This window comes from Phoca vitulina, unplaced genomic scaffold, assembly GCF_004348235.1.
Source record: "Phoca vitulina isolate PV1807 unplaced genomic scaffold, GSC_HSeal_1.0 scaffold2, whole genome shotgun sequence".
NCBI classification, from domain to species: Eukaryota; Metazoa; Chordata; class Mammalia; order Carnivora; family Phocidae; genus Phoca; species Phoca vitulina.
The window spans coordinates 63,547,583-63,835,940 of NW_022589705.1; the positions used below are offsets into that span (position 1 = coordinate 63,547,583).

The 288,358-nt window shown below is 41.4% G+C and overlaps 3 protein-coding genes across 10 annotated transcripts in view; 2 read left to right on the forward strand and 1 right to left on the reverse strand.

Moving 5' to 3' along the window:
- LOC116647850 (BEN domain-containing protein 5) overlaps positions 1-41,266 on the forward strand; it is a 1,423,949-nt gene extending 1,382,683 nt beyond the window's left edge. For all 5 annotated transcript variants that reach the window (XM_032429423.1, XM_032429457.1, XM_032429433.1 and 2 more), the window contains 2 exons: positions 33,573-33,669; positions 39,886-41,266. In XM_032429423.1, the coding sequence (XP_032285314.1) occupies positions 33,573-33,669; positions 39,886-40,006 (218 nt within the window). In that variant the 3' untranslated portion in view covers positions 40,007-41,266. The remainder of the gene's footprint in view (positions 1-33,572; positions 33,670-39,885) is intronic.
- A 39,725-nt stretch (positions 41,267-80,991) lies between these two features.
- On the forward strand, positions 80,992-216,767 carry SPATA6 (spermatogenesis associated 6). Of its 4 annotated transcripts, none has more exons than XM_032429500.1 (13): positions 80,992-81,094; positions 99,566-99,703; positions 100,963-101,011; positions 131,323-131,364; positions 132,405-132,529; positions 139,790-139,870; positions 144,340-144,639; positions 148,902-148,989; positions 157,742-157,782; positions 171,407-171,591; positions 175,413-175,512; positions 201,940-202,031; positions 213,533-216,767. In XM_032429500.1, the coding sequence occupies exons 1-13, from the start codon at positions 81,044-81,046 to the stop codon at positions 213,711-213,713; spliced, it is 1,473 nt and encodes a 490-aa protein (XP_032285391.1). In that variant the 5' UTR covers positions 80,992-81,043; the 3' UTR covers positions 213,714-216,767. The 4 variants fall into 4 exon arrangements, with proteins under 4 accessions (XP_032285391.1, XP_032285400.1, XP_032285408.1 ...); XM_032429509.1 differs by having other exon boundaries at positions 175,413-175,464; XM_032429517.1 differs by lacking the exon at positions 201,940-202,031 and having other exon boundaries at positions 213,533-213,659.
- A 23,031-nt stretch (positions 216,768-239,798) lies between these two features.
- On the reverse strand, positions 239,799-261,520 carry SLC5A9 (solute carrier family 5 member 9). Its single transcript, XM_032416890.1, has 14 exons — positions 261,374-261,520; positions 259,210-259,281; positions 256,092-256,196; positions 255,606-255,770; positions 254,124-254,229; positions 253,479-253,559; positions 252,960-253,165; positions 252,644-252,779; positions 252,040-252,147; positions 250,018-250,168; positions 248,030-248,198; positions 246,161-246,376; positions 243,321-243,480; positions 239,799-240,007 (listed from the first exon to the last, which is right to left on the reverse strand). The coding sequence occupies exons 2-14, from the start codon at positions 259,222-259,224 to the stop codon at positions 239,799-239,801; spliced, it is 1,827 nt and encodes a 608-aa protein (XP_032272781.1). The 5' UTR covers positions 259,225-259,281; positions 261,374-261,520.
- Between the last annotated feature and the right edge of the window lie 26,838 nt (positions 261,521-288,358).

Sequence of the window (288,358 nt, forward strand, 5' to 3'; positions counted from 1 at the left end):
TGTGGCTTTCTTTTTCTTCTCCATGCAGATGTGGACTAGAATTTGATCTTTAAACATGAGCGCTTACTGAATGACCGGCTGAATGAATGAATGACTAATAGTAGCGGTAGTAATGGTAAAAATAATAACATTGAGATATGCTTTGTGAGACGGGTCAGGATCCCTGCACTGGAGGACTGGCTTGCCTCTAATTTACCATGTTGGTTTGGGAAGATCTGTTCCCCCTTCTGGGTTCCAATTTTCCTATCTTTAGGTTAGAAGATGAAATTATATGTTTTCTAAATCATTAGCTGGCTGGATGGATGGATAGATAGATCAATATAAATCAATAGATGGATAGATAGGCAGACACAGAAAGAGTCATTTGATTTTTGGCCTTTGAAATAAGCACCTCCATTTTACACTAGGGAAACTAAAGCCCAGAAAAGTCAAATAGCATGCCCAGGGTTATTCTCTCAATCCTGCCTGGTAGGCTGTCTTCCTTTCCTCCCTGCTCTGCAGTTGACCCAGATTCCCTCCATTTCCTGTAGGACAAAAGCCCTTTCCTGAACCCCACAGAGACAGAGATTGGGACCTACCAGCCAGCCCTGTCCCTCTGCTAGCCCCGCTCTCTGTAACCCTCACCCCTGGCCTTGACTCAACCGTAATCCCTGATCACCCAAATGCCACGCAGACCCTCCCTCTATGGTGCCCAAACTGAGCTGCCTTGCCCTTTGCGAGTCCTGCCTGGGCCCTGTAGCCTCCTACCTCCACATCAAAGCATGACTCCGCTCCAGGCCTAGAAAACCAAAATGTCATTACCTTCCCCCAGCCTCCCTCATCCCCACAAATGAGGTTTCTAAGGGTTTTATCTGCTGTTGTCAAGTTTATAGCCATAATTCGAAATGCTGTTAATATTACTGACAGCAGAGAGCTACAAATTACAAAGTTGTAAAGTTTCTTTATGGTGTAACTGTCAGCCTTCACCAGCAGCACTGTGAGGGCTCCATGGAAACCAAGTTGATGATAAAAAGAGTTGATACTGTTTCAGGATTATGGCTGTTAGCTGACTGGTCAGAAAAAATCCTGGCTAGTTCTTAAGTAACTCGAACCTGTTTGTTTATATTCATGGTCATTTGCACACTTATGTGCACACTTACTTGTGTTCCCATCCTCTTGTTTTATGAATGTGGGGAGAGCCCCTAGCGTGGAAGAACTTTATCCAAGATCAGTTCAAACCCATTGCAGAGTCGGGCCTAAATTTGACCAACTCGAAGGACAAAGAGAGGAACCGTGTGCCACATTGTAGGTGTTTAATAAATAATTGTTGAATGGCTGAATGCCTGGAATACTTGGAGGGCTTAGGCAATATTAAGAACGAAGGTATTAAATAATTTCTGCCTTTAGTATAAAATAAAACGAAAGCAGTTTTGGAAGTACTGATTTGGGGAAATCAGGTTTTCTGTGAAGTAAAATGGTCTAGGCATCTTAATTGACACTATTAAGCTCAATATTGGTCAACAAGGCAAATGTATCAACCACCACATCCACCACACACTGTCCTCCTGCTGCAATTGATGCTGACTGGCTGTATTAACAGAAGCAGAGGTCAGGAGCAAGGAGGTCCTGGCCTTTCTTTGTCCTGCTGCGTCACTGACCCCTGGAGTCCCATGGTCGTTTCTGGCCCCTACTCTTTGCAGTACATCGAGAAAATGGTACAAGGTCTCTGAAGCACTGAGATGGGAAAGGAAGACAAAACTAGGTTGGCCAACTGTCCAGGTTTGCCTAGGACCTAGGGGTTTCCTGAGACAGGGGCCTTCCACTGCTAAAACCAGGATAGTCCTAAGCAAACCAAGATGGTCAGTCACCCTACCCAAAGCTATGACCTGTGAAGAACTTGTCAAGGAATTGGGGATATTTTCCTTGGAAAGAAGACATTTGGAGGCCTTGATTTGGTCAAATTCCTAAAGAGCCATCATGGAGCAGGGAGAGTAGACCTGTTCCATGTGACCCTAGAAGTCAGAACAAGAGCCAGTGGGAGGCAGCTTCGTTTTGAACCTCTGTGTGGAAGATGACAGGGCCACACTCACTGAGCATCTCCTGTGCACCAGAGCCTGGCCTGGTTTCTGGGGATGTAGACTCAAGCGGTCATGACCTCTGCCCAGAGAAGTTCCCAGTATGGTGAGGGAGACAGGCAGGAGAGTGCCGTGACAGAGACAGAGGGGGACACAAGAAGTGGCTAGAACGAGCATCAAACCCAGCCTTGGGGATGCCGGGGGTGGGAGTAAGTGCAGCGAGGAAGATACCACACAAGGGCCTTGTAGGCCGGGAGAGCAGAGTGTGCCAGGCCCACTGGGAGAGCTGCTTCCCTCCTTTGGACAAGTCCAAGCCTTGGGGTAGGAGGTAGGGGGTGAGAGGCAATGAGGCTAGAGAGGACTATGGGAACCAGTTGGTGGTTTCAGGGAGAGTGCCATCGTGCATGGGGAGGTCGGTGGCTTGGGGCAGCTGGGGATAGAGTACAGCCCAGAGCTGTGTCACCCCCTACCCCTCCAAGTACCACACCCACCCTGCCTTATTCCCACTCTTCTCATCTGGCTGTGCTCCCTGGGAACTGGCTCTGTAAGTGAGTCAGAGGATCCTCTTCTTCTTAATTCCCTGGGGAACCCAGAGTTCCAGCTTCCCAGACTTCCCCATCTGACTAGAGGTTTGGGGATATTTCCTGGTAGCATTGTTGTGTGATGGACAGTGTTCCCATGTGAGATTCATGATCCATGGGCTTTGTTAATCTGGTCTCTGCCACTGACCTGCTGTGTGATCTTGAGCAAATCACTGGCCTTCCCAGATCCCCCTTTCCTATCGGTGAAATTAAGAGTTTGGACAAAGGGCCTCCATCCTCCAGATGTCATTCAAACAGCCTATTGAATCTAGCTCTAACTCATTTATTGAACATCTACTAAGTACTGGACACAGTCATCCCTAGGATTTTGTCCAACCTCTGAGGGCACGGGCCCTTCTCCACAGGACCACCATCCCTCCCTTTCTTCAGGAAAGCCCTGGAACCAGGACCTCACATCTCACTTCCCAAGCAGCGTGCTACATGCCCAGCAAGACACACTGCCTGTCTGGGGTTTCTTATCCATCAATATTTTCCTCAAGATGATAAATGTCCTGCCAATAAGAGGAGGCAGCTGCCAACTCCGTCTGAGACAAGGGCCTTTAGCTGGGGTTGTGGCCGTGCTTGGCTTGTTGATGCATCTCAAGAGGCAGGAGGTGGGAGTCGTGCCTGGGAGGATGAAAGACTGGACTTGGAGGGAGGAGAGTCAGGACCTGCTCTCATTCTATGCAAATTTTGCAGGGAGGCAGTGGAGAAGCAAAAGGAGACGGAGAATGCTTGGATTTCAGTTCAAAGCAAAATAAATTTTCAGTATTTACAGAGCTCCTACAGAATGCGAAGCCCTCCAGTAGACTATCAGGAAGTGGACAGCACTTACCAGTATATCAAGTACATTCAGAGTCATCATCTTGTTTGATCCCCCACAACAACCCAGAGAGATGAGCATTATTATCTGTATTTTATAAACAAGGGAGTTGCATCTTGACCCCGAGTGCCTACCCAAAGCCACAACCAGTTCCCGACTCCAGAAGTCTGCAAAGTGAGGGTCCGATGGAGGAGGCCCGTCAGGTGGCACAGTCCGTAGGTGGTGGAGCAACGCCCTCCCAGGAGCTTGGATTTGTCTCTTTTGATATGAAATCCAAATCTGATTGCCCCACTAGAGGACACTTTCTTTAAAGAAACCAGTCATCTGGCCGAGGAGCTAATAATAGCTGAGATGTAACAGATGCCCTTGTTCAGGAATAGGATAAAAAAGGGGCGTGGCCTTTAGAGCCAGGCTGACCTGGGTACAGATCTTGGCTCTGCTCTTTGCTAGTTGTGTGACCTTGGGCAAGCAACCTCATCTCTCTGAGCCTCACTTTGCCCTTTTATAACAATGATGATTAGGAAACTTACCTCATAGGGTTCTTCCAAGTAGATGGAAACATAAAAATAATTCTCAGGTGCCCAATAGATTACCTGGAATGTGGTAGGGACTCAATAAATGATAGCTTTATTATTACTCTTACCAGTCAAGTATGAATTGGGTGAAATCTAAGTAATAAATTTCTGGGCCATCAGGAAAAGATGAAATCAGTGCAGACTGGAGGTTTGATGGAACCTCCCTTGAAGGCTTCTTAAGATTCTTAAGGGATTTCTAAGATTCTTAAACAGCAATCCTCTTAAAAGTGTTTGGAGTTCTCAGCTATCCCCGTGGAATCAGACTCCATTATCTGTACTCATACGCACAATGCAAAACTTTTTACCCGAACAAAGTCATTCATGATCAGGCAGGGCTTGGTCTGTCATCAGGATGTGTGACTGAGGCCAAGACTCAGTCTGGGACAAAGCTAGGTCTTTGGTGATGCTGGTATTGAAGAAACCTGTCACGGTAAACAGGATACTTGGTTTCTCATCATGGAATGTAAGAACTGGAAAATACAGAGATTTCTTATTTGTTTCATGTGATGACACATCACTGACATTCCGTCTCTGTGCCTCAGTTTCCCATTCTCCCTGCAGTGCCCACCTTGCAAATGGCTATGTAGCTCAAATGGCATAGTGTGCAAGGAATGATTTTGAAGATTAGCCTGCCTGTACTCACAGAAGCGGTGATTCTGGGTGAGCGGGAGGAGGGGGGATCTGGGGGAAAGCCAGAAGCATGTTGCTCTTTGGGACAGAAATCTGCCATAGGGTCAGGGCAGGGGGAAGGCAGGAAGCAGGTGCTGGGCTGATGTAGAGGCAGCCAAGCCAGACCCAAAGCAATTCATCGCCCATCCCGTGTCCACAGGGATGTGCACAGGGACCTGGCTCCATCAGAGAGGTGCTGGTCACCCCCCAGCCTGAGTAAGAGGCTGGTCTCTGCTCCTGGCTCTCTACCTCTTGCCGCCTGCCTGGCCGGGCCCACCAGCTGCGGCTCTGCTGCTCTTGCCTGAGGTTCAAGTGCCCTCTCCTGGCCCCCAGGGTGCATGGCTGGCTGTGAAAGTCTAGCTTCCTCCCCTCAGAGGATCAGGAGGCCACCAAGTCCTTTGTATGGGCTGGGATCTGAGCTCTGGGGGGAGCTGGTGGGGCAGAGCGGGGAGGGGCCACATCCCCTTCACTTCCCCCAGATTTCTCTCCCACTTGGACATCCCTCCTCCCCACCCATTTTTCCCTTCTTCCCTGTCTCTCATTCCCCTTTCTTACTATTTCTCTTTTTGTCTATTTGACGCTCCTATACATACACACAGAGACGCACCTATCTCCAGTATGCCCTCCCCTACCTCCTCCCCCTCCGGCCTCTCCTCCCCTCCCTCCCACTTTTCCTTTCTCTCTCCCTCTTCCCCCTTAGCTCCCTTCCTCTCTTAAGGCAAACAATGGCAAACAGTGGAAATGTTTTGTACCCAAAGCCGCCTCTGAGTCCAGCGTTCTCCATTCATAGGATCTTAAGCAGGTGCTCAGTGCTCTGCCAGGTGCAGGGGCTGAGCAGGTGGCTGCCTCAGAATGCAACCCCCTTCCAGCCTGCTAGCAGCCCCATATTGCTGGCCGGTCCTTTCTGTTCTTCCTATCCTTTCTTCTCCAGTCCTCTGTCCCCTCTCTCCCTCCTCTTTCCCCTCTCCTTAGACCTCAGTTCAGATTCAAATACCATTTATTGAGCTTTTCAGAAAAGTGGGGACTTGACCTTCACCTTGAAGAAACTGTCTTTCAGGGATCACTGTTTCTCTCTTCTGCCTCCCCCACAGTAGACAGAGTGGCTTCTTGACAAAGTGTGTGATCCGGGCGTGTGAACTGAGCTAGGGACAAGAGGCTGTAAGAATGTCAAGGGGAGTGTCTCTTCTCAGTGCCTCCTACGGGGAAGGCTTGTGGTGAGGAAGGAGCCATCTCCTGAGGCCTCACATGACATCCTGATGTACGTGTTCACAGGCTAGCTATTTTAATTTGCTTGCTCCTTTATTTACCATTTGTGCTAATTGCAGCAAAGGCCCATGCCACAATTAAGCACCACGAAGCATTTCCCAGCACTGAGCTCCTAAGGAGACATCTCACCCAGGGACCCATGTTGGGAGGAGGGACCTCCGCCTGGCCTCTAAGCATTCCTTCCATATGCGCCAGCGCCAGCACCATGAGGCCCCTTGTGGTGCTGCCTGATGAGAACCAAGGGCACAGTCCCCAAACACGCTCCAAGCCCGCAGCTGGCTGAGGTCTAGCTGGCTGCCCCATTAACACAGGCTGCATCTTCCACACCATCCTTGGGGAATGTGGGGTCTCTCAACCCAGTTACGAGGCAGCCAGGACAGCCAACCTGTCCAGACTCGGGCAAGGGCCAGGGCTGTAGGTATTGGAACTGGTGTGGTTCAGGGGTTAGGAGCCCACATTCCCTGCAATCAAATCCTGACATGGCATTTCTGAGCCCTATGCAACTTTGGGCAAGTTCCTTCATGGCTCAGGACCTCAGACTCCTTACCTGGAGAAGAGAGATAATGGTACAAACTCCCCAGGGTTTGTGTGAGGTTAAACGAGAATGTATGTAAGTACTTAATACGCTGACTGGCTCCTAGTAAGGGATGGTGGCTATTAGCACACATTACAATTCTGTGGGATCACTTCATGGCGATCCTGGTAGGTCTGCTGAGTAGATGGAGAATCTACTCGGATGGAGAGTCTGCTGTCTGGATGGAGAGTCATCCACACCATCTGTAAACCCGGAAGACTAGTTTTAAAGCAAAGGGGATTCTTCCTTTGAGTTCTCTCAAGAAAACTGTGACTCTGGTCTGCCCCTACTCACTTGCAGTGAGGGCAGACTGGAAAATCCCAAGCTCACTTCCCTTTGGCTAAGCATTTCAGTGATAATATCTGCAAGTGGCTGTCTCTGGGATTCTGGAAATGCAGAGTGTAAAGCATGGGGAGATATCTGAGCCTTGGAAAGTTGGAAAGCTCTTGAGCGAAGGAAATATCTACGGCTTGCCTACCCTGTGGTAGGCACTGTGCTAAGTGCTTTATTAGCTTATTTAATTCTCACATCAACCTCATGAAGGATCTACTCTTCCTGTCTTGCAAGTAAGAAGATGTTGGCTCAAGATATTGAACTTGCCCGGGGTCACGCAACTTGTGCAGGGCAGAGCCAGAATCTGAACCCAAGCCCTGTCATCCCACAGCACCTACTCTGCTGCTGTGCCCTCAGCCAGACTCCTGGGAGATTTCACCTGCCCCATCCCATCCCCCCCCAACCCTCCCCAGCCCGCTCTGCTCCTCAGGGAGGCAGCCCACCGCTAAGCCCTGGCAGAGCAGACCCCTCTTTCCAGATATGCTGACTCATACCATCTCTCCTCTGGGCTGGGTCTCTTCTGAGTGATGGAGAGTTTTCACTTGGTCTGAACTCCTGCATACCTCAGCACCAGAGAGTAATTGTTGAGGGAAAGTTACTGGGCTCTGCTGAAAGTCATTTTTAGATTCCGGAGCAGGACAAGTAGGAACAATGACATCACATGTGCATGACTAATTCAAAGCACTTTAATCTTCAAAATGTCAAACTTTATGGTCAGTGGCTCTTCCACAGCGAGCGGTGGCACTGTGAATATTAAAATATCAGGATGGCAGGGCATCGAGCCTGGGAGTCTTTGTAAGGGCAAACCATCTCCAAAGGTGACGGCCAGTGCTTGCAGGCCAGCTTGGAAGCACAGTCTGAAACACAATGACATTGTAAGTGAGTGGCCACCGGTGATTAATATGTTCTAGGTAAATGCACACATTAGCAGGGATCTCTACTACAACCCTGAAAGATAGGCATTATGGTCCCCTTGGTGCAGGAAGCAGGGGGAGGAGACTGAGGCTCAGAGCAATCAGGGGATTTATGCAAGGTCATGTAGTCAGCAAGGGCTTCTGCTGATTCCCAAACTCAGGTCTCTCAGCCTCCAAAGCCAGCTCTGCCACTGCCACAGCAATTGTCTTTTGCCTTCGTGGCTTTAAAGTGATCAGAACTCATTTCTGTTGGATCTGTCAATGATCTGAGACAAATTTGGAACAAGTAAAGTCCTACTTCCTATAACCTTCAGTCTGTGTCAAGAAACAAGGCCTTAGAAAAGGTCTATTGGGTTCTGGCCTCCTGGGAATCAGGAGAGCCAGGCTGGAATCCAGACTTCCAGAAACTTCCTGTGTGACCCAGGGACTTCATTTTCCCTCTCTGGGCTTTCATCTTCTTATGTATAGAAGTGTTAGAGGGATTCATGGAAAAACAAATATTTATCAAGCACCCTGCTACAGAGCAGGTCCTCTGCTGGGCACTGGGCAACAAAGATGAATAGACATTGATTCTTCACTCACTCAAGGGGGCAGTTGAACTAAGGAATCTCTGATGTCCTTTCCTATTAGACATTCTCTGATCTCAAATTGCAACCATAAGTATTGATGATGAGTCAAGGGTATTTGATCATATTCAGTTGTGTCTTAGATCTATTGGAACCTAGATCCAACGCTTTGAGCTATATCCCAGTGGGTCCAGGGTTAAAGCATGCACAGAGACCAGTGGGTCCAGGTAGAGAGGATAGAGAGGCAAGTGAGCACACAGAAACCCAAAGGACCCAGACACTGGCCATTCATTTATTCAATTATTTACTCATTTGTTTAACAAGGAGTTACTGAGCACTCCTTCTGTGTCAGGTCCCATCCTGGGTGGCTGGAGACACAGAAATGTATCAAGTGAGGCCCCTGTGTTCCAAGGTACAATGTGATGGAAAAGTTGACGTGCAGATATTACAATTAACAAACATTCTAAGCCAAGGCCCAGAGACATGACACATCATGCTGGGTCAGGAGCTAGAAATGTCTAGATCCTCAAGTGCTGGGAGTGACAGTGGACAGAGTGTTCTTTCTTGCTGTACTGATGTTGCATGTATGTGGATGACTTGCTTTGGTGAATGTGATGCTAACAAAACTGACTTGGGTGGTCTTCAACCTGCCTGTGCAGCTTAGCTTGACACTGGCTATTGCAGCCATCCACCAGGAAAGAGCATGTCACAGGCAGCCCCTGCCACCTCAGCCCAGCCCTAGAAAGATCACTGGGGACCCACCTGCAGCCTGCAGCCAAGGCAGCCTGGAGCCCTACCTTCTGGGAAATGTTTATCCTAGATCAGTCAAATCGGCCACATGCATACCTGGGAGAGAAAGAATGAAAAACAGATAAAATTATGAGGGGAGGGAGTGCTCAGAGATGGGGCTGCACAGAGGGTTTGGGCCTTGTTTTGTGTGCCCTACTGAGGAGAGTACATGCTAGTCATACTGAGGGATCATGATCAGATTTGCAGGATTCTCAACCCACTGAGAGAGATAGCAACCAGAAGACGCACTGGAGCTTGGGGGGGAGGGGGCAGGGGGGGCAAATACAATTTCCCAGCTGAGTTTTCCGTCAGGTCTACTGTGAGGACCAGAGCATCCTCTGTGCTCCCAGCTGAGGGGGCAAGTGCCTCACAGAGATTCCTACCCCCAGTGCGTGGGATGCTGCCGCACCAAGGTACTGATGCCTCAGCCTGTGCACAGCCTCTCAAGGCTGGAGCGGCCCAGGCTCGGGCGCCAGTGACCTCCAGCAGAAAGCAGCCCCTCCCTTCTCCCTTCACTGTGCAAACAAATAGCATCTTTCCTGTGAGTCACAGCATGAAAGATCGAGAAGCACTGAGCGTGAGGGGTCCAGGCCCTTCCGGGGCTGCTGAGGATGTGCTCTCTGCTCTGTTTCCCTCCCAACGAGGTCTGCCTCCTTTAGGCCCAAACATGTCTTCCTTCTCTCAGATGGGGTGGGGAGAGAGCAGAGAGCCAGTGTTGCACCTTTGCATCCATAATATACCGTCTGAGGATTTTTTTATTACCTTGTCAAGACAAAGAGCAATGGGCTGCATTTAAATTCAGGACCCAACCGACTGCAGCATCATGTCTGAATCCTTTATAGCAGCCTCTGCTCTAGCTTTGAGAGCTGTCCAGACTAGCCTTTACTGGGGCCCCTGTCCCCACCCATTCTATCTCCCTCCAGTGCAGGGCCTCACATGTACTTAGATGGTAAAAGAAAGGACAGAGTCAGCATGGTATGGGCCCACACTGCTGTCGGAGCACAGGAATGTCTGAGTGTAGAGAGGGCTAGAGGAGGCGGGGTTGCCTTCCTGGAGGTGGTGAGCCTTATGATAAGATTTAGCAAGGTGCAGTAGCTCACAATTTCCAGGGCTTTCGCCTACACAGGGTCACAACGAATGATCACAACAATTCTGTGAAGGAAGAACAATTATCCCCATTTTATAGCTTTGGAAACAAAGCCTCAGTGAGGTTGAATAACAGACATGCACAACATGGTTATAGAAGTCAGCGTTCTGCAGGGAAAAGGAACCAATAGGATGTATATAGAGAGAGGGATTTATTTTAAGGAATTGGCTCATGTGCTTCTGGAGGCTGACAAGTCCAAAATCTGCAGGGTAGACCAGCAGGCTGGAGACTGTAGTTCAAACCTGAAGGCTGTCCATGCAGAACTCACTCTTGCTCGAGGGAAGTCAGTCTTCTGTTCTTGTCAGGCCTTCAGTTGATTGGATGAAACCCACCCACATTATGGAGAATAATCTGCTTTACTCAAAAGTTCAACAAGTTAAGTGATAATCTCTTTCAAAACATCCCTCACAGAAACATCTGGAATAATGTTTGACCACTTAAGTGGTCATCGTGTCCCAGCCAAGCTGATATATAAAATTAGCAGTCACAGTGGCAGAGCTTGGGTTTGACCCCAGATCTGTTGTCTTCAGATCTTGACCCTGACTACTTCATGGCACACAAAGGGAACTCTTCTGTGCTCTAAAAAAGAAGAATTTGAAGGGGTGGCGTATAGTTCAATTTAAGAAATTTTTATTGAGGGTCTTCATTGTATCTAGTTCTGCTATACTGAGATTTAAAACGAAACAAAACAAAATAGCATCCACTCCCACAGTCTGCTGAAGGAATTTATGGTCTGATGGGGATGCAGAGAAGTCCTTCCAGAGACTGGATCATCATGAATAAAGCAAGCCTCAGTTGTAGGACTGAGCATGGTAAGGAACTGGCCTGTCTGGAATGGCGAGTTCATACAAGGGAAGCCCAGGAAATAAAGCCGGCAAAGTCCTCTGGAGCCAGATAATAGCCTTGAGAATAGCATGAGGAAATGACTGTATTAACAGGAGAAACAGATGGTGTATATAGGAGGAGATAGAGAAGGGGAGCCAGGTCCATTTACCCTAGACCAGTGGGCCCTTCCCCTTAGTATGATTTTGGAAGCATTGCAGAGCCCATACTTCATTCCCCAATCAAGAGAGAAACCTGCTCGTTAGCAGCGGTCAAGTGTTTCGCCCACCTACTGACTTCTCAGTGAAGATGCAGAATTAAGAGACTTGATTAGGCGGCAGGCATTGCCTTAGGTATTTTCCCTAAACAACCATGTGAAGAAGATAGGACAGGATTACTCTTCTCATCAGACTGATGAGGTCATCGAAAATACCTTTCCCAAGGTCACACAGCTGAGACCGTCTGACCTCAGAGTCCAGGCTATCACTGTGAGACTCCACAGCCGGAGCCCTGAGCCACTGAACTGTGCTGGGCCGTGGCGTTGGGAGGTGCCCCGGATGCTCCAGAGTCATAAGGAGAAGAGAAGAGTAAATGAAGGGGCAAAGAGAAAAAAACAAAGAGTTGAGGAAACAAAGGTCATTTTTGGAAGACATCCATGCCTTACCAAGGCCTGACTCAGGAATAGGTGCTGGAAACAGAGACATAGCCATACCTGGAAAAACAGAATGCCAGCCAGAAGAGACCTCTGAAGAGACGATGATCACTTGCCAGAACCCAGCCCGAGCTAGAAGCCCCGCTCCACTCACTGTCCAGACTGTTTCTGTTGGCACTGGGAGAGGAGTCATTTCTTACTGCTAGCAGGGCCCTCCGCTGGACTCTCATCCGTCCCTACAAGCAGGCCAGTCCTTCCCAGTTAACCCTCCATGCTAGGATGGGGTAAGCCCAGGAGAGGGCAGCGATTTCCTGGTTTGCTCCCATCTGTAACCATTGTCTTACCTGGCAGGAGACATCATCTGCTATAATTAGGCTTCATTAAAAAGCTGATTAATAACATCTTGCCTGGGCCAGGCGGATGCTGGGATTGGCCTCCTCGCTGTAAACGTGAGTGTTCTTTGCAACTATTTACACACAGTTAACACCTCTGCAGGGCCCCAAGGGAAGGAGAAGGCCCAGGCTGTTCAAATAGCCAGGCACAAGGAAACCCGAGGCAAGGAGGTGGCAAGGGATGGAAGCGGAGTCTGAGCGTGGAGGGCCGAGGGGGCCAAGATAAGCTCCCAGTCTAGGTTACACATGGAGCCCCACCAGCTGGTGGTCCATGGCTGATGCTTTTCTGCAGATGGTAGGTTTGGCCAGGAGAATGTTGACTGGCAGCTGAGTTGGTTGGTTGAATGTTGAGTTTGCCATAGTCTTATTGTTTCGCCTCTGTCATTGCACACATTTCTATGATGAGCCACCCTCTGAAGACATTTGAGTTTGTGACCCTTGTGTGCCTGAGAGGTAAGAGATGAGGCGGTGAAAAGAACAAATTAGGCAGCAGAAGGGTGTGAACAAAGAGATAGAAAGGTACAGAGCAGGAGAAGGGATCAGGTAGGTATTGCAGGGCCCAGAGACGATGAGGTGGAGCCCAGAGGGGAAGGCAGTGTGGAGTGTCCGGGAGTCCCCATGTCATCTCCAGTGGTTGGAGTGTGAGTGTAGAGGGGGGTGAGAGAGGTGGGTCAGGAGAGGCTGCAGAGGAGATGGCAGGTGCCAGCGCCCAGAAGGAGGCCTTGAATACCGTGTTTAACGGGCTAGGGCTTGACCTAGAGAACGTAAGGAATCCATTAAAAAGGAGTTTAAGTCAGAGAGAAACACACTCCTACCCGTGTCTTAGAAATGTCACTCTGGCAAGGTGACAAGAATGGACTGGATAGCAGCAAGGAGAGACCAGAGGCTGTTGCGACAATCTAGAAGCCTGACCATACGGCCTGAACCAGGGCAGAGGCAGTGCGGTGGGGAGGAGGAAAGACTTGAAAGTCAGTTCTGGGGTGAACTCAGGAGGAGATCCGCTGGTTTCCTTCCTTGAGGGAGACAGCAGGGCTCCCAGTTGTCACAGGCCTGCTGTCCTGTCCATGGGGTTTCCAGGAGAAAGCACACAAATGGAGGAACACTGACCTCATACCCGACGTCTAAAGAGAAGCCAGTGCTCATGAAAAGCCAACATTCAGTGTGAGGGGGCACGAGAAGAGCTTGGCTCAGGTCTTCCAGTCTCTCATCTCTCAGCGCCTCACCATAGCAGCCAAAATTTGCCGGCTTTTAATTTGCTCTCACAGGTCAGCCTGATTTTATAGACCGGAACGCTAGGCTTCCCAGAGATCAGCCACGTTCCCGGAGCTACTGGTGGCCAGAAGTTTTTTGTCATATCTTTTCTATATTTAAGAAGTTTATTTCTGTTTCTCTGTTCCTATATGATTGCTGTCTATTAATAAGACTTTTTGTTTGTCTCTCTCTCACATAGTGTCTGTCTCTTTTTGTCTCTGAGAATTTCTATGTCTTTGTGTGTTATTTCTCTCTGTGTCTCTCCCTCTCTGTGCTTCCCTTTTTTCCTAATTCATTTTCTCCCTCCTCCTCTCTCCCCCTCCCCAATTCTGTCCCTTTCTGCCTACCCCAGTTCTGATTAGACAAATGACTCAGGGATGGGGCCAGTCTCTGCCCGGTGGCTAGGCTAATTGATGGCTGCTATAGAATTGCCTAAGCAAGGAACTCTTGTCATTAGCAAGTGATGGGTTGCCTTGGCCTACAACTAGGAAACCTTTGAAATCCTGCATCTAAATTGCCATTCTTTTGACTGCTGCTAGTGATGCTAATTAGCTGTGTTAATTGGATGTTTTGATATTTGCAGAGCAAAGCAATCCAATTCCTTCCTCCAGAAAGCCAAAATTATTAATGAACTTGGCAGCAGCCTTGGCTTTCTTTCCACAGTGGGCACAGCCAAAGATTTTGGGGCAGGGGAAGGGGTGGTTCTGAGGAAATGTCTTGCCTGTCCCTGGGGGGAGGGAGAGGCTGAGAAGCTGGCTATGGAGCTTCCCGGTGGTGAAATCACGCAGTAGGACAGAAGGGTCTCAGATCTTGGGACCAGAGACCAACATGAGGGAATTGGCTCTGCTCTGCCGTTATTGGCCCTGGTTGAGATGTTGCATCCCAGTGCTGAGCACGGTGCCTGATGCACAGTCAGTGTCTAACACACATGAGTCAGATTCAAATCCCAGTGCCACCATTTTCTAGCTTGATGATTTGAGCAGAAGTTACCTCACCCATGGATCTCAGTTTTCCCTCCAACTACATATTAGTGAACAGTTCTAATCAATATAATTTTCTTCAACTTGCTGTATTTTCATTGATGTTTTCTCATCCCATCACACATGGTACCTGCTACCTCATCTGCCTAACCTGTCTCTTGATCTGGTTTGGATTATAAAATAGTATGATTAAAGCTGAAGAAAAGATAGGTCCAGGCTTCTGTGGAAACACAGAGAGCAGATCAAGTAAGCAACTAAATTCAGCCTTGAGGAATCTGGGAAGACTTCCTGAACAGGACAGATTTTGAGCTGGGTTTACAAGGGTGATTAAGCATTCACCAAGAGGAGAAGAGGAAGACATTCCACAAGGGCCTGAAGGCCCAGAGCTGTGGATGAACACCTCACTGCTCTGAAATAAGAGACCTAAGTGATCTCTTACAGCATTTTTTAAGGGAGAAAACTATAATCAAGGGCAGGAACAGGAATCTAGGGACGAAAAGGCTGGGTGTGGTGGCATTGACATCTCACTCACCCCTGGAAGGAACTTTCTTCAGGAAGCCAAGCCCATGGCCTACCATCTAGTTAACTGGCTCTTAGGATGTTTTTAAACACCACGAGAGGCACAGCTTGGGCAGATTGATCGTGCATTCCAAAAACATAGTACAAAGATTAATGAGTGATTACTGCATCTTAGAAGTGTTGGTAGAACTAATCTAATCTGCCCCTTTAAGAGAAGGAAGGAAGGAAGGAAGGAAGGAAGGAAGGAAGGAAGGAAGAGGGAGGGAAGGAAGGAAGGAAAGAAGTAAGGAAAATGGAAGGAAAGAAGGAAGCAAGCAAGCTTTCTTAAAACCATAATATTTGGAATCATTTCCAGTTTATAAATGGGATGCTCCTTCTATGCATACCTCATAATTTCACTTTGTATTAAAGGATCATCAGAAATCTAGCAGGAAGAGAATTTTGGAAGGCCACCACATGGGCAAAGGCACAAATGACAATGGAGCATTGGGAGTGACTGGAACTAGAGTGTGGCCAGGGCACAGGATCAGTATGGCGGAGAGGCTGGCTAGGTGGGTGGGGGCCACATCACAAGAGGTTCCAGGTAAAGGAGATTGGCGATTTATTCTAAAGGCAATGAGGAGCCTTCTTCATGTTTTAAAAACAAAGAACTACATAATATAGAGATGTTACATCCTTTGATGTTCCTTTTCATAATTCCTGCTAGACAATGACCTCTGAAAGGAGCTAATCATGTGTGATTTATATCTGTTTCTCCAGGACAAGGAACACAGTAGGTATTCACAATTGTTGGCTGACTAAAATTGAGGTGGCTAAACTGATACCCAGAAGGGGTAATGAGTTGTTCAACGTCACTGTGAAAGCTGGTGGCAAAGGTGGGCCTGACCCCAGGCCAGAGCTTCTGCAAGTATACTACTAAATCATGCATCCCTGGGCATAGGTCTCAGCTGATTCAGGGCTTGAGATTTGAGTGCATCCTGTGTGACATGATCTAGGGACAGGGCTAATTACCTCCTGATCTCTCTAATACTGAATCCTTTTCCTCAGAAAGCCCAAGAGAATCCAGGCTCAACCTTAGGAACCTCTTTGGTCTCCGGTATCCTCACAAGACCCACTGATGTCCCGGCCCAGATGTTCTCTCCTGGCGAACCCACTGCCATTATCACATATTTAAAGATCCCCATGGCTCCAGGCCTGGGGGATAGAAAAATGAGTCAGACGCAGTTGCTGTGCTCAAGGACTAGTCTGAAGCTGAACGCGTCAGGACACAGACCAGGTCGGATGCCTCTCAGTATCCATGGTGCCCAGCATCCACTGGCTGGAGTCAGTTCAATGATGGAGTGAAGGAACTTGAGGAGATAAGGAAGAAAAGACAGCATATATACCTTATATCACAGTGAGAAAGCTGCGGGTATCTTGAAAGAGGAATGGAGTTCAAAGGAGAAGAGAGTTTCTCCCAGGAACAAATTTCAAAAAATTTTGTGAAGGATGTGGTGGAGTCTAGGCTAAGCCTTGAAGAATGACCAGACTGAGACGAAGGTGGAGAGAGAGCATGAGCAGATGCTGAGGCTGTCTGTAATTATCTAACAAATGTCCATGCAGCGCCTACTGTGTGGGCAGGAAGGATGCCAAGCTGCCCCCCCAGAATTTGCAGTCCCAGAGAGGGAAGAGGCAGGAGGGAGTGTGTGCGTGTGTGTGTGTGCGCGTGTATGTGTGTGTGTGTGTGTGTGTGCGCGTGTATGTGTGTGTGTGCATGTGTGTGTGTGTTGGGGTAGATGGGGGAAGGCAGTGGTCTAGGATTAAAGAGAGGTCAGGAGGAGACTATCAAACTTGTTAGGCCCGGTCCAGAACCATCAAGAATCTAAAATGTCAGGTCACGTGAGGCCTTTATTCTCTACCTGCTATAAAAGGTGTTTGATGTGGAAGGGAAGAAAACTAGCACTCACTGAGCTCCTGCTACATACCGGTGAAAAGTGCTTTACGTACAGTATTCTTATTTAATCTTCTAAACCACTTTGAAGTAAGTGTGTGTATCCTTGTTTTACAAATGAGGAGGCCAATTTTAAGCAACTGGTTGGTGGTAGAATCTTTGTGACTCCATAGTCACAAAGGGGTAGTGTGTGTGTGTGTGTGTGTGTGTGTGTGAATGCAGGAGCCGGCTCACATATCCTTGCATACAGGTACCAACTGTGGGCTCAGGGAGACTCTGATTACTTCCGTCCAATTAATGCTCTGTTCATTCTTGCTGTCTCTTTGTGATTAGAATTAATTGCTGCTGATGGCACTGTGTCGAAGGGAAAGGGCAGTCATCAGCAGTTCCGCTTGGGGGATAAAAACATTGTAATGCAAGACAAAACCGGTTCCCAAGGACTTGAAATAGGAAATTCTCTCTGCTGGAGAAAGATTAGGTGTTCTGTGACCAAAATCAATATTCTGTGACCCTATTCAGGCAGAAGGACAACCTGTTCCTATTCTGGTCAGCAGAGCAGATAAAAGGAAGTGAGGCAATATATTTATTTGGAAAATGAGTTGTGTTAGAAAAAAAAAATGACCACGTAATTTTACAAATCTCTTCCTCATCTGTAAAATTAGGAGGTTTGATGAGATAAACTCCAAGGTCTGGTGTTAGTCAAATTTCTTTGGTTGCCAGTGACAGAAAACTCAATTCGAACTGATTTAAGTAAAAAGGGGAATTAATTTGCTCTCAAAACTTTAAAGTCTCAAGGAATACTGGTGTTAAGCATGCCTGGGATCTAGAGACAGTGTCTTCAAGACTCGGTCTCCAGCTGCTCCGACAGGCTCTCTCCCCCATGGAAGCAAAATGGCTGCCAGACGCTCCTGGTGGACATCCGGTCCTCTCAGGGGTCAGGGAGATTCCCTCTCTCAGAGGTCCCAGAGTTGAGTCCCCTCGGACACAGGCACACCTGACTAATCACTGTGGCAAGGGGCATCCAGGGCTCGGATTGGCCAGGATTGGACTGACTCTATCCTCATTGACAGTGTGGGCGGGGTCAGCTCCTGCTGAGCCACAGGGACTGAGATGGGGGGTTCAGTATGGAAAAATGGGCTGTTGTGAAAGGGCAATAGATAAAGAGCAGAAAAACAAAACAAGACAGATGTCCGCTGTTGTCATTTTATGACATTTTAGGATTCTCTAGCCATTTGGTGTACTGTAAAGTTCAGCCTAGAATATATGAAGTTCAGCAAAGTTTAGAGAGTACTTGAAGTCAGGAGGTACGGTTAAAGGCGAAAAAGAGGATAGAGTATTTTTGAGCATCTACTTTATGTGAGAGTCCCTACTGGGTGCTCTCGCATTCATTATGTCATTCAATCTTCATGATACTCTAATTAGGAGCTACTGTCATTCCCACTTCACAAATAAGGCAATTTAGGATTAGGGGTGAGCCGCTTATCTGGGGTTTATTTATTCATTCATTTACTTATTCTTCCCACAAACACGGTGGGAAAATGGTGGAGTCGTCTTAGGCTGTGTGGAACTGAGGATGGGGAAGATGCAGGCTCTGCCCTCCGGGAGCTCACTGTCTAGCTGGGAAGAGAGACGAAAAGAGCAGTGGAGATTATGGGTGTAATCGGTCAGTCCCAGCCAGCTCAGGTCTGACACCCAGCTCTGCCCCCTGGTTCCCAGGCCCAGCTCCTTTTTGTCCCCTCCAGGCTCAGGTCTGGGGCTCCCTGCTCTGCCTAGGTGGGGCATTGTTCTGAGAGGCTTTGGCTCAAGAGGAGCGTGTGTCCCTGGAGGCCCAGTAGTACTCAGTTGGTTTCACCCTCTACCTATAACTAGCTAGTTGTGGAAGGATCACCTGCCTGCGACTAGAGGGTCATAGTTTCCTCCACAAAACCTTTTCATCTCTGCATCATTGGCTTTACGTGGGCTCCTTGGAAATATCTATCACACAGTGATAGAGTCTCCTTCTCCTCTTCATCAGACAGTCCCTCTTCCAGGGACCCTCGCTCTGGGCTTTTCCTGCTTTCTTAGGAGTGACAGAGGAAGAACAAAGCCACTCTACCTTCTGGAGTTTGTGATGCTTGCTTTCAGTCTTCCTTGTGCCAAGCCCCAGAGCTCCGCATTTCTCTTCCCACAGTCACTAGGAAGTACCCTCCATTTCTCCTCCCAGTGAAGTCCTCAAACACCCAGAATTCCCTCCAAATTCCTACCATTAGCAGCAAAATATTAACGGAACACCCAATGTGTTGTACACTGACAGGCATAGGGGAAATGATGGTGAACGGAGCAGACCGAGTTTTTGCAACCACGGAACTTGGTGGTCTTGTAGAAGAGGCAGTTATTTACCAAAACCACATCGACACATAAAGTTACAGACATGAGGGGCCTGTGAAGGGATGCCAGGGGCGCTGGGAGGTACGTGACGGCAGCCGCTGACTTGTCCAGGAGGTCAGGGAAGGCTTTCTTGAAGAAGTGGAAGTTGGGCTGAGGGCTGACGAGGGAGCAGACGTTACCTGGAGGCGATGGCCTCTCGGGCCCAGGCTCTGGCACAGAGGGAGCGTGAAGTGGCGCACAGCCGGCTTAGTAAGTCCTGTTCCCCAGGGATAAACGACAGCAAGGGTTACAGCATGACTTGTTTGTCCTGTTGTTACTAAACTAGGGCAGGATTGAATGAGATGTGGAACAGGCATGTTTTATATCCTGACGCTGAGCAGATCCTGATTAGTGTTTGTCAGCAGAAGGGAGGCAGACAGGCAGATAGGCAGACAGACAGGCGTGCTGGCCTGTCGGTGCTGTGGGAGAGCGAGAACAGAAAAGTTTCTAAGAAAATATATTCTATCCTAAAAAAAATCGGATATGTATGTTAGTCTCGTGGGGAGTTCAAGCCCAGCTTCTTACCCATCCTGTCACTGGACTCACTTCAGCTTTGCCTGACAGGAAACCAAGATGTCCCCCAGAGAGCACGGGATGCAAGGAAGTGTCAGTAACTAGACATTATGCTGGAGCTTCATCGTAGGAATCGTAGGAGTCACTTGACACAAATGTGCGGCGAAATAAAATTAGGCAACCCTCCTACTAAGAAGAGTGTCATAGAGGGATTCTAAGGAACCAAGAACTCCCTGGATTCTAGGAGCCATATTCAAACTTCATATCCAGGATCACTGGTGACACCACCACCTGATTCCCCAAGATAGGAACCTGGTGTGCTACCCTTGATGCTTTTTCTAGTCCAGCCCCTCTGCCAGAACCCTACACTTAACCCCCAGCTCACATCCATTTTACATGACAAGTATTTCTAATTCTGTCTCTTCCTTCTTGCCCCACAGTTAGTGTCCTCGCTCAGATCTGCCCCATCCTCCCTAGACTAGAACTGTCCTCCCTGTCTCCCATCTTGTTCCCTTCCAAACCATCCTCTACCAGGGCCACAGGAATGATCATTATGAAGCCAAACCTAATATTTTCTCTCCCTCCCTTAAAACCTTGCCATGGCTCCTTATTACCTGCAGCATAAAGTTCACATTCATTACAACACACAAGGCACTCCTGACCTGTCTTTGTGTATTTCTCTTGCTTCCTTCTTCATCTTGTAGAAGACGTTCCAGCCACACCAAATATCTTCCCGTCTTTGAGGGGATCACCATACCTCAGCATGCTTGCACATGCCTCTGCCTCTGGCCAGGGATCCCTTTCCACACATGCCATCATCCCCTCTTTGCCTGGTCAGCTCCTACTCTTTTGTCAAGTCCCCCAGATTCCAACCTTGTTCTACATGTGTTTGTCATTGACGACCTTCCCTGAGGTCCATGAGCACCTGTACACCGTTGTATCTCAGCACCTAGAAAAGTACCTGGTACATAGTAAATTCTCAATTATTTGTTGACTAAGTTACTTAACACACATTCATCTCAAATCAAAGTCCCCCACCCAGTTCAGCGCAGGTGTTACCTCCTCTAAGAAGTCTTCTGGGGTCTCTCCAATGTTAGATCTTACTTTCTCTGCCCCCACTTCCCTTGCTTCCCTCTGCCGTCGTAGTCCTTGTCCTGCACTGTGGTTTTTATCTACCTGCCTTCCATAAGGGCTTCTCGGGACAGAGACTAACTTCTCATCTCCAAGTCCATAGCATCTGGCCCAGAACCTTACAAAGCAGAGAATAAATACTGAATAAATGAATGTATTCATTTTAAGACACTTAAGATAATAAATAATTATAACATGATAATAATTCCCAAAAACCTCAGGCCTTGCATTTGGACAGACCTGAGTTTGAGTCTTAACCTCCAACTGCTAGTTGAGTGTGTTAGACAGAGGACATCTCTGAACCTCAGTTTGCTAACCTGCAACATGGGAATAATAAAATCTACCTTGTTTGTGCATAATAAATAGCACAGTGCCTGGAAGATAGTAAAGGATCCCAAGCATGAGTTCCATCCCCTGAGTTTCAAGTTCAAGGCAACAGATAAAAAGAAAATAACCCAAGGGCAGATAAGAAAATCATAAAATGTTAGAGCCAGTAGGGCCCTAAAGATTGGAATTTAAGAGATAGGATCATTTCTATTTTGCTTAGGATGGAACAAAAATGTCCCCAAATGAGGATTAAATGTAAGGAGGTAGCCAAGAATAAGGTATTATAATAGAGTTTCACTGCAGTATAGCCATCTCTTGGTGAAACCCTGAAAGAAGCTGAATTCCTCCTAATTATACAAATGGGGAAAGTGAAGCCCAGGGTGGGCTGAGTGACCTTGCCCAGGTCATACAGCAATTTGGTAAAAGCTGACATTCAAATATGGGTCTTTGGACTCGCAGGATATTGCTCATTCTGTTAAGCCATGTATGTGCTTCAAATTCCAGGCTGAATCAGAATGAAGACACAAGGAACAAGGTAGTGGGCTTCTTTTAAAGATCAGGAACCCCATATCCTGTCCCTTTAGTGGGCCTCTTAAATTCTAAGCTAGTTTCAATTATCAGTTTGCTTTCTGGCCAAAAGACTGGCCCGCAATTCTCAGCCACTGAATGGCCTACCATTCTGTTGGTAGTCCCTTCCTAGGGCCCATCTTCACGGAGCATTCTTTTGACCCGTGGAGTAGACTGGCACCATCAGGATCTCTGAGGTTCTCTAAGTTAATGCAGATGTACTCGGGACAGGCTCTATATACTGTTCATTGCATTCTGAGCCTAGCTTGGTTGCACTCCCCAGCACCAGCCGGTTCTCACTAATCCCAGAAGAGTCATGCTATAAAAAGTGAATGAGTCAGAAAATGAGAAGGAATATTACCTGAAGGAGATGATAAACTCAAGTATCTCCATCCAAATTTAGAGCAGAGATTCTTAACATTCTGAAGGATGCAAATTTCTTTGAAGATTATACAAAATTATGAATATTCTCCCCAGAAAAATTCACACATACATGTAAACTTTTTGCCTGTGATGCCAGAGGGTCCAGGAAGCCCCTAAATCCCCAGGTAAGAGCTCCTAATCTAGAGGCTCACAAGACATCAGAGCTGAAAGGTTTCCAAACATCAGGAAGTCAGCCTCTCCCCCAACTTCACAGGCTGGAAAACTGACACCTAGAGTGCCCTTGTCCCACACAAGGCCATGCAGCCGCCCAGAGCCAGCTGAGGCCCCAGAGCCAGGACCCAATGGAGCTCCTCCCACTTATTACACCGCTTGTCCCCCGCCTCCCGCCTGCTCCAAGACGCTGCTGCACAAATACTGACTTTGGTCTTTAGTCTTGTTTTTATTGTGCGTCAGTGGAAGCTTCTGAAAGTATCTAGGAGCATCCCAGAGAAACAGAGCCTCCTCTAGCACTGAGCTGCATCCAAGCCCCACCACATGCTGAGTGGGGCCCCGCTGGGCAAGCACCACAGACTTTGTGAGCTAATTTCCAGAGCTGTGGTCAGCCATCAATGGGGAAAGGGAGGCACTGCTGGGAAACTGCTAGTTCCTGGAGCGGAGGAGGAGGGCGAGAGGGGGACCCACACAGCAAGCTGCAGTGTGGGAGGTGGGGGGGGGATTAACTTCCCTCCTGAGTGAGGAGTGGGTCTGAGATAGACGGGCTGTAAATGTCAGCAGTCCAGGGCTCGGAAAGCGAGAGGCATCTCAGAGGTCGAGGTGTGCAGGAGACAGAGGGAGGCCACTTTTCCTGCCCAAGTGATGGGGAGAGGGGCTTAAGCAACCGTCCTAGGAGGTCAATACAGCTTGTGAGGAGATGTTCCTTTCCCCTTCCCCCTGTCTCCAAGGAGCACTTAGCGACGACTTTTTCCAGGTAGGGAAGCCGGAGCCTTTCCAGTCAAGCTCTCACCCCACCTCTAAAGCTCCCGCCCATGCCCACCACCCCCATTTCACCTGCTGCATGTCCACCAGATACTGTGCATCCCTTAGACCAGTGGTGCTCACCCAGGGGTGAATTCCTCCCCCCCCCCAACCCCCGCCACACACACACAGCCCAGGGAATGTTTGGCAACGTCTGAAGAGATTTTGGGTTGTCACAATGGGTTGGAGGGTTGGGCTCCTATCTAATGGGAAAAGCCAAGGATGCTGCTAAACATCCTACAATGCACGAGACAGCTCCTTACAACAGTCATCCAGCCCAAAATGTCAATAGTGCCTGGACTGTGAAGCAGCTTGAAGGCAGGACCATTCCTGTTTTGTTTACTCTATCTACCCAATGTAGTCTACATACCTATTGCACAGCCCAACACAGAGGAGGTGCTTGATAAGTATCTGTTGAATGAATAACAAATAATGAATGAATGACAACCTGCCTAATGTCTGAAGTTCAAAAATCCCCCAAGGTCATCCTGTCCAGACTCAGGCACATTTTTCCTAAGGTCAGATCTCCATCTGTTCTAGCCCAACCAGCGTCCAGCCTGATTTCTCTTCCATGTACCCCATCAGAGTGATGGGTACTGCCCCCGTGCCCGAGAAGGCCTGCCCTGATCTGGGTGGCCAGAAAAGCTATCCTCCTAGGATGCGGCAAAGAGAAAGTGAGGACTAGATTAGCACTAGAGATCATTTTAGCTCACCCTCTAGCCAATTTTACAGAGAGGAAACTGAAGCACACAGTGTGGAAGGGACCTGCAAGACCTTATCCTTGAACATCCAGAAAATTTTAAAAATAATTTCTTCATCTCTCTCTCTCTCTCTCTCTCCCTCCCTCCCTCCCTCCTTCCCTCTTTTTCTCTCTCCCACCTTTTCTTGTTTTTTTTTTGGTTCATTTTTTTTTTTTCTAGCTTCTGTGATGGGCCTAACATGTGTTAAATGGCTGTGGAAACAAATTTGAATGTGACACACCCTTGTCCTTGAAGAGCTCATGCTTTGTTGGAAATGACAGGTTCATAAATAATAATGATAATAGAGTTACTATCTGCCAGCACTGTGCTAGGTGCTTTGGATATATGATTTATAATCAACACAAGAGTCCTTCAAGGTAGGTAGCGTTATCCATTTCAGACATGAGAAAACTAAGGCACAGAGAAGTTAAGTAGTTTGCCCAGAGTCACACAGCGAAACGTGTAGGAGCCAATATTAAAACCCATGCTTTTTGGACTCTAAACCCCACATCCTAAATAGATGCACAATGGGATCCAGTACCAGGGGACAAGGCTTAGACCAGTTTATGGAAGGCCATGAACGCCAGATTTAAAAGTTTAGATCTTACCCTATTAGGTGACAGGGAATTGGCATAAGGTTGTTAGTCAGGAAGTGACAAGGTTAGCAATTATGAGAACATCGCTCTCAGTGAAAATGGTGGGAAACTGAAGTCAGGAAGATCAATTAGGAGGCTGAAGCAATAGTTCAGATAAGAGAGAAGGATCTGAAGTAAAGGAATAGTAGTGGGAGAGGAGGAAGGGCAGGTCCATGATACGTTTAGAAGGCAAAATAAGCAGCACGTGGTCCTGCCTTTGAGAGGCAGCAAATAATGTCAATAAAAAAGATTCTGGAGTCAGACGTGTCTGGGTCCAAGTCTGGTGAATGCACTTGCTGCTTGTGCGGGAGGCACTGAGGGTCAGGGGGGGTGGGAGCGGCATTTGAGCACCCGCAGGATGTCCAGCACAGAGCCAGAACTGCACTACCCACATGCAGGCAGCGTCTTCATCCTCTGCTCCTAGCCGCCTAGAGCAGCTCTGGCTGGATAATGACCCCCACACATGCCCAGATGCTAACCCCTGGAACCCATCAGTGTCACCTTGTGTGGAAACGAGCTCTCTGCAGATGTTATTGTTAAGGATCTTGAGGGAGGAGTTTATCTTGGATTCTGGGGGTGGGCCCGACGTGCAATCACATGCAGCCTTATAAAAGGAAGGCAGGGGCGCCTGGATGGCTCAGCTGATTAAGCGTCCTACTCTTGATCTCAACTCAGGTCTTGATCTCAGGGTTGTGAGTTCAAGCCCCGTGATGGGCTCCACACCCACCACTTAAAAAAAAAAAAAAGAGGGGGCCAGGGAGAGATTGGACACACAGGAGGAGGCAGACACTGGAGTGATGAGGTCATAAGCCAAGGTGCGCGGCAGCCACCAGAAGCTGGGAGAGGCCAGAAACAGTTTCTCCTCTGGGGCCTCCACAGGGAGTGGGGACCTGTGAGCACTTTGTTTTTAGCCCAGTGAAATGGATTTCAGACTGTGGCCTCCAGAACTGTGAGAGAACACATGTGTGGTGTTTGTGGTGACTCACTACAGTGGCCGTAGTAACCGAGCCTGGAGTCACCATTATGGCCACTTTGGCTTCCGGCTTAGAGGATCTGGGCACCACCCCCCACCGTAGTGTCTCTGTGTGCTCATCTCCCACCTCCCCTCACAAAATTCCCACCCTCTGAGCTGCGTCTGGTGTGTCAGAGAGGAGGTCCCCTGCCCCCCGCCCATGAGGCTGTCTCTCCCTTCCTTCTCTGTCCTCCTGTCCTCTGCCTCTCGCTGGCTCTGCCTCTGTTTGTCCCCACGTGTCTCCCCTCCAATGCCTGTGTTGCCCTGTTTCTGCTTGTCTCTTTCTGTCCCACCTGCCTCCTTTCTCCTCTCTCTCTCCCTCCCCACTGTTTCCCTCTCTCTCTCTCTGACTCTCTCCCTTTGCCGTTCGCTTCCTATTCTTTTGTCTCTCTGCTCCTCGCTCTGTTTCTCTTCACTTTTCAAGTTCAAGTCGCTCTCAGCCCCTCTGATGATCTTCCTGATCTTTCTGCTCCATCCTGATGGGTTTTTCTTCGTATCCTCCTGGCTCTTTGCATCTCTCTCTGTTTTGCCTCTGCCTGTCTCTCTGTCTCTTCCTCCCTTCTGTGTCTCCATGTCCTCCCACTCTCTGTGTCCCTCTCTCCCGCATTCACAGGCTTCCCACCTCCAGGGTGTCTCAGGCTCTACCTGCCATTGGAAAGGACTCTGCCATAACATCTGCAGCCCCCAAGCTGCACTTCAGAGCAGGACTCGTCTGTTTAGTCATGCCCCGGTCCGACACCATGGGAGGATGGGCGACGGAGGCAGGGACAAAAGCTATTTCACTGTCGCATTGTTCTTCTGGCTTTACCTAGAGGCTCCTCGACAGGTGCCTCTTAACATTCCAGCAGCGCCGTCAGCCTTGCCAAGGAGAAATCACTTTTCCTTGGCCTACGTTCTGCAGAATTAATCTTTCCCCTTTAATGATGATCATCTGTTGCTGGCAGGGGCAGGAGTATGAGCAGAGAAAGAATTCTAGGTGGGGGTTTCAAAACAGGGAGAAAGTAGGAGTTAAATTTTCTTATTTGGAAGTAGGATGATAGCAGGGAAAGATCTTCATGAGGACTGGGACCGTGTTTTTCTCTTCCCTGTGTCCCAGCTCCTGGAATAGCATCTGGATTGTAAAAGACAGTAAATATATGAATGAATGAATGAATGAATGGGCTTCAATCCTCGTTGTATCAGTTCTTGCTGTGCCTCACTGGACAAGTCACTTTCAAGTTGTCATCTGCAAAATGGGGCTGGTAATCAGACCTGCCCACAGCACACAACCGTGAGGACAGTGGAAGTGAAATATGGGATCTGGTGAGTGGGGCTGGACCTCAGCTCTCTTCAGGGCAGGCCAGGCCAGGTGGGCTCATGGTGCTTCTGGAAGAGCTGCAGGGAGTGAGAAGTGTGGAGCTGGCTGCAAAGAGCAGGGGGCAAGGAGCAGGATGGGGAAGGGAGGCCACAGGCCAGGCAGGAGGATGTGCGTGAGAGGCGTTGTGTCTGGGACTGCTCGGGGAGGTGGGGAGGACCTTCCTCAGGAAGCTGCCACGTGCCAAGAAGGAAGTGTATCTGACTCCATCATGGGGATCTCATCCCTGAGGTTAACTATTATCTCTAGTAGTGGGATTGGGCTGGACTTAGCAAGAGCCCAGTAATGAAATGGCTGGTCAGGGCTTGTGTTTCAGATGAGGAGGATCCTCATCCTTGGTGCTGGCCTGCTCCTTTGCCTCCTCCAAGCACGCTCAAACCCCACCTCTCCCCCAACGCCTCCTTGACCACTCTACTTACTGCTATAATGTGCCCCTGTCCCCAGCACTCTCCTTACGCTGTTCTTTATCTTTACTTCATAGCACTTACCACTTTCACTTTCTGGCATTCTGGATAACTTATGCGTTAGATTGACAGTTTGTCTCTCATAACTAGAACAGAAGCTCCATGATGCCAGGAATCTTTGTGAGTTTCGTTTGCTGTGTATCCCAAGTGCCTAAAACGACTCAGCATATAGTAGGTTCTCAGTAAATATTTGTTGAATGAAAGAATGGTGATGGGATTTTTCATAAGCTTATTGTATTGAACACACCATGTTAGCGCTGGAAAGGACCTGAGAGACTATACTTTTTACCCACAGAGAAAGAAGGACCAGAGAAAGGAAATGGCCAAGGTCACACGGCATGTTACTGATTGAAACCAGGTTGGTCTCTTGAATTCCCACTTATGTGCTTATTCAGTACACCAGATCCCAGGCCCTGAGATAGGAGAACAGAGGGTCCTGCAGTTACTGCCACTCTCCGAGAGACCTTGGGATGCTCAAGAATGGGTCTTCTCCGAGAGCAGGAGCAAGAGATGGAGAGCTGTTTGGAGTGGAACATACCATACAGTGGAACATACCAGCAAGATTTGCGGCATAAGTAATCCCAAAGGGCTGGTAGTTCAGAAACCATTTCCGTGATCTGATCTGATTCTTTCTCTATTTCTGATTTAGGACCTAGATGCTTAGTGTCCCATCGGCATCTCCAACTCAGAATGAACTAGTGTCTCCCTGACCCTTCTGCATTCCCAAGCATGGCACCCCATCCACCCAGCTGCTCAGGCTAAATACGAGGGAGGTTGCCCTTCATTCCTTCCTCTCCTCAGACCCCACGGCCAACCTGCCAGTTCCTCCCCCAAGATGTATCTTCCCATCTCTACTGCCTCTGTCCTGGTCCAGACCCTCCTCACCCCCACCCCACCCCCCTGCCTCCATCTCTCCCCTGGACCCCTGCAGTAGTCTCCTGGCTGATCTGTCTGCTTCTACTCTTGCTTCCTTATTTTTAGCACAGCAGTGACCTTTTAAAATTATAAATCAGACCGTCTCATTTTCCTGCTTAAAATTCTTCAGCAGCTTCCCATTCACTTAGAAAATCCAGACTCCCTTCAGGTGACCCAGAATAAGGCTCCATGTGATCTCCCTCTGCCTGTTCCTCCACACCAGCCCTCTTTCTGACCCTCTCTCCCACCCAAGGACCCTTCCCCCCACCCTTCCTTCTTCCTAGGTCCACCCAGTCCACTCTCCTCAGGGAGGCCTGCCCACATCCCCTATCTGAAGCAGCACCCCCATCACCCTCTCCCACAGATCCTGGGCATTTTCCATCCTACACTAGTATAATCCAATTATATATTCATGTGGGTTTTTATTGCTTTGTTATCTGTCTCCACTTCTAGACTTAAGAACCATTGTCTTGGTTGGTTTTTTGTTTTGTTTATTTATTTATTTATTTATTTATTTATTTATTTATTTATTTACCACAGTATACCTGAGACTTTCAGGGAGCTTGAACATAGCGGATGATCAACAAATATATATTGAGTGGACAAATGATAGCTACAACCATAGATACATCAAATTTTTTTATTGCCTACAAAATAGGCATTTGGCATTCAAAGCCTTCACTGACCTGTCTGCAACCTACCCGTGCAGCCCCAACTTTCACTCTACCCTGAGGTGGCCTGGGTCCATGAGCCCTTCTCTGTCTCATTTATGGCCCAGGGTCATGTGTCCCCGCCGAACTCCGTGCTTCCACCGATGCCATCTCTCTTCCTCCCCATCGCTATTAGTCCTTGACCTTCAAATCTTTGTTGTACATCCACTTCCATGAAGCCTTTCACAATTCCCCCAGTAGGACCTCCTACATGTCCACAGAGTTTAGTGTTTGCATGTATGATCACAGTCCAAAGAGGAGAAACCATATGCATAGTCGTAAAAGACACTCAGATTCACATGCTACCTCCATCACTTTCAAGCCACGGGACTCCAGGTCATTTATGCAAATTTTCCTTCTTACAGTTTCCTCTTCTGCAGAGTATGTGTAGGATTGTCCTTTGCCCTTGCAGGGTTGTGGTGGGGATTGGCGAGAGTAACTACACTATTCGGTGCTCGGGATAAGGAGTTGTTTTTGTGAAGGTAATAATGTAGCCTGTCCGGTGACATAGTTGTGACATGCTAGTTTCCTCCTCTAGACTGTCAACTGTACTTGTCTGATTTCTCTGTCTCTAATCCCAATCCCTCTCACCGTGCCTCCCGGTATACAGATGGGAGGAGCCCAGTGAATGAATGAATGAACGAACGAACGAGTGAGTAAATGAATGAATGAATGACTGAGTGAGAGTGAACTGCATGTGCCCAAACCCTCCCTACCTGTTGAAGGATCCCAGGAAGTACTAGGGCTCCTGACACCCGGCCTTTTGTTCAAACAGCTCTGAGCAGAAGTGGCCAAATCAGTCTGGGTTTCACCCCATCCCGGCTAAGCTCCCCTGCTTCTCTTGATTCGGGGGTCCTGATCCCACCTGCTGTCTCTTCCTGCCCTCTGCGAGAAACAGATCAGTGAGCCCCATAAGAATATGTGGAAGATGACATTTCCAGCTTACAGGCCATTTGGAGATGGTTGTTGGCAGTGCAAAGTTGGGAGCTCTCACCGCGGTGCTCCTCTCTCCGTTCAGCAACATATTGGAAAGGGTTCCAGCCAGTTATTGCCTTCTCCTTGCCTGCACCCTAAGTCCTTGTCCAAAGACAGCTGGTTTCCATTGAAAATGTTCAGCCTCTCCCCTCCCCTGCCCATGTCGTTTCTCGACTCACACAGGCCCCTGTAGCCTGGGGCGAGGCCCCCCCAGGTTTGAGAAATCCCTGACATGATCGGAGAGGGAAAAAGGGTGTCCCAGACAACTCCCACCTTTAAAACACCGTCTTTTAAGCAGAGCTGGTCTAAAACAATCAGCACCCGAGCGGGGTGGGGGGGTGGGGGGTGGGGGGGGTGGAGGGGTGAGGACATTTTACTAGAGCAGCCTGATTCCTCCTTGCAGAGCTGGAGTATTGCTGACAAGGATTTCTTCGAGGGTGGCTTCGAGTCTGGCTGTCGCTGCAGGCCGGGGAGGACGGGCTCAGGCTCCCCCGGTCCCGACTCCTGCACTTATCTCTCAGCACCCACACACCACCTCAGCACGAGCCCGGGAGGCAGGCGTTATTATTCACATTTCACAGGTGCGGGACCAGGCTCCGAGACGGAGTGGCCTCCGCGAGACTGTGCTGGTGCTCGCCTGCTGCCTCACACACGTCCCCCCGACGGGGCCTTTAAAACAGTAGCTCTTCTCTCGTGCCTTCCGTGGGTCCGAATTTGGGGAGGGCCCTGCCGAGCGGTCCTGGCTCGGAGCCTTTGATGCCGTGGCTGGAGCGGGAAGAGCAGCGAGGCTGGCGGGAGTCTCTCTTTCCTCGCGTCTCCACATAGTGTTGGGGCCTCCCCCTGCAGCCCCTCCGCGGGCTCGTCTGCGCTTCCTCCCGCCATGGCGGCCTCAGGGCAGCCAGGCTGCGTGCGTGGAGGTGCAGGACCCCAGCTGGAGTATTCTAGCAAGCGAGGGGCAAGTGACAACTCCTTCGCTGACCTCGCCTCGCAAGTCCCACAGTGTCACTCCGACCACCTTCTGCTATTCTTGTAGTTACAAGTGAGTCACAAGCCCACCCAGATTTTTTTTTTTTTAAAGATTTCATTTATTTGACAGAGAGACACAGCGAGAGAGGGAACACAAGCAGGGAGAGTAGGAGAGGGAAAGCAGGCTTCCCGCGGAGCAGGGAACCCGATGCAGGGCTCGATCCCAGGACCCTGGGATCATGACCTGAGCCGAAGGCAGACGCTTAATGACTGAGCCACCCAGGCACCCCAAGCCCACCCAGATTTAATGAGAGGAGATACGGACCACACCTCTCCGTAGAAGGACGGTCAAGGTCATGTCATAGAATAACATGGGAGACATTGTTGCAGACATTTTTGGCACTTCCGGCGTGCAGTACACAAAATGTGGCCAGGCCGGGATTTGGATTCAATACATCTGATTCCAAAACTTCGGCTATGCCTTTTTAGCCAGTCCGCAGGGACCTGTCCTTTTCCCTGCAGTCCGTCGCTCTTACTGTCGGCATGCACAGGGGCGATGCGGTCTCCCTAAGCCAACTGGAGCCTGGCTGGGTGAAAGCAGCAGACCAGGGCCTGCTGGTCAGAGAGGCCATGCCCAAGGCCAGCCTGTGAACTTCTTAAAGAGGAGGACGGAGAAGGTCGGTCACATCCGGGAGAAGAAAGCAGGTGGCAGCCCCAGAGCATGGGGAGCCTGCAGCGCATCTCACTGTCATAAACAATTTGTCTGGTGTTTTTCCTTCTCCCACAAGGCTCTAGCCTGGGATGACTCAGCCCTTGACAGAAAAGGTGCCTTCGCACTGAGAAACATTCACTGGTCTGGAGTCAGACATTTCCTGAATCGGAGTCCTGGTTCTACCACCGCCTGTTAGGCAGCCTGGGATAAGTTCCTTAACCTCCCCGGGCGAAAGGGAGATTAAAATGCCTTCCTTCCTGGATTGTTTGAAATGTATATGTAAGCAAAGTACCGGTGCCATGCCAGGAACATAGTAGGTGCTCCATTAAATGCTCATTTTCCTGTCCTGGGCCATGTCCAACCCCAGCTTGAGGGCTGTCTTGAAGACAGTGGTGAAAACTCCTTTGACCATTCTGCAAACTCGAGTCCAGCTCCGTGACCCTGGAAGGAGCGGTGGCTGAGACCTCTCCCGTGATGTGATGATGAAATTGAGGTGTCCGGGGACAGAGAAGAAGTCAACCCTGTAAGGCACGCGGAGGGAAGAAGCATGGCCTGGAAAGATGAGAGGGTGTGGGCAAAGGCCTGGAAGCAATAGAAGTTCGGTTGCTGGAGCGTGAAGGCCAAGGGTGGTGCAAAGGTGGAGGCCACAAGCACAAAACTAAGAAAATAAGCAGGGGCCCAGCGGTGAAGGACCTTGTAAATCAAGTTCCAAAACTTGAACTTTGAAGGCAACTGGGAGCCACTTGGGAGTTTTCCTCTGTTGGATGCAGCGGTTAGCTCTGCATTCTATAGCATCCCCTCTGACTACATTGTAGGAAATGGAGTCGAGGCAAGAAAACCTGTGTCAGGGAGGCCCATTAGGACAGGATGACAGTAATCCAGGGGAAAGATGATGCTGGCCTTTTCTAGGGGGACAGCGGGGGCCTGGAGAGAGGTGGACAAACTCAAGAATGAGGAGGTTCTATGACAGTGACAGTTTGGATGTTCATTGCTGAGGGATATGAGAGAAGAGATAAGTGCTTTAAATGAAGTCAACTTAGAAGTCATGGAAGTGTGGGGCCAGAGCACCGATCACAGCCCTGGGGAGAGGAGTATCATGGAAGGCTCTGCTAAAGGGGTATCACCTAACTGGAGAATTGATGAGCAAAAATTAGCCAAGGGAGGTGGGGAGGTACTTCAGGCAGAGGAAATAGCTCATGTGAAGGCTCAGAGATGTCAGCTATAATGCACAGAGCAGGTACTCTGTGTTGTTGAATAGATGATTGGTCTGCCGGTTCGTACTAAAGTGCTAATGGTTGATAGAGAACTGGCCCTTTCTCCTTCCCTGAGGAGTTTGTACTTTAACAGGTCATGAATCCTTACCCTAAGGATTCATGATCGGTAGATTTCAACGTGGAACACGGACACTGTTTAGGGTGAGAGGGTTTTACCTTTGCCCCCTCCCCCACCCGAGGTTACCAAAGTAGATGACTGATCCTTAAGGGTCAAAGAGACCCTGGTCTACACACAACAAAGGGTCTCTTGCCCTTGGGTCTTGCTTATCTGCCTCCACCCTGAGCTACCTGAAGCCAGATCGTGGAAGCCCAGTGATTCCCCAAGGGACGCAGTATATTCTAGAAGCTATGAACATAGCTTTGAGGTAAGAATACCTAGATCCATATCCTGGTTCCTCTCCTTCCTAGTCCTTTGACCCTGGGAAAATTATTTAGCTTCTCTGTACCTTTTCCTCATCTGTAAGATGAGGAAAATAATAGTATCTAAAATTTTGGGAAAAAAAGGACAGGACCCACAAAAAGTTTAGAAGGGTGAGTGGTGTCACCGTCTCTGTTACTGCTGTCATTATTACTAGTCCTCTTTTCGCTCTGTCCCCGTCTCCTTCCAAAGTTGCTCCTTGACGCACATGCTTGCAGATATGAAGCTGGGAAGGAACGTGGCGAGAACGTTTTTGGATTATTATCGGCTGAACCCCCTGGTTGAGAAAGTGGCAATTCCCATGCCGAGGCTGCGGTAAGTGACAGGGCAGAACTGTATGGCGGGTGTCCTACTTAACTGGCTTTGTGTTCAGGGGCAGCTTCCCTTGGCTTCTCTCTGGCCCTCAGTTTCACGTCTGTGGTGGGAGAAAGATAATCCCTGGCCTGCCTCCCAGCATATGGGGCAGAAGAGCTCAACAGCATGTTTTCTGCCTATAAAGTATCGTCACAGCATCAGACAGTGTGGGGGTGACACATTTCTGGGTCTCCCATAGGAGTCCATGGGGATGGGAGGTGCTGAGGGACTGAGTGCCCTCCAAGTTAGTCTGGGTGTCTCCATACGCTACTTCATCTGGTGGCTCATCCTCTAGGATTCCTACTTCATCTAGGCTCATAAGGTCTCTGATCCCTCCATTTTCTCATCTGTCAAGTGGGGACAATGGCACTCACCTAGAAAGTTATTATGAGATGCGTGTTAAAGCACCCTGCACATTTTTAGGCCTACACGTATCCCCTTAAGGCGTGAGAGCCCCCTTCCCTCAAGACGTGAAGGTTCAGGGCTGGGGAGGACACAACCCTAAGAAATTTCACATCAGGTCTTCTGCTGGAGTCAGCTTTTTGGGCCACTGAAGAGAGAAGGTCAGGGGATGAGTATCCTTTCAGAGGGCGAGACCACAGACCAAAGTACTGGGCATTCCCATGACCCCTGGAAGTAAGCCCGGTGAGCATTTGGACAGTGATACCCAATGGTATCTGGAATGTGCTGGCCCTGCCCTACATCTTGGCCTCATTTCCTACTCTCTAGTGATCCAGCCTCCGTAAAGGACATAATGATGTCCAACTTCCTTCTTCTGCCAGACCATTCTTCCCACTGACCTTGCCCATGACCTTGCCCATGTGCTTTGCTGCCTCAGGGCCTTTGCACTAATGCACCTTCCTCCATACCCTGTAATTAACAAAAACACTATTAATCACTGTTATTTATTGAGCAAAGTACTTTTTGTACATGATCTTATTTATTCCTCATCGATATTATACTTCCCATATTACAAATGAGGTAAAGGAAGCTCAGGAATGTGAAGAGAATTGCCTGTCAAAGAGATTTTGGCAGAGGTAGGATTTGATCCTAGGATTGTTTTATTCCAAAGCTAGACTGAAGTCCAGCTAAGCTCCACCTTAAGCAGGAATCCTTTCTCACTATCAGTGTGGGTTCAAATTCTGTCTCAGGCTCATGCTAACTGTGGGATCTTGGGCAAGTTTCGTGGCCTCTTGAAACCTTTCTCTACCTACCTATAAAGTGGGTGTAATAACTAAAATCTCTAGAGATTTTAAAGATTGGATACAAGCTTGGTATAGTGCCTGGCAGTCAGTAGGGGCTCAATAATGTTTCCATCTCCTTTGGTTTCTGGGTTGCAATCCCAGATTTCCAACCAGCTCATTGTGGCCTGGGGCAAGTCCCTGGACTTCTCTGGTTAGGCTGGATGATCTCTCAGGGCCACGTTCCACCATGCTGTGAGGCCCACGTCTCCACAGAGTCTACAAAACAATGTATTCTGACTCATACTCTGTCTCAGATTGTTCACCAATCATGTGGGGTCTTTGTGCCCACCCCCCCATTCCCGGTGGATTAAAAACACCTTCAAGGAGGACCATGTCTGTTTCTTCTCTGTGCTCCCCAAGTGCCTAGACTGTACTGAGCATGCATACGTGTCTTCCTTCCTTTCTTCCTCCCTCCCTCTCTCCTTCCTTCCTTCCTTCCTTCCTTCCTTCCTTCCTTCCTTCCTTCCTCCACTTAGGAAAACCAGCACTTTAAGCCAGTCCCCTGGGGCGAGGGAGGTGCTCGTGCTTAGTGAGTAGGGCATGACCCTGCCTTTGAGGAGCTCACCTCTAGAGGAAAGTGCTCAGTTCATTCTTAGAAGTCATTCTTGATTGGTTAAAGTTCTTAAAAATTTAAAGCTCTATAATGCTCAAAAGAATTCTTAGAATCTCATTTACAAGTTAATTTGGGGATTGTCTCTCTCAGGTCCTCTGTCAACCTGAATAAAATGATCTTGATCCTTTAGACTTTTTCCTGGCTGTTGCACTATCAGTGAAATGGTGCCGACACTCAGGGAGACCAGCAATGGCGCAGGCCCCTCTTCCCGACACAGATGAGGAAGTCGAGGCCCAGGGAGCACACAGCACTGGCCAAAGCCAGGACTAGAGCCCAAGCCCCACAATCCCCAGCCTGCTTTTCTCCGCATGAGTTAGCAGAGTTCCTCCAGATGGACAGGAGGCGGGAACCTGAAACCAGGTGGGAGGCTGCAGGCAGCTCTCAGGGCCCCCAGTGCAACTGTTCATGGAGCTTCATTGCTCTAAACTCTGGAGCCTCTTTAGAAAAGAGCTGGAGAGCTCCTTCCTCAAAGTGCACGGCCTTGAGGACTTGAGGTAAATGCACCCACCCTTAAATTAAGAAAAACCAAACAAACTCCCTCTCCATGCCCACACCTCTGTCTCAGCCAACTATGAGTATCACTTAGCTCTCAGTTGTCAGCAACTCTTGAAAAATGAATTCCCAGGAGGACGCAAGGCTCTGATTTAGGACTTGAATACATCCCCTTTGTTTGTATTATTTTCCACCCAAGCATCAAATAACATAAGTGAAAGAGTAGTTCTGGTTTTAAAGGAAAATTACATGTTTTGGCTCAAAATTAATCTTTGTTTTCTCTCATCTTTGTGGATAATTATAATCTGTCAGTTTCCACTCAGGTGCTGGTGGGAGCTTGTTGGGGGCCAGGCTGCCCTTCAGAGAGGGTCCCTGGGGAGGGCCAGGAGGGCCAGCAATGTGGGCCCAAGAGCATAGGTTCAGGGATGTAGCGTTCGTGACCAAAGCCAAGACCCCACACTTACCTGGATCACAATGACATAGCCACAGGGCTAAAGTTCAAAAGGTCCCATCAAGGTAGATGAAAATTAGGAAAAATGAACAGGCAAGGTGAGCCTCTGTGGGAAGATAGAGCATGAGCATGGAAGGTGGGCTGGTCTCTGAGTGTGAAGTGGGCTCAGGCTCAGCGACAGGCTGGGAGGGCGGGCTCCATGGTAGGGTTGTGATGTGTGTGTTGGAGGATGGGAATGATCATCTACTCAACACACTGGAGCCCACCATATGCGAGGCCATGCACTGGGTGCTGGGGGACATAGAGAGCCCCTGCCCATCAGGAGCCCAGGACACCGAGGAGAAAGGCATGTACACATGCAAAGATGACAAACAATACCAAACAACGTATGAAAGTGCTCAGCTACATATCAGATTATACTCTCTCTCAAAAACCTTCCATGGCTCCCCATTACCTTCAGGGTAATGTTCCAGTTCCTCTTCCTGGTATTCAAAGCTCTGGCCTACATCTTGAACTTCATTTCCCAGCACACCCCTTCCCCTGTGAGCACCCTCTCCACCCCATCTGCTTTCTACCACTTTAGTCCTTATGCTTCAGACTAAACAAGTCAACTATTTTCATGCCTCTATGTCTTTGTTCATCCTTTTTTTCTCTTCCTAGAATGTTCTCCTATTTTGTCTCTAGATGGTGAATTCCTACATACTTTTCAAAGCTGGGTCTAAACATCACACCTCTCTGCTTCACTATCTCTGTTCTCCACCTGAGATAGAGCTACTTCCTCTCTGCCGGATTCCTAACTGCATTTTGCACACACCTGTAGCATTGTATGTCCCATGTTGTCATGGCATCTTTGCACATCTGGCTTCTCCACTAGACAGGTTGCCCCTTAAGGAGCTGTCTTGGGTCACTCCTGGATCTTTAGTGCACAATGCTCAGCCTAGCAGGGAGTATATCCTTAAAAAGTCCCAAATGTATGAATGTATGAATTATGGAATGGTAGAAATGAAGAAGCCCCTAAGAATTCTTGACTTCAACCCTTTCACGTTTTAGAAAAGAAAAGTGAGACCCAACCAAAAATTCCCCTCCTACACCACCTGGCCAGCATTTGGCAGCCAGCAGGAGTATCCCAAGAAGGCTTCAGGGAGGAAGTGGCATTTGAACTTGGTTTTAAAGGACATGTAGAACTTAGATGGATGAAACAGAAAAAGGAGAGAAGGTATTCCATGTTGGGGGTAGGGTGGAAGGCAGGAAGCAGGGCCTGAAAAGACAGTCCGAGGCAATGACAAGACCAGGATGTCTAGAGCAATGGAGACAGGAAGGTCAAGACCAAAAGTTCATTTCTATTCATCAATCGCTCCTCAAGCACCTACGCCAGGCCTGAGCTTTGCTTGGGAATTACAGAGAAAAATCAGATGTGTTACACTCACATTCTCGTGAGAAAAACAGACAAAGAACTACCTAGAAAATGGTTTGCTGAGGGCAAGGTACAAAGTACTGTGGAGATCTTGAGAAGGGAGAAGCTTATTTTCTGGGAAGTCCGCTTCCCAAGTGAGCCTGGAGAGGTGGGGGAAGGCATTATGGGAAGAGGAACACAGTCCCCAGATGTACGGGATATTTGCCTTCCAGTGCCTTCTCTCTCTTTGCCCCCGTCTTGGTTACAGAGGCTCTTTGCCAATCAGTCTACACATTCACATGCCCCCCTTGCCACTGCACACCTTCTGCCATGCCCCCCTCCTCCCAGGACCCCCCCCCCCCCCCCGCTTGCTTGTACCTGAACTTGCCCCTCTAGGGGAAGTATGCCTTCCTTTACCCCCATGAAAACATAGCCATCTGATTTCCCATGCTCCCTTTGGGTGTTAAGAACCCACCCCTCGACATATGAATAGCACCCTGTTATTTGCAAAGCTCACCCCCAACCCCCACTTACCAGAGCTGACGAGGCAGGAAGGACATAGGCTCTTGTGTGCTCTAGGCTGTCTGTGGGTACCGAGGTCTAGATGTATTTCACCCATGCTAGACAGCCTTGCCATGTTAGCCAGGTCCCTCAGCGACGGTGACATTTCGGGCAGTGAGGCCTATTGGTGGGGGAGATAGGTTAGGGCAAGGCGTCCCTTTTGTGTGCCGCCACCTGTTACATTTTTACCTTATTCATGACTCATCAACGATGAAGGAAAATGGGTACTCCAAGGTCAGAGCATGATGGGCTATAAGAAGTTGCTTCTTCAGTCCTAATTCAAAAAGCACAAGAGAGATTCCATATTTACGGTGTTTGCCACTTTCTGTCGTGCTTTGTAATTCTTCATTATCTTGTGTAGTCATTTTGTGCAACTGTCTCCTCTACTAAACTGTAAGCAGCCTGAGGACAGCATCAATGTCTGACTCATCTTTGTCATGTCCAGAGACCATGGGACCCTCTAGCACCACACCTTTGTAAGTTACAGCAGGAAAGGGAAGACATTAAGTGCATTTACTCATATTATTTCATTTAACCTCACAACACCCCTGTAAGATTAGGATATTTTATCCCCATTTTACAAATAAAGCCCAGAAAAGTTAAATAACTTTCCCAAGATCACACCCCTCATACATAGGCAACCTGGGAATTCAGGTGAGTTCCTTCTGGCTCTAAAGCCTACTCTTTCCACTGCAAATGAATCTTAGTCAATCACATGAATGAATGGCACATCAACTTATCAGTCAACAACATAACAAACAAGGCCCTGTATGAGGGAAAATGCAAAAATGGATAAAACTTGGTCCCTGTCCACAAGGAGCTCATAGTCTAGTGTGTGAGCCAAACAGACAGAGGGCAATTACCGAAGGGTAGTGTTAAGGGCATGGCATTGGGTGCTGGGTGCTGTGACTCAGAGATGAGCCAGACATACCTCTGCCTTCCAAGATCACCCAAGCTCGTGGCGGAGACAGACCCACTATGAAATGCCATACTTAGGCTATTCTGAGGAATATAAGGGCGACTCTGGAGCCCATGATGGTTATGAAGAGGATGGGGTCCCAGGCTCACCCAGGATATAGATCTTCTATGTGTCCACCCCCTTCCCATTGTGAATTGGAGAGGATGGGTTAGAATCAAGGTGGACACATGGAAGAGTTGGAGCTGTAGTCTGTCAGGTTTTCTCCAGAACCAGAATGATACAGAGTATCCATCCATCCATCTAGCAGTCATTCATTGAGCCATGATGCCTGCTTTGAACCAGGCCCTGGGCTGGGTTCCTGGGACACAGAGAAAAGGAAGACAAGGCCACTGCTCCTGGGCTGTCATAGTCCAGTGGGGGAGAGAGACATGCACAGAAATGATTTCAATCCGGTATGTATATGTGCTGTCTTTCTTCTCTCTTTCTGTTATCTCCCCTTTACAGGAAAGAAAAGCCCCCTCCCTACAAGCACCCACTCCTGCGGGGCCCAGCCAGGAACCACCCCAACGGCAAAGGGGACAAGAAGAGCTCCGTGAACCACAAAGACCCTTCAAACTCTTTTTAAGGACATGGAGTCCAGGAGGTCTTGTGGAGGCAGGAGCATGCATTTTCTGCTGGGGCATGAAATTAATCACCCTTCTCTAGTTTCCAAGATAAAGGGTGTGGGATAATGAATAAGCTAGTGAAAGGGAAGGAAAAATGAGAAACCTCACTGTCAATTTTCCCTTTTACCAATGGAAAATCAATGGTGGGACTTCAGCTTAAGGCTCAGGATCAAAATAGGAGGTTCAAACCAAGTGAGTACAGATGCTATTTTCCCCAGCACAGAGATCCTCACAGCAAGAGGAAAAGCTACACGTCCCTTTTGAGAGGTTTGGCACATCTCAGGTCAGTGCTTCTGAAGCCCTGTTACCTTTTAAAGTTGTATACCTACCACAGGTGGTTACCTTCTAGACTAGGTGATGGTTGTTCACAGTTTTAGAAATGCCCCGTCCATACTTGCTGATCCAAAACACCATCAATGACACCTACAACCCAAAGACAAATGTGCTATTGGGAACAATAGGACAGAATTTTTGAAATCACAGTGGTCCGAGGCATGCTGTCACAGTGTCTCTGGGCTGCATGCATTCCCCAGTGACCTGGGTAGTTGAATTGAAACTGTAGCTCCAAAGACAAAAAGTATTGGTCACTCATTCCAAGAGGTCCGTCATGGTTCAGATCTCCAGATCCTGGTGCCAGGGACCAAACCTGGCCCCTGAAGAGGTGGGTATGGATACTCTGCAATGGGGGAAGGATGACTGCCAGGTGAGGGAGATGCAGAAGACAGGAGAATGCCTCCCCCCGCTCCAGGCAGGGGGCTGATAAAATAAAACAGCCACAGTAGCAATTCCCAAGGTGGGGGGGGCTAAATATTGTGCATTTTTCTAAAGAGTAAAGTGCCTTTGTATGATGAATGGGTCCAGAGGAGTCTGCTCCCTTCCCTTCCGTGAAGCAGGCAGGCTGAGTCACCATGACAGCCTGCTAATTAAAATGACCTCCTGGAAATGAGGATTCGGAGATTGGGAGAGGAAGGAAGGCTCAGGGGAGATAGGGCCTTTAGCACAAAGCTCCAGTTAAGCATTCTTTTGCGTTGGGATGGGGGATTTTTGAAGTTTGTTGCAAAAACTGAGAGCAAAGCTTATTCTCCCTTTGCTTATTGGTTTTCAGAAATGATAACAAAGAACCATATGTTAGTTGGCTACAAATGTTGTGTGGTATATATAGCTTCTCCTCGGGGTTCTTTTTGCCCAGAGGAACACAAATAAAGTGGTTTATGCATCTCTTCTGTTCCTCTGAACATTCTTGGCACCCTTCCCTTTAGGTCTTCCACTCCCACAGGAACCAACCAGCCAACCCAAATTTGGTTTGACTCGCACTTTGCTGTCAGGGACTCTGTCATCAGGGATAAGGAAGAACAGTCAAGACTTGACTTTCCGGCAGTTCCTGTGTCAGAGTCCCGGGGAGCTGAGCTGAGTGCAACGCGAGCCAAGAGCATGGCAGGTCTTTCAGAAATGGTAGCATCTCTTGAGACAGCATGAACAGAGGTGGACTGCATAAATCAGGCACGGTGACAGTCCAGGTCTATTTTCCCTGATCAGACCGTCTCCATAATGTTGGGACCATATTTAGGCCCCACTTTGTAAAAACTGCATTGATTGATTGGATCACAGCCTCAGAAGCCCCAGGTATGCGAGCGGTTTGAAACCAAGAACCTGGAGCCAGGCACCTCTGGCTTCTAACTCTGCATTCAGACCCTGGTTCTGTCTTTTAATATCTGTGTGATCTTGGGCAAGTTATTTAACCTGTCTGAATCTTAGTTCCCTCCCCTGCAAGGTGGTGATCGTGATACCTGCCTCATTACAGTTGTTATGTAGGTCTGGGAAATGTCAGCAAGGGTGCTCAGGAAAGGTGAGCTGTGTTATTTGAGATGTGACCAACATGGTGAGGTGTCGGCAAATCATTTCCCATTGGAAATGGATGAGGAGATGAGCTGGTTATCCCTGTGATGAAAAATAAGAGGGAGTAGGGGTAGGAAAGTGAGATCACAATCTCTAAAAAAGTGGGAAGAACATCTTGGACTTTTTTTTTGTCCAAAAGAAGCAAACCTGTTCTGTGTTGCCAAAGGTAAGAACCAAATCCAATGATGCTGTTTCAATAAGATGGATTTCAGCTCAAAAAATGAGGAAAACTTTCTAGTGAATAGAGTTGCCAGCCATTGGATGGGCTTCCTGGGGAGACAGTGAGCTCCCCATCACCAGATGTATGCAAATATTCATAATGAACATCTGTCATGGGGGAAATGGAAGGGTCCCTTCTCTAGGGGGATGCTGGATGCTCTGTGGCATCACCTCCTGGTCTATAACTCTGGAGAGGAATGGCATGAGGCAGGTGGTTACATTCCTGATGTCAAAGAATGGAATTTACAGTATAAAAAGTATCATTTAATGCTAAACAAATGACATTAAATGTCTCTGAATTACAGCATATGGACCCTGCTAACATTTAGAATTCCTTAAGAAGGAAAAATGCTAGCTATAAGGCAGACTGTAGGGTGTGTTGGCAATAGGACCACCTGCTTCTTTCCATTGGTGGAGCAGAGAGGAAAGGGCTACCAGGGGTTGCCAGTGGACCTCCCTGGGACCTTGGCCTGCTCAGCAACTCCCTAGCTTTCTTGGGCCAGGTTCTACCTGTGGTCTCCAGTTAGAGAGGAAGGTTTTCGGCAAGGAGATGGAAGACAGCAGCAATCTGGCAGTGAACCAGCCAGAAGCTACTAGCCCACCCAGCCCCAGGAGGGGGCGCTCCAGCCTCTTTTCCTACGTGCCCACCTTCATCTCTGCATAGAGCCCCAAGTGGGTAGACTGGGCTACCAACCCAGTGTTCTGAGGAAAGTGAGATAACTCTGCCAAAAGGAAGAGTGGAGAGGGGAGAGACATGCTGGGCTTCTACCTGGCTCTCACACGTATCTCCATAAACAGTGCCACTTTTCTCTCCACTAGTCCAGAAGCTCAGAGACAAGACTAGGGGTCTATTTACCCTCAAAAGCTATGGTAGGCAAGCCAGAGGTCACCCAGATTCTTTGTGCAGAAGCCCATAGCAGAGGGGTGCCTGGGTGGCTCAGTCGGTTGAGCATCTGACTCTTGATTTTGGCTCAGGTCATGATCTCAGGATTGTGAGATGGAGCCCTACATCGGGTTCTGTGATGGGCGTGGAGCCTGCTTAAGTTTCTCTCTCTCCTTCTCCCTCTGCAACCCCCCCCCCCGCAACACACACCCAAAAATAGAAGCCCACAGCAGAGGCTGAGTCACCTGCTTCTGATGACAGTCCCTGCAGCAGCAGGGGACCTTTAGCTGGGAGCTTTCCCTGTGGTTCAATGACATACCTGAGACCTACCTAAGAGCATCCTGGCTCATCTTCCTAAGTAGTAAGAGCAGCGCCAACCATGAAGTCTGGAGTGATTAACATTTGTTTGGCCTCAATTCATTCATCTGCCAAGTACTCACTGGGCATTTGCTGTGTGCCAGGCATCATGCTAGATGCCTTTGCATTCACTGCCTTATTTGATATCCCCAATAGTCCTTGAGGTATCATTTTCTATTTTGCTAAATAGAGACTCCTAAAAGTAAAATCCTTTGTTTGCATTCATCTGGCTAGTGAGAATCTGGATTCAAACCCAGCTCCCTTTCCATTCCTCTAAGCTGGGCACTCTCCATTGGTCTCTAGAGAAAATCAGGTCAAAACAGGAGAACAGGTGTAAGCAGAATAACATGTGACCAATGGGATCACTTAGAGGTGGTGGGGAATGGGGAGAGAGGCAGGGGACACAGAAGTTTCCAGGGTGGGTGTGTGAGTAAGGATTTCAGGACTTTTTAGCACCTGTAGCTGAAACCCTGTCTTCTTCCCATCTCTCGCTCCCATAAACCTGTATGAGCTCCTGCTGGGCACTCCAACAGGGTGGGGTTTGGGCAAGTGGTCCATTTATCACAACACGCAGAGGTTTCTATATCTCCCAGGGCTCCTGGAAACTCAGCAAGGTAGTCATTGCAAGACCCATCCTGGCACCCTCTGGGTTACTGACCCCATGCAAATAATCTAGTTCAGGTGCTGTTCGCACTCCCTCCTTCTGGAGTGTGTGAGCTGAGCCTACAATGTCTCCCTATTGTTGTTCAGAATTCTTCCTCTGAGTCTTGTCTCCTGAGCATTTGGAGGGCGCCAAGAGTAGAGATCCTTTCCCTCACAGCTCAGCTCAGCCAGAGGGGCACCAGGGCAGACAGAATAGGGGAGACATTATAACGTAATAAGAACAGCCTGGGTTTAAAAACTCAGACAAACTGAAATGTGGATCCCAGCTCTTCTGTCAACTCGCTGTATGGCTTTGGGCAAAAAATTTAACCTCTTTAAGCCTTGGGATTCTCATCTGTAAAATGGGAATGAAAACCTACCTTCCATAGTTATTGTGAGGATTAATAGAATAAAATCTACGTACAACAGAGTGCCTGTAGTTAATACTGTATTGTGCACCCAGACGTTTGTTAAGATGGTAGATCTCATGTTAAGTTCTTATAGCAACAACAACAAAAACAAAAAATAGCAAAGAGACACAAGGAAGCGTTTGGAGGTGATGGAGATGTCTATTACCTTGATTGTGGATTGTTCCGCAGGTGCTTGCATATGTACAAACTCATCAAATCGTGTAAGTTAAATATGTGCAGTTTTTGTGTATCAATTACACCTCAATGAAAGCTGTCTAAAAAATATAATAATATCTACAAAATAAGTGGCAGAGGGTAGAACTCTTTCCGCAAGGCACCCTCACCCCTGTTCACTTCTTACTTGCTTGCTAGGGTTGAAAATCCCTTTTCTTGGAGCCAAAATTCTGTTTATGCTCAGATGAAGTACAGACAGGAGTACAAAGTCTTCCTGAGTAGAGGACAGGGGTGAGAGAAGTCCAGAAAAGCGACAGTCACACGGAGGGATCAATGTCAGACCAGGGACCCAGGTCTTATTCATCACTGCGGCTTCAGCATGAACACAGATCGTGCAGCAGAGCCCGTGCTCCTTGAGTGTGGGATGAACAGGTGTTAGGGGTGGGGTAGTGGCAGAGACCTGAGTCGGTGACGGAGAGGAAAGAGGCTTTGTAAGTTGGGGTTCTGCACAGGGGAGAAGATAGTGTTGGACACAACGGTCACCAAGCCTGACTTGAGGCGGAATTGACAAGACTAAAAAGAGAAAGGGGGGCGGGGTTAGGTTCTGCGAGATGTCTTGTTTTATTAAAATAACAAAAGAATTTTAGCAGGATTTCTAAGAGGCTCTTTCCCTGTCGTCTGTGATTGGCATGCGCTTTCTCAGGGATGGTCTCCGAAGGTGGCACACGGATGCGCTGTGCGGGCTGCAACCAGACCTCCCAAGCTCTGTCCCGTCAGCTCTCCCCACTCTCACCAGACTCTGGGCTTACCTGCCCATCTTGCAGATCACTGAGATCAGTGCGATCAAGTCTCTTGCCTGTGGTCCACAGCTGGGAAATAACTAGGACAGGACCTAGGCACAAACCCGCCTCTGCCACACCCCACTGCCTTTTGGTTCAACCCCAAACCTCGGGGCTAAGCCTGACCAGTTCAGAAAGCCATCCTTGCAACTCCTCTTATGGCTCCTTGATGTTCACAATTTGCTTGTCCCCAAAGACCTGGGATCTATTTTTGGCTGGCCTTATGTCAATCTTAAATCCAAATCTGCTGCTCTCCCTGGCATCAGCTGTCTGGGTTAATGTCTTCTTTTTCCACCTGGTCACCCAGGCTGGAAGCCTTGTCGCTGTGTTAACTCCCTTCTTTTTCTCGCCCTGCACGGCCAGCCAGTCCCCCAGGCCCACTGCTTCTGCCACAGCAATGTATCTGCCTGCAAGCAGTGTCATGGAGTGACTTTGGAGTCCCTAGACTCGAGATTCAGTCTCATCTCCACCACAGGCTATTCTGGTCTTGTGAATCATTTAAAGCAGTTTACTTTCCTCATCGTTAAAATGGAGAAATAATACTTCTGGCAGGATTGTTGTGCATCTCCCTCCTCTCCCCTTTCCATGCTCTCCCTCCCATCCACTCCCACCATCATCCAGTCCTACCTGGATTGCTGTAACAGCCCCTCCCTCCCCTCCCTGGCAACTCCCTAGCTCTCTCCCCAGGGGTGCTTACAAGGTCTCTTTAAAACATGACCCCACCTTTATGGCACCTCTTTCAAATCAACTGTCTGCATCAGGAGCCTGGAGGTCAACCCACTTTTGTGTCTTTCATACCTCCCTTCTGATCAGTTGCCACATCCTGATGGTTCTGCCTGCTCAGTGTCTCTCAGATCCATCCACCATCTCTACTCTAAGAAGAAAATTCTTCTTATCCTTCAGGACTTAGCTGGGATATCCCAGCTCCCTGGCATCCTCCCCAGTCTCATGAGTTGTAACTGACTGCTTCCTCTTCTTGTGTCCCCCAGCACGTATTTATCTATTCATCAGTTACTTCACTCCTGTGACAGTCATCTCCCCCAATGTGGTTTCATTTCTCTGAGAGCAGAGATTGGGTTTTACTCGTCTCTGTACCCTCCCATGACACCTACTGCAGTTCTGGACACGTCAGAGGCACGGGAAGTGTCGCAGAACACCAGAAAGAATGAATCTTAAATCCAGAACACCATCCTGAGCTTATCCTAGTAGCTGATTCCAGACGCATCTTCCCGAAGCCCTGAACTCCCAGAGACGCTCCACTGCTCAGGCTGCGCGGTAAGCCAGGCTGGGACTTGGATTCCCTGCTGGTCTCCTAGGCCCTGCTCTGTGCAGAGACGGAGGAGATAGATTTACTTAATCTCTAGTCCTTTCTTGAAGGCCAAAAAGCTCAAGGCAATTAGGCCATTTTTTTTTTTAAGATTTTATTTATTTGACAGAGAGAGACAGAGAGAGAGAGCACAAGCGGGAGAGGGAGAGGGAGAGAAGCAGACTCCCCGTGGAGCAGGGAGCCTGACGCAGGGCTCGATTCTGGAACCCCGGGATCATGACCTGAGCCAAAGGCAGACGCTTAACGACTGAGCCACCCAGGCGCCCAGGCCATTTTTCCTTTGACAGTAAGAACAACTGTTGCTACCCCCGCGGCAGCTCCAACCATGGCCACGAACCTACTACGACCCCAGCACCACCACCAGCGCTGCTGGGGCCACTGCCAATCTCCTGCTCCGAGAGCCGCCGCCGCCCCGCCCTCACCGAGGGCCTCCTGGGGCCCGGGTCCCGCACCGCTTGCTCCGGCTGCCGTGTGGAGTCATCCCCTAAGAAGGAGACAGCAGCCGAGGAGGGAACGGATCGTGGCTGAAGCCGCAGAGCTCAGAAGCCGGGGGGGCCCGAACGACTCCGGACTCCAGGGCTGGCCTTCCTTCCAGGTTCCCTCTACCCCTGACAAGACAATACGTATTTTATTATATAAAATGTGGGTTTATAAAAAGCCTCTGGGAGCTCCCTGCTTCACTTCTGGTCCTGCTATGGCCTCCTTTTGCCTCATTCGTCTGAGCCTGGCTCTAGCACTATCTGCAGCCGGAGGTCCCTGCGCATCCTCCAGGCTGGAGTCTCTTCCTGGGAAACCACGGGGGACAAGCGTCTTCACAGGAGGAGCTGGGGCTACCCTCGGGCTTGTAATAGCAGGAGGGCAGCCTGGGCTGGGGCAGAGGGGGCCCAGCCCCTCTGTTAACACACCCCTGACCCTGTTCCCGCATTTAAAAGTAGATGCTGCTCACCGGCTACAAGTTTTCCTACTAAATATCCCAAAGACTTCCCCCACCACCCCAACCCACTTCCCACCCCCAGGATTCAACTTATAAAGTCAGGAGGATTTAAAGGCCATCGGAAATTGCTCCCAGCTCTGATACTGCCTGGCTGTGCGACATTACATAAATCTCTTGCCCTGTCTTCAGTTATCCCAGAGATTCAACTGGTTTCAGGTTCATACTCTTCGATATGGGGACATAATCCGTAACCAACCTACTCTTGAGTATTTTGAGGATCGGAGAGGATGAATGGGAAAGGTCAGTATTTTGGAAAAATATTTCCCAGTCTTTTCTCCCCTTCATAAAGTTTACTACTTGATCCATGCCTTGCCTTTGACCTGGATCATCCTGTCATTCATTCATCCAACAAACCATTAAACATCTTATGTTTGCCAGTCACTGCCCATTCCTCTATGCTGCCCTGATTCCTATCTATCCTTCAAGAACCCTCCTCCAGGAAGTCTTCCCTGATCTTCCAGCCCTCGTAGACAACTCTCCCTCTGAGCTTCTAGAGAACAATTGTCTAAAATCTCATTTGGCACTTAGCAATAGCTTCGTATTTCACTTTTTTGTGTGCATCAGCTCTATCTTCCCAGCTCAACTTGGCATTGTTCTTGGGGTCTTACTCATTGCTCAGGTCCCAGGGCCCCACATGAGGCCAGGCAGAGAGGAACCCTCCACTGACAGTTTGCAGTATTGTTGCTGCTGCTTCTGAGAAGGAAGATGAGATGCCTGCTCTGAGCAGAACATTTCTATAAGGCTGCGCCCTCCTTCCCTCCCTCCCTCCAGAAGTTCGTAAGTAAGGGCCGCCCCTGATACTTCCGGGCAAAGTGGAGCAAACCTAGCTTACAGGCCCATAGAGAAAACTATCAGACTTTAAGGCTAAGAGCATCCCTGGGAAAGAAAAGGAAAGGAGAGAGATGGGGAGAGACTGGGAGAGGTGAGAGAGGTAAGTTGATTATGTAGGATTTGAATGTGTGTGTGTGTGTGTGTGTGTGTGTGTGTATACACTAGTATATTTGCACTGTGTGTGTGCCTTTTATGAGTAGCTTTTTCATATTTGGGTGTGAAAAATCATGATTTTTCATAGTTGTGAATGTTTGTATGTGTGCTTTACTGAGTATAAGTGACATATCATTACAGATTCTCAGCACGGTTTTACATCAACTCCTACTCAGAGGTCCTGGGCTAAGTTTCTGTTTGAAATTCTATCTAATCTCTCAACATTTCATTCATATTAATGGATCACCCCCTCTGCCCAGCCTCCCTGGGACTGTGCCCAGCAGGATGTCAAGGCTACCTCTCCTTCCCAATCCCAGTGAAGGCTGATGCAGATCCCAGCCAGGACAGTCCCTGGGGTGGGAAGCTTGCCAAGAGCCCCTTTCCTGACTCCAGCAGTGGGTGAGCTCATGTTTAGGTCTCTTTCCTGTATCTCAGCCTTGGTGTTCCTATTTTTCTCTCTTTCTCCTTTTTCAGTCCAGCCTGGATGAAAGGTAAACACAACAAAACAACCCTGGTGTGGTGTGGTGTTATAAAGGGAGAGGCTGCTCCCTTAACACCCCAGCACCTCTCCAAATTGCTCCCAGAGAGCTGGATGCCGTGGCTCTGGAACGCTCATTTCTGTTCAGTGTTAGAAGCACTTGCAGAGAGCCTGCTCTAAGCCGAGCTGAGTACTGGGTGGTGGTGGAATGGAGGGTGCACCATTGTGAACTAAATACTTCATGGCTCTGGCCCACAGAGCAGCTCCAGGGGGCTGGACGTTTTGACTTTGTGGAGATGCAATACACAGGATGGGGGCTTGCCAACATAAGGCCTTGGTCATCACGCATGCCTGCATTCGTTCTTTAGTAAGTTTAACATTTATTCATTCATTCTTTTGTCCATTCATTCATTCACCCTTAAGCAGGCCAAGTGGTTTGTTAGAAAGAGTGTTAACCCAGAAGCCTGGATTCAAGCCCGAGTTAGCTGCTATCATCTTTCCCCTCTGAGCCTCAATCTTACCTGCAGAATGAAATTAAAGAATGATTGCTCTTCCTGATTCACAGGATTACTTTCGGGAACCTCAGGGGAAATGGCTGTAGTGGGGAGAAGGCATGAATAGCCTCTGCATGCACCCATTCTACAAACATACCATACAGGAGGGGAAGAGGGCAAGGGACAGGGACCTCGAAATGATCCATCTGATAGAGCCAGAACTGGAAGGAAAAACATCTAATCCCAGTCCACTAGCATTTACACAACTTTAGAAAAGTCACTCTCTCTCTCTAAGCCTCAGTTTGCCCATCTATAAAATGAGCCTGTTGAAGTAGATGTTCACTGAGGAGTTTTGCCATTTGGGGGTTCTGGGAACTCCCCCCTCCAATCCAACTGACTACCCTGAAAGATGGTCTCATAGTGACCTTGGAAAGCACGTCAGGTTGCTAGACCCTAATGCCATAGACAGAACGTCTACATAGTATATTTTCATGGTTCAGTGGCATGGTGGTGATGCCGGCCCTGCAAAGATTCTCTCTGTCCTCAGACCTGACGCCGACCGAGACACCTCTGGAGAGATGAGGCCGGCGGGCGACACGGCCAACCTCGCGTACAGAAGGTGCGGGGCTGCGGACCTAATTAACATCACCGGGTAATAGACACATGGAGCATGCTGGAGCTGCCAGACAGAAACAATAAAAGCAATGCTTTATCTTAAGTCTTGGTTAACAGTGAGTAACAGATAGACTTGTGCATTATTTACTACGCTGCACTGCACAGACCCGCTACGGTTGCCCTAGACCCCATGAGAAGGCGCACCCTGATTTCAAGGGTGTGCTTTAAGGATTGTTTTGCCAAACAGCTAGAGAATTGGGACCCTGACTGGGTGTTGTCATAGACTTGTGTAGAGAGGGGGGCACAAGAGTGTAGACTGTGGTGTCTGATGGATCCAGTTGAGATCAGCTGTGCCACCATGTGACCTTGAGCCCCCTCTATGAACTTTGGTTTCTTCCCTTATAGGATTAATTAATGGCTGGATCACAGGAGGTGTATAAAGAATAAATGGCATGATGTGAACAAAGTCCCTAGCAAATGGAAGTGTCCCTTTGAGGGTAGCTCTTATTATTGGCCACATTCACATTACTCTTAGTCAGTCAAGCGGCCACCCTGGCACACATACTTGGAGGCTACGATCCCTCATTATAAGTGGATGATGGGGTAACCGGGTCTTTCTTCATCAGCAGCAAGTGGTCATTAGTCCACCTCTAACAGTGTCCTCCTCCCCCCTCATTATAATATCATCATTCATTCATCCATTCATTCATTCATTTATAATGCCTGCCATGGTATCTTCGTTTGGGTTCTTCCAAAAGCAGAGACTGGGACAGCAACTGAGGGCAAGTAGTTTATTTGCCAGGTAATACCTGGAAGCAGAAGTAAAGGAAGGGGTGAAAGTGAGACAGAACAGGGAGAAAACCCAGTAAAGCATGTGTTAATAATCTCATTACCACTGAGAGGAAAAGGGGACTCAGTCCCTCTAGGGACTTTCTCAGAAATGGTATAAAATCACTCCCCAGAGTTGGCTCCCCTAAGGACAGGGAGACAGTTGAGGGTTGCCTTCCTGGGTCCTGGGTGTAAATTTCCCTCCTTTCCAGGTTGCTCCTCTGCAAGGCCGATCTGAGGCAACCAAGGTCCCCTTGATCAAAGATGCTGGCACACAGAACTGTGCAGTAGGGCCACACTGAAGTCAGGTGGGCTGAGGAGACGTGGGACAAGCTGCACAAGCCTCTGCTACACGTGGGCACAGGAGAGCCACGTGAGGCACGAGAGTCTTGTCTTTGCTATCTCCTGGCTAGGAAGTTCGGGAGGGACAGTGTCTGAATTAACTCTGCAGCCCAAGAATCTAGCACAGTGCCTGGAAAGAGTTACACACCCAAGTCTGGGTATTTGCTGAGTGGAAAGATGGAAGGATAGATGGATGGGTGGATGGACATGTGAATGGTGGATCAATTTTCTCCTTTGTAAGAATAATTTCTGCCTATAAATCTGTGGGGTAAATGGAGGTTGTAGGAGGTTGGCAGCAGATGGAGTTTGATATACAAAGGTGCTCAAAATGGGGCAAGGGCAGGTAAGGCAAGGAGTCCTCAGGAGAAATTAATCTAGAGCTGGCTCAAGCAACTGGGGCCAAACAGGTCATCAATGTTGGCCTATTCACAGAGTTGCCCCAATCTGGTACGTCAGCTTGGAACTGACACCACAAATGGAAGCCGGAAGAATACCTGAACTGAAGTCGTGAAGAAAAATAGTCTCAGAGCAGGATCAAAATGGAGAGAGCCCAGGAAGGCCCAGTAGCCTGAAGCTTTGACTCAAAGGACCTCAGATTTAAACACCCCTTAGGCCTTTGTGAAGCCTTGCCCTTACTAATTGTCCATGTTGGTACTGCATGAAACCTGAATTTCCTGTTAATAACTAGTGATTTGACCAGGAAAAAGGAAAACAAAAACAAAGTGTTTGAGATTTTATATATATTTGTTTTTAGGCATCTATGTTTTTTAATTATAGTTGAAATCTTGAAGTTAAAATGAATTTCTATAATTAACATTTCCTTTTTCATGATATTGTTTACTTAGAAAATTTTGAAATTTGAAAAATAGGAAAAAGCATAAAGAAAATAACTCACCACTACCAAGAGATAAATAACTTTTAATACATTTTAAACAAAATTGAGATAATTTTATATATACAGTTTTAGATATTTTCCCCCACTGAGCTTTCTAGCTGGATTGTGTAACATATAATTTTCATGTACAACTCTCCAGATTTTGAATATTCTTTGAAAACATTCATTTTCACTGATTATGTAATATTCTACATTCAGATAAAACCAAATTTATTAACCTAGTCCCTTCCTGTTGGACATTGGTCATTTCTCATTCTTCTGTTGTTCTAAATTTTGAACAGAACTGTACAAAACACTTCACAGGCAAAATGTCCTTTGAACTTTCCTACAAGCCTGTGAGGTAGGTAAGTAGTATACAGATTCTTTTTTTACAGATTAGGAAACTGCAGGTTCCGAGGAGTTCAGTGATTTGTCAAAGGTCACTGTCTTGGTTCACGTTCCCCAGAAACAGACCCTCAGGACTGGAGATAAGGATGTCGGTGCAAGGGATTTATTTAAAAAGAGATCTCAAGGTAAAAGTAGAGAAACAGGAAAATGAGATGAGGAGGGCAAGACAGCCAGTGAAATGTTTATCAAGCAAGTTGCCACCATGGAGAACCAGAGCTTCATTGTGCTGGGGCGACTCAAGAAGCCAGCGTACTCATGTGTCCGAATTATCCCACACAAGGGATGAGGGAGCTGGGTATTTTCACCAAATTCAGTCTTGGTTGAGGCTGCTCCCAAGGAGCCGCGTCACTTCTCCCTGTCGCTTCTGAGCTGCTGTCGGGGAGGGAGCAAAACAGGCTCTGGGGGTCACGGAAATGCAGGTGCTGCCCGTCACAAGTTAGGCAGTGTTCCCTCCAGCAATGAGGGAAAGGGGTTCGGGGGGGACGCTGAGCCTCTAAGGCCACTCACACAGTTGTAACTGTCAGAACTGGGATTTGAATGCAAGCGTGCCTAGTTCCGGATCCCTTACCTTTAATGATTTGGCTTTGCAGAGAAATAAAACCTCCCTGTGACCTTGGGCATGTCACTTCATCTCTCTGAGCTCCAGGACCGGATGGGGATAATGCTATCAGCCATTTCTGACTCAAAGTACACTCATGAGATGACAGCATGGATGTGTCAGCACTTTGATTACCCCCAAGGCCATTGTTGGCTCAGCATTACTGACCCTTCCCATAAGGTGGGTAGGAATCACATCAGGCAGACATTGAGTGCTTTCCTGAGGATGGCTAATGAAAAGAAATTAATAGAAGATGGGCCGGTTCCCTGAGTGCATTAGATGCGTAGTTTTCTAGATTAACTGCATAGTATGCAGTGCACACGTGGCTCATTGAAGTACATTATGAGTCTCTGATGAACAGCGGAGTGTTCCATGGTTCTGGCAAGGGGGAGACAAACACGCAATTGCTCATCTCTATGCACTGACAGTCTCCAGGTCTGGATTCTCCCAGGAGGGAGTTTAATTGCTCCATAAGCTTCAAACTCAAGGGCTCCTCAATGCTAAGCTCCTGACGAGCTGCATTAAAGTAAAAATGACAAAGATGCCAGTTGACATATTTATTAAATATGCGGATCCCAAAGGAGCCAATGTGGGTTGCTCATGCCAGTGAAGTTACGGATGCGAAGTCTAGTATTGCTGCAGTCCTCCCACTTGACTGAAGCTCACACTTAAGGGTAAGATCAGGACAGACTGGAGATTCAAACCCTGGTCTGGCTGACTTCAAGATCCATGTTTATTCTAGAAGACCACCTATGTGTTCATCTGTTGAAGAGGTTTTGTAGCTTTACCAACCACTGGAAAGCAAGTGTGAATGAGTTGCACAGAATCATCCCTACATGACACTACTTATTACCAAGGTTTCTACACCCTGCTCCAGCTTAGTCCAGGCTGGTATAAGCATTTATCTGGACTGTTTTTGATAATATGGAACATGAGTTGATATTTCAAAGATTTGGGTCTATCACACTGGCATGTTTAGTCCTAGGCACTAAGGCTGTAATTCAGGTAGTTTTCACTGATGAATTATGGTGTCAGTGTCTCCAGTGTCTATGACTACTAATGCCAGGAGATCCGAATCCTCCCAGCAACCCTGAGAGGAAGAGGAAGATACTACAGTCCCCATGTTGTAGAGGAGGAGTTGGAGACACAGAGTGACATGACTAGGCTAATAAGTGGTAGAGAGAGGATTCAAACTCACTTCAGTCTGGCTTTAACGTCCAAGCACTTTGACACCAGCACACCATCTCCAACTGTCTAGATGTTCTTAGCCTCAACATGCAGCTGTAAAAACCCATGAATTGGGCCAATAATTCCAGATCCTCATCTCTAGCCTAACACCATCCCAGAAATTCAGATTCATATAGTGAGGCAATGACCAGTCACCTTAGACCTAGAATTTTTGATTTAAAAAGAGGAATTTTTTATTTCTACTTATTTTTTATCCTTGCCCCAAATTTCCTCCTCTTTCAATCTTACTTATCCATGCAAAAGACACCACCCTCTAGTTGTTGAGACCAAAAATGTTATGTCTGATGCTTCCCTTCTGATACCTAATGAGGATACCTAATACATTAATAGGCCTACAAAACACACCCTATAATCCATCCACCTCTTTCTGTCTCCATATGGCCATTAGAGCAAGCCACCAACACCTCCAGCCTGGGTAAATGCAAAACCTTCCAAAGGATTCTGCTTTCACTTCCACTCCTCTGCAGTGCATTCTCCACACACAGCCAAAGTGCTCTTTTTAAAAATCGTAAGTCAGAGCACCTGGCTGGTTCATTCTATAGAGCACCTGACTGTTGATCTCAGGGTTGTGAGTTCAAGCCTCATGTTGGGTGTAGAGATAACTTTTTAAAAAGTATTTTTAAAAAACCCAAAAATCACAAACATCTGCCACAGATCAAATGTTTGTGTTCCCCCCAAATTCATATGTCGAAACCTAATGCCCAATGGGATGGTGTCAGGAGGTGCGGCTTTGGGCAAGTGCTTAGGTCCTGAGGGTGGAGCCCTCATGAATGGGATTAGTGACGTCCCAAAAGAGACCCACAGAGCTGCCTCATCTCCTTCCACCATGTAAGCACACAACCAGAAGGCCCATCTATGAACTAAGAAGTAAGTTCTCACTGGACACTGAATCTGCTAACATCCTGATCTTGGACTTCCCCACCTCTAGAACTCTTAGATTTATCAATCTGTTGTTTATGAGGTACTCAGTTTATGGCATTTTGTTAGAGCAACCCAAACAGACTTGAGACATTTTCATTTCCTTGCTGAAAGCCCTTCATTTTTTCTCCCATTATGCTTAGATCAAAAAGAGTTTCAAATGGGTCAGTTGAAACTTGTACATGTTAGCCTGGCACCCATGACCCTACATGATGTGGCCCGCAAAGCACCTCTCAAACCTCTACTCCCACTACTCCCCACACCCCTGTCCTCTGTGCTCCAGCCACACTGGCCTACCTATTTCTAAAACATGCCATAGTCATTAGGATTTACAGCTATCACACTAGCTATTCCCTCCCCTGGTTGCTGCTTACACATCTCCTCCTCAGAGAGCCTTCCCTGAACACCCAACACCAGCTAACCAACTGTGGATACCTGGTCTACTTCAGCATATGTATATTAGCTGGGTGTTCAGACTACTTGACATTTTCTGCTCTTCAGGTCTGTTTACTGTCATGTCACAAATACAGTGGACCAATGTAACATTCCATGGATGTTCCAAACACTCAAGGCCCCTCCTGACTATACTGTAACAGAGAATAGGAACATTAACTTAGCTCTGAGGCAAGACTGAATAGGCACTGCTGTCCTAAGGGAATGTACTTGCTTCTGATTCTTTTCTACGGTGGGGATTAGAAGAATATATTTACTGGGCCAGTAGCCCATACTGAATGCCAGAGGCGGTTTTGATGTGTTCTAGTAAACACATCTAGTAAAACATCCTACATAACCACGATTAGGCTATCATTTGCTTACATTTACAGTAACCTACCATCTTCTACCACAATCAGGTCTTTTTGTTCAGGGCTCAGAATGGTGACTTAAATGGGAGTATGATGAGGACGACTACTCCCACATCTTCTAATAGCTACCATTCCTCTAGAAACAGTACTGCTTTAGATGTATTATCTTGCTGGGGTGGGGTACAATTTTAAGGGCATGAACTTTCCCTTTCCTACCATAATGATTCTTGCTCCATAGATCATGAAATGAACATGAGATTTCTGCAGGCTGCTGAGTATATCCATCTCAGTCATGTACTCGGGAAATGACCACGTGGGATCTACTATGAAATGGATCAGGACTCAGCTTATTCCTGGCTTCCCTAGGTCTCCACTCTAATAAGAAGCCATGCTGGTATTTGAGATTTCCTGGAAACTTTTCAGTTCAGATCGTATTTATAGCAACCCTCAAAAGAGCTCTCTGGTATTCATTACTCTGGAAAATGGTCATGGGTACCTTTGGAGGAAGATTGGGGTAAACACTTTCTGTGGTGGTATAGGGTCTTTCCTAAAGGGAACCTGGCTTCAGCTTTTATCAGTGAGTTCTGGATCTGAGAACTCACTGAAGTCTGGGAACTGGATGAGGAATCATGATTTTTCCTTCTGGCAGCTGCTGACATCAGCCTTCAGCATATGTGCTCTCAATCTTTTTTGCTTAAGTCAAGAAAAACCTTATTGTCTGCCCATTTGTCTCACTACTTTGCCACAGATCCCAGTGGGTCAGGACCACATAGTCACCACTGTGGCTTTGGTGCCCATTATGCAATGACATCTACCTTCACTTTGAATACCCAAGTGTTGAACCTGGTCTATTATTCCAGAGTTCTCTCATGTTCATTAATATTAGGGACAGTTTGATTGCAGCATCTCCCAGTTTGTGGTGGTGCATATTAACCAGGTGAATAATCTTTTTGTTTCCTAAAGCTGGTCCTTTGGAAAGAATCAGTAAAATTGATAAAACTCTGGCTAGAATCCATCAGAAAAAGAAAAGGTGAGACGACACAAACCACCAACATGAGGACTGAAAAAGAGGACAAGAGTACAGATCCCTGAAATAACGGATAATAAGTAAATATTATGAACCATTCTATGTCAATAAATTTGACAAATTAGATGAAATCCAAAAATTTTACGAGAAACACAAACTACCAAAGCTTACTCAAGAGAAAAATGGATCATCCAAATAGTTCTGTATCGTATTAAAGAAATTTATTTTATAGTGAAAAGCCTTGCCACAAAAACACATCCAGGCCAGGGTAGTTTCACTGGTGAATTCTATCAAACATCTCAGGAAGAAATAACACCAGTTCTATACCAGCTCCTCTAGAAAGTAGAAATTCATTCATGTGGCTAATATTACCCTGGTTTTAGAAAAACAAACAACACAAAGATATTTAAGGAAAGAAGACTACAGACCAATATGTCTTTTGAACACAGATATAAATACCCTTAATAGGAGGTTAGCAAATCAAACACAGCACTATATAAAAAGGATGAGACATTTTGATCAAGACAGGTACATGCCTGGAATGCAAGCTTGGCTTTTAACATTTGAAACCAGTATATTCACTCTGTTAATAGAATAAAAAAGAAAATCTTATGATCCTCTTAATGGATGCAGAGAACGCACTGACAAAAATCCACCCCTATTCATAGTTAAAACCAAAAAATAAAAACCTCTCAGCAAACTATTAGCAAACCTAATAAAGAGCATCTAGTGTGGATTTTTTTCCCCACCAAATAGGCCTGGAAACAATTCCAGACCCAGTAGCAATGAGCATCCCTGGTGCTTATATTGTGGTCTTAAAATACCATTTCTCACTAAGAGAAATCAGTCCTTTTCAGAGAAATGGCTGATCCTGGGGTGGAGGCAGGAAATGCACTAGATGAGCATGGAACATCTTGTCATACCAGAGAACAAAAATGCTATCAAATACTGGTAGGATCTAATCAAAAGGACTCAGGAGTCAACTTATGAGGCTCCCAATGGTTAAACAAGGGACAATCTGAGCTTCAATAGGATAAGAACCATAATGGCTAGGAAACACCAGATATGTTTAAGTACATTATTAGTTTATCAAAAAACAAAACAAAACTAGCCCACTTTTGTAGAACTATAGGAAATCTCATTAGCTTAGAAAGTTTACTATCTTGAAAACTGGTAAATAGAGGGAAAAAATAGAAAATTTATCTCACCTTTTCTATGTGAACTGGTAAGTGTGCTCACATCAAAAGGAGAGAAAAATAGACATTATGTGGCTTCTGTTGAAAGACTATACCACCGCTTAAATTTTGGGAAAAAAAAAAAAAAGTTTAACCTGAATTTGATCAAGCCTTTATATTCAACTACCAATTTCCATGAAATGCAGAGAACACAGAACATATTAACCTGTACCATGAGGAAGCAGGTAAAATCCAGACTTTCGTCACTTAAAGGCCAAATAACCTAGGTTCTTCCATGAATAAATTGCAAGTAAAAAGATGGGGGAGGAGGGAGAAAATTTAGATTAAAGAGACTTAGGAAACTGGCAAAACTAATCTGTATTATTTAGGGTTTCATCCTAAGTGATAAAACTGTAAAAAATGTAAGGGAGTGACAACTACAAAAATTAAAGATGGGCGCCTGGGTGGCTCAGTCAGTGAAGCCCCTGACTCTTGGTTTCAGCTCAGTTCAGGATTTCATGGGTGGTGAGATAGAGACCCACAATGGGCTCTGTGCTTGGTGGGGTGTCTGCTTAAGAGTCTCTCCCTCTGCCCCTCCCCACAACACCCCACCACACATGCTTTTTCTCTCTCTCTCTCAAATAAATAAATAAATAAATAAATAAATAAATAAATAAATAAATTTTTTTAAAAAATTAAAGATAATGGTTCCTTTGAGATGGGAAGGAAGAGACTGATTGGGATCGAGTACATGGAGGGCTTTTGAGTTAGCTGGTAAAATTCTATTACTTGACTTTGATGGTGTTTATAAGGACATTTGCCTTAAAACAATCCATTAAGCTATTTGTTGTTTTATGTAATTTTCTATATCTGTGTTTTATTTTATAATAGTTTTTTTGAAGCCACAAAGCAATTTGTGGGAGAAGAAAGGAATTTGAGTGAGAGAAGATATTTGTACACATAGAACCAAAAAGAGTAAATCTAAAACACAATAAAAAAAACTCCTGAAAATTTACTATAAAATGATAATCGACTATATTGGGAAACAGCTGGCAAACTCATATTGGTAAATTTGTGGATAGACTTATAAATGGACAATTTACAGAGTTGAGAGTAGGGTGTAGGGACACCACAAGTTTACCCCTATAAGCCTGAAAGGACAAGGAGACATAACAGGTCCTAGAACTCAGAGATGGAAAGTTGTTGGAGAGAGCTGCCTGCCAGGAACTGTGGTCTTGGGTCAAAGGATGCAGTCAGCCCCTAGTGACCCTGCAGAGAAAGAATTGGGGAACTAAGTATCCCAATTTCTCTCTGCTCCCTCCCTCCAGTGCTCCCCATTGGCTAAAGTCAGAGGATCCAAGAGCTCCTTGCTGCTCTATGTGGGCTAGCCTGCAGGGACCTAGAGCACAGTGAGGAAGTTGTGAGATCTGGAGAGGCAAGTGAAAGATGTCCAGCACCCCAACCTGGTAAACAAATGGTCCAAAGACATAAACAGGCAATTCACAAAGAAGGAAATCCAGTGGCCAAAATTCATATGAAAAGCTAAATTTCATTAGTAATCAGGCAAATGCTAATGAAAACTACCTGAGATGACTCAACACACATATCAGGTTAGCAAAAATTTAAAAGTCTGTTAATATCTAGGGTTGTCAAGAATATGGAGCAATAGGAACGCTCTTCAACTGTTAAGTAAATATGTCAATTGGTACAACTTCGAAAAACAATTTGGCATTACCTAATACAGTTATGGATACTCTTATGCTGTGACCCAGCAATTGCTCTCCTGGGTATATACCCTAGAGAAACCCATGCTCAAGGGCACCAGGAGGCATGCTCATAGCAGCATTGTTTCCCGTAACCTTAAGCTGGAAACACCCTGAATGTCCACCAGCTGTAGCAGGGGTATCTCAAATGTGGCATTTCTGCATGGTGAAATGCTATTCAACAATGATAGTGTTGCTACTCACAAAATGTGGATAAATCTTAATATATTGCCAAATGAAAGCAGCAAGTCACAAAAATTACCTAATGTGTGATTATATATACATATAGTTACAAAACAGGGAAAACTAAATTAAATAATTTAGGCAGGATACATAGGTGGTAAAAGTATATTAAAAAAAAAAAAAAAGCAAGACAGTAATTTCACAAAAGTCAGGATAGTGGTTACCTCTAAGAAGAGAAGAACATTGGATGCAAGGATCCCAGGGGTGGGAGGTATTGAGGCTGCTTCCGGGATGCTGGCAGTGTTGTTTCTTTATAAGGATGTGCTACATTTTATATAAAAGAAAAAGACTTAAGAAGGGTGTCGACTAAAAGATTGATTAAAAGCTCTGGGGGCATGGGCAAAGCTCAACTGCTGGTGAATTTTACGGTAGGATAATCCATTTTGTTCACTGCTAAGTCCCTAGTCACTTGAACAGTTTTTTCTTAAAGTAGGTGTTCAGTAAATATTTGTTGAATGAATGAATAGATGAATAAATGGATGTGTTCAGATATGTCTTGTCTTGATAAGAACCATTGTGTCTCACACCCCACAGCATGTTATATAGGGGAAGCCTGGGGGAAATTCTTAGGTTCCCTGGACCTTTGTAACTGAATTAACAGAAGTTTGCTCCTTGGTGAGTTACACTATACCAGGTGAAGTTGTCACGTCAAAGAAAACTTTATTTGCAACAAATAAGGAGATCATGGGGGAATAACTTCCAAAGCTGGGACTCCTCAAGCAGGGATGAACGGGTTCTTTTTATTTATGGTTTAGGATGAATATTCAGAAAAGGGAGCTTGGTCATTGCCTATAGAGGTGCACATAAGGTTACTCATGCATCTTAAGGAAACATGCCTATACATACATTGTATGTTATGTTAATGAGGTTTGTGGTCCTGTTGGGTGGAGATTTTAGCATTACAATGAGGTAGAGGTAACACAGGATGAGGGGAAAGGGCCATGGGCATGCTCTGAGAGCCAGTATAACCTGGATGGGGTCTTGGGCTCATTATCTGGGGTAAGGAATGCAGGACCTTCCTTATTTTTGAAACAGCACTGGGAGTTTTACCACTGATTTATTGTGTCTGGTATGATTAGGCTATTTCCTGGTCTGGTGGAGACTGTTAGTTTTTACATTCCCTTTTTTGCCTTAAAATCCTTAAGTACTAAAGTTTTTGCATTTCTTTGTAATTCTGATACCTCCAAGGAAGTTGTGCTAGTGATGTAGGAAACACGTTATTAGGGTTCGAAGCCAACAGCCAAGAAAGAATTCTTGAGACATCTTTGGTGCAAAAAGGTGATTTTGTTAAAGCACAGGGACAGGACCCATGGGCAGAATGAGCTGCACTGGGGTCATGAGGAGTGGCCCATTATATACTTTCAAGTTGAGAGGGGATTAGGGATAGTGTAAGTCTCTAAGGAATTTTGGAAGCAAGGTTTCCAGGACCTTGAGGGTGCTAGCTATTGTTGGGAAAAGGTCATTTATTACCGTCTAATAAAACCTTAGTCATGAGACCCTTCAGATGTATATCGGTGGGCCATATGCTTGGGGGATGATGACCAACACATATCTAGGAAGGTTTAGAGGTAAAGGAAGTTTCCAAAGAAATTCTTATACGTTAAAGTAGACTTACAGGATTTGGGGGAGGGGGAGGATGGTCAGACCAGAATTGCCTTTTGCCCTTAGCAAAGTATTAACATCGAGGCAGTTGAGTCCCTAGAGGAATGTCATTCTGCCTGTTTCAAGGACTTGTCAGTGGGCTGTAGGTAGTAAGGAAATTTAATAATTTTTCTTCTGCCTTTTTTCCCACATCATTAGAAGTGAACTTAGGCAAGCAGAACCAGAAGGGCAGAGATCACAGAAAATAGTAGGTGGCCTAAAATGACTTCTCTTATGTCACGAAATCTGTGTCTTATCTTTCTTTTCCTGGGGACTGCTAACTCTTTCTGCTTACATCTTGAGGAACTCTATAGATTTGCAGATATAGCTGAGTTTGGTCTCTTGGTGAATGGGTCTCTCAGATAGCCAAGGGAACTATACTAAGAAATGCTATGCTTCGTACCCGTAATCTTGATGCTAAATAAACCTGTTTGCTTCTGCTAATATTTGCATAAACATGATCATTCAATTGCAAAATAATAAACCTATTTTACAGCAAGGATTATCATACCCATTTAATCAATGACGGCTATGGTAGACATGGTTTGTTTTCTTTCCATTCATTTCACTTGTTTTCAGATGTGTAGCAACCAGGCCAATGGATGATTTACCCCCACTTTCAATTCTAGAGGTGGGTGTTGATTAGTCTAGGATGGGCAAATTTCTTTTTGAGAGAGCCAGTTAGTAAATATTTTAGGCTTTGCAGGCCATAAGATCTCTGGCCCAATTACTCAACCCCATTGATATAGCATGAAACCAGCTAAGGCAATCCATACATGAATGAACATGGCTGTGTTCTAAAACAACTTTATCTACAAAATCATGTGGTAGAGCAGACTTGGTCTGTGGCCCATAGTTTGCTGACCCCTAACCTAGAGAAGTTTTCTCAACCAGGTTCATCATTTGAACTACCCAACACAGATAATTATTTGAATGGCTGTGCTCTCAATTCTCCCAAGGATGCCAAAGCTAGAGCAATGGTTCTCAAAGTGTGGTACTCTGTCCTGTTGCGTTAGCTTTATCTGGGAAATTGATAGGATTGTAAAGTCTCAGGACCAATTCCTGAACCAGAAACTCTGGGAGTGGGGCTCAGCAATCTGCACTTTAACAAGTCCTTCAGGAGATTCTGTACACTCAAGTTTGAGAACCACTGCTCTAGAGTCTAGACTAATCAAGAAAAATTCTTTCCATTGCCACAGGGGGTGTAGTTAAATTCAGGGGTATAGCTATTCAATAAATGGAATTGCCCTAATCACTGTGATCAGTTTGGAAGTGATCCAAGATGGGGGAATTTTTCAAAATATTTAACAACCAGCATAGCAAGGACTCCAACAATCAGAATAGGTACCAGCCATGGCACCAGAACAAGGTTCTAAAGGCCCCTTCTTATGCCAGGCACTAATCCTCTCCTTGCTGAATCACGGAGAAGTCTACAGAGTTCTGGGGGAAGAGCCAGAGAGACCAGGTAGGGAGAGATATTTATGGGGAAGCAGCTATTGGGAAAGTAGCTATTTACCAATTGCATATGTAGAGAAGCAAATTTTGCCACTCAAGTTGCATCTCTTTGGCATATTGATTATTTTTTGAGCTGGTGATTTTTAGGAAACAGTGAACACAGGAGAAGCTCTGAAGACCAAGAAGTTAACATTTTTGTAAGAGACATTTACATATACAAGGGACATCGTTATTTGTAAGGTGTCTCCCTCACTGTACCAGGAGGAGGAAGATGACTAAATCTCTAAAAACTATTATCAATGGAGAAGGCAGGGACTTAAATTTGCATAACAACCTGACTCTTGTTTGTTGTTATTCTTTATTGGTAACCTCTCATAACTGACTCCCACCCCCTAGCATCTTCCTTTGCCTTTAGACACTTTGCAGAATTACTCAGTTTTCCTGGGTCTCTCCCATGTATACAGAGGTGTACATGTTATTGAACTTTTGTTTGTTTTTCTACTGTTAATCTGTCTCATGTCAATTTAATTCTTAGATCAGCTAGAAGACTCTTGAAGGGTAGAGGGAAATTTTTCTTCCCCAACACATGGAAGTGTTTCACTCTTTTAACAACTGGTACAGCTGTACCCGTGCACACCAGCGGCAAAGCTGTCCTGGTTCAATTGGCACAAGCTTCAGTATTTCCCATCAGTGACTGTAGAAACAACAGCCGGCCCCCCCAACCCCTGCATGTGGTAAGTATGTAATCCATGAAGATATCAACCTAAAGGTGAAGCCAACCCAGGGAGGAGGACACAGCTGAGAGAATCAGAGGGAAATGGAGCTGCAGCTCTGAAGGAGCCACTCAAACTCATCCTGCTTCTGGGCACTCCATTCACCTGACTCAGTTTGAGTTGAATTTTTTGGCTTTTGCATCTGAAACCATGAAAAGAGGCCCAGAGAGTATCATAAGGAAAATCTTCTGAGGAAACTGTTTCTGAGGGCCTGATTGAACTGTTGTCCTTTCTTCCTGAAGATTTGGGTACGGCAGACCCTCCCTTCTTCATCAGAGTGTCTGCTGGGGAACAGCTCAGGCACCCTTTGCCCCAGCTCTGTGTTGGGCCGGCTGCAGTGCTTGTTTATTAGTGGGATGCATCTGATCACAGAGGCCCTCCTGACAAGTTCATTACATATCAATTTAATTAGCTGATTTACATTTAATTTACATTTCAATTAATGTCTTTAGCAACAAAACGCTGCCTTAATAGGGTAATTGCCTGTTAGGCAATATGTAAAAGAATAAATAGTCACATTCTGAGGAAGAATTCCTGTTTTCAATTTTTTATTACCATAAATAACTGAAATAATTATTGCTCTTAAGGGCCACGTCCTCATTTCCTTCTGGGCCTAATTATAAAGACTTAGTACCTCATTAAGCAAAATGGTTTTAGAGTCACAGAAAAACATTACTCGAATCGTGAGTCATTAGTTTTGACAAAAGAGGGAAAACGGTGATAGCAGGCACATTTGGGGGATTTGACAGTTAATATAGGCAAGGTTTGTCCTCCCTAAGCCACATCATGATAGCAGAAGGTGTTTCTGTTCTGCACACCTGTTGGGATATTGGTCTGAGGGATGTACAAATAGCCTCTTTTAAGTATTTCTGGAGATGAGAAGCTCACTGTCTCTTGGGGCAGACATTATAGAGCTCTGGATTTTAAAAGTTCTTTCTTATGTTAAAATCTGCCCCGCCTCTTTGAACCAACTGTAGCAGGTGCCTGCCAGAGAAGATGTTTCACCAGGGGTATGATTATTACGTAACAATAATTGTGCAATAAGAGAAACTGACCGCACAGAATACGCAGGAATAGAAATGAGGTGGGAACAGCAGAAAGGAAAGCAAATGGTCTGAGAAATGGGGAGAATGAGACTCCGTATTTTGAGAGTTCAAGAGGAAAAGCTGCCATACACCCAAGGTGAACACTAGGGGAGGGGAGGAGAGAGGTTTGGGTCTGAAGAGTCAGACACCAGTCACAGTGCAAACGGGGCTGGCTTGCTCCTTGAAAAGTGGTTGTGTGTTTAAGCTGAAAAAGCAAATGCTAAGAATTGAAAACTTCAGGGCCAAAGTATGGGGTTCCTTGAGCTAGGGTTATCCTTCCTCAAAGATCCACCGCGGTCATTGCTGTCAACTCCACATTGGGCCCGCAGCAGTTTTTTTGTACTCTGTCGGGCTGTCTTCAACAGTGCCACCATGTGGGAGCAAGATGCAACAGCAGGAGAGGAATAACCACCCTGGGTTCTGTCTCCATTTGACTGTGAAAGCCTAACAGACCTGGTTTGAATTTGATCTGCAGCCAGAGGAATGAAGGAAGACTCGGGAAAGAAATACTGGACTTCCAGAAAATAACTCACCTAAGAGCTGAAGGGAGAATTTTTTGATTATTTAATTGGGAAAAAAGTGACCATATTTGCACCTTAACATTTTGGAAATGTTCATTCCAGCTATATGACCCCTGGTGCTAGCTTTCCCCTCTCTCCCACTGGAACCACTTTGCTTCATATCAGCCCTTTAGAAATTAAATGACAGGATTTAGGTCCCTTGGTACCCCTTTGCTCACTCCTGAAGCTCATTTTCAAGGTAAATACCTCTAATCCCTCTTTCTTTTCTTTTTTTTTGGGAGGGGGTAGTTTTTCAGATCCATTGACACCTTAGCCACTCTTGTCTGGAAGTTACCGGATTTATTCATGGCCTTTTGAAAGCAGATACCAAAATCTGAAGCGAAACTCCAGAACTGGTCAGCCCAAGGCAGGGTGAAGGAGGCTGTCAGGATGGGGTCCTCAACTCACCTCACTTGTCCTTCCTGGTATTTATCTGATAAGTTGTGAGCAGGGAGTCTCAGCCCTACCAGATCCAATGCTCTTTCTTTATTACAAATATTTTGTAACACTTTCTTTCCTATATGAAATTCACAGAAAATATAACTTGCCTACATGCCCAACTTTTAAAAAATATGTGTATCATTCTATCTGTAAGATGAAGGAGAAATGAAAGAGAAGTAACGTATAATAGAATAATCTATATTTCCATATGTAAATGTGCTGGTACATAAAAAGATGTAATGAAGCAGTACATGCTTTCATCTCTTTATAAAATTACCTGACTGCGAGAACTGCAGATGCAAGCTGGCTCAGTCAGGAATGTTGGACTATTGATTCAAACACCACCACTAGCCGAGAGTGATGTGCTTTTCTAAACTCTTGGACGACTCTTTTTTGTTTTTGTTTTTGTTTTTCCTTTCATACAACCCTTAGTAGAGTTCTGAACAAAATAAAATGGAGTCTTCTTTTTTATTTAGAAAAAAAAAAAGTCACATTATTCTGGAAGAACTGCCCTGTATTTAAATCATGCAAAGACTTGGAGTTTAAGTGTGAAATGAAGTTAGGCTATAGACTCATATATTTATAAATACATTTTTCAACCATCAGAATATGTGAAGGGATAGGATTTGGGGAGGCTGGACAGTTCTTTGTTGTGTATGACTACCTGGCATTTCTGAATATTTTCCACGAAGTGCCAGGAGCACCCTCTAATTGTTGTGACAGCCATTTTTAAAAGAGCCACATATTTCTGAAACACCAACAGGGTGATATTGTCATCATGAACTATGAATTCTGTCCTGAACCCCAGCTCCCTGACTTCCTCTTATCGATGCCCAGTGGCCTAGGGATGTAGGACTGGTCCAGGTCCTGTAGTCTCAGCTGTTCCTTACTGCATGGATTACCCAGGGCTCCCGTACAAACTATCATCACACTCTGAAGATCATGCAAACTGCTTTTCCTTGGGTGTGAATTTCTTTATGGATCATGAGAGGTTCCCGTTTGTCCACTTTGGGAACTGTGGCCTCCCATGCCAGTGTCCCACCCCTATTACCGCATATGCACCTTGTCTGTGCTCGCTGGCTGGACTTCCAGCTGCCAGTACCCGTGATTCTCCAGGAAAGACAGACTGGAATTAACACTCAACCAATGGCTGATGGGAATGGACAAAGACCTTAGATGGGATGGAATAACTCTAAGGTGTATATCCCACACTGGCTCCGAGTGGGATTAAACTCGTCTCCCACAACAGTAATTTGCTTCATAACATGCCTTTTATTTGGCCTCCTTTCTCTGGTAAGTGTTTCTGGGATCATCACCTCAGTAAACTACTTTACTCAAATAATTGTCTGAGGGTTCTGGGGAAACCCCAAATAAGCAACTCTGGGAGTACAGAACTTCCAAGAATCCTTTTTTGTATAAAATCTCCTAGGCCTCCTGGGGAGAGAGAGTGAGTGGAGCTTGAGCCTGAGGTGAATTGGACTCACAGGCTAGCCTCCAGGAGGATCCCTAGGTTTCCAAGGAACTCATCCTAAAGTAGGAGGCCTATGAGTCCTGTCTTGGAATTTCTGTAGGTTTGTGGGTTGGCAAGGAGGAATCATGTGTTTCACTTGAGCCTGGATGCTACCATTCAACTGCCTCCCACCTTGGCCCTGAAAAACACGAACTACGCTGGTCAAGAATGATTATGAAAATCAAGAAGGGCATTTACGTTTGGTAGGCTTTATAATAACTGTTCTCAGCGGGCTGCCAGACCCTCTGAAGTCTGACTGAGAGGATGTTTTCCCCGGCTGGAGAGACTCCCCTCCGGGGACGCTTATCAGAGGGAGAGCAGAGAAGCCGGGTACAAGTAATCGGCTCTGAAGAATGACAGGAATGGCGGCGGACGCTCATTCGTTTGCGGGGTGGTAGCACCAGCGAGAAGGCCACGAAGAGGCGGAGTAGACAGCAGTCAGTGGCATCCATAGCTGGACAGCTTCAGTGGATCCTCAGGACTCCCTTAACCACCCAGCCCCAGTGGGGAAGGAAGGGACTGGGGCAGGCGCTGAAATCCCAGTGGCTCAGCTGAGCGGGAGCTTGAGTCAGAGGCCTGAACTACTGAGAACTAGGCTCTTATTCATCAACAGGACGGGGCTACTATAATCTGACGGAACAAGCGGCACATTTTGCTTTGGTCAGCACATTCCAAAGCTGCCCTGTAACTTCCAGCTAGACAGGGGCTTTCTTTTCCTCTTTATAGTTTATTGGCAAAGTAGCAAACGTTTTATAGGGCAAATGTTGCCATCCGCCCAGCTGTGCTCAGCGGTTACTGCCAGCGAGGATGTTTCAGTTGGGACTCACACTAGGCTAACTTCGGATTTAAAAGCCTGCCTCTGAATGCATCTCTTCATGCCCTTTAAATGTTGCAAATCAAAGAGGCACACAGGGAAGCGCAGTGATTGGCAAACTTCCTGCCACAGTGATGAGAATGTAGCCCTTTGTGTGGCTAGAACAGCTGGGGGTGGGGGGGTGAGGAACACAGGCAGCCTGCCCAGGAGGCCAGACTTCCCAGTGGACAGGCAAAGCGAATTTTCCGGCTGAGGTCAGGCTGGATGATACTTCACCAACAACAGGCAGTATCAGGAATCTCCTTCTTTTCAGGCAAGAGTGCTATGGTTCCTGCTCACTCCTCTTCCTTTCCTTCCCTTTCATGTGTCTTCATTCACTGAGTGCCCAATATCAGAGAGACTGACAGCTTTATTGTGGGTTCAGGAGGCTTCAGGGCCCCTGACTTGCACCAGCCCCTCCTCTGGTACCATGTCCACCTGCTCACATGTTTTTGTAAATTGCACGAGGGAGATTTTAATGGCAGTCTTCTAAGACCGTGGTCGCTTTCCACTCCCAATTTCCCCTCCACCTCACTTGCCTTTACGTACGGCAGCCGTAGGCATCTTGGGCATCTGCCTAAAGGGAAGTTGAGCTGAAGTTGGGCTTATGAGGTCATGTTTATGTGATTCACAGTCACTTCCCATGTAAAATTCAGTTATTGCTAGCCATCTCTGACATAGGAATGGCTTCCAGGAACACTGTGACTGCCATAGTACGGACTCAGCCAACGCTATGACCCAAAGATACGGGGCCTCGATGACAAAGACATCGGCGACAAATCAGTGAGTGAGTCCTGCCAATTCAGAGAGTGTGAGGGATGAGTACTGCATAGGGCAATGCAAAATGCCCTGGATTCTTATAGCAGCCAATACAAGAAACGTGATAAAGGTTTCCAAAAAAAAAAAAAAGCATCTGAAAAATTTACCAAACACAACCAGTGAGGAGTTGGGAAGCTAAAATCAACTTTTATGAATTCTGGAAAATAAAAACCCGATTTTTTTCTTTTAAGATTTTATTTATTTATTTGACAGAGACAGAGATAATGAGAGCAGGAACACAAGCAGCGGGAGTGGGAGAGGGAGAAGCAGGCCTCCCGCCGAGCAGGGAGACTGATGTGGGACTCGATCCCAGGACCCTGGGATCATGACCTGAGCCAAAGGCAGACGCTTAACGACTGAGCCCCCCAGGCGCCCAATAAAGACCCGATTTTGACCAACCATACTAGAAGAAAGACTGACTTATCTTTCACAAAAAGTGTTGTCCTAGGAAAAGGTAATCAAAGAGAAGATGTAGGAAATACAAGAAGATTTATAGTGGTTATCTCAGGCTGTTAGTAGAAATATAATGTGATTTTTCTGGATTTTGAGATTTTTAAAATTTTGATTCGTGATTTGTTCCCTCATTTTAAATATTCACTTTTGTACTTAATTTTCCATTAATAAAGTTTACAATCTTTTTCTTAAAGGGCCCTCCCCAAATTATATACGCTTCAGGTTCCACAAAACCCAGCACCACCACGGCACAATGAGAGCTAGTGGACTTAGAATAGGCGTAGAATAGCCAAGACCTGGTCCTTGGCTTCAAGGGCCTCGCAGGCCACTGGGCCAGCCCGAGACATGAACTGACAATCACACAGAGTGCCACCAGGAAGTTAGGGATTTTACCTCACTCCTACCTCCAACACAGGTTGTTTTTTTTCTTTTATTTCCTTTTTTTTTTTTTAAAGATTTTTATTTATCTATTGACAGAGAGAGAGACAGCGAGAGAGGGAACACAAGCAGGGGGAGTGGGAGAGGGAGAAGCAGGCTTTCCTGCTGAGCAAGGAACCCGATGTGGGGCTCGATACCAGGACCCTGGGATCATGACCTGAGCTGAAGGCAGACGCTAAACGGCTGAGCCATCCAGGCGCCCCTTATTTCCTTTTCTTAAAAATTCAGATATTTGTAGGAGCTTACGTACCTTGCTTGCTCTCATGGTGCTTCCATGTCTCACTTCTCCCTCTCACATCTGAGGCATTTTCAGACTTCCCTCCTCCCCACACCCAAACCTCAGAACTCACCCCACTTCATTGTGCGATTCACAATTACACTACGCTGTCCTGCTTCTGTCCTCTGGGTTTCCCCGTTCATACCTGTAGAGAGGTCTGAAAACTGTTTCCGAACACAGTTCTTGCCAGAAGAGGAATTAGTCCATCTGCATTAAGATAATTTATTTCTTCTCCGCTTGATTTATCCCTGTTTCCTTTTTCTCTTCCCACATCTGACCAGCCCAGTGAGCTGTATCCTCCTGTGCAGCTTTGAGAACATGATCAGGACATTGAGAACATATAGAAAGATTTAAAGGCAATCATGGGCTGTGCGGAAAAGAGTTCCCTCCAATCTCAGATCCCTGGCTGACATGTGGTGCTGGTCTGGGTGTTGCTGGTAGTGGAGAGTGACCAGGTGAAGAACAGGGCCAGTTCTGTCCAAAGTACCCACAATGCTGGGTGGGCAGGGATTCAATAAATATTCCGTGAAGGGAGAAAAGAGAGGGATGGAGGGACATAGCAGCACTGAGATTGCTTCATTTTATAAAAGCCATCTCCCAAACCTTTTTATGTCTTCACTTCAAGGGAGTCTTCCACTTTTCTGTATACATGTTATTTCTCCTTCCATCAGGCTCTAAGGAAGATGTGTTAATCTACTTATTCAAGGCCAATCCCTCCACCTATGCCTCCAGAGTCCCCCAGAACAGAGCTCTGGGTTTCAGCCTCTAACTCTCTACTTCCTCTTTTTCCTCAGTCTATGACCATACTCAACCTTCCTCCATCCTTAAGAGCACAGCCCTGCCCCATCCCCTGACCACCACCTTCCGGACTACATCCCCCTGTAACTGCCATCTGCACACTCTCCTTTCTTCTGCACCTGCTGTCTCGCCTGCCTTGTCGTTCATCCGTTAAGGGAAACTCGTCTAGCAAAGGTCACCGATGACCAGTTTCCAAATCCATTAAGTACTTTCCGTACTTATCTTTCCCAGCTCATAGCAGCATGGGGCACTGATGGTCACCGCTGAAATTCTTCTCTTTGTTGGCTTCCATGACACTAAACTCGGCCACTTGCTCTTGTGCCTATCTGTGTCTATCCCCTTCAGGGCCGCAGCAAGGTGATTGCTGGGAATGGGAGCTTTTGTTCTCCACATCCTGTCTCCCCGTCAAGAACGATAAAGGCACCCCATCTCTAGGCAGACTCTCCCGTTTACAATGCTCAGGCTACCATGCTGCAGCATAAGAGGGCCACTGTCCACTCCACGTGTATCCCCAGATGAGCAAGGGGGACTGCTGTGGGGGATCCGAGCCATATTGAAGCAGGACAGCCTGGGAAGCCAAGGCTGAGAAAGCCAGAGGAGGAAAACATGCCGTGGGGACTGCAGAGGAGGGAGCAAATGTGTTCTAAGCAGCTCCAAACCATTAAGTGAATCACTGAGTGGAATCTTTGAGGAGGTAGATTTTGTCCCATTGTAAAAGAGAACTTCATAATAGTCACAGTCATGTGACAGAGGGGAGGGTAGCCTCATTAACATGCCCTGCTAGCCCATAGGGCATCTTCATATGAATTAGAAAAAAGTGTGCTTCTTCCTAGCCAGCAGCTGCCTGACACAACCCAGTCCCCGCTCACTACTTTGGGCAGGTGCCCTGGTGCAGAGCATAACTTGCGCTCTCTTAAGCAGTATCTCCATGTAAGGCAGTGAGCTTTCTGTTACTGGAAGCATTCAAAAGACTGGAGAATCTGTTTTGGTTCTGTAGGGAATAATCCTGCTTATAATTCTCTAACCTGGGTTATAAAGATGTGCTAGAGTTAGAGGGAGAGGAGATGAAGGGAAGAAATAAATGGAGTAGGAGGGAGAGAGGTGGAGCAGGGGAGAGAGGAGAGGGAAGGAAGGTGTAGGAGGAAGGGAGAGAGCCAAGGAGCCTGATCATTTTAAGCTTGTGTCCACATGCCCAAATCCAGCCGTATCTTCCCTGCTTTATGAGCAAATAATTTCTAGCTGTGTCTGCCACAAGATATTAATCCCTATCCTATTATTTTTCCTGCCTTGCTTGCTGAGTCCCAAGTTTGTTTCAGGTGGTATCATGGTACGAACCATAAGTGGTCTGTGCCAGTGTTTCTCAACCAGACTGCACAGTGGAATCCCCACCTGTAAGGTTAACATATATATTCTAAATTTAAAATACATAATATATATAATAAATATATATTTATACTGCATATTATTGTATGTTATATGTATGTATAATAGTATGTATAATATATACATAGGATATATAATAATTATATGTATGATAATCAGAATATATTTTGTGTGTGTGTGTGTGTATATATATATATATATATATATATATATATATGCATATACGTGTAATCAGAACCCTTGGGAATGAAGCCCAGGTATCTATAATTTTTATATTTCCCCAGATGATTCTGGTTAGGATCGAGAACCACTGGTTCTCGGTCGTGAACATCCTTTTCCCATTTGTGGAATATTCCACTTCTGGCCTCCCCTACAGCTATAGGAGGTCATGTGACCTAGAAACCGAAGTCTTTTGGGAGGCTTCTAGAAAGCTTTTATTTTTCTCTAAAAAGGGACAGGCATGACTTTCTAGTTTGTTGGTGCTGCCCCTTCTCCTTTTCCCTGGTGTGAATGCGGACAGCCAGTCTGAAGACAATCAGCTTCACAAGGGAAAAAAAAGTGCTAAATACAGTGAAATGGAACAATAGGAAGGATCTGGGCTTTCCAACCAGGTAAGCTTCATCACCCCCACCCCCCCCCCTACCCCCCCCCCCCGGCCTGACCACCTCCAGACTTCTGGGTATAGGAGATAATTAAATATCTTTATTTTTTAAGCCATCGGTAATTGAGTTTTCTGTTATTTGCAAGTAAAAGCAATTTATCTGGGTATATTTTCTTATGATGAAAGCTATTATGATTTTTTATCCCCTTGAATAAAGAGAAGTACAGCTCATGCTAATGTTCAGAGTTCAGAAAATGAGTGTTCCTAGAATGAAAATGTGCAATGGATTTGTGATTTTTTTTTACTGATTTTATTAGGTTGCTCGGGCTGCCATAACAAAGTACCACAGACTGAGAAGCTTAAACCACAGAAAAGTTATTTTCTTAAAGTTCTGGAGGCTAGAAGTCCCGGATCAGCAGGGTTGCTTTCTCTTGAGGCCCTCCCCTCTCTCCTTAGCTTATAGATGGCTGTCTTCTCTCCCTGTGTTCACATGGTCTTTTCTGTGTGTGTGTGTGTGTGTCCGAATCTCCTCTTTCTATAAGGACATCATTGGATTGATTAGGACTCACCCTAGTGACTTCACTTAACCTTAACGACCTCTTTAAAGATCCTGCTTCCAAATGCAGTCACATTTTGAGGTACTGGGGGTTAAGACTTCAATAAATGAATCTTAGGGGGACACAATTCAGCCCATAATACTGGTGATGAAAATTTGGCCAAGAATAGGCTATTCATGGCTGGCTTGAACCAGTGGTTCTCCATCCTGACTATAATCACCTGGAAACATCTTAAAACTATAGGTGCTTAGGCCTCCTTCCCAAAGGTGATGATTTAATTGGTCTGGGGTGGGAGCAGATATACTTTTAATTTTAGGTATTGTCAACCATTATTTCTCTAAGTAAGAGTTGATTAAGCCAACTAAAGAAAAACTTCTTTATTTGTTTAAAAAGTCCCCAGAACTTTAAGGGAGAAACAAGAAGCCAACCTGGTGCTGATGGATTGAAGCTGAGAGAGGAGTACTGTTGAAGGGGGTCTTAAGTATAGGGCTCAGGCTGCCTACCTTGTCCAGAAATGGGGAGAGACCCAACCCGTCTCCACTCTTGCTCCCTGTAAGAACAAGGGGAAGTGGAGAGATGCAAACGTATCAGTAGCATAGCTGTTTGAGGAGGAATGCCCAGAATGGAATGAATACCCGGGGATACCAAGGGTGGGAGGGCGGTCACTTGGTGCCAATATGGCCTTATGTTTTTTGTCCACACTCTCAGTTAGTAGGCCTGGTACATTCTCAAGGTCTGGTATTAGAATTTAATTTTGCCAAAATGCGCAGGTGGCCTAGAAAGGACTGAAAGGGGCTGCTTACCAATCAGTGTGCTGAGAAACCATCTTCCAAGAGACACTGCAGAGGACTGGCTCATTTCCTAAGCATGACTTAAAAAGTCCTCTGAGGTCACTATTTTGTGTCATGATTTTTAAATTTGGAATTTCTGTTGCAAAATTAATTCTGGCCTAGCTTAAGAAACTTATGGTCAACCTCTTTAACTTCTAATCCACCTGCAGATTCTGACTAAATCAAGTATTATATGAGTTTCCTCCTGCTGTTGTAACAAACTACCACAAACTTAGTGGCTTAAAACAACACAACCTTGTTATCTTATTGTTCTGGAGGTCAGAAGCCTGAAATGAGTCCACAGAGCTGAAATCAAGGTGTCGGCAGGGCTCTTTCCTCTGGAGTCTCTAGGTGAGAATCCGTTCCTTGTCTTTTCCAGTTTCTCGAGGCTGTCTTCATTTTTTGACTTATGGCCCCACATCACATCATCTCTTCCTCTGCTTCCATGATCACGTTACTCTCTGACACTGACTCCTCCTGGTTCTCTTGTGATTACATCTGGACAAACCAGGATAATCTCCCCATTTCAAGATCATTAACTTGTTCACATCTATAAAGCCCTTTTTGCCATAGAAAATAGCATTCACAGTTCTGGGAATTGGGATGTAGACATCTTTAGGAGGCCATTACTCAGTTTACCACAAATACTCAATGTTCCAGGTGCTTACACCTTATTAGTTACGGATAGAAATAAACGGTACCTATATCAGAATCCCCTTCCTCCCACAACAACTATGTGGATCCAATACCACAAAAGGACCCTTCATTCAGAAATTCTTCCCTAGGATGGATGTGGCTTACAGTCAAGGCAATGTTACTAGCCTTCTGGGGAGCCTTGTGCATAGGGGCCCAGGCCCTTATTTTTCCTGAAATGGAGACATCCAGCAGGTTGGAATCAATGCCCAATTCTAGCAGGCCCAGTTTGTAACTAGGGCTCAGAACTTTTAGAGTATGTTCTTCTACTCCTTCCTCTTATTTTTCAAAAGCAAGCTGGCCTGTTACATGTCCATTTTCCTTAAGGCTGTTCTACAAGAAATTGGAAATGAACCCTCATTTGCTTATTACTTTCTCAAGCTTAATCAGAGGAATGGAAATCTAATTAATATTGACTGGGCTAGCATATCTTACATAGGGAGACAAGATTAATAAAACAAAACATTCTTCTGGGTATGTATTATTCTGGTTGCATAGTACATTTCAAGCTCAAACACTTTTCCAAGGAGTACAATTCATACAAGAAAATTCTATATAAGAAAATTCTTTTTTTTAATTAAAGTATAGTTGACACAACATAAGAAAATTCTTACTACAGGGTGGTTCCTGCTTGATCTTTTTATTCCAAACTATATCACAACTTTTTTTATTATTTTTTAATTTCTTTATTCCTATCAGAAAATTTTAAAGTCTTGTTTCTCTTAAACTTTCCATACCATTTTCAGTGATAAATAAGCCCACAGTCAGGTGCTAGAAGTTTAGAAATAGTTGTACTTTATAATATATAGGATCATCCTGAGAATCAATTTAAATGACAAAAACATGCTTTCAGGAACACACGTATCTTTTCAAATGCAAGATCATAATGATATATATAACATCTATTCTATTAGTATAACAGTCACTGTTGTTACATTTATTTGGTTGTATTGTTTCTTAAACTGATTGTTATTTTGTTACTGATAACATTACACTAATAAATAATGAGAGGCAACATTTTATAGCAGGCGAAGGGCACACTTAGGTTCAAGTGCCTGCTGCGTCAGGTACTATCTGGGTGAGTATGGGCATGTTAATTTACTCTGTGCTTGTTTCCTCATTTATTAAAGGGGGATACATATACTTTCCTTGTAGAGATGTTTAAGGTGTATAATTCTCTATCCAAAGTACCTTGTACAATGCCTGATATTAAATGAACTGTCACTGAACAGTTACTATGGCTGTTATTATCGTTAATAGTCTTATGACTAATGAAGACACTGACTTTGGTGGAAATTAATTCCCTTATGGAGAATTGAACATGAATGAAAGACAATGGAAATCTTTAAAAATGCCTCTAGCTTTCTGACCATTTGGCCAGGGAACCTGAGTTACCATCCTCACTTCATAAATGCAAAGTAGATGTATAAAAGGAAAAAAAAGCTCTAATTTATTCTCTCAAAGTATTCATCAAATGAGGTAGGATTTCTGGGAAAGATTAAGAGCTTACATTTTTTATTGGACTTATTTCCCATAAAGTTTCATAAAGGATGAAAGGAGGGGAGGTGCAGAAGCATACTATTTCTGTTTTATCTGCAACCTGTGATTATAAATCTTCCTGAGACATCATTAATTATAGTGGTGCCATTCACAATGCTGCAATTCAGGCCTATTAGAATTTCACCCAAAATTTCATGCCTGGGGCTTAGTAATTGGCAGCTGAGTTTTTGTATGAGGCCGAAACTTATAGGCTATGACAGAGGGGGAATATCTTTAAACTAGTTGCTATAGACTGACTGTTTGTGTCCCCTCCAAGTTCATACGTTGAAATCCTAATCCCCAATGGGGTGGTATTTGTGGGTGGGGCCCTGGAGAAGTAATTAGGTCATGAGGATGGAGCCCTCATGAATGCAGTTAGTGCTCTTATAAAAGAGACCCCAGAGAGCTTTCTCACCCTCTTCCCTGTGTGAGGATAAAATGAGAAAAGGGCCATCTGCAACTCAGAAGAGGGCTCTCACCAGGGCTCAACTGTGCTGCACCCTGATCTTGAATTCCAGCTCCCAGAACTGTGAGAAATAAATTTCCATTGTTTCTAAGTCACTTTGGTGGCCATGGTTCTGTTACAGCAGCCCACACTGACAAAGACAGGTGCTGTGCACAGAAAGCCCAGAAGCCTATGAGAGGTTGCCCCAAAAGTTCAAGGCTGAGGGATGAGTTTTACAGGCACAGGGTGAGATCACCGGAGACTTGCCAGTTAGCAACTGCTATGGGGTTGAGAGCAGAAAAGAAATGCTTAAGATCAGGCAGTACTGGGCATATTGGAGTACTGAACATTCCATTTTAACACTTTGTATAATACTCCTGGAATCCAGCTGATACACCAGAAAGTCTGCACTCTAGTATAAAGAACAATGTCCTAGAGTTAGGCCTGCACTAGACTCACCTGAACAAGGTCTACAGCTAAGCCTGTTGGAGACAGAGTTTGGAAGAGACAGAGTTTGGAAGTTGAGTCCTACCAAGTTAGATGGGCTTTTAGAACATATTGGGCTTTCCACATATCTGCACTAGTGAAGTATATCACTAAGTCTGTATAAGTGTACGGTAATCACCCCATAATTAAACTGCCTGCTAAAATAAAGATCAACACCCTTCAGAGAAAGATAATAGAATCCAGGTTCTCACAATGTGTTATTCAAAATATCCAGTGTTCAATAAGAAAAATCACTAGACATACAAAGAAACAGGAAAATGCAATGCATAGTTATGAAAACATTCAGTTAGTAAAAGCAGAACTTGACATGGCACAGATGTTGGATATAACCTATATAGACTTTAAGGCAGCTATTGTAAATATTCTCAAGGAAATAAAAAAGGATATATTCAAAGGGTAAAGGAAAATATGGTCCTAATGAGTAACAAATAGGGAATCTCAGTTGTCATGTGAAAACTAAAGAAAAGAAAAAGACCACGTGGAAATTTTAGAACTGAATAATACATTAACTGAAATGAAAAATTCACTGGATGGTGGGAGTATATAGACTGGCATGGTATTCTGGACAGCAACTTGGAATTTTTGGGTCAAACTAAGACTATCCATACTCCATGACTTAATTTCTCTTCTGTTCATCATATACCATATGGAAAATTGAAAAAACCTAAGCACAAACTGGGGAAGATATTTGTTAACACATATAATTGATGAAGAATTAGTAGCCAGGATATATAAAGAATTCCTGTAAATCAGTGAGAGAGCGAGTGAGCAAGGGAGCAAGAGAGAAAGTGAGCAAGAGAAAAACAATCTAATTAAAAAAATAGCAAGAGAACTAGTAGGCAGTTCATAAAGAGAAAATGGCAAGACTAATAAAACCATGAAAAGGTGCTGAATCTCAATAATAATAATAAGAGATGCAAAACAAATCCACAGTGAGATACCTGGACTATACACACTCAACTATATAAACATTAAAAGATCTAAACAATACCAAATGTTGGTGAGGATATGGGAAAACAAGAACTCTTATACACTCCCAGCAGGAACATAAATTGGTTCAACTAGTTTGGAAAATGGTGTGGCATTACCAATTAAAAACTCTCATGTACAAAACTTCATACCCAGTTAATCCACTCCTACTGGAACATGCATGCACTATTAGACATGTACTAGAATGTTCATAACAACATTGTTAGTAATAGCTAAAAATGGAAACAGTGCCAGTGACCATCAATAGTAAAAAGAATAAATATTCAATATATTAGAGTACTATCCAGCAATAAAAAAACTTCAGCTACACAGCATCAATATTGGGTGAATTCCACAACGTAATAGTAAGTGAGAGAAGCAAGTCAAAGAAAAATACAACTGGTATAATTTCATTTATATAACCTCAATAACAGGAAACAAATTAAAAACATCTAGTTTAGAAATGTACACATGAGGGGCACCTGGGTGGCTCAGTCGGTTAAGCATCTGACTCTTGATTTCAGCTCAGGTCATGATCTCAGGGTGAGATCGAGCCCCATGTCTGGCTCCGTGCTGGGCATGGAGCCTGCTTAAGAGTCTCTCTCTCCCCCTCCCTTTGACCCTCCCCTCCAAAAAATTAAAAAATAAATGCATACATGAATAGCAAAAGTATTTAGAAAAGTAAGGGAATTATTTTAACAAAAGTCGGGGAGTAGGGGAGTGGTTTCTCCCAGGGGAAGGAAGGCAATGCAATCGTTGGGGCATTTCTAAGGTGCTAGTAATGTTCTATTTCTTAACCTGTGTGTTAGTTGCCCAGTTATTTGCTTTATTGTTTAAGATGAACATATTTTATACACTTCTCTATGTATAATGTATTTCACAATAAAAATTATTTTTGAAAAAAAGACTGGATTGGACAATCTCTTAGATTCTTGTCATCTTTGATGGTTTATGGCCCAAGCCCTTCCCAAATGGATTTATTGTTGGCTCTGCATTGACAGTTCATTTTAAGCAATATACATTGAGATGCATATGCAGTGAATTGGGAAACCTTGAAGGGAGAGGGGACACGCTAACAGAATCAGAGTAGGAAACTAGAAAGAGGAATGTGATCTGATTCACGCCTCAGTTCTCCGGGAGGCAACGGATTTTCATGAAAGGTCCTGAGTTCCAGTCCTGGTTTTATCTTCTTCTGGGCAAGCCTCTTCTCTAATCTTCAATTTCCTCATGCTGGCTTTGTAAACTGTACTGTGAAATTCAAATAGAGAATCAATAATAATTACTATTCTTTTACAGTTGGGGAAACTGAAGCCTCACTGGGACTCCACTAGCCCAAGGTGCCATCGCCACCTTGGAACTCAGGGCTCCTGAGTCCAACTCCCTGACCTGGGCACTGTCCCACTACACAAACAGCTAGCTATTCTCTCCTTTGTCTGGCTTTGAGCCCACGGTTTGATGTCATAGAAGAACTGCCCCCCCCCCCCCCCCCCCCCCGCCCCCTCGGAAGCCCCGCCTCCCCCCGTGGCCCCCGCCTCTGGCGTTCGCCGAGCCCCGCCTCCTACCTCTAGTCCTGGAGTGGCGGCTCCGGCGCTTCCCCGCCCCGCCTCTCTTCCGGCCCCGCCCCTCCTGGCTGCCATGACAACGAGTCCGCGCCCCGCGCACTGCTGCTGCTCGGGCGGGACCCAGGCTGGACCGCGGGCCCCGGCCTGGGGGCCACAGCTGCCACCGCCGCCGCCACCTCGTCTCCTCCCCGTCCCCGCCCCGCCCCGCGTCTCCTCGTCTCACTCGGGCCCGCGGCCGGGGTCCCTCCCCGCCGCCCCACCCCGCGCGGATGCCGAAGGTGAAGGCGCTGCAATGCGCCCTGGCGCTGGAGATCCGCTCTGTGAGTACCGGTCGTGCCCCCCACCCCCGCGCCTGGGTATCGGTGAGCCTCGGGCATTTACTCGGGGACGCCTCCCTCGTTCACCTCCTTGAACCCCGAGTCACTTCAAAAACTCCTTTACCCTCCGAATCGTCCCTCGGGAGTCTTGACCCGTGTCACCTCTGTCTCTTCCCACTTCAAAATCCTGAAGGCCCTCCCACTCCAGCCACGCAGAGCTCTGTCTCCCCCCACCCCGGCCCCCCTCCTCGGCTCTTCTCGCTCTAGCCCAGCTTCCAGTTTGGGTTCCTTCAGATTATTTCCAAACCACTTCAGAAAGCCCCTCCTCTCCTGCCCCTAACTTTCCAGTCAATTGGGATGGGGAGCTTCTCTTTAAATTCCTCTTCTCTGCTCTTGTTCTCTTAGAGAGTTCTCTTAGAGAACCCCGTTTCTCTCCGGTCGTCAAGGGGGACTTTTCTTCCCAAATCACTGCAGGCAGATTCTTTCAGACAAATTTCCAAGCTTCTGATTGGTGAAGGAGCCTTTACTCTCAGTCTTCAGTGTGGGATACTCACACCCTGCAACCAAATTGTGTCAGCATTGCACAAAGCACCTTGCCATCTGCCCCCAGGGCCAACCCCTCAGAAACCATTTCAGGTCCCTCCAATCCCCACACCCTCCCGGAGGTGAGAGGGATCCCTTATCCTTCTTGCCACTCCAACAAAGGCACCAACTTTTACAGAGAAACTACTCATTCTCTGAACTCTCCAGACTTGCTCAAGAGGATCCTGTCCCCAAACCTGCTGTGGAAATCCAGTTGAGGCATTGAACCCCCATGTCCTTCCTTAAGTGAAAGAGGTTGGACCTCTCCATGGTATGAGAAATCTCCATCCCTCTTAATCATCTCAGAAGACCCTTCCAAGGGTTTTTAAACTCCCTTCTCTTCACTTTTACAGAACCTTCTCATTCTTGTCTTCAGACGAAAGCTCCAGCTTGTCTCTTCTAGAGGAATCCCCAGAGAACCTTTCCATACTCCCATTTCAGATGGGCCAGCAGTTTGGAACCAAAATTCGCCATTCAGACCCTTTTCTCTCCTTCCACCTCCCCTAAGCCCTGTTACCTCTCAACTCTGATCTCCCAGCAAAACTGGGGCAGGTATGTATGTGTGAGGGTACTTATGTATCCAACACCATGCCTCTGAGTGCTGCAGCAAGAAGCCCTCCCCACTTCTTCTTGCAGGCATGGCTTCTCTGTCCACTTAACCCACCCTTGGCCATCCCCTGCTTTCCTGGCTGTCCTTCCTCGAATTAGAATGAGGCCACAGTAACACAGTCCGAGTTACCTCCAGGGAAGTCACAAGACAGTTCTAGATCTTTTGTTAGGTCTTAAAGAAGGCAAGGCTGGGTAAGGCAGAGTGTGAGGCAGAGTGGAAGGGAAGAATATTTCTGGCACTCTTGGTTTATCTCTAAACCCACAGAGATTTTACTGTGCTGTGTGGGAAACTACAGCCCTAGCTTCGGATGTTTTTATCCCACAGCTGCCAAAGATTAGCAACTTCTTTGTAAAGTAAGATTCCTTTAGCAAAAGAATACACGAAGCTTCCTTAACGGCTTGGCCTGGAGCAGTTAGTAAAACTCCTCACCAGACTTTGTTACTGGCCGCTGCGGCCTCCTCTGCCAATAGGATCTTCAAGAGGAAGTGCTTTGTTGTAACTGATTACTGCCCGAAGGAGTTGCAGAAATACTTTTGATTTCGGTACCTCTCTTCCTCAGTGCCTGTTGTACTGCAGAAAGTGAATTTAGTATAATGGAGCTTTGTTTTCATTGAAGCTGAAGAAATTATGCAGGTGGAAACATTCCTATTTAACTTTTTTCAACAAACACCTGAGTCACAGAATTTTACAGTTCTAAGCATCTTAGATATCATTGAATTTAATTCTGTTTTACAGGTGAGGCTTAGCATGGCTAGTTATTTATTTAGGGGCAGATCTGCAACAAGATGCTAAGTTTTCTGACCAGCAAAAGGCCTGTTAAATGGCTCTGATGCTGAGAAGGAGCAAAAAAGACCATCAGCAACCATATAAGTTAAGCAAGCTTGATTAATTTGGCCTTGATTGAATAGAAGAATTATATGACCCTAGATACTTTTAACATCTTCTTTTAAATTTTAGTTTTTTCTTTTCAATTTAATTTTTTATGTTTACATGGTATGAAAGTCAAAACCTACAAAATGTTATACTCAGAGCAGTCTCACATCCAGCCCTCAAACTTATTTCCCATCCATACTCATCTGCTGTAGGTAATCATTTTTATTGGTTTCTGAATTATTCTTCTAGTATTTCCTTTTGTAATAACCAAATAGATACATATACACACCATTCCCCTCACATATATTTCTTCTTTGCTTCCTTTCTTATATAGTAGGTAGCATATAAACTATTCTGTACTTCGCTGTTTTTCTTCAGTTTATCTCTGTATCTATAAAAAGTTGGCATCTTTATTTTCCAACTTTTTATTGACATTTTTCAAACATACAGAGTAGTTGGAAGAATAGTACAATGAATGACTATATCCCACGACCTATGTACATTAATTTGATTTATCCGTACATAAGTATATGTGTATGTACAAAATAAATGTGGCTTTTTTGCTGAAAATTTGGAAGTAAATTGTTGGTATCATAATACGGCACTCCTAAATACTTCAACATACATCTTCTAAAAATAAGGACATTGTTCTGCATAACCACCGTACTGTTAATACACTTAAGATCATGAGTGACAATTTGTTAATATCTAGTGCACATTCAAGTCTTCCCAGTTGTCCCACAAATAACTTGCATAGTTAATTTTTTAAAACCAGGATCCAATCAAGGTTTACATGTTGCATTTGGTTGTTAGGTCTTTTTAGTCCATTTTAATATAGAGTTGCTCTACTTTTTCATTCCCATGATCTTTCCTTCCTCCCCCCGCCCCCCAGTGTATTTAAATAAATTCATACACTCATGTAATCATCACTCAGGTCAAAATTTAGCACACTTCTATCACCCTAGGAAATTCCCTTGTGCCCCCGTCAAGCCCCATGCAGAGGGAACTACTATTCTGATTTCTATTACTATAGATTAGTTTGCCAGTATGTGAATTTCATATTAAATGGAACCATGTAGTATGTAAATTTTGTGTCTGGCTTCATTTGCTCAGCATATTTTTGAGAGTCATCCGTGTTACTGTGTGTATCAGTTCCTTTATATTGTATGTGTATATGACAACATCTTTAGCCATTCTCTAGCCATTGGGTTGTTACCAGGTGGTGGTTGTCATGGATAAAGCTACCGTGGACATTCATTCTTGTAAAAATCTTTCTGTGTATATTACCTTTTGAAGAGACCACGTCCAGGTATAGAATATTCCATTTCGTATTATTGCCTGAAATTTTTTCCCTTTGTGGTGACATTTAATTTATTCCTAATTCCTATTAACTGGAAATTAGATGTTTTATCTCTTTGTGCCTGTTGAAAGTGTGACATTCCATCCTCCTTTCCCCCCACCCCCTCCATGATTAGTTTTTGCTGCAGTCTTGTATTGGTAGTAATCTCATGTTTAATACTGTGGTAATATGAGAGCAAAAACCTAGCAAACATGAAAGGTCTTAGTGTATAACACAACATTTTGTGTTGCTCCACAGAGCCATATGACTTGAGAGAAAAGTGTGACTTTTCTCAATGAATCTTTGGAGAATGATATAATAGGCCAAGTAACTTGTTTTTCAAGAGCAGCAAAAGAATTACATTTCCTACCACTTACACTTTTACTTTTTTTTTTTAAAGATTTTATTTATTTATTTGACAGAGAGGGAGAGATCACAAGTAGGCAGGCAGGCAGAGGGAGAGGGAGAAGCGGGATCCCTGATGTGGGGCTCGGTCCCAGGACCCTGGGATCATGACCTGAGCCGAAGGCAGATGCTTAACCCACTGAGCCACCCGGGCGCCCAACCACTTACACTTTTAATAGTTGATACATCTTATCTATGATATGAAAAAGTATTTTTGCTGCTTCTTCTCTCTACCTTCCTTTTGCTAATTAGTAGTTTGGTTTTCATGAGGTTTTTTGGGAGAATGGAAGAAATTGAAGAGAGAAAAATAAAGCCCGGTGCCTGGGCAATGAAACCAGCCAATTTGCCTTACCTGAATAGTGTCAGTTTGGGGTTAGTTTAGATATATATTCCTGGTTTTTCTTCTCTATACTCCCTTTACCTCATTACCTCATCAAATTATTGATAACATTGGGGCAAACAGATCTGGGTCCTTTCTGATCACTACTCATCTAAACATTTGTGATCCTTATCCAGCTTTCTGTGGAGTCATGTCTCACAGTCGTGCTGTGGTTGGTGGTGAATTTCCTTGGAATATAAACTTTTAAAAACTTTAACTAAAAAATACTTGAAACTTAGAGAAAAAAACCTGAATACTCTGATTCCACCCTCCCCACACTCTGATTAACAAATGCTACATTTTACATGTTTGCTGCCGATTTTGTTTTTAAGAAATAAAATGGGGATGCCTGGGTGGCTCAGTCGTTAAGCGTCTGCCTTCGGCTCAGGTCATGTGGGATGGAGCCCCACATCGGGCTCCCTGCTCAGTGGGAAGCCTGCTTCTCCCTCTCCCACTCCCCCTGCTTGTGTTCCCTCTCTCGCTGTCTCTCTCTGTCAAATAAATAAATAAAATCTTAAAAAAAAAAAAAAGAAAGAAAGAAGATGGTACCACTATACTTAAGGCCCCTTTGTACACCGTCCTGACCCCAGTTTTTCTCCTTCCCTTCCTGGAGGTAAGGTAATCAATATTTTGAAGTTGGAGTGTATTATTTTCATTCTGGTTTTGTACTTTTACTATTTATTTGTGTATGTCTATGTGCTACTTATATTATTGTTTTGTTTTAAAACTTTACACAAAGGGCATTTTACTCTATGTATCCTGCATACCTCTTTTTTCCAGTTCAGTTTTCAAAATTTGTTAGTGTTGATTCTTTTTTTTTTTTTTTTTTAAAGATTTTATTTATTTATTTGACAGAGAGACACAGCGAGAGAGGGAACACAAGCAGGGGGAGTGGGAGAGGGAGAAGCAGGCTTCCCGCGGAGCAGGGAGCCCGATGCGGGGCTCGATCCCAGGACCCTGGGACCATGACCTGAGCCGAAGGCAGACGCTTAACGACTGAGCCACCCAGGCGCCCCTTGTTAGTGTTGATTCTTGCAGATCATTTCCTTAATTGCTATATAATACTGCTTATTTTTATAATAGTGATTAATTTATATGCTTTTATTGATAGACTTTTAAATGCCGGTGAAATTTGTTGGGCTCCCTTTGTTTACCTTAGTGTTTGGGGGTGGTCCTCTTGGTGTTAATTGTCTGGTATTCTGCATGACTTGAATGTCCTATTGAATATGTAGATGAAAACCTGTGTATAATTATTAGAGGTTAAGAATCTGTTTTATGTATAAACACAAAGTCTTTTTTTTTTTATTTTGCAAGGTGGTAAAATACAGTGAATTTTCTAGGGATACAATTACAACGTAAATTGAGGAAAGAGTACACTTTGTTTTGTTTGAAACTCTGCTAAGAGTTTACTTATTTGGAAAATCATGGCACCAATGGCAGCACTGTTTGCGTTCAAATTGCCACTATGAGCGCCTGTTATTCTGCTTTAGAAACTGTCCATTTTACGTAGATTCCGTGTGTAGGTGCAGATATTATATCTTCTAGCTTAGTCCTGCCAAAGCATTTACATATAGAAATAGATCTTTTATTATAAATTATTTCTGGGTTTTTGTTTGTTTGTTTCTTTTTCTTTTTTTAGTTAGGGCATTGGTTTAGTTTTTAGTCACATGTATAGGTGAATTGCAAACTATCTGTTGTAAAGGAGGGTTTTTAGATCTTACAGAATACAGACCCAGTGCTCCAGGCTCTAGATTTAGAAATGGAACTACTGAGGCTCAGGCAATTGTGTTAGTTTCATAGGGCTACTGTAACAAATTTCCACAAACTTGATGTGTTAAGACAACAGAAATTTATTCCCTTGTACTTCTGGAGTGCGGAAGTCCAAAATAGAAGTTCAGTAGGGCAACACTCCTTTAGAAAGCTCTGGAGGGGGGTGGGGGATGGGGAGTCGGGGGGCGGGATGGGAGGAGTGGGATTGGGATCCTTCCTTGTTCTTTGTTTCTGATGGCTCCAGGCATTTCTTGGTTTGTGGCTGTATAACTCCAATCTCTAATCCAAGAGGTTTCATTTTCTGTGAATAGCCAGTTTATATCCTTTGCCCTTAGGAATTCCAGAGGTTTTTTTCCTTCTTGTTGAATATATCTTGGATACTAACCTACCAGTTATATGTAATGTAAATTTCAACGATCTAGTTGAACCTTATTTTTTCACTTTGTTTTTGCTGTCTTTAGCAAATACATTTTTCTTTCTTTTCCTTTCTTTCTTTCTCACTGGTAAACAAAGAATGCTATTGATTTAAATTAACTCTTTATAGAACTGTATCTTCAGCAAGTATATTCACAAATCCTAAGTGTGTAATCACCACCTGGATCAATAATTAGAATATCAGCTCCCACATTGTGCTCTTGTGCTCCATCCCTCCCAGCCACTCCTTTTGTCCCCTCCTGTCCCAAAGGTAACTGCTATCAGGACTTCTATCACAATATAATTTGAATTTGTGAAATCTGTCTCTTTCTCCACCATATGAACTTTTTAATGTTTAATTTCTTTGTGAGAATTCATCCCTGTCATTTTGTAAGACAATAGTTCTTTATCATTCTGTTGGTTTTTTTCTCCCCAGCTTTATTGAGCTATAATTGACACATAACATTGTGTAAGTTTGAGGTGTACAACATGTTGATTTGATGCATTTATAAATTGCAGAATGATTACTGCTATAGTATTAGCTACTACCTCCGTCCCGTCACATAGTTATCGTTTCTTTTTTGTGGTAAAGACATTTAAGATCTATTCTCTTAGCAACATCAAGTATATAAGACTGTATTAGCTATAATCGCCATGTTGTACATCAGATCCCCAGACTTGTCAGTCTTACAATTAGAAGATTGTATCCTTTGACTAATATCTCCCCATTTTCCCTCTACCCCCGGCCCTGGGTAACTACCACTACTCTGCTTCTCTGAGTTTGTCTTTTTTGAAAAGATTCAACATGTAAGTGGTATCATACAGTATTTGACTTTCTCTGACTTCCTTCACATAGCATAATGCCCTCGAGGCCTATCCAGATGGTCTCAAATCAGAGAAGGATTTCCTGCTTTCTCATGGCTAATAGATTATATATGTATAATCTCACATCTTCTCACATCTTTATGCATTCATGCATTCATGGACAGTTAGGTTGTTTTCCGTATCTTGGCTATTGTGAGTAATACTGCAGTGAACATCGGGGTATAGACATCTCTATAGATCCTTTTTTCAATTCCTTTGGATATATACCCAGAAGTGGGATTGCTGGATCACATGGTAGTTCAAATTTTAATTTTTTGAGGAGCTTCCATACTGTGTTCCACAGTTGCTGTGCTCAATTTACATTCCCATCAATAGTGCAGTAGGATTTCCTTTCCTCCACACCCTTGCCAACACTTAGAATTTCTTGTCTTTTTGGTAATACCCATTATGACAGTTGTGAGGTGATATCTCACTGTGGTTTTGATTTGCGTTTCTCTGATGATCAGTGATGTTGACCACCTTTTCATGTACCTGTTAGCCGTCTGTATGCCTTTCCTGGAAAACTGCCTATTCAGTTCTTTTGTATCCATTCTACTGTTGATGGACATTTTCACTTTTTCCAGCTTGGGGATATTACAAATCGTAGTCCTATGGATATTCTTTTTTTTTAAATAAGATTTTATTTATTTATTTGGCAGAGAGTGAGAGCACAAGCAGGGGGAGCAGCAGCAGAGGGAGAGAGAAAAGTAGGCTCCCCACTGAGCAGGGAGCCCGACATGGGGCTCGATCCCAGGACTCTGGGATCATGACCCGAGCCGAAGGCAGACACTTACCCACTGAGCCACCCAGGCGCCCTCCTATGAATATATTCTTGTATGTCTTTTCGCACATTTTGATTTCAGCACATTGCTGAAATCTCACATTAGTTCTAGTCATTATTTGGATTTTCTATGTGGAAAATTATGTTGTTTACAGATAAAGATGGTTTGACTTTTCCTGTACAATGTTTCTTTGTTGTTGTTTCTTTTCTTTTGTTTTCTTTCCTTTATTGTATATCCTTGAGTAGAATCTCTGATATAAACATTAGGAATAATAGTAGATACACTTGTCTCTTTATTTTTAATTTAAGTTGTGCTTCTGAGGTTTCACCAGTAAGTATTAGATTGAATCTTACGAATTTGCTGACAATGGATTATTTTTTGGCTTAAAAAAAGAAAAGCCATGGCGATTTCATATAGTTCAACCTAATGTAATATTGGCTCTAGGATTTTCATTTATTGAATTAAGGAAGTTCCCTTCTATTCCTCATTTGGAAACATCCTGAGCATTGAATTATTTGGAACGCTTTTTGAGATTGTTATGTAATATTGTTCCCATAGTCTATAAAAGGACACATTTTGTGATGTTGCACTCTTTATATTCCTATGGTAAATTCTTTTTGTTAGGATGTATTATTTTTCCTATATTTGGATTGGCTGATTTTTTATTTAGGATCTTTCATTTGGGTTCATAGATGAGATTTTGCTGTATGAGTCAAATACTTGTTTCATTTAGATTTCGTTTTTTTAATTCTTTTTTTTTTTTAAGAGTTTATTTAATTGTCAGAGAGAGAGAGAAAGAGAGCATGCAAGCAGGGGGAGCGGCAGGCAGAGGGAGAAGCAGGCTCACCACCAAGCAAGGAGCCTGGCGCAGGAATGGGGATCGTGACCTGAGCCAAAGGCAGACACTTAACCGACTGACCCACCCAGGCATCCCTCGGTTTTTTATTCTTAAATTATTTTAAAATATTTTAGACACAAAAAATTATAAAGATCAACATAATGAACACCCATGTGCTTACCTACCAGCTTAAGAAGTAAAACATTATGGATGAAGGTGAAGCCTCCTTTATATCTCTCTAATAGAATCCCTCTCCCTTCTTCCCTTTGGCTACTCACTATTCTGAATTTTGTTTTATCATTCCTCTGCATTTCTCAATATTTTTCTCATATTAATGTCTGTCTTTAGGGCACTTGATTTGCTTCCAAGTGATGCTTAACTGGCATCCCAAAAGGATTGGTAATATTGTTTTTAAATTATTTGGTTCTAAATATTTTTATCATTTTTATTGTGATTTCTACTTTAGCTTATGAGCTTTTTAGGATTTAGTTTCATTTTCAAGATGCATAGGATATATATATGTGTGTGTATATACTCCCCCGTCCCCTGCCATACTCACCTACACATACACATACATACTATCTTTTATTGTGGTATTTTAATTTAATTGCATTGAACGACATCTGCATGATATTGACTATTTCTGTTGAGATTTCTTTTGTGTCCTAATACTTATCCAATTATTGTGAATGTTCTCTATTTACTTGAAAATAATATATAATTTCATTTGTTGGATGTAGGTCTCTACGGCCATTATCAGATCAAGTTTATTTTCTGCAAAATATCTTCAATTCCATATTAATTTTTTTTATCTGCCTGATCTACCAGGTTGTAATGGAGATATTTTAAAATCTTCACTATGTTTATGTATTTCACTTTATTCTTGATGTATTCGAGTGCACTATGATTTGTAGAACTGTGGATTCATTTCTACTTACTCTGTTTTGTACTGGGTGTGTACTTTCCATTTGAGAATTTGTGGGTTTCTTCAGTTCCGGGTAAATTCTTAGCTATTATATCTTTGAACTTTATTTTTTTCTCCTGTTTTCTCTGACACTACTATTAGACATATATTAGAACTTTTATCTATTCTCCATGTTTCTTAAGTGCCTTTTTTGGTATAATTTTTATTTTTACATTTTGTTCTAGGGAATTCTTCAGGATTATATTCTTATTAAATTATTAAGTTAAATTTTAAAAAATCTCTTGTATGGAGGGGAGCCTGGGTGGCTCAGTAGATTAAGCGTCCAACTCTTAATTTCAGCTCAGGTCATGATCTCAGGGTCATGAGATCAAGCCCCTCATAGGGCTCTGCACTGAGGAACCTGCTTGAGATTCCTTCTCTCCCTCTCTCTCTGCCCCTCCCCCTGCTCATAGGTGTCCACATGCTCGCTCGCTCTCAAAAAAAAGCCCTAGGGGCACCTAGGTGGCTCAGTTGGAAGCGTCTGCCTTCAGCCCAGGTCATGATCCCAGGGTGCTGGGATCGAGCCCCACATTGGACTCCCTGCTCAATGTCTCCCTCTCCCTCTGTTCCTCCCCCTGTCCACTCTCTCTCCTGCTCCCTCTCTCAAATAAATAAATAAACTCTTAAAAAAAAAACTCCTATATTGAGATTTTTAACTTCATTGACTACATATTCCAGGATTCTCATATAGTTTGTCTTTATATTTATTAATTTATTAATGTTTTGTTTTTATTTTTTTTAATTTTTTTGTTTAAGTAATCTTTACCCCCAATGTAGGGCTTGAACTCACCACCCCAAGATCTAGAGTTGCATGCTCTACTGACTGAGACAGTCAGCTGCCCCCTAGTCTGTCTTTCTAAACATCTACTGAATATTTTCTTTCTCTGTTTTAATTTTATAGTTTTTGGTTTTTTATGGAATTCCCCCCCTGCTTAGATGAAAGATCCTAACTACTTATTTTAAAATTGTTTTCAGATTGTACAAATTACTTTAATTTTCATTTGAAGTGAATTTATCTCTGGATTGTCAGTTCCGTTGGTTTTCTTAGCTCTTGGGATTGCATGGAAATTATAGACCAGTTTTGGGAGAATTGATATCTTACTTAACAGTATTGAGTCTTTCAGTCCATGAACCTGGTATATTTTTACATCTATCTGGACCTTCAGTTTCTTTCAGAAGTGTTTATTTTCAGTAGACATGCCTCCCACATATTTTGTTAAATTTATATGTAAGTACTGCATACTTCAGGTTTTAATGCTATTGTAAATGGTATTTAAAAAATTTCATTTTATAAGTGTTATTGCTGGTATAGAGAAATAACATTGATTTTTGCATATTGAATTTATATCCTGTGACATCAGATTCTTTCCTTATTTCTAGTAGCATATTTGTAGAGTGTAGACTACAATTAGGTTGTCTACAGATATTCAGTTTTACTTCTTTTCAATCTGTATACCTTTTGTTTCTTTTATTTTTCAAATTTCTTTTTCTTGCCCTTTTGCACTGGCCAGGACCTACATAGTACATTGTTGAATACAAGTGTTGAGCATGGACATACCGACCTCTTTGCTGATATTGGAGAAGCATCCAGTCTTTCAGCATTATATATGACATCAAATTCAGGCTCTTTCATAGGTATTCTTTATCAGTTGAGGAAATTTCTTTCAGTCCTCAGTTTGCTAGAGCTTTTATCATGAGCTTACATGTGTCAAATGCCTTTTCTTCAGAAAAAGAATTGAAAGGAATTTCTAAGATTTAATGCTATAATACACCTTTTATAAGTGATTTAATTATATCTCACATATTTTTATGTATTGTCTTTTCATTTTCATGCAGTTCAAAGTATTTTTTAATTTGTCTTGTAATTTCTTCTCTGACTCATATGAGTGATTTAGGAATACAGTGTTTAATTTCCAAATATTTAGATTTTTTTTTCAGATATTTTCCTGTTATTTATTTCTAGTTTAATGGGGTTAGAGAATATAGTCTGCATGATTTCAGTCCTTTTATGTTTGTTGAGACTTGTATGGCTCACAGTATCATCTTTCTTGATAAACGTTTTCATATGCACTTGGGGAAAAATGTGTATCCTTCTTTTGTTGAATGGAGTATTACATAAATGTCAATTAGGTCAAATTACTTGAATGTTGTTGTTTACATTTTCTATACTTTTAATGATCTTTTGATTGCTTATTTTATCAGTTACTAAGAGGAAAGTATTGAAATTCAGTTATATACTGTAATTTTTTGCTTCATTTGATACTATCTTATTGGTTACACATTTAGTTTTCTTATATCTTCTTGATAAATCAAATTTTTAATCAATATGAAATGTTTCACTTTAACTTTGGTATTCTTTCTCTTTCTGAAGTCTACCCTATATCATATTAAGATAGTCACCTAGCTTTCTTATGATTAATGAATGTATGATATACCTTTTTCTATCATTTTGCTTTTATCCTGAATCTTTAATTTTTTAAAAAATTAAGATATAACTCACATATATAAAATATACCCATTTAAAGTGTACAATTCAGTGAATTTTAATATATTCACAAAGTTGTAAAACAATCACCACTAATTCCAGAGCATTTTCATCACCCTATAAAGAAATCCCATACCTGTTAGCTGCCATTCCTCATTCTCCCTCTTCCCCAAGACCCTGCCTACCACTAATTGGATTTCTAGGTCTATGGCTTTGCCTATTCTAGACATTTATATTAATGGAATCATGCAATATGTGGCCTTTTGTGTCTGGCTTCTTTCACTTAACATGTTTGTAAGGTTCATTCATGTAGCATCTGTCAGTACTTTATTCTTTTTTATGGTCAGATAATATTCCATTGTATGGATATACCACATTTTGCTAATCCATTCTTCAGTTGATGGACATTTGGATTGTATCTATTTTTAGGCTATTATGAATAATGCTGCTATACTCTTGGGTTGCTATATGTTTTTAGCACTCTTGGGTATATACCTAGGAATTGCTGAATCTTATGATAACTATCTGGTTTTTTTGATGAACTGCCAAACTGTTTTCCACAGTGACTGTGCCATTAATACATTTCCATCAGCAAAGTATGAGGGTTCCAATTTTTTGGCATGCTCCTCAACACTTGTTTTTGTCCATCTTTTTAATTATAGGCATCCTAGTGGATGTAAAGAGATATGTCATTATGATTTGATTTATATTTCCCTAATGACTAGTGATATTGAACATTTTTCATGAGTTTATCGGTCATTTGTTTATCTTCTTTGGAGAGATAGCTATCTTTTTTTGCTTCATGGGTTTTGGAGCTCTGTTAAGTGCATATATGTTTTCTGGAAATATATGTCATATGTGTTTTTAATTATTGTGTCATTATAAAATGCCCTTCTTTGTTTCTAGTACCAACTTTTGTTTTAATGTCTATTTTGTCTGATATTAGTATAACCATTGCAGCTTTCTTTTGGTTACTGCTTGCATAGTTAATTTTTTCCATTCTTTTACTATCAACTCTTTTGTGTCTTTGAATCTAAAGTGTGTCTCTTATAGACAACATATGGTTGGATTATAGTCTTTATCCATTTTACGAAGTTCTACCTTTGCTTGGAGTATTTGGTCAGTTTATGTTTAATGTAATCACATATAAGATAGGATTTGCCTCTTTCATTTTGCTATTTGTTTTCTGCATATCATGTCTTTTTGTTTTTCTGTTTCTGTATTAGTGCCTTTTGTGTTAACTGTTTTCTAGTGTACCATTTTAATTCCTTTGTTTCTATTACTATATTTTATAGTTATTTTTTTAGTGATGGTTGTTCTGGGGTTCACAATTAACATCTTAGTTTATAACAATCTAGTATGTATTAATACCAATTTAATTTGAATAGCACACAAAACTTCTGCTTCTATTTAGTTCCATTCCCTCTCTTCTTAATGATTTTATTGTCATACAAACTACATCTTTATACAGATAAGCCTCATCAGCACAGTTTCATAATTGCTGCTTTATGTAATTTTATTTGAAATAAGGATGGAGAAATAAGAGAAAAAAATTTATACTGTCATTATATTTGTCTATGCAGTTTCCTTCCTGGTGCTTTTTTTTTTTCCCACATGGATGTGAATTGTTGTCTAGTGTCCTTGCATTTCAACTGAAGGATTCTCTTTAGTATATCTTGTAGGGAAGTTGTGCTAATGACGAATTGTCTGTTTTTGTTCATCCAAGAATATCTTAATTTTCCTTCCTTTTTGAAGGGAAATTTTTGTCGAAATTGAATTCTTATTTGAAAGAATTGAAGTGCAATATGCAAATATTCTGAAATTCCTTCAGCACTTTGAATAAGTCATCTCACTTCCTTGTAGCTTCACGTTTCTGATGCAAAACCAGCTGTTAATCTTATTGAGGATTTTTGGTACCTGCTGAATCACTTCTCTTGTGTTGCATTAAAGATTCTCTCTTCATCTTTGTCTTTTGAAGGTTTGATTATGATGTATGTGGTTTGGAATTCTTTGAGCTTCTTGGATGTGTAGATTGCTTTTCTTTAAATTATGGAAGTTTTTGTCCATTATTTCTTTGAATATTCTTTCTGGCCATTTCTCCTCTTATTCTGGGGCTCCTATTATATCTATGTTGTTGTGCTCAATGGTTTCCCACAGATCTCTGAGATTCTGTTCATTTTTCTTTATTTTTTCTTTCTGTTCCTTAGACTGAATAATCTCAATTGACATATTTTCAGTTTCACTTATTCTTTCTTCTGCTAGCTTCTCTAGTGAATTTTTCATTTCTTTCATGTACTTTTCAACTCTAGAATTTCTGTTTGGTTCTTTTAAAAAACAATTTCTGTTCATCTGTTGCTATTCCCTCCTTGATGAGACATTATTGCCATGTTGCCATACTTTACTTTAGATATTTAGACAAGGTTTCCTTTAGTTCTTTGTACATATTTATAATAGGTGGTTTAAAGTCTCTGTTTAGTAAGGCCAACTTCTGGGCTTCCTCAAAGACAGTCCTATTGACTGCATTTTCCCCTGTGTATGGGTCATACTCTTGTTTCTTTGTATGTAATATTTTTTTTGTTGAAAATTGAACATTTTAAATAATATAATATGAAACTCTGTAAACCCCTATTTCTCATGGTTTATTGTTTGCTCTTTTTGTTGTTTGCTGTTGTTCTTTGTTTGTTTAGTTACTTTCCTGAGTTAAAGTCTGTGTTCTTTGTCATGTGTGGCCACCAAAGTCTCTGCTTGGTTAGCTTCATGGCTTGCTGATGACTGGATTTATATATCCTTAAATGTCTTGAACCAATAAGTCTCCCAGTTTTTGCTGAAGATCTCTGTGGCTTGTTGGGGCATGTTTTCTATGCCCTGCAGGCAGTTTACAACTCTGTCTTAGCCTTCACTTCCAACTATCCCAAACCTCAAGGTCAGCCAGAGGTGAGAGATTAGGGTTTCATCAAGTCATTTCTGGGCACGTGCACAGCCCTGAACATGTGCATGATCCTCTAAATTGCCAAGAATATATTATAGCTTCTCAAAGACAGCACCCCCCAACCCCCACACACCCATATACATGATTTTCCAGCTTTGCCTTTTAAGTATTTTGATCAGGTTATGGTTTGCCTCAATTGTGATCACTGCCTCAGGCATCTGTGGTGTTAAACAATTGCTACTGATTGTTTTTGACAATTGGCTTGGGGAGAAAGGCTGTTTGTATGAGTGAACTGCAATTCAGGTCAAATAAAGAGAATCCCTGTGAATGAAGGTTTTCAGGGTACTGTCAGATCAAATAATGACAGTACCCTGGGGATGGGGCTTTGGGGTAGCATTAAACCTGTTCTCCTCCAGTGTCTGTGGGACTGCTGGTTTTCATGGCTACTATAATTCTAAGGATTTTCGTTTTCAAGGCTGCAGAAGACCTGAGTAGAGGAGATTGGGAGTAGAATACATTAACACACCATAATATCACTGTTTTAACCAAAATTCAGCTGTTTTTCTCCAATAAATACTCTTCAGATTGTTGCAGATCTCTGGTTAATTTCTAGAGCTGTAAAAAGTTGATTTTGGCAGTTGTTGGTAGTGTTCTCTTTTGCTTTTATAGAGGGGCTGATTTTTGGAGGTATTTGGTCTACTATTCTGAACATACTTTTTCTATGTGTGTCTTTATCTTGAAAGTGATTTTTTTGCAGACAGCAAAAAAGTGTCTTGCTTTTTTATCCAATCTGAACAATTTCTGCCATTTAATTAGAATGCTTAGAATATTTGCATTCATGTAATTATCCATATGGTTGTTTTAAGTCAACTGCTTTGCTTTTTATTTTCTATTTGTTCCATCTGATTTTCTTTACCCACCCTCCTTTCCTGCTTTCTTTTTGGAAAGCTGCTGGGTGTTCTTTTAAAGCATGGCAGAATTTGTAGAATTGTGGATGAGAAAAACTCAGGCCTTCTTGCATATATTACACATTGGAAGGAGAGTCAGTAGTTTCTAGTAGGACAATTAGAGCAGCTGCACTACTCAATAGAAATAGAATATGAGCGACAAATTTGAACCAAGGATGTAATTTTAAATTTTTTACCAGCTACGTTAAAAAAAAGTTTAAGTAGATAAATTAATTTTAATAATAATTTTATTTAAATCAATATATTCATGGGGCGCCTGGGTGGCTCAGTCGTTAAGCGTCTGCCTTCGGCTCAGGTCGTGGTCCCGGGGTCCTAGGATCAGGCCCCGCATAGGGCTCCCTGCTCGGCGGGAGGCCTGCTTCTCCCTCTCCCACTCCCCCTGCTTGTGTTCCCTCTCTCACTGTGTCTCTCTCTGTCAAATAAATAAAATCTTTAAAAAAATCAATCAATCAATATATTCAAAGTGTTAGTTATTAATGAGGTATTTTATGCTGATTTTGTAATAAGTCTTCAAAATCTTTTTGAACAAGTTGTCAAAATCTTCAGAATCTTGTATTTTACACTCATTGTCCATCTCAGTTTTAGACTAGCCACAACTATAAGCATAAGTGGCTTGCAGCTACCACATTGGATAACACGGAGTTAGAGGGATTCTAACAGGTTTGATTTTAATGAGGCAGAGTAGGAAATGAGGGTGATGGACAGCATGAGATTTGCTGAGGACCTTGATTTTAATAGATTTTAATAATCAGTGGGGAATATATTAGGACAGAAGTGGAAAACAGAATAAGAGGGAGATGGAGTCAAAATATCTGGCACAGAAAATAATCTTAACTGCTATGTACAAAGAGACATGAAGTCTTATTTATTCAATGTAGTTATTTGTGTTGAGATGACAAATGATAATGATTTTCAGTCTAACAATAACTGTAGCTAATATTGGTTGAATGCTCTGTTAGGCACTTCTCTAACCACTTTTGAATGTATTGTATTGATTCATTTACTATGTCATTTTAAATAAGTAAATCACTTATACTTTCTTGGGGCTCTGTTTTATCATATATAAATAATCTGAAGCTGTACTTGATAATCTCTAAGCTTCTTCTAAATACCAAAAGTCTGTTTTTGGATACATTGATGAGGAAAATAAAGTTTCTGTTCTCAGAATTATAATTACAATATAAGGGAATTATCATTAAAAGAGGTGGGATGTACCCACTTAATTAAAATGCATGGAGACAATAATTGGGCCTTAAGAGAACTACAAAATGTTATGAGAATCTAAAATGTATTTACTTGAATATAGTAAATTCATAGTAAATCTTTGAGTTAGATGGAATTGAATAATGATAGCTGGTGAGTCAAGAGAAGTTCTGTGTAGGAGATGCAGCTGATTGATGTAAGCCTTGGGAAGTGATGAGTGTAAATCAGGAGGAGATGGAATGGAGTGGTAAGGAGTAGTCATCCAGATAATGGAAGAATGTAATGTGTGTGTTCAGAGGACAATAAAAATATACTTTGACTGTATTATTGGGGAGGCATTGAGTAATATTACTATGTGGGTAGGTTGGATTCAAATCTTAGAGAGCCTTTAATATCTCTTTAAGTGTATGGTTGATCACTGACTAAATGAAATATGGCAGGGACTGGGGAGACTGCGATGTAGTTTTTAGAAACCCTACATTTTGTGCCTATATTTTCTGTCAATCTTGAGGCTAATTAAGTGCAGTTTCATATTTAAAAAAAATTTCACTGGGCTAGAAACTTATAATTCACTAGCTTTGAAACTTTGTCATAATTGCTTTTGATGAGGGTGTGTACGGGCTGCTATTTAGGGTGATATAGGTCAGATTTGTGTTTTTTATCGCTATTTTTTTTGTGTCCTCTAGGATAGTGCTTTGTTTCTGCTGAGTCTTAATCCTTTGTGATTAAATGATGCTGAATAAGTTTATGTCAGCATTCAGCATAAAGTGGGTGCCTAAGGCTGACTGTTTAAAACTGTTAGTGTCTGTCCCAAGAGCCAGTACACAGAGCTTCAAATGTGGCACAAATAACCAAATGGAGAATCATAGATTTCTCAGGGGGATGGAAGTTATAAAGGCATTTCATTGAACTCTGTAAACATTAGAATTTCTCTCTCCTTTTTTTATTTGTGTGTGTTTTTATTAGCTTAGCAGACTAGTGTTTTTATGTAATGCCTTGTAAATTATTTTAGTGGGATAGTTCAGGGAATTCATAAAGCAGTTACATCTCTCTATCTAATTTCATTCAGGTAACTTGTCCAGGAGTGGTGCTGAAAGACAAGGAGGACATCTATCTTAGCATCTGTGTGTTTGGCCAATACAAAAAGACACAATGTGTCCCAGCCAATTTTCCACTGGTCTTCAATGCCAGAATGGTGTTTGAAAAGGTGAGTTCAAATATTAACAAATAATCATAGTACTTCCAAATTTTTAATAAAAGCCCAGAACACAAATTATTGTTGCTGACTTTATACTTTGGTTTCATTCAAAAGGAGATATGTAATTTAAACCCGGAAGCTTGAAAATAAATATGCATTCTGTTATGCATTGAATCAGTTGCCTCTTTTCATGATGGATCAGCTTATTTCTAAAATTGTGTTAGTGGGCTTTATGTAAAATAGAGCATCTTGAGTATTAAATAATTTTTATAAAAAAAGAGAGAGAGGAGACATTAATGGGTAAAAATAGGTTTTATTTTTACTATGGCTATCTTATGATACTTATTTCTATGAGTTTCTTTTCTATTTTTCCCTGAAACTGCTGCTTTTGGTTATTCCCAATCATATTCCTCACTTTTTTATCTCCTTCTTTCCTTCTCTGCTTTCCTCCTTCCTTCCCTCTCCTCCCATTCGTTCGTTCCTTCCTTCCTTCCTTCCTTCCTTCCTTCCTTCCTTCCTCCCTCCCTCCCTCCCTCCCTCCCTCCCTCCCTCCCTCCCTTCCTTCCTTTCTTTTACTTTTCTTCTGCAAGGAAGTACCCACGTCAAGCTCTGTTCCATGCACTGTTCTATAGGCACTGGGTAAACAAGACAAACAGCCTCCTCTCTTGGAGCTTTCACTGTAATAGGAGAAACAGGCAATAATCAAGTAAACAGGAATAATACAATTTTAGATAGTGATAAGTGTCATGAAAAAAATAAAGGGAGGGCAAGGGGACAGAGGGGGGCTGAGTGATTAGGGGGATTATCAAATTTAAAGGGTGGTCAGAGAAGGCAGTAACATTTAAGCTGAACCTGAATTATGAGATAGTTATCAGTTATTCGAAGGTCTAGGGGAAAAGCATTCTAAGCAGAGGAATAGCAAATATAAAGCCTTCTTGTTGGGAATAAGCTTGATGAGTTGGAGGAGCACCAAGAAGGCCAGTATGACCAAGGAAACAAACAGGGCAGGAACTGGAGGTAAAGAGGAAGCACAGGTGAAGTTGGAGAGGGCATGACAGCCGGCCGTAAGGTATGTTTAATTGTCAAATCCTCCACAGTGACCGTGGGAAGCAGAGACGAAGGACAGTCTTCAGTAACGCCAGAAGTTTCTTTGGTTGGGAAAGGAATATTTGGGGAATGAGAGGGAAAACACAGACTGTTGTTTCCTGCGTATGTTCCTTTCCCTTCCTCGTCTTCACCTTGCTTCCCTCTCCGTTCTCCCGCTCTAGGTGTTCCCTGAAGCAGTAGACCCTGGAGATGTGGTTGCACAGCTTGAATGTAAGTTTTAACTTTTAATTCCTGATTCTAGGGCATTTTAGAATTATGCTTCTTAATCTTGGGTTAGGTAAAAGTTAAAAAGAGTCTACTAAGAATTTTAAAAATCTTGAGTTGAGACTTTTTAAACACTTTTTAGAAACATTTTTCAGAATATACTTAGAAATAATAAAATATACATGTGCTGCAGAGAGGCTAGGAGTTTTTCCTTTTTCTGTGTTAGGTCTGTGGAAATCAAAAAGACTTATTTGAACCTTATATTGATTTAGATGATATGAAATGTTTTTGATGTAAAGATAGAGATTCACGTTGGGTGGGGCTTTGCCCTGCAAACAAGCCTATGTCTTTAACCTCAGGGTATTACAAATTAATAGAGTAAATAATAGAAGATTGAAGTAATGGTAGCTTAAAATTATATATGACTGACTTGCATTTTATATTGCATCTAATATGTTGGTAAATTATTTGAAGTGACATTTTCAAGGCTGTGAATAATAGTAAATTCCTCAAAGTACTAGGAATCAACTATAAAAAGATACAACTGTTTTTGAGAGCAGCAATGCAAAGGTATATATATACTTGGGAATAAGTTATTCAAGCTCTGGGTATGAAATGAAAAGCTCTGTTATTTATCCATATAATTAGAGAGGGATCTGAGATCACCAGTTTGGTCTAATATATAACTGTGGTTCAAACACCAACAATATTGGGCATCATCAATGTCACCTGTTCTTCCCCCCTGCACCCCCCCCGGGACTCCAGCATTGTAGAAACATGGAACCTGGCACCATGCTGGAATCTGGGCATAGGGAGAGAAATAGGGCCAGCTTACTGTCTTATCTTCATGAATCGTACAGTTTAATGATTCTTCTCCAGAGAACTCTTTATGGCCAGTGTCATTATCTTATTTTTTAATAGTTGTTCTAGCACTTGCTATTCTATCTTTCACTGTGGTAGATTAGGTAGGTAGCAGTTTGGTGCCAGTAGGTAAATGCCTTTTTTTAAATAACATTACATAAATGTTAATATTTCTTGAAGATCTTCTTCAGTATCTGGGAAATTGTGTTGTGTATCTTAGAAAATATGAATTCTAATATCTAAATATCTAAATATTATCTAATATCTAGATATTGTTATCCCATATCTAAATATGAGATAATTATTTCATCATTCTGAAATTCTTTTGTTTGAAACATGATTTTTTTTTTTTTACTATTTGTATTTTTTTAAAGATTTATTTATTTGAGAGAGAGAAAGAGAGGGAGAATGGGAGCAGGGGAAGGAGGAGAGGGAGAGAATATCCAAGCAGACTCTCGCTGAGTGCAGAGCCCCACGCAGGGTTCGATCTCACAAACCATGAGATCAGGACCTGGGCCGAAACCAAGAGTTGAATGCTTAACCCTCTGAACTAGCCAGGTGCCCCCTTTTTTCTATTTGATTTGAAATTTTGGGGCTATAAGAAGCGTACTTCATGGTTCTTATTATTTGGAAACTTTCTTGCCTTGATTTTCCTGATTCAATTTTTCTCTTAGGTCTCTTCCCTCAATTTTTCTCTTAGGTCTCTTCCCACTCTTAGGTCTCTTAGGTCTCTTCCCACCTTCAGTCCACTTTTTGGTATCTTTCTCAAACTCCTCTTTCTCTGCTGTGTCTTTAAATATTACTATTCCACTGGCTTTACTTCTCTGGTCTCTTTTTATGTATTTATTTTCTATTTTTTCCTTATATTCTGCTCTCCAAAGACTTGGCTTCATGTATTCTCTATCTTCTGATGACTTCCACATCAGTCTTTATCTTTGACCTCTCCTTTGAACTGTGACCCTCCTTTTTCTTTTACGTTTTTTCCCTCTTAGCTGTATAGTCTTTCATTGTCCACTAACCTTATTAATATGAAAAATTTAAAACATACTAAGAGTGGAGAGGATGGGATGATGAAGTCCAATATACCTATTGTCCAGCTTCAACAATTTTCAACGTATTATCAGTCTTATTACATGTACACTCTGCCACTTAAAGTAATTGTGGGAATCTTTAAAAGCAAATTCTTTACATCATTTTACCACAAATGCTTTAGCATGTCCTCCAACTGATAAAGACACATACACACACACACACACACACACACACACAACCACTATGCTGGTATCATGCAAGAAAATTAATAATTTCTTAATAACATCAAATATGTAGTCATTATGAAGATTTCCCCAGTTGTCACCGAAACGTCTTTTTACAGTTGGTTTGATAAAATCAGAATCCAATCAAGGTGTGGTTCACACTCTGTGTATCGCTGTTTAGCTCTTGAATTTCTTTTTTCTGTAGTAGTGTCCCTCACTTTTTTTTTTAAAGATTTTATTTTTAAGTAATCGCCACACCCAGTGTGGGGCTCAAACCTATAACCCCAACATCAAGATTCACATGCTCCACTGCCTGAGCCAGCCAGGCACCCCTTTAATGCTGTGAATTTGCTAGAAAAACCAAGTCCTTTAGAATATCCTACAACTTGGATTTGACTGATTGCTTCCTTAAAGGGTTGTTTAGCTTGTTTATTACTATATTATGTAAACTGATAATTAGATCTAGAGGTTTGATTGGATTCAGGCTTATTTTATTTTTTTTGGCAAGAATCCTTTAGAGTTGATGCTGTGTACTTGTAAAATATCAAGTGGTATATGAGTCTGATGGTCTTAAGTTTAGTGATGTTAAGATTGATGATTTGGCTCCAGGCAGCACCAGCCTGATTCCTCTATTACAGAGTTCCTCATCAGTCTTTCATTGAGTAGCTTTAGCACCCTTTGAGATCCATCTTTTAAGTAGGGATTACAAAGTGTGATTTTTCTAATATTGTCACTTTCTGTATTTATTAGCTGGAATTTCTCTATAAAAGAAATTCTCTTTATTAGCAATTTGGTTACCCCGAAACACAGTTCTTGTAGGAAAGGCAGAGTCATTCTTCTCTTCTTCCCTTACAGTAATAGCTTTAGTGAGGTATAATTTGCATATCACAAAAGTCACCATTGTAACTATAGTTAAATGATTTCTAGAAAATTTATAGTTGTAAACCATCATCACAATTCAATTTATGATACTGCCATGACCGGAAAAGTTCCCTGATGCTCATCTACAGTCATTCCTTATGCCCACTTCCTGTCCCCTCTCTTTGCCTTTTCTAGAAATTTAATGTAAATAGATTAATATGGAGTCTTTTGTGTCTGGCTTCTTTCATTTAAAATAATATTTTTGAGATCTATCCATATTGTTCTTTGTATTAGTAGTTCATTCCTCTTTAATGACAAATTAGTATTCTATTGTATGAAATTTTTTCCCTTTCCAAAACTCCAAAACATTGCTGAGTGAAATTAAAGATCAGCTAAAAGAAAACAAATGAAATGACACATCATGCTTATAGATGAGAGATTTGATAGTTCATGAAGGAATTTCTCCTAAAATTTTTCTCTGCATTTAACATTATTTCTATTTTATGGATATTTGGATGAACATTTGGATTATTTCTAGTTTTTGGCTATTATGAACAGTATTGGTATGAATATATGGATATAAACTGGATTGTATAATATGTATATGTTTAACTTTTTTTAAAAGATTTTATTTATTTACTCATTTGAGAGAGAGAGTGAGACAGTGAGAGAGAGCATGAATGGAGGGGAGGGGCAGAGGGAGAGGGAGTAGCAGACTCCCCGCTGAGCAGGGAGCCTGACGCAGGGCCCAGTCCCAGGACCCTAGGACCATGACCTGAGCTGAAGGCAGATGCTTAACTGACTGAGCCACCCAGGCACCCCTGTGTTTAACTTTTTAAGAAACTGTCCATCCGTTTTCCAAAGTTACTGTACCATTTTAATTCCCACCAGCAATGTATGAAGGTTTCAATTTTTCTATACCATCCCCACAACTTGATATTGTCAATCTTTCAGAGTAGAGTAGTCCCCCTTATTAGTGGTTTCCACTTTCTACAGTAGAGTTTCAGTTACTCATGATCAACCAGGGTCCAGAAGCCAGTGATTCTCCTTCTGACATTTTTTCAGAAGGTCAGTAGCAGCCCAATGCTGCATCACAATGCCTGTGACCTTCACCTCGCTTCATCTCATCTTGTAGGCATTTTATCATCTCACATCAAATAGAGTGATTACAATAAGATATTTTGAGAGAGAGAGAGACATCACATTCACGTAACTTTCACTACAGTTTATTGTTATGATTGTTCTATTTTATTAGTTATTGTTAATCTCTTACTGTGCCTAATTTATAAATTAAACTTTACCATAGCTGTGAATGTATAGGAAAAAAACACAGTGTGTCTAGGGTTCGGTACTGTCCAGGGTTTCAGGCATCCACAGGAGGTCCTCTTGAAGCACATCGCCCAAGGATAAAACCAAGGGACTACTATATGGACATTTTGGTGGATGTGTAATTCTATCTCTTTGTATTTTTAATTTGCATTTCAATAATGAATAATGATGTTGAGCATCTTTCCATGTGCTTATTAGGTATTCATATATCTTTTCTTCTAAAATGCTTATCCAAATCTTTTGCCAATTTTTGTATTGGGTTGTTTGTCTTTTTATTGAGTTGTAAGGTTTTATAAAAAGTTTTTTTTTTATATTCTAAATATAAGTCCTTTATCAGGTATATGATTTGTAAGTATTTTTTTTCCAGTCTGTGGCTTGTCTTTTCATTCTCTTAACAGTATCTTTTGAAGAATAAAAGCTATGAAGTCCAGTGTATCAATATTTTTCTTATATGGATCATGTTTTTGGTGTCATATCTATGAAATCTTCACTTAATCCAAGGTCACAAAAATTTTCCCCTATTTTTTTCTAGAAATTTTATAGTTTTACTCTTTACATTTAGGCCTATGATCCATTTTGAGTTAATTTTTGTCTATGATGAGAGGTAAAAGTCTAGTTCTTTTTTTTTCTTTTTCTTTCCTTTTCAGAATATGGCTATCCAGTTGTCCCCTTTGAATTTCCTTACATCTGTTTTGAAAACCAATGGACTATAAATGTGAGGGGTTACTTGTAGACTCTAGGCAGTTCCATTCATCTGTATGGCTATCCTATGTCAATACGACTGTCTTGATTACTGTGGCTTTATAGTAAGTTTTGAAATCAGGTTAAGTCCTTCACCTTTGTTTTTTTACCATTTCTAGTTCTTTGCGTTCCATATATAGTTTAGAGTCAGTTTGTCAATTTCTGTATGAGAATTTGAGAGGAAGACTGTTGAATAGGGATAGTGTTGATGCCTTCATAAACTATGACCTCTCTGATGTAAGAACTTGGTGTGTTTATTTATTTTTTTATACAATCTTTAGTTTTTCTCAGCAGTGTTTTGGAGTTTTTAGTACACAGGTCATGCATTTCTTTTGTTAAATTTATTTCTAAGTATGTTATTCTTTTTGATGCTATTGTTAAATTTATTTCTATGTCATCCTTTTTGCTGCTAAAAAATAGAATTGTTTTCTTAATTTTATTTTTGAATTCTTGTTTGCTATTCTGTAGAAATGAAATTGATTTTACATATTTATCTTGAAGCCTGAACCTGCTAAACAGGTAGAGAGTAGGGTTTTTGTTGTTGTTGTTGATTTTTTTTTATACACAGAATTTTTATATACAGAATAATTTGGCCTGAAAATAAAGGCAGTTTTACTTTTTTCTTTCTAGTCTGTATACCTTTATTTTTTTTTTTTAATTTTAAAGATTTATTGATTTATTTTAGTTGGGGGAGGGGCAGAGGGAGAGAGAGAATCTCTAGCAGAATCCCCCTGAGCATAGAGCCTCAATGTGAGGCTCGATCTCACAACTGCAAGATCATGACCTGAGCCAAAACCAAGAGTATCTTAACTGGCCACTCAGGCACCCCTAATCTGTATGCCTTTAATGTTTTTCTTGCCCTATTGCCTTGGCTTGAGCCTCCAGTACAGTGTTGAAAAGAAGTGGTGAAAGCAAACATTCTTGCTTTGTTTCTGATATGAGGGGAAAAACATTATTTCTATTAAATTTGATGTTAGCTGTAGTTTTTATTGTAGATTTAAAAAAACTCTTATTAGGAGATTTTCTATTATTGATAAAAGAGGAAGAGAACTCTTCCTAACTGGTTGAGAGTTTTATCATGCATGGGTATTGAGTTTTGTCATATGCTTTTCTCTGTGTTTTTCATGTGTTTTCCCCTTTATTCTATTAATGTGGTTTATTACATTATGGATTTTCCAATGGTATGCCAACCTTCTTTTACTCTTGGGAAAAATCCCAATTGGTTATGGTATATAGTCCTTTTTATATTTTCCTGGATTCACTTCGCTAATATTTGTTAATGATTTTTTTAAAATTTTTTATTTAAATTCAATTTAATTAACATATAGTGTATTATTAGTTTCAGGGGTAGATTTTAGTGATTTATCAGTTGCATATAACACCCAGTGCTCATTACATCAAGTGCCCTCCTTAATGCCCATCACCCAATTAGCCCATCCCCCTACCCATCAATGATAGTTTTTTAAGTAGTTTCCACACCCAGCATGGAGCCCAACGCAGGGCTTGAACTCACAAACCTGAGATCAAGACCTGAGCTGAGATCAAGATTTGGATGCTTAACCTACTGAGCCACCTAGGTGCCCCTGTTAATGATTTTTATATCTATTTATGAGAAACTTGATCTGTAGTTTTGTAATTTTTCTGTCTTGCTATGTTATCAAGGTAATACTAGCCTCATAAAATGAATTGAGAAATGTGTCCTCTTTGTCTGCTTCCTGGAGGAGTTTGTATAGGACTGATATTATTATTTTTTTAAAGATTTTTTTATTTGAGAGAGAGAGTGAGCAGGAGGGAGAGGGAAAGAGAATCTGAAGCAGGCTCTGCACTGAGCACAGAGCTCAATGCAGGGCTCGATCTCATGACTGTGAGATCATGACCTGAGCCAAAACCAAGAGTTGGCCGCTTAACCAACTGAGCCACCCAGTTGCCCCAGATTGATATTATTTTATCTTTAAGTATTTGTTAGAATTCACCTGGACCTGAGCTCTTTTGGGGAGGGGGATTAAATTACTATATCAATACTTTCTTATGTATGTATTTCTTCTTGAGTTAACTCTGGTTGTGTCTTTCCAGAAATTTGTCTAAGATGTCTACTTTGTTTGCTTAAAGTCGTTCATACTTTCCTCTTCTATTTCTGATTTTTGGAGGATTAGCATTGATGTTTCTTATTTCATTCCTGCCTTTGATAATATGCATTTTCTCTTTTTTTCTTGGATGGCTTAGCCTAAAGGCTTATCGATTTTGTTGATAATTTTTAGAACCACTTTTTAATTTAGTGATATTTCTCTGTTTTCCTATTTTCAATTTTACTGATTTTTATTTTAATCTTTATTATTCTTTCTTCTACCTGCTTGGTGCATGCTTTGCTCTTTGTTTCCTAGTTTCTTAAAATAGAAGTTTAGATGATTGATTTTAGATATTTTTGCTTTTCTAGTATAAGCATTTAAAGCTAAAATTTCTTACTACACACTGATTTTCCTGCATTTATTAAATTTTGATGTTACTTTTTTGTTTCCATTAATTTTGAGATATTGTCTAATTTTTGTGTGTGATTTCTTCTTTGATCTTTGGGTTATTTTGAAATATGTTCTTTCATTTCCAGATATTTGCATATTTTCTACACGTTTTATGTAGATTTCATTTTTTTATGATGTTGATTTCAAACTTAGTTCTACTGTGGTAACAGAACATACTTTATAGGATTTCAGTTCTTTTAAATTTACTGAGACATATTTATGGCATATCGTAAGGTTTCTATCCTTAATAATATTCCAGTTGCCCTTGAAAAGAATGTGTATTTTGCTGATGTTGGTTGAGATATTCTATATCAGTCTATTTCAATTAGGTCAAGTTGGTTGATAATGTTTAAGTTTTCCATCTTCTTGCTGATTTTATCTCTTGAGGGGTAAGGGAGGCCTGATTGTTTTATCAGTTACTGAGAGAAGGGCATTTGAATGTCTAGCTATAATTATTCAATTTTCTGTTTCTCCTTTCATTTATTTCAGTTTTTGCTTCATATAATGTGCTGGTTATTGATTTCTTACCCCTTAGTTCCAGATTCAGTCTTTTTGTCTGCTCTGTGGAAACTGATCTGGTTCCTTTAAATTTTTTTTTTTTCTCAGCTGGTACTGAAGCTTCAGGCAGTAGAGGGCCCTGGAGTAACGTTACCGAGGGAAATGATTTTGCTTCCGGGTGCTGGCACGCTGGCTTTTTCCCACAGCATACTCCTGTGGTGCTTGAGCCTTCCCTGGCGCTCAGGTGTTGCCATACAGGGTGGCCGACAGCAGTGTCCTCTAGCTGTCCCTATTTGTAGTGTGGTATTGTTTGTAGTTTTGTATTGAAGCGCCTCTGATGCAACACTTCTCTGTGAACAACCTCCCTGGCACCCTACGTGGTTGATTTCTAGCAAGTTCCTTAGGCAGATTTCCAGTAAGTGAGCAACTTTTCTCTTTCAGTGAGCAAAGGTTGTACCCTCTTGAACAAGTTCTGGATCTCAGCACTGGAGAGGAGAGCTTGGGGAGAACTCTTCCTTGGGTGCTCTGAGCCCCAGGAGTAATGGCTGTTCCTTTGATCTGCTATTCCTATATTCTTTTACATTCTCTTACAGCTAGGCAATCCCTCATTACTTTAACTCCCATTATAGTTAATAGTTCTTTATATTAAATTTTCCTTGTGTAGTTTCTCTCTCCTGATTGGACCCGTATTGATATATTTGTGTTGAAACTCTTTTTTAATTGTTTATACATTTATAATTATTATATCTTCCTGAATCTTCACCTCATTTATTGTAGTAAAATTCCTGGTAGCAAAATTACAGCACTTTCAGGCCTCACATCTTCCATATTCTTAAGAATAAGAGGTCTGTGATCCATAATTTTCGTCAAGTTTTGAGATTTATTCCAATCACAGTTGGGTGGGGAAATATAATATGCTGTTCACTTAGCTTATATATGTTGTACTTTGGTTCAAGTGGTGCATGTGTCACCTTTCTAAAAACCACATAGGTCTCTGATTGAAGGGGAAAGGAGGGGAAAGCTGTGGAGAATTTTCACAGGTGTCCCTACAGTGAGCCTCCATAGCACCAAGCCTTTAAACTTAAACACAGAGTGATGGTAAGATGGTAGAAACAGCTCCTTTAAATAAAATATAAAATTGAGCCCAAAGAGGTAAAGCAGACTTTATGTCAGTGGAAGCAAAGAGAAGAATTTGAAGTAAGGAAACATTGAAACAATCATGGACTTCTCCACTGACAATTAGGATTGTGAGTCACATATATCATTTTCCATTGTGTATAACATACAAAACTAATGTGTACTTGTCTAAAATCCAGTATCTGTTAATTGAGATTATGTTATTTAGAAGTAAATTGAGCATGGTCCAAATGCTTAAGGAGATCCAAGGACCCCCTTAACTGGACAGTCTGACAAATGGTCAGATCCTTGAGTAATCTCAGTTAAGATGCTTAGAACAGTCCTTGGCACAAAGTAAACACTTAGAATGTCTCGTTTATTATTACTGGTGGTGTATTATTATTATTACTAGTGTTATTACTGGAGAATTTACCAGTTCCATTTCACATCATATCTGCACCTCTAAGGAAACTCTAGAGGTCCAGAATCACCTAAGGTCTAGGGAAATATATGATATATAAAATGATATTAAGTGCCAATGATATTAAAAGCCATAATAAGTCAGTTTTATATTCATAGAGAAGGCATTCTCTTTAGGGAAACTATTATAATCCTGGAATCTACCACAATAAACGTGGTGATGGCTAAAACTATACCCTGGGAACCATTTTTAGGCAAGAAACAGAATGAAAAGTTTTCTACTTCATAGACTTCTTTATTGAAACAGTGGACTTTATCCTTTCTCAGTGAAGGTTTACAGATTCTCTTCTACACACACACACACACACACACACACACACACACAGAATATATTGTCTGAAAAGCTCTCTCTACAGATATCCATATTGTCTGCTCCTTTACTTCTTTCCAGTCATTGCTCAAATTTATCATCATAATAAGAGACCTTTTCTCACCAAAGTATCTAATATAGCACCTGTTGGTTAATATCTCAGTCTCTACTTATCCCATTATCTTTAGAGTTATTTTATCTTACACCCAGGATATTTTGAGTAAAAGAGTATGCTTTTAATGGTTCAACCAAGACAACAAGTATAAAAAGGATACTGCTCAGGGCAAATAGGAATGAATGGTCCTCCGGTCTTTCTTTGTAGCACTGATATATTATTTATTTATTTTTCTTTCAATAGAATGACAGCTTCATAAGAGCAGAGATTTTTCCATTTTTGTTTACTGCCATATCTCTAATGCATATGGCAATACCTGGCACATACTAGCTATCTGATAGACAGTTAAATAAAATATCATAATGCATCGTAAACCTGCCTCCCATTACTATTTTTATGACTGTTGGAACTATCCTATTGAGACATAGCAGCTGTTTTTCTAGTGTTATAATCCTTTGATTAGGAAATATATTTTGTATTTAAAAATTTATAATTAATAGCTTCTCTGGCCTCATTCCCTTTAACACTTGATACAGGGAAAATATAATTTTTATTTATATTATAGTGGATTAGTAGGTATCCATATTGCTTTCTCTTGCCTGTAGGGAAAAATTGCGGTTTCACTAGGGCTCCTGCTGTCAAGCTTCTGGGAGTTAGTGCTTACCTGGTGTCTGGGGTATTAAAATGCTTCCAGGTGAAGATTTGAAGGCTGAGAATATATCCTTCAAAGTCTATAAATGGGAAAACAAAAACAAAAACAAAACAAAGTCTATAAATGGGAGAGTCCCTGCCTTCTCCTCAGGGAGGGCTTGTAGGACTCAGGATTCATATTTTAAATGCACAGTGACAAATACATTCCAACCAATTCATCTTTGTAGTTAGGGCAGGTAAATAAGCATTCAGAAGATATTATTAGAACAATTGTTCTTGCTGGTGCAGAGGGCTAACAGCATTCTGGCATTCAGGTATTTACTGTAGCTTTTGATTTGCTGTATGTGAGTAGGATTTCTAGAGTATCGCAGTGCATTTACTCTGTAACTCACACTAAAAGTACATGTGAAAATGAGAATTTTCTTAGAGGAATGAGGAAAATTATCATTATTTAGTTACAAGAGAAAGGGGAACTGTAAAATGAGGTTAATTATGCTATATGTTCCAGTAGATGTAATTACATCAACTTGCTAAGTGGTTTCTAGCAGCATTAGTTAGCTGTTTCTTTAATAATTTAAGGTCTTTCTTCCCGAAGTATTTTTGCCAAAATATATTTTTTAAGTATAACGGAATAGAAAATTGTTCATAGAAACTAGCAAATAGTTTTTCTCAGTAGAAGTTAATCTAGGTTCTTATGATGAAATAGAAATCAAAGCCAAGCAGTGACTTTTCAGGCCATTTCTCTACAGCTGGGCAGTTGCAGTAACAGTGGCGCCCGTCTGGTTATCTCATCACTGCACTTTGTGTGGCAGTTGTTCGTTGAGCCGGTGGTAGATTCGCAAGCTAGAGAGTATACGGACACAAATCTTAAATTTGTTTTCTATTTAAACCCTTTGGTTTTCAACTTTCTATTCCTTCTGAGACCATTTTTACTTCTGAGACCATCGATACCTTTAGCAAACTTATTGGAATTACAAATGAATTATATTTGGAAATATATCTTGGTAACAACTGCATTTATTTTTCTTTCTTCGCTGGAAATGATTCACAGAAATAGTAACTGGCAATACTAAATACCCATGTAATATTTTCATGAATGTTTTCTTGGCCATTTTCTGCTTGCATGTTTGGCCCCTTCCAGAGTGATTCTGGCTAGGGTGGGGTCTTTTTGTTTTACTTATATCCTGTCCCTAATGGAAGTATTGCCTTCCTTGGCTTTATTTTTAACCTTTTACTTTTCTTTATGAAATGAGTTATTTTTATTTTTATTTATTTTTAAAAATATTTACTTATTTGAGAGAGAGCGAGCAAGAGAGAGAGAGCATGAGCAGGGGGAGGGGCAGAGGAAGAGGGAGAAGCAGACTCTCCAATGAGCACGGAGCCCAACACTGGGCTTGATCCCAGGACCCTGAGATCATGACCTGAGCTGAAGGCAGACGTTTAACCGACTGAGCCACTCAGGCGCCCCTGATTTTTTTTTCAATTTTATTATTTATTTATTTATTTGAAAAGAAAGTGTCACTTTTTTTTTTTCTTTTAAATTCACAAATACTGAATTGGCACTGTCAAAGCAAGGCAAGTTCTTTGAATTGGAAGGGGTAGCCTTCCATATTATGCACACGGAGTCAGAACTTTTCACCCAGAGATCTACAAAGCAATTAATTTTATTATTCTGTAGGACTTGCTCTCAGACCAGATGTATACACACACACACACACATAAATATATACACACATATACATACATATATAAACACATGCATATATGTAACTATTAATGTCTTACCTTTTCAAATTTGGTTTTTACTTATATTGAAATTGTTTTAATTGGTTCTATAATTATGTTACTTTTCTTTATATCAGAGTTATATATAGTCTACAAAGCTTACTACAAAAACAGCAGTCCTGTAACATCCCTCTCCTCCATCGTTTCCCACTCCCCAGGGACTAGGTTTTATTTTTTTAAAACTTGCTTTTCTTTGTACTCACCCATGTATCTCTGACATGCTTATATTGCATTTGAAACATTTTGATTTTTTCAGTTTTAGACATTATCTGTACTTTCCCTTATGAAAAATAAGGATTTAACTATTTTTCATAATTCTCTGCTTGCCCCGAAAACATATACATGCCCTTTCTCTGTCTTTCTCTCCTCTTCATACAGTTGTAGCACAATTTCGGTTTATGTATGACCATGTAAAAAGTATTTTTAGCTAGACCATGTGGTGAATATATTATGGTTACTTTTCTTGGCAAGAATTCTATTTTCACTTGAATTAATATTTTCTCTCCTTTGCTTAGTTTTATAGTTTAGTTTTTTTCAGTTTTTGCTTAACTTAACCCAGTTCTCCCTCAGGTATTTAAATCATTTTTCTCAACGTTTAATGTTATTTCACTTATAAGTCACTTTTTTTTTTTTGCCTAGATGGCAAAATATTTTTTATTTATCTTTAAAGTCTAGTAGTTTTGAATATGTCCTGAAGTTGTTTTGTATGGCTTAGGATTCTCCAGTAGTGTGCATGCTTTCTCATTTGTAGTTTCTAATCTTTTTTCATTCTTGCAAAATTTCCTGGATACTGTTTAGGATTTATTTTTTTCCTTTGCCTTAGTTTTCTTTATCAGGGTCTGCTATTATAGTATGTTGAATTTTTTTTTTGTCTGTTTAGTATTTGTTATTTTCTCTCATTTAAAAACCTTTTTTTGTTTCTCTTTGATTTAAAAAAATCTTTTTATTTCTTTTAAGGTTTTTTCCTGTTGTTTTTATTTACCTTTGTTTTAGTTTATTCTTCATTTCTGAAATGACGTCCCCTATTTCTACTTCCTTCCTGAGTTATACCATCTCACTTTTTTGTTTTTCTGGCTTTGATTTATGTAGCTCTTCAATATTTTATATAACTTTTTATGTTTTCAAATAGTAGATTATAGTTGTGATCTCTTTTACAAACATCTTTTGGCTGCCTTCATTGTAGGAATTTTTTTCTTTTGCTCATTATTATTTTTTTACACAAGAACCAGGTATATATTTGACCTTTATCCTTTTCTTTGCTCATTCTTAATTGAATTTAATTTTTTCCTGAATGTTTAGAAGGAAGCATGATTGAGGATAACTTTTTAGCCTCACTGAGCTCCCTTCTATAGTGTTCAACGAATATGATGGCTTGCCTTTGTGGATTTTTTGCCTTTGTTCCATTCTACTTGCATTAGTCTTTCCCCCACCCCACCCCCCTACCCCCGGTTTTTCTTTTTCTATTTTTTAAAAATCCTGTTTAATTTGTATTCTCTTCTCTACAGTTTCTTCTAGTTTCTTGGGCTCTTGTCCTACCTGGGAACCCTGGGTGGTCAGTTCCTATAGTTCTTACAGGTTACCAGACTACCACCTTTGGAACTTACCTGAAATCTTTTGAACTCACCTGCTATTGGAATGGCCAAACATTTGCCAGGTTTTAGCTGCTTTTCTCAAATTGATTTGTGCTTCCTAGTGAGCACCTGTTGGCTATTTTGGGGTTCTCTTCCCAGGTCCTTTAGATAGCCCCTTACTTCCTTCTGCTTCCCTGCATAGATAGATGCTGATACCTGTGGGTTTTGTGACTGTGAGTGGTCTGTAGAGATATCTTATCACCTTATTTATTATAAATGTTGTCCATAGGTTTATGGTTTTGCTATGTAATTGCTGTGTCTGTTTTTTTTTTTTTTTGAGGGGATTTGGGGAGACAAACTCTGCTGCTTCTGCTTTTGTTTTCTGTTTTGTGTTTTTGCTTCTGCCTTTCATATTAGAGGGTGTCATCAAATTATTGGCCATCTGTTCATATTTAAGAGCGGAAGACTAATAGGCTTTTAGAAATTATGTACCAAAGGTGCCTGGCACTACTAATTACTAAATCTGTTGGGGGTTCCTCCTGGATGGAGATTGTCAATATGGACTTTCTAGAAGGGTGATTTCTCTGGGCCATCTTATTGGAAAACTTAGGATGTCAGCATCTTTTTATGTCTTTTCTCTTTAGCTGGTCATATTCAGTAGAAAAATCAGTCATATCTTTCTCCTAGAGGCTATAAACTTGGCTACTGCTGATTTTAGAACCTTGTGGAAGAAGAAGCTGTGGTAAAGTATCAGTATGTAGCCCAGACTCTTAATCTCCCTGTTTTCAGATGGTACCCCTGCTATCAACTGTATCTGCTGTTTCCATTCCAAGGACAACAATGACAAGGATGTGGATGACTAATCTTCCCTCTTCTCCTCTCCCCTCCCTTCCCCTCTCCCCTCCCTTCCCCTCTCCCCTCCCTTCCCCTCTCCCGCCCTCTCACCCTTTTCTCCCTATCCCACCCACTCCAGAGAATAAACTTCGTTACCTGCCTGGGTATGGGGAAAGGCAGTTTCTTAGCACTGTAAACTGAAGGAAGGATCTGGGTTTTTGACTGCTTCTTAAACTTTCAACTGCTCTGGCTTTTAGCCCCATTGATTCTATCATTTCCAGAGGTACCTGGCACCACCAATTACTAAATCTGTTAGGAATTCCCAAGTATAATATGGGTTGCTTTTTTTTTTTTTTAAAGATTTTATTTATTTATTTGAGAGAGAGAATGAGATAGAGAGAGCATGAAGGGGGGAGGGTCAGAGGGAGAAGCAGACTCCCTGCTGAGCAGGGAGCCCGATGTGGGACTCCAGGATCATGACCTGAGCCGAAGGCAGTCGCTTAACCAACTGAGCCACCCAGGCACCCAATATGGGTTGCTTCTAAGCTCCCCTGTCTATTGGCTTAAGATCCTTTCTCCTGTTAACTCAGTTACTACTTCTGTTCAAATTGTTTCCTCTCAGGTTTTGCCATTGAGTTTGTGAGTGTGTGTGTGTGTGTGTGTGTGTCTCTGTGTATTTAATCCTTTGTTTTTTTTAGTGAGGGTTCAGAAGGGAACATAGCAAATGCATATATTTAACCTACCGTGTTTAACTCAAGCATTTATTTATAGCTCATTGAAATATTACAGTGTGAGGGATGCCTGGGTGACTCAGTCGATTAAGCGCCTTTGGCTCAGATCATGATCCCAGGGTTCTGGGATCAAGTCCCGCGTTGGGCTCCTTGCTCAGTGGGGAGCCTGCTTCTCCCTCTGCCTGCTCTGCCTGCTTGTGCTCTCTCTCTCTCTGACAAATAAATAAATAAATAAAATCTTAAAAAAACATATTACAGTGTGAACACCTGTGTAACCAAAAGAAATACAGCATTGCTAGAACTTCAGCTTCTCTTATACCCTCTCCTAATCACTATTTCCTCTCTGTTTCACAAAAGAATTTCCATTTTAATGTCTAATATAATTTAGCTTTACCTATTTTTGAACACTAAATAAATGGAATCATACTGTGTGAGTTCCTTTGTGCCTGGCTTTTTTGCTGAGCATTTTGCTTGAGAAATTTATCTGTGTTGTGAGTAACTAATCCATTCATCTTTATTGCTGTAGTATTTCATTATGCAACTCTACTCCAATTTATTTATTCTGTTATTTGTGGACATTGGTGGGCATTTAGGTTACTAGTTTTTGCTATTATGAATAATGTTGCTCTGAACATTCCTGATTACATGACTTGGTGCTCATGAGCACGCATTCCTATTTGGTGTATACATAGATGTGGAATTACTAAGTCTTAGGGTCAACATGAGTAGACAGTGCCAAACAGTTTTCAGTGGTGCTCTACCAGTATACACTCTGCCATTGATGAAAGTTGTTCTCCGCATACTTCCCAACTCCTGGCATTGCCGGACTTTTTCATTTTAGTCATTATGATGGGTGAATAGTGGTTTTATTTGGCATTTCCCTGAAGACAAATCAGGTAGACCAATTCTTCATACGTTTGTCAATCTTTCTGGACATGTTTTTATAATGTGTGTGAAATGTTTGTCTTTTGCTCATTTCTGTATCAGGTTACTTTCTAATTAATTTGTAGGAATTTTCTATATTTTCTAGTTACAAACCCTCTGTCAGTTATATGTGTTGCAGTATCTTCTACTCTGTGGCTTGCATTTTTTTATCTATTAGTGGTTCTTGTTCTTTTGATGAATAAATTATTTTTAATATAGTCTAATTTAATAATGTAGTTTGATTTATTAATTTTTTTCTTTATGCTTAGTGCTTTTTTTTGGTCATGTTTTAGAATCCTTTCCCTACCCTAAGTTATAAAGATGTTCTTCTATCTTCTACTAATCTAAAAACCTTATTCCTTTACTTTTTACCTTTAGATTTACAATTCACCTGGATTTCATTTTTATCTATGGTTTGAAGTAAGGATAAAATTTCATTTTTATTTTATATATATCTATGTGTGTAATGCTATTTGCTGAAAAGACTTTTCTTATTCTCATTACTCTGTAATGTTACTTTGTCATAAGTTAAGTGCCTCCATACATGCAAATTTTTTTCTAGAGTCTCTGTCCTGTTTCATGGGTCTGTTTGTCCATCCTTGCATATATACTCTGTTTTCTTAATTGCTGTAGCTTCAGTTTTGATATCTAGTAGTTTGAGTCCTCCAGGTTTATAATTTTTGAAAATTGTCTTAGCTATTTTTTGTGTCATGTCTAATGTACTAATTAATCTTGTGTACTCATCAATGATTAGTCACATTTGTGTATATCAATAATCACCATTCACCAAGACGTAGTGTTTCCATTGCCCAAAAAGGTTTCCGTGTGCCTCTACCAGTCAGTGCTCCCCTCAAGATAATCACTATTCTGACTTTTATCAACATTGATTATTTTTGTCTATTCTTGACTTTCATGTAAAATAATCGTAGAATATGTATTTCTTTGAGTATGGCTCATGTCTGAGAATCATCTGTGTTGTTGTGTCTCAGTAAACTATTCTTTTTTATTGCCCTTTGGTATTCCACTGTATGACTGTACTATAATTTATTCATTTTCTTGTTGATGAAGATTGTTTTTTTTTTTTTTGTTTTTTTTTTTAAAGATTTTTTATTTATTTATTTGAGAGAGAGAGAATGAGAGAGAGCAAGCACATGAGAGGGGGGAGGGTCAGAGGGAGAAGCAGACTCCCTGCCGAGCAGGGAGCCCGATGCGGGACTCGATCCAGGGACTCCAGGATCATGACCTGAGCCGAAGGCAGTCGCTTAACCAACTGAGCCACCCAGGCGCCCCAGATGAAGATTGTTTTTAGTCTTGGATTTTGATGAATAAAGCTACTATGGGTATTTTTATAAATATTTTGGTAAGCATAATACTCAGTTCTCTTGGTATATTCTTAGGAGTGGAATTTCTGGGTCATAGAGTAGGTGTATAATTAGCTTTAGTTAATAGTGCTTAACAGTTTCCTAAAAATAACTCTTAACTATTCCGAGTTGTTTGGTGGATTGGACATTGTATGTGAAAAATTGTAGAAATAATTGGGGGCATGGCATCATTACTCATTACTCTGTAATGTTACTTTGTCATAAATTAAGTGCCTCCATACATGCAAATTTTTTTTTGGCATCATGGTATCTTTCTCCAGATAGGTTCTGTTTGCTTTTATTTGCCTGTTCTAGGCTACTAGTAGCACTAGCAATCCTTGATCATGTCAGTCTAATGTCACAGATTAAGGTCATTTGAAGCCAGGTTTCAGTCCTTGTCAAAGCCAGGTTATTTCCTGTTCATCTTTATTCCCGGGCCTTTTCAGGGGCTAAAGTATGGAGAATTTATGAAAATCTCTCCTTGTTGGTAGGCTCTACAGTCATATTTTGTTTCTAGGTCTTCGAGACCATCAAAATCTCAGCAAATTTATTAGTTTTTCATGTGTCTTTTCTAGAATTAGCAGATCCCTTTAGAGAGAAAACAACTCCTTTTCAATCATTTTGCTGAACTCTCATATTGAGTCTGATGTCTTTTGGTTCTATTTAAAACATTTATTCATGATTCATTTAAATATCTTTAAAAAATATTGTTAATTTGGGGCACCTGGGTGGCTCAGTCATTAAGCATCTGCCTTCAGCTCAGGTCATGATCCCAGGGTCCTGGGATCAAGCCCCGCATCGGGCTCCCTGCTCCGCTGGGAGCCTGCTTCTGCCTCTCCTACTTCCCCTGCTTGTGTTCCCTCTCTCTGTGTCTCTTTCTGTCAAATAAACAAATAAAATCTTTTAAAAAAATTGTTAATTTGCTTTGTAATCTGAGCACATGGCCTATAATACTACTGCTTCTTAGAATTTACTGATATTTTTACCCTGGGCATTTAGGATAAGGATCAAATAAAAACATGGAATAGATGCTTAAAAAAGGTATGTTCTCTTTGTGTTGGCTACAACATTTGAAACTTTCTATATCTTATTTTACCTTATTTATTTCATTAAACCAGATATTACATCAAGGCTGACTCTTTTTTTTAAATTTTTTTATTAACATGTAATGTATTATTTGTTTCAGGGGTACAGGTCTGTGATTCATCAGTCTTAAGCAATTCATAGTGCTCACCATAGTACTTACCCTCCCCAATGTCCATCACCCAGCCACCCCATCCCTCCCACCCCCCTCCACTCCAGCAACCCTCAGTTTGTTTCCTGAGATTAATTAAGAATCTCTTATGATTTGTCTCCCTCTCTGGTTTTGTCTTGTTTCATTTTTCCATCCCTTCCCCTATGATCCTCTGTCTTGTTTCTCAAATCCCTCATATCAGTGAGATCATATGATACTTGTCTTTCTCTGATTGACTTATTTCGCTTAGCATAATACCCTCTAGTTCCATCCACGTCGTTGCAAATGACAAGATGTCAATTTTTTTGATGGCTGCATAATATTCCAGTGTGTGTGTGTGTGTGTGTGTGTGTGTGTGTGTGTGTGTATACCACATCTTCTTTATCCATTCATCTGTTGATGGACATCCAGGCTCTTTCCGTAGTTTGGCTATTGTGGACATTGCTGTTATAAACATTAGGGTGCATGTGCCCCTTCGGATCACTACATTTGTATCTTTGGGGTAAATACCCAGTAGTGCAATTGTTGGGTCGTATGGTAGCTCTATTTTCAACTTTTTGAGGAACCTCTATACTGTTCTCCAGAGTGGCTGCACCAGCTTGCATTCCCACCAACAGTGTAGGAGTGTTCCCCTTTCTCCGCATCCTTGCCAACATCTGTCGTTTCCTGACTTGTTAATTGTAGCCATGCTGACTGGTGTGAGGTGGTATCTCATTGAGGTTTTGATTTGGATTTCCTCGTGTCTGTTGGCCATTTGGATGTCTTCTTTGCAGAAATGTCTGTTCATGTCTTCTTAAGGCTGACTCTTAATAAAGGGTCATAGGAGACTCTCAGTAAAGGGTCATAGACCACTTGCCTTCCTGGCTTTTATTCTAGGTGAGTTTGGTGTTGCTGATTGACTCTCATGACCTTCAGATTGGTACCAACATAAGTTGCTTCTCAGTGCTACCTTTAGGTCTTTTTACTACTTGGAGAATTTCTTGTCTAATTTCTCTTATAGGATATTCTAAGTGTTTAAACTCCAACATTCTTAAGATGAACAGACGAATCTACTTCTACTTTGCCAATGAAAATTGAGGTTATAGTAGTGATCTACCTTCATTTACTGCACCCTTGTCCTAAAAGTCACCTACATTATTACCCATTTTTATCTTATTTCCCCTGGTATTAGAATTTCTCTGCCCAAGGTTTTTCTGTCTACTTGTCCCCCTTACCTATCTCCTTATGCCATCTCTAATATCTTGATCATTAGATTTTTTAAAAAGATTTATTTATTTGAGAGAGAGAGAGAGAGAGAGCATGTGCAAGCGGGGCTGGGGGCAGACAGAGAGGGGGAGAGAAACTCAAGCAGACTCCATGCCGAGCACAGAGCACAAGGCGCGGGGCTCAGTCTCACAACCCTGAGATCACAACCTGAGCCAAAACCAAGAGTCGGCGCTTAACTGGCTGTGCCACCAGGTGCCCCTTGGTCATTAGATTTTTTTTTATTCCTCCTGTATCTTCAACTTCTTTCTTGTTGTGAATCCTCACCCTATATAAACATGCTGTATATTCCCATCTTAAAAAAAATATATTCCCTGCCTTCATACTCACCCCCATCTAGCTACTGTCCTATTATTTTACTCCTCATTCAAAATACAACTTTCTCACCTAACATTTATTTTGTAAGTCTTGCTTTCTAGTTCCAGTAGACTGTTAATGAAAATAGTACAGGCTTTGAAGACAGTTAGAGCCAAGCTCAAATCTCAGCTCAGGAACTTACCATCTTTGGAAACCTTAACATTTAGGCTCTGTGTCTTATCTGTAAGAGGAACCCTGACTTGTTAAGGTTGTTTTGAGGACTTGTGTGAGGCTCATAGGAGCTCAGTCATGGCAAACAAGATATTCTCTAGATGGTAGTAAATACTACTATTATTTTGACTACCCTTTTCCTTTTTTAAAAGATGTATTTTCTGGTTTGTAATCATGTTTTTCAAGTAGTTGAGGTTGCAGAATAAGTGACCTCAGGAAAATACAGTGTTGGTATGTATAGAAAATTAAGATAGCTTATCCCACGCTTGTTTAATGTGTTTGATTTCTAACAAAATTTCATTTTATTTTCTAGAAGACAGGACTTTTCTTGGTGGTCAAGTATTAGAATTATTGTAAGTGCAATAGATCAAGTTTCTTAAAAGCCTAGCTCTTATTTCAGCACCATGTTTAGCATTAATCCTTTTCTGTTCTTCCCTCTAATGGAAAAGGGATGAGAAACAGCATGGTGTATTCACAGAATGTGTCATGTGATTCAAGGGATAATAGAAAAGTCTTCTTAAGCAAAAATTGCTTATCTACTGACCTATGATAAGAACTGGAATTTGTTTTTTTTAACTTTTTGATTGCCTACGCAGACTCCATCACTCTGAGAGAATATAGGGGATTCAGAAATAAATCAAATATAGGCCCATTTTAGTAAAAGAAGAATCAGACATGTAAATAAATAATCAGAATCTTTGCATAGGTGTACTGGATTTGGGGAGATCAGAGAACTGTTGTATGAGGGATTCACATGGAAGTTGATATTGCTCAAAATTATGACAAAGTACTGTGTTTGAAGGGAACGTATTTCATCTTCAGTGAAAAGTGGTAGGGACCCAGAGGTTTAGAGATTGCAATAAGGAAGAGGATGAACAGTTGACAAAATCAGATGGCATGAGACTAAAAGGAGATGATTAATTTCTTGGTAAGAAACTGTAAAAACTGGTTTTTTCCCCAGTTTTATTGGGAAATAATTGGCATACGTCATTGTATTAGTTTCAGATGTACAACATGATGGTTTGGCTTATGTATAATGTGAAACAATTACCATGATAGGTTTATTTATTGAATTAATTATTGAATTTATTTATTTTAGAGAGGGAACGTGCACACCTGAGCATGCGCGTGCAGGCGAGTGCGGGGTTGGGAGGGGCAGAGGGAGAGGGGAGAGAATCTTAAGGAGACACTGTGCTTAGTGTGGAACTGATGAGGGGGCTTGGCTCGATCCCACAACCCTGAGATCACGACCTAAGGGAAACCAAGAGTTGGCTGCTTAACCAGCTGTGCCACCTGGGCACCCCTACCATGATAGGTTTGGTTAGCATCCATCATTTCATATAGATACAGTACAAAGAAAAGGACAGAAAATTTCTCTTGTGATGAGAACTCTTAGGATTGACTTTCTCAACAGTATCCCCGTATGTCATACAGCAGTGGTAATGGTTGTCGTCATTTGCACATCACATCCCCAGTACTTACTTATCTTATAAGTTTGTACTTTTTGACCACCTTCCTCCAGTTTCTCCTTTCCCCACCACCTGCCTCTGGTAACCACAAATATGATCTCTTTTTCTATGAGTTTGGTGGTTTTTTTGGGTTTTGTTTTGTTTTGTTTAATTCCACATATAATTGAGATCATATAGTATTTGTCTTTCTCTGATTTGTTTCATTTAGCAGAATGCCTTCAACATCTATCCGTGTCGTTCCAAATGGTAGGATTTCATCTTTTTTATGGCTGAACAGTATTCCATTGTATAATTTCTGTAGATTTGATGGAAAAGGCAGAAGAGAACTTTAACAAAACAGTATAATGGGAGTTTTCACAGTGATGCTTTTAGAGCACACACAACTTTCTTTAATCAAAAATACTTAAAAAAAACTTTTTATTAAGAGAAAATTTAATAAATATATAAAAGTAGACAAAAGAGAAAAATGAACACCCCTGGCCTGTCACTCAGTTCAGTAATTATCAACTCATGGCTAATGTTGTTTTATCTCTATCTCCCCCTTCTTTTAGAATATTTTCAAGTAAATCACTTTTTTTAATTGTTTTTATTTTATTTTATTTTATTTTTTAAGATTTTATTTATTTATTTGAGAGAGAGAGAATGAGAGATAGAGAGCACAAGAGGGAAGGGGGTCAGAGGGAGAAGCAGACTCCCTGCTCAACAGGGAGCCTGATGTGGGACTCGATCCCGGGACTCCAGGATCATGACCTGAGCTGAAGGCAGTTGCTTAACCAACTGAGCCACCCAGGTGCCCTGTTTTTATTTTTTTAAGATTTTATTTATTTGAGATAGAGAGCGAGCAAGCGAGAGAGAGAGAGAGAGAGCATGAGTGGGGTGAGGGGCAGAGGGAGAGGGAGAAGTAGACTCTCCACTGACCAGGGAGCCTGAGGTGGGGCTCCATCCCAGGACCCTGGGATCATGACCTGAGCTGAAGGCAGATGCTTAACAGACTCAGCGACCCAGATGCCCCTAAAACCCTTTTTTAGATCATCACTTTTTTAAGATTATTTTGAAGTAAATCTCAGACATCATATGGTTTTATCTATAGAGACCAATATCTAAAATGTAGGTTTTGGGTAGATAGCCTGTCATTTTCATTTTTTGTGAGCTTCTTATCAAGTTTTGGTATCAAGGCTTTGCTGGGCTTGTAAGACAAATTGAGAAATGTTCTCTCTTTTATGGTCCTTGAAAGAGTGTGTACATAATTGACACTGTTTTCTTCCTTAGAAGTTTGAAAGAATTCACCAGTGAAGTCACTGACTTAGTGTTTTGTTGTTGCTGCTGTTGTTGTTGTTAGGTTTTAAAGAACAGATTGTGTGTATCTACACACATATATATGTGTAACATACATATACACATATGCGTGTGTATATATATATATAAAACCATTTAGTTTTTTTCTATATCTGTACAAGTTTTAAGTTTTCTTTTGGTAGAAATTTGTTTTTTTAAATAAATCAGATTATTTTGAAGTAAATGTCAAGATTGGATCAGATATGGATATCTAAAATAAAGAAACAACATTACACACACCAAAAATTTCTTATCATCATCAAATATCCACTCAGTTCACATTTCCCCAATTGTACTATAATTGTTGAATCATTTTGTTTGAATTATGATTCAGATCAGGTACCTTTAATACATTCAGGAGCATGAATGTATTCATAATGTCTTGTTAGAATTTTTAAATACTTCTATCTCTTTTCATTCCTGATATTAGTAATTTGTGTCTTCTCTCTTTTCTCTTGACCAGTGTTACCATGTATTCATCAACTGGTGAATTGAACCTTTTATTATTTTGACGTTTTTCTTTGAAGATTTCTCTCTCTTTTATAGAGCAGCCAAGCCAGCAGGGTTTTTTTTTTTTTTTACTTTTCATATATTATATCTTTGTTTATGTTTTTGTTTTCTATCTTTATATGTCCTTATATTTTATATGTGTGTCTTACAAGCAGATTTGAAAGGAGTTTTCTTTCTGTAAAAATTCAATCTGAAAAAAAAATAAAAATAAATAAAAATTCAATCTGTCTTTTAATTGGTTGATTTAGACTTTCTCTTACAATGTGTGATATAATTATAGAAACTGGAAACAGATGAGTAGTTATCAGGAGTTAGGGATGGGTTTGGGGAGGGCGGTGGGTGTGGCTGCAGAAGGGCAACATAAGACATCATGTGATGCACCCCTTCTGTGTCTTGGCTGTGGTGGTGAATACACAAATCCACACATCTGACAGAAGTGTATAGAACTAAATATAGACACACACACACACACTCACATAGAAATGAGTACAAGTAAAGCTGGAGAAATTTAAATAAAACTAGTGGATTGTATCAGTGTCACAGTAGTTATGATATATTTACTATAGAGTCCCCCCCTTATCTGGGTTTTTGCCTTCCATGGTTTCAGTTACCTCCAGTCCAGTAGCAGATGATCCTCCTTCTGACCTATTATTGTCAGAAGGTCAATAGCAGCCTAACACTATCATTCATCTCACATCAACAGTAGCCTAACAATCATTCCCCTCACTTCATCTTATCACAATCATTTTATCATCTCACATCATCACAAGAAGAAGGGTGAATACAGTACGATAAGATATTTCGAGAGAGGGAGAAAGACCACATTCACATAACTTTTATTACAGTATGTTATAATTTTTCTATTTTATTATTACTTATTGTTAATCTCTTACTATACCTAATTTATAAATTAAACTTTATCATAGGTATGTATATATAGGAAAAAAACATAGTAAATATAGGGATCAGTGCTGTCCATGATTACAGGCACCCACTGGGGGTCTTGGAGCCTATCCCTCACGGATAAGGGGGGACTATGATATATTTTTGCATTGGGGGAAAATGGGTAAAAAGTATATGCCATCTCTCTGTTTTGCTTCTTACTGCATGTGAATCCTCATCTCAAAATAAAAAGTTTACATAAAAAATGTATTTACTGATATATTTTGGTTTAAATCTACCATAGTACTATTTACTTTTTATTTGTTCTGATTATTGAATATTATTGTTCTTTTTTTCTTCTATTTTTTGCTCTTTCATTTCTACTTGATTATCTTGGAGGTGCATGTTCTTTACTGTTTTGTTTTTTTCAGTGGTTACCATAGAGGTTGCAGAATGCATGGTTCACTTATCAAACCCTAATGTATGTATTTTTATTTTTACCTTTTCTAGGTTGTGGAGAAGCTTACAACTACTTGACTTCATTTATGTCCCTTCTAGATTTTATGTGTTTTTTTTCCTGTATTTTAGATTAGTATGCAGTTAAACTACACAAAATACTATTGTTATTGTTGTATCTGCATCATCTTTTCACTTTACAACCGTATTTTACCTTTTTGGTTGTTCTTTATTTCCTTTCATTTTTGAGCTTCTTTCTTAGTTTATTGCTTTTTTCTGAAGAAAATTCTTTCACAGTTCCTTTCTCAGTGGTCTTTTGGTGATGGATTATCTTGATTTTTATTTATTTGAAAATATCTTTATTTTGTCTTAATTTTTGAAGGGTAGTTTTGCTGAACTTGGGATTATTGCCTCCTAGCCCTTAGAAAATACTATCCCATTGTCTTTTCATTCCCTAAGTTTTTGTTGAGAAATCATCTGTTGATTTTATTGTTATTTCGTTAAAGATATTCTGTCATTTTCCACTGGCTTCCTTTAATATCTTCTCTTTCGTCTTTTTTTCCTGTAGTTTTGCTTTGATGTGCCCAACTCTGCATATATGTGTATATGTATGTGTATGTATATTTTAAAATATATTCTGCTTGGTGTTTGTATCTTGGTATCTTTCTTCAAATAAATTCTCAGGCATTAACCTTTCAAATATTGCTTTTGTCCCTTTCTCTTCTTTCCTTTTGCAAATCCAATTACTCATTGTTAGACCCTCTTACTGTATCCTTTTCCCCCCTTTCTTATATTCTCCATCCTTTTGGCTTTCTGTGCTTTTCTCAAGATATTTACTTTTGTCTTCTAATTCTGTAGATCTTTCCAGGGTCATTTATAATCTGCTGATAAATCTACCTGTTATGGGTTTCTTCTTGTTGTTGTTGCTATTTTATTTTTCAGTTAAAAAATTTCCCTTTGGTTCTTCATAACAGTTTCTAGTTCTCTACTAACATTCTCAACCTTGCATTTTATTTTATTGAGCGTATTAAGCATATTTTAAGTCCCAGTCTGATAACTAATTTTTCTGGATTCTTCTGTTGACCTGCTTTTGTTGTCTGTTATTTTTCTTGTCTTTCGATCACAATTTTCATTTTTCCTGTATACTTGGTCGGTTTTCATTGATTGTCAGACTTCGAATGTAAAAATTTTTGAAATAATTTGAAAACTTAGATGATGATATTTTCTTTTAGAAAAGATTTATGATTGATTTGGCAGATTTCTAGGGGGCGTTAGCAATTCTGGATCACCTTAATTCAGACAGGACTTGGGATGGTTCAGATTTAGCCCTTAGTTACTAGTTGGCTGTCTTAGTTCATTTGGGTTGCTGTAACAAAATAACATAGACTAGGTGGCTTACAAACTATGAAAGTTTATTTCTTTACAGTTCTGGAGGCTGGGAAGTCTCAGATCAAGGTGAGCAGATTTGGTGTTTGGTGAGGGTTCCCTTTCTGTTCATAGGTAGCCATCTTTTCTCTGTGTCCTCAGGTGAAAGGAGGAGCAAGGAAGCTCTCGGGGGGGTCTCTTTTATATTGGTACCAATCTCATTATGAGGGCTTTGCCCTACCTCCCAAAGGCCCCAACTCCAAATATCACATTGGGGGGAATTCAACATATGAATTTTGGGAGGAATACAAACATTCAGTATATAGTGTTGGCTATCTATTTTTAGTTTACTCTTTACCCTTGTAGTTATCTTTTCAAGATCTGGTCTTACAGCCTAGCCAGTTTATCAGGCTATTGTCTCTTACAAGCACACCTCCCCTCCTATCCTTTTCCAAGGCCACGATACTCCAATTTTTGGTCCTTTACTTGAATTTATCAAAAACTATGTTCAGCTTCTCAGCCTCTAAGCTACCACTATCAGGACTGTCAGATATCCAAAAAGAAAAGCAGCCTCAAATGCCAGGCTTATTTCTCTGTGTTTCCTTCTTATACTGAGTTTCAAACATAATTTTTTCCTACCTTGTTAGGTCTCTCATGCTTTCATTGTTTACCTTTTCAAGTTGATTTTTGCAGAAGGGTTATTTTTCAAACACCTAATCTCTCAGATTACCCTGCTGTGTTCTGCTTAAAGTCTTGGTACATCCTGTTTGTCCTGCTTAAAAAACTCTGCCTCCCTATCGCTTCTCGGCCTTTTGGCTAAGATCAAGTGTAAAAACTCGACCTCCCCAGTCCCCCCAGTTTACACCTGTTCATGCTATAGATCAGATCCTAAAGAGCTCTTCCTCAGGCTTCTCGGACCCCCTGACTAGATTCGGTCCTGTTAATACAGTCTTTCATAGCACTACCTGCAGTGCCTTCATTGCACCTGTGGTTTGTAGTTACAACTTATGTGTGTGTTTATTTCCTTTAATGTTTACATTTTCAATGCAGTGTAAGGTTCTTGAGGAAAAGGGCCAGATCAGGTTTTTTTTCTTATTACAAATTATAACCTATAGGAAGTATTTAATATTTCTTCATAGATTGGACGTCCTGGTATTGGGTTAAATGATTGAGACTTCCCTTGAATGTTAATGGCAGAATTTAAAGAAAGAAAGAGATGATGCCTTTTTCATGGGTCCTGGAATGGGAGGCAAGACACAGTGCATCTTTTATTCTTATTTTAATAAATGTATTATAAAATACTTCAGACATATTAAAAATATAAGGAATTATATAATATATCCCACTGTCCTCACAGCTCTGCTTAAGAAATAAGACAAAATTTCTATTCATAAAGATATACAGAGAGCCCAGAAATAGACCCCCATAAATATAATCAACTGACTTTGACAAAGGAGCAAAGGCAATACAGTGGAACAAAGATAGAGTTTTTTCAAAAAATGGTGCTAGAACACTTAGGCATCCAAAGGCGAAAAAATGAATCTAGATACAGACCATACACCCTTCACAAAAATTAACTCAAAATAGATCATAGACCTAACTGTAAATACAAAACCCATAAAACTGTTAGAAACTAACATAGGAAGAAACCTAGATGACATTGAGTACAACGATGCCTTTTTAGATACAACATGAAAGACATCATCCATGAAAGAAATAATTGACAAGCTGGACTTCATTTAAATTAAAAATTCCAGGGTACCTGGGTGGCTCAGTCATTAAGCATCTGCCTTTGGCTCAGGTCATGATCCCAGGGTCCTGGGATCGAGCCCCGCATCGGGCTCCCTGCTCCACGGGGAGCCTGCTTCTCCCTCTCCCCCTGCTTGTGTTCCCTCTCTCGCTGTGTCTCTCTCTGTCAAATAAATAAATAAAATCTTTAAAAAAAAAATTAAAAATTCTACTCTGTGAAAGACAATATCAAGAGAATTAGAAGATAAACCACATATTGGGAGAAAATATTTATAAAATATTAATAAGGACATTTATCCAAAATATACAAAGAACTTTTAAAACTCAATAATAAAATAACAAGCAACATTATATTTAAATTGGCCAAAGACCTTAACAGATACTTCATCAAAGAAGATATAAAGATGGCAAATAAGCATATGAAAAGATGTTCCACATCATATGTCTCTGGGGAAATTCAAATTAAAACAAGGTACCACCACACTGCTAGAATGGCCAAAATCCAAAACACTGACAGCACCAAATGTTGGTGAGGTATTGAGCAAAAAGAATTCTTCTTATATATTGCTGGTGAGAATTCATAATGGAACAGCAATTTGGAGACTGGTGGTTTATTACAAAACTAAGCACACTCCTAACGTATAATCCAGCAAGTACCCTTTTTGGTATTTACCCAAAGGAGTTAAAAACTTATGTCCATGTAAAAACCTGCACAAGGTTGTTTAGAGCAGCTTTGTAACTACCAAAACTTGGAAGCAACCAAGGTGCCCATAGTAGGTGAATGGATAAAGTGTGGTACATCCAGACAATGAATATTATTCAGAACTTACAAGAAATGAGCTATCAAGCCACGAACAACATGAAGGACACTTAAATGCATGTTACTGAGTGAAAGAAGCCAATGCGAAAAACCTGAATACTGTATGATTCTAATATGACATTCTGGAAAAGGCAAAGCTATGGGGACAGTAAAAAGATCAGTGGTTGCTTGTCGGAGCAAATTGAAGTGGAGGAGAGAGATGAATAGACATAGCACAGAGGAAAATCAGGGAAGTGAAAATACTATGAATGATACTATAATGATGGAATATGTCATTATGCATTTATTTCTCCAAATCCAGAGAGTATACATCACCAAGAGTGAGCCTCAAGATAAACTATGGACTTTGGGTGACTATTATGTGACTATGGGGGTTCATCCTTGGTAAAAAAAAAAAAAAAAAAGTGCCATTCCTGTGAGTGCTGTTGATGGTAGGGAGGCTATGCATGTGTGGGGACAGGGATATATGGGAAATCTCTGTATTTTCCTCTCAATTTTGTTGTAAACCTAATAAAACTGCTTTAAAAAGATAAAGTTTAAAAAAAATCGGAAAAAAACCCCAGAGAGACTGAAGGGACAATCTCTACTATTGATTAATAAAGCCCTAAGAGACATAGCAATCAAAAAATATACAGAGTATACTAAGATATAAACATATATGTAGTGTACCCAGTAATTACTTTGACTTTTAGATACTTTTATGATAAAGTAACTAATTTTTGTTTATTGTTAATTTGTTTAAGGAAATTTTTCTTTAACCTTTCAGATGATACAGCATTGTTTGAGTTGATTCAACTAGTTCCACCAGGTACTGTATTATATTTTGATAAGGTAATTGATGTGCAAACCCATGTCAAAGAATGCTTTTAAAAAATAGATATTTTCCCCTTCTTCCCAAATTAAGAACGAAGTTGAGTTTCTAGTATTGGTCCACTATGCACAGAACAGCAATAGATGAAAATAATAAATACATAACAATTGGCATAAATCATATTTGAACATATTCTAAAACTGAATAAATAGTAATAAAGGAAGTTGGAAAATTATATGCTATCATCCTAGCATATTTTGTGACATTCATAAAAATTGACTTTGAGTTTTTGTGATTTTTCTCAAACAACATTTTTTTATTGATAAGGTAATTATCTTTGTTTTTGTGTGTTGACTGTTACTGGGAATGGGGAGTGGAATAAAACCTTAACTGTTTAGTAAACATTACAAATCTCTGGGGTAGGTAAAATTAAAATTAAAATATGGAGGATAGCTTGATTTTTGTTATTTACTTCTGTGAGTATAGGAGAAATCTATCTTAATCAAATAATTATTCTATGTGAAAATTGGAGAGCTATATGTTACTAAAAATTAGTAATCTAAAAGATTTTGAATATTACATGTATACTTAATTTGGGTAACCACAAATTCTAGAAGATGTCTACATTTTTTTCCAACATGTAACCTAATGTCTTACAACGGCAATTAGAAAAGAATGGAAGATAGGAAAAATTTATGGAGATGGTAATTACATTTTAGGTTTGTAAATGTCATACCAACTTGATATGTTTACAAGGACTTTTTTTCTCTAGAAACACATAGGTACTCATAAAATTTACATGAATATCTCCCTTCTATAAAAGGGGGAGGGAGAATTAGTAATATGTACTACATTTCTGAATAAGGAATCCATTTAACATAACTTTCTTTTAATTTTCCTTTCATAGAAAAAAAAAAAATGACCCTGAAGCAGAAATTTCAGTGAGGCATCAGGCACTATATATATTGTACTTGATCATATTGTTTCTAAATAGAATATTTTGTTATAATTTGAATCATAGGGTATCTTTCTTGTAGTGGGTGAAACACTGTCTACGTATGATGAAAATACACGGGATTTCATGTTCCCGGGTCCAAACCAAATTTCTGGACACCATGATTCAAACCGCCAGGTTACCATGAGGAGGATTTCTGGCCTTCGAGTAAGTGTATTTTCTCAGTCTGTGATGTAGGATCATTGTCAAAAACCACCACGTAGGCTTTAATACCTGAAATGTGAAGAACTAATTCAAAGTTTAATTTGGTTCAAAACATAATTTTTTTATGAAATTTTGATGTTATTTTAAACATACTGAAATCTGAACAAAGCCCATGCATCTTTCATCCAGAATTAACAAGTGTTAATTTGCCTTATATTCTTCAGATTTTTCTCCTCTCCTTCTGCCTCCCGCCTCCCCACCTTCCCTATCTGTCTCTTCTCTTTATTGTTCTCTCAAAAGAATGACCAATAAACATTTGAAAAGGTGCTCGATTTCATTAGCATATAGGGAAATCCAAACTAAAACAACCTTATGATTTCATTTTTATAGCCATAAGGTTGGTAAAATTTAATAAAATATGACCATATTAGAAGTGTGAAAAACTGAAAGCTCTTCCATACTGGTATGCCATGTAAGTTGGAACCACCACAATTCAGAGTTATCTAGTAAAAGCAAAGATTCTCATAGCCTTTCTCTAGGTATGTTTCATGGAGATGTATTCTCTCTGGTATACTAAGAGCCTTCCTAGGGATGTTCATTGATAGCATTGTTCATAATAGTGAAAAATTGAAATAATTTAAATGTTCATTAGTAGGAGTTTGGATAGATTAATTGTTGTATGTTCATGTCATGGAAATATACATTTATATACCTAAAAGTGAAAGCTGCATTGTGACAACCAACTCTTCCATCCTTTCCCCCAACTCCCTTCAACTTTTGTTGGGTCATTTAGAAATATATTTATCCCTGAAAATGTCTTCCACTTAGAGAAACTGAGAGAAGACCCTGCTATTTCAAAGAAGAAAAAAAGCAAAAGATGTCTAGGTTGAAATAATTTGGACAAACATTTTTTTACTATCTTTATAAAATGTTAAAATAGTATGAGTAAGGAAAGTGGGGTGATATATGAGCTAGTATGGTAAATTAAATACTTTTTCCTATAGGTCTAGGTTTATGATATGCTCTGTTCTGGGAAATAGCAACTTCAGCTTGCTAGAAGTTTAAAAGTTGACTAACTAGCAAATCTATGAAAATATACTTCCTTTGGGATGTTATCAGTGTCCATTAGCCATCTTCGATATTATAAAAACCTTCAAAGAGTGTTTCAGCAAATATATGGAAGCCTGCAATGAAAAAAAATCTGATTTTAAAATTACGGTGTTTTGAAAGTAATTTAAAATGCTGTATTATAACAAATTGGCAATATAAACATAAAAGTATGGACCATTAATAAGTATCTTCTTCATTTACTTTGGGTTTTTTACATACATTCAGATGTTGGATTACTAAGGCAAAAAATACATATATATATATATATGTATGTGTATATATATGTGTGTGTGTGTGTGTGTGTGTGTGTGTATATATATATATAAAGTAAGACTTCTGGTAATGGTGGTGTGAGGAGGTTGGCAGTTCTCTCTCCGTAAAAAACAGGCAGTTCCTCTCTCCATAAAAAACTGGACAAATTCATTACAAAAACAATTTCAGGACACCGGAAACTGGCAATTAAGACAATTGAGACAGATTAAGTTCCGGATGTTATAAGGAAGTGTTGAATAACTATATTATACACCTGAAACTAATATTACACTCTATGTTAACTAACTAGAATTAAAAAAAAAAGGGTGTTTATGCTTAAATAACAGCTGAAACATTGGATAAAAATGGCGGCAGCATGTGGCCTTCTTGCCTGGGACAGCTTCCATACCCTGCAAGGCCAGTGAGAATTGTAGCTTCACCAGTCCTGGGGCTGGGCAGGAAAATCAGAAGCTCTGCTACTAGAGGGGTCAGAATCAATTTTGGAGAGTGAGACTATGATACTGTGATTTAAAGTAAGAAATATATATTTGGTCTTTATCCTTGTTCTGGCACAGAGCTCCCAAAATCCTTGGAATTTTCTAAGTGGTGGGGAGCAATAAAGGTGTCTTTTGTTATGTTAATGAGGTGACTTTTGGAAAGCCCCTGTATAACCTAAGGATGGGGGCTGGTTGCCAGGAGGAACAACCCTGGTATTAGAGGGTTAGAACTTTCAGCCCCTTGACCTCTGGGGAGGATAGATGAGGCTGGAAGTTGCATTAAAATACCAATGGCCAGTGATTTAATCAATCATGCCTATGTAATGAAACCTCCATAGAAGCCCAAAGGGCCTGGGTTTAGAGAGCTCTTAGGTTGCCAGACTCATGGAGGCAGCTCCTGGGAGAGTGGTTTCCCTGGGGAGGGCATTGCTCCATGTCCCTTCCCACATACTTTGCTCCATGAATCTCTTCCCTTTGGATATTCATCTGTATCGTTTATCATATTCTTTTATAATAAATTGGTAAACAGTAAACTATTTTCCTGAGTTGTGTGAGGCTCTCTATCCAATTAATTAAACCAGGGGAGGCGGTCATGGGGACCTCCAAATTATACCCGATTGGTCGGGAACACAGGTAACAACCCAGTCTTCTGATTGCATCTGAAGCGGGCTGGGCAGTCTTGTGGGACTGATCCCTTAACCTCTGGGATCTGATGCTGTTGCCAGGTAGATAGTGTCAGAACTGAGTTAAATTATAGGACCCCCTACCTGGTGTCACAGAGAATTGCTTGGTGGTGTTGGAAAACCCACACATTGGAATTGGTGTCAGAATCATAAGGATAGATAGTGTGGCTTCACTGGAGTCAGATGCAAGTGGATGAAAGAAACCCCACAGCTTTGATAGGCCAATGGCAGTTCCAACTAGAGTGAGTAGCCCATCTGCCAGAAAGTTCACAGAAGTAAGGGAGCAGTAAAAGGGCTGAGATAAGCTCTCCACCCATTCCTGGCTGATTCTGAAACAATGCACATGCAATGAGAGACCGAGACTGTGAGAGCCCAGCAACAAGTGAAACTCAGTAGAAACTGCAGACCTGACTATCTTTGAATGCATTCCCCAAGCCACATACAGATAATCAACAAAGAGTGGAACCTTTACAGGTTCATGGGATGACTACCAAGCTATGTATATATAGGTGAGACTCCTAGAAAGATTGGAAGAATCAAAAGATATGGCACATATAAAGTGAATAGCAAAATGGCAGATATAAATCCAGTCATACAATTATTGTATTTAAATGTGAATGGATAAAACACTCCCATCAGTAGTTTGTTGCACTGGCAGAAGACAGTGCACCCTTCTTCAGAATTCTTGTGACAGGGGCGCCTGGGTGGCTGTTGTTAAGCGTCTGCCTTCGGCTCAGGTCATGATCCCAGGGTCCTTGGATCGAGTCCCACATCGGGCTCCTTGCTCCGCGGGAAGCCTGCTTCTCCCTCTTTCACTCCCCCTGCTTGTGTTCCCTCTCTCGCTGTGTCTCTCTCTGTCAAATAAATAAATAAAATCTTAAAAAAAAAAAAGAATTCTTGTGACATCTGTCTGAGTCTTAGGCTGTTCTCCTGAACCCATTGCTGTGGCAAGAATTCCATCACATCTGGGATTAAATCCTGGCACTCTCACAGACTACCTGACTAAACTCGAGCAAAGCACCATCATATGAAGATATCATAGGGCTGCTGGGTGGATTAATGACACCTTGTAAATGGTTACAGCAGTACCTGGCACGGAGAACGCTCCGTAAATGAGAGTGATATGGTGATGGCTGTTGAGGTGATGACAGTGCTGATGATAATACCCCTTTTAGACTGTGAACTCCATAGAAACAGAATCTGTGGCTTTCTCATCTTTGAATTTAACTCTCAGCACAGTACTTTGCATGGAGTAGGCACTTAAATGCCACTTGATTGAATTGAATGAATGAATTACATCTTGTAGACTTCATAGAGGAACTGACATTTGAGATGGAGTGATGATTAATTTTATGCCTCAACTTGGTTGGGTTATGGTGCCCAGTTGTTTGACCAAATGGTAGTCTAGATGTTACTGTGAAAGTATTTTGTATATGTAATTAATATTTACAAACAGTTGACTTTAAGTATAAGAGATTACCATTGACAATGTAGGTGGATCTCATTTCAATTAGTTGAGGCCTGAAGAGCAAAAACTGAGGTTTCCTAAACAATAAGGAATTCTGCCTCAAAACTGTGATGCAGAAATACTTCCTGAGTTTCCAGCCTGCTAGCTTGCTTGCAAATTTCACACTTAAGACCGCAATATCAACTTTTGTCTGAGTTGCCAGCTTGTGGATTGCCCTATGGATTTTGGGCTTGCCACTCTCACAATTGCATGAACCAATTCCTTAAAATAAATCTCTCTCTCTCTCTCTCTCTCTATATATATATTAGTATAGTATATTATATATATATGTTCTGTTTTCCTGGAGAACCCTAACTAATACATAATGGTTTTGAAAGCTCAGTGAAAATAATGGCTAAAACACTGAGTATTTACTATGTGACCAGCAATATATGGGGAAGGGTAAAGTGATAAGTTGCAATCCAGGCTATGGTAGTTATAAAATATGTCCACAGATGATTTGATGCTTCTCTCTTCCAAAGGCAGAGCTAATTCTCCAGTCTCCACTTAGTGACTCTAACAGATAAAACATGATTCAGTGACAGTATTAGACTGGAGACCAGGTCATTAAATGCACTGTGGCTTCCTCCTTGCTCTCACTACTGTATCAGTCACTTTGGGTTAAGCCAACTGCCACGTGTGAAGACATTCAAGCACTTCTATAGAGAGGCAGAAGCTGGAAAAGCTTTGCTAGAATGTTTGTGAAAGCTTGAAAGGTCTTGAAGAAACTCAGATGTGTGTTTGCAGGAAAATAAGGTAAATGCTATTGGAAATTAGGGATAAAAGGGTTCCTTGTCATATAATGGCAGAAAGTTTAGCCACACAGTCGCCTGCGGTAATGTGGGAAGGAGAGAAATATCTAATGAAATGGATGGTGTGTCTAAGACTTTTGGTTAGAGAGTTAGAGGGTCTGCTTGGTTTTCTTGCTGCTTTATAGCAAAATATGAGAGGAGAGAGATAAGCAAAGGAAAGGCTGTTTAGCAAAAAGGAATTGGAATTTACTGTTTCTGAAGATTCCCAGCCTTTTCCAATGGCAAATAATGTTAAAATTAAGGAATGACTTCTGAGCAAAAATCATTCCAGGCACTTCTGGAAACTGTGGTCTGATGGTGAAACCAAAGGTGTAACTATAAAATCCTTCATTAAAATTTCAGAAAGAGGGCGCCTGGGTGGCTCAGATGGTTAAGCGTCTGCCTTCGGCTCAGGTCATGATCCCAGGGTCCTGGGATCGAGTCCCGCATCGGGCTCCCTGCTAGGCGGGGAGCCTGCTTCTGCCTCTGCCTCTGCCTCTCTCTCTCTCTCTCTGACTCTCATGAATAAATAAATAAAACATTTAAAAAAAAAAAATTTCAGAAAGATCCAAGATGTTGTCTCAGAAAATAATTTAATCAGTCAGTTTTTCGAAGATGCTAAAGGGCAGTCTCAGCAGAAGCTGAGTGTAGAGAAGGGTGCAACTCATGTCTAATGGAGTGAACTTCAGTAAGATTCATATGAGAACCCATATGTTTTTTAAGAGTGTTATATTGGTAGAAACACCACCAGCTTGGTCTGAAATGCAGAGAGATCTCACAAAATGAAAAGGCCTTTGGACCCCCAAAATTCTGTTGACAGGACTCACGCTCAGAACACTGTGCACTCCAAATATGGTCTACTTCTCCTTGGAAAGGAGTGATAATTCAAAGGTTGGAAGCAAGAGCCCAGAGGAGTCCAAAGGATAGTTATTTCTGGGCAGGACCAGGACTAAACTTCTAATCAAGGAACTTCTAACATTTTCTTGGCTGGATTTTAGAATTTCTATGGGCCAGTGATGCCCATTTGACTCTTGTTTACTCCCTTTTTGAATAAGAACATCTGGAGTGATTATCCTGCACCTGCTGCATGTGTGTGCTTCAGGTACATGTGGGGCAGATAACTTGTCTCTTTGTTTCATAAGTCTTCTAACTATGAGGAACTGGCCTTAAAGAACTGTCCTTAAAGAACCACATCTGAGGAGGCTGAATAAGGATTTGACTTAGATGCCAACATCCTGGATTTCAAGCTGAAGTTGTAAAAGAATGAGACTTTTCTTCTTTTCTTTGTAGAGCATGAGTTTAGTTTACACATGAAAGGAGTGTAACTTTTGGTCAGAGGGTGGACTGTGGTGGTTTTAAAATATGTCCACAAAATTTTATATTCCTCTGCTGAAAAAGAAGTCTAACTTCTTTGTCCTTGAGTGTGGGCTATACTTCAAGGATTCTAATAAATAGGATGTGATAGATGTGACAGTGTTAGATTTAGTAGACTAGGTCATAAAAACGATTATGGCTTCCTTCTTGCTTTGCTTTGGGAGAACTAGCTGCCATGGCATGAGGACACTGGAGCGGTCTTACGGAGAGGTTTATGGGATAGACGAGCTGAGTCCTCTTGCTAAAATCTAGAAAAGAACTGAGACCTCCAGCCAACAGCTATGTGAACAAGACTTCTTAGGAAGCAGATCCTCCTGCCTCAGGCAAACCTGCAGATGACAGCAGCCCAAACAACCTCTTGACTGCAATCACCTCAGAGATTTCAAGCCAGAACCACCCAGTTCCGCCTCTGCCAGATTCCCGACCCATAGAAACTATGAGATAATAAGTGTTCACTCTTGTTTTAAACTGCTAACTAATATCCTGTGAGGCAATAGATAACTAACAAATAGGCATAATGGACTTCATTAATAAAAGTTATGTTTGCAGAAAAGCAATCATTTAGTTAATTCTTAGGCAACTCATTATTTACCTTTTCTGTAATATGATGTTTGAAACTCTCAAGTTAGTATGTCAAAGGCTGGGTTTGTAAAAGCATTTCTTGATTATGTAGTTAAGTATGTCTTAATTTGTAAAAGTAAAAAGAGCTCAAATCCATTAAGTGTTTTTATATATTTATGACTTTAATATTATATCATCGTTTAAAAATCTTAGAATAATTTGACAGGGAAATACTTGAAAATGAAAAAATATATTAATTTTTACATAAATGTAATATAATCACTTGTAAGGGAATCATCAGCAATGAAACTGTTTCTTGCTAAAATTTAGCATCACTGTATTGTCTTTATCTTTAATAAGAAGGTCAAACCAACAAATGAAACAGCTAAATCTTGACAAGTGTTTGTTACTTCAGGTCATAGTTTTATCACTAATAATTATATTTTTTTAAAAATTGAAATATCTAATAATACCCTTTTTCCCCTCAGGGAATTGCTCCAAAGCTGGAATTTTCTACAACTTCAGTGATTACTGAATGTCTGATAAGTTCAAGGAAGTGCCGCACTCAGGTTGAACTCATTTAAAGTGTTTAATGGTTTAACTTATTTGTTCATATTTATGGGCATTGGGCAAGAATTATTCTTTTATTTTGGCTGCAACTCTTTTCACTTTTGGGGGTCAGTCTTTAATTTAAGCAAAACAATTATCAGAGGTATTTAGTAGTTTGGTTGCATCTTAAATGTGAGAGTGAAGAGTTTGGTACACATGATAGATGGCGCCATGATGTTATTGTTATTATTTTGTAACTCTATGGGCCTTTTTTTTTTTAATGCAAAGCAATCAGCCTGCCAGAAAGATGTTGAGATCAAGAAGTCCCACAGAGAGCTAGATCTGAGGCTTCTATAAATCTTACAGAAGTTACAGGTGACTGCAGAAAGTTCAAAGGATACCTTTTAACAAATGTGACCAGAGGTTCTCTCTCATGCAGGGATATTGGTGTTTAGTGAGTATGGTTTCTTGAGTGTCTCTAATTCTTATATGACTCTTGCTCAATTTGGTGGCCATACTGATGCTATCAGACTGAGGGAAGCTTGGACACTCCAACCTCAGTACCTTCTATATTTGTAAAAACTGCCTTTAGTAAACTGAGATATCTGGACCTAATATTTCATTCTTGTCTAACTTTTTACTGAGTCACCAGGATCATCTTACTGCCTTGTCCACAGGTTATCTAATAATGTCTAGGCATCACTCATATGCAGTTGCATTATGATTAGGTAACAATGACCAGCATGTGATGAAGAGCCAGTAACATATAAAGCACAGAGGACCCAAACAAGGCAGGACTGGACCTATGATGGAAAAAGTATACTAATAATTTACTGCATTCTCAGTTTCAGAGTAAATTTGCTGAGGAGGGTAACAGTGACGTAAGCTAAGAAAGGTAAAGCGTGGTTATATAAAATTATCAAGGGGATCATTCTTATTTTGTTTAGCAAGATACGTAGTGTGCCAGTTTGGCTACAGTTAATTATCTTTGAAATGCAAGCTGAAATGCAGCTATTAGAGATCTAACAAACTATGCTTGCCAAATGCAAAGATGTTACTGACTTGTTTTGAGTTGTGCAGAACTGTATATTTGTAAATTATTAACAGTATTTTACCTGCACTCAGACAAAATTTTTCTCTCCTCATTGGGGTATGCCCTTCTGGTGGGTGGGTAGAAAAGTCCTTTTTTGTATGAACTATGGCATATGCACAGAAAAGTACATTCTAAGTGTACAGCTTGGTGGAAAGTCTTTCGTAAATGTAAAATTGTCCCCTCATCACTAGTTTCATTGGACTTAAGAACTAACGTTTTCCTATGTAAACTTTTGGGAAGACTCATTTCTTTTTTAACTTGCTATTTCAGTGTTTGTCATTTGTTCTTTATTGAACAGATGTAAGAAAATAGGATAGGTTTTGGCGTCAGACAGTGTTTAAGAAAATATGCCTCAAAATCAGACAGATCTGGGTTCAAGTTCCTCACAAGGCTCCTTTAAAGATTAAATTAGAGAATAGGCAATGTGTCTGGCACGTAACATATAATTAATGAACTTGAATGCTATTCCTAAGGTTTTTTTTTTTAAATAATTAGGAGAGAAGACAATGGTTAAAATACAAGATAGAAAACATTATCTGGTAGGCACAACAGAGTATACACATACACATTAAAATTTTAGCCAGAATTTTAATCTTCTTTGACCTTATTTAAGAATGTGATAAATCTGCTTTTTAAAAAGTGAGTATTATAGTTACAATTAAAATTTTAATAGCTACAAAGCAGCATTTTCAGGTTCAAACATAAGAATAAGACAAGCCATTTTGGTTTTTAAAAGCAGAATGAGTGAAATAAACTATAAAATTATTTAGGTTTACAAGTAGTTATAATGATCTTTATTCCTTTTGGCATATTATTTTCAAATTGATGTTTTGTCACCAGTTAGATGGATTGAAAAAATTAAGTATATTATTGTGATTTTCTGAAATAAAACTAGTTTTCTACTTATTCTTTTTACCTACTAAAGGTAGAATTTATTATTAATAGTTAAATATCAATGGTAGTTTTATTAATTTGTATACTGGATCAGGTAGTTTTTGCTGTGTAAAAAGCAACACTAACTTTTTGACAGTTCTGTGGATTGATTGGTTGATTCTTTTGGTTTGAACTGGCGAGGCTAGGGCTGAATGATCTATGATGGCATCATTCATGTCTGGTAGTTGGCTGAGTTTTTGGTCTGGGAGGGACTTTGTATTTCTGATAATTTGCTTGATTTTAGCTGGGATGGTGGCCACAAGACTTTCATCATCTAGTAGGCTAATTTTGGCTCATTCACACGGAGGCAGGAAGGTTTCCAAAAAGGAATAAAAGACAATAGCACTTTTTCAAGTCTCTCTTTTTGTCCCAAGCTAGTATCCTGTTGGCCAGAGGGAGCCATCATGTTAACAGCATGTAACAGCCACTATTTTAAGTTTTCCTGGGCAGTAACAGGATACATTAAGGATTGGATAGAGTTAGACAGCGTGTATCTGTACTACATATTCCACAGTTTATAACTTCTAATAGTATTCAACATTCAAAAATTGTAATGAAGAAAGAAGGTGGGGTTGTTTTAGGTTTGGTATAATCAGAGGTAGGTAAGGAGGAACTTTACAGCATTGCTGAAATGGATGATGTTGGGTTCATCTGGGTCTGAAGGTAAGAGATATTAAAAATGTATGAAGGTCTGGGAAAAAAGAGGTCCAGGGACTGAAGAGGTGAGGAGGGCAGGCAGCAGATTCAGTGAGAATAAAAGAAGTAGAATGAGGAAAAGTAGTTTTGGTCAGCAAGGGATTTTTGGAGTTTGAGATGCAATGGATCTGCATAATGATGAACTCTAAGATGAGGTGGAAAAAGGTAATTAAAACTGAGAAATAGAAGTCTGAGTCCAAAGTCTTGGACAGATTCACTGCTTGAACATTTATTACAACTCAAAGGTCCTTGCATGTGCTAACATTCCTGCTTCTGTGCATCAGTGTGATGTCATAGAGATAGATGAAGTGTGATATGGTAGAAAAATTCTGAATTACTTGTTGAAGTCATTGAGCAAGGTGGGAGAAGGACTGGGAGAGTATCAACAGCTGTAGAGGAAAGATGAGGAAATAATCTGATGCTGCAGGTCTGTATGAAACTCATGGACTTATTTTCCAATTAGGAAAATATATATTTTTCCTGTTTATCTACTTTTTAAAAATATTTGACTCTTTTCCCTTCTGTATCACATTTATGTTTTAAAATATTCTTAGAATAGATACCCTTAGTGAGTTAGGGAAGGAGGGGTTGAGAAAATAGAGAAGGAGGTAGGATTGATAGGTTTTTAAAATGATTAAAGTTAGGAAGACAAAGTTTCTCAACTGTCCATTTTCTCTAATATTAGAAATCTTATAATTCTAGATAATGAATTAAGAGGTCTTATATTATTTACCTGTAATCCAAACTTTAAGGCACTCAAAAGGCAGAGACTAAATAAAATGTTATCCTAATGATGCAAAAAAATTTTAGAAATGTAACATTTGTTTTTTAAAATTTTAGACTGCTAACCAGTTTTACTAGTAGAGTACTAGTCATTAAAGTTTATATGTGTCTTTTATGTCTTTTTACTTTTTTACTTTTATAAAAATATGGAACCAGAATTAAGATGATATGGCTATTGGTCATTGAATTGTAAAGTTTTAATTTGGAAGACATCTTAAGATCCTAATCACCTTGTATAATCCAAATAATACATTTCATGAAAATATGTATAAAGCCGTTTTTAAGATGTTCACATTGTATATATGTATTTAATCACAGCAGTATAAATGAAACTTATTTTAATAATTTTCTCCATAAAGATTTCATAAGCAACTAATTAGCCATGTGTATTTGTAACATTACTAAAGAGAGCCCTCTTGGGGCGCCGGGTGGCTCAGTCAGCTAAGCCTCCAACTCTTGATTTCGGCTGGGGTTATGATTTCAGGGGCATGAGATTGAGCCCCACATTGAGCTTTGTGCTCAGCGTGGAGTCTGCTTAAGATTCCATCCCTCTCCCTCTGCCTTCCCACCCCATGCATATACTCTCTTTCTTAAAAAAAAAGAAAAAGAAAAAAAGCCCTCTTAAATTATATAGCCAGTTACTTGAATACTTAATTACAAACGATAAACCAATGTTTATGTTAATTTTTTAGTACACTGAAAACTAATTTTTCTGACCTTGTTTCTTAGATTTTTCCAATGATTAAATATTGGGCTTTTATTTTCATAAGTACTTGTTAGACTTAAGAATACCATGTACTTTATTAACTACTAGACAAAGAGTTATCTGGCATAGATAGGAAAGACTAGTTGGCTTTGATAGATTATATGTGCCTTAAATTAATTTTTAAAGTTTTTTTCTACCTGTAATTTATAGATAGATACATATACATATATCTCTACATATAGCTTCTACCCATGTTAATTTTTATTTTTTATGTTTAGGATAAATTTATTTACCATACGGCTCCAGTTGAAAAATCACACGGCAGACTGCAAAGCAGAACATCAACATCAAGATCACAAAAGAAAAAATCCAAGTCACCTGAGAGAAATAAATATTGCATAAATGCAAAAAACTACGAACAGCCTACAATTTCTTCAAAATCACACTCTCCATCTCCCTACACAAAAAGACGCATGTGTGAGCTATCTGAAGACACCAGGCGGCGGCTGGCCCATTTAAATCTGGGACCCTATGAATTCAAAAAAGAAACAGATAAACCTCCATTTGTGATTAGACATGTATGTGTTCTCTTAAACATTTCCATTTGAAACCAATCTAATCTGTTGTTTCACTAAAATATTGTTCTGAAACTTCTTTCAACTTCTGGCTTCTATTAATAATTTTCTTTCCTGAACTGTTAGCCGAGGAATCTAAAATGGAAAATTAGAGTGAAAGAACATTCTTTTTTCAGTCTTTAAACCTGACAGAGATCAAGTTCCATTATGAATACTATGTTAAATCCTTTAAGTATCCATTTCCTTTCTTCCTATACACTGGACAGTGTAATGACTCTACAAATTGAACTTAGATGTAATTGACATTAGTACTAAAATGGCAGAGTAGGGTTTTAAAAGAGGACCAACTTTTCTTTATGAAAAGGAAGACCCCCCCTTTTCTAGCCTTTTTAAAAATTATAATGGAAAGTTAAGTTTCCTTTGATATTATGTCCCTTGGGTAAACCTTACATAATGGATCTTTGAAGCAAATCACTATTTGATGAGGATGGGAAGGCCTTTGAAAGTGAAGAGAGTTAGGGTAGCATAGTTGTTATCTTCCCAAACAGAAGACTGCTTTTGATATGGTTTAAGCTTAGAGCTTGTGTTCATGTGATAGTCAAGTAGAATTGGGCTAATTTTAGGGGTCTGTAATATTTCAGAATGTTTAATAAAGGACTTTCTTAGAATTCTCGTAGTTTCTTGAATTTTTGTAAAGAATTTTTATCCTAAAAGTATTTCTTTAACAAAAGCTTGCAATTTAATAAAAATTACTAATAAATACATATAATAGTAATAATGAATGTTAAGATTCAAGTGCCTACAGAAGCAAAACAACTTTTGGGGTTATCTATAAAGTTATTTCTGACTTTAATGTCTAATTCATTTTTTTCTAAATTCTAATATGTAAATATAACATGTAAAGATGCTCCTTGGATGATCTAATGGGTTTTTGAAAATACACCATCTGAAAATTCAGATTTTTTGTGTGTGATATATTTTTTTTAATTTTAGATATAATTACATTAAGCAACATTTCATTCCATTTTTATGTTTTGACTACGAATCATTTACTCTTTTAACCTTAAGTAACAGGTTTTTTATTGTAAAAAGAAAACTTATAATGGGTACTTTTAAATGGTAATATTTTATTGAGATTATTGTGATTACATTTGTCTTTTTTTCTATAGATTTGTTTATAGGTGCTGGCCACATTTTTTGTTGTTGTTTGGACATATCCAGATAAGATTTACTTGCTGGTTTGATGGCAGTTTCAGAAAACCTTTCATTTTATGACTGCTCACCGTTGTAAATTAAGTTGAAAAGATATATTAAATTCTAATCTGAAGGAATAGTAGCATTTTAATTAAAATGCCTATGGGCAAAATAACCAGTAATAGTTAGTGGGAGTTAGCCACAAAAAAAAAAAAAATTGTTGAGGGAAATAATTTCTTTTCAAGTGCTCATTAAATTGCTGTTTTTTCACACTAGTGTTCAAAGTGGAATAATTCTAATACTGCTAGGTGTAGGCCTTGATGTTTTCATTGAAGAGATTTCCTTTATAGTTTTCCAGATCACAGAAAAAAATGCATGCTTCTAAGCCTACAGTTAGAAAATTGCTTACATTGGAGTGCCTGGGTGGCTCAGTCTGACTCTTGATTTTGGCTCAGGTGGTGGTCTCAGGATCATGAGATTGAGCCCCACATCGAGCTCTGGGCTTAGCAGGGAGTCTGCTTGAGATTCTCTCCCTCTGCCCCTCCCCTCCATGATCTCTCTCTCTCTCTCCAATAAATACATAAATCTTAAAAAAAAAAAAAAAAGAAAATTGCTTACATTATCATATAAGAAATGGGATTTTTCCAATTGTATTTGCATAGAGATGTCTTTTCTTCCCCCATAGCCATTAATGATTTCAAAAGCACTTAATAAATTGATAAACAAAATTTTAATTTCATGGACTCCTGGGTGGCTCAGTCGATTAAGTATCCGACTCTTGATTTCGACTCAGGTCATGAGCTCAGCGTCGTGAGATGGAGCCACACATCGGGCTGCATGCTGGGCATGGAGTCTGCTTAAGGTTCTCTCTCTCTCCCTCTGCCCCTCCCTCCCCCTGCGTGCATGCTCTCTGTCTCTCTTTCTCTCTCCCTCCTTCCCTCATCTCTCAAAAAAATAATTTCATACATGCATATGTAAAAAGTTAATACTTTTAGGAAAGACTTTCTAGTTTTACATACATTGTGTGAAAAACAGTCTCACATAGTAAGGAGCAGTTTCAAGAAACTAACCAGAATGCTCCCAAACAAACTAGCACAACCATCCCAGAAAAGGTAAACAGAATTATTTTCTTTTACCTTGATCCAGAATAGGATCTTTTTTTTCTATTGCAGTAAAATACTCATAAAATGTACCACTTTAGCCATTTTAAAGTGTATAATTTCAGTGGCAGTAAGTACATGTGCAACTGTCACTACGATCTAGTTCCAGTACTTTTTCAATCATCCCTAAACAGAAACCCTGTACTTATTAAGCATTCACTCACCATTTCTCCCTTTCTTCAGCCCCTGGCAACCACTGATCTGCTTCCTATATGGATTCTCCTACTCTGCCTTTTCATCTAAGTGGAATCCTACAATACATAGACCTTTCTGTCTGGCATCTTTCATTTAGCACAGTGTTTTTGAGTTTCATTCATGTTATAGCATGTATCAGTACTTGGTTCTTTTTATGGTTGAATAATATTTCATTGTGTGGGTATATACCACATTTTGTTTGTCCATTCATCTGTTGATGGACATTGGGCTGTTTTCACCTTTTGGTTATGTGAATAGTGCTTCCATGAACATTCATACACAAGTTTCCATTTGAGTATCTGTTTTCATGCCTAATTGCTTTAATACCTAGGAGTGGAATTGCTGGGTCATGTGGTGTGTCTGTGTTTAACTTGTTGAGGAATTGTCAAACTGTTTTCCACAGTGGCTGTCCCATTTTACATTCTCTCCAGCAATGTTGGAGGGTTTCACTTTATCCACAGTCTCACTAACACTTATTATTTTGTTTTCTTTTTATTATAGCCATCCTAGGGGGTGTGGATTGGTCTCTCATTATGGCTTTTTTTTCTCATTATGGTTTTGATGTGCATTTCCCTAATAAGTAATGATATTGAACATCTTTTTATGTGCTTTTAGCCATTTGTATATTTTCTTTGGAGAAATGTCTATTCAAGTTCTTTATCCATTTTTAATTGTTTTTTTTTTTTTACTTTTTGATATTTAGTTGTAAGTTTGTTTTATGTATTTAGGATTCTAAATCCTTATCAGGTATGATTTGTAAAATTTTTTTTTTTTTCATTCTATGGCTTGTCTTTTCACCTTTTTTTAAAATTTAATTTTTTTAAATTGTGGTAAAATATACACAATATAAAATTTACCATTTTAACCATTTTAAGTATAGAGTTCAGAGGCAGTAATTATATTCACATCATGAAGTAGTATCTCTCACTATGATTTTGATTTGTATTTCCCTAATAATTAGTGATATTGAATATTTTTTCTTTTGCTTATGGGTCATTTGTATATCTTTTGGAGAAATGTGTATTTAAGTTCTCCCACTTTTTAATTGAGGAGTTCTTTTTAGGGTTGTAGAAGTTTCTTTATATATTCTGGATATTAATGCCTTATCAGATAATTATTTGAAAAAATATATATTTTTTATTAAATGGTTTGCTTTTCACTCTCTTAATGGTGTCCTTTTATGTACAAAGTTTTTAATGTTGATCAATAGAGCTATCTTTTTTACAGTTTATATCACTCTTTTTTCTTTTTCATTAGAAAACATGCTTAGCTGTAATAATCTGTGAGCTATAAAGCAGTAAGCATGCTGGGCCCTGAACACAGCCAAGTAACGACACTGTCTGAATTCAGCATCTATCTAAGTAGCAAATGGCTAAACTTGCTTTTTAAATGTGGCAAAATAGATTCCTCTTTTTGTAGTTTTGTAATGGAAAGCCAACTGGGCAATGGGGTAATGGACATTTCAACTGTAAATTTGTTAATTTTAAAATAGACTCAAATTTATAATTAAAAAATTCTGGAGTTTAATTTCGATTTTATTTAAACATGAACAGCAAAATACTCAACTAAGCTCTGGCTTCAGAACATGCCTGAACCACACAGGCACTATCATGTTAACCTGATGACTACAGTCTATGTACTTGAGTTGATTTTCAGGTGCCATGAGACTGAAAGAACATTTAAGTTCTTTTTGACTTTCAATCTTGCTTCTTCTAGGTCGACCCCCCAAGTCCCAGGGCTGATGCTTTATTTGGATCTTCTGGCAGAGACTGTGAAAGAGATGGATGGTCTAGGATGCACAATGGTAAGTTAAAAGTTGTCTGTCTTCATTACTTTAGTTTCCTTGGTACAGTCAAGTCTTTCACTTGGCATCAATGAACAAAAATAGATTCTTTGCTGTGTTATTGGATAATAAGACATAGTGCTACTTTTTATAACTTGTGAGATACCCATATAGGTACTCTCTAAAAATAATAGAATTTCTATGCTCCTATAAACTAATCTCCCTCTTTGAGACTCAAAATACATAGTAGCATATTGAAGACTGATAACCTTCTAGTGAAGAAAAAAAAAAACCTGATTTTGTTTTGCTCAAAAATTTCTAAATTTATTTGACTATGGAACCATTTTCCTACTTTAACATATACTCTCCTTAGTTTGTGGAATAGGCTTTGGGAAACACCACAGTAAGAAAAATTCAAGGTTATGGGTTTTGGACATACATTTACACATATATTTGAATACTTGCTCTGTCACTTATTTATAAATTGGGCATTCTTGAACAAATCATTTTAACTACTTTGATAATCAGTATATTAAAGAATGAAGATAACACAGTAAATATGACCATGTAAAATGTCCTAGCACACCACAGGCCTTAATATCCACTGTCATTATAATAATACTTAGATTTCTGAAAAGATAATGTCCTTTAAGTTTAGTTTACAGGAATCTTTTTTTTTCATCATAGGCCCTAGTTCTAATGGTTAGATAAATTATTTCTTAAGTTCAATCTGAAGATGACTTTTACGAAGAAGATTAAATAGTGTTATATGATTAGGGATATTTGAGTGTTAATATCTATAATCACTGGTTAGTCGGTTCAGCAAGCATTTCCCAGCAGCCTTTAAGTTAATTCACTACCTACTGAGAAAGGCATAGAAGAAGAAAAATGAGACAGTGAAAAAAACACAATCATAACATGTAGTAAGCTGCATGTGTAGAATCTTTTTTTTAATGGGAAAATGAAACATTCTTCTCGGAGAACATGCAGGGTTTGTGCTAATTTATTTTGCTTTTTTAGCATTAGCAGGGAGATAGATGTGGTAATCACTAAGTCTTTTATAACCACAATAGCAGATTATATGCAATTAGGGACAGATGTTATACTCTGTTTCCCCTCTTGGAAGAAATTTATGGACATGGAAAAAAAGGTTTAAGAACAAGAAAATCGAAAATAACTTCAATATAGATATTCCTTTGGAAGATGCTTTTGGAATGAACTGAGGTGTCTGATTTCTCTTGATAATTAGTATGTATTTGCCAGCAGAACTGTTAAGAGTTTCCAGTAACTTTTGATTGCCACAGTCAGCTACCTGTGTAGAGGTACAATCAGAGAGGTCAATAGTGAGGTCTGCTTTTTTTCTTTTAACTTTTTATTTAGACATAATTTCAGACTTACAGAGAAGTTGAAATAGTATAAAGAATCCCCATGTAACTCTCAGAATCCACAAATACTAATATTTGCTTTTCCCTCTTTATCTCCTCCCTACCCCCCCACCTCCACCTCTGTATGTATGTTTGTATATAAACTTTTTTTTTTTTTTTTTTTGACAAGCACATTGCTATGGACAGAATTGTGTCCCTCCAAAATTCTTATGTTGAAGCTCTAACCTGAAATGTGGTAGTATTTGGAAATGGGGAAAGGTAATTAGGTTTAGATAAGGTTAGGAGGGTGGGGCCTTCATGATAGGATCAGTGCCCTTATAAGAAGAGAAACCAGAAATCTTGCTTTCTCTCTCTGCCTCATGTGGACACAGGCAGAAGGTAGCCATCTTCAAGCCAGAACTAGAGCTCTCCCCAGAACCTGACTGCACTGGCACCTGGATTTCAGACTTCTAGCCTCCAGAACTGTTGTAAAAGCCCCCAAGTCTATATGGTATTTGTTATGGCAGCCCAGGGAGACTAATGCAGATATTATGTGATATAATTATGAAAAGCAGAAAATGGACAATGATATAATAATAGTAACTAATCTATAAACCTAACTCAGATTTTGCTGCTTGTCCTCATAATATCTTTATAGCAAAAGAAATTGCACATCATGCATGGTCTTCAGTTAACATGTCTCTTTAGTTTTCTTTAAAATGGATCAGTTCCTTAATCTTTCTTTGTGTGTGACATTGATAATTTTGGAGAGTGTAGGCCAGTTATTTGGTTGAATGTCCCTCAATTTGGGTTTGTTTGATTTTCCCTCATGATTAAATTTAGATTATTCATTTCCCTCCAGAATACAACAGATGTGATATGTTACTCTCAGTGCAACATGTCAAGAAACATGTGATACTGCTTTGTTACTGGTGATATTCATTTGCTCGTTAATTAAGATGGGGTCTGCTAGATTTCTCCATCATAAAGTTGCTCTCTCTTCCCTTTGTGGTTAAGGGGGAGATATTTTGAGACTATTATATCCTGTCACCTCAACTCTGATCCCTTTAGCATACATTGATGATTCTTGCTTAAAAAAATTTGTTACTGTAAAGTTTGTCAAATAGTGATTTTTAAAAATTCCATTATTCTTTGTACATTTATTACTTGCCCTTCTACTATAAGGAGTTTTTTCATCTCATTTCTCTACTTTTAATGTCCCTATTCTTTTGACTGCCTTTTTTTTTCCTGTCTGGCAATTGGGTGGTTGTGTTTTGGAGTCTCATCAGCTATTGAAATACATATGGGAATTTCTTATGATAGAATCTCTTACTATGATAGAGTGAATTTTCATTAGTGACTTTAATGGAAATTCTTAAACCTTTTCTTGCGGAATTATCCTACCTAAAAATTCTTAAGTTTTTATAGGATACCATTTCACCACCATTGACTCATAATAATCACATGAGGATGAATTTAACTGTATTTGATCAAGAAAAATGACAGAGGCCTAGACAGGTTAAGTGGCTTGTTGGAGAGTTCCAGAATAGCCCTGGTTGGTCTGGGGTCCAGGGTTTCTCGCCCCAACCCCTCCCACCACTCTGCTCCCACTTTCTCTATTTCCATTTAGATGTATTTTTTTTTTTAAGATAAATTTTTCAAGCACATTTTCTTTATCTGGAATTTCCATAGTATATCATTCTAACTGTAATTTGTGCAGTCCTTTTGAAGAGATCCGGCATGTCTTGTGCTGCAAGAATGTTTGTAAGCTTTATCCAGTCACTGGTGTTTTTGAAGAGGAAATTGAGGGCATCATCCTGGCCCCTTTTTTATTTGCTTAGAATATGAAAAGATGTTAGATTCTGTCTCCCCCTTGGAGGAAACTTCTCTTATTCCCTTCATTTTGAAGATTCTCTTATGAGTTTCATTTCTACCTAAGATTGTAATCTTTTATGAGCTTCCGCTAATCTCTGTTTGGTGGTTATTGTTTGTAAAGTAAAATAAATTGGAAATTACATTCCAAAACCTAGTATGTCATTACTCGAATAGAGAACAATAAATGGTAACATTTTACTATTCTGAGTAAAATAGCAAATAGTCATTGTATATATAGTTACTAGCAAAATATCTTGTTTCAGCTTTTATTTAAATGTGTGCCTCATCTCATAGAGCAGTAGGCAGCTGAGCTGTGTCATTTTAGGAGTTCCTTTTTTATTTCCTATTATTTATTAAACATTTTTAACAACTTTAGTGAGCTATAATTTATATATCATAAAATTCACCTATTTTGAGTGCACAACTGAAGTATTTTAAATAAATTTGCACAGTTATAAAATCTCCACAATCCATTCTTAGAATATTTTTATCATCCAAAAGAGTTTCCTCATACCCATTTGCAGTAAATCTGTATTCTCACCTTGAGTCCCTGGATTGTTTCCACTTTGGGCCATTATGAATGATACTACTTTGAGCATTTGCATTGAAGTCTTTGCATAGACACATGTTTTTATTTCTTTTGGATACCTAGGAATGGAATTGCCAGTTCATATGGTAAGTTTATATTTAACTTTTTAAAAAATTGCCAGTTGTTTTCCAACACGGCTCTACCATTTTACATTCCTACCAGCAGTGTATGATGGTCCAGTTTCTCCACATCTTCAACAGCACTTGTTATTGCCTTTATTTTAACTATTCTAGTGGATAGGCAATCCTGTTTCGCTGAAACTTTAATTTACATTTGACTAATGGCATTGAATGTTTTTTCATGTACTTATTAGACATTAATTTATCTTTTTTCATGATCATCACTCTTCAGTCACTGATTAAGTTTGCTGTTTGCTAAACTTCAGACAAGAAAAAAATAGTGAGGGGGAAAGTCTGAGACTTTTGCTGATGACACTTCAGACACCAATAGAAATAAGAAAGATGAAAACATCAGAGGTCAGAGTAAACAGTTTCTGGTAAAGGTCACAGGTGAGCAAGAGACACAAAACACATGTTATATGTCTTTCCTTTTTAGGAGGTAGGATCCCCTAAGAGATATTAAACCCTGATTTTATTTTATAAAGCTGGACATCCTAGCTTTGCTTCCAGTTATAGGGACTGGCATATAGCAAATGCATGGCTGTGTGCTCCATGAAGATTCACAGGAGAGCAGAGGTCAACCTTAGGATGTTATGTGGGCCTTAGGATAACAATAGGGTAATTACTGATAAAGGACTCCAGGGGCATACTCTTTGGAGGTTTGTAGGTACACACATTCATCAGCAGGGATGTTTTGCAATAGTAGTAGCACTCACTACCAGAATGGGGTTCAATTCCTTGAAATTATGAAAAAAAGGAAGATGATAGTACCCTTCAAGGTAAGGTACTATAGAGGTTGCCAGAATAGAGATTGATTCATAGGGAACACATATTGGCTGTAATCATCAGAATGGGGCTCAAGAATTATTTTGATAGAAAGGATGAGCTGATACAGGGATGCTAAGTTTTAGATTAAAGTTCCTTAAGTTCTTCTTAGTTAAAGTCAGGATTGGTCCTTTAGGACTGAGTCATATTTGAGCCTGTTGGGTGAGGGTCAACTGTGGAGAGAGGAAGGATGCAAAGGCTCTAAGTTACCAGACTACTCCCAGTAGGAATGGTGACCTTTGTACAAAGTGGATCTTAGTCTCTATATTAGATGGTTGCTATGGAAATATTTTGATGACTGATTGCCACATTTGTTTTTAACTCATACAGTTAGTCACTACTTGATATTTGACTGATTTGATTATATATCACATCCATTTTGTTAAATTCAGAATCTGATGTCATTTTTGAGACTAAAGGCACTTTCATTCTCTTGTGTGAACTAATCAAAGACCTTAGTTCCATTACTTTTGGCTATATAGGAAGTCAGCTTCCTGAAATGTAAAGTAGAAATAACTGTTTGCCTTATGTGTTCTTTCAGTCTGCTCCAGCTGCCATAACAAAATACCATAGATGGGACTTAAACAGGAGACGTTTATTTTTCTCACAATTCTAGAGGCTGGGAAGCCCCAAATCGAGGTGCTAGCAAAGTAGGTTTCATTCTGAGACCTCTTCTCTTGACTTGTAGAAAGCTGCCATCTCACTGTATGCTCACATGACCTCCTTTTTTTGTGTACATGTGGAGAAGGAGATGGGGGGGGAGCATGCGAGCACATGTGCATGTGCAAGCTCTCTGCTGTCTCTTCTTAGAAGGGTGCTCTTTCCATCGTGAAGGACCTACCTGCATGACCTCATCTAATCCTCATTACTACCCAAAAGTCCCATCTCCACATACCATCACTTTGGGGGTTCGGACTTCAACATAGGAATTTGGGGAGGAGACATTCAGTCCATAACACCCATTCTGTTTCATGAGGTTATTAGAGAACCCGGTAATGGCTAACCTTTATTGAATGTGTTTTCTGCTGGCCTTGATTCTAAATACTAATATTCATTGGTTACTTACAATAATCAAGAATTTTAGATACTATTATTTATCTCCATTTTACAGATCAAAAAAAATGAGGTATAAAGAAGTAAAGTCCAAGGTGATCAAGGTCACACACACACACACACACACGCACACATACACATGCACAATCTGAATTAGCTCTAATTTTTCTTCATATTTTTCTTAAGTGTGACCCATCCATTAAGGCCCAGGTCAGCTTTCTCCTCCTTTAGGAAGTTTTCTCTGATTGTCTTCAACCTTGAGAGATTAATCTCTGATACGACTTTTTTAAATAGCATTAATTGCCTGTACCATTCTGACTTAGCCTCTTCTTTTATGCTGCTGTTACCCAACTTTGTATAACTTAACCAAAGTAAATTACAAGCATTTCCTGAGCATGGGCCATGACTTTTATCTCCTTTATCTCCTGCTTTTAGAATATAGTGAGTAATTATTGGTAAGGGTGATGAAGTGCAAACATTGGGAACCTCAGTAACAGCTGGATTTCTAAAAATAAAAGAAAATTATAAATCTATCTCTGTTAGGGTAGGTTTACAAATGGTTTGTGGAAAGCAGAAGACATACTGGCGTTTTAATATACTGATACTTTTAATATTACATTAGCTGCCAGAAAGAATATATACCAAGTACAGAAATTATTATCTTAATTTTCAAAGTTAGCACGTGTGGAGAATTAGGTTCATTATGTCTGTATCATTCTTTTATTTCTGCTACTGTGGCCATGCTATACATTATTAGACTTTATGGAAAAGGCGTTGAGCTGGGATTTATTTTTATTTTTAATTTTGAAAAGCACTTGAAGTAAGTTGAGTCTTACTGACTTAAATGGTGAAGTTGGCCTTGTGTGAAAGACATTAATGTTTCAGCTCTTCTCTGTAATGGTTCAGGACACTTGGAGAACAAACAAGATCTTGTGCCATAAAAGAAAGCTAATTAATTGACTATTGACTATCCTAGGTCTCTATCTATATAATAATTTCTTTTTTTTTTTTTTTTGGATAAGGTGGTTTGGGAAAGTAAAATATAGAATGTTAGAATGCTTTTGACTAGAATGTGTAAGGAAGTAGAATTGCAAATTATGGTTCTGATTTGCTTGAATGTCAATATACAGAGATTATAATACTTAAATGTTGACTCCTTTAAGTAATGAGGAAAACCCAAAATCTGCATCTGCAATATAGTGGTCCTTATCCCAGGAGAGAGTTAGAATGGTTTTATAATCTGCTTTGTTACAGATACTGTGCTAGGAACTTTCTTAAGCGGTATAATTTAATCATTACTATGACTCTCTGAGGCAAAGTAGGCATTGTCTTCATACTTTTAAATGTGCTATGGTGAGTGCTGTGAATTGTGTAAGACTGTTGAACCACAGACCTGTACCTCTGAAACAAATAATACATTATATGTTAAAAAAAAAAAAAGAAGAAGAAGAAGAAGATAGTAGGAAGGGAGAAATGCAAGGGGGGAAATCGGAGGGGGAGACGAACCATGAGACACTATGGACTCTGAGAAACAAACTGAGGGTTCTAGAGGGGAGGGGGGTGGGGGGATGGGTTAGCCTGGTGATGGGTATTAAAGAGGGCGTGTACTGAATGGAGCACTGGGTGTTATAGGCAAACAATGAATCGTGGAACACTACATCAAAAACTAATGATGTAATGTATGGTGATTAACATAACAAAAAAAATTTTTTTTTAATAAAAAATAAAATGAGGAATGAAGGGTGCCTGGGTGGCTCAGTCATTGGGTGTCTGCCTTCGGCTCAGGTCATGATCCCAGGGTCCTGGGATCAAGTCCCATGTCGGGCTCCCTGCTCAGCGGGAAGCCTGCTTCTCCCTCTCCCACTCCCCCTGCTTGTGTTCCTGCTCTCGCCATCTCTCTCTATGTCAAATAAATAAGTAAATCTTAAAAAAAAATGAGGACTGAAACACAGATTAATTATATAACTTGACCAAAGTAATATATTTGATAAGTGGTGGAATCAGAAATTGCACCTAGGCTTGTTTGACTTAGAACTTGAGAGTAACGATGTTGATGGTGAAGTTAGTAATAGTAGCTAACATTTATTTTATTGCCTACCTGTAGTATTTCATATAATATTTAAAACAATTATGAAAGAGGTACGTGAGACAGAGGAGGAATCTGAGACTTAGCAAGGTTAAATAATGAGCCCAAGGTTACACAGGAGCTGCTGGTGACTGGGCTGTGGTGTGGATCTCTGTCAGCGAGGTCCGTACACCTCTGCTACTGTAACCTAAAGCTGGTCCTCTTGCCATTGTACTCACTTGACTCCAGTGTGGACTCCCAAGAATGGGAACACATGCAGTTTGGCAATACCTATCATATCTATATATTCAAATTATATTTCATCATAAATTACTTTATCTACTAAAGATTATCCATTTCATGTAGGCAAATTGGTTTAGCAACAAAAAATTATTCTGGTCTATAGTCTGATATCTCCAGCTCTAATGAAAACAGTATTTGTGAAATCACCTAATTATTATTTTTTTTTTTTAAGATTTTATTTATTCATGAGAGACAGAGCGAGAGAGAAAGGCAGAGGGAGAAGCAGGCTCCCAAGGAGCAGGGAGCCCGATGTGGGACTCGATCCCAGGACCCTGAGATCATGACCTGAGCCAAAGGCAGACGTTTAACCATCTGAGCCACCCAGGCGCCCTGAAATCACCTAATTATTGAAGAATGGACACAGATTTTAACCTGCTGTGTATCATCTTTACTTATAGGGCATTGTTGAGGGATTTTCAGATATTTTTGAAAACTGCTGTATGAAATTATAATCATAGAAATCGAAGAAATTATAAACATAGAAACATAGAAATCATAGCAAAAACCAAAGATGAAACCAAATTTTCTTCTTTTTGATATGAAATTTTATAATTTAATTCTTTTGTACATCCTTTTTCAGATCATTCTCATCTTGGCTGCTACCGACCCAAGGATTATAAGGTATGTAAGTATAAATTACAGAATGAAATTGTGCCGGCTTTCACATAAAAGCATATGCACATTTCTTATATATATGGTCAGAGATTATCATTATCATTTAGTCAAGAAAATGCACAAACAATATTGTCATATCATGGAATATCATTATTTTGGCTACAATGTCAAGTGGTAGAATAGACTTTTCATTGAATGTCTTCATACAACAATTTGTGGCTTTTGATTATTCATTTATATTAATTACTTATTGAATGTGTTTGTGTATGTGTGTGAGAGACATAGAGAAACTGGCTGTTACTTTTAGTAATACCTTGCACATTATTGTTACTCAAATTCATTCATAGAGCATCCTCATAATTTTTACAATATCTGCATGCAATTTGTGCTATTTTCTTTAAATTCACCTTTTTATTCAGTTCACTACTATAAATGAAAAATCAGTATCCCATGCTTTAAATGGATGATAGCTCTAAAGGATACAGTGAAAACAAAACAATGTTACAAAGTTCTGGCTAAATAATGGTTGTTTTCCAAAGGTTCTGAGGCATGTTCTCTATTTCTTAAAACGAGATAACCAATGATAGAGAGGTGTAGGAAACATACCAATAGCTAACTGAGGATTTCTGACTGAAAGAGAATTGAAAAGATAATACATTTTTTTCTTGTAACTCGGTGTTATTTAGTATATGTCCATGTGCCATGTAAAATATGTATCATCTAAAATCACTTTGGGTATCATATTAAATTATCTGCCATACCACTAGTAGTTTGTGTTCTCCATTTTGAGAAGCATCACCTCAGAGTTTGTCTTTTCTATTCCTAAGTGAAAGCTTTTTGATAAGGAGTGTCATTGTATTTGAGAAAACAAAACAAAAAAAAAAATTTTTGCTTTCCTTATAATACCTTTACTTATTTACTTGAAAACAATCTATTTTGTGTTTACTGGCACTGAACAGCATAGTTTTAGTACTTTGCCATGCTTTGAACATGATAAAAGAAATATGGAACAGTTAAGTAATGAATCAAGGCACTGTATGACTAAGGGCTCAAATCTAACAGTATCAGAATCATGTAGGTGGAACTTTATAAAAATTCATTCCAGGTACTAAATTGAAATTGTTGAGAATGGAGACTGGAAATTTTTACATTTTTAACACCTTTCCAGGTGATTCTGATGCAGCTCTCTTGCAATCTAGTGTTTGAAGATTGGCATTTGAGAACCACTAGTATGGACTATGAGTACAGCATCTGTATTGGTGGAACTGTCCCTTGTATAGTGAGTGTATATGGTTGTGCCCTTGTTTAAGGCTGCTGCTAGAGGAGTGTGTGTTTGGCATAATTCACCTGGTGCAGACCTGTCCTATTATGTGGACTGTATTTCACACACACACACAGACACACACACACACACACACACATACAAGCACACTGATGTGTGTAATATATATATGTGTGTGCACACACATAAGTCAAAAAGCACAATATTCCTTATCTTGCAGGGAAGCCACCCTAGTTGGTCTACCTAAGGGATAAGCCTGTCTTTGTACATTTCCTTCAAATTATGCTTCACGATTTATAATCATATATTTATTTTCATCTTTATTTGCATCTTTGTTTAAAATCTGCTTGTTTTACTAATTTCTAAGTTCCAGGATGGTAGGGACCTTATTGATCTTGCTTATTGATAATTGCTAGTACCTAGCATATTATCTGATATATGGTGTGGATTCCTAATATATGTGTATTGTGTGAGCGAATTTTTTTTTAAGATTTATTTATTTAGGAGAGAGAGAGAGAACAGCGGGAGGGGCAGAGAGAGAGGGAGAGAGAATCTCAAACAGACTGCACTTAGCGTGGAGCCCAGCTCCATCACGACTTGAGCCGAAACCAAGAGTCGGACGCTTAACCAACTGGGCCACCCAGGCGCCCTGTGTGAGTGGATTATTAAGAGAAAACGAGTAAACCAAATATATAAAAATACAGAATGGAGAGACAGGGATAAAGTTTATAGGACACTAATCTTTATCCTAAAGCGACTATAATCTAGCTTTATGTTGGCTGGTCCATTTAAAGATAGGTGTATATATTTACAATCCTCTTTTCCACATGAATTCTTTGAAAGAACTGAACTTCTACCCATCTTTATTTCTCTCCCACTCTCATCTCTGGATTCTTCGCTTTTAGGGTTAGAGTAGAAGTTGGTCATTCGTACTATCCTTGTAAGGCAGTGGGTGGTAAGTAAACTCACAGGATTATTTTTATATTCAAGGGGCAGATTTTCATTGAAATGCATATATAGCATTGAACACTGCTATCTTCTCTATAGAAAGAATAAAGGATCTTCTTATAGGCACATAGTAGCTGGTTAATAAATATTCAGGCAGTAGAACACTAGGATTTCTACAAGGAAAAAAGTCATAAAGGTGGGAGTGCTTGCAAAAAAAATTCTGGAAAAGTGGGACTTTGCCTGAATTCTGTTGAGAAATATATTTTGCATAGGCAATGTAAAAAAGTCTTGGGATTTGGAATAAGTACAGTGTCCTGGGGAATAGAGAAACTACTAGCTTCGTTTGAATGGAGGGTGAGTACTGAGGGATGATGGCTTTTTAACATCCTTACTTTTCTATTTTTCCTGCTTCTCCTTATCTATCGTATCTGCTGCCTCCCTTTTTAAGATTTGTAGTTGTTTGATCATTATCTATTCTTTGGCCAAACTCAACTCTCTTTACCCTGGATGCCTTGTAACCAGCTGTTCTCATAAATGCTTGTATTCATTGGCTTCTTCTCTCCAATGTATGTAGTTCCATATGCCTGTGTCATAGGCATTCATTTAGTACATGGGTTCTCAGTGGAGATTGTGCCACACTCAAGGTGGCATTTTAGACATTAACAGGTACCATTATTGCAGTCATTTAGGGGAAGTACTCTTGATATTTAATGATCAGGGATGCTAGATAGTCTCTAATAGTGTGAGAATGCCAAACAGTGAGGAATTCTTATGTCCCGCGTGGCTTTCAGCTGTCTCATCAACCATAATGGAGGCAAAAAACATGTTCATAATTATTAGAACAATTCTAGCTCTACATAAAACACAGAGTACCTTTACATTGTTTTGAGATACATCATATATTATAGGAATACAAGTATATTATAAAGCTTATACTTTACTTTGTTAAAAATATATGGTGTAGTATTACACTGTGATGAAGTATATGGCAGCTCATTTATTTTCCTGGTTTTCTTGTATGGAATGACTTATGATCTTCTTGCATTTTAAAACTCCAAACTTATTTATGTAAGTGAGTGCAAGCATCCATTATGTTTTCTAGAGTAGTCATACTTGAGCATTTATGTATTGAAGTGCATATTTTAGGTCATGTTCCATTAATTTCTCTTTTTACTACAGTTAAGACAATTCGTTGATTTTTAATACATTTCATTTCAAGATATAAAAGAAGGCGATGCAAAATATTTCTTTTTAAATGAGGGCTTCGTTTGGGCTACCATAATAAATACCCATAGACTGGGTGACTTAAACAAGAGAAATTTATTTTCTCACAGTTCTGGAGGCTGGGAAGTACAAGATCGGGGTGCCAACCAGTTTGGTACCTGGTGAGAGCTCTCTTCCGAGTTTGCAGACAGCTGCCTTTTCACCTGTCCTCACATGGCAGAGAGACCGAGGGTGAACAAGAACGCAAACTCTGGTGTCAAAGAACAGTAATCCTTTCAGATTAGGACCTCACCTATATGACCTCATTTAACCTTAATTCCTTACTCCAAATGTAGTCAAGTGGGAGTTAGGGCTTCAACATATGAATTTTAGGGAGACACAATTCAGTCCATTGCAGGGGCTTTGGGAGTGAAGGTTGAAAAATCAATGATGCCATGTGTAATCAGTGTATGAATAAATGAATGGATGTACATCTAGTAACAGCAGAGTATTTCTGGAAAGATTTATAGAACCCATTTTACCTGGGCCTTTATGGATATATCCTTTCTAGCTTCAATTTGACCTTCAGTGCTGCTTGATTATTTTGTTCTCTTGTTGATTCTGTAACACACAGTCCAACCTAAGTTCTACTTCTCCTTCTCATTTTCTATATATGATGTCATATTCCACTTCGTCAGAGAAAATGTTAGTCAGTTGTGGATGGAATTATCCTCAGTTATCTTTATCTCTACTTCAATCTTCTGTTAATCTCCACTTTTTCCTTCTACTCTGCCTTCTTAATAATGTTAACACCTTCTTTGCATTTATTTATTTATTGGCTCCATCTCTTTTGACCGTAAACATAATAATAAAATCAACTTAAATTTGTATAATGGGTTATAATTTTAAAGCTTTTCATATTGATTATATCACTGGATTATATGCAGCTTTATAATTGAACAAGAATTTTTATCCCCATCTTAAATGACAGAAAACAAATTCTGCAAAGCTCCTGAAAAAGAACATACCTCTCAGTCTGTATCGCTATATCTTTATCATCCTCTCTTTCTCCTTCCTTTTACTGCTAGACAGTCAAATGAACGTTGCTTCCACTTCTTTATCCATTACTTCTAAACTATCTGAGGGAAATGAATCCTATGAGAACTCTCAAAACCGGAGAGTCCTTATATTTCTTTAAAAGAGACAGGAAACCACCTTAGTGGAAGTGGAGAAGCAGACCTGGCTTTAGGCAAAATTGGGAAATACATGTGGAATATATGGTTGATTTCTGGTAGCCTTACATCACTTTTAGCATCCTCACATGCCTAAGCATTGCCTTATTACACTGGGTGCCTCTTGGACTTAGCAGAATACGGATTTAATGTGTCTTCCTAAACTCCTGAAAGTAAGTGTAATGTTTTGTTCATTTTATCCTCACTTGCTAGCAAGGCATATAGTATCTGGTGGACACTTATGTAACGTTTGAATTTATGAATAAATATCACATCAAGGTCAGAGTTTTCTGCTGATATTTTTTTATTCCCTGCAATTTAGTTGTTCCTTCTGCTCCTGAACTTACACACTCTGTTCCCATTATGTCATCACTATCCTTCTCCAGGTCATGTCTGTATTTCTACTTCTGGATTTTAACTCATTCAGTGTAATGCTAGATGTTCTGAAACTTTACTATTTCAATGTCTTAACACAATTTATTTGTCATTAACAGCCCAATGCATCTGTTTCTTAAAAGCCTGGCAGTGACCTAAGTCACTTCTGATATTCCATTGACAAGAACTGGTCACATGGCCATATCTAGAAGCGTAATAGGAGAGTGGCTAGCAAGTAGAGATCCTGGTTAGGCCACCGATTCCCATTAATCTTATACTACATAAGAGGGAACACAAATTTTAGGGGACAGCTAAGCATATCTGACACAGTCTGCCCCTCTGGCCACCAAATATCTCTGCATACCTTTCTTCCCTCACATAGAACATACTCATGTCCTCCTCAAGAAAGACCACTCAAAGTTCCATGCAGCCACTTGAGTCTAGCTTGAAGGCCAGGATCTTTGGGTGATGGATGTCAGTCCATCATATCTGCATGGGGCTCCTTATGACCCAGTGACCTGTGAATTGACGTTCTCTCTCCCCTTTCTCACATTCCCACCTTACCTGAACCCCGTATCTAATATACTCTGTTAGAGCAGGAACAGGATAGCTGGGAAAATAGAAGAACTTGGAAAAGGAAGAACTAGAAGTTCTGTATCAGCAGCTAGAACTGTATCAGCAATTATCAGTCTGCAGCAATGCTGAATCCTGCCGGGCCTGCCGCCCTGGTAGCAGAGGAATTTCTCTGCATAGACATTGCTGAAATTATGCTGCTTACAACAGTAACTGTATGATTTAAAAATTATGGTGTGAATACATGGAAGCAGCTTGAATCTAACTTGGAGGGGATACAGACCTAAAGTGAAGCAAACATACGAGTCTAGTAATGTTGGCCAGTGGGTTGCTTGTATACCTTGTGTCTCGGGCTCCTTGTTGTCTCAGATGGGAGACCTGACAAATCTGTAATTCTGGGAAGATGGAAGGTTTGGAAGCAAGTTCTCCTAAAGCTGTGTTTTCCCATGGAGAAAACAAGAAAAAAAACTGAAGAAGTTTTCATGATATTTTGACAAGTGACACAGGGCAGAGTTTTTACTATAAGGATTGTGGTGTGATAAGAATATCAGAGCCAATTCACCCATGGGCCTGACTGGAGGATGGATTTAGTAGCTTAACGTTTGTTCATTTTCCTATGACCTTCCTCTTATAGGCTCATAACAAAACGTAACAAAGATAGAGACATATTAGTATTGTTAATGAAAAGACAGACTTCCACTGGGGATATGAGTTTTCAGACCTGATCACATAATGAAAAGATTACTAAAGGGTTCTGCATTCCTAGAAGATGAGGTAAGCATTTGGGAAGTTCAGCAAAAGGAAGTCAGAGCCCAGACCCAACACCAGGATTCACTCACCTCACTATGTAGTCAGAGAAACTCTCAGGAGGGAAGCTCAAGAAGTCTCAGAAAAATGAAGTTTCTATATTGAAGTTTATTGCTGTGGCAGCAAGAGCGTGTCTATTAATATCTTATTGGACTTCTAGGATTGTCTACTGCCTACTCACCCAAAGACCACCACAATAACTAAAGAGTCTGTTGATATCAAGCAAAGCTGAATGTACGACATAATGCAGTAAGGGAGAGCCACCACCTCGACAATCAGAGTAGCGTCTCTGAAAGGGGAAGGTTAACGGCAGATACTTATAGGGTTTTGGGGTCTGAGCTCCAGTGTTTTAAGGTAGGGCTTTTACTGAGGGAATCTAATTGACAAAGTTTGTGATATAAAAGTTTAGGATTAATGGACACAAAGATTGGGGTCTTAAAGCAAGTCTTGATAAGTAAACAGTTTATTTGATAAGGAAGGATTTGTCCAGTTAAGTGATCTGTTGTCCTGAGAAGGGAATTGTTTGCCTAGATTAAGAATCTATTGTTTCGAGAAGGGAGCTGATTGATGATTGAGCAGACTGCTGTTCAGGTAAATGATTTATGGGAATGTCCTGAAGCAAATGATGGTTATTTACTGGTTTGTAGCATTATTTTCTTGGGCAAGAATTTCCTTGAACTCATGGTAAAGTCATGTTCAGGTAGGTGGGCCTCATTTCTTTGATCTGATAGTTAAGCCATGTGAATGCAGGTGGTCTCAGTTCTCATGTGTCTCAGTAAAGTTATATATGCTTTTCCATCAATGTGTTGCACATTGTTAGATCTATTCCTAGAAACCTTATAGTTTTGGTTCCTACTGTAAAGAGTCTTTTATGTAAAATTACCTTTTTGTGTGTTTTACTGACATATAGGTTTGAAGTTGATTTTTGTATAACATTCTTATCATAGATATTCTTGAATTTTTTAATGGAAGAAACTGTATCATCTGCAAATAATGAATTTTATTTCTGCCATTCAAATTATTTCTTTGTCTTAACTGACTAGAGGATTCCATACACATGTTGAATAAGAGTGGGGATAGTGAACGTGGCAGAGACATTTATTGCTTATTTGCTATTCATGTCCTCTTCCATCTTTTCAAGCCCTCATGCAGGTATATAGGGCCTACTCTATCTGGATGATGATGGAAAATTATGTGGATCCCTTCCAGGGTGAAGCATAGATGAATTGATATGAACTCTCTCTCATTGCAGTGACAAGGAGGCCTCATGTTCTAGATCATACAGCCATAAGTTGTTCAGTGTGCCTCATCAAAACAATGCTTGGACAGTCTTATGAAGTATAATTTCTCTTGCTAACCTCTATTACTATAAAGCACAGGGGAAAATGAACCTCTATTATGTTAAGCCACTGATTTTCGAACTTAATTTGCTACTGCAGCATAGCCTACTACAGTGCCTTCTTGTCTTCATCCTGTCTTTGATAGGATCATGTCTAAGGTTTCACACCTATGAATGTTATTTGCAGTAGATTTTTGTTAAATATCCTTTAACAAGTTAACAAAGTTCCTTTTGAAATTCCCTGTTTGCAAGGAATTTTTTTTTAATAATGAATGGATGTTGAATATTATCAAACGCCTTTTTTTCAGCATCTATGGGGTTGATTAATAGATTTTCTAATGCTAGCCTATCCTTGTATACTTTGAATAAACCCAATTTGGTCATGTTATATTCTTTTTCTTTAATGTTACTAAATCTAATTTTTTAATATTTTATTTAACATTTTTTCCATAGATGGTTTCTAGTGAGGGTGGTCTGTAATTACCCTTCTACTATCCATGAGTGGTTTGGTAGCATTATTATGATCACATCATAAAATTAATTGGAGATGTCTTTCTTCTTTGAGAACAGTTTGTCAGTTTGTTCCTGAGCTCTGTATTTTGGGTTGTTAGTAAATCAGATTGTGAGACCATCTTCTGTGAGACTTTCCTTTTAGGCATCCTGAGGGGCTTGGTCTCTGAGAGTTTTCCACTTGGGAGATCTGCCATAGGTCTCTCATATGTCACCTGCCCGACACCCCCTTACTTAGTAGCTGTTCTACTTTGCTTCAGTTTCCTCTGCTATGAGGTGCAGAGAATAAAAATATCTACCCCATAAGATTGTTGTGGGAATGAAACAAGTTATTTATATAAATGCATAGAACAGTGGTCTAAGAAGGGATACTCCCCACATATACATACACACAAGGATTGATCTATTTAAGGAATTACTTATCACTTTCATTGTATTATTTTGGAATTTCTTTTCAGTTCTCCAGTGTAAAGAAAGTACATCTTTCTAAAACCAAACCAGGTAGTTGAGTGTATGGATTTTTAAACTAGATAAGATAGAAACTGATTACTCATTTGAAATAGGATTCACTAAGGAATATTCTTAGCAAAACTGAGAAACTGCTCTTAGTTACCAATATCTGCTTCTCTCTTTTTTTAAAAGATTTATTTATTTGAGAGAGAGAGCACAAACGGGGAGGGGAGCAGAGGGAGAGAGAGAATCCCAAGCAGGCTCCCCACTGAGCATGGAGCCCGATGTGGGGCTTGATCTCATGACCATGACCGTGAGATCATGACCTGAAACCAAAAGTTGGAGCTTAACTGACTGTGCCACCAGGTGTCCCTGCTTCTCTCTCTTTTGAATGAGAACTTTACTTTCTTATCATCCTCAAAGCAGTACCTATACTGCACTTTTTTCCTGCACTCCTTATTCTCAACTATTTCCCAGCTAATTTTAGCCATTAGAATTATTTGTATTTATTTCTTAAATTTTATGCCCCACAACAAAGGAGAAGTTTTAGAGCATGGTGTTGAGTATCAGGCACTAAGTAAGCTTTCAATAGATACTTGTCGGATAAGTGAATTTCCTGTTTCCCATTATACTTAGTAGTTAATTCTTCCTTCCATTAATTGGATCTTGAAGTTCCTGTAAATATAAAATGTTATGGCCATTAATGTGATTTAATTTATCAGATTATCATGTAAACAACTTTTCAGGACTCTTATTTCATGAGTATAGTATAACGAAACCATTATATATCACAAATTTGAAAAGTGTCATTTGCATAATTACATTTATGAAATTACAATTAATTTTATGTGTGAAACTTTTCTACTTATAACAGTTTTAGATTGGTTTAAAAATACTAAATTTTTTATCTTGATACATTTTAACATTTGCAATCTTGGAATTGTTACATATTTGAGGTCTTAGGGCATTTAAAGAACTATTTCCATAAATGTAAAAAAAATACCCTTTATGCTGAAATATGAAGATTGCTGTAAACAGAGGACATAAATATTATTCTCTCTCATAAGCTATGCCCTCTGCTTTGTGTTTTCACTAATTTTACCACATTTTTGTGGCAAACCTGGAAGATTATTTGCCCGGTTTATAGATAAGGAAACTAAAGCTTGGAAAGGAGATGACCTGGTCAGGCAGGGATTTGAACCCAGGTCTTTGGACTGTCAGCCAGTGTTCTTGAGGAATCATCCAAGAAAGGAACTCTTCAGTAATGAGCCAAAAACATTAATATTCCGTTTGATTTCTGAAAGTGAGTAAGTAACCCATGAAAAACTCGTAAGAGCTATGGAAATGTTTCTTAAGCTAAGGCTTAAGACTCAAAGTTTGAAATGGATTCTTATCAAAGACTCACCCCCTCATTATACCTTTCAGTCCTCCATGTAGATATAAAACATTACAAAACAAACATTTACTCTAATTCCATGGAAAGACTACATCCTAGCTGTGATCCCATTGCACAGTTACTTATTATATATCTATTTAATTCTAATTTCCTTCCTCTTTATTTTATCAGTACTTGTTTTTTCATGTCTGCCATCATGCATTGTAACTTCTTTGAGGTCTTATCTGTGATTGCTGTCTCCTACCTTGTTCAGTACTTTATACATAAAATATGCTTTAATAAATGTTGAATAGTATTGGGTTACAGCATTTAAAGTTCTCTATAATGTGCCCCTTTCCACCTCTAAGATATTCTCTCCTATTGCTTTCCTATAGAGATAGCCAAGTTATCATACTCAGTGTGCATCTGTCCTTTCTCCTTTGCCCCCACTCTTAATGCCGTTTCTCTTTCTTTACTTATGGCCTTGGTTCCAGTCCCACCTCCTCCATGAGACTTCCACCATTCAGACCAAAGTCGTTGAATATCCTTCTGCATTATTGTCATTAGGATATATTTGACACAGCATATCTCATCGTCAGTTATCTTTGTGTTTATGCCACATCTCATCTGGATTGTGCATTCAAATCCCTGTACCTCTCTAGACCTGAGTATTAGCTAACATGTGGTTCAAAAGATTCTCAGTGAATATTCTGATAAATAGAGGAAAGTGCTGTATTTAAAATATTCCTGACTAGTTTGGGGAGAAAATTTAGTAAACAAAAAATGAAGGGCTCCTAGCCAACATGACTCAGTTGGCGTTGAAATTGATGAGGAAGGGTGCCTGGATGGCTCAGTCGGTTGGGTGTCTGCCTTCAGCTCAGGTCATGATCCGGGGTCCTGGGATAGAGCCCCAAATGGGGCTCCCTGCTCAGTGGGGAGCCTGCTTTTCTCTCTCCCTCTGCCCCTCCCCCCGCTTGTGCTCTTTCTCTCTCTCAAATATATAAGTAAAATCTTTAAAAAAAAATTAACAAAGAAAACATAATCTCTCTAGCATAAGCCAAGGAGCTCGTATTTGGATATAACTCTAGAAACAGCGTTACGGCACTTTTTCTTTCCTGTAAGTCTCTTTTATATATACCCTTACATTTGTTGACCATGGACCTCTTTGATCTTTTTTTTTTAACATTTACTGTGCTTTTACTTTATTTCTGTGAACAGCTAACAGTGGAACAATTTTCGATTTTTTATTCAGTCTAGATCACATATTTCTTAGTTATTTGGGACTGTAAAGCCATTTGAATCACGTGCTGTTTGGTTCTGGGATGAAAGCTTGATTCTCTCAGCTCACTGCTGACTCATATGTTGCTATAATTCTGGAAAGCAGTGAAAATTGTGGTAGTGTTGAAGCAAAAAGTTGTGTTGGACTGGTAGTTTAATAATAAAGGACTTATATTTATGGTATAACTAATTCATATACCTAGACATTCTACAAAGTACTTTAAATTGTAGAAGATCTATAAGATAGCTATTACTAACCCTATTTTATATATGAAAGATTAGGTGGCTTTCCTAAGATCAAATTGACCTCCTTAAATGTCAAATATTTATGAAATAATACTGCTAGAACATTGGCTCATAAAGGCAGGGACCTTGTTGTGTTCACTGTCGTAGTCCCATCACTTAAAATAGTGACTGGAGGGTTAAATATTTATTAAATGAATGCAATTCCCCTCTCTCATTCTTTCTTGAACTCAACTCCAGATTATCACTCCCATCACTTCATCAATGCTACTCTTGTTGTTACTGATGACCTTCCAATTGCTAAAATACAAAGGTCCATTCGCAATCTTTTCTAGTTTGATTTATCAGCAATATTTAACTTAGTTACTCCCCTTACTTGAAATGCTTTCTTCAACTGACAACACATTCTCCTGTTTCTTCCCCTTCTTCCCTGGTCACTCCTTAGTCTCATGTTTCCTTCTCATCTTCTCAGCCTCTCAGTAGTAGTGTATTCCCAGGGCTCTGTCTTGAGATGTTTTCTTCTATTTATGCTCTCTTCCTTGATGATATCATCCAGTGCCCTGTCTTTAAATACCATTTGTATCTTTATCCTGGACTCTTCTCCTAAATTCTACTCTGATATGTTGGGTGACTAATAAATTGATATGTGAAGTTCAACATGTTTAAGATTTTTATAGAAATTTGAACACCTAAGAGAAATGCCATCAACAAATGGATATAAAATCTATCTTTACAGATGGTATCAAAAAACTGGAAGGTATCAACTTCCAGTTGGAAGGGTATAACTAAATCATACAAACTCAACTCTTCAGGTTGATTAGGCCAAAAGACTGGTGTTATCTTTGACATCCAGTCCATCAGCAAATCCTGTTGGCTCTATCTTTCAAATGCCTTTTGAGTCTGATCACTTTTCACCTCCATTGATTATTACTCTAATCCAATCCAGCATCCTTTTCCATATTTTGTTATAATCATTTCCTAGCTGATTTCCCTGCCTCGCCCTTGGCCCCTCTTATAGACAGTTCTTAACATAGTAGCCAGGGAGATTTCATTTTTTAAAAAAAGTCACAGCATAGAAACCTAAATCCTTAAAATCTACCTTTTTAACTTCATCTCCTACTATTTAGTTCAGCCTTGTTGGCTTCTTTGCTATTTCTAATGCTTCTGTGCTCTCCACTGCACCCCCACAGGTGCGTTTATTTACATTTATTTTTCTCTCTTTCTGGAATGATCTTCCTACAGATGTCCCCATGACTTAGGTCTTGTGGTCTTTACTAAGGTCTTCAGGCCTTTACTCCTTAGGTCTTTACTAAGACGTTCTCTTTCTCTGTGAGGTCCCCATTGATTATCCTATTTAAAATTGCAGCTTCTTCCCTCCATACCCCTCCCACACCACCCATCAGCACTTCTTATCTCCTTTCCTGCTTTATTTTCTTCTCCTGGTATTTACCATCCTTAGACATGTAGATCACATATTTCTTAGTCAGTTATTTGGGACTGTAACTGAGCCATTTGAATCACATGCTGTTTGGTTCTGGGATGAAAGCTGCTCATTAGTAGAATGTAAATTTTACTAGAATTGAAGTTCCACATAATAAGGGTAGGAATTTATTAATTTTTCTATCCTGATTTATTCATTTGTCCCCAGAACAAATGAATCAATGAATGAGTATTAGGATAGAATTCTGTTCTGTTTGGCCTCATAGCTAAACTGGGCTATAGTTAGTTTCTGTGTATTGTCCTTTGTTTTATATGTACACCCCTACCTTTACCCCACCACTACTCAAAAGCCCTTGGAATTGATAAAGTTTTATAAATTTTAGACATGTGGAATGAACAATCCAGATATATTTAATATTTAATCTTACAGTGAAAATGATGAGTGCTACATTCTGAAATTTACCTTCAAATATAGCTGTGGCATTATACTTTTTTTTTTAACTCTTACAAAGGTTCTTAAGGTTGTATGTATAATATTACCACATTTATGTGTATACAAATATTTTTTTAAACAGGTTATCAGGACACCCCATGGGAGAGACTTTGATGACTCTTTGGAAAGGTGTGATGAGTATTTAAGCCCACGGTCATGTAGCAAGCCACAGCATTCAGCAAGGACCTTACTCGTCCATTCAGCACCCTCAACAATGCCGAAGCATTCTCCAAGCCCTGTGTTAAATCGAGCTTCTCTCAGGGAAAGGTAATGCTTAGTCTCTCTTTCTATACTGATTTTTTGAATAATCATTATTAGAAAAGACAAGGCAGCAATTATGTATGTGAAATGATTATTCATACAAGTATAATTTGATTTTAAAAGGCTTACTTTTTGTTTAGAATATATTACATATTATATAGTACTACATACTCCTCCCCAACCCAGTCCTCTTGAAGTGAGTTTATTAACTGTTGGTGAGTTTATTAATTAGAGTCACTTTAACCCTAATTAAATACTGTAATTCATAAAAGTGAAAAATAGTGCATGTTGGTTTGTTTTCAAGAGATTCATAGGGACTTAACATTATGGACATGGCTAATGTATAAAAATAGCATAGATTATACATTCCTTTTAGTGGTAATGATGATGCCATATATTGTTGGTATATGGTAACTGATTTCCTCAAATAAACCCTCCCCAACTCCCCGGGAGAATCTTAACCATGTAAAGATTCCAGCCTCCCTCTAAAAAAGCTTTGACAACCAAAGTTAGATACTTGTTATAATTTGAATGTGAAAGAAATAATTCCTCTTTATCTGTTTTTGTTGTTGTTAAATTCAAATTGGAAATTCCTTGCCTCACTCACTAATAGTAACATAGAAAACAGAGTTGTCATAAATTTAAAAAAAAAAAAAAAGCCCACCCTAGGTAGTTTAAGATTTTTATAGAAATTTGAACACCTAAGAGAAATGCCATCAACAAATGGATATAAAATCTATCTTTACAGATGGTATCAAAAAGCTAATGTAACACACTAAATTTGTACAGCTTATTACAACTGTCAGACATAATTGACAAAATTTAAACTAACTGTATAGTTTATCAAAAAGTTCATCTCAAAATTGATGATTTGAGCAAGAGTGTATCAGTTTGGAAGCTGTATTAAAACATCTCTATTCTGAACAGATAGCTTTGTCTGTTTCCTCATTAGCCCTGTAGCATTCAAATGGATCTATGGAGGTCTGCTGGAGACCCTAATCCTCAGATGGGGAATTTTGATTAATGTTGCTTCTAGGCCATTAGAATCCTGCCTGAGGGATCATGGAGTTCATAGATAGAGATGGACAGATAGATTAAAAGATCTATCTCTATATTTTACGAGAGAGATGCGTATCTCTGTTTCTATAGGCTTTAAAGTTCAAGAGAAACTTTTGAGGAGAGATTTTCCTGCTGAAGTCTGGTAACTTGTGTCTCAGTTGTCAGGGGACTTTCTTGAATTTCCGTGTCTGCTCAGATGTTCAGACATGTAGTCAGTGCTACTCTCTTTTTCCTTACTTTAAGAATTAAGCCCTTGTGGTTTTATTCTTTAGGTTCTTTGCCATCTCTGTAGGTTTTCAGGAAATTTTTTACCTATATCTCCTTGGATATGTTTTTATAAACATTGTTTTATTTTTCTGCCTTTTCACATCTTTTGCACAGCTCTCCAGTTGTCTCTACCGCTGTAGTACAATATGAATTTTAGTCCCATGTTATTTTATCCTTGTCTGTAATTTTGTCCCAGCTTTTGAAGCCTGTCTTCCCTAGTTGATAAATTCTTCATTGAGGCTATACTCAAAAATTCTTTACTGGGGTTAGCTAAAGTCAACTGTCCCTTTTCCATATTCCAGTTCAGGTGATGGCTTCTAGTAGTGAGCAGCATTTACACATTTATTCTGATGCTTGGTAGTAGATGTAGTTAAGTTCTTTTCTCGAAGGAAATGAGTAGCTCTAATATTAAACATGACCCATTTCACCTATCACTTGAGGAAGGTTGAGGTGCTTTTAAAATAAATTATTTTAAAATAAATAAAATAAAATCTAAATAAATTAAACTTTTATTGGGGTACTCCTTAGGATAAACTTTTTTACTTTCACTAAGGTAGAACACCTCTACTTTGAGTGTATGTTCTAAAAAAGATTTAGACTTAGTTACAAAAGAAAATAAAATGTCTATAGGACATATTACTAGGAACAAAAACATGTCATCCTTTTCAGTACACTCAGTACCGAATATAAGATGTTCTTATATATAAGACGTTCTCTGATAGGGCTTTTTAGGTTACTGAGCAGTACACTTACAGAGTGTTTATAAAATCCAGTGGAATCAGTAAACAATTTAAACTGATGTAAATGTAGATTGTATGTCCCCAGCAAAATTGGGAGTATGACAAAATATACAGCTATAGGAGGTTATCTGGGTAGTTATTCATTAAGATGAAGTAAAGTTTTCCTCTAAGATTACTGTAAAATGTTGACTCCTTGATCATGTATGTGAATAAACAGACTTTCAAAAACTCTATTAGTGACTGTAAGCAAATGAATTTCTTTATTTATAGTGAAGGTGCTTTTTGCTTTAAGCCCATTTAAAAAAAAAAATATTTCCAATAGAGTTAACACACATAAAATGGTTGCAATTTTTATTATAAGTGTTACATTTCAGAAGCAGTTTTCTCCTCCAAGTATAAATATTAATATTATGACTTATCATTTGTATTAGGCTGTAGAGTTATTACTAAAATCAGACTAAGAAATACTTGCAAATCTAATTAAAAAGGAGCTGATATTCCTTTTAATCATGCTTACGGTTTTGAATTTTGTAAATGAAGTTAAAGATTGTTAGGCAGTCATTTCTTATACCACAGCACAGACTAGTGGATCCTCTCATAGTACACTGAAGAGATCCTCTTGGAACTAAATATTTGGATCTCAGGTTTTCAAGATGGGTTACATATGTAGCAAATAACAAGGTCAGACAATATACTTGTGTAGATGCAGTGACACTTCCTTTTACAAATGTAGGATATTAAAATTTAGATATAGTTAATCATCCATTATTGATTACGGTCTTTGAAACAGATTATGTAAATCACTTTTCCTGCTTAATAGTTTATACCTTGTATAAACATAAAATTATAACTTTGCAAGAACAAGCTGGGAGAAAAAAAAGGCAAAGATGTAAGCAGTTAGCATTTTAGTACCCATTCCTTTATGAAGGAATTATCAGTAACACTTGATATAGATCAATTATAATCAGATGGGCCTGGAGGTTTTCATTATTACTTGTATAAGGTAAATAAAGTAGCTTAGTTAAACTAATGCCAGTTTTGAGTTTGGGAAGGGCATCAGAAAGAAGAATGGTTGCTCTGTTTCTTCTGTAATTCCACAACTCAGATTTTAATAAAAGTCACATTTTCCTTTCCTGTTTTTCAATATTCACTTAAAAAAACACACACACACACTTACAGGAGAGACTAGAGGAGTGGTATCTGTGCGGAGAGGGGATCATTTAATTTTTATGTTCCTCTATATTTTGAGGGAGTAAGAACATGATAGGATTCTAAATAATATTTTCATCTATTTAAACATTTTACTTCATTTCATAAAATTAGTTTTATTTTTCTGTATACAGAAAGGAATTTCTCACACATAATTTAAGAGAGTGGGATTAAATTACTGGAAAATAAGAACTAATTTTAAAGGCACTATACATGGAATTATTGTTCTAATCTGAACATCTGTATCTTTATTTAGAGATAAAACTCTAAAGACTTATGTGAGGAGATCATTATGCTCTCCCTAATTCACGTCAAACTTTATTAAGACTACTTATTGCACATATTATAAAGACTTAATACTTCTGCAGAGAATCAGTGCCTGATTTTACATCTGCCTCTCATCCTTGGTCAATGAAGAAAATATACTATTTTAATCTTTCTATGTTATCACACAGGGATAAGGAAAAAAATGACTTTCTATGTCTGGCATTTGGAAAGATTTATTTTTCTCTCCCTCTGACTACAAGTCACCTTTGTTTTTTATGCCCACAGATTCCATTCTGATTGGTGTTCACCTTCAAACTGCGATGAGATCCATGATCGGGTAAAAAATGTCTTGAAATCACATCAGGCTCATCAAAGACATTTATATGTTAGTTTCTAAAATTTTCTCTTGAAGGCCTTTTCTAATTGGGCAAGAAAACCAGTGAAGATGCTTAAAGCTTATAATAGTAAATCACTGGAAAGAGAAGAATGAAAGATACAACCTCCATTCCATGGAAGTCATGGTTTTGCTAAAGGCAACTTCTCTAACTTCCTGCTTGACCTGAGTCATTATGCAAAATGTTTGACATCATCTGAACTCTAAACAATGTTACTAATAATTGTCTCAGGGTCAGTAAGTAGAGACTTTATGATAATTATTTTATAGCCTTCAAAGTGTGGAGACTCTTTTGTGGCCCAGTATAAAACAATTCCATTTCCCACAAATATTTTATTTTAAATGGTAGAATGAGGGGAGGTGGGGTGAGAAATAATTATTTTGAAGCAGCTTCCCAACTGATTTTTATGTTAATTAAATATTTAAAAGAGGAAAAGAGCAGGTCAGGTTTACTGGGTTTAATATTAGAGAACATCAATATGAGAATATTTTCTGAGGTAAGGCAAATAAACATATATATGAAGGACAGCTGGGGAATAATTACAGTGTATTCTTCTTGTGTTTGATTTTTTGTTTGTTTGTTTCATTCAGTAGTTTAAAAAACAATCATTTATCATGAGTGTCATGTTGGGTACTAGGCTTGGTCCTGACGATATAACTGGATTATGTGACATTCCATCAGTTTGTACAGTTTTAAGTTGCTATATGCGTACTGTTTTTAAATTAAGCTTGTTTTCAAAGTACAGTGTATATATATGTAGAAAATGCACAAATCATAAGTAACAAGTTTATGAATTATAATAAATCAGCACACTCTTTTGTAAACTATTTACCAAATCAAGAAATAAACTATTATCAGCTCTGCAGAAGCTTCTCTTCTTTCCTCTCAGCTACTGCCACTCCAGGGGTAAAAGTTATCCTAATTTCTAATAGCAAGATTAGTATTGTGTGTTTTAATCTTTATATAAATGAAATCCTACAGTATCTACTTTTTTCTCTGACTTATTTCACTTTGACTTTGCAATTCAGACTTCTTTGTACTGCAGACATCTTGTATTTAGCAATAGTTCTTCACTTTTGCTGCTGTATGGTATTTTATTATATGAAAATACTACTGTTCATTTATTCATTTCTCTGTTGATGGACATTTGGGTTGTTTCTGGTTTGGACTATTACAGAGCTGCTATAAGCATTTTATGCATACTTTGGGTATCATTGTATTCTTATTAAGATATGTATGTATTCTTCTTTGGATATGTATGTATTCTTCCTATTTGGAATTGCCCAGTCATAGGTATGTGTACATTCAGCTTTAGAAGGTGCTGGCAAAGAATTTTTCAAGTGATTTTAACTACCTGTGTATGAGAGTTATACTTGCTCCGCATCCTTTCTGGTATTTAATTGGCGTGTGTGTGTGTGTGTGTGTGTGTGTGCGTGCGTGCGCCTGTGTGTGTTTTCATTTTGGCCTTTTGGTAAGAAGTAGTTTATCATATGATGGTTTCAATTTGCTATTTCCTGATGACTAATGAGTATACTTATTGGCCATTGGATATTCTCCTTTGTGAGCACTTGTTCAAGTCATTTGCCAATTTTTGTACTGAATTGTCTCCTTTTGGTTTTTTGTTGAGAGTTCCATATAGATCCTTGATATGAATTTTTAGGTATATGTTTTGTAATTGTCTTTTCTCACTCTGTGCCTTGCCTTTTTATTCTCTTAATGACATCTTTGATGAAAAGAAGTTCTTAATCCTAAGGAATTCAATTCATTATAGTTTTTTGTTGTTGATTAACATTTTTAGAAATTTTGTGTACTTCAAGACTTTCTCCTATGTTTTCCTCTAAAGGCTTTCTGTTTTATTTCCCATTTAAATATATGATCTGATTAAAATAATTTTTTCTGTATCATGATAGATAGATATCAAGTCCCAAGAAAGGTTTAAGCCTCAAGATTTCTTTCTTGTTTTGTTAATTTTATATATTTTGAAGCTATGTCATTGGTGGGATACAGAACCTTTTATTGTGAAGGTTCTTCATCTCTAGTAATATTCTTTGCTTCGCGGTGTGTTTTATCTGATATTTGTAGTTACGATGGCTTTCTTTTGGCTAGTCTATGCATGGTATGTATTTTTCCATTTTTTTTTCTTTTTATCATTATATTTAAAGTGCATATCTTGTGAGTAGCACAAGGTTTTTTTTGAAGAATTAAAATCTAGAATTTTTATGTAGATTGATGTGGCTTTGGTTTGGATTGGTAAGTATTTTTTATAACTTACTTTCCTTTTTATTAATTTGTTATTCATTTTTAACTTTTTTTTATTGGTTCCTCTACAGATTTCAAAATGCATACATGACAAATTATTTTTTCGTTGACCTCTCTAACAATAATGGGGCCCTAAAACATTTAACCCTTTTTAACCTGCCCCCTTTTCTTGCACATTTTTGTCATGCGTTTTAATTCTACATATATAAAACACACAAGAAATTAATTTTATTTATATAGTAATGTTTATTCATGTTCTTTCATTTTATTCATTATCCTTTCTATTATTCTTTCTTCTTTCCTGTAATTCCATGTTCCCATATGGATTCTAGAGTCATTTTCCTTCTGCCTTTAATACTTCTTTTATAACATTCTCCTGGCTGTGAATTCTGATTTTGTTTGAAAACATCTTGGTTTTAGTTTTATGTGGGATGGTTTTATTGGATATAAAACTCTAGGTTGGTAAAGTTATTTTCTTTGGTATTTTAAAGAAGGTATTACATTGTCTTCTGGCTTTTTTGTGTGTCTTGAAAAGTAAGCTATTACACCTTTGAAGTAATGTGGGAATTTTTCCCCACTTTGTTGCATTTAAGATTTACTCCTCAACTTTGTGTTTAGTAATTTACTCTTATATACCTAGATGTGGTATTCTTGGATTGATTCTATGTTAAATTTTCAGGGCTTCCTAAATTTGTAGGTTGATATTTTTCATTAGTTTTGGAAAACCTATAGCCATTCTTTCTTTAAACAGTACTTATGCCCCATTATCTGTTTTTCTGGATTTCCCAATTATACTTATATTAGATTTTTAGACTTGTATAAGATTTTTTAGATTTTTAGACTCATGTATCTTGTGCTTATTTTGATATTTTTAATTCTTTTTTTTTTCCTCTCTCTCTAATTTGGATACTTTCATTAGAAATGTCCTCTAGTCTGCTAATCCTGTCTTATGTGTTTACATTGATGTTAAAACTATTTGAAACTTTATGAAAGACATAACTTTCAAAAATTTTTTGAAAGACATAAAGTACCAAAACTAACTCAAGAAGAAGTTGATAAACTCAATAGCTGTATATCTATTAAAGAAATTGAATTTGAAGTTAAGAATCTTACATAAAAGAAAACACCAGGCCCAGATGGTTTCTCTGGTTAATTCTACCAAACCTTTAAGAAAAACCTAATGGCAGTTTTACCAGACAGAAAGTAGAAGAAAAACTTCCTAAGTTCATTTTATGACATCAGTATTTTCCCTAATGTCAAAGCCAGACAATGACATTATAAGAAAAGAAAAATACAGAGCCAAAACCCTCATGAACATATATGCAGAAATCCTCAACAACATACTAGCAAATCAAATCCAGCAGTATATAAAAATGAAAGTATATCATAATCAAGGGTCTCATTCTAGAAATGCAATATAAATTCATCTTATTGACAGGTTAAATAAAAAGCATATTTCTTCTGTATGTCATTTCAATAAGCACAGAACAAGTATCTAACAAAATCCAACTCTATTCTTGATAAACATTCTTAGTAAAGTTGAGGTCAGAAGGGAACTTTATCAACCTAATGAAGAACATCTTTGAAAACCTACAGCTAACACTTTGTAGTTAATGGTGAAAGACTGAATATTTTCCCCTAAATTCAGAAACAAGGATGCCCTCTCTTAACATTCCTTTAACATCATATTGGGAGTCTTAGACAATGCAGGAAGATAAGAAAAAGAAATAAGAGGGATACAGGTTGGAAAATAAGAAAAAAAAACACTTATATTTGCAGAGGATATTATTTTGCAGAAAATTCCACAGGATCTCCAGAAAAGCTCCCAGAACTAGTAAGTGAGGTTAGCAAGGTCACAAAATATGAAGAAAGTCAATTTTTTCCTATATATCTGAAATGAATAGTTGGAATTTTAAATTAGGAAATCCATACCATTTACAATAGCACCAGAAATTGAAATCCTTAGGTATAATCCTAATAAAATATGTGCAGCGTTTGCATTTTGAGAACTACAAAATGCTGTTGAAAACAATCAAAGAAGATAGAACTAAATGAAGAACTACATCATGTTCACAGATTGGAGGACTCAGTATGAAGATGTCAGTTTTCCCCAATTTGATGTCTAGATTCAGTGCAATCATAATTAAAACCCTATCAAACTTTTTAATAGAAATTGACAAGCTGATTCTAAAAGTATATGGAAAGGGCAAAGGAAATTGAAAAACCAAAAACAATTCTGAAAAAGAACAAAGTTGGAGGACCCAGTAACCAATTTTAAGACTTACTATAAAGCACAACAATGAAGACAGTGTGTTGTTGACTAAAGCATAGACACATATGTCAAAGGAATAGAATAGATACCTCAGAGATAGACCCACATCAATACTGTCAACTGAGTTTTGACAAAAGTACAAAGTCAATTAAACAGAGACTTTGCATTTGTTGTCTTTTCAATGCATAGTTCTGGATTTTTAAAAATGCACATTTAAAAATAGATCATAGACCTAAAACATAGTAGAAAATCTATTTAATTTATATTTGTAAATTACTTTTTTTTTTTTTTAAGATTTTATTTATTTATTCATTAGAGACAGAGAGAGAGAGGCAGAGGGAGAAGCAGGCTCCCAAGAAGCAGGGAGCCCGATGCGGGACTCGATCCCAGGACCCTGAGATCATGACCTGAGCCGAAGGCAGACGCCTAACCATCTGAGCCACCCAGGCACCCCTGTAAATTACTTTTAAGATATGACACCAAACACATGATCCGTAAAAAAATTGATAAATTGAACTTCATTAAAATTAAAAACTTTTGGTCTGTGAAAGACAATGTTAAGAGAATAGAATGACAAGTCATAGTCTGGATGAAAATATCTGCAAATCACATATATGATTAAGGATTTGTATCCAGAATTGAAAAAAAAAATCCTCTTCAACTCAATAATAAGAAAATAAAGAACCCAATTAAAAATGGGCAATATAGGGGTGCCTGGGTGGCTCAGTCGGTTAAACGTCTGCCTTCAGCTCAGGTCGTGGTCCCAGGGTCCTGGGATCGAGCCCTGCATCGGACTCCCTGCTCAGCGGAAAGCCTGCTTCTCTCTCTCCCTCTGCTGCTCCCCCTTGCTTGTGTGCTCACTCTCGCTCTCTCTCTCTCTGTCAAATTAAAAAAAAAAAAAAAGGGCAATATATCTGAACAGACATTTCACCAAATAAACATGAAAAGATGCTCAATAATCATTATAGAAATGCAAATTAAAACTGCAATAAGATACCACTGCTACCTATTAGAATTGTTAAACAGAAACAAAAACCCAAAAAATCTTATCCTAGTAAATGCTGTCAAAGATATGGAGCAGTAGGAATTCTCATTCAGTGCTGGTGGGAATGCCCAATGGCACAGCCACAAGACAGCTTGGCAGTTTTGTATAAGGTTAAATACACTTATCATACAACCCAGCAATCCTACTCTTAAGTATTTACCCAAATGAATTAAAACTTATGTTCACACAAAAACCTGTACATGCATGTTTATAGTAAGTTTATTCATAATTGCCCAAAATTAGAAGCAACCAATATACTCTTCAAAGGCAAATGGTGAACAAACTATGGTGTTCAATGGACTATAACTCAGCAATAAAAAAGAGTGAGCTATAGGGGCACTGGATGGCTGTCAGTTAAGCATCTGACTCTTGATTTTGGTTTAGGTCATGATCTCAGTGTCATGGGATCAAACCCTGCATCAGGCTCCGTGCTCAGGGGGAATATGCTTGAGATTCTCTCTCTCCCTCTCCTTTTGCCCCTCCCCCCCCAAAATAATACATAAATCTTTTTTTAAAAAGTGAGCTATAAATTCATACAACAACATGTTTAGTCTTAAATTCAGTTTGCTAAATGAAAGAAGCTAGAACTCCAAAGCTACATATTGTATGATTTTTTTTTTACATGATGTTGAAATAGCAAAGCATAGGGGAGGCAGAAGAGGTTGATTACAAAGAAACCAGTCTCACAGGGAGATTTTTAGGGTGTTGGAGCTGATGGGTACTGAAGTTGTTGATATGTGACATTATGCATTTGTCAAAACTACCAGAAATGTACATCAGAAAGAGAGAACTTTACTGAATGAAAAATAAAAGAAAAAAATATCAAGTGTGATGTTTGGGCTTCTGAGGATTTAATGCAGATTATAACAAATAAATCTAAAGGTACTAAAAATACAAGATACAGTTTTAAATTAGCTTACCTAAATAACTTTGGAGTATAGTGTTTTGGCTGGATACTGTGAGGCTAAAGACAAAAAGAATGATTTAATCACTATATTCTTTTGCAGGGATTTGCAAACATTTTCTGTAAAGAGCCAGAGAGTAAATATTTTTTGTGCCATAGGGTCCCTGTCACACTACTCAGCTCTGCCGTTATAGCACTAAAGCAGACATAGACAATAGGTAAAGAGATGAGTATGTATGTATTACAATAAAACTTTATCCGTATGCACTAAAATGTGAATTTCATGTGATTTTCATGGAACCTTTTCCCCCCATCTTTTAAATGTAAAAAGATAAAAATTACTTTTACCTATCGGGCCATACCAAAATAGGCAAAGGGCCAGAATTACCCTGGGAGTTGAAGTTTGCCAACCCCTGTTCTAGTAGCTAAGTGTGTTTCGTACAGGGGTATGGATTAGCAATTCTGAACATAATTTATATGAGAGTTGAACAAATAAGAAATCATAGATAAGTACAACCAGGTTTTTCATTGTCAGAAAAGAAGTGACAAAGAAACAGGGTGAACCTTATGATGTTAGAATAGTGTCTAAAATAACAGTTTAATTCATGTTTATTTTAATATATATACAGATAGATTGACTCAAATATAGATATGAGTGTATTTGGGTTAGTACACATCCATATTTCCTACTTTTGGTCCTCCAAAAGGCCTAAGAGGAGTGACAACCCAATAGCAATGAGCACACCCAGCTCCCAGATCTTGGTTTCTAAATACCTATATTCAGTAAAAGTTACCAGGACTCCTGGAGCAATTGCTGATCCTGGGGCTGGGGCAGGGAAGACAAAGATTAGGATGGAAGAACATCTTGTAGTATGAAAAGTGAAGAATTGCTTTAAAAAAGGGGGGGGGGAGTGAGGAGGACAGGGGCATATCAAAAGAACACAGGAACCAATCTGAAGTCCCAGTGGCCATTGCTGGAATAATTTGAGCAACAAAATAAATAGCAATATTTGGATTATAACCCAAAGAATAAAATAAAATCCATGAGTACATATTGATATAAGTGAAACAATGAATGACTAAGAATGAGAATGGATACATCTTCCTTACAGAAGAATTGTAAGTAATAATTGTGGGTATTGACCCTTCCATGACATGGAGCATAATTATTCTTCCCTTGAGTGTGGGCTAGACTTAGTGATTTGTTTCTGATGAATAGAGCATGGAAAGGAGAAATTGTAACTTGGAGAAATCTGGCAGACACCAACCTTACAAAGTGATCAAGGTTAACATCACTAATGATAACTCATGCTGACATCCTGTATTCCTTGATATCAGGTGATATGAAGGGCACTGCTCTGTGACATTGTTCCCCAAAGCCCATAACCCTAGTCTAAACATGAAAAAATATCAGACAAAATCAAATTGAGAAACTTTCTACAAAATACCTGACTAGTACTCTTCCAAACTGTCAAGGTCATAAGAAACAAGGAAGGACAGAAACTTGTCACAGATTGGAGACTAAGGAGAAATGATTTAAAAGCACCATGGTATCCTGTATTGGATCCTGGAATAGAAGTGCATTGCCGGAAAAACTGGTGCAATCCAAGTAAAGTCTGCAATGTAGATAATTACTGTACTAATGTTAATTTCTTTGTTTTGCAAAATGAACTGTGGCTATATAAGATATTAACATGAAGAACCTGGGTGAAGGGTGAAGTTCCTGTGTACAAGAACTCTTTCATCTTTGCAACTGTTTTGTAAATCTAAATATTCAAAAATAAAAAGTTAAACTACCATTGACCCTTGAACAATATGGATATTAGAGGCTCCACACACCCCTTGCAGTCAGAAATCTGCATATAACTTTTGACCCCCCCAAAACTTAACTACTAATAGCCTACTGTTGACCAGAAGCCTAACCAATAACATAAAACAGTTGATTAACACATATTTTGTGTATGTATTCTATGCTGTATTCTTACAATAAAGTAAGTTAGAGAAAAGAAAATGTTATTAAGAAAATTATAAGGGAGAGAAAATATATTTATAGTACTGTAAAAAATCTGCATTGTAAGTGGACCTGCTCAGCTCAAACCCATGTTCAAGGTCAACTGTTCTAAGTTCTTAATTTCAGCTCTTTGGGCTTTTAACTGAGAGCTGGTGTGATTATACGCTCCTTCCCTCCCATAGGGTACTATGTATAATTCTTCTTAGGTAAGACAGCAGCAAATCCCTTCTGCTTTTCAAATACTTTCTGTTTAGGTTTTTGTCCCTTCACCCTGTACTGATTCAGACATTCTGCCAGTATCTTGAGGGAACAGTTAGCTCAGTTTTGCACCCATCATGTCTCATTGGATTTTGGCCTCTCAGGTTTTTAATTTTGTACATCTAGTATAGTAAGACTGCCAAAACCCTGCTGATTTCTTTGTCTTCCAGCAGTGGACCTGTGGTTGAATAAAGCATAGATTCCCAACATTTTGTTCTATGCTCAGTATACAAATGCCCCCAGGAAAACACCAGTTGCAGACCTTTAGTTACACCTCTTCTCTCAGAAATGCTGGCGCCCCTAGTACTACTGTTTAAGCAGCTTCCTTGTGCCCTTAAACAAAAACAAACTACACACACACACATAGACACACACACACACACACACACACACACACATATACATACATACATGCAGTTGGCTTAAACTGGGCACTAATCTCAGTATCTTAAATTGGTTTACACTAAGAGCAGCCTGAACACAGGCTATTAAAATTAGTCATATTTTTCTGCCTACATTAATTCATATATATTGAGCATTCTCCATCAAATATCTGCATGCTCTGTATCTGGCACTATGCACAGCACTGGAGATCTTTTCATATAATCAAATTTCCGGCCCATAAGGAACTTACATAATCCAATGATTTAATAAACCAATAAATAAATATAAAAGAGTAAAAAAACAGTGTGGCACACTATATGATTAAGTATAATAATAAAAAGCATAAACAAGTAATGTCATTGTTTTTCCAGAGAAAAACAAATTGATTACATAGAAATAATAACTGTTTATTAAGTGTTAACTACATCTCAGGCACTGTGTATATGTTACTCCATTTTATCATTGCAGTAATCTTATAAAGTAATTACTATTAAGGAGTACTATTTTAAAGATGAACTGAGGCTCAGAAAAGTTAAATGGCTTGTATAAGGTCATGTAGCTATTTAAGATGATTGGAGCAAAGATTTGAATCTAGATTAATACTTTTTTTTTAATTTTAGCATGTTTTTATTGTTTTTCTTTTTTTTCATTTAAATTCAATTAGCCAACATATAATACATCATTAGCTTCAGATGTAGTGTTTAATAATTCATCAGTTGTGTATAACACCCAGTGCTCATATGTGTATAACATACACATATATATGTATAACATATACGTATATAACATAACATGCGTATAACACCCAGTGCTCATACAAGTGCCCTCCTTATTCTTTATGATCTTAACCACTAAGATCTACAGAAATAAACACACAAAGTACAATCTGATACACATAAGTTAGAAAATATAAATGCCTAAACATAAACATGTGAAAACATGCAAACATAAGATCCATCAACAGAATACATGTTCAGAAACAGAAATAAACACTAACATACTAGAGATAGACATTGTTATCTGCACACTCAAACACACTCTCTGGACACAGGTCAGATCAAAGTACAGGTTGGTCCTCCTTGAAGGATACTCATAGACAAAGATATATCATCTTAAATATAAACACCAGGGTTTTTAAAATTTACTTTATACCTTACAAAGAATTTTACAAAGTAAAAAAAAAAAAATTTTTTTTTTTTTTACTTCACAAAGATTTTATTTAAATATCAAACTCTTCTGAGACAGTGAAAAAGTCCTTTATGAATCATTAAACATTTGACTAGTATAGAGGAGAATAAAACATAATATGTTGAAAGTTTGATAATCATTAAAAAATGAAGAGAACCCATTTCAAACAAGCTAATGAAAGTCAGTGATCAGGAAAGATTCAGTTGAAAATAAAATCCAGGTGAAAAGGGAGCAAATGATTTTCACATTTATTCAAGAAAATGTAAGATCACTTCAACAAAGACCCCAGTCCTTTTGCTATTATGTCTAAATCCCAGACTCTGGTGCCTTCTGGCAGAAATAAGGAAATAGAGGGAAACACAGAATATAGAATAGGCAGGATAAATAGAAAACACTAAATTTATACCCAACCATATCAGTTAGGTACATTAAATACAAACAGAATAAACATTATAATTGAACACAATGATTGTCATATTGAGTAAAAATGCCAATATATGGTTATTTCAAAACACCTCTTAAATATGAACAGAAAGGTTGAGTTATGCTCTGTCTTTCATCAGTAGGCACATAATGCCTGATTAGTTCATATTCTCTCTCTCTCACTCACTTGCTCTATGTAGCAATTCCAATGCCTAGATGCTTTATTTATTTATTTATTTTTGCCTAGATGCTTTAAATAGCAGAAATAAAAGTAAATGTGACTTAATCCTACCAGCCTATCCTGTACAGAAATGCGTGTTTTTAGGTAAAACTCCTTGTGGAGATAATCCAGGTAAAGCAGAAGGTCATTGTTGGGCCAGATCATGGAAAACCAGGCTAAGCTGTGTAGACTTTATCCTGGAATCCAGGAGTCATGAATACAGATGCATTCAAGGTGATAAAATTAGAACATAATCCAAGTCCTCATTTGCTTTGTTAACAAAATGATCTCAGAACAAAAATAGCAAACTACCATTGAAGATACAATTATTGAAGAATGATAAAGAATTTTTTTCTCTTTTCCACTTTTTCATAACTGTACTCAGCTACATTTTCAGAGCATATACCATTATATGCTATAATACTGTACTCTCTCCTTTATATTCTTCATTTAAAGTTCTACATGTAAATACTTAATGTTTTTTATTTTATGTCAATGTCTTCTCCAGTCATTTCAGTTGTCTGAAGCTCTTTCCCTAGTAGATTCCTAAGGAGGCTCATGGGACAAATATTCCCAGAGTTGCATGATAATGATATTTTGTCTGTAGTCTTTATGCCTGAAAGTTACTTTGGCTGGATATAAAAATCCTTGGCTTACATTTTCTTTATTTTATTTTTGTTTAATTTTTTATTTTTTTTAAAGATTTTATTTATTTATTTGACAGAGAGACACAGCGAGAGAGGGAACACAAGCAGGGGGAGTGGGAGAGGGAGAAGCAGGCTTCCCGCAGAGCGGGGAGCCCGATGCGGGGCTCAATCCCAGGACCCCGGGATCATGACCTGGGCCGAAGGCAGATGCTTAATGGCTGAGCCACCCAGGCGCCCCACATTTTCTTTATTTTAAATATGTTTCTTAGTTTTGACACAGGATGTTGCTGTCGAAATCCGCTTAAAATCCAGTTTTCTTTCGCTTGTGAGTGACTTGCTCTTTTAGCCTGGAAATCCAATTGTGGGGCTTTTTTCCCCTTCATTTTTAAAGTTTAGTAATAATACCAGAATACATCATGTGTTGATTATTCTGGATTGATTTTTTTCCCAATGTATGTCATGTGTCTTTCATTATTTTGTGAATATTTTCTCTTTTTATTTTTTAATTAAATTTTTCTTTTTTAATTTAAATTTTACTTAGTTAACATAAAGTGAAATATTGGTTTCTGGAATAGAATTCAGTGATTCATCACCTACATTCAACACCCAGTGCTCATCACAAGAAGTGCCTTCTTTAATCCCCATAACCCATTTAGACCATCCCCCACTCACCTCCCTCCATCAACCCTCAGTTTGTCCCCTATCATTAAGAGTATCTTATGGTTTGTTTTCCTCTCTCCTTTTTACCCCCTTCCCATATGTTCATCTGTTTTCTTTCATAAATTCCACATATAAGTGAGATCATATGGTATTTGTCTTTCTCTGGCTGACTTATTTCACTTAGCATAATACACTCTAGCTCCATCCATGTTGTTGCAAATGGCAAGATTTCATTATTTTTGATGAATGAGTAATATTCCATTGTGTGTGAGAAGAATAGGTATTAACTCTTCTTTAAATGTTTTAGAGTTCCCCTGGGAAGCCATCTAGCCCAGGACTTCCATTTGTTGGGAGATTTTGATTATTGATTCAGTTTCTTTGCTGGTTAAGGGTCTGTTCAAATTTTCTATTTCTTCCTGTTTCAGTTTGGTAGTTTGTAAGTTCCTAAGAATTTGCCTATTTCTTCCAGATTGCCCAGTTTGTTGCATATAATTTTTCATAGTATTCTCTTGTAATTGTTTGTATTTCTGTGGTATTGGTTATGCTCTCTCCTCTTTCATTTGTGATTTTATCTATTTGGGTCCTTTCTGTTTTGGTAAATTTGGCTAGGGGCTTATCAATTTTAATAATTCTTTTGAAGAACCAGCTCTTAGTTTCATTGATCTGTTCTACTGGGTTTTTTGTTTGTTTGTTTCTATATCATTTATTTCTGCTCTAATCTTTATTATTTCCCTCTTCTGATGGCTTTAGGCTTCATTTGCTGTTCTTTTCTAGCTCCATTACGTGTAAGGTTAGGTTGTGTATTTGAGACTTTTCTTGCTTCTTGAGATAAGCCTGTATTGCAATATACTTCCCTCTTGGGCCTGCCTTTGCTGCATCCCAAAAGTCTTGGACTGTCATGTTTTCATTTGCTTCCATGTATTTTTTTAATTTCTTCTTTAATTTCGTGGTTAACCCACTCATTCGTTAGTAGGATTTTCTTTAACCTCCATGTATTTGAGGTCTCTCCGAATTTTTTCTTGTGGTTTTATAGTGTTGTGGTCTGAAAATATGCATGGTATGATCTTGATCTTTTTGTACTTGTTGAAGGCTGATTTGTGAACCAGTATGTGATCTGTTCTGGAGATTGTTCCATGTGCACCCAAAAAGAATGTGTACTCTGCTGCTTTAGGATGAAATGCTCTGAATATATCTGTTAAGTCCATCTGGTGCAGTGTGTCATTCAAAGCCATTGTTTCCTTGTTGATTTTCTGCTTAGATGATCTGTCCATTGCTGTAAGTGGGCTGTTAAAGTCCCCTGCTATTATTGTATTATTATCAGTGAGTTTTCTTTATGTTTATTATTAATTGATTTATATATTTGGGTGCTCCCAAGTTGGGAGCATAAATATTTACAATTGTTAGATCTTCTTGATGGATAGACCTCTTAATTATGATATAATGCCCTTCTTTATCTCTTGTTACACTCTGTTTTAAAATCTAGTTTGTCTGATATAAGTATGGATATTCCAGCTTTCTTTTGATATCCATTAGCATGATAGATGGTTCTTCTTCCCCTCACTTTCAATCTGCAGGTGTCTTGAGGTCTAAAATGAATCTCTTGTAGACAGCATATTGATGGATCTTCTTTTTTTATCCATTCTGCTACTCTCTGTCTTTTGATTGGAGCATTTAGTCCATTTACATTAAGAGTGATTATTGAAAGATATGAATTTAGTGTCATTGTGTTACCTGTAGTGTTGGTGTTTCTGGTGATGTTCTCTGGTCCTTTCTAGTCTTTGTTGCTTTTGTTCTTTTTCCCCACTCACAGAGTCCCCCTTAATATTTCTACAGGGCTGGTTTAGTGATTATGAACTCCTTTAGTTTTTGTTTGTTTGGGAAACTCTTTCTCTCTCCTATTCTGAATGACAGCCTGGATGGATAAAGTATTCTTGGCTGCATATTTTTCCCATTCAGCACATTGAATATATCCTGCCACCCTCTTCTGGCCTGCCAGGTTGCTGTGGATAGATCTGCTGTGAACCTGATCTGTCTTCCCTCTAGGTTAAGGACTTTTTTTTCCCTTGCTGCTTTCAGGATTCTTTAGTTGCCTCTGTATTTTGTGAATTTGACAATGATATGCCTTGGCAATGGCCAGCTTTTGTTGAATTTAATGGGGGTTCTCTGTGATTCTTGGATTTTGATGCCTGTATCCTTCCCCAGATTAGGGAAGTTTTCAGCTATAATTTGCTCAAATAAACCTTCTGCCCCTTTTCCTCTGTTTTCATCTTCTGGGACTCCTATGATACGAATGTTTTTCCATTTTAATAAGTCGCCGAGTTCCCTAAGTCTATCTTCATGATCCATTACCTTTGTTTTCATCTTCTTTTTAGCTTCTTTATTTTCCATAATTTATTTGTTCCTCTGATTTGTCCATCCTCATTTTTATGGCATCCATTGGGTTTGCATCTCAGTTATAGCATTTTTAATTTTGGCCTGACTAGATTTTAGTTTATCTCTATAGTAAGGGATTCTCTAGTGTCATCTATGCTTTTTTCAAGCCCAGTTAGTATCCTTATAATTGTTTTAAATTCTTTTAAATTTGTTCTTTTACTATTGGGGTAAAAGATGGCTACCAGTGATTTTTTGCCTACTAGTATTCTCACGCCTGTGTAGTTTCTTCCCACCACACGTGAATAGGGCTGATCTGTGCAAACAATAGACTGTTGAAGAAATAACAGTGTATGACTTCTGAGGCTAGATCAAAAAGACATTAAAGCTTCTTTCTTGTTCCCTCATAAGAACATTTACTCTTGGGAAGACAAATTGTCAGGCCATGAAGACATAGGTAATATATTTTCCATCTGTTTTGTGAGCATGACTTTTCTGGCATGCTTTCATTGAGGGCTCCTTACTTGGTCTTTTTTTTTCCCCTCTTAAAACTTTTTATGAAATTTAACCCATTTATGATTACTTTATAAAATTATTTTTTCCTAAACTTTTAAAAAGGCACATAGGATTTAGATTAATTTTTCTAAATGTGTAGTTTGAGGGCTCTTTTTTCTGTCTTCATCATTTGTTCCAAAAGTATGGCAGCTTAGTTTCTGACATTTCCTGGCTTGCTTTTTCTACCCAATTTTTATGTAGAAATTTTCTTTCCTTTGTTTTTACTTCCCTGTTCAATTTGTATTCTTTTTCCAGATGTTTATACTCAGTGTAAAGTTTTATCTTGGAAGATGACTTTGGCGTGTTAGTTTTGAGAGTTAATGGGTCCCAGACTGCTCTAGCTCCTTCAGAATTCATTGTAAATCCTTTGTATTCATTACTATGAGAGTGGGAAAACCTCTTCTGGCTTCACTTTCTGAATTGGCCCACCAGCCTTTTGAGTGAATACTCTCTTTTGTTACTTTGAAGTTATTTGGTTTATCAGATGCTTCAATGTTTTCCTCTGATTTGTCCTCCACAGATGGTGTTACCATCTCATGTACCTACTGGGGGTTTACAAATGTCTCCTGATATTTTGGAGTTCATGGGAATATCTTGTCACTTAATTTTCTTGCAGATGTTTCCCATGGATTTTTTAATACTGCTATTCTAGGTAATTAAAAAAGTTATTTCAGTATAATTTACTTTAATCCTAAGTTCTACAGCACAGTGAGTTTTTAAAAAGTGAACCCCTGGGTAAACAGCATCCAGGTCAGACACATGAGATTACCAGCACCCCAGAAATGCCTCTGGTGCCTCTTTTCAGTCACTACACAACCTACATTCTAATATCTAACAACATATAGACTAGTTTTACGTGTTTTTGAACATTTCATAAATGGAATCATATGGTATTTATCCTTTTGTATTTAGTTTCTTTTGCTGATCATTATGTTTGTGACATGCATGTGCTTCATTTTTATTATTATATGCTGGGAATCAGCAAACTACAGTCCACAGACAAATTCCAGACTTTTAAATTTTAAATAAAGTTTTATTGGAACATGAATAGACCCATTTGTTTATATATTATATATGGCTGTTCTCAAGTTACAATAGCAGAGATGAGCAGTTGTAACAAAGAGCACATAAGTTGCAAAGCTGAACATATATACTATTTGGCCCTTGAAAGAATAGTTTGCCAACCTTTGCTTTATAGTATTCCAATAAGAATAGCAAAATTTATCAGTTAATTCTTTTTATTTGGGGCTAATACTAATAGTACTGCTATCATTATTATATATGTTCTTTGATGAACATATATATGTATTCCTGTTGGATATATACCTAAAATGGAGTTGCTGGGTCATAAGGAAGGAATGTAGAATATACTGCCAAAGAGTTTTTTCAAAGTGTTCCAGTATCAGTGGTTGAGAGTTCTAGTTTTCTATATCCTTGCTAACACACTGTATTGTCTGGGTTTTATTTCCCCATTATAGATATTCCAGAGAATATGAATTGATAATGCATTATGGTTTTGCTTTGCATATTCTGAAACTGTGTTGTTGGATGCATACAGGTTTAAATTGTGGGATTGTTGTTTTTTTTTTCTGATTAATTGACCTGTTTGTCATTGTGAAATGTCTTTACCTCTAGGAAAGCTTCTTGCCTTCAAATATAGTTTGTCTGATATTATTATAGGCATATCAACTTTCTTTTGGTTAGTGTTGATCGGTACTTTTCATTCTTTTACTTTTACCCCTTCTGTGTCCTTATATTTAAGATGTGTGTCTTATGTAGTTGGGTTTTGTATTATTCAGTATTTACCTTTATTTAGTGTAATCATTTAATTACTGATATTGTTGGGTTTATACCATCTTCTGTTTTTTTATCTGATAGATCTATTCATGTTTGTTTTTTAAATCTCCTGCGTATCTCCTTTAACTAAGATATTTTTATTCCCTCTCCTCCCTCTTTTAACTCATAGGGTATATATTTGCTTATTATTCTTTTAATGTTGCCCTATAAAATATATGTATCCTCTATTACAATCTAATACAATTTTTTTCTTTACCAGTTTTTTGATAATGCTAGAATTTTAGAACACTTATACTCCTTTTAAACGCCTTTCTTTTTTAAAGTTATTGTCATACATTTTAATTCTGTATGTATTTTGGATTCCACAATGCATTGATACTATTGTTTTGTATAATAATATTTATTTATATTTGCCTACATATTTTGTATAGTAATATTTATATTTGCCTACATATTCATTTTTTTTGGTGCTTTTTAGTTTTGAATTCTCTTTTCATTTTGGATCATTTCCCATTTGCCTGAAGAATTCCCCTTAGTGTTTTTTTGTACAGTCTGCTTTTGGAAATTTTTCTCTTTTTTATTTACTTATTTTTATTACTTATGTGTTTATTTATGTATCCACTAAATCTGTGAAGACTTTTTCCTCACTGGATATAGATGTATATGTTGACAGATGTTTTTCTTCCTGTACTTTAAAAATATCATTTTGTTATCTTATGACTTCCATTATTTCCTTGATAAGCCTGTTGTCAGTCTTAACCCTTTCTGCTTGTATGTCTTTTATCTCTGGCTTCTTTTAGTATTTTCTCTTGTCCTTAGTTTTGAAAGATTTGGTTTTATTTATTATTATTAACCCTGTCCAGAGTTTCTTGAATCTGTGAATTCATTACTTAAATTAGTTTGGGGAATTCCAGCCCTTTATTTCTTCAAATATGCTATATGACTTTACCTTTATTCCTTACTTCTTGGGTGTCCAATTACATCTATTAGACCTTTTGATTATCTCCCACAGTTTCTTGCACTTCTTTCTGTATTTATCATTCTACTTTCTCTTTTATTAGCATTTCCTATGAACCTATATTCTACTTCACTGATCTTGTCTTCTACTGTTTCCAATATACTGTTAAACCCATCTATTAAGTTCTTTATTTCTATTTAATGTTTAGATATAAAATGTCTCTTTGATTAATTCTTATAAATGCCAATGTTTCTGGAAAATCTTAACCTTTATGTGTATTTTGTCCAACTTTTCATCTGTTTTCTTGAACATATTGATCATAGTTAGTATAAAGTGCTTATCTCCTAATTCTGACACCTGGGTTGCACTTGTGATCTGCTTCCTTTGTCTTTTTTATTCTTGTGTACTGTCCTGACTGTACTGTCTTGACTGTACTACTTATTTCATAATTAAATTCTAGACATTATTTCTAAAAGAACTTTAGATCTTTCCAGATGATGAGAGGGTTCCCTCTTTCCTCTATTAGGCAAGTAGCATCAAATCTTTCACCTTTTAACCTTGATTCAAAAGAAACCAAACTAATTTGAGGCTATATTGATGTTTTGGTAAATCTCAGTTTATCCTTAATCAGACTTTCATTAAATCTCACTTCAGCTGTCTTTTTTTGGTAATTAGCCTCCAGTGCTTTCAAGCCAGAGTTTTTTGGGTCTTTGTCTTCTCAGTACCAAGAAACTGAGGCAATTTCTCTCCTACTTCTCAGAGAGTTTAGGTTTAGTTCCTTACATTTCCATACCAGGAACCTTCAGAAAATATTCATATATTTGAGTCCCCCTCTCATCTCTGTTTTTATGACATCAGCTCTGCATAATCATCAAAATGTCTGCTGGTTTCTCTGTCTGCCAGCACCAGCTCTACAACCAGTTCTAGCTGCTCCCAGAAATCAGGTACCCTCAGGTAAATGTGATTGCAACCGGTCAAGTATCAATTCACTACATTTCAAGGCTTTCAGCTGTCACCTGCTTTGTTACCAAAGTCTTTTTTTCCTGACAGATGTTTGTCTTTTAATTACCATCTAATTATATGGCATGGATCTTTTGCTTTTCAGTCATTTTTTGGATTAATTTGTTGCCCCCCAACCTGGCATAGCTTCAGAATTTGGCAAATATTGTGACAAGACACTTTTATGTGTTTGAGGCTCTTCCAGCTCTCAGTTTTACTTCTCAAGTGTGGTGTGATTCACAAAAAATTCTGCTGGGTACTCCCTCCCCAGAAATAGCCTTTGCCTGAGCCAAGACCAGATATTTTAGCCTAGCTAGTCCCAGATTGTCAAGTCTTTCCAGTTTAAAAACAGTTACAGGTCCTTAAGTGTCAATACTATCTCCAGGGTTTTTGCCTCTTGTGTTTTGAGGGCCTCTAGCTCTAGTAGATATTTATCTCTTAAGTACCATGAAACTGTAGGAACATTTGGATACTTTTGGGTTATCTCTATACTCTCTAGTCCCATGCAGCTCCATAAATCAATAAAGGTCATAACTGAGAAACTGGTTGTACATCTTAGGCCTCATAATATTCCAGTTACATTACTCCACTCTTTTACAACCATCAAAAACTTTGTTGGTTTGTCTGGGTCGCAGCAATGACCTTTGTTCTAATAGAAGCTCTGGTTCTTAGCCTGTGCTCAGGATATGCAAATGCTTTGAGGAAAAATGGTGGTGCAGATCATCAGTCCACCGTTGAAAGTTTCTCTCCTCTGAAATGTTAGTATCACTGGTGTTCATTTTTTTTTCATCTTTCTAATAGCTTAAAATATATAAATTTATATTTGTTTCTGGCTTTTCTAGTTTTCAACAGGAGTATTGGTCTGCCGTGAATTATTCCATCTAACCCCAGAACAATTTCTGCATGTTTTTATGAGGGGATTTGTGCCTTTAAATATTATTTGTTTTTTATTGCTACCATAACAAATTACCACAAGCTTAGTAGATCAAATTGATTATCTTACATTTCTATAGACCTGGCATGGCTCTCACTGGGCTAAAATCAAGGTGTCAGCAGAGCTGTTTTCTTTACAGAGTTTCCAGGGAAGGATCAATTCCCTTGCCTTTTCCAGCTCCTGATGACCACCCACGTTCCTTGGCATGTGGCCACTTTCCTCCATTTGCAAAGGCAGCAGCGTTGCATCTCCTTGACCCTTATTCTTTTTTAAAAAGATTTATTTTTTTGAGACAGAGAGAAAGAGAGAGCAAGTACACGTGGGGCAAGGGACAGAGGGAAAGAATCTTCAAGCAGACTCCCCACTGAGTGAGGAGCCCTATATGGGGCTCGATCTCATGATCCATGAGATCATGACCTGAGCCGAAACCAAGAGTTGGATGCTCAACCAACTGAACTGCCCAGGTGCCCCTTGATCCTAATTCTTAATCACATCTCCCTCTGTCTGACCACAGCCATGAAAGGTTTTTCTGTTTTTAAGAACTCATTTGATTAAATTGGGCTCAGACAGATAATCCAAGGTAATTCTCCCTTGTCAAGATCCTTAACCTTAGTCAAATCTGCAAAATTCCCTACTGCTATGTAAGGTAACATATTCATTGGTTCTGAGAATCAAGGCTTAGACATCTTTGGGCACCCTTATTCTGCCTACCACACGCTGTCACTAACATCTTCCTAGAATTCCCTTCTCTGGCAATTTTTAAGATTTTTTCATTGTTATTTCTTTTCAGCACTTTAATATTGTACACTTAGCTGTGATTTTCTCTTATTTTTATCCAGTTTGGCCTTTGTAGTACTTCTCAAAAAGCACATGTTAGACTTGTTCCCTGTGTACCATATGCCTCTTAAGGTCTTTTCATTCCTGGACATTTTCTGATGGGTATGTTTTATATTATGAATATATTCCAATCTGTGACATACATGTTTGTTTTTTTAATAAGAGTCCTTTTGTGAATAGAAGTTCTTAATTTAATTTAGCCCAATTTTCCTCTCCTTTTGGTTAGTGTTTTAGTTAGTGCTTTCTTTACATCCATACAGGAAAACTTCAGTTAACCATGATTCTGAAGATATTCCATTAAAAAAATATTTTATCATGTTGCCTTTCACATTAGATCTACAATGCATGTGGATTTGATTTGTATGTATAATGTGAGACTTGGATGAAGGTTTATTTTTTTCCCCTATGTTTATGATCCACCATCTTTTTTTCAAATGGCCATTCTTTTCCTTACTCTGTTTACATGGAGATGGTCCTGGATTCTGTTCTTTTCCATTGGGACTGTATATATGTGAGTCTCTTTCTGGATTTTCTTCTGTTTCTTTGGCTTCTTCATTTTGTACTAAATCATACTTTCTCAATTGCTATAGGTTTATAGTAACTCTTGATATCTAATGGCAGAGGTTCTTCAGCTTTGTTCTTGCTTGCAGATTGCTATGGTTATTCTTTATTCTTTGAATTTTCATCTGCATTCCAAAACCAGCTTGTCTGTTTTAAAAAAACATGCTATGATTTTGACTGAGATTACATTAAATCTGTGCTTTAACTAGGGGAGAACTGACATCTTACCAATATTGAGTCTTACAATCCATGAAAATGGTGTCTTTTAAAATTAATTTAGATATTTAATTTCTCCCAATTATGTCATAATTATCATAGTTGCATTTCTTTCAGTAGATTTATTCCTAGATGTTGGATATTTTAATGCTATTATAAATTGTATATTTTAAAATTGTATCTTCTATTTGGTTTTAGTATAATGGCTGTAATAGATTTTTGTATAATGACCTTGTATCCAGTGACTTTACATTCACATATTAATGTTAATATATGGTAGTTCTTTCGTGTTTGTATGTATAATATAATCTGTAAAGAATGACAGTTTTATTTCTCCCTCTTTAATCTATTATTTATAAAAAAAAAGATTTGGAAAATATTCCCAATCATTCTCTGGAAGAGTTTGTGTAAGATTATTTATTTCTTAAATGTTTTTAAATAAGCCCATCTTTGTAGGAGAATTTTCAATAAAGATTTAATTTGCTAATTTTATTTCACTGCAGCCAGATAACATACTTTGTATGATTTCAGTCCTTTTAAATTTATTGAAACTCATTTTATGGTTTAATGTATGGTCTCTGCTGAAAAATTTGTCATGTATACTTGAGAAGAATGTATATTCTGCTATTGTCTAGAGTGTGTTCTGTAGATGTTAGATCTAGTTCATTTATAGTGTTGTTCAAGTCTTCCATTTCCTTGTTGATCCATTGTTGGAAGTGAAGTACTGAAGTCTCCAACTAATTTATTGTATGAGTTTTTCATTCTCATATTGTGTGAGTCAGGATTCTCCAAGGAAACAGAAGCAAAAGAACGTGTGTATGTATGTGTGTGTATTTATATACATATACACATATATGGAGAGAGAGAAATTTTAAAGAGCTGGCTCATGCAATTCTGGAAGCTTGGTAAGTCCAAAATCTGATGAGGTAGGCTGGATACTTAGGGGAGAGTTGTAGTTCAAATCCAAAAGCAGTCTACTGGCAGAATTCCTTCTTCCTTGGGGGAGGTCAGCCTTTGGTCCCTTAAGGCCTTCAACTGACTGGATGAGGCATGCCCACATTATGAAAGTCAGTCTCTTTTACTCAAAGTCCATTCATGTAAATGTTAATCTCATCCATAAAAGCCTTATGGAAATGGCCAGAATAATGTCCAACCAAATATCTAGGCACCATGGCTGAACCAAGTTGACATATATAATTAACCATCACACGTACTTTTTCACACTCTGCCTCTAGCAATTTGTCAAAGTTACCATTTAAGTATTCTTTAAGTGGTCTTCCCTTCAGACTTTATTATTCTCTATTACACTTATAATATAAACCAGGTTATAGAATTAGAAAAACCTCAGGGTGCCTCGGTGGCTCAGTTGGTTAAGTCTCGGACTCTTGGTTTCAGCTCAGGTCATGATCTCACAGTCGTGAGATAGAGCCCCGCATGGAGCTCCACACTCAGGACAGAGTCTGCTTCAGATTCTCTCTTCCTCTCCCTCCCACTCACTCTCTCGCTCTCTCAAATAAAGAAAGAAAGAAAGAATTAGAAAAACCTCAATTCAAAGTTAGTCCTTCAGCTTCTTTTCCTTTTGTCTTTAAGCAAGCAAGTCTACCTAAATTTTCTCTATGTTATGAATTAAGAAATTAAAGCCATTAAGGCTAACTGATTTGTCCAGGGTGATAATGCATATTAGAACTAATGATCAAATTCTATTTGAATTCTTGTCTTGCACACAATTCACTATAAATAATGTATTGAATTTGATAGCAATAAAATACACCTTATGGGTATTTTAACTATATATGAGAATTTCATGTGTTTGAGAATGACAGGTGTATATTTTATTTAAACACTATGTAATTAGTGAGATTGCTGCCTTTTAGTTCTGGATGTGTTTTAGACTAACCACTTTTGTCCCTAAATTTTTCAGTTTGCAAGCATGAGTAGATACCTTTTATTTCTTTGTCCCAGGGGTAGTCTAAGTAAGATGTCAATCACATGCAAAAGGTGTAGTGATCATTGATGAAAGGAATCTTTTTTTAAAAAAAAGATTTTATTTATTTATCTGCCAGAGAGAGGGAGAGAGAGAGAGGGAGAGTACAAGCAGGGGAAGTGGCAGGCAGAGGGAGAAGCAGGCTCCTTGCTAAGGAAGGAGCCCGATGTGGGACTCAATCCCAGGACCCTGAGATCATGACCTGAGCCGAAGGCAGACGCTTAACCATCTGAGCCACGCAGGTGCCCTGATGAAAGGAATCTTAAGAGGACATTTAACTTAGTGCCAGTTTCGGGGAAGGAAATCCCACAGCTTCTTTTAATAATGTTCATTAATGACTTTTGCTGAAAGAAAAATGTTTCTTCGTGGAAATCCTGAGAAAGTTTCTTCTGGACTATATTATTTCGGAACACCCTCATAAAAAAACAAGTAGATATTAGCTGAAAAATATAGCTGAAAGTTTGAGCCTAATTTTCATATAGGAGAGTAATCTAATGGCTTGGGATGGAGGTTTTGATTTCATTTGCATTGTAGGAGGCAGTATAATGTAAATCAAGTTAGATCTGAGTTTCCCCAGCTCTACCAGTTAATAATGTATGACTCTGGCCAAGTTATTTAATTTTTTGGATTTCAGTACCTCCTATTTCATAAGGTTATTAAAGGCTTAAATGATACCCATGTAAAGAGGACCTAACACAGTCCTAGAATACCTTACAGGAACTCAGCAAATATTGGTGTCATCCATTTTTCTGTATTTACATGTTGGCAAATGGGAATGTTGATAAGGAATAAGAGGGGAATCATTTTTCCTTGCCCCAGGAATGTATTTCCTGGCACTAATGAGAATGATACATCTCTTCAAATGCTTGTTTTACTGATAGTTAATAGCTTATAATAAAGTGTGATTTTTTTTGTTTTGCCTCTTTGCTTTTATATAATTTGACCTTTAAAAGAAAGACTATAACAGGACTCCTACAAGAGATATGTATATGTATTGAATATATATAAAATGTCACAAAATATAGTCTTAAAATTTGAAGGGAATAACCATGAAGATCATCTGGTCCTTTGTGTTTCTTGGGGCAGAATTCCCTTTCATGAACTTCTTGATCTAGATGTGTATCAATGCTCTGCATGAACAGTTTCAGTAATTGTGGTCTTACTTCCTCTAAAGGCAGTCATTCTGATTTTAGAATGCTCCATTAATTAGAACATTCTTCCCTATTTTGTCCTTTACTCTGTCTCCTAATAATTCTGCCCTTGCTCCTTTTTATTACCTGTGGAACTTCATAGAATAAACAACTTTGTTCCACAGGTATACGGGAACCATATCTTGGTCATTTTTTTATCTCATAGGATAGTAAGTACCCAACTCAAAATAGGGATTTATTTAATAAGGTTCAGATTTTTTAAGGTACTTTTATATATTTTTTCATATGTAAACTTTAAAATTTAGTCAATGTTTTTTATTACTCTTGGTCAAAAATTAATTTTTTCAACTGTATTGACAAAATTAAACAAGGAATATTGATTTATGCTTATGTGTGATATCACTTATATAATCCAGGAGTGAATAGCTTTTTCCAAGGAAAGAATTAAAAATTAGGTATTATTTACATCTCTTTCATTCAGCGCTTCTTGTAGCATAATCTTTCTGAAGGTTGAAAACATATTAGATTTTTTAAAATTTCTTACACTTTATTTTGTAGTGTCTTTTGCACTCATTACAGACAATTACATTTTCTGTAATGTTAATGCTCCACTTCACTGACTCATCAGACTGGACAAAAATAACCAACATCCAGCTATATGATATTTAAGAAGATCTAAAACCTAATAATAAGGAAAGATGGAAAATAGAAGGATAAATGCCATCCAAACACTAACTAAGAAAGCTATTGTAGTTATAGTAACAGTAAATCAAAAAAAGTTAAGGGAAAAAAAGCATTAATAGAAATAAGTGGAGTTACTTCATAATTTAAAGGGTTCAGTTTCACCTAGAAGCTATAACAATTCTAAATATATATTCACATTTTCTGTGATTTTTTAGACTTGCTCTATATTTTATTGCTTCCATTTTTTTAACTGAATGCTCCCTTCCCAATTTCATGCCATCAGCAAATTTTTTTAGAAACATTTTTCTTCATAATCTTTGTTCAGCAGATTTCTCACATAAAGTAAATGACTCCCTTATTAATACTAATCCTTATAGCAATCTGTTTGTGCTTACTAGCTTCTTTTGTTACCTAGTTGTCTTTATGTCTTTTCCTGTCCCACTAAGGGACAAGGGTTTTGGCTAGTAGTCGTGAAAGATATTTGATACTAAATTATACAGAATTACCATACATAAGAACATAGTTGCAGTGGATGATATAGTTTACAATCTATCTCTTTAGAATTCTATTTCTTATGTCCTGGAATGTGTCTTTTAGAAGTTAAGAACAGGCTGCCCATAAGAGGAGTAGCCATGTATTTTCATACCAACTACCTTGCCTTTCATTTTTGTTTCTTGTGGCTTATTGTTGCATTTTAGCTTATGAATAATAGGTACATGTTAGAATGCTTACATTTGCATAAGTTTCCCAGGTACTTATTCTTCAGAGTGCAGGAACAATCTTTTAGGAGTTCACATAACAATGTGTAAGGTATTACTATATATCTTACTACATATCATACAGTAACCATTCCTGTTCATTTACTGATGCAGGAAACATCTACCAGGTGTCTCGTCTTTGATAAGCCTTATTAGAAAAATATAATAAAACTATATTTTATTGAACAGAATAATGAATTCTCACCTACTCTTTTTTTCTTTCCTAAGAAATCCAAGCATTTAATTCATTTCTTATAATGGGGGAGAGGGAGAACATTTCCCAAAGAAACAGGCATCATTTTAATTATAAAATGAATTAATGGAAATCTTTAAATTTTTCAGGATGAGAGAGACCCAGAGAAAGAAGATGAACTGGAACTGAAAAGAGGTCTTTTATACAGAGACTCTGCCTATGACAGTGACCCAGAGTATAGGTATGAGCTAGATTAATGCAGCGTGTTGAGATCTTTCTCACAGCTGGCATACATGTAACCTGCTTTTTAATCTGCTGGATTTGTGGGAGATTTAGACTCAAATTAATAATTAGTTATTAATAGGTTTTATTTTTAACTATATAAAATCCTATTAAAATACTTCAATGATTGCATTACTGCAACTTTTCAATGAAAACAAATATAGTCAATTAACGGTGATACTTTTCATTTTACTTAAGATTTTTTTTTTTTTTAATTTTATTTATTTATTTGAAGAGAGAGACATAGCGAGAGAGGGAACACAAGCAGGGGGAGTGGGAGAGGGAGAAGCAGGCTTCCCGCTGAGCGGGGAGCCCGATGCGGGGCTCGATCCCAGGACCCTGGGATCAGGCCTGAGCCGAAGGCAGACGCTTAACGACTGAGCCACCCAGGCGCCCCCATTTTACTTAAGATTTATAGTGTATTTGGCTGTCCTGCCAATCCACATATCCGGGGCTTATTTTCAGGCATATTTATTCTCATTCAAACAACAGTTTCCGTAATTTTAGACCATGAGTAAGCTTTTTTTTAATAACATAAGAAAAACTGTTCTTCTAGCCTAACATTTCATAAATGTTAGTAATAACAAAATTTTTGCAAGATTATGCTAGCAAATGTCATGAAGATTTTTAAAAGGTCTATGTCAGTTGCCATAGAATGTGGTATTAAAAGTAATATAAATTGTGAGTTTATGTAACTGACGGTTCTCTGAATTCTTTGGTGCTTATTACTACATGGCTTCCACCTTCCTGGGTTTCCTGAAAAACAAGTATAAGAAAAAAGCTCCAGATAATGGAATATGTTTTATTGCTAACTTGAGTTTTAGACTGAATTTTCTGATCTTTACCTGATAAGTTAGGCTAGGTATTCTGTGAACATGTGAGGACTTCTTTTGTCCCTTACACAGAGTATAAATGTGAACTCCTTTCCCAAAGCTACTGCTTCCCAACCAACAGGCAACCTGGGCCTCCCATCAAGGGAAGTAGCATATTACAGGTGAGTTTGAAGAAGCAATCCAAACAGGAAAAAGGAGATCCAAGAAAGTCCACACCCTGAGGAAGAAGACTTTTTACCTTTATTATTATTATTTACTTAAAGCTCTATTCTCCAGATTGCTACTATATGGATTAACATCTCAATTTTGGTTCTTAATCCATATAATTGATTCTAATATGGGTAAGAATGGATAGGGTTGATAAAGGAAAGTGTCTGATTTTCAACTTTTGTATGCATAATAATTACCTGGGTTGCATCTTAAAAATATAGAGTTCTTCTTCCTACCCCCTTAGATGCTAAATCTTTACCTAGAAGGTGAGTCCTAGAAATCTGCATTTTAAGAAATATCATGGATGCTTCTAATGCAGCTAGTGTAAGGACCACATTTTGAAAAGCACTGGTCTGTATTTAAAGTTTGCTGTAAACCTCAGTATTGGTTCTTTTTCCAGTTCACCAAGCAATGTTAATGGCTTACCTGGGACTATTTTGGTACCCCTCAAGTAAGAGTTAAGCAGAGTATCAGAAAAGTTCTGCTTATACATTTTTTTTGAGATTTCTTTATATTCCTTGCCACTTGTCTTATATATACATTTAGACTGATAGGACCAAGTGGTCAGAACTTCAAGACCTTTTATAAGAGTATATTTGATATTAGCTCCAGAAGCTACTGAGATGATCAGGATATTATTTTAGTTTTATCCCTAAGTCATATTAAATATTAGGACAAGGAGTCACTCTCGTTCTACTTTCCATCTCAAAGATGAGAGAACCTACACGCGAAGGCTTCCATCAGCAGAAATCGAGGGGGTTTCGGGTCTTGGCTTAATATCACCCCTCTCAGACACACATTGACACAGAGGTCCTGAGGAAGTCTGCATGGACCCCTGAATGGCTGAGTGAGGAGCTCAGCAAATCCTCTTCCACAAAGCAACAACTAGACAGAATTGTCAAAAACACCAATTTTAAGACTCTAGAAATTGACCAAAGGCATATAACAAATCAAGAAGCATTTATTGAGAAAATCTACTGAGCCTCAATAAGGGCAGTGGGAATCTGGCATTTTGCCCAGAACTCCCAGTGCCCAGCTTCTTAGGGCAGTCATGCTGAGAGAGTGTCAGCCAGAAGAGACTGGCTATATGGAGCAGAGCATGAGAAATCCCATGTACATGGAGATTAGTAGAAACAATAATGATCCCACTGGCAACCAATAAGAGAAGGCTAGAGGTCTAACTACTTGTTGGGACAGATAACAAAGATCCAGGGTCCAGGTAGCCAAAGTTGGTCTTGATAAAGTTGTACTTACCCCTAGTAGTCTGGAACATTATGTGTATCTGTAAGGTTGTAAATATGTTCAGGAAAAACTGGAGAGGCCCTTAGGGAGCCATTAGTCCATGGCTGAATGTGAGGCCTTGTGAAGGCAGAAAGTAATATTCAGGGCAGGCTTGCAAACTGGATAAACTTTGAACGTATATTCCAAGTCACACATAGATCCATTGGCAAAAGATGGAAGAAGCCTTTCTGACCAGTCATTTGCTGGTCACTAACCTATGCTGACCCAGGGGCAGCCCCTATGAGTCCGACTTAAAAGTAGAAATAATAATTTTTTTTAAAAAAAGAAAGGAACAGGAGACATCAGAAACTATACAGGGCAAGGGAAACAGACTTCAGGCATTAGTGCAGGCAGGACACTAAACAAATAATCAAAAACAAAACCCTGGTAAGGTCAAAATCAAGAGTTGTTGCAGTTTTTATCTAAAATATTGTTTTCAACAAAAACTTATGAGACATGCAAGAAATAGGAAAATCTAACCCATACGATTGAAGAATGAATTACTATAAACTGTCTTTGAGGAGGCCCAGATATTGGATTTAGCAGCTGTGTTCAAAGAACTAAAGGAAATCCTGTTTAAAGAATTAAAAGCATATATAATGGCAATGACTCATCAAATAGAGAATATTGATAAAGAGATAAAAATTATTGGGGCGCCTGGGTGGCTCAGTCGTTAAGCATCTGCCTTCAGCTCAGGTCATGATCCCAGGGTCCTGGGATCGAGCCCCACATCAGGCTCCCTGCTCAGCAGGAAGCCTGCTTCTCCCTCTCCCACTCCCCCTGCTTGTGTTCCCTCTCTTGCTGTGTCTCTCTGTCAAATAAATAAATAAAATCTTTAAAAAAAAAAAAAGATAAAAATTATTTCTTTCATGCTTTGCATCAAAATTATGCCTAGGATTCAATACTTGATCCTACAATCTAGATGTGCACTGTGGTTATCATTCATGGAGTGTAGCAGAGAGTCCGTGCTTTCTGCAGGAAGAGCAGAATGGGAAATTGGAGTGCCTGTTACTGTACATGGCAGCCTATGCATGCTAGCTGGCCTAGGTCTTCTGTCCTCTGACTATAAGATTCATTTGGAAGAAATCTCTTATCAAGGAGTTGTTAAGTGACCTTTTACTTGAAGTGTTTTGGGATCTGGAGCTGGAGTTTGGGAAGAATCTATTACCCATGCCAACCTCCCTCTCTCTTACATGTTGCCTATCTTTTAGGAAATTTTAGGCCTTTGCAGTGGTATCCTTGCCAGTGCCCAGGGTCCTGGCGGGCTTTTTAGTACCTGCTCTGTATAGTTCAGATTTCTTCAGTTTTCAGGATGTTTAAATTTCTCCATATTGTTGTGTACTTCTGGCATAACTATCTTATTTGAACATTGGTCCTAATTAAAGACTAGGCATGAGTGATGCTTCATATAGATGGGAGTTGGTCACAAAAAGAGAGAAGTAAGGATAAAAATAATTTTCAGTTCATCATTAGAATGTGAATTGACCTTTTATGACTATTGCCTAAAATTTTTAACCATATTCTTTTATGGAACTAGCTAATAATATAAACTGTTTTCTATTTACTATTATACTGAATATTTTTCAGGTTACTAACAGTAGAAATATGCTCAATGTACTGTTTTATTGTGAAATTATTTGGAACAGAACTGAGTAATTAAAATTTTGACTATATATTTTTGTTTGTTTTTATAGATTCCAGTATAGTTAACATACAGTGTTATCTTAGTTTCAGGTGTACGGTATAGTGATTCAGTAATTCCGTGCTTCACCTGGTGCTCATCACAAGTGCACTCCTTCATCCCATCACCTACTTCACCCATCCTCCCACCCCCTCCCCTCTGGTACCCAGCAGCTGAATATTTTTGAATAACACAGGCTTGACTGTAGTTTTCATCTCTTCCCTACTGATCACTATCTGATTAATCTGATGAATCTACTAAGATGTAATAAATAGCCAAAAGGCTGTCTTTAATATTAACAAGTGGAAGAAAAAAATCTAAATAATATACAGACTAAAAATCTCTTAAATAAGAATAAGCTTTCATTTTTAAGTGAGAAAAATGTTACTTGATTCTAATTTGAATTCATTGGATCTTGTGTTATTAACTCAAGTATCTTAAAATCCTTTTTCATTAAATACTTAAGATTTAATTTTTTTAAACAAATTTTGTCTAGAAGGTATGTTGATATTCAGAAATATTGGGGGTGCTGCATATTTATGTGATTTTTCAAAGTGTTGTAAAAATTGTAGCTGAGGGGTCTAGAAAAGTCTCTGATGATTAGGACAGGGCAGTGTTGTATTCATTTTTTAAAACAAAAATATGACCTTGGTAGTTAGACTTAATATTGACACCAGGGCATGTCCAATGTTCCAACTTGTTGTCCGCTTAAAAAAATACTACTAAGCAACCAGAATGGTTTTAGGACTACCAAGTCTTGCAGACTAATTTAATTTTCTAAATAGATCATGAGAAAATAATACATTAAATATAACTTTCAGTAAGAATTGTGATTTTATGACATTCTCATAAACAAGTAGGCGATTATGGTCTGAACTAGTGTTAGGTGAACTGCCGATTGGATGATGACATGGAAGACACTATTACAGCAATCCCAAGTGAGATTCGAGAGCCATAATAACTAGTAGTTCATGATGATATGCTTGAACTATAGTTGTGTAAGCTTTAGTGATAACTGCATTTAGGAATAAAAAATATGTTTCTTATTTTATTTAACCAGGGCAAAACATGCAAATACTCCTAAAGTATCACAGCTGTGCTCTATATTAGATCAGTTTTATGTCTAGTTCTCTTTACTCAAAGTATGGGAGGGAAGTCAGAAAAGAATAATAAAAATAAATGAGATGTTCTTTAGGGACCTGTTAATGATACTGAGTTTAACCTGCATTCATGAAACCGGAGGGAGGACTTAAAATGTCAGTTTAAAATACTATTTTTTTGTGTTTAAATAAAGACCACTTGTCCCCTATATACATATTATTAAAAATAATGCTGGAGGCTAAGGAGATTTTAGAGTAATCTTGATTCAATCTCCCACTCAATAGAAATCCCTTCTGTGTCCTCCTATTGTAGGCTCATTATTCACTCCAAGATAAAATTCTGTTTGACTCCTAACAGTTAAATCTTACTTTATTCTTACCTCTCCAGATATACCTGGTATTTCATGATACTCCAAACTGTCCCATGCCTTGATTCTGTTATAATATGATGCCTGGAATAATGTCTGTCTTCTTCTTTACCTAGTGAATGCCTACTTATTCTCTAGGACTAAAGTCAGGTTTTTCCCTCTTGTGAGATCCTTTCATGACCTCAACAGACTGTTAGGCATTTTTCTCCTTTATCTAGCCACTTCCTCTCGTGTATTTCAACTCAATTAGGAACATTTTTCTCATAATAACTATTTCATTATGTGTCTATCTTGTCTTCTTCTATTAAATGTGAGCTCCTTGAAGGCACAGATATGTTACTTATCTTTGTTTTTGACTGCCCATCAAGGTCTTTGACATGTAATAGCTCAATTTAGAAAAATAGTTCCAATGTTAAAATTAGGTTCTTTATTAATAATGATCAGTTACATTGCTAAAACTCTGTCATTTAAGTAAACTCATATTTTGATTGTGATATTTAGTAACATGTCTAGATAAGGAATCAAGAAAGGAATTAATAATAATGAAAGCTGTTAGACTTTATTTGTTGTCAGTGGCTCATTTCTACACATTCTTAGTCATGGAAGAGAAAAAAAATGACCTATAAGTAACCAGTCTTCAATAAATTTCTCTGAATATACTTCTTTTAAAGTTTACTATATAGTTTCTGCTAATGGTAAAAGAAGATAAATGACAAGATGTAATTTTTTCCCTAAGCTTTTTTGTTCCCATAGAAAACAAAGTCTCTAATTCAGTGCTTTCTAAAGGATAGTTTCTAGACCCAGTGACATCAGCATCACCCTGGTATTTGTTAGAGATCCAAATTCTTGGACTCTACCTCAGTAACTCTGGAGGTGAGACTCAGTAATCTGAGTCGTAATAAGCCTTCCAGATGTCTCTGATGCATATTATAGTTTGAGAACTACTGCTGTAATTTATCAGTAAATTTTTATGTCTTTAATGACATTTTATCTTTATATGGTATCTTTAAAAATACAAAATACTTTTCAGATTTTATTAAACCATAATATATCCTCTTCCTATTATGTATTCTGAACTCCAAGACTTGTGAGTACTTCCATTCCTATTTTTCATCCATACATCCATCCATACATACATCTACCCACCTATCCATCCATCCATCCATCCAGTGCCTCTAAAGCATACATCACATCCTCAAAAATATTTTATGTGTTTTGTCAGTCAAAGTTTTGCTTGATAGGAACCTTTGTTGAGTATTATGGAAAGGAACTTATCTCTTGTATTATATAAGCATGTTTATATTGACTCTTAGATCACAATTTTGAAATATAAAATATGTATCATCTTTAAAGTCACTTTCAACTCTGGTTCTTTGAGTACAAATGGCAAGTGGCCAATTTTATAATTCTCATGGCCTTTCAATTATTTCTTAGAATTAATATTTTGGGGGTAGCATATCCATCTTACCTTCTGACCTTCTTTTCAGTGGGTATCACCTTAGAGATATTTTGTCTGAAGACTATGTATAGAGTAGTGTATGCTTGGGCTTCATTTGACACTGATATAGGAAACATCAGGGTTTCAAGTGAGTTCATTCTTTTCGAAGCAAAAAATTAGTAATGTCCTTTGTCTCCTAGTTCATGCTAAACTGCCTAAGACCTTTCTCTTCTTTGCTTATATGCTAGGCCTTTTCAACACTTAGGATTTGAAGCTGTGCAGTTCTTGGATATTATCCTGGTCTGTTCTTTTTTGTCTTTTTTTTCTTAATAGCATTATCATGATTAAATACAGGGCTCCCTATTTAAGCAAGAGTAAGTTAATTAAAACAAAATGCACTGCATTAATAAAATATCATCCCCACTTTGAAAGTAACCATTTAATGGTATATAGCATTGATGCAGTATTTTTTAGAGTTTAGTAGGAATTCACTAAAATGCTTTGAGTGTAGGAATGCTGGAGATACTCATGGTAAAATAGAGAAGTATAATTTTTAAAAGCCTATTACTATAATAAAACTTTTTAGTGTCACTTACACATTTTAAACTTATTAATATACTCAGTAATGAGAAATCAGAATTGACTCAATATGTCCACAGTTCATTAGAGAGTTAATGCTTTCATGTTTGGAAGTAAATACCATTTTTAGGATTATGATACTCTTTGTTTGCACCTATCTGTGGACCATATTAGGACCTGTTCTGTGTTCACATCTCTGTTTTGCAATTCAGACTTCCAGGCTGAACTAATTCCTAAATTCTCTCCAGAGAATTACAACATTGTTTACTAAATTGAAGAATTTTGCAATTTTAAATAGAAATAAACTCGCTGCCAAATTTTACAAGATCTAAAAGCATCAGGATGTGTATTTTGGCCGCTTTAGCTCTTCTTTACAGAACCTTATCAGGTTCATGTTTGCTTCCAAAAAGCTTTCTGAATTTTATTTATTCATTGCAAGCCACTGAGGTGATACTTTAAGATAGCTTTGAGACATGAAAAAAAAAATGTATTGTCTAATGGAAGCAAAGCAGTAGCAAATCTATGCCAGGTAATATTAAATATTTTAATTGATGATAGGGGTAGCAATTTGGTTTACACTCTCAGAAGAAATCTACACAATGATTTTTAAAGTTAACAGCTCTACTGCTGCTTTACCTCTCTGAGAGCAAGGTAGAGGTGTGTGTTAGAAATTCAGACTTCTCTTGAGTAGGTTTATCATGGAACTAGCCTGGCAACTAAACAAAATGTAGAATTCAGAAAAGAACATTATTTTTTTTTATTTTTTATTGTTATGTTAATCCCCATACATTACATCATTAGTTTTAGATATAGTGTTGCGTGATTCATTGTTTGTGCATAACACCCAGTGCTCCATGCAGAATGTGCCCTCCTCAATATCCATCACCAGGCTAACCCATCCTCCCACCCCCCTCCCCTCTAGAACCCTCAGTTTGTTTTTCAGAGTCCATCGTCTCTCATGGTTCGTCTACCCCTCCGATTTCCCCCCCTTCATTCTTCCCCTCCTGCTACATTCTTCTTTTTTTTTTTCTTTCTTAACATATATTGCATTATTTGTTTCAGAGGTACAGATCTGAGATTCAACAGTCTTGCACAATTCACAGCGCTTACCAGAGCACATACCCTCCCCAGTGTCAGAAAAGAACATTATTATCTGGCCATCAGCATGTAGTAAAGTTGATGATTGTGGACAAGAAGATAAGGACAAATCTGTGTTTTGTGAAATTTTAATTAGTTCATGACTTGTTGCAAAACAAGTCAACAAATAAACAAAAAACAACCAACCAAGCAAAACACAACATGGTGGGATTCCTAAAGTAGTATGAAGGGAACACAGGCAAATGTGGGGACCTAGGCTGGTAGATACGGTTGCAGAGGCACAAAAGATGTAGAAATGTTTCTGTTAATATATTTGTGAGTGTGTGATTTCCCTATCATTTGACTCAAACTGTCAAAAAAAAAAAAGTTGTAAGTGACAACAGGAGTTAAGCTTGGTGAAAAAAATCTATGAAATCAGAAATTGTATTCAGTGGCTAGACTATTTCTTCAGCAAAGCTAATGAAAGAAATGTAACTATATCAAAGCAAGAGCACTGAGACTTGGCTAAGGCCTTTTGAACAATTTTAAATATTATACTGACATTATTAGAAATTGTCTTAATTATCCCTCCTTAACTGAATGGACAAGATAGAAGTAATGATAATCATGTTTTAAGACACCTTTGTTATCCCAGAGACTACCATTTTCAAAATTTTCCAGTGTGAAAGAGGCAGCACCAAGTGTAAAGAAAGTTTGACAGGATCTAGTAAATATTACTAGAAAATATGAGGTAAAATTTCATCTTAGCAAAGCCATGAGGAAGTAGAGAGACCTCTTGTCATGGTTCACAAAAGTGAATTTTGAAAAACATATCACATATATTACTTGTAACGGGGATATATTTAAGGTTTGTGCGTCCTAAGTAATAATAATAATGATAATAATATAATAAATGAATACCCATTTACTCACCATCCAACTTAATAGAACATTAGCCATACCTCCAAAGCCACCTTATGCTCTGAAATTGCATCTCTTTCCATGGAGATAGCTGTTATTATAGCTTTTCTATTAATCCTTTTTTCTTTATAGTTATACCACACGTGAATCTATCCTTCAGCAATAAGTTGTTAAATTTTCCTTGTTTTAGACTTACATAAATGTAAGTATAACTGTGTATTGTTTGGAATTTGCTATTTTTCCACTCCGTTGGTTTTTCAGTTTCATCCACATTGATGCATGTGGCTATAGATCATTAATTTTCCCTGCTGCATATTATATCATTGTATGCACATACCATTTTATGCATATCTGATCTAACGTAGATGGATATTTAGGTAGCTTCCAGTCCTTAGCTTTTTTACAAAGGGTATCGTTATGAACATGTCTGTACGTGTGTCCTGGTACATATGTGTAAGAATTTTGCTGGGGTACCCAGGAGTGGGATTACTGGCTTGAAATTGCATATTCAACCTTATTGGGTTATGCCAAACTCTTCCAAAGTGAGTGTATAATTGTTCTCATGACTTTACATCCTCACTGACACCATGTCAAGCTCCAAGAATGATAACCCAGCCTACTCCATGCCTTTTTTTGTGATCTCTTTTATTGTGTTCAGGTGTTAGGTTGACTTCAGGTCAAATAGCAAATTCTTCTTACAGATATACGGCCCTAAGAGTTTCTGTTTCACAATTGACAGTAGAGGTAACATCATTGGACTGATAAGTCAAGGAGGAAATTGTTTGAAGTGAGATTCCAAATGTATGAATAAAATATTTGTGGCATTTAATAACCAGAACATACAGTTTTATATGACACAAACTTCGTAATCTCTAACATGCCTTGAGAGTCTTATCTATAACAAGTAATTAATTTCTTGAAGTAGGTCAGTTATTTATTAAAAAAATAAAATAAACTCAGTCCTTGAAAAAGTCAACATTTTGTTTCTAGCAAGTAATATATTAAGCCCAGAACTTAATATTTATGATAGTAAAATTGTAACTTTGGTATGTTTTTTAAAGTACTATCAAACCTTTAAAAGGAGTTGCCTTTTCTTCTCTATTCTCATTATAATTAGCCTAGTCCTGGTCTGTTTCATAGTTTCCTATCCATTCTCTCTTTTTTCTTCATGACCCTCAAAATTGGATCCCTGTCACTTCAAATACAGACTTTTTTGCCTTGTTTTCCATTTTCCAGAAGTGGTTCACATTCAGGCTAATTCTTAGCTACTCCTTCTTGAGGACAATAGCAGTGTGCCATAGCGGAAGGGGCCTCAAGGCCACAGACATGGTATCTCTTTCTCTTCTGCCAGTCACTAGCTGAGTGGCATAGGCAAGTCGACTTCACTGAGCCTCAGTTTCCACAGCTACCAACTTCAGAGCATCCTCAGATTTTTAGATAAATATCTATAAAATACCTAGTAGTTTAGTGCCTCGTGGTTAATAACTTCTGTGTGCAGAGTAAGCACTGTACCATATACTTTACACATATTGTCTTTGATTTTTAAAACAATAGTGCAGAAAATACAGTAAAGGAAGCTGAGACTCAGGATGATTAAATAAATTGCCCCAGGGTTCACAGCTTATAAAGGATTGAGCTGTTACTTAGTTCCGTGTCTGCCTGACTTGAGAGGCCCAGAGCTCTCATGACTGGCCTTCCCACAGCATTTGCGCCCTGCTTTTACCACATCACACACATCTCCCTTCTCTGAATTCTTCATAACTCTCTCTCTCAGACACAATTTTCATTTTACTGTTTTGTAATAGTTTCATATGAATAGGGTCACTCTCTGAAGGCACAGACCTTATTGTCTTTTATTTCTCACAGCCCAGAGTATCACATACCCATAAAGTACTCAGTAATATTTGATTTATATAATACTACCTTTCATTGAGTTTCACCAGTTTTAATATTTTATATCCTTTTTTTATAGCTCATTTCAGCGGCCACGTGGCACTCTCCATTTGGATGATGGTGAATACTGGTCCAACAGGGCAGCCTCTTATAAAGGAAAATCCCACCGACCCATCTTTGAGAACAGCATGGACAAGATGTACAGGAACTTGTACAAAAAGGCCTGTAGTTCTGTTTCGCATACACAGGAAAGCTTCTGAGACCACCCATGATAAACTGTATGGGTGTCTGTGCCAACTTCTCAATGAAAATGTTTGATGTGATCAATATCTGTATTCTTTTTTTTTTTAGCAGGTGATTCTGGGTACAGTAGTTAAATGTGAATAAGTTTATTGCTTCAAATGGTAAATTATCATAGGCAGTCCTTTTTTTTTTTTTTAATCCCAGAAGAGAGTGCTGTATTCCAAAAGTCAAAGCTCTGCACCACAATCACAACTTCCAGTCTGATTATGAGCAGGATGTTCTGCCACATGTATCTCATATCTCCATCTACAAATCCAAGAATAGATTCTCTCTAGAAATGGTCTTCAGCCTTAATCACCTTGTGATTTTCTTTTCATCTGCTTGATTGGTTATCTTGTCTAAGATTAATATGAACTCCTTTTTCTTGGTAATGGGCAAAACAATAAATAGTACAGAAATGAATTTCCTAAGTTTAAACCCTGTTTTGACTAGTATTTTCTACTTATTTATCCCCCCTAAAAAAGGTTACTTGTACTTCTTAGCTAATAAGAAATAGGTGTTTTTAAAGTTTATATAATCATTCACTTCCTCTTCTGTCAAAGAACTAAGTTACCTACAATATGGTTAGCTAGAAATAGCAGTGGCCATGTGTGACCCAAAATGTGAATAACTGATTTTTAAAAATAGAATTCTTTGCATGATCTTAAGGCCATATCTTTTGGTGCAACCAGAATCAGAACATAGTTTTCGTTAGTAAGCATGTAGAAAGTCAGAAAGAATAAAGGGATTATATTGTAATTTTAAATTCTTTGGAGTTTTCATAGGTGTACCGAATGGCCCAGGAAAGTAGTATCTTTTTTTAATTATTATGTTAGTCACCATACAGTACATCATTAGTTTTTGATGTAGTGTTCATGATTCATTGGAAAGTAGTATCTTTACTTAAAGGACACTTGGAACCATAAAGAGGAGTAAAATATTATACAGAATGCTTTGTACTGGAAAATCCGATAGTTGATAAAATTAGCTCCTCTCCACCCGCCTTATCCATACCTGAGAGGCCAGTGAGTCTTTGGAGATATGAAGAAATCCGTCACCTCATATTTACCAGAGTAAGTGGAGGGAAAGCAAAGAATAGAAAATAAGCAAACTTGGCTTACAAGCTTGAAGAGTTGACTATGAGGTGCTGTTCTCTCACTGACTGTACCTTTGGTTAATTCTACAGTTATGATTTAAAAAGAAAAAAAAATGAACTCCATTTAAGTTGAAATTAACATGTAAAATTGAGTGACATGTTTTTGTATTAAGAGAAAATATGTAATACTTGTTATCTAATAATAGGATTTTTAAACTCCATGTTAAGAGTGTTCTGGTATGACAATCAGTGATGTGTGGGAACGTGCATCAGAGAAAGGGGCCAGGAGGCCTAGGCTCTGCCGTTCTCCCGCTGAGTCTCTTTAACTCTCTGGGCCTGACTTTCCTCAGCTATCACATGGAGAGAATGAAGTGGATCAGCATTTCCCGAACCGTATTCTGTGGATTTCTATTTTAAGAGATGGCTGTAGGAATGTAGATACAGGAGTTTCATTAGTCATATAAGTTGAGGAAAATCTATACACTAGATTCACACTCCCGAACTTAGAGAGTCACAGGTAGGATGGCAGGAACGAAAGGCAGTGCTATTGATCCTGGAACAGCCGTTCCAAACGGGCTGTCCGGGCAAACTGGTGTGTATGGCTGATAAAGTCATAGTCAACCCTAGCCTGGTGGAGGCACTGAGAAATCCTGGCATACACCTGTTTCGCTCTAGCATCTGGTCTGGAGTCTGACACATAGTGCTCATTAAATATTTTTTGAATTAGCCCAGAATTTCCTAAAGTGAGTGTGTAGCAATATTTGTCATTACGGCCATCGTTCCCCTTCCATCCCACCCCCTCAGCTCCCCACACTCCCTTTCAAATGTGCCGTCCTCGGATACATGTAGACACCAGTCAGGGAAATAGGACACTATACAATCACTGAGTTACCCTCTGGCTGTAAGTTGTAGGATGATGTTTTGTACAATGAGCTTTTGAAGGTCAACGTTGACTAATGCTTTTTTTTTTAACAAAAAATATTATCAGTGAAACTTAGTATGTTTTGTTTTTATTTTTGTTTTACATGTGGAAACAAATGAAAAATTCTTCCATTTAAAAGGTCCTGCTTGGTGAAAAGAACAATTTTGAACTTCAAAGAAAATTTCACTGTCGTAGAAAATCTCCTGAGTGAATAACTACATCAAAAGTTACCTATTACACCTATTTCTGCCATTGGCTATACAAAGACCACAAAAAATGGGTCTCAGAGGGGAACTTCAGAATATGATATTCGGAAAGATATTTTCCTGTGTATTACATTTGACTTCTCTCTGAAGGATCAGGTGCAAATTTCCAGATATGTAGTGTATTAGCTAAGTGTCTATTTCCATTTCCTGGGGGGAAGAAGTGGTCTTTGTTGCTATCCCTAAGTATTACTATAAAATCTTATGTTATGTTATTTTTAAGGAGTAAAACCTTTAAATACTAATAGTTGTCTTTTCTCATTGTAAGAAGCAGAAAGATGTAATTATTACAATTCTTACAATGAAGCAGAAAGATGTAGCTATTTCCTTAGCCTTTTAAAAATATTTCTTACAATCTAGTAATAGTTATTAGACTTAATATGAAAGATAAATTGATCTTACTTCTTCCTTTTAAGGTATTTTTGTCCTTTAAATAAAAAAAAAAAAACCCTGGGAATTTCAGGAAGAAAGATGTCAATTCAACTAAGAAAAAAGACGTGTGATTGGACAGAGAGTGAGGTCTTCATGGTCCCACCATTAGCTATACAACCTTGTTCAAGTCATTTATCCTTCTTGGAGCTCAGTTTTCTTATCTATAAGGTGATGAAGGGGTTAATTTAGAAGGGTCTTTTAATGTTCCAACATTTCTATAATTGTATAATTGATTAAGATGGAAGATAAACAAGTTCTAGGAAGCAGAGTTGTATTGTAACTTCAAAGATTAAGCCCCTGATTAAAAATCTGGAGCAGATAGAGCATTCTCATTATTGTCTTCATTTTCCAGTAATAGCTTTATTGAGATAAAACTCATATACTGTAAAGTTTACCCTTTAAAAGTATACAGTTGCATGGTTTTTAGTATATTCACAGAGTTGTGCAGCTATAACCACTAGCTAATTATAAAATATTTCATGACTCCGGAAAGAAATCCTGAACCCATCAGCAATCACTCCCCATTCCCTTCTGCCCTCACCTCCGGGCAACCAGCAGTCTGCTTTCTGTCTCTGTGCCTGTTCTGGTGTTTCACATAAATGGGGTCATACAGTACGTGATCTTTGGTGTCTGGCTTCTTTGACTTAGCATAATGTTTTCATAGTTCATCTGTGTTGTAATGCACATCAGTACTTTATTCCTTTGATGATTAAGTAATATTCATAATGTGGATGTGCAACAGTCAGTTGATGAGCATTTTTATTATTTCCCCTTTTGTGATATTATGAAAAGAACTGGCATGAATATTTGTGTATGAGTTTTTGTGAGAACATATCTTTTCATTTCTTTCAAGTGTAAACCTAGAGGTGGAATTGCTGAGTCATATGGAAACACTATGTTTGACATTTTGAGGAACAGCCAAACTGTTTTTCAAAGTGACCCCACCATTTTACAATTTTTGTGTTTTTTAAATTTTACCTTAGGATCTTAGGCTAGTTATACATTTAAGCATCATCCACCCATTCGTCACATGTTTATTGAGCACTGTATTAGATATAGAGGGTATAAATTTGTTAAATGTACCTTCCCACAAGTGTGAAGAGTCGACTGAAAAAAACAACAGTGTATTTCAACATTTACAGTGGTTTGGTAACTTCTTCAGTGGACGACTACAGGAATGGGGATAGAGCATTGTAGCTTGGTGCAGAATTTGCAAAAGCATGAAAATGGGGGAGAGCATGGATGTTCAGGAAACTCCCAAGTGCTTTCACTGGAGATGGTGTGCAGGGATGCAAAAGCTTTGGGAGGATGTGTTGAATGCAATAAGAGAACTGCAAAGAGAATGACAGGCCTGGAGTAGCATTGGAAGAGATGACCTTTGAGATGGACATTGAAAGATGGGAACGACTTTTGAGAAAAGGAAACCAAGATGGAGTAAACAAATATTGATCAGGTTTTATGAGGGTAGAGGTGGGATAGAGGGAAATATCTAGTAATCAGTTAAAAATAAAGATCTAGAACTTTGGAGAAGTCAAAAGTAGAAAATGGATTTTTGGAATCAGATAAAAATAATGAAGTGAGAGAAAAACAAATGAAAGCTCTCTGCTGTTCTTGTCCTAATTTGTACATGACCATTGTAGACGCCCTGACAGGAGTGAACCTCAAGCAATTGCACTTTTTGCTTATTGTTGAGGCCTTGGTGTTTAGCATGTTAGAGAGCCACCCTTTTAGAAATTAGGAATAATAATAGAATTATAGTCCCATTATAATTAGGAAAATAGCTAGAAATTCATGTACAAAATGAAGAGGTAAGAGAGGAAACCCATTTTTTTGTTATGAGTTATTATGAGTATATTATTTATCTCTGAGTGATACACTTAGTTTAATAATATAAAGTTTCTTAGACAACCAGAACTGGTAAATATTCATCCATTTGTCAAATATTATTGAAGGTCTTCTCTGTTCCAGGCAATCTGCACAGCACTGACTAAGCATCCAGAGATAAACAAAAACACAGTTCCTGACCTGAGTTTGTTGGGGGGGAGACTGACATTTACTTATTACAGTGAGAAAAGTACTGTAATAGATGATAGAAATGCTATAAAGATGAAACGGAAGTCCTAATTAATTCTTAAAGGTGTCATATACCTCAGAAATTAGTAATTAATGATAACTGAAATTAGCTGGTATTCTATCTAGATGGCCTGGATATCATAAGCCTTAGAAAATCACTAGAATTTTTAAAGTAGGAAGGAAATAACCCAAAACAGAACAGATATGAGTGTATATGCTGCCACACCTACCTTGTTCTCTACAGGTTAATATTAGTTAAGTCCTTATTCTCTTTACCAAAAATAACTCTACTTTTGAGGGGAAAAAGGTGTGTGTGTGAGTGTGTGTATAAGATATTCAAGAAAGTACATTTTGCTGTATTTCTACAGATCACCTCCGCAAAAGTGTACTGAACATGAGTTAGTGAAATAAATCAGGTTCTTGAACCCAAGGAGCTCATTTTGACTATTGATGGAGGGTCAGACAAATAATGATAGTATAGTGTCCATGGGTTTCCTTATTTTTACTCTTTTCTAGCTCAGGAGTATTTCCTCATCTTTGTGTTTCCAGCACTACAATCTGGGCATATCTTTATTATAGCACTTAACAAACTGAGTTATCAATGCCTTTCTTGTGTGTCTTTTTCTGCTGGTCTAGGGCCCTGTTTACTTCTGTATCTGTGGCACAGAGTAGATGTACAATGTTGGTTGAATGACTGCATGAAAGAAGAATACATGAAGGGTCACTAAAAACAATACAAAGCCTAACTATCTGGACATAAGAAATAAGAAGACCTGATAAGACTTGCTTTCAGCTAGTTTATCTATACCGGTAGCCAAAAGCGAAAACAAAGGAAAAGATAAGAGAGAAATCCTAGTTGTACCATGGTCCTCAAGAAGAAAGAAATGGCTCATCAGTTGAGAGAGTTAGTGTTTATGTAGTGCAATCTATTTTTTCAAAAAAGTACTCTCAAATTAAGAAAAAAGAAATCATATGATGGCCTGTCTTTTTGTCTGTCTGTTACTCGACTCACCAACTGAGATGTACAGCGTTCAGGTGACGAGGGTCAGCTCCTACTCTGTTGCTGCAAGGGGTGATAAGTACAGGGGAGGCAGTGGACCAAGCAAGCAATTGCCTGCAATTGTTTCCAGCATCTTCTTTTCCAATGGAGTTTAATTAAATCCCTTCTATGAAATGCAAATTTCATGGTTCCCAAGAACAGCCTAAAATGTTCTTTCCCAATGTTATGTGTTTTGTCATTCACAAAGCAGTACATTTTTGACTGAAGGATTGAAAAATTCTCCATCTTCTATCCTTCAGATGTAACTAAGCTACTCAATCTAGAAACTGTGGCGCTCATGATTAATTAAGAGTTAGCATATTAAGTATTTATACGAATATTTAAGCAAAACTGTCTCAATGAAATAGTTTTTTTAAACTAATATCTTAAACCTTAGTGTGTTGCATTCAAGTTATGCTAATTGAAGTAAATGAACCTGATGGAAGAGAATGCACTCTGCTCTAATTTGTATACTATATGAATGTTTGCAGAGTATTTGGGGGTGGGGTGGTGAGGGTAATTTTTTGGTTTTTTACTTCTCGTCCCCATCTAAGCGTCATCTTTAAAGTTCTTAAAACAAGGGAATTAAAGTAATACTTATTTAGGGCCACCATCTGTACTTGGTGATTTACATACATTATATTATTTGATCTTCCCAACAACCCTGTGAGCTAGGGTAGGTATAAGTAATCTCAGTTTTACAGACTAGATAACCAAGGATCAAACTGCTATGATTGGCTAGTGATGAACACAGCCAGTATGTGGTAAAGCTCAAATTTGAATCTAAACCCAATTCTGCCTCTCAACAAGTAAGTGGTTACAAAAACTCAGCTTATTACAGTTAATAACATTTTTAAATGGTGGGGCTAGTGTCTCTTCAGAAAACTGTTGTAGATTATGACCCCAATTTGATTAACACTGCAGTAAAACCTAGGGCAAATTTCCAACATCCAAACACTAATAGTGAATAAAGAGATAATTTCATGAGCTAAGGTAGAAGTTGGTAGAAGTGTATGAAAGGAGCATCACTGGAGATTTATTTTAACCCAAGATTTCATGGTAACCAGAGTTGATGTATGGGATAGTTCCAGGTAAAAAGACAATGTGCTTTCTGTGGAGCACTAGTTACCCTCTTTGAATGAGTAACTACATTCAAACATCACTAACATTTCTCTTTTTTAAAATAGCTTTATTGAGGTATAATTGATATACAAAGAACTGCACCTCTTTAATATGTACAGTTTGATAAGTTTGGACCTATGCAAACACCTGTGATACTGTCATCACAATCAAGGTAATAGACGTGTTCAACACATTCCAGTTTCCTCGTGGCCCTTTCTTTATGTGTTAACTATAGACACCATGCCATACAGTAGTTCTTTAGGACTTAGTCATCTTAGAGAACTGAAACTTTGTTATTATTAACAAAGATATTATCCAGATACCTGGTTTGCAAATATTTTCTCCCATTCCATAGGTTGCCTTTTTCATTCTGTTGTTTCCTTTACCATGCAGACGATTTTTAATTTGACATGGTTCCACTTGTCTATTTTTACTTTTGTTTCCTTTGCTTTTGGTGTGATATCTAAGAAATCATTGCCAAGACCAATGTCAAGAAGCTTTTTCCCTGTTTTCTATTAAGAGTTTTACAGTTTCAGGTCTTAGGTTTAAATCTTTGATCCATCTTTTTTTTGTGTGTATGGTGTAAGGTAGGAACTTCCTTCATTTCTGCATGTGGATATCCAGTTTTCCCAGCACCACTTATTGAAGAAACTGTCCTTTCCCCATTGTGTGTTCTTGGCACCCTTGTCAAAGATCAGTTGACTATATATGTGTTGCTTTATGTCTGGGTTCTCCATTCCATTGCTATAGGTCTGTCTTTATGTTAGTGTCATAATATTTTAATTACTGTAGCTTTGTAATTTAGTTTGAAATCAGGAAGTGTGATGCCTCCAGCTTCTTTGTTCTTTCTTAAGATCACTTCAGCTATTCTGGGCCTAAAGGTTCCATATGAATTTTATGATGATTATTCTATTTCTGTAAAAAAATGCCATTAGGATTTTCATGGATATAGCAATAAATTTGTAGATCACTTTGGGTGGTATGGACATTTTAACAAGTCACATGGTAACCAAAAACATACACACAAAAAACATATAGAAGATACGTAAAATACAAAGAGAAAGGAATAAAGCATACCCCTACCAAAAATCAACAAAACACAAAGGAAGACAACAAGAGAGGAATAAAGGAACAAAAGAACTACAATACAGAAAACAACAAAATGGCAAAGTAAGTCCTTTCCTATCAACAATTACCTTAAACGTAAATGTATTAAACTCTTGAATCAAAAGACATAGAATGGCTGAGTGGACAGTAAAACAAGACCCAACTATATGCTATCTACAACAGACCCTCTTTATATTTAAGGACACAGTCAGGCTAAAAGTGAAAGAATGGAAAAATGGTATTCCAAGCAAATACTAAATAAAATAGAGCATAGGTGGCTCTATTAATATCAGAAAAAAAAATAGTCTTTAAGTCAAAAACTGTCACAAGCATCACTATATTTCTGTTGCCGAAGTTTAAAGATGTTTAGTGTATGATATAGTTCAGAAATAAGGTGAGAGAAAACCTTTAATGTTTTTGAACATATGTAATAGAATTGAGAGTAAGTATTCTATTGGAGACTTTTATCAATGAAACTCATTATGCACTGGAGTTTTTGTGTTTTTTAGTAAAATTAGTGATCTATGCAAACGAAGGATTTATATATATAGCTTTTCAGAAAGTTCTACTTCCAGGAGACGGACACCAACATTGCGTAGTAGAAAAAGCACTTTCTCCACAACTTTTCTGAACCTCATTTTTTCTACCTGTGAAATAATAAATATTGCCCTCCATTCCTCAGAGAAGTGTTAGAAATAAATAGGAAAAACAAGTGTGGAGATTCTTTGACATATATGAAGCGCTATCATAACTGCTTTTTGGAAATGATCTGGGAAAATGAATTTGCAATTTCAAAAATATTCCATCTAGCACAATAGCAATGCTGTTGGTTTTAAAGTTGAACAGACCTCAGATTTCTTTCTCTGATTTTGTCACCTCTGGGTTACTTAACTTCTCTGAACTTGTATTCTCACTTGTAAAATGGAAGATATTTTCATAGAGTTATAACCATTTATTTTTTAAGTAATCTCCATGCCCAATGTGGAGCTCAAACTCACAACCCCAAGACTGAGTCACATGCTCTACTGACTGAGCCAGCCAGGTGCCCCTAGTTGTTATGATAATTTAAAGAGTAAATGCCTGTAGAGCACCTCATACAATGCATGGTGTTCAATAAAGAGTAACTATAATAACTAAAATTCCAAGCCAATATAAAGGTAGTATTTTGAAAAATCTTGATCTGATTGGAGAGCAAAAATTGAATATGAGCTATGTGAATAAATGCAAAAAATATTCAAAAATATTTTAAGACATGAAACCACATTACTCAGATTTTTGGTATAACTTTCAGATTTACTAGTTACTTAATTTATGTAGGTTGTACAGCATATGGAAAGAGCCATATATACCTGGGTTTGAATTCTGTACTGTGGTGCTATCTGGAGGTATTAAACCTTATTTTTATTATTAATAAAATGGGAATGATACCTATCTGGGATAGTTATTATGAAGAATACATTAGGTAAATGAGGCAAATATTTTAGGTAAATGATGCAAAGTGACTAGCATTGTACTTGACGAGCAGTAGATTCTCAAAAATGATTTAGTTCCTTTTCCCTGTCATTAGTTTCATTGTTTTGTGCATAAATCCACCCAGGCATAGACAGCTGCCTAAGCGTCATTATTTCTATTTTTAAAAATCCTATTAACCTTGTATACAAGTGTGCATTTTGGTAAAGGTTTTATGTGGCTTTTACAAGTGAAACTAAACACATGACTTCAGTCTCTGACAATATTGTCCATTTCAACTCTGTATGTAGGTTCTCTTACTTGTGAAGGTATTATTTTTGAAATAAAAATAAATTTAGTTTGAGTGTATGTCCTATAAAACCAGTTTTGATCCTTGGAGGTTTATTTTCTCCTTCATTTGTTTTAGAATTAGCACAGATATGTTTTATAAATTAACCACATACGTATTTTTCAACTTGGGGGATGTTAGAGGTAGAACTTAGAGTAAATTACTCTAATTCAACAGAAGTAGCCAGATGAACATCTCTATAGCTCTTAAGAATTTGTAATGAATGTGATTGAGCACTTACCTTTTTGAGAAGACACACTGTCTGATACCAGAGAGGTGTATGTATACACACACATACGCATGCACACATGCATACATATACATACACCCTTCTTAAGAAGACCAATCTCAGGTTCACCAGGTAATTCTTTAGAAATTTTAGATTTAAAATTTTTTAATTACAAAGGTTTCCTTTAGAGATCTCAACATAAGAGATAGACAAAGTAAAATTTTAAATATACTTAAATATTTTTGGAAATTGCTGGCTAGTGAATATTTTAGCTGTTGATCTTACTGCATATGAATTACCCACTGCCCAGAAAAATAGTCTTGTGGCTAGATACACAGTCTCTGGAATCATGCGGCTACATTTGCAATTCCACCTCAATCACCTAATACTGTGTTACCTTAGAAAAGTTAACTGATTTCTTTACATCTTAGTTTTCTCATCTGTAAAGTGAAGATAAAATTACCAATCTCATGGGGTCATTATGAAGATTAAATTAGTTAACAAATATAAAGGGCTTAAAACATGCCTAGCACATGGTAAGGGCTCTGTAAATGATATTTACAATGATGATAATGATGATGTAGCTAACTATGGAACTCATCTGAAACATGTTTTCTGAAACATTACTTAGTAGAGCTTCCTTCTGCCTGTTTTTAATAATATGTTGCTGTTAAATAAAAAGTTATATTGAAAAGAATCTACCACTGGACATGAACATATTTAAAATATTTCACATTTTCCTAAAGGATAGAAAAAATATGCTATTCTGATTCTTCTTTGTGGTCCAGCAGTTGTTCACATATGATATATTCCTACAACTGTGCTGCATAAAGAATGTGTTTTGGCATAGAAACTGCATAATTTGGAGAGGTTTTTGTTGATAATCTTAAACAAAAACAGTCAAACTCATTTCAGTTCCACTGGAAACCCAGGGGGGGAAATGTTTTTGCCAAATGAGAAACAAAGATGCCAGCTTTTGAATTAGGAAGTATTTTCAAGTGTTTGTGTTGGGAAAATGGAAAAAAAAAAATTTGACTTCAGTGAATTTTTATCTACCAAACAGTCAAAGCCTTGGAAAACTATTTCCACTAAACTTTTACGATAAATAATAGCTTGTATTTTATGTAGCCTGTTATCGTTTTCACACATTTTTATGTATTATTGTATCTCCCCATAGCATGTTTATGAATTAGGTAGGGCTGGGATGATAATGCCCATTTTTGGCAAATGAAAAGACTCAGGTTTGGGTTAAGCGTCTCTTGTAGTGCACAGTGGAAGTGGAAGAGGCTGAATTAGGATTTAAGCCCAGATACTAGTGTTCTCTTATAAATATCCTATAGAACTTTTCCCCACTATTGTTTGATTTTCCTTAAGTATTGGATTTAATATTAGACTTTAAGAGAGATTTGATTCATTTGTACTTTTGGAGAAGGCCTGTTGTCCCTTATTCAGATTTGTTTATATGTTGGTGAATATCTGCAAATATTTGCCTTTCCTGCTCCCTAATCTGCTTTTACCTGTTGGCCAATTCACCTGCTTATTATCACACCTCTGTTCCCTTGAACAGCAAGGGAAATTAAATTAGCCAACTTGTAACTTGTTAGCAGGTCTACTAAAAAGTTCTGTGGGATTTAAAGAATTCAGTGATCTAGTTACCATGAATAATTAGAAATTATCATAATTTGGAAATAACTTTTCCTTAGGTATAGGATTCAGAAGTAGAATATCTGAGACATACCTAATACTCATCTCAGTAGTGGAATATGCATGACAATATGCATGACAATATAGTCAAAAGCTGGTGAAACTTTTTTTTAAAATATTTTATTTATTTATTTGTCAGAGAGCACAAGCAGGGGGAGTAGCAGGCAGAGGGAGAAGCAGGCTTCCTGCTGAGCAGGGAGCCCGATTCAGGACTCGATCCCAGGACCCTGGGATCATGACCTGAGCCGAAGGCAGACACTTAACCTACTGAGCCACCCAGGCATCCCGCTGGTGAAACTTTTGGTTATGTTCCAGTTCAGTGGTTCCAAATCCTGACTGATCAGAATCACCTTAAAAATAGTTTCCTCATCTCAGTCTTTGGAGATCCAGATGCAGTAAATTTAACTATTTTTAAGAGTCTCTTTAGGTGATTGTGATGCTTGCCCAGGTTGGAGGGTCTTGCACCTATTCACCTATTCCTCTGTAGTAAGAGTTGCATGCTCTACCAACTGAGCCAGCCAAGCACCCCCCTCCTCCTTTTAAAATGTTTTCATTTTGCTAACCTCTTCATCCTCTGAATGGTTTGTTTGTTTGTTTGTTTGTTTGTTTGTTTTTAGGCACAAAATGTTTTGAGCTCCAAGAAGGAAAAAGGCTGGCTCTCGATTCCTATATGAATGATACACCTTTTGGGTTATCCATGGCTAACTTTTAAATACCAGGTTTTTTTCTCCCTTCATCTAAAGAGTTAGCAAGGTCATTCATTTATCTATGTATGCATTAGCAAAAGCATTGGATACCTATTGTGAACTAGTTATTGTGAGTGGCATTGGACAAATATAAGTAAGATACATCTTGACCTCTCACAAACACATTATAAACACAGCATGTTCTAAAATGTGAAGTGTAGTGGAAACACACAATATAAATAGATGAAAGAGATGTTTGGGTAGGTGCTTTAGGAGCATGAAAGAGGAAGCCATTAATGAGTAAAGGAAGACACTGCAAAGGAATACCCTTTTATCTCAGTCATTTAATGGATGATTTTATCGGAAGAGGAGAGGCAGGGCATCAGAACTTGCAGGGGCATGAAAAAAGCACAGCATATTCGGGACCTGCAGGAAGTTTAGTATGGTGAGCGTATAAGGGTCCATGGTAAAATTGGGGCCCAAGATGAAGATGAGATGTATATGGAAATCACATCAAGGCCCTTCTTCCTATGCTTTACTAGAGATTGTGAATTGTGTCCTCGTACCAGAAAAGATCGTTAGGTGCTTAAATAATGCCATTTCCTTCTCCTAGTATCATTAAGCAGATGTAGCTGACATCCCAAAGGCCATAAGACAGACAAGAGTCAGGGTTTTGTAGTCTGTTTTTCTGGCTGTTTTCATCTTTCAGCTTATTTATTGCACTTGCACGGTAAACACTATAGATGACAAAAAAATAAAAATAATTCTCAAACGTTCCCACTGAATTTTCAGTCTACTTTAGCAGATGGCATAAATACTTGTAAAGATCACAATAAGAGATATCACAAAGGAATCTATAATTGCTGAAGAGTCCATCAATAGTAAGAGTTCAAAAGATGGAGGAACCAGTGCCCTTGCTCTGAAAAGGCTTCATGAATACAGAGGAGGGATGTGAGTTCAGCCTGAAGGATGGGTCGGGTTGGAAGAGGTAGGAAAGGAGAAAAGTCTGTAAGTGGGAAAATACTGAGCAGCAGCAGGACGGTGTGGAAATGAAGGTTAAATACTGTTTGGGGGCAGCATTTGGTCACTTGCCTGGAGCTAGAGTTTGTGCAGGGAGAACATCAGTAAATAGTGGCAATAAATAAACGTGTCTTCTACATGAAACGAAGTCTTCAGAAAACCTAGTAAGAAAGGCTATTGCTGAATTTACTTTTGGTCCATCTTAAAGATCTCACATAAAACTCTTCAGCTGAACTTTAAAAAATAAGTATTTTGTAATAGAAGAGCATTTTCTGGCATCAAGACACTTTCAAACACTAAAGTCATTGCCAGAGATTTTTCAGCTTAAACTCATGCTGTTTAAATGCATTAGAAAGAGATTTAGATAGCCTTTTGTTTAATTTAGGCTTTTTTTTTCAAGGAAAAAATAGAAAAGTCTAACCATTGACCCTGTGCACACAGAGAGAGCATAATTGTCACATCTTCAATCTGTTCGATGCCTGCGTGTGGTTCATTGTTTGCCTATAGCCAGTGAACTTTAGGAATAATTCCTCCTTGCCTCAGACAAGAATAAAACTATCCCGGTAAGGGCCACCATTGCTCAGGCATCAGAGATTAATATAAAAACATTTTCTGATAAACTTAGAACATTTTCTAGGTAGATATTTCAGCTTTAACTGGACTTCTCAAACATTATTTCCTGATTTTAAAAAAGCAGTACTGCATAAAAATTAGATTTATAGAAGTATTTGCTCACATAAAAGTAAAAATTTGAGATAACTTGGTAATATTTTTGTATGTTCTATTGTGATATTCTATGCAATTTCTACAAAGTTGTTAGTTTTTTACAAATATTGTATCTTACTACAATGTTAATACGTACATTTTAATTTTTCTAAAATGATGCATAATTGTATTTTTAATGGTTATCTAACATTGCATTGATATACTCTGAAGCAATTTAACCATTCCTTTATGGTTGGACACATAGGTTGTTTCTCAGTAGTATGTGTCTGTTACACATTTAAACTGAGGAGAAACGTGTTTGCACCAAAGGCAGGTTATATGGTCTACTTACGCAATGTGCGAGCAGAAAATAGATGACAGAAGGGTTGTTCTTCCCTCCTTGTTTGTTTGTACCAGAACACTCTATTATTTACATACATTTTAGCCTCTGTGCCATTTTCAGAAGCTTTATTTGTCTCACTTACTTTTTGGTTTGGGTAAGGCTTAAATAGAAAATCCATCTGTGAAGCATATTGTATATTCACATTGAAGGCTAAAAATCCATTTTTAATTAAAACTTTATTCAGCACTCATGGTTCACTTTGTCCTGTTTTTATTATGAAACACTTCAGTCTTCTTCCTCAAACACATATGTCTTGTACATTTCAAGATGTTCCTCGTTGCTCATGTGGAACTAGCTGCTTTATGTGTCAGCTCACTGCCATATGTTCCGGCTGTTCATTTTGCTTCCTTTCTGGCATTTGTGTAGGCAACATCTTGTATGTAATGCAAGTTCGTTTCATTCCCTTCGCTTTTATAAAACTTGTCAGAAGGTAAAATAGCAAACTGGAAACACTGAATGATTCTCTGGCTTGTTAGGTTATACATGAGTATAAAGGACGTAGCCTTTCTTAAGTTCCTAATGTTTGTAAGATATGAAGAGAAAATGTGTCCAGTTAGACCTGAAGTCTTGCCAGATGTGAATAATTAAAATTAAGGTATGATTGATGCTACTTGGCAAAGACACACATTATATAAATTGCAATTCTTTATATTGATTATTAAACCAAATGTGAAGACTGGAAAGGGAAGGAAGCATAAAAATCAGATTATCCTTTTTATCTTCAGCAACACACCATCATGCTCTCATCTGAAGTCTCTTTGTAGGATTGTCCACACCATGTAAATGATTTTTAAGGTGGCGGGGGGGAGGGGGGGGAGAGAGGAGCAGGAGAGAGCGATGGAGAGAGAGAGAATCTTAAGCAGACTCCACGCCCAGCACAGAGCCCGACATGGGGCTCAATCTCATGACACTGAGATCATGACTTGAGCCGAAGTCACAACTGACTGAGCCACCCAGGCGCCCCTCCATGTAAATGATTTTTGAGATAAATTGTGTTGTACTTCGAGTTAAGTATATTGAGATGAACTAATTTAAAAAGTAGTGATGTTTAAGTTAAATCTGAATTAGAAAAGGCAGTGATATCTGATGGTATTAGAAAGTTTGCCTTTAAAAGAAAATTATGTCAGGATGGGCTTTACATTCTCTAAACCTCAGCTACTTGAACCCTAATGAGTTCTGAATATTTGAATTTCTCAAATAGTTCTGTTATACTTCCATTAAAATATTTGTTCTTTTAACTATTGACTGCAGTATCTAAACTTATCATATATTTCCTAACCTCCTTGAACTAGAAGATAGTATATTCTAATGCGTTCATGATGATTCTGGCTCACCAGTATGAACAGCAGGTATTGTATCGGCCCGCACGGACGCAGGGCTATTGAGGTGGAGGGGAGCCTTTGTGGCCCGCAGTGACTGCCTCCACGTGATTACGGCTCTTCGTTTTGTTTTATTTTTAGCATTGATGCTGCTTTGGTGTCTCTGTCCTGTCCTTGCTGACAATTGGCACATCTCATTATTTCAGAATTTGTTTTTCCTCTTCAAATTTTCTGTTTCTGACGGCTTGGAGACCCGGTCACCAACGTGAAATGATCGCGTAAAACAAGAACAAAAATGTCCTGTCAGCGACCTCTTAAGTATTGATGTTATGTCATCAGCTCTGACTAGTATGAGTTTTCATGTGCCTCTAGTTCCTTCTAGATAGATGAACTTGCTGTGTCCAAAGAGTTTAGCAGTCAGTGTAAATGTGAGTCTGTCTCTCCAAATTAGGAGATAAAATTACTTTGGCCTAATGTTCTAATTTGATATAAATTTTAACATGAGAGAAGCACAGGTACATTTAGACTACCCTGAGTCCTTTATATGATAACTTAGTATATCATACACCTTCACCTCCATTGATTAGAATGCATATCTTTAAATATCATCTTGCACAACCTATAATGCAAGACTTAGCATTAGCCCAGGACGGACATTATGGCATATTTAATTTAAGCACATGGTGGTTTCCCTCTGAAATGGAAACCTTTCTTCAATCATAGCACAAATGAAAGAGCTAACATACAGGGTTTTTTATGTTCTGTGCTGCCATTTTGAAATGGGCTAATAAATTCTTTATTCCATCAGTAACAGTTGAACTTAACATTCTGAATTATGTCCTATAGATTTATATATTTGATCAGCGCTTTGCTGTCGCTGAACTAAGACATAGAGAAATATGCATCAAGCACACAGGAGCATTTCTTGAACTCTGTTGAGCACTTGTGTGCTGGGCCCAGTACTAGGTGCCAAGGAAAGAGGATACAGAGATCAATGAAGCTCCATCCCTGCTTTTGAGGAACTTCGAGTCCTAAGGAGAACGAGACAACAAGGTGGGTTAGACTTCAACGTGGAAAATGTGATAGTAAGTATAAACAAATCCAGTTGTGAACTCTGGAGGCTGAAGGAAGAGGAAAATTAAAAAAAAAGAGAGAGAGAGAGAGAGAGAGATGGGGGCTGGAGGGCAAGTAAAACGGCAGGAGAAAATGCTTCTTTCCTGTCTCCAGGACCAAGAGAAATACCTGTCCCCAAACCCACCGTCAGGAATACCAGAGGTGCATTCATTAACATTTTGAATGCTGTTACCCTTCTATCGTGGAAAAACAAAATATCTAGGTACAGAGTACTGTGAAGGCAAAGGGAGAATCTGGTTAAGTCTGCTACAAGAAGAAACAGTCCAGGGAAAATTCTGACATTTGAGCTGGGCCTTATAGGATGCGTGGGTTTTGAGCAGGCAGAGATGTGCAGCAGGATAGCACAGGCAGAGAGAATGGCTAGGACAAGGAGGACGTCATAACAGAGACTACACTACCTGGCCTACCTAGCCTGCCGCAGTGAGCTCTGTGCGTTCTAGCAGAGGGGGGAGTGCAGGGTAGTGTGGTAGGAGCCCTGGCTTAGTCAAGTCAGCCTGCTTCCCGTCCTGGCGGAATCACGCACCGATGGTGTGCGTTGGTGGCAAGGGGACAAGTTATTTTTTTGCCTCCATTTTCTCATCCGAAAAAGAGAAAGTAATGCCTGGCCCAGGGTTGCATGTTGCCCAACTGTAGGAGGGAGGCATCCTTCACATTGCACACCGAGGTCCTACCTATCTCAGGTGGGTTGGGAGGATTCAACAAGGTAATACCTAAACACTCAGCCTAGCGGCTGGCACTATGTGCTCAGCAAACATGAGCTATTGTTAAGCAGGCTGCTGCAATTTTAAGGAATGAATCTCTTTGAAGTCTTTTTTATTTATAAAGGTTTATACATCCCTATCCTTGTTAAGCCAGCTATGTGTTCTGAGATTTATTTGAGTACAATGCAAGATGCACTTTGCCTAATATTCTGGGCTTCAACCAAGAGCAAAACAAAACAAAAAATTAAATCCCTCTAAGAGGCTTTGAATGATCAATCTTTTGTCCCCAGTCTTTGTTCATTTGATTCATGCGAATGTATAGAAGTGTCAAAATATATTTTTATTAATAAAACCTGTCTTCTGTGACCATCCAGTGTTTCCTTTGGGAACTTTTTCTAGTGTAATTTTGGACCCTGAGATTTAAAGATGTTTGTTTTTATCATTTCCTTTTATATCCAGAAGCAAGGCTGTTTAGAATGGATTAGTTGATTAGAACATCCGACTCAGAAAATGGGACAGCCATGAATTTGCCTGAAGATTCAGAAACATGGCTAGGGGACAATGATTATTACCAGACTTCAAATGTCAGCAAACACTTCAGGGTTGCTGGAGAGAGAAAATAAAACACACAAGGTTTAATGGCTTTTGCTGTGGGGGTGTTTGGGGCATCTAGGATGGAATTATTTGCTGAACACCTGATAGTCTTTCTGTTACTTGTCCAACTGGATTAATTGAAGCCTGTTAACAGTCTGTCTTGTAAAATAGAACACAGCCCTTAGCTACTCACCAGTCCACATAGAGAAGGCAGAGGTTAGGGTCTGTCTTCAGAGATGGAGTCAGCAGAGTTTGTGATTATAGCAAGGACCACGACTAGGTAAAGTCAAAGGAGCTTGGTCAGGGGGGCCTGGGTAGCTCAGTCACTTAAGCATCCGACTCTTGGTTTCGGCTCAGGTCATGATCCCAGGGTTGTGAGAACAAGCCCGCCCTGCATTGGGCTCTGTGCTCAGTGGGAAATCTGCTTGAAGATTCTCTCCCTCTGCCCCTCCCCCCACTCACTTTCTCTCTCTTGCTCTCTCTCTTTAAAATAAATAAATCTTTTAAAAAAAAAAAAGGAAAGCAAAGAAAAAAAGGAGCTTGATTAGTCACAGGTTGGAATCAAACTCTGAGCCTGGCATTCAGAGTGCAAGATGTTTAATAGGGAGTGCCCTGGGTCCACACCAGTGGAAGGAAGGACACAGGATTGGGCTAGGGAGAGGCTGAGCTGCGATGTGGGCCTGGTAGCAGCCTTGGCCAACCCCAAGGGGCTATTGAGCTAACATGACCCGTCAGGTCTCACATTAGGCCAAAATGACTGTGCCTTTATACCTATTAGTCATTGGATGTGGGCTGCCCCCCAGAAGGGTGGGACCTCGGACAAGGTGGCTCTGCAGCTGGGCCAATCCCTGGTGAGGCTGAAGGTTGAAGGCTGCCTGCCTCCCCACAGAACTGCCAGCAGCTGGGGCATATCCTTCCTGTCCTCACCTCTCCCCACCTCCAAATTCGGTTGTCACATACGCGATCCAAACCAGTTCCAGAAGCCTCACTGGACAGAGAGAAGCTCTACCCTCTCCCGTTCCCAGTTTACCCCAACAAAATAAAGTCTCAAGTGACTCACTACCCAAAAATTCCTTAACCACTGGGCAGCATCTTCTCCCACCCCCCAACATGAAAGCATAGATCCGATACTAGCTCTGTGAGGCGGGCTGTGTTTTCCCCAAGCAGGAATTATAAGGACGTCTTACAGCTCGGATCTCCTGCAGGCTCCAGACCCACAGACACGAAGAGCTGTCAGGCAGTTCCGACGGGACAGCTCACGGGTACCGTACTCAGCAACAGCATGCTCAAATCTGAACTCTTCGCTTTACTGTATTTGCTTTAGCATATATCCACCCATCCACCAATCCTTATTTTTATTGTGTAAATATGTATAACAATATAATTTTAGCCATTCGTAACTGTACAATTCAGTGACATTAGGTACATTCGCAATGCTGGGTACCCGTCCCCACCATCTATACCCCAAACTTTTTCATCGTCCTCAACATAAACTCCGTATCCATTAAACAATATTCTTTCCTTCCCCCCTCTCCCCACCCCCGGGGAACCTCTAGTCTACTTTGTGGCTCTGTGAATCTGCGTATTCTAGGCATCTCATATACGTGAAATCGTACATTTGTCCTTGTGTGACTGGCTTATCTCACTAAGCATAATGTTTTCAAGGTCCATCCATGTTGTAGTATATATCAGAGTTTCATACCTTTTTATGTTAAATGGTATTCCATTGTGTGTATAGACATTTTGTTTATCCATTCATCTGCTGGGGACTCTTCCTTATTTCTTTCCTTTCTTGCATTGGTACGGCAATAATCCCACAAACAGCCATCCCTTAGCAGCCTCTGATCCTTTAATTTCTTCTCTTTCTTCCGAAACAAACAATAAGATGCTCCTTCGATATATTCATTGCCCTTTCCTCACCCTCCCTGACCCTATCCCATTCTCGGCTACATCATGGCACTCAATTTATAGTGGTATTATAGTGGCCTTAGCATTGCCTCTACCTGTTTCTCCAAGCTGGTCTGCTTTATACTCCTTCACATCTGATGCTTCAGCCACACCAAGCACCTCACTCTACCCCAAACATGCTGTGACCTATTACTAACTTGTCTTGTTTTGTGCTGTTTCTTCTGCCTGAAATATAATACATTCCGTTTTTCTGCACTGAAATCTCTACTCACCATTCAAAATCCAAATTAAATGTCATATCTGTGAACATACCTCCCCAACTCTGCCAGGTAATTTGTTTCTCCTTTCTCTATTTTCCCAAAGTATTCTGTTCCTACCTCTACTTTCAGTCCTTACTGCAATGTACTGCAATAACTTACTTGCCCGCCTTTTTTATTAGATTGACCTCTGCTTGGACTGTCAATTCTTTGCACATCTATTCCGTGTGCCTGGAAGCTAGTACCATCCACAAAGAATGTTGCATATGTGAGCAGGGTGGTGGGGTGATGCAGCAGAGTCCCATCTCTGGGCTCGAAGACCACTGCCACTACTGAGTGACGGGGCTGGGCCACCTCACTCTCCCTCTGAGTTTGCTTCTTCATTTGTAAATAATTCAACATCCTAGAGTGGTACTGAGAGCTACACGAAGTGATTGATGTGGAATCGTCTTTATAAAACGATGGTGAGCAGTCTAAAATGGCCGGTTTCTTTAGTCTTCATGTACTTCTCCTTCCAGATTATTCTGCCCTTCTACAGGAAGTTCCCAGTTTTGTGAATTATTCTTTTAAAAATAAATCACCAATAGTGAGGATGTAATTTTGGAGTAAATGATTCGAGTTATTTTCAGTGTTGGGTTTGTTTGTGTACGTGGTTGGAAATGCAGGGATGCAGAGTTTAGGCAGTAAAAGAAAGAACTTTCCAATTGTCCGTGCTGTCCAATGGCGGCTTCTGGCTCAGAGGTAGACAGTTCCCCATCACTGGAGGCATACAAGCAGAGGCTGGTGAGCCTTACTCCTAGAGAAGGCTGATCAGAGAAAGTATGACCTGGCCTGAGGGGCAAAGGCAAAGGAGGGCTGAGCTAGCTGATGCCTGAGGATCCTTCTCTTTCTGAAGGGACATGATTCTAAAATTTACACACAAACCACTCAGACAGACGGATCAGGCTTTTGTATTCTATTCAGGGGACAGGGTAAAATGGTGGGGGTTTTCCTTCCTCTTTAAGTGAAAGTTGTGGATTTTATGTAAGACCACAGTAACAAATCTGACATTTCTACTTTGTGAGTCTGAGCTAAAGCTGAGATTTGGTTTTGAAATATGAAAGTAAACTGTTACTAGCTCAATTTAAGTCTCCAGGATTTATATTTATATATAACCTTTAAAGTTCTCCCAACTTTTCACCCTGGAGAAAAGAAGAAATTACAGTCATCTTACTTAGGGCTGGAAGTCGAGAGAGACACTAGTTATAGGTTAATGGAACACTGACCCTGTTTTGCCTGGGCTCCCAGCAGTTTCCACCGCCTTCTAACTGATGTGAACTCTCACACCCAGGGACATAGTTATGAGCCTCACATATTAAATTGAATGCTTTTGTGGTCCAAGCTCAATTACAAATCACTTTTAAAAATGTTTCTTCATGGTATTTTTAAGAGTATGATTTGTTTTTAAACATCACCCTTTTACAGTCCAAAGCAGCAACTTCATGTCGTTATTGCTCATGGCAAACCCATTTCAATTCTCCAAAAGCTACTTTTCAGTGTTTCTCTTTGTGCTGTTTCCGCTCCAGTGTGCGCAGCAGCTTGCTTTCCCTGTACCCCTCCTCCACCGCCCGCCTGCTCCCTGCCCCCCCACCCCCCACCCCCCGGACAGAGCTGGGCTTGAGTCAGAAGCATGCCATGTTAGCATTAGAGGACTCCTGATTTCATCTCAGCTACTTCAAATCTCTGCAGCTCCCCCCCCCCACTCTTACTAAGGATGAAGAAACAGAGGTATGGTGGGGACAGGGGGTGCTCACAAAGCACATAGTAGCAAAATTAAGCTTGGTCACAAGGACTTTCGAGTCTCAAAAGACTGAGTTTGGTTTCCCAGAAGTAGCACATAAAAGCAGGTGCAAGGAGGTTATTTGTCAGGTGATCCCAGGATCCCAGCAGGAAGGTGAGGAAATGAGACAGCATTTCCTCACAGGGAAGGCAGCTATTTATTCATGGGCAGGTTAACGCTGTGGGCAACTGGGGCTCAAGCCCCTGAGAAGCTCTGGAGATGGTTCACAACAAGCCTCATGGCTCTTTCACCAACTCTTGTTTGTCATTGGTTGAGCGCTGTTCCCAAGCTCTTAACTACCCCCCTGCCCCCGCCACTTCCAGCCTGCTCTGTGCAGGCGGCAAAGCATTTTTCTGCAGCCAGAGAAAGCCCTCAGCACAGAGCCGTAGGGCTTTCTGCAGAAAGTCACCCAGCAAACAGCGCTGGTGCAGACCTGGGAGACGTGAGCGGGGCTGGGCAGCCTCTGCGTCAGTGGTCAGATGCAGATTTCGCTCCTGTCTCTGCGCAATAAACCGCAGAGCTCTCTGCCTTCGAGCTGAGAGGCTGAAATGAAACGTGATTTATAAAGGGAGATTAAATGTGTAGGGTCAGTATTTGCAAATGAGCACATAGTATCCCTATTTTATGGGAACGTCCCATGCACTTTTGCCCCTTACCGCCTTTGCTCATGCAGTCCCTCTGCCCTGCATGACTTGTCCTAGAAAACTCCGACTCATCTTCCAAAGTCCAGCTCCAATATGAACTTTTCTGTTATGCCCTTTCCTGATTCCTCAGGAAAAATTAATCACTCCCCTGCTTTGTTCTGACAGCATGTTGTGCGAGCTCTGAAATAATAGGATCACGTAGTGTCGAGCCTCCTGTGCGTCCATCGCAGCTCTACTATTAGTAGTTATAATAGCTAATGTTTACTGAGTTTAATTATGACTTTATGTGCCAGGCACTGTTTAGATACTTTATATTAATTACCTCCTTGAATCCCCTCAACAGCTCTATGCAGTAGCTGTAATTAATATCTCCAATTTGTCGAAAGGAATCAGAGAGGTTAAGCAACTTTCCTGGGATCATGTAGTTAGCAAGGGGCAGAACCAGAAGGTTCCAGAAGGTCAGGCTTCCAAGTCCCCGCTCTTAACCACCGTACAGAACAGCCTCTCTTTGGCTGCAGTAGAGAAGGAGTCCCAAGGACTAAACCCTGAGGGTATTGCTAGCAGTTTTTATAGGGCCTCCTGCTGGGCTAGGAAACACCGTAGAGAATCTTACACGGATGGGCAACACAAGATTTACATTTTACAAAGATCATTCTTGCTCTGGTAATAGGGTGAATTGGAAGAGAGCTTGAACACAGAGATGGATGGCCGTCAAGAGGCTGGTGCAGTGATCCGGGAAAGAAAGAATGAAGTTCCAGGTTTAGCACAAGCTAGCCCCCGCTTACCTCCCTCGCTGCTCCCCGACACAGCGGGGCTACGTCATCTGGAAGTGCAGGTGGCGCCCTGCACAAGTGCATCTGGCCAGGAGGGCGTGTAGGGCAGAAACGCAGCCACCCATGAGCCCTGGCAAGGGGTCACACACCAAGAAGGAAAGGCACTTTTTGCTCACTTGCATGCAGAAGCCAGATGGGTTAGTGGGGACCTTGCCAATGCAGACATTTTAAACTACTTTTTGTTTCCTGATTGTGTCATGGTTTTCCCCCACCTCTGTGTTTTGAACATTTGGTTTCCTCTGCTAAGGATGCTCTTTCTCTCATTCATTAATTTATTCTTTCGCTTACTCATACACCACATTGCATTTGGGTGCAAATGGTGACTCGGTTGGGGAGCTTACAATCTGGGAGATGAGATGAATATTCATGACATCATTATACAGATGGGTCACTCTGACATTTTCTTCAAAGGTAAAGTCAGGGGACCATGAGACTCTATGCTGGGTGCTGGGGACTTAGCTGCTTTGGAAGGCAGCTGACCATAGTAAGGTCACCACTGGGAAATATGGCTTCCCTTAGGATGTGTAGAATTTTTACGTCCAGGTAAGGAATAAGTAGGAACCAACCAGGCAAAGAGGGCAGAGAAGGAGAGTGGCTACCTTTCTCATGGCCCTACTACCTTTGATAGCATGCTCATGCATCTCTGGCTGAAAGGACAGAGGTCTGGACCCAGACAGGCTCGCATCACAAAGAGAGGGGACACTGAGGAGGAGGCCCTGCAGGACAGTAGAGTCTGAGGAGGGGAGTGAGCACCGAGTGCAGACGGCAGGAGGTTAGAGACTCAGAGGCCTGTGGGGAACTCTCATAGGCTGCTAGAAGCTTTCGAACATAGGGATGTTCAATACTTAATTTTAAATTGTGCTTCTGTGGTTTAAGATTCTTTCCCTCCCCAAACCTTCGGTACATTTGGTTGCACACAAATGCTTCAAGGGAATGGTTTTGGGGAAAATGAGGGGGAAAAGCTGAGTTCCCGGTAACGGTCAGTAGGGAACAGTGAGGAAAGCACGGCCTGGTGAGGTCAAAGGTCAGGGGACACGGAAATGTGGAGGCAGCAGCACCAGGAGGTGTTCATAGAATCAGCTGTGTTTAAGCCTTAAGGGACGAGAATTTTATTTGTAGTCACTTACGGTGAGTGATCAGTACAGAGTGATGATCAGAGGCCGCATCGAAGAGGGTCAGGTGAGAGTAGGGGCAGCCTAGACACGAGAGAGAAAGGAACGGACCTTCTCACTGTGTCCTTGGCAATGGGACAGGACTGTGGTCCCTTTCCAGACATCTGAGGCATGGCATGGTGTGCACACTCCAGCTGAAGGAGGCTCCTCCCCACCAGCTGGCTCCCCAAGTCACGACACAGCCAGCCACCATGCGAAGCCTTCCGGGACCTTAGAGAATTACTAATTCACCATTTATTGGACACTGTTACTTTCTGGGTACAAAGTCACTTGGGATGTGGCCCTTGGTCTTTGGTCCTTGCCCCTTGGAGTACGCAGCCTAGCTGGGGAGATAAACATCACAGGACAGTGATCGGTACGGCCACAGAGGCAGGTCCAGAGGGCGTGGGAGCAGGAGTGGGATCCTGACCCAGTTGTGGCAAGTACATTAAATGCCTCAAGGCCGTGGAACTCCACGTGTTTGGAAGTGACCGTGGGAAGGGGCAGAATTTGAGTGGCACCAAGGAGAGCCCCCCAGAGCTCCCTGCCCAAACACCATCTGTCACCATGCTTACATTCCACCCTGGTCCCTCACTCCCTGGGGTCTGGCAGTGGAAGTAAAGGCCCTCCTGGGTCGATGCCTGCCGGAAATAGATGACTAGGGGTTGGGAACTAGGGAGGGAGGGGAGGACAAAGGGTGGAGGGAAGGGATACGGGTGAGCAAAGATGCACTTGGACTTTTGCAATGTTCTTGCAACCCTTTTCTTATATCTTCCACTTTTTTAAGCCTCAAAATACATGTATAGTAAAAGCTCCTAAATAGAAGCACCAAGACGGTGGAGACTGTGTTTCTGAGGGTAGGAACATAAGGCAGTATAATGGAAAAAGAGCTGGAGTCAGAAGACCTGGGTGCGAGTTCTGCTGTGTGGCCCTGAGCAAACCCAGAGCCCTCTCTGGTCTCCCTTTCCCCACATGGCCAGTGTGCAGGTTGGGCCAGGGGCTCCTGCCGGCTCAGCCTCAGTGGTCCCCGGTTTTCACAGCAAGATGAACTGGCCCGGCTCCAGTCCAGTTTACTCTGTCTCCACTGAAGCCAGGTCTGCGGAGTCAGGCAAAATAGCCCCAGAGGAAGATGTTGATGGCCAGCAGCAGGATGGCATTGACGTCGCAGACGCTTCTCCAGAGCGGCTCCTCGGCAATGCTGGTCAGCTCCCGCTGGTGTGCGGCCATCTCCTCGGGGCTCAGCGTGGGCTCGGGGTGGCCGGCCAGCCCGCAGAACCAGTCCCACAGCAGCCGGCCCCACCGCCTGCGCGGGGCTGAAGACCGCAGTGTGGGGGGGGGGAAGCAGAAGGGGAGGGGGAGGTGAGGCCAGGTGGCAGACAGGGGAGTGACAGGGGGCAGGGGAGGGGGAGCTGGTGAGACACGGAAGGCCGGGTGGTGGGGAGAGCACAGAAAGAAAGGCAGGTGGCACTGGGCCTTGCTGGGAGCTTACAGACTGGGCGCACACCTGGGACTGGGACAGAGCTCTGGCCCCAGCGTCCAGTCGTCCAGCGGAGCCTCTCAGTGATGCAGGTAGTGGGGACGGGGTGAGGATGGTGAGGCTCATCCTAATTCAGAGCACAAGGATGGAGCGGGGCGCGATCTCTCCCAGGACGGCTGGGAACCACTTTCCCGCTCCGTGCTGGCCTGCCTGAGGTCCTGTGCAAGTCACCCACTCGGCTTCTCCGAGCTGCAGCTTCTCTCTCAAACAAGTTAACCGTGATGCTCGGTTCTTCTCCAGGTTGCTTTGAGCATCAGATGAGAATGGACATTTGCTAGCATTTTGAAAAGTGACCCATGCTGGAGCAGCAGGAAGAGGCTCTGGGGACTATAAGGTTCTAAACATGCATGAGACTGAGCCTGTGCGGACCTGGCTCCCCAGCACCAGGATGGGGCTGTTTTGAGGTTAAAGGGTAGCTCAGTTCTTTAAAAACTAAGCTTAAAGGAAGTAATAAAGTATTTTTAAAGTTGGGGGTTTTTTGCATTAGCAGACAGCATATTAAAATAAAATTAATATTTCATTGAGGTTGGACAGAACCCACTGGAAATGCTTTATCATCTTAATGACTTTGGAACTTGGTACCTGGTAAGCTCAGTGTGAGGACAGAGTGCAATCTCTGGTCCCATCAAGAGACCATCTGGTCCTGCTCCCTCCTTACCCAGGAGGGAAAAGGCTCAGAGAAAGGAAGGGACCTGCTTGAGGTCACACAGCGACAAGGCTGCACTAAGCAATACCAGGCGTGTGGGATTTCAAGTGTACTAGGTCTTAGTATTTTACAAGCCTATCCAAGAACTCTCTTCTGATTCTCAGGGCTGCCCTCAGAAGCAGATGATGCACAGGGCGTCACATGCCAATTCCGAGGCTCAGAAGTCACTAGGTGGTTATTGGTGATCCAGTCCATCTAAGTCAGTCTACAACCTGGATGTGTACACTTCTTTCAGATCTATTCGGCTGTCCTTAAAATTTTTTTCTTTTCTTCTTCTTTTTTTTTTTTTTAGGACACAAAACTACACTGTCATTTTGCTGTTTAACCTGAGGACAACACAGATGAGACTTCATCTGCCTGTGGGCCTTTTGAGAGGGGGATTCCAGAGGCTGCCTTGTAGGAGTGGGAAGTGCTCCTTCGTCTTGTGGGGAGAAAGCCCCCCACAGGGAGCAGATGTTTCTCTGCTTCTCAAGGGACAGGCCCTGCCCTGTGGCACGGGGCCAGCCAGGGAAAGCCGCAACGATCGTGTCCGTCTATCTCGTGCTGGGGTTCTGCCGGGAGTGTGCGAGTGGTGCCCTTCCTCCTCCCACTGAAGCTACCTTCCTAGCTTCTCCCCATCCCTTTCTTCTCTTGGATCTACCTCCCTAGAAGGGCCTGCGATTCCTCCCTGCCATACATTTTATAGGGGCAAGACCTGGTTCTTGCCATGATGGGGGGAGAAACTGTTTTGAGACCCCATCTGGTACATGGACCACAAAGCTTGAAAAAGAGACAAGGGGTCACATTGTGCAAAGCAAAACACACTGGAACTATTAGGGCAACTGATTAGACAAGGGGGCGGGGGAGGATGTTGACTTTGAGCTTTAGTGGTGCTTTCTGAAGTCAGCCTATGTGGGTTTTGACCTTGGAATTTTGTAAAGGGTTACATTCTCCATTACGCATAGCTTTTTATAGTGGACCACTGGCTTTTAACTGCTGCAGCTGGGGCAAGAAGATGGGAGTGTTCGATCTTGGTGGGATGCTGGAGCTTATGATGTCATTAACTCTAGGCACCTGGCTGCTTCTCTAGGCAGGGCCTTAGCAAAGTGGAGGGAGTCAAGAAAGGTGGGCAATTTCTCAGGCCTCAGGGGAGCAAAAGCCGTCCCCCCACCCCGCGAACCTGGCAAAGATGAGGGACCTGTTCAGGTCCGACAACCGGCACTTTGACGATCTTACCTATGCTCTTGACTCACATGAGTTATTAAAGGTGTGGACACCAGAGACTGGGAATGGAACTAAGACATTGTTGAGGCCCTGAAGGAGAAGGCAGCTGACAAAGGCACCCCAACTCCACCCAGGTGGTGGGGTTCCCTCTAGCTGAGGCAGGAAGTAAATTTAGGACTTAAATGTCATTAAGTTATTAATTCCTGAGGGCAAGAGGAATTGATTTGGGGCTTTAACTTGCAACCTGATTTAACTTTTTTGACTATAATTTTCCCTTAGGAATTTTATAATTTAGGAAATCTCTATAATGTCATTATATCAGACTATTCTAACATGGTTATTTCATCACGCTGTAGGAAGGCTATAGTTGCATTATGTCTAAAGTAGCAACATCATGTCTTATGCCAATTTTCAACTTTAGAGACTGTGTGACCTTGGAGTACATCTCACTAAGGTACTATTCTAACACATGTAAGAACCTCTACGAGGCAAAACGTATATGGCCCATCAGCAGCTCAAGGACGATATCCATAGGAACGGCTGTCAGGCTGGAGGAACCTTATGAAGATGGACAGAACTGTATGGACCCAGGGCTGCTCTTATCCCATGAGGGACAGCCATGCGTCTCTGTGACTTTAGGCAGAATTTTTAAGCCCCGTGGGAAATAAGTAAATAATAAAGTGGGGCCAGTTTCTTTGATGTGCCTCATGTTTCCTTCCATCTGGAGGGAACTCAGCGTAACACTCTTTGATTTTTCTGCCCTTAGACTCATTCAACCCAGGGGAAGAGAGGGGACTCCCCTCCTGGTAGATTTGGGAAGCATGGAGGGGGCATGCTTGGTTGTGTCCCTCCCTCCTCCTTGTCAATGTTGGGCTCACAGGGGTAGGAGGCTGATGGGCACCTCCGTCTAACTCCGGGCTTCACCATAAGGAAATGCACCTCCCCACAGATACAAACAAAATCTTTCTACCTATATTTTGGCTCCTATCTGCCTTCCTTATTTGTCTTATTTCTCAAATAGTTTAATAGCCATGCGGGAAGGGAGGAATGGTCATTTTTTTTGGCATCCCTCAGAGACCCCATCCCCAGGGAACCCCAAAGGAGGGTCTCTGGGGCCCCATGACATGGCATCCCCATTACTCCTCTGTGATATGTGCCCCCCAGCATGCCCCCAGCCTACCTCCATGCTGGTCCTGGCCCTGGTTGGAGCTCTCTCTCCCTCCACCTCCTGGAGGGCTCACCCCAGATGGCATCTCTGATGTCCCAGGCGTGCCCTCCGGGGCCTCCTTCTCCAGCTCAGGGTGGGGACTGTTCCGTGTCCACCACGTCAGGCGAGCAAGCTGGAGGGAAAGAAAATACTGCTTGACTCGGATACCCTTGGGTGTAGTCTTACTGTGGAACAAGAGGACTCCCCTTCACGGGAGGCCGGCAGAGTGGTGAGGAGCATGAGGAACAGGCACAGGACCGAGTCAGGATGCCTGGCTCTCAGCCCGAATGCCCTTTCCTTTGAAAAGCTGCGCCCCCTGAGCACCTGCTCCCCCTGAGCACTTGCTCCAGGCTCCACGCTCATAGCCTGGGAGGAAAGAAACCAGACAGGGAGGCAGGTGCCCCATGACAGAAGGCTTCCAAGGTAGGGTTGTGGAGCTGATACTCTTAAAAAGAAACTCATAGGCAATGGAGAGCCCCTGCAGACTTTAGACAAAAGGAAGAGACTCTAAGTTGTGGGATTTAGAAAGATCTCTCGGAGTGAATTGAAGGGATTCAGGCTGTAGCAGAGCAAGAAATACAGAGCATCTGGGGGAGGAGAAGGGGGTGGTCTTCGGGTGAGGGAGCAGCGAACATGGCTCTTAGGTTCCTGCCTTGGACCATCAGGTAGGTGGCGGACGAGCTCAAAGAGCCTGCCTACAGAGTACCTGCAGAGGCTGCTGCCACAGAGCAGAGATGTCCAGGGACGGAGCAGCAAGCCCGCGTCCCCTGGACAGCCCTGGGGGCTTTCTCTCTTCTCCCTTTTTGGTGGCGCAGCAGAAAATCCAGCAAGTTCTCTAGCTGAAGTTGGTTGGACCCAACCAGGACTATCTGAGCTCTGTACTGTCTCCTTTCCAAAAAGCTCTTTTCCTGGCTCAGCAGCTCTTGGTTACATATTGGCCCTGGTAAACCCTGCCCTGCTGCCAAATTCCTACAGGCACGTCCAGCAGCCCGGGGTGAGCGACCATCCTCCAAGACCCTTCCGCTGGCTTCCAGCTACGTCTTTGTACGGTCTCAGGAGAGCCCGGACTGCTTCTCCACTTGAAAGTACCTCTTAGCAAATGTGACTTCATACTTACACAATGTGTCATTAGCCGTGTATGGGTGGTGTCTCTTTATGTCATGGGAGGCAGCTGGATTTGGGTTTGAATCTTGGGCGAGAGAGAGAGAATGGAGTTTCATCTTCCTGTAGAGGATTGTTGAGTTCCCGGGTATGGATAGGACAGCTCAGTGACAGTGTGGGGTGAGAAGGGTTTTAGGTCATAGGTGGGACCCTACGGGACACTGAAAACCAAACTGGAGGGGCATGTGTCATGGACGTGAGCATAAGAGAGGTCTTCAGGACACAGGAAGTGGTCCGTGGTGGCTGGTTCTCCTCAGAACTCACTGAGGACGAAGATGGGGGAATGATCGTTAATTTCTAGCAACAACAAGGTTATTGGGGTCTTGGCGAGAGCAATTTTGGGGGAAGGGGGGTATCAGCCAGACTGGATGAGAAGGAGACAAGAGGTGGGAAGTGAAGGCTGCGAGTGATCACCCTGCAAAGTCGGCTGTTGAGGAGCCCAGCAGGAGGCAGCGTACCTAGGGAGGGCCGGGGTCTGGGGAGGGGGTTTCGAGTGGGGGACACTTCTGTGTGGGAGTGAGGCAGCAGACAACGGAGAAGCTGAAGATTCAAGCAGTGGGGAGAGATCACTTCTGGAGTGAGCCACCAGAGAGACCCGCCTCTCTTGGCTCCTCTGTTTGTAGGAGGAATTAGTGACATCAAGGGTCTAAAGTGGTTTTGCAAACTCTCCAGCATCATACAGATAAAGGATGTTAGTAATGCCTTCCATCCAGTGTTTCAGGGACTAGCTTCTGGCACGGGCTCTGTTATGGGCTGAATTCTACCCCCCTCCGGGACTTCAGAATGTGACTGTATGTGCAGATAAGGCCTTTAAAGTGGTCATTAAGGTTAAATGAGGACATTAGAGTGACCCTAATCCAATACAACTGGCATCCTTTTAAGAAGAGGAGATTAGGACACAGACACTCAGGGGAAGACAGGGTGACGACAGAGAGGCGAAGACAGACATCTGCAAGCCAAGGAGGGGGGCCTCGGCGGAAAGAACTCTGCCAACACCTTGATCTCAGACTTCTTGCCTCCAGAACTGTGAGAAAATAAACTTCAGTTGTTGAAGCCCCACAGATGGCGGTGCCGTGTCATGACCGCCCATGATGTAAAGATGAAAGGTTTCAAAAGACAGCTTCCATGACTGAGGACTGGAAAATCTGTCAGCATGCGAGAGGGGAGCGCTTGCTCTGGGAGACTCTGTGTCTTTTCTCATCTACCTGTTTCTTGACTGGCCAACCAATCCTTCCTCCTTCTTCTAGGGCCAGCTCCAAGTGACCCTGTTGGGGAACCCTCTGCAGCCCCGCAGGGGTGACTGCCCCCACCCCCGGTGCTCAGCCCCTCCCTTTGAGCTTGGTCCTTCTGCACTTTCTCGTGGTAGACTAACTGTTGGCGTTGGTGTCTGTCCCCAAAAGTCACTGGCAGGGACCATTCGTCTTTGTAACCCTAACACAGTGCCTGGCACACGAGGTGCTCCCGGAGTAATTTTCCAATTGAATGAATTCCTTTTCACCTGGGATTGAATAATCCAGTGAGCTCCCCGTCCCAAGGACGTGTGTATGGCCACAGAGGAGACAACCCACTGGAATGAAATTCAGGGGTCGAATCCCAGGCTGCAGGGGTAGGGACAGCATTTTGAGGAGCCCCAGCGCAAGCACTCCACTTGCCTTTTCCTCAGGGATGGGAGTGGTACAGAGGCTGACGGCGACGATGACGACGGCAGTGAGCCCACAGAGCAGGAGGGCAAAGTAGAGGTAGTGGAAGTCCTTCAGCACGGCCGGCCTCTGGTCCACCTCCCCACAGGCTGGCACGGGGTATGAGAACTCCAGGATCATGCGCAGAAGCCCCACAACCAGGCCAAACATGAGGCCCCAGAAGGCTCCCTGTGGAGAGAGGGTAGACATGGGAGGCCCGAGCAAGCCCAAGCCACGGTCTGTTACAGTGTTTGTAGGCCCACCTTAGCGAGCTCCCTGTTAATGCTGAGGCTTTGTCTGAACTTAAAGGCAGGCAGAGTGGTGCCCCGGGGAGGGCGCAGGCTCCAGAGTCAGATAGACGAGGATTTGGATCCTGGCTCTGTTCCAGAATGATTGAAATAGTGACTCAACCTCACTGGCTTGGAGTTTTCTCATGCGCAATGGTAAGAGAAATTAGTATATACTAAGTATAGATGCTTAGTATTCAACTAGAATGGAATATGCTTTTGTAATGAGCAGGGAAAACCAGGATCCCCCATCCTGATTTTCTGTTATAATAAATAAAAAATCAGAATAGAGCTCTTCTAGAAAGAAAGAAAGAAAGAGAAACAAAGCAAAGTAAAGCAAAGCAAAGCAAAGCTCTGGCACCTCGCCTATCTTGTTTATAACACCACTTGACCCAAACCTATACCTGTTCCCTGTATGTGAGGGTCAGAGGGCTCATATTTTCAAAAATGAGATGCCAATCCTGATACCAAGAATTCTGGAATGAGGGGCACCTGGGTGGCTCAGTCATTAAGCATCTGCCTTTGGCTCAGGTCATGATCCCAGGGTCCTGGGATCGAGACCCGCATCGGGCTCCCTGCTCAGCGGGGAGCCTGCTTCTCCCTCTCCCACTCCCCCTGCTTGTGTTCCTTCTTTCACTTTGTCTCTCTCTGTCAAATCAATAAATAAAATCTTAAAAAAAAAAATTCTGGAATGAGCATAAACACCCCGAATTCAGCCGAGCCGAGCCGTGCTGTGCACCATCGTGATCAGCAGGGAGGTTAGACGTCCAGAAACAGTCGACAAGTGGCCTGGGTACTCCCTGGGGAAAGGGGCTTCTGAGATGTCCTTTGCAATGACTTTGAGCTCTCCTGTGGCCCCTGCGGAGTTGTGTCCATGACATCCCTTAGCCCCCAAAGCACAGCCGGCAGAATCGGGCCCCTCTTTTCTAGGCTCTCCTGGGGGTAACCAAGGCAATGGTCCTGGCCCCTCTAGCTCCTCCCAGGCCTTTCAGCAGTTGCGTGAATGAAGCATGTGCGGGGTCATCTGTGGCTGGTATTTTGCCTACATACAGAACCTTACGGGGTTAGAGAGGGAACAGACCCCAGAGATCCTCCCGTCTGTCCTGGCCTTTTGCACACACTTCCACATGTCAGGAACATTCTTCTCTTCCCCATTAATCCGGTCTAGGATCAGATGTCACTTCCTCCAGGAAGGCTTCCCTGGCCCACTCCCAGGAATCCCATGGGTTAGGTACCCCTGACCCCCACTCTCACAGCAGCCACTAGACTTTATTCTTATTTCTTATTGAGTCATCTTTCCTCCCATCTGGCCCAGTGATGGTGGACCTACATGAACCTCATAAACCATTGCATCTAGAAGCCTCCATAATAGGATCAATGAATGTTTGTCAAGTGAATGAATGAATCAAAACCCGACGCTATGGATGGGGAGACGGAAGCCTAAAGGAGGCAGTGTGTGTGTCTGATATGTCCCAGAGAGACACCAGGCTACAGACAGACCGGACCTCCTGACCCTCGGGTGTACAGGGAGAGACAGGTGCCCTGTTGCACTCACAGGCTCTGTGACCCTCTTGCAGAAAATGGCCAGCAGGAAGAGGGCGGTGATAGGCGGGGCCAGGTAGCTGGTGACAGACTGGATGTAGTCGAAGAGCTGCCCGCTGTTGGAGCTTTGGATGATGGGGATCCAGAGGATGCTGATGACAACCAGGAACACCACAAACACTCTGTAAGGAGGGCACGGGGCACTGTGAGGAACGCTCAGGGCGGCATAGGCATGGGATGGGGGGAAAAGCAGGGACACAGAAACCGGGAAGGGAAAAGGGAAAGGAATGCATGGTCACTGAATCAGAGAATGCTAGGAGACTGGAAATGCTAAGGTTCCAGAAATTTAGGCCTCTAAAATCCCAGAATAGTAGAATTCCAGAATCCAAGAAACCCAGGATTTTTGAATTGGGGTCTGTGAGGTCTTGTAGGCCACCTGCTCTTCAGGGAGAAAGCCATACTTTTTACAACACCCCCCACTTCAGTAAATGGCCTCTGGTCTTGGCTTGGATGCCTTTCTTTCTCTTTTGCATCCAAAACCGATGCAAGACAGCCCCCTTCCCTAGGATGGCTTTAGTTCCAGAGACTTTTCCCTTCTTTGTGCTCCTCCAGTTCTAACCCACTGCTCCCTTACATTGGCATTTAGCTCAGAGTGGGGACCCCACCTTGTCCTCCTGACTCCCCCTCAACTGATCCTGGCTCAGGCCCAAGTACCCTAAAGCACTCTCTTATGATTTTGTGTGAACAAGTTGAAAACTTTTCTTGGATGCAATAATGCACATGGCCAGGAGATGGTGCTCAAACCCCACTGATGGATGAAATAAACGGCCGTGGAACCGGCTGAGTACAAGAACGAAGGAGGGGTCTTTGGAAATGCCTCTGCGCACTTGTCCTCGCCTCTCCTTTCCCTCCCACATTTTCCCCATCAGGCCCCACTAGAGAGGCAGCTACCCAAGTGGTAGCTGCTCATCCCTCCCCTCGCAGATCCTTAAATGCTCGGGCCCTGCGTGTTTAGCAGCAGGAAGAGGGCGGTGATAGGCGGGGCCAGGTAGCTGGTGACAGACTGGATGTAGTCGAAGAGCTGCCCGCTGTTGGAGCTTTGGATGATGGGGATCCAGAGGATGCTGATGACAACCAGGAACACCACAAACACTCTGTAAGGAGGGCACGGGGCACTGTGAGGAACGCTCAGGGCGGCATAGGCATGGGATGGGGGGAAAAGCAGGGACACAGAACAGAGTCACGAAACCTTAAATTATGAAGCAAAGAGTTCGGAAAGTGCCCCTTAACCCAGTGTAAACTACAAGCCCAGGGAGAAAAAGAAAATAAGCCACCAAGTGATACTTTGAAAAGCACAAAATCAAAACCAAGGAGATAAAGTTCAAGTTCTCCAGCTTGCTGTTCAAGGCTCTGCGTCCACTGGAGACAGCCTTCCTGCGGACTTCCCGGCTGAGGCAGCCCCACGCTGCATTACCTGAGCTCCTGTTGCCAGGAGCAGCCCTCAGGGCAGGCTAGTGCCAGGCGCCCCGCTGTCCCCCGCACAAGCTGTGATGCAAGGGGGATGCTCAGGGTGAGTCTGATGGAGTAAATTAACAGGCTTTCTGTTTTCCTGGGATAAAGACTGGGCTGATCTAAAGCTCCTGGGGGTGAGCTGCTTGCTAACTACCCGCCCCCCCATACAGTTCACCTTCCCTTTCTTAAATGCTTTGTCAGCTTCTCTCACTTACTCTGTTAATCAGAGAAAGAGAAAGTTGAACAGACCGGGAAGAGACTTTTTTTTTTCCTCCTTATTTTGGAAGCAGAGGAATGTCCAAAGTTGGGAAGGGACTCACCTGAGGTCATGTAGGAAGTTGGTGCTAGAACCAGGTGCTCTGACTGCCAGTCCGGGCCCAGACCCCGCCTCATCCCCCCTCCCCCCCAGGGCAGCCCAGGACAAGGAGGAGAGGGGAGAGGGGTTCTGCCTGCAGGGAGGGGGCGCTCCAGAAGGAGGGGCCAGCGCACCTGCCCACCACCATCAGCTCCTGCTCTGTAGCCTTCCTTCGGAGGCGCAGCCACACGTCGATGGCAAACAAGGTGCCGCTGCTGTTGAAGATGGAGGTGAGTGAGCTCATGAGGGCGGCCAGGATCACGGCGATCATCAGGCCCCGCAGACCTGGGGAGAGGCGAGGTCTCCATGGGCAGCCGGCCTGGGAAGGCCAGCTCTGCCAGGGGCCACGGAGGCTACAGAGTCCAGCAGAGCCAGGGCTGTGGGGGTGGGGATGCTATTGCATGAGGTTCCCATCCGTGCGGATGAGGAATCCGGAAGACTGGATGAGCGCCACAGCCCTGAATGAGTCCCCTGCACCGCCCCTGCCCAGGCCCAGCCTCCTCATCTGCATCACTAAGAGCGGTGGGCCTAGGTGACCCTGCAGTTTTGACTCCTCAGTCTGGGCTTCAGAGCTTGTAGACACTTGGTTAGGGGCCCCTGGTGGGGAGGAGGGTGCCTGTTAAGAATGGAGTGTTTTCAGTCTGTGTGCCTTTTCATGGACACGGTGGTGCCAGGTTAAGGCCCCGGCCTGGGAGACAGAAGGCCTGGGTTTGTTTCCTGGTTCTGCAAGCAACTAGCTGTGTGATCTTTAAACTATTTCCTTCCTTTCTGGACCTATTCTCCCCCTGCATAGCAGGGGAGGATGGAACCCACTGATATTTGAGGTCTCTATGACTCTAATGATCAAGCTTATAGAAACAACCACTCATGTGTCCCTGGGGAGACCACTCTCTGTCAGCCCTACCTCGGCCCTCTTTCCTCCCAGTCCAAGTATTTAATCACCTCCTGGAGGTCTCCCTGAAAGACTCAAGGCGTTCCAAACAAACCTAGGCCAGCACCTTCCTCCGGGGCCTTCTGTTGCTTCCTTTGGTTAGCAAACTCCAATCTCCATAGCAGACACTCAGTTATCCCAGACCCCCTCCTCTGCTGCCCTTCCTTCCCACCTCCCTCAATCAGCCCCCACTGTGGACGGCCTGTCCTAGCCAGGCCTCCCACCATCTCTACTATTTCTCTGATTCATTTCTTGTTCTACTGGAGGGAGGGGAGAGCTCAAATTAAGGACTTCCCTCATAAACCTGGGTTTTTCCCTATGTCCCCACTCTCAATATCATTGTAAACCCAGGACCTGGGAGCCCTCTCTAGATCCCTCTGTCTTTCTCCTCCCTCAAATGTAATCAGTCACCAAATCCTGCCACCTCTACCACACGAAGATCTTTTAAACCCCTTCTGTCCACCCCTGAAACCACAGACCTGGCCCGGCCACCAGCACCCCGTCCCTCTGCCTCCTGCAAAGTGAACCCTCCATCACACTGGTCCTTTGGAAGCTCAAATCTCCTCATATGCTCTGGCCTAAAACCCAGAGGAAAGGCTCTGCTCCACGGTGAGGTGTGGCCACGGCCTCCTCTCTACCACTGTGGTCCATTCCTCTGCAGGTGAGCCCCGCGGGGCTGCTTCAGACCCTGCTCTCTGTCAGCCCTCAGCCTTCGCACACATAGTCCCTCCTCCCCGAATGACATTTCCCACCTGCAGCTGGCTTCATCTGCCTGATGTTCCTTGGGATTCAGCTCCATTTCCTCTCCTCTGGGAAACCTTCTCCAACATTCCCCTGGGCCAGGTCAGGTGTCTCCTTAGGGCTCCCTCAGCCCCACTGTGTCCCCACACTGGTGACGTAGCATTGTATCCTCAGTGAGCCCAGGTGTCCTGGGGATGGCATGAAGCCCGAGCTCGGGCCTGCCTTTCATCCCTGCATCTCTACAATTAAAGCCAGAGTGGGTGCTTTATAGACACTTGTGAGAATGTGTGTGTGTGCACGCGTGCATGCACATGTGTGTGTGTGTGTGTACGCTCACGTGTGTTGGGGGAAGGAGGTGTGGCGGTGAAGGTTCTTATTCCCTATTCCTGTCCATGCCCACCGTTAATGCAACCCCTCCTGGGCAGTGGGGATTGGAGGAAGCCGGGGGATGGCGTGAAGGGTGGCGTGGGGAGACAGGACTCACCGACGGGCATGAGGGCTATGACCAGCTTGGGGTAGGCGATGTTGGAGCAGCCCACTCGGGCCCCGCAGATTCTTTGGCAAACGTCAGGGTCTACACAGCCCACCTCATCTATAGAAGAAGTGATGGCCATCAGAGCCGAGTCTTCCTGTGCCTCCTTGGGTTGGCCCAATATTTGCTTTCCAACAGGAAAAAAACTACAGGAAAGTGTATCCTGGTGACTCTGGCAGGAACCAGCATCTCTTGCAGGAGCCAGAGGGTCAAGGGGCAGGCAGATGTCTGGGTACACGATTTAGCCGTCTCCAGTAAATCTCTTGACCACATACTACCCTGCAAAGCCTGACAGACTCCTGTGGGTTTTAGGCCTTATATCTTGCTAAAAGGCAAAAATCCTTGGAAGGTACCGAGAATGCCTTCTTTGGTCTTTCCCTTATAAAGGGAGCATAGGATTTTAAAATGACATTTAGATACAATTTCTTCTTCTGAAATACTTATTGTATGTTTGGCCCACAAAGCCTAACGCATATGTATCTTAATAGAAACAGCATGGGGCACCCCCTCCCCACCCCTCACCCCCACCACCAGTGCAGCATCGTCTAGCTCTTACCTGGGTACAGGGCCCGGCTGATCATGCCAGGCATGACGATGAAGAACATGGGCAGGATCTTCAGGTAGCCCCCCAGCACGGAGCCCCCCTTGGCATGGGACAGATTCTTGGCAGAGAGAGACCTCTGCACAATGACCTGGAAAGGGAGGGGTGGAGGCAGGCCACTCAGGTCAGGTGGGGCTCAGCTCAGTCACAGGCGGGCCCTGAGGTGGTCCCGAAACAAGCCCCGACCCTCTCTGCATCTAGGTGCATGGTTTTCCCGCAGGGAGCACCCCCAGGTTGTGACGGGCTGGGCCAAGCCTGGCTGGGGCATCACCTGGTCCGTGCACCAGCACCATGTGGCCAGCACTGTGAGCCCGAAAACGAGGCCTGGCCAAGGAATGTCCCCGCTCACAGGGTCCCGGAGCATATGGAAGGCATCAGACCGGGGGAGATGGCAGGTGGTATTGGGGACTGTGGCATTGGGGATGGCCTGTCTGTACCGCTGCTCCAGGCCTGGGTACCAGCCTACCTCCTGAAAGCCTGTGGAGAGAGACCACAGTTAGTGACACAGCCCTGAGACCCACTGGGGGTCTCCTGCCCCTACCCTAGCTTCCAGTCCCATGTGGGGCCCTGGGGCTTGGAACTGGTATGGGACTTGGGAATGGGGGAGATATGTGGGGCTCAGACCCTTAGTTGGTGTAGTGAGAACTCTGCTCTTTGGTAACCCCATCCTGGCGGTGGGGGTGGTGGGATGCTCTGGAAAGTTCCAATCAAACCACAGAGGTGAAAGCCCAAGATAGATCAGAGAGTAATTTCTACATGATGGTGGGGTGTATTCAGGTCTCTTCCTTACCCAGAAACATGAGGACCAGGGCGCCCCCCACCATGATCACCGTCTGCAGAGCATCTGTGTAGATCACGGCCGTGAGGCCCCCTGCAGACCCAAGGAGAGGGCTCATCAGTCGGCACCAACAGGGGGTTCCTCTCTGGGTGTCTGCCCTATGCTTGGCCACACCAGGGAGCCCTCTCAGCAGGTGGGTTCCGGCCGCCTGCCTTCCCCCGACTGGCCGGTCCCAGCCGCAGGCACTCCGGTCTAGCTCCTTCTTTCCCCAGCGGCCCCTGAGTGCGGCCACTGAGCCTCAGTTAGCTCTTGTTTTTAACATCCCAGGGCTGTTCTCCTGCTGTGCTGGAGCTCCACCGGGAAGCCTCCCTCCCTCCCCTCCCAACACCATGGAAATTCCCCATCTTTGCGGGCTGACTTAGCCACAAGCCAGGGTCCCATGTGCCCAAGCCTGCGAGAGGTGCTCTGGGGGACACAGGGGAAGGAGGGCTGGTGGCTTTGTCTGGAGCAGTCCCTGGTGACTCCAGTCCTATTGACGGTCTCCTAGCTGCACCCCTGCTCACTGTCGCATCCCTAGGCATCCCTCTCCACCTCTCCCTGTCTTTCGGTCTCTGCTCCCGGTGCCCGCACCCCGACACGACCTGTCCTCGGCCCTACCGGCAATGGTGTAGACGGCTGTCACCACCAGGAGCATCGCCGTGGAGAGGTAAAGGTCCCAGCCCAAGGCCATCTGGATGAAGAGAGCTCCAGAGAAGATGTCAGTCTGCAGAGAGCCGGGACCCAGGAGGCCAGGTCACCTGAGGCCCTCGCTGTGGCCACCAGGGTATGTCGCCTCCCGCTCAGCGATATCAAGTGCTGTCAGTCCTCATCACATGATGAGGGTGAGCCTCAAGTGCCGTGCTGAGGAGGATGGGCTTGACCTTGCAGACGCTGAGGGGCCATAGGGATTGTCAAGCAAAGAGCACCGCATGAAACTTTGAAACCGGGAGCAATGTCAGCTGGTGGCGCAGATAGGAGAGTCTGTTGCCCTGAAGGCAGGGGTGAAGGAGTGAAGACAGAGGAGCTGAAGCGGGGAGCAGGGGTCAGAGAAGAGAGAGCAGGCACCCAGAGGCTCGCTGCCTGCTCCCCAGCAGAGCAGAGGCCCGTGCAGCTGCAGGCGGGCCCTGGCTGACAGGCCGGGCCGGGAGCCCAGTGAGAAGACTTCCGGACGCTCTGCATGCTCGGGTTTATTAGAGGACTCGGAGAGCGTCCTTTGCCTGAGCTGACTTGGGCTCATTTTCAAGCATTGGTGGACAAGCCGCTGTACAGTTTTCCCGACTCTTGACCTGGAAGCTCACGGACTCGGCCCCTTTCAGTGCTTGCTTGCTGACCCCACTGCACGGTTGTTTCATGAACCCATCCCAGGGCTACAACAGGACAGTGTGCAAGGACCCCTGGCCCGGGGCACGGGACCCAAACTTCAGTTCCAGTCCTACGGCTACATTCTGTGTGAACATGGGCAAGCCATTTGCCCTAGGTTTGTTTTCTGGGTGTAGGTCAGCGGAGGAAGAACAAGGACCTTTCTAACTGTAACATTCTAGGTAATCAGTGCATGGTGCTGAATGGAGAATCAATTAACGGAAAGATAAATGAATGAATGTGCTCTAGATGATGAACTCTTTGAATAGAGGGACGTCATTTACGCAACAGACATTTCTCATTCATCTGTGATCACTCCACTGCTGAGCGAGGGCTTGCATTGAAGGTATGTGGATTCATCCCTTCTTCCTCCCTCCCTCCCTGCCTTCCTTCCTTCTTTCTACCTATTATCTATCTATCTATCTATCTATCTATCTATCTATCTATCCATCCATCCATCCATCCCTACATCCAGCAATAAGCCATGACGTAAACTCAGCATTTTTGGGTACCTGGGTGTCTCAGTTGGTTAAGCATCTGCCTTCGGCTCAGGTCATGATCCCAGGGTCCTGGGATCGAGTCCTGCATCGGGCTCCCTGCTCAGCGGGGAGTCTGCTTCTCCCTCTCCCTCTGCCCCTTGCCCTGCTCGTGCTCTCTCTCTCTCTAATAAATAAACTCTTAAAAAAAATAAACTCAGCATTTTCAGAGAGACAAGATGGCCACACTGGAGTGGGTACTCACGGAAATCTTGGTAAAGATGTAGAGGATAAGAGACAGGACAGACATGTACACCTGGATCCTCTGGCCCCCGAATCGCTTCTTCAGGTACTGCGGCATTGTGACCACGCCAGCGGCGATGTACACGGGGACGAAGATCCAGCCCAGGGCCAGAAGCAGCCAGGTTGCCTTGGAGAGTGGAGAGAAGTAGGTATCCATGTCCTAGATGCAGATGGAGGGGCAGCCCCCTCCCCCACATCATGATGTCGGGGAGCACTGAGCTGGGAAGCAAGGGACCTGGGACCTAATCTTAGTGCTGTGTGACCTCTGATGAGTCCCTCTGCATCCTCCGGGCCTTGATTTCCTCATCTGTAAAATGGGTTCTGTATTTACCATGCAGCCTCCCCAGGCACCTCCGAGGTTCCCCTCAGCACTAAAGCCTGGGATGGGGGGGCAGGGGGGCTTCAGACCTCCATTATCCCTGAGAAGCCTCCAGGCCAGCTTCCTTACGTTCCATTCGAAGCCGCCCACAGCGAGGCCTCCAGCGGCTCCTGTCCCAGCCAGGCCAATGAACAAGCCACTGCCCACATTGCTGGACATCAGAGAGGCTCCAATCTGCAGGGCACAAGTGGGGTCAAGGGTCAGGGTCAGTTTTAATCCAAATCAGCCTGGAGCCAGGACCACGGGCTTCAGGAGCTGTGGACAGAGCAGGAGCCGGGCTCAGGAAATCTGAGATCAGAGGAAGGAGGGGACGTGAGGGAGCACAGAGGAGGAGGGATGGACCTGACATTTACTCGGTACCTACTGTATGCGGACACTGTGCAAGGCATTTAATATGCACCAATACACTTAATCTGCATAAACATTTCGAGAGATGAGCATTAATCTTTTCAATTTACAGAGGAAGGAAATAATGTTGGGAAAAACAAAGCCACTGCCCTCAGGCCATGCAGTGAGTGGCCAAGTGGGAAAAAGGGAAAGCCATGGAGAGCAGGGTCATGTAGGGAGGAGAAGGCTCTGCACTGGAGCCGTCCATCTAGGGGCCTCCAGAGACGAGGATGCTGAGGGGAGGAGGGGAAGTCCCCACGAGAGGGATTGGGGAGGCCCCCTGCCACCCCAGTGCCTCCAGGCTCCAGGGCAAGGCAGGCGGAGGGAGGAGCCGAGGGGCTGAACACAGGCTGGGCCAGCCTCCGAGTTGAGTCATGTTTCTCCAGGAGGCAGCCAACTACTCTGAGGCCATAGAGACACTGATAGAAGGACATCACGGTTAGTACGGAAGCGGCGTCGCCAAGTGTCGGGCGCTGTTCTAGGTTTCCTCAGGCAGCCCTCACCACAGCTCTGGGCCCGGTGTCCCGTCATTATCCCCATTTGACTGAGGAGGGAACCGAGGCACAGATAAATGGCTTGCCCGAGCTCCAGAACTTGTGAGTGACAGAACCTTTGAACCCTGGCTGTCTGACTCCATTAACTAGTGCATGATTATTGCTGGGCACCTAATAAGCACTCATTACTGTCATCTTTGATTATTTGATGGGATCCTTCATTGGGCAGGGAAGGGGGCAGAGGGAGGCGCTCTGGGGCCTGGGCGGAGGTGAGGCCTTGGGGACACGACCGGGGCCAGAGGGGAAGAGCTCGGCTCTGGGCTTGTTCCCTGTATCACCCTAATAAAATCACTTCCTCTTGCAAATCCTCAGATTCTCCACTTGTAAAATGTGGGGACTCACCTGTTCCCACTGCCTGTTCTGGGGGTGCTGGGCGGTAGAAAGTGAAAAGAAAGGAAAGGTACTGAGACATTCAGAGAACAGATCGCCTAGAACATAAAGGCCCAGAGATTACAACCAGCCGACGTTGCTCATTGCTGAAGCCACAGCCTGCTGCCACACACACTCACACACACACTCACTCACACACACACACTCACTCACACACACTCACACCCACACACACTCACACACACTCACACACACACACTCACACACACACACTCACACGCTCACACTCAGGTGGTCCTGGGGACGCTGGCGGGGCTGGGCTGGAGCTCCTAGCCAGAGCACAGAGCACTGGGCCCTCCCCGAGGCTGCTCTCGGAGCGGGGAGGGGCCTCGGCCCCGCTCAGCGCAGGGCTCCCAGCTCATGACTCAAGGAGACATCGGCCATCAGGGCTGGCAAGGGGACGAGACGGGGCCCTCTGGAGCAGGGATGCTGTTGCTCCTTCTGCTTTTGGCTTCCCAGCCACACACTCTCTTTGGGGTACAGGGAGGGGAGTGAGGCACTTCTCAGGACTGGCCTAGTAGGGAGGGGCACAAAGCTATGGGACTTCTGTCACAGACACCCGGACACCTAGACATGCAAGCTCCAGGGCTGCAAATGGGACGGAGACCCCCCTAAGCAGGGCTGGTTCTGCTCAGGCTTCAGCAGTGCAGGAGGCCCAGCTCACGGGCCCACCCACGGGGGCTGCCCGGCTCCACAGCCTACTCATCTTGGGAGCACCCTCCTCCTGCTTCCTCACCCCTACAGGGAGACGCAGAGTTTCACACGGAGCAGGGAGATCTGCTCTCTGCAGGACTGGCGGGCACCCAGGCCAGCCCCTGGTCACCCTCCCGGAATGGACCAGAGAGGTACTCCCTCCTGCTTCTTGTCCCTCCTACTGACTCATCTCCAGAGCTGTGGTGGGGGACGGTGGGGAGAGGACGTATCAGCTGAGCAGAATGGCCTCCGAGTGGCTTGCTGTCTCCTGTTGAGGGACGCAGTGTCACCGTCCCTGTGAGCTGCCAGGCCCTCCGCTCCCTGCACTCCTGGGGATTCTATCATGCTGAAGGCATGAGAGCTCCCTGCCCCTACCTCCTCCTGTCCCAGATACTCGAACCTTCCAGAGAGCTCTGTCAGCGTCCTGGACCTCCTCTTCTCTTCAGGGAGTCTGTCACCAGCGCAGGTGGGGAAAGTGGTGAGAACCAGGACGGGGTGTAGGGGTGGCTGGTGGTGTGGGAGTGCATGCATACACGTGTGTGTGAGCCGGGCGTGACTGGGCGTGTCACGGCCTCAGCACCACAGGGGCTGACAATCTCACAATTCGATTTCCAGGCAGGGCGTACCTCCCTCCGTGCTATTTCAGGAAGAGGAAATCAGTTTTGAGGACCAAGAGGAACAAGTGACGTGGGCAGATAGAAGAGACTGGGGTTTGCAAAGGTGTCAGGATCGATTCCCTGAGGTTGCTGGGGATTGATGTCTGTGATCCCCCTCACCTCACTGCTCCACGGTACTGAGCAGATATGTCTCCTTCCCACCTCCCCTGGCTGAGGTCAGAGGCTTCCCAGAGGCACTCACAGCCCCTCTGCTTCCCTCCTGTTGTCTGTGAGTCTGTCTGCCCAGCTAATCTGAGCTTCTCTGGGACAGGAACATTCTAGGTTATTTCTGTAGGTGCAGTGTCCAGCTGAGGGCGCACACTTAGGAAGCACTTACCCGAGGTGTGCATTAGCAAGATCTCTTGGGTTGTGGGGTGCCTGGGAGCCACAGAGAAGGAGCCCAGAGAGCCAGGAAACCCACTCAGGGGGCTGCCACCTTGGTCCAGGTGAGAGAAGACAAGACGAGGATCCAGGGGTGGGAGGGGACAGGGAGGACGATCGACTCACCGGCCACCAGCTCATGGACCTCCCCGCCAGGAAATAGCCACCAATGGTGCCTCGGCTTGCACGAATGGATGACTGGCAAGGAAGGAGAGAGAGGTGAGGGTCTCCTGAGCTCCCCCACCTCTGCCCCGCCTCAGCTCCCTGTTCCTGGGCTCAGGTGCTGGGGGGACCCAGACCATGAGAACCAGATGGGCAGTTTCACTGGTTTTACTCTACCCGCCTTTGGGAGGGACACAGCCTCTCTCTGGGCTTCACTGTTCGTCCCCTGGGGCTGGTGTGAAGAGCCAAGGGGCCAACAGAGGTTAAAGCCTTCGCGAACAGCACTGTGCTGGACGTGTGTGCAAGATACGGTTATTGTCCCCCTAGCCCTCCCTCTGTCCAAACTTCGTTTCAGGAAATGATTTGTATCTGATTCTCAGGCTTGCATGGAGGCCGCCCCCTCCCTCCTTTCTGCAGGACTCCCGCGCTGGGGCCCGACGGCAGAAAGCCCCGCAGCCCCAGGCAGAGGGAGGGCTCCGTCTGGGGCTTCTCCTGCCCAGGCCTGAAGTGGGACCACGCTGTGAAGCCTGTGCAGGAGCCCGCACAGACCCCTCCTCTGAAGAACAAGAGGAGAGTGGACGTGAATGAACTTCCTCTGGGGCCTCAAGGGCTGGGAGCCAGGAAGCAGAAACTTGAAGACTTTATTAAGATGCTAAAGCTCAGGATGCCTGGGTGGCTCAGTTGGTTAAGCGTCTGCCTTGGGCTCAGGTCATGATCCCAGAGTCTTGGGATCGAGTCCGGCATCGGGCTCCCTGCTCAGTGCGGAGCATGCTTCTCCCTCTGCCTGCCGCTCCCCCTCCTTGTGTGCTCGCTCTCTCTGTCTCTCTCTGACAAATAAATAAATAAAATCTTAAAAAAAAAAAAAAAGATGCTGAAGCCAACAGGTCTCTGACTGGGTCTAGAGATGGGAGAGATACCTGAAGGAGAAGGGAAAAGAGAAATGTAAAAGGGGCTTCTTTGCCCCCAAGGAAATGTCCCTAGTCACTAGGGTGTGATGAGGGGGAGGGGCTGGTGCTTGTGAAGCCTTTGCTTGAACTTCACCTGTCACCTCCGGCTCTCAGGCAGGCCAGATGAGCAGAAGGAATTCTTCTCACACATGAGGAAATTGAGGCCTGAGTCAGGGAGCAACTTGTACAAAGTCACTGAGGAGCTGGTGCCTTTCCTGCCAGGAGTCGGTGATCAGCTGTGTGCCCATTTCTTCCTCACACCAGCCTTGGGAGGCAGGGACTGTTCACCCCGCTGAACGGCTGAGGGAACTGAGGCCCAGTGAGGGTTCATGACCCTGCCACCGTAACGGGGTCACGACGGGCTGGGACTCGAATCACTGCTGCCTAGCAGCATCTGAGGCGGCTGGCCCGTCTCCCGAAGGGGCCGTGATGACACCTGCCGGGTATTGTTGCCCGCAATGCAGGGCACTGGGCCAGGTGCTTCGATGTGTCATGTTACTCAGGGCCATGACCTCTCTGTGGGGCAGTCTTTATCGTTCTCACTGTCCACACAAGAAAACGGAGGCTCACCGAGCATTTGCATGTTCCCAGGGCTCCATGGCCCTGTCAGAGCCAGGATCTGAACTCAGGGCTCCATGACCTCAGAGCCTGGCCCTTGCCCCAGGGCTGAGGCTCTGGTGAACAATGGAGAGCAGAAGGACCTTTGGACTCGCCTAGCTTCCTTCCCATGAGCACACGAACCCCAGCTTCGTTAGAAAGCACTACTCCTTGCCAAGACACCCACCTGTGGAGGGTGGGGTAGGCCAAGAGTGGAGCATTCACAGAGTTGGCAATCTTGGTACGGGAAAGAGGGCAGGGTTGGGGATTGGGCTGCCAGGGACGGGTGGGGCCCAAGGCAGCAGATGCATAGAAACAGGGAGTTGGGAGATGGGGGTTCCAGCCTGGGCTGGCCTCAGCTTGCTGTGTGCCCTCAGGCAAGTCACACCCCTCTCTGGGCCTCAGTCTGCCCATCTATAAAAGAAGGGCCTGGAGAGATGGATTTCTGAAGGCCTCTGCATCTTAGCCCTGTGCTTCCCTGATCTGCCTTCCTTCTGCCCACCCTGCCCCCAGCTCCACCACCAGCCAGAGATGAGAGCCTGCCCCACCTGCCCTGTCAGGCCCCAACCTCTGGGACTACTCACCCAGACCCCCACACCGATGACAAAGACGAAGTAGACAACCAGGACCGTGATGTCGTAGGCGTGCAGGGTGACTCCGGAGCCCAGGGCTGAGCGTGGAGCTGTCACAGTCCTGACCCCATTTCCTGACGCTCCAGGCCCCACTGTTGCCAGCTCCATGCTCCTCCGTTAGTCACTCACCACCGGCTGGACTTTGAGGCGCTCCTGGCTTCGTTCCTTCCCTTTAATGATTAAACAGCCCCAAGTGCCATTAGCTGCTGAGAAAGCTCTGAGCTCCACTGGCACGGGAAGTCCTGGTCCCCTTTTCTCCTAACTGCCACCCCATCTTCTGCAGGACTCTCCCTTTCCCTGCCCCCAGTACACACACACACACACACACACGTACATGCACACACACGTGCATACACATGCACACACACACACACGGGCACACTCCCACCCCTGAGAGGAGCAGGAGGAGGAAGAGGAGGAGGAAAGAAGGAGAATGCTGGAATTCTGGAGCTGGGAGGGACCTCAGAAGTCGAGCTGTTCAAGCTCCTGCTTATGTGGAGGGGAAACTGAGGCCCAGGGAGGGAAAGGTCACACGGGGAAGTAAGGTGGAGCTGGGAGTAGAGTCCAGGTTTCTCAGTAGTGAGTTCAATGCAATTTTCCTTATTCCCGGAAGGAAGACAAGGGAGGAGAGGGGGAAAGAGTGCCATGACCCTTGCAAAGCCTCTACCACGTTGCGTGCTCCTGCCTCCACTCCCCCACCCCCAGGTGTCACTTTTCCTTTTTTTTACAGCATAGGACACTGAGGCCTGGGAAGAGACCTGTTTATTCCAAGCCACAGTGGGGGGCCAAAATTCACACCTGCCTGGTGCTGGGATAAATGAATGGTCCTGGAAAGGACAGACAGCACGCTGGGTCCCGGCAAGACCAGCCACCCCAGGACCAGGGCGGCCTGCTTTCCCGAGCCAGCAGCACATCTCACTGAGCTGCAGAGTGACCGTGGACAGACCGCCTGGCCCCCCAGCCCCATCGTCCCAGATGCCCGATGCTGAGCCCCTCCCCACACATTTTACCTGGCCCTAAGCCAGCCGCCTGGGCCCGCCGCAGCCCCTCCTCTGATGCACCTGAGACCCATCGGTTAGCCAGCCGGGCATTTTAGCAGCCCAGAGTCCAGAGGGGGCCAGGAAGGGAGCAAGAGAAATTTTGAAACCTTCAAAATAGATACTGTGAAGCTTGTAACACAAAGCCCAATGTTTGACCTATCAGTGAGTGATCCCCCCTCAGGGCCTGTCTAGTTTTGCTCTGCCCAGAGCTGCGTTATTTGTGCTCACAACAAATTAGAAACAACAACTTAACGGCGGCAGCGGGTCTGCCAGAGGCGGGCAGGGCCATGCAGGGCCGCGGGGGAGCCCGGCCGCCGATGGCCGCACAGCGCATGCGCGTCCTGCCAACCAGGTAACGTAGGAAGGATTAGGCGAAAAGACGGGCCAACCCGGAGCGAACAAACCGACAAATTAGGCTCCATCAGCTCTCAACCGAGGGCGTTCTTGCACAGCAGCTGGGGATTCGTGTGCATACTGATGGCCCAGAGTCACTGAGGAAAGATTGCATTGCGACCCTTATGGCTTTTCTATTTAGCGCGGATTATGAAATCCAGACAGGAAGAGTTGCATCCAAAATGGTTTAACAGTGTAGGCAGGTGTTGGCATTCAAGGACGAGGCCACACATATGCAGGAAATCCTCTCGGAGAGCTCCCGAGACAGAGGATGTGGTCACGCTGTCGCTCTTGCAGGAGGCGCGCACCTGCGCTGCACCTGGCTGGGGGGGGGGGGGGGGGGGACACCGGTGCGCGTGCTTGTGGCTCCCAGGCTGGCGGGAAGACAGCCGCTCACGCAGGATTCGCCCACGCCCTTCCTTCTAGCTGAGGAGCTCAGGGAAGGAGCAACAGAGTCCAGTCCGGGAGGCTGGGCGGACTTACAGGGAAAGGCCTTCACACCAAGTGCAGCAGAGGTGTGGCGGGCGGGGAGATGGAGAGACACGGGACCGGCTGACAATAGCCCCTTCCCCCCTCCCCCAGACACGCAGGTCCTGCAGCCCGCCCTGGAAGGTGGGGGACCTGCAAGGAGAGTGGTTAACTTTCAATGAAGATACAGGTGAATAACATATGGTGCGGGACATTATAATTTCTGAGTAATATCTGCAGGGAGACTGTGTTCTCGGAGTTACAGCCACAGCGGGGATGGCTATGGCTCACTGGTCATGGGGACACACATGGAACTGGGTGGGTTCCAGTCTAGGGCGGACAGAAGAACCATACTTGAGAAGGCTGCTTTTCGGCTCCCCTTCCCTGCATCCTCTTTATTCCGTGTGTAGTTCGCAGTAACTAGAAGCCCAGGAGCCTGACTTCTGGTGTTCACTGCCCATGTCTCCCTTAGGCTTTAGGCTGTGCCATCATTGAAGATTCTGGAAACCAGAGTTCTTCTTGGAATACCGGAGCCAGTGACTTCGTCCAGACTTACGGCCTTGTCTTGGGAGGTCACCACCCAAAATATCAGTCCCTTTGGACAGCCCAGCTGCCCCCTCCCTATCCTCCGGAGGCTGTGTTTGCCCTGCCCCTCCCCCACCCTCCTGCTGGCTGCTCATATCCAGCCATGCCCAGGGCCCAGGGCCTATGGCCTCTCCATCCTCCTGCTCCTCACTGGCAGGCTGTCCACAGCTGTCACAGTGTCCAGGTTGTCCCCCAGGCAGCCTGCTCATGTGAGGCTCCTCCTTCCCTCGTGTCCTCAGAGTTCGGGTCAGAATCCTTGCACTTCTTTGCTGCTACGTGCCTGGAAGGGCCACACACCCCCTCACCTCCAGTTCTCCTCTGTGCTGTGTCCTCCTCCACCAACCCTTCCCAGAAAACTTCTCTCCTCTAGCCTGGGGAAGGTCCCCAACCCCCCCCCCCATTCCGCCCCCCATTTATCTCACTGCTGTGGCCTTACTAGATGTGAGCCCCTCCAGGGACCTAAGTAGCTCATTCCTGTTCCTGTCCCCGGCGACTGGAGCCAGGTGGGCACTTAAAGAGTGGAGGGCATTTCTGACGGACTGTGCTGGGCTGAGAGAGGCAGTGGGCGGTGGCAGGAGCAGACGGGGGCTCTGCAGGAGCATAAGCACGTGTGGTGTGTTCAGGGAATGACTGGTGGAAGGGGGGGGGCTGCAGCCTAGGGTCTGGAGGGAGAATGTGGGGGCAGAAGGCACGAGAAGAAGGGGGTGGTGAGACTGGCATTCTAGAAAATCCCTCTGGGGGCCGGGATGGGGGTTGGATGAGGATGAGGAAGTAGCACAACAGGTTTGGTGAGATTGGCGCCTAGTAGAAAGGATGGAGAGGAGAGGGTCCCGGCTGTTCTTACTGAGCTGGAAGTGTGTCTATCTTTGCGGCTTCCTCTCCCCTGGGGTCCCTGCTCCGACCGTGGTGCCAGGGCCAGGATCCTCCATGGCAGGTGCCCCACCCCTTGGTGGTCCTTCCTTTCAACTCCCAGTGCCTACAGGCGCTGAGCCGCTCCACAGAGCCACGAGTGAGCAGCGTTGGGATTGTTCCATTCCCAAAAGGACCGAACCTGTAGCCAGTGCAGGTGGGAAGCCTTTGGCCAAGGGAATGAGTCACTATTGGCAAGATCTTGAACACGAGGCATGAAATGCTGATGATACAAAGTAGGCTAGGGCCCCCTGAATCCACAGTGGAATCGATGTTTTCCACGTGGAAGGAAACTGCCTGGGTATCCCTGTCTCCTCCAGCACCCCGGCACCCCAGCCTGAGGAAGAACCCCGAGCAGGCTCAGTTGTAGCCCTGGCTGGCCTCGCCCTGCCTTCTCACAAGTTCTTCCTGAAAAACCACTCGAAGCCAACCTCCCTGAACTTCCTCTTCCAGAACAATGAGGGGTAAGGACTAAGTTTGCCAGCACTTGCCAGAAGTATTGGGTAGGTCACAGCCCACATGTGATCGAAATTGTGACATTAACTGTAGGGTTGGCTTCATGATTCCCATTTTGCTAGGCGAGGAGAGGAGCTCATTGGTGATGTCCCACAGTTATGGTTTATTTGGATTTTGAATTCAGGCTTGGTTCACTCTAACGGCTGTGCTATACCACCCGTCCTTTTTCTCCTAATCCTATGTCTCTGGGGAGAGAACACAGAAGGTGGATCGGTCTAAGGAGGGGGAGCAATCAGCTCCGCTTGGCTTCCTCTGGTGGGAACCCTGAGCAGGGCACAAAGATGGCTGGGCTGGGGTCTGGATCTGGTTCCAGAGACCTCGGCCCCTCTCCTGCCTCCCCAGCCCTCAGCCACCCTTCCTTCCCTGGCCGCCTCTGCCCTGCACCCACCACTGCTCTAGCTCTCAGCTCCCATGGCTGATGATACCCCCCCCCCCCCCCCCCCCCGCACCAGGTGCCTTATCATCAGATCAATTCAAACCCGAATGCAATTCCATTTGATTGATCCCAGCCACTCCCTGAGCACACTGCACTAGGCTTTGTCAGGCCTGTGCCATCGCACAACTCCGGGGGCGCCTTTCCCCAAGAATGTGTCAGTGGTGCCCTGGCAGAGCGGAAGGCTGTGCTCTCTGCAGTGGGGGGAGAGAGGTAAGCACGGCCTGGTCCCGGAGAAGCTCCGCAGAGGAGGGAACCACAGTGTCTGTGGAGGCCAGTGGGGGCACTGGCTTCTTCATGGCGCCGCCTCACCCCCAGCCCCCAAAGGGCCAAGGCTTCTGTAGTACTCCCAGGTCAGGATCGCACAGTGGGGAAGGGGGGAGGCCCCAGGGGGGCAGGCTAGATGCTAAATTCCAAAAAAGAAAGGATTATTACATAGGAGGAGCAGCCTGAGAAAGACAGTGACAGAGCCCCAGGGATGGGGACAAGAGAGGAAAGGAAAAGAAGAGGGTTATAAGCTCTAGTCACTACAAACACATCCCCGTCAGACCCGCCGGCCCCTACCTGTGCCGCCCGGCCTGGACAGAACCTCCTGCGGCCGCTGTCAGCCTCGGGCTCCCGGTCCGGCGGCTCTGGCCTGGCCTCCGAGAGTTCAAGCTGCGGCGGATGAGCCCTGGGGGAGGGCGTGGGGGGGGCCCGAAAGCTCCCTCCAGCCCACGGGGCCCGGTTCTGAGGGGCCGCACCTGTCCTTGCTTCGTGACCTTGTCTTGGGGAAAAGAGAATTTATTCTGTGCTCAGGGTTCTCCAGGACCCCAGGGTCAGGCCGAGAAGACCGCAGCTCCCAGTCAGCTGCTGTGACTGTGGGGACAGCCCGTCCCCATCTGGGCAGACGGGTTTCCCTGGGCAGACAGGTTTCCCAAGGCATTGTTTGGAGCTTAGGAGAAGGTCTGGGCTTGGGCCACAGCTGCACAGGTGTGACTGGCACGTGCACACACACGTGCATGTGTACATACATGTGTACATACACTTAACCAGCAGCTTTTCTAAGCAACGCTGTGAAGTCATCATGAATACGCAGAATCTCAAGTCAGATGAGCGCAAGTTCATTTAGGGGCCTACATGCACCAGCTGGGTGGTGGGGGCAAAGCCCTTCACCTTTCTTAGTCCTCTTTTCTCTTCTGTTCTCTAAAATGGAGAGAGTAACTATCTCACAAGTGGTTGGAAGAATGAGTTTGAGTTAACACAGTGGATCTGGAAACGTTTTATAAATTGCCAAGTACAGTGACTGGGAGGCATGGTCATTAGCTGAGCCCCTGCAGGATTTCAACCTCCATCGTGAGTCCCCGTGGCCAGATTGGGATGGCTGATCGGTAAAGTAGGAGAGCTACAGATGGGGTAGGAATTTGAGTCCTGGCTCTGCTGCTCACTAGCTACACTGTGATGGAAGAATTATTTAACCCACTAAGCACAAAATTTTGCATCTGTAAAATGAGGTAATAATACATTGGGAAAATGTATTATTACATTTTATATATATTACATTTTACATATTATAAAATAGAGAGTTGGGAAAATGAAATAAGATAACGTGTATATAATGAGATGCTGAACTATGAGATGCCAGACTATTTCTGTTTTGGGTTTGGCTGAGGTCCAAAGGGTGAGAATGATCTAACAGGTGCCTGGCCCAGCACCCCCCCACACACACCCCTAAATGTGAGATGGAACTCCTAGCGAGCCTTGCCGAGGTGGCCTTGGCAGTGGTGTGCTCAGCGTGCCCGTGTCCACCCCCCCACCCCTCAGCATTGAACACTGTGCTCACCCTGAAGTCCACTGGCCCCAGCCTCTCTTGGCGACAGAGGCTGAGTGTGGCTGACACCATGCATGCCATGCATGCCCTTTCCTGCAGGAAGTGTGGCTCATCGAATGGGCATCTCTGGCTGGAGGACTCTCCCCAGGCCAGCAGAAACCTTCTTAGAACTGCCTAGAATCTCTCTGTCCTTCCCTCCTTTCCTCCCGGTTATCCCTGCTTCCTCCCTTTTGTCCTCTAGTTGTTTCCCCCAGCTAATCTCTTGCCTGTCTGATGTAGTCTCTGTGATAGCTGTGAGGAGCTGTGTGTGTACCATCCCTCTCCTGAATTCTGGGTTATGTGACACCCCGTGGCTGCCTGTGTGTGCCCCACTATAACTCCCATCAGTTGTGTTATAACTGCTCTTAGGGGTGAATTCCTGGAAGGCACAGGTTTGTTGGATTCATTTCTGGCCCTAGTGCACAGCCCAGGGCCTGGTACACCATGCATCACTGTTACATTGTCATCAAATAAATGAACGAATACATAAGGCATCAGTTTCCTCCTTTCCCCTGAGAGCTCTTTATAAAGTATAAAACTCAAAACCATGCAAACTAACATCCATCAGCTGGGACTAAGTTTGGCTATAACACATACCCAAGTGAAAAGCAGCTTAAACAAGAAAGATCTTTTTTCACATAAAAGTCTGGAGATGGACAGAACAAGACTGGTAAGATAGTCCCAAATTTCTTAAGCAAACCGAACTTCTTTTATCTTGTTGCCCTACCATCTTCCATCTCATTGTTTAAAATGGCTGCTCCAAGTCCAGCCATTGCCTTGACATTCCAGTGTACATTTCCTAGAACTGCACACAACACTTCCGCTACTATCCTGTTGTCCAGAACTCAGTCACGTCGCCACGTCTAGGCTGCAGGGAAGGATGGGAAATGCCTTCATGATTTTGGGTGGTCTGTGCCCCAGCAAGAATCTGCATTACTTATTTACTCATGAACAGAGAGGAATGGATGCTGGGGGAATACTAGGAGTCCCGCACTTTATAGTCTAAATAGCACACCATTTTCTTATTATCACTGTCCACTGGCCCTGATTTAAAATGTATACCCCAAGATGAAAAGCTATACGTTTGGAATGATTGGATTATTATTTTTTAATTCCACACAATGCCAGCCACAAATTTTTCATTTTCTAATTTCTACATAATAGACAAAGAAATGAAGATAACGTTACTACATATAAACCCATAAGAGCCAGGACTTTGACATGCTGGTTCAGAAACCATCCCTATGGAAAGGAGATGCTCACGAGTAAAGCCTAAATGGTTCTGCCCAATTAAATGTCCTTACTCTGAAGTATCATTTTTCAATTTTACCACATAAAATAAGGAATAGGTGCATTGTCCTCACTTGACAGTGGAAGGAACGAAGGCCCTGAGAAGTCAGCACGTTTCCCAGGACCACAGGGTCTTGGGCAGAGTTTACAGCAAGACAGAGATGGACACCCAAAGCCACCAGCTACAGGGTCAGTGCTCTGTCCTCTTTGTCACCCTGGCCCAGGGCTTCTTGGAAAGGGTGGTGGTTGGGCTCCTTCCTCCCAATTCCCCCAAGAAGCTGTGCGTTCAGTCAGCACTGGGGAGGAGGCTGGTGAGCACTAAGCTGAGAGACACGCGACACACCATTTTAGGCTTATTGCAGACTCGGGAGTATTCCCTCTGGGACAGGAGATGGGGCTGGAGAACTTGCGCTGAGCTCCAGACCATAGGCGAAGGACACGGATGCTGATATTTGGTGTGGTGATGCAACACAGCTGCTCTGGGATCCGGAAATGTTCGTTCTCTTTTCAAGGCAAGTTATGACCTTCAGTTTTCTGGTGGGAAAACGGAGGCTCAGAGAGTTCCGGTCGCTCCTCCAAGGTCCAGAGGCAGGTGAGTGGCAGAGCAAGAGTTGAGCACAGGTCTCCTGAGGGCTCTGCTGGACCCCCTCCCTCCTCAGGCCACTCCCACTGCTCTGACCCCTGGCCAGCACTCCCAGCCCACCAGGCCAGACCAGGCTCACCACCCGGATTATTCTGCAGCTAGAAGCCTGATAGCCTGTGAGGACCTGTTGGACTCAGGTCCCATCAACTGGAAAGAGGAAAGCTCGCCAAGAGAGAGACTTGCCCCTTGTCAGGCTTGTGGTGCCTGCTCGGCTAGACTCCACTGCATGTCCTTTGCCTTCCCTGCAGGAATGATCTGAGGACGTTCCCTCATTTCTGTTGGGTTCCTGGCTCCCCTGCATCCCAATGTGGCAAATGTGATGGGCAGAATACGGCCTCTGTCCCCTGCAGCAAATAGGGTGTACTCTAGCTCACTGACCTCAGCAAACCTAGTAGGGCTTGAGGAGAATCATCTGGCGTGTCCTGGGATGGCTTTCTAGCCAGTCACTGGCTCCGGTTAGACATTGATCCCTAATGATCAATAAATGGTCAATCAGTAACTCATCAATCAATCATCAATTAGTTTGTACTCATCAGCATTCACAGCTTCTACTGTGTATCCAATCCTGTGCTTGGCCTGTGACTAGAGAAAATAAAGTGGAGAATGACCCTTCCTTTAAAAAGACTGAGCTGGAGAGCTTAGAGGTAGGAAGAGAGAAAGGAATAGGGGATTTGAGGTAAGACAAACATAGGGTCGAACGACACCAGCTTATTAACTGTGTGACCCTAGGCACATGGCCTCACCTCTTGTAGGCTCCCTCTTCCAAGACCTGGCTTGGCTGGTGTGAATGCGAAAGGAGAGGCTATAAAACCCTTTGCCCATGGTTTGCCCTGAGTTGGTGATAGCTGGCAAATGCAGGATGAAGGCGCACAACTATAATTATTTACAGTCATATCGGAATTCAGAGAAGGGAGAGAGTCATCTGTGGGTTCTCTTAAAAGACCCTGGCTTGCAGAGCAGGTCATTCTGACCCCTGTGGGTCTGAGGCCACGGAAAATTTACCCTTTTCAGAACATGCAGTACAAGAGATGGGCACTGGGGGGAGGAATAGGACAAATTTTGGCCTCTTCCAGCTGGCTGTCCCAGGGCGCAGGGAAACCACTAGGTGACTGCCCTTTCCTCACTCCCCCCTCCTCCACCTTTCACCTTGTATTTGAAACTCAACTTCCACATACAATATCCGTAGTTAGCTGGGGACTCACTGGGCTTTTCGTGTTGCAGTAAGATGTCAAAAGTTCCGAGAGACATTCCTGGCATGTGGGAGCCAGCGTGGCAGAAAAATCTCTTGATTCCATTTTCTCTACTCTCAATCCTGCTCTAATACTTTTTCCCAGTTGTCTGTGTCGTTCTCCCGATATAACTCTGAAAATATGCAAATATCTGCAGTTTTCTGTATTTCTCTGAACTTTTGGAAACTTTCTCTGGAATGCTATGACTATCTCTCTGAAATATTCTGAAGCTCCTTGAAATACTTTCTGTAAGTCTCTGAGATCCAAAATCTCTATGTGGATGTCTTTTTCTGGATTTCTCTAGTCTTTGAAACCACACATTCTCTCTGAATCTCAGTGACTCTCAGTCCATCTGTCTACCATAGCTCATTATCATCTCGCAAATGGATGTTGGGCAAAACAAGGGCTGTTTGTGACAAACCCTCCTCACTCACCAGCTTTGGAAGCTGCTTGCCCCCTAGCTCAGGGCTACACCTTCACTAGTTCGGAGGAAGGTGGAGATCAGATGCCTTCCCACCAGGGAAGTTTCAGCAAGCATCAGAGCCAGAGAAAAGAACCAGGCATTTGGAGTCCGTCAAAAGAGGCTCAATTCCCTGGTCCTTATCGTACTATTTGTGTGACCTTGAGAATGTTGCTTCTGCCTCTCCAACTCTCTCCTAATCCAGTGAAAATAAGGGTGCAGACTGCAAGGTAGAGACTGTAAGAGGTAGTCAGGCATAAATGCCTGGTGAACGCCTGCTACTGTCATGACTTCAAGTAAGTGGGAGTTCAGAGGATGGAGAGGTTTGCGTGTGTGTTTCCTAAACCCTTGGCAGGGAGAGGAAGTGTTCAGAGTCCCTTGCACTTCAGAAATTGCTTCGTGTTAGCCCATGATATTGCCTTCTCTGCAGATTTGGTGGGACTGTGGACCTGCAAGAGTTACTCTTTTTTTTTTTTTTCCAGCTTTGAGGTATAATTGTTAAATAAACTTGTAATATATTGAAAGTATACAACGTGATCATTTCATATATATTTACATTGTGAAATGAGTTCCACAATCAGGTTAATTAACACATCTATCACTTCACATAGTTCCCTTTTTTTTGTTGAGAATGCTTAATATCTATTCTCTTAGCAAATTTCAAGTATACAGTATTATTGACTATAGTCACCAAGCTGTATGTCAGACACTCAGAACTCATTCATTATACAACTGTAAGTTTGTACCTTTAGCAGACAGACCTCTCCCCATTTCCTCTATCCCCCAGCCCCTGGCAACCACCATTCTATTCTCTGTTTCTATGAGTTTGAGTTCTTTTGGGGTCCACATACAAGTGACACCATACAGTATTTTTCATTCTCTGTCTGGCTTATTACACTTAGCAAAATGCCCTTTGGTTCATCCCTGTGGTCACAAATGCTAAGAGTTCCTTCTATTTTTAAGGCTGAATAATATTACCATATATATTTTTATATAATATATATTTATATATTATGTAATATATAGTGTTAACACAATATAGTGATATTAATATTACATTAATATTTATATAATGTATAATAAATATATAAGTCACTTTGGGTGGTATGGACATTTTAACAATATTAATTCTTCCAGTCCATAAATACAGTGTATCTTCCCATTTGCTTGTGTCTTTTTCAATTTCTTTCATCAATGTTTTACAATTTTCTTTGTACAGATCTTTCACCTCGTTGGTTAAATTTATTCCTAAGTATTTTATTCTTTTTGATACTGTTGTAAATGGGATCATTTTCATAGTTTATTTTTCAGATAGTTCATTTTTAATGTATAAAAATGTGGCTAATTTTTATATGCTGATTTTGTATCCTGAAACTTTATTGAATTTGCTTATTAGTTTTAACAGTTTTTTGGTAGAATCTTTAGGGTTTTCTTTATATAAGATCACATAATTTGCAGAGATATTTTACTTCCTCCTCTCTGATTTGGATATCTTTTATTTCTTTTTTTACCTAGTTGCTTTGGCTAGGACTTCCAGTGCTATATGAATAGGCATGGTTGGAATGGACAACTGTGTTTTGCTCCTGATCTTAGGGGGAAAAGAGATTTCAGCTTTCCACCATTGAGTATGATGTTAGCTGTGTGCTAAGTTCAAGATCTTTACTATGTTGAGATGCATTTCATCTATACCTAATTTGTTAAGATATATTCTATTTATAGCTAATTTCTGAAGAATTTTTTTAAAGATTTTATTTATTTGACAGACAGAGAGAGGGAACACAAGCAGGTGGAGTGTCAGGCAGAGGCAGAGGGAGAAGCAGGCTCCCCACCGAGCAGAGAGCCTGACCTGGGTCTCGATCCCAGGACCGCAGGGATCTGAGGTGACCTGAGCTGAAGGCAGACACTTAACCGACTGAGCCACCCAGGCGTCCCTGAAGAATTTTATCATGAAAGAATGTTGAGGTATATTCCATCTATACTTAATTTGTTCAACTTTTGTTGTCATAAGATGTTGAATTTGTCAAATGCTTTCTCTACGTTTAGTGAGATCATATGATTTTAATTCATTTTGTAAAATGTGCATCATATTTATTGATTTGTATTTGTTGGACCATCCTTGCATCCCAAGGGTAAATCCCACTTGATCATGGTGAATGGACCTCTTAATGTGCTGTGCAATTTGGTTTGCTAGGATTTTGTTGTAGATTTTTACATTTATGTTCATCAGGAATATTGGCCTATAACCTTCTGTTCTTGTAGTGCCCTGCCTGACTTCGGTATCAGGGTAATGAAGGCCTCAGAAAATGCCTTTGGAAGTGTTCCCTCCTATTCAATTTCTTGGGAAGAGTTTGAGAAGAATCAGTATTAATTTTTTACATATATTTGGTAGAACTCACCAGTGAAGCCATCTGGTCCAGGGGTTCTTTGTTGGGAGATTTTTGATTATTGATGCAATGTCCTTACCTATTAGTGATTTGTTCATATGTTCTATTTCCCTGCTTCAGTCTCCATGAGTTGTATGTTTTTAGGAATTTACCCATTTCTTCTTGGTTTATCTAATTTGTCGGTGTATAATTGTCCATAGTTACCTTTTATAATCACATGTATTTCTGTCCTATCAGGATGAAAATCTGCCTCTTTTGTTACTGATTTAATTTATTTGAGTCTTCTCTCTTTTTTCTCAGTCTAGCAAAAGGTTTGCCAATTTTTGTTTATCTTTTCAAAAAAACCGACTCTTGGTTTGGTTGACTTTTTCTATTATCTTTCTAGTCTCCGTTTTATTTATTTCCATTCTGGTTTTTGTTATTGCCTTTCTTCTAACACCTTTGTGCTTAGTTTGTTCTTCTTTTTCTAGTTACTTGCAGTGCGACTCTAGATTGTTTAGTTGAAATCTTTCTTTTTTTCTTAAGGCAGGCATTTATTTGTTGCTATGAATGGCTTGCTTTGAACATGCAGTATCAGGAGTTGGACACCAGGTGAGGCAAGAGAGCAGATCTCAGCCTCCTCCCCAGCTGCTCGCCTTTAGCTACTGGGACCCCATCTGCCTGCAGTGTTCAGCGTTGGTGGGGACTGCTTGGGCAGCTGGAAATCTGAGCTGCTGCGGGACGGTATGTCTCTGTGTTTAGCCTTGAGGCTGGTGTGGCCCAATAGAACATTCCGCTGTGATGGAAATATTCCAAACCTGTGCTGTCTAGAATGGTAGCTATTGACTGCATGTGGTTATAGAGCACTTGAAATGTGCAATCGAGGAACAAAAATCTTAATCAAATTAATTTAAATATAAATAGCTACATATATCTTAAATGCCTTGAGATCATTACCTCACGATCCAGCATTCATGAATTCAGGGTCATGGGTCCAGAGGGGCATTACCAAGGAAACTTGGAGAGGATTCCCCTCTGTTCCTACCCTTAGAACCATGGTGGCCTCTTCACGGGTGTTATGCTCTTTAAACAAGCAGTGGCACTGATCAAAAACACTGATGTTGTGAATTTTGAGGGTCATTTTGCCTTCTCCCAGGGTGTCCTTCAGGAAAACGGTGCAATTCATATCATAGTGAGTGCTTTGTCCAGAGAGTTCCCTCCTCTCCTCCTACAAGTAAACCAGTTGGGACTGTGATCTTGGGGTCAGCCCGCTTCCATATCCTCTGCTCGCTGTGGTGGGGAAGCTGGTAGCGGAGCTCGGCCTGTTGGCTCACTGTGACCACCTGGAAACTTCTGGAGTTGCCCACAGCCAACTGCTCTGCAGAGGAAGTCAGAGACCACAGATCTAGTCTGTAGGCCACAGAAAACGCTTTGCCTCCCTCTGCCCTGGTCCCATTAGCCCTCTTTCTGATTCTCGATGCCAAGTCCTTCCCGACTTTAGAACTTTGCTCTCTGACCTCAGCATTATTGTCTTCAGACCCTCCCATCATCACTGCCTCCTCCTTACCTCTCAGGTCCCAGCTTAAGTGTCAACTTCTTGGACTTCAGCTTCTTATGACCATCCCATTCAACATTTCCCTGGATCATACCGAACTATCTTCACGACACGTATCACCACCTGATATTTTTAATTCCTGTCCTTATTTTCTCTCATGGTCCACTAATATGTGAGCCCTGCCACGGCAGCGTCTCTGTTTTATTTCCTTTTAAAATTTCTCTTTATTATCCCCAGGGCATAAAACATTGCCGGAACAGAGTACACACTCTGTAAATATTTAACAAAGGAGCACAGGATACTCCCATTGTCTAGAGGTGGGATGTGGACCACTGAGCTGAACAACGGCCGAGACTTATCAGATATACCAGTTGCTTTTCTCAGTGTCTGTGTTTGGCGGATTAAATACGGCCACAGACTTTTTTTGATGCTCCTTCCAGAAACAGAAGGAATACCCTCTCCTCTTAAAAGTCTCTGTTCTGTGATTGCTTTGCTCAGTAAAATATGGCAGAAGATGGGCTGCAAACTTTCCTGGGCCTGTTTTAAGGAATGAACAGCTTTCATTTCTCAGCTCTTTGTTTTTTGTTGTTGTTGTTGGTGGTGGTGGTGGTGTGTTCTGTTTGTTTGTTTGTTTGTTTTTGTTTCATGTTATTTTTTGTGACATTCTTTCTGGAAGCCCTGAACTGCCATATTTGAAGTCTGACTGCCTTGAGACCACCACAGCAGAAAGGTTATGTATAGACAATCTAGTTGACAGCCCTGGCCGACCCCAGTCTTCCAATGTACTCCCCCAAAGTATGAGACATGTGAGTGAAGCCTCCTTGGGCCCTTTGGGCCACCCCACTAGCTGAAGACACCAAGGTACCTCAGTCTTTGTTACGTGGAACAGAAGAATTGCCCCCTGAGCACTGGCAAGAATTCCTGACCCAAAGTTTTGAGATATAGTAGAATGGTTGTCATTTTAAATCACTAACATACGGACAATTTGTTCTGAAGCTGTAAATAACTATGACCCACGCCTCCCAGCCTCTTAATTTTTGCTCCTTTCAACCATGCCACATTCATTCCTGACGCTGCCAAGAATGTTGATCCTTCTCACCATAAGGAACCTGAATTATTAGACTTAAGGCCCGCTGTGCTCAGGAAAATTTGTGGATGGTTCAAGCTCACAACAACTCCTTTATCTGAGGTCCTACTAAACTTATAATTCATATCGTCATGTAAACGATTGTGGTTTGCTCTTAAGTATAAGGGATATATTCATTATGATTTGCCAGTGAGAATATGAGATTCCCAAGGGAAGATGTTAGACATTCATCTCTCTTTTCTCTCGGGCCCATCGTGGCAGTGCTGTGGCATGGAGCTGGGGCTGAGAAAGACACAGTAATTGAAATGACATTTCTTAATCATAAGTTGTTTTAACACTCGTTTCTATCCTCACAACTAGAACAGAAGGGTAAACTCTGAAGATCAGCAGTGAGAATGCTTTCTCATTTCCCTCAGTGTCATTTACCTTCATTCTTTTTCTTTTTTTAAAAAAAGATTTATTTATTTTAGAGAGAGAGAGAAAATGCAAGTGGAGGGAGGGCAGAGGGAGAGAATCTTTAAGCAGACTCCCTGCTGAGCACAGAGCCCAATGATCCCATAACTCATGAGATCAGGACCTGAGCCAAAATCAGGAGTTGGAAGTTTTACCAACTGAACCACCCAGGCACCCCCGTTATTTTTCTTTACAGACGTGACACAGGAATAGATACTGAACCTGAAGTGAGTACTATTATCTGTAAGAGAAGAATGGCCATGAAGTATCCAGGTACAGAGGACAATGGGGGCTCCATCGACCTCAAAAATGAAGTCATAATCGTGGCATCAGGCAGCAAGAATCATTGTAACATGGGGGAAAAAAAACAGAATTTAGAAATCCTGCCTTTTGAGAGAATTCCCTTTGATGTGTCACCAAATGACTTAGTCAAACAACAGGTGTCAGACCCACTGAGATTATCTCTTTTCCTCTTTCCTTCCTGTGCTTTTACTGTGGCTCAGTACCTTCCTCAGATGACTATTCTGAAGGGCAGCTGCGGTGGACAAGAGCATAAAAGGTGTGCAGAACCCAGCTCTGCCCATCCCCGTGCTCACTTGGCCCCATCTGCCCTTGGCCTAGGCCACTTGCCAGACAGAGAGCCTGGTTGCTGCCTCTGATGTTGTCTCATTTCCTAACGGGAACACCTGTGTGCCTTCTCCTTGGCAGGGGCAAATAGGCCAGCTCTCACCAAACCTCCATAACCCCGCTGTCACGGCCAGGGTCTGACCTGCCTGGGTCCATGACCTTCGGGTTCCACTCACTACTTGCACATTCAAATGAAACACCACATCATGGAGGTGGCATCTAGATTCCCCAGGGGCTCCCCAGAGGGCCTGGGTGAAATGACTCCGATGCAAAGGTGTGTTAAATGCTTGTGAGATCATCGTGGATCAATCAGATACAGGAAATAAGAAGAAGCAAGCAGATGACGGCTTCTCCTTTTCTAATTTCCCCTTCACTTTTGCTGCTTATAATTGCAGCCTCCTTCCAATCAACTGTTAGTAATAAGTTTTGGCATAGGCTTTTTTTCTAGGTATCCTAGACAGAGAAAAAACGATACTGTTAAGATATGGAGTATATATTAGCCTGCTGGATTGGGGAACATATATATATTTGGTTGTGTATACTCAACAGTTAAGCTAGGTCTGATTTGTGAAGGATCTCAAGCATGCCAATAAATAGAATTCTACTTGCTAGAAAAAATGGAATGTTTAAATGGAAAATATAAATGGTATAATCTATGGTGAAGTTTCTGTTTTATAATACAAGACTATCAAATAAGGTATTGAAAAAGAAGTTACAGGTCCCATGTCTCTTGCCAGAGTCTAATTTACCCATTGAAAAGAGAGTGGGGTTGGAGAGACTACAACAGACGAAAGCAGTACCACGGGCAGTGGGGAGTAGATATTTGCAAAGCTTCACCTAATGAAGGACTCTTCCTGAATACATATATTTTAAATTTTAATTATGCAAATTATTTTTAAGGCAGATAAGCCAAAAGAAAAATAGGCCAGGGACGTGAACAGTCTCAGCATAAAAAATATCCAAATAGCAGTAAAGATAAGAAAAAGTGTAGAGCCCAGTAGTAGAATTGCTGGGTCGTAGGCTATGTTTATTTTTAACTTTGGGAGAAGATACTCAAGTGCTTTCAAATGTCACTACTTATTTCAATAGAAATATACGTACGTATGCACAAGAGATACGTACAATAAATTTCATGATTCCGTTACTGGCAATGACTAAACTGGGATCAATACAAACATCCTTAACGATAAGCCTACACATATAACCCCAAATAATATCAACATCCATCCAATCATTTCACAAACATAATGTTAATAATTGATTTTTTTAAAGATTTTATTTATTTGAGAGAGAAAGAGAGCACGAACAGGGGCGAAGGGGTATGAGGGGCAGAGGGAAAGGGAGAAGCAGACTCCCTGCTGAGCAGGGAGACTGACCTGGGGCTCGATCCCAGGATCCTGAGATCATGACCTGAGCCAAAGGCAGATGCTAACTGACTGAGCCACCCCGGCGCCTCAATAACTGATTTTTTTATTAATCAATTTGTTAAAATCTCTTATCATTTACAATTGTTTAGCTGCATATTCTTTCAGGTTTTTACACAGAAATTATATTTTTAAAATGATACTTACTTTGTTTTTTTTTATTACAAAGTCACTTACATTTCTGCCAGCAACAGAGTTAGCACATACAGCTTTTCAAAACCACCATTTATTAATAATTGCAACAAAAATATAAAGTCTTCAGGAATAAATGTAACAAAAATGCAAAACTTTTATTCAAGAGATTATGAGCTTTCCATTCTTCCCCCCACTATAGACTCCACAGATGAATCTACAGCTTCAGCGCAATCCCAATCAAAATCTCAGCCAGCTATTTTGTGGATATTGATAAACTGACTCTAAGGTTTATCTAGCAAGACAGAAGACAGAACTGCCAACAAATACTGAAGAACAAAGTCAGAGGATTGACACGACCTGACTTCAAGACTTACTATAAAGCGACAGTAATTAAGACCACATAGTGTTTTTTTAAGACCACATAGTTGAGTGAAAGAACAGATTCATAGAGATTAATACATCAACTGAAAAGAACAGAGAGCCCAGAAATAGTCTCATACAAATAATCAAGAGATCATTGACAAGGAAGTAAAAGCAATTCAATGGGGGGAAGGATTTTTTTTTAACAAACATTGTTTGAACAATTGGATGTCCATATATATATAAAAAAAAAATACACACACACGCTCCTCAAAACCAAAACAGACAAACAAAAACCTATACACAGACCTGACACCATTCACAAAATTAACTCAAAATGGATCATAGACCAAATGTAAGTCGCAATACTATAAAATTTCTAGAAGAGAAAAATCTATGTGACCTTGAGTTTAGCAAAGAGTTTTTAGATACAATGCCAAAAGCATGACCCATGAAAGAAAATGTGATAAATTGGGATTTATTGAAATTTAAAACGTCTTCTTTGCAATAGATGCTGTTAAGAGAATGAACGACAAGTCACAGCATAGGAGAAAATAGTTGAAAAGCACATATCTGATAAAACACTTGTATCTACATATTAAAATTAAAGATAGAAAGCAAACACCCAATCAAAAAATAGGCAAAAGTTCTGGACATCTCATCAAAGAAGACATACAAGTGGCGAATGTGCACAAATTCTTTATTTGTTATTAAGGAATTACAAATTAAAACAATAATGAGATACCATTACTCACCCAAGAGAATGGCTGACGCCTCCCAAACCGACACCATCATAAGCCGGTGAGGATGTGGCAGCCGCGGGAAGTCTCATTCATCGCTCGGGAGAATGTCCAATGGAACATCCACTTTGGAAGACAGTTAGGAGGTTTCTTACAAACCTAGATGCAGTCTTAACCATATAATCCAGCAACTGCACTCCTAGATATTTACCTAACCCATCTGAAAATTTATGTCTGCCTAAAAACCTGCACATACATGTTTGTAGCAGCTTTATTCATAATTGCCAAGAACTGGAGTCACCAAGACATTTTTCAATAGGTGAGCAGATAAACAAATGGTGGTCCACCCGTAAAATGGAATACTATTCAGCGACCAAAGGAAATGAGCTAACAAGCCATGGAAAGACATGAAGAGATCCTAAATGTATATTGTTAAGTGAAAGAAACCACTCTGAAAAAGCTACTGTTTGATGTTAATTATATGATATTCTAGAAAAGGCAGAACTATACTGGCAGTAAAATAATCAGTGGTCACTGAAAGTTCGGGGGGGGGGAAGAGAAGAGGGATGTATGAGTGAAGCACCGGGGACTTTTAGGGGAGTATCACTATTCTGTACGATTCTTCAGTGACAGATACATGGCATTACGCATTTGACGAAACCCATAGAACTTTATAACACAAACAAATTGTAATGTATGCAAATTTGAAAGAAATTTAGGAGGTCAGATAATCCAAGGAAGGACTGAAGTGTGACAGGGGAATCTAAGTGTATCCCAAATGTCTGAAACAAGGAGATGGGTGGGCCAGGGGCTGACCTGAGTAACTTTGCAAATGAATGGAGCCTATAAGCCCAAATGCAGAAGGAACTGCTCCTAAGCATGGTGCTGTCATTGATAAAATTGTTTCCCAGTGGGGTAAGGGTTAAAAATTCTGAATAGTGCTATCCGTGTATACTGCAATTGAACAATTAGGTACACGGGTGGACCATGGTGGGAACCAAGTGCCTCACTGTTGGAGCAGGATTTACAGAGAAGCAAGGGGAGAAGGCTGGAAAGATTCCTGCAGTCATGGATGAGCTTTGGAAGTAGCAGTATGAATTCCTGCTGAGCTTCATATAGATACGGATGGTTATATACAGAAATATTTATAGATAGGAGTCTACCTGGGGTAATACACATACATATATTTCTTTGCCCTATCACTTGAGAGGACCTACAGGAAACATTTCCAGTGGCAGTGAGCTCAGCTAGAGCCCGGCTCTCAGTTTCTAGTACCATCCACCAATAAAGGAACTCAGGTTCTTTGGAGAAATGATCTATCCCAGGACTGGGGCTAGGAATATACCAGATGACCCTGGAGAATCTTGTAGGGCCAGGAAATGAAGTGTAAATATATATATATATATATATATATATATATATATATATATATATATTTATATTTATATTTATATTTATATACACACACGTGGCCTTTATCAAAACTTAAAACTCCTCTTCAAAAGACACTTTAAAAACTGAAAAGACAAACTACAGATGGGTAGAAAATATTTACAAAGCATATAGATCATAAAGGACAGAGTATGTGAAGAAGTCCCTAAATAATAACTAAAGAATGAGAAAACCCAATAAAAAAAATGGACAAAAGAACTGAACAGACACTTCACTAAATGAGCAATGAAGGTATGCTCAACATCACTAGTCGTTTCAGAAATGTCCATTAAAACCACAATGAGATACCACCACAAATGTATTAAAAAGGTTAAAATTAAAAACATTGACCGTACCAAGTTTTGGCAAGAAAGTGGAGGATTCCCACACCGCTGATGGAAAATGTAAACATCAGAAAAGAAGAGAAAATAGCTGGGAATTTTCTAAAACTTTATATAAATGGAATTGTACAATATGCACTCTTCTTTGGTTTGGCTTATTTCACTCAGCATGATTATTCTGAGATCCATCCATGTTCTTTTGTGTATCAATAGTTTATTTCTTTCATTACCCAGCTGACAATTGCAGGTGCAAAATTTCAGCTAATCTCCCTGTTTTCTTTCCCACTTTCCATCCCCAATCTTTATCATGCATAACGCCTCAAGCCTTTCTAGCATCTTACTGAGGAGGTCTACTGCCTTTAGCTGCAGCATCCTTGGAACAAAGAATACCGATACAGAGCCGGTTCTTTCTCATTGGTCAGGTTTCAGCTCCAATGTCACCCCAGAAAAGTCTACCATGACCACCTTAGCTGAACAAACCCCAACTCTAATCGCTTTCTCTCCTGGCTCCCAATGTTGTCATCCTCGTAGCATTTGTCACCATCTGATCTTGTTACATATTACTTATTTCCCCTAATTACTAAAATGTCTTCTTCGTAGCTATATCCTCCCTCTACCAATACCTATAACATGAGAGGTGCTCAGGTATTTATGGGATAAAGGCGTAGCCATGGGATACTAGGCAGGTGGGAGAAGGGGAGATGTTTCCATTCCAGCTCAAAGTTCAGCTGGCCCAGGCTGAGCCCTGTTCCCACACTTTCCTCGTCCCAGATCAAAGGCACTCACTGCTTCCCAAGGCTGGTGAGTCAAGGATGACTGGCCCCCCATCCCCTCCTGTTCCTGTCCAACTAGCTTGTTTGTTACGTCTCTTTGGTGCTTTTCAGATTCACTGTTTCTCACAGCCTCTACAAACACAGGGCTTTTGGTTGTGCTCTTGACCCTGCCTTATCTTTGACCTGTCTGCCTCTCTGTGCAGAGTAGGTAAGAGCAAACACCAGGTGATAAATGTGGAATTGAAGAAGACAAATGTCCTCTGCTTGTCACTTGAGACAAAACATGCACTTTGCCCCGGAACACGGCTAGGCCAGGGTTTTGTCCCCTCATAGACCCGTGGCCCAAGGCCTGACCGTCTGCAAGGATCCAGAGGGGATGGGAGTGACACTGCATCTGAGACAGAAGGACCGTGTCAAGGGAATCTGTGTCATCTGCCTCAGATATGTATGATTCGGGATGCCAGGCTGTTTGGCCTCAAAACTTTCTAGGCTGAGAAGAGGTATACATGGACGAATTAATAATAAATAAGATAAAAACGTGTGTGCCTTCTGGCATTTTATTAACCATAAGTAGACGCCCTGTCCTAGAGGAACACAGTGTTGGACACCAAGCTGGAGAGACTTTGCACAGGGCCACTGCCTGAGTTCCTCGGAAATCTAAGCTGTAAAAGCGATAAAGGTACACAAGTGCCATCTAGAGGTAAAACGAGTATTGCAGCCTTTCTGAAGGCGCCTCCTACGGAAAGGGTCACGGAAATTTGCTCCGAGATCCCTAATCCTATCACAGCTTGGTGGCGGTCATTACTATAGGCAACGAGGGAAGGAAGCAAGATATTTTCACATGTTGGGTCAAAATCTGCCTTCACCGCAGACCTGACCACGGCAGACCACGGAACCTCCTCTTCCCTGATTGTTCTTAGTGTATTTTCTTTACATTAATTCAGTCCCACAGGAGAGCACTTTCTATCTTTAACAGTATTTTTTAACATTTGTGTGTGTGTGTGCCAGATTGTGCTTGGCAATGGAACTACCAGCTCCTTCACGACAAGTCAGTCCCTGGGCTGGAAGAGACATAGTGCAGCCCCTCCTATCCTCGGCAGGAACACTTGGTACATCTTTACCTGTTCCCTGCCTTTGTTAAGACAGGATTCCCGGGAAGAGCAGATCCCAGCATCTCCAGGACAATTAACATTTGCTGGCGGGTCCCTATGCAGTGCAAATCGTGGGTTTGGTCGTCAGTAAGATGGGCCACCGAATCCTAGCTCGGCCACTTGTGGAACGTGCCAAATATGGAACTTCAGGCAAAGTACTTCTCTGAGATTTGATTTCATAGTTTGCTAAGTAGAATGATAATACCCACATCATGGTCTTATGATTCGAATTAGCAATAGTATTGATTATTTATACATGACCTAGCATGATTCCTGAAACCAAGAAGGTACTAAGAAAATATTAGCTTTTACTATCATTCCGATAATAATTCTAACTAGGAGAGTAACCGAGCTACCTTGCAAGATTGTTGAGGGTTAAATTATGTATACACATGTATGATAGACTGCCAAGTGAGACAAAACTTAACTTTTTTTTTTTTCAAGAGAAGCTGCCCATGGCTTCTATCTGACAAACACTGCAAGTTTTATCACCTTGAAGTGGATCTTTGGTTTTTCTCTGAACACTTCAGTGGCACCTCTTAGCTCTTGCAAACAAAAGCCCACAAAGTACACACTGAGATATGGAATAGGTGTAATAAGATTCTTTGACACTTACAAAGATTGTCCTTTGCGAAATCTCCTCAAATGTGGCTGCTTTGGAGAAGGGGCTAATTTTGCACAGAGCTGAGGCATCCCCTGGAAGAAAAAGGCTTAAAGCCAATCTCTTCCCTTCTGAGAACCAACAAGGTCACAATCTCTCCGACAGACTGAGTGCACTTGGAAGCCTCACCAAACCCTCTGTACTACATGATGCCCTTGAAAAAGTCAAGGAAGGTAGCCTTAGAGACGGGTAGGCCTTGAACAATTAAATGAGAAGTAAAAGCCTTGTAACATTTTTTTTTTTAATGCCTCCAACTGGTGAAGGAGGTCATTCAAGCCCTGCATCTGGAATAGGGTAGCACTCAGTCAATGGTGGTTCTTATTACTGATATTGTTCCACGTGGTTTCTCAATAATCCAAGCCAGAGCTCATGTCATCTGGCAGCAGCCTCATCTGGGCCCCGTTAGCAACCTTGCCATGAATGCTTTCTCAGTGGCTAGGCCAGAGCGCTTGGGGATGGAGGGAGAGACTTCAGGGCAGCGGGGGCAGAGCGGGGCGGCCAGACCCAGACGCGGCTCAGAATTCCAACTCTTCTCCGCATCCTTCTCTCTTTGGGTACATGGTTTTCCCTAGCAGGGAGACATTCGAGGAATGCCCTCAAATAATGCTTGCCTTTCGGACATTTCTGAAAAGAACTACTTGCTCTTAGTGGTGTACCTGAGCCTAATTGTGCACCCTGCAGATTGTTTTTCGTTGTCCTTCTTGCTCACCAGTGTAATGTTTCTTGCCCTGTTCAGCACAGGATCCAGGGAGAACAAACAGAGGGAGGGATGAAGTAATAGTTCCCTTGGATGTGATGAAGTCCAGAGGCCTCAGACCATCTCTTGAGCGAGTTGCACTTTCTCTCCCGGAGGACTTCCTGTGTTTGCTACATGAATAATGCACTTTTAAGCACTTTTAAGCAAACCCACAATGCACTTTTAAGCACTTTTAAGCAAACCCACGATGGTAACCTCGACAAAATGACAATCCCAAGGTAAACTGCCATTACGAATTTGCATCTCAATAGTGCAAATTTCTTTGTAATGCATACTTAATTACATTAGAGGCGTGGGGAATAAATCATATTCCTGCTGCCGATTGTTGGGATTACCTTATGGATACAAGCTTCGAGATCCATCTTTAGGTTTATTGGTGACAAATATCAGCCCATTGTCCTAATGGTGCAATAACATCATTTACTACCACAGGATACAAATTCAATTTAGGGAAATTTCTCAAAAACAATCTCTGAATCACCAGCAATGGGAGCTGGAGGGAATGGGAAAAATAACCCGCGCCTTCCTCAGCCTTGGCGGCATCACCTGGGAGAGATTTCAAAAACAGCACTGCGCAGGCCCCACCTCAGACCTATTAAGCTGGAGTCTCTAGGGATCGGGCCCCCTTAGCAGGATGTTTTAAAACTTCCCTGGTGATTAATAAGTGCAGCCTAGAATGAACACCAGGAACACCACTGATATAAATCAGCCCCGCATTTGCACCGGCAGAGGTTTGAGGCCCCGCAGCAGAGGGTGCTGTGTGCAGGACTCCCAGGGGGACCGGGGTGACCGGCATGACCGGGCAGCTGCCTCTGGGGCCCTGTGCCCTGCCCGGTCGCTCTTCCCACCCAGCTGCCAGGCCTTCCCACCTCTTTGCTCTGGTTCCCTCCTCTGCTTCCGGGTGTCTGTTCCACTCAGTGATTGACCAGACCTGTGTGCCTACTGTGTGCCCAGAACCCCATTCCTCTGAGTTGGGCCAAACCTTGTTCTTCGCGGTGCTTTTCTCAGCATCCCTGAAAGGCATGGCCTCCCGCGATCAGCATCTCCTGACTAATGCAACCACAAGAGGGAGCCCAGTGCCCCCACTCTTTTTGGTGTAGACTCGCAGGCTGGCCGAAGCAAGGGAGGGCGCCCGGATGGCAGGAGGTAGGCCCTCCAGGCAGGGGGTGAGGGCTTCAGGAAATGACCTCTGATGACCTTCAGGTGCCAGGTGCTGCTTCCCACCCTGAAGAAGGCCCTGGGCTACCCAGAATAGAGCAGGCTTTGCAGCCTGGGGTCTTGGGGCCTTACTGGCTGGTGGCACACCGAAGGCAGTCCTCCGGAAACCAGTCACAGGAGGTTGTGTGAGAATCGAGTGGGACCACTATGTGAGGGTGCCCGGTAAAGAGTGGATTCGATCTTCTGATATCCCTTCTCCTGCCTTCTCCCACCTCTTCCTTTCATCCTCATCTGCTGGACACCGAATGTTTACGTTTGAGATTCCTATGTTGGGATTCTTACCTCCCGTGTGACGGTATTAGAAGGTGGGGCTTTGGGAAGTGATGGGGTCAGGGGGTGGGGCTCTCAGGAGTGGGATTAGTGCCCTCATCAAAAAGACCCCAGAGAAACGCCTTCCCCCATCAGCTGTGTGAAGACCCAGCGAGAAGGCGGCTGCCCACCAACCAGGAAGCGGGTTCTCATCAGACATGGAATCTGCTGCCACCGGGATCTGGGACTTCCAGACTCCAGAACTGTGAGAAATGCATTTCGGTTGTTTGTAAGCTAGCCAGTCTGTGATGTTTTGTTAGAGCATCTGGAAGGGGCTAAGACACCATCCTTTTCTCCTTTTCCTGAAAGCCTAAGTCACAGAGAATCCACATCTCACTGTGGATTAGAAATCATTTTGTGGCCTCTCCTGAAGGACTGTCCTATAAACTGTGAACTTTCTACCCTCCAATTATGAGAGGAATAAGGTCTCAGATGGCCTTGTTTGTCACCAATCCTTCCAGCGTATAACTCCTCCGTCAGGGGATCTGTGACATCACAGCTCTGCCCTCCCCATCCCTCCCTGGCTGCCCAGCCCCACTGATGAGCAGTCCTCGGCCTCCGGTCTCTGTTGAACACTCCCAGCTTTGGAACTCACGGCCTCACAAGGCAGTCCTGTCAGAACAGCGGCCCCTGTTTTTTTTTTTTTTTTTAAAGACTTTATTTATCTGAGAGAGAGAGAATGAGAGAGAGAACACAAGAGGAGAGAGGGTCAAAGGCAGAAGCAGACTCCCCGCTGAGCGGGGAGCCTGATGCGGGACTCGATCCTGGGACTCCAGGATCATGACCTGAGCCGAAGGCAGTCGCCCAACCAACTGAGCCACCCAGGCACCCCACAGTGGACCCTGTTTTAAGCTAAAGCTTGGCTTTCCACCAAAGCTTCTGCACTGGGCCCTTCAGGGATCTGGAGTCAGAGATACAGTCCCAAGAATCTTCTTCAGACTTTAACCAACAAATCCCTCCCTCCCCAATCTGGTAAAATCTCCCCCAGTTTGTGGATGGCTGGTTCAGTGTGTTCTGACCAGGGCTGATGGCCTGCATACTACATAATACCCTTGTCGCTGGCGGCCAGGCTCGAACCTGAGAGCAGCCGGTCAGCCGGCTACTTCCGGTTCACCTGGTGGCCGCCTCAGGGTCTCAGCTTGCTCTCTTGCATGTGAACAACGGTACAAGACTGGGCTCCCAAAGACCAGATATTTATAGTTGGGGATTTGGACATGATGCAGGACCAGTTCCTCCAGGCCCTTCTTCCTGGTCCCCTTTCCTTCTCCCTGTTCCCTATCTTTCTCCCCAGCACACAGATGGGTATCTGTCTGTTAACCCACACCCACAGAGCTCAGCTCTCTCCATCTCAAAGACCTCAATCTCCACTCTTAGATTCGTTTCTGGGCAAATACAAACCAGTTCCCAAATGAAAAGTTATCTGCCCCCTCTCAGCCCAGTGCTACCAGAGCTGGTTCTGACCAGCAGGAGTGACTCGTTCCTCCCAGAGTTGTAAATATGAACGTGCCTCTTATGCAGATGCATGAGGCCTTCTCCTTCTTTCTCCCTTACTCCCAACACACACACACACACACACACACACACTCACTCACTCACACATGCTGTCTTTCCACCTAGCTGCAGAGAGTTGAAAATCTTAAACAAGGGACGGTGCCTGTTGCATCCCTGTAGCCCCAGAAAGTGCCATGCCGCCCAGTACACTCTCAATAAATTAGAGCTGGATTGAAGATAGCCCCT

Bases quoted from the DNA above. Each gene is read 5' to 3' on its own strand.
- SPATA6 (XM_032429500.1), top strand. From the start codon at position 81,044: ATGCCGAAGGTGAAGGCGCTGCAATGCGCCCTGGCGCTGGAGATCCGC. The intron at 139,871-144,339 runs GTTGAACTCATT...TTTTATGTTTAG, and splicing joins CAAGGAAGTGCCGCACTCAG to GATAAATTTATTTACCATAC. The intron at 157,783-171,406 runs GTATGTAAGTAT...TTTTTTAAACAG, and splicing joins ACCGACCCAAGGATTATAAG to GTTATCAGGACACCCCATGG.
- SLC5A9 (XM_032416890.1), bottom strand. The intron at 255,771-256,091 runs GTAAGGAAGCTG...CCACTCTCCAAG, and splicing joins TGGGCGGCTTCGAATGGAAC to GCAACCTGGCTGCTTCTGGC. The intron at 253,560-254,123 runs GTAGGGCCGAGG...TTGGGTCTGCAG, and splicing joins AGCCGTCTACACCATTGCCG to GGGGCCTCACGGCCGTGATC.